Source organism: Neodiprion virginianus, chromosome 4 (genome assembly GCF_021901495.1).
Source record: "Neodiprion virginianus isolate iyNeoVirg1 chromosome 4, iyNeoVirg1.1, whole genome shotgun sequence".
Classification (NCBI taxonomy): domain Eukaryota; kingdom Metazoa; phylum Arthropoda; class Insecta; order Hymenoptera; family Diprionidae; genus Neodiprion; species Neodiprion virginianus.
This window is the reverse complement of record NC_060880.1, coordinates 17,404,005-17,692,362: the sequence shown is the minus strand read 5'-3', so window position 1 is coordinate 17,692,362 and position 288,358 is coordinate 17,404,005. Positions and strand designations below refer to the sequence as shown.

The following is a 288,358-nucleotide window of genomic DNA, read 5'->3' as shown; positions in this document are numbered from 1 at the left end:
CTATCTGAAGCTACAGGGTCTAAGATCGCGTACTCGTGTTCGCCTGGCGGTGAAATCGGGCAATTTATCAATCTGTGAAAGTTGCGAACAAATATGGAGCGAGACGCACCCCGGTCGGTAATTCGTGAAGATTGATGCTCCTGCGAAATGTCACATCCCCCTCAGCTGCGACGCTCTTCCGATCAGAGACCTGCACGGGACCAGGAACAGGGTTGCAGGAAGCCGGACGCTTGTGATCCTCCTTATTTTTATGGAAGGTAGAGGTAAGGAGAAGTATCTCATATGGGTTTTCAATTGAAAAAGTATCCGCCAAAAGCAGCAAATAGTGGTTCAACAAGTCACCAGAATGACGCTCATAAGCAATTGGCGCTTAGCAATCAGGGTTCAATCGAGATGAATCTGATTGGCGGTTTGTGGAGCTTTTGCTGCAGCAGCGCCATCTTAATTTGCCTCTACTTTACGGACACTTTATATACATGGAGACGGTCCTCCTTGCCTCTACCCTCCATACTTATTTTCCTGAACTGGAAGCGGCAATGCCGGTACCAGTAACTATGGACAAACGTCAGGGGCACTCACCGCGCAGCGCCACCGTCTCGTTAATCATGCTTCTCGACGCTTACGACGGCTCAGACTAACGTCCGTGATAAAACACATGGCTGGCCGCTTTCTCGGCACTGCGCCGACCACTTCATAAAACCAATATGACGGCTGACACCGCGGGGAACCTGCCAACCCGATTCCTCGACACCCACGGAAGTCGTCCGGCACCGTCTGCTACCAGCTAGTGTCGTTGAAAACCGTGATTCAGGTGCTAGAATGCATCGCGTGCGTCTCGAGCTTTCGGTCGCACATAATTTTATGCTTCTCCTTCCGATGGCTTCTACGAATTTGTTTCAAAATTAACGTCAGGGACTGGTAACGTCGCGTCGTCGCTGTAAGACCACCGTTCAAACAGCGTGAATGATGTTTCATACTTGGAAAATGGATTGCATGCTCGTTTCTATGTTTTATAAAACAGGTGCATGTTGTTCTAGCTCTATTCAAGCTTCACTCGAAGCAATTACCAGACATTTTTATTGAACGATCCAATCCAGTTTTCTAAAAAAGAAAAACCAACAAAACGTTTGGGGAAACTCAAGAATTTGATGAAAATATTGGGATGTATGAGCACTGGAAGGAAAATATAGTTAAAATTATCCCCAACTTTGACGGCCGAAGTAAGTCATGAAAAATTTCATCATGACCATAAAAATGCTCAAAGTTACCATGTCTCGGATAAATCTGAATCAAAAATCTAGCTTGAGGTCCTGTACAATCGTGCAAACGCCGTAATGTTATCTTAGTGTTCGAAGTGAGTGAGAAACAGTACTGTATGAGAAACGAGTGTATAAACGTTCGTATTCAAGCCAACTGAATCTACGACATATCGAGATCTCTTGTATTCCATGATTTGGAAGAGTAGAGAAAACATCTTCAAAGCTAGGACTATTCGAGAGAAAGTTGCGAGAGGCCGACAAAGTGTGTAAATGCCAAACCTGAAATTTAAAGTAACAATGAACCTGCTACTGGGAAACCTGAAACTAATTGAAGCTTTCCAAGCATCTCGTCCCCGTCTTCGTGACAATTGTCAGCGTTATTGCTCCCAGAGGTATAAGGGTAACCCTAGTTGAGGGTGACGACTTAAGGGATGATAATTCATCCGGCACCTTCGCCAAACGACCGTCGACGTGACGGAGGGGGTGACACTATTAATTGGTTCATAATGCTACGGGAGGGCAGGGGGGATGGAACGGGTGCGGTCAAAATCCTGGTTGCAGCTGATTTTGGGTGCGGGTTCGGTGAACCCAAGCGTTAAGGGTTGCCGGGGTAATCTGGCGCGCAACTTGCCCCAGTAGATCAGTCCGACGCGACGTGGATCCCACCTTCGTAACCAACCGCGGGGTGAAGCGATCCGGTTCCGCATCTCCGCACCGGCGTCGCGGCTACATCTTAAACGCGTTTAGCAAATTGGCTGCGATATCGGCGCCAATTTATCGCTCCTACACCGTAACGCGTTATACTACGCGTACGAGGTACGAGATATACAGCCCCGTAATGGATCGCGGAATAACACCGTAATATAACTTTCGCCTATCCTAAAGGCTCCGAAGCAACGACGCTCGTTCATTCCCCGCCCAACTTGTTGACGCAGAAGTCAAACCCATGCCCCGCCGTATCTTTAACCGCGGATTTGAATAATATACCCGTTTACAGGCAGGCTCTATTCAGGAACTGAGTCGAGCACCGTAATGGCAGCTATTCACCTGCACGGCTTATACAAACTCGACCCGAATCGATGCTAGTTTATGTGACTTATGCGTACCGTCTCGATGATTTATTTCTCGTAAATAACGCTGGCGGGATCACTGAAACACTGCATGCGCCATTCTCGGCACGTCAAGATTTACGGTAGTGAATCACCGCAGAGTAGCGTTAAGTAATTACAACTCGCATCTCTGGAATTGTTCTGCATTTTTCAATGTAATTTTTACTGTACAAAGTTTCTAACCATTGCGATCCTGCACTCCAGATTTGGACAAGTTCGTTGCAGCGGGTTCAGAGTTCGTGAACCCTCGCAGTCAACTAAACAATTCGTTGCTTCTGTCCTTATTCATAACAGACGAGAGAGTTATGTACGGATCTGTGAATTAAGACACGAGGCCAACAGTTGTGTTAACAATAGGATGGATCTTTTTTAGGATGTTGATGAACTTTTTCCAGGCCGTCCTCCCAAGTCGACTCCAAGTAATTCAAAAACAATTCACTAATTGTTTCAGATTTTTATCTCATCTCCTTATGCTGTCACGCGAGGGGTTCGTTTCGCTATAAGAATAACGAGATTTTATCATCACTTTACACTCTACTTTTTTATCTCCGGAAATTTTCATGAGTTATCGAGTACAATTATCTTTTTCCGAAGATATTTTTTTCCTTTCTGATAGCTTCATTTTTCAATTATCTACGGTGGGTTTTAGATTAAAAAAATATCCTCGAAAACAGATAATTATACTTAATAAATTTTCGTTCGATTCCGATTATTCCCACAAAGATCGCCGAAGAAAACAAATAAAGTGTAAAGTGATCACGAAATCCCATGTTATTCTTATGGTGAATCGATTTTTTTTCCCGTACACGGTTTGACTTATAAACTATGTACAGTACTATATACAGATTCCTACTTCACGCTCTATAAAAAAAAAATACCGAGTTATAATTTTCCTAAATCAGAGATATTCAAGACCACTCGATGTTTATCGGCGAATATCTCTTAATCGGTTAGAGTTAGGACAGATATATATTATATTACGTCAGAGGACTCTTCTTGACTCGGAATAGTTATCTTTCGTTTTTGCATTATTGTAAAATCTATTTCCGCCAAAGTCGTCGGAAATTAATAGGAAACAAGCATAACCCATAAAAACCAGCGTACAAAGAAGGTGTTACAGAGAAATTATAGTTCACACATAGATCGTTGAAGCGTATTTTTTTCACTTCTGGTTGTGTGCAGGCGTTGTACACGCAACAATTCAATGCAGGTACGTACGCTAGACGTGGAATAACGTGAGAACGGTTTGGCCGCGTGTAGTTGAATTTACGCCGGTAGATTTTCGTGCTATCTAATCCGCGATAAGTTTAAAAATTTACGAGTCGCAGTAAATCACGGTCGCCTAGCCCGGTCCAGAACACGCCAGCCAAAGCCAGGCCGAGCCAAACCCAGCAGACTGCGGAGCCGGCGCGTCTCCGCCGGAGGGAATCTCCCGCACGCCGCGGGTTGTTTATGGGATAGCAATAAAACAATAATGGTACGGCCATTATAACTTTGCAGGCTCTGCAGGAAAAAGTTCATAGCCCTTGTTGGCGGACCCACCCGGGCGAAAGAGAACCTGGGAAAGTGGGTACAACCAATATCTCGAAACGATACAAGCCGCCTTAACCGTCCGACGACACATGCCGATAATGGCCACCTTCGCTGAAAGAAAGAAAGAAAGAAAAAAGCGAACGAACGCCGTGATGAGGGAATTGCGGTTATTTTTGGTAAAAATGTTACGTCAGTGTTTAAGCTTATTTTTTCACTCTTTCCAACACCTAAGAAACTCTGTGTCAATTCGAAACACTTATATACACATAAGTTTACATAAGCGACAACTTGTTTTGTAAAATTGGTACAAATCAAACATTTCAAGTTTGCCTTGATAACAGCGTTCACCGAGTTGTTTTGACGTAACGATATTTCAAATGCTAACATTCGAAATGAGTATAAAATCAACACGTACAAGAGTCAAAATAATAGACCGGCCAGTGTTAAGAAAATGGCAGAACAAATGATTACTCTTCCGTTACTGATACTCCGACACTTTATCTCACTAATTCTGACATTCGATCTTCAATGTTAATTCGTTCTAAACGTCAATCTTTATGTAATTTTTATCGTCAGGTATACTCAAATTGTAAATCGTACGGGGCAGTTTATATTCTATTTCGTTATACGATACTTGGAAATTTCTACAGCACGTGAATGTCTCGTGACGTCGTGACTATCGTTGATACCGTAATGTTAACCAACAATGAATTAGGCAGAGCAAACATGGTAGAAACGTGGTAAAATTTGAACGAGACAAATCCGAAAACCCCCGCGTTTTCAGAAATAATTTACACCGTTGCACCGCAGCTCTGCCGTTCGTACCTAGTATAGGTGTAACATCGCGCGTGACGGGCAAGCAACGATCGTAAACTTATACATACGTGACACATAATCCGGGCAGATAGAGTGATTAATGATCGTTCACGAGCAGCTAGTAGAGCTCGGGGCGGGGCCGGACGTCGGTTGACGAGTTAAAGCGAATTTAAATATTAGATGAAGCACTGGCGCCGCGGCGTGACGGTCGTTGTGACGCGACGTTAAGGTGCGCGTCACTCGTTCTCAGCCAGCATGCGGCCGTTTATGAGTGCACTGTAGTCAAGTGGTGCTTGGCTTCGTCTTGTAGAACCAATTTCGCGGGTATTATGCAACCTGTCAGTCCCCTGGGTTATGAATTACGGCGTCCAGGTTCACCACCCGAGGCCTCGAGCCAATCCGGGCATTAAGGGAACCTGAACCAGTCGCGGGAACTGATTGCAAAGGTCTGCGAGGAAATCCTCCTTCGAAAGAAATAAGAAAGAAAAATTACAGTTTCGAACGTTTTAATGTTACGAATATATATCCGCTTTCCATTTTTTGCTGTCACGTATATATTGCATGATATATATATATATATATTTTTTTTTTGTTTTTGTTTTTGTTGTTGAATTTACACTACTTTGATATATTTAAATAGTATCTGTACGTACGAAATAAATTTGAACTGATAGAAAGAGAATTTGAAGGAGAAATTAGAATTAGGTGGTGAAGAGATTCGCCGTGAAACTCCAATCGATGATACGAATGGAAAGAAAACTACAAAATAACTAAAATTATACCAGTTATAATTTTAATATTTAAAATTTTTAACCTTGTAACTTTTTTTGTTTATAAATGTTGATATCATTAGTGTTTGATTACAATTTTCGAGAAACGTAACGTTCTAATTACGAAAACATTACATGAAAGGTATACGTGGTACATATTTTTTAATTATTACATTTCGATTTAAGAGCATCAAATCTATTATAATTACACATAATAATAAGAACGAGAGAAACATAATTTTTTTTTTCTGCAAACTAGTGTTATTATGAGATCCTATTCCGACGGTTTAAACAAATTCATGATTCTTGTTTGATGCTTTGACGTCGAGGATCACATTTTTTGTAATTCATTCGTGGGCATTTTAGTCAAACCATTCGCTTCTGGCAAGGTCGAAGGAATTATTTTTCGACGTGGGACGTCATTTCTTATCCAAAACCACGTAAAAAAAAAAACAAAAAAAAAACAAGCGGCTTTGTAGCATATATTTATCGTAGGGCTAGAATTTCACTTGCCGGTCCCGTTAATCACGTAAAATGTGGTTTTTGATTCGTAAACATCGACCGTGAATTTTTGAAAACCACCCGAACTTTTAGTTACATTCGAGGTAAAAATTCACGTTCGTTCATCCTATAGTAATCAGTTTCTGCGACGTAAATTAGCGCTCCTTTTCGATCAACAATGCAAAGTGCCATTTTGACATTTGGCGAAACGAACACAGAGGACTGGATACAACGGGAGAAATGTGGTTTTCTTTACATACGCATCGCACGCCACATTCCGTCGAATATCGGAGAACGTTTCATCCGTTTGAAAGCTAGCCGTTGTAAGGGTTGAAAGGCGTGAAGGAGGATTCGGCTTAAGCCCGATCGGCTTGGCACGGTATCAGGAAAAGTACAACCGAATCGTATCTTCGGATTGGAAGCATAAACAAGGAAGATTGCAGGTCGATACCTCGAGGCTGAGCCTCGACGACGCAAAAGCCAAAAAGCCTCGCATCACATAAGTTTAGATATTACTTAACGTTTACGGGACGAGTGGATCAGCGCATCCCGTTTAACTCCATTCGTGTATACGCGACCCTGCAGGAGGTCGCCGATGGTATACGGAATTCGTTCCGCCCCGTTAAGACACTAGATTCTAGTTTATCGTCGGGGTAATGGTTATATAGCTGTTAAACTCGCCCCTTATACAACTTTTCCAATCTCATCTTCGCGTATATGGGGCCTCGGCTTCTTCCCTTCCCTTCCTTTCCCTCCGTTCTCTTCGCCGCTCGGCCACGCCGAAAGGATTTAGTTAAATTGAACTGCATGCTGGTACTGCTACCGCCACTGCCGCTCGTCGAGCACCTCGAGAGTCTCTGCTAACCGGAGAGATTTGCCCCGATGTTTCAGAACTCGACTCGCTGACCGTTCCTTCGGGAATAAGCCCCCCTATCCTCCCGTGATCTTGTTTTTCGAATGAAACTTATCTGCGCTAAAGTTGGACATCGTAGGTAGACGGGAATCGGTTCTTTTGGATATTTATTTTACACATATCGGTAAATGTTGCGAGTCGACTGTTTTCGATTCCATTTCATCTACAATTCCTGCGATGTTGCATATTTTCAAGGCTGGTCAATGGAGAACATCGCTGTACAAAATTTTTTGCGCATCCTCAGATACGGTTTCCAGTCCATTTTATTTCGTGCTCATTTTTCACGAAAAGAGCAAAATTTCCAAGACTTTAAAACAATCTCACGCAATGCCGTATGTATGTACTCGACTTTTGCATCACGTTGTCTGGAATTTTGCTAAAAATTTCCAACGCTGTATTCTAAGTTGAGGGAAGAAAATGGACAAAATTACTTTTGACATAAACTTGTATTCAAATTCATGCATCCGTATCTAACCTAAGTAATGCTATTTATCTCACTCAACTCTGGTTTGACTTAATTTTCAATTGTGAATTGCCTGATAAATCCGTACACAGATTAAAACAAAGTGAACAAACTCTCCTCTACAGTCCACGATTATTATCCTTCATGACAATTCATATTCACACGCATACACGCGTACGTCGAGAAAAATTTCTACCTTGCCATGCAGTCCTCTACTGTTCTCATTTTTTATCATAAAAAATTAGTTTTGAGGAATAAACCAGAAAATCTAATAACACACTTAACTATTCTTTTTGTTTACGTTCACCAATAGTTACTACAATAATAATAACTCAACGCTGATGCAAAAATAAATTAACGTTCAGGTCTTATTCAACTGAAAAACATTGAGCGTGACAATGCCGAGAAAATGTATCATGTATAGTAGGGTGGTCCTTATTTAGGGTGTCTTCAAAAATTCCTGCGGACAAGGCGGAAAAGGTTTGCAAAAAAATCAAAGTTGTGTTTCGTGGGATTTCGAAACTTTTATCGCTGGAAATCGGCCAATTTTTTTTTAAATACCTATGACTACAGGGAAGGCGTAAACCAAATTTCAGATTTTTCGAAGCACTATTAAGGCGGGGAAAAAAAAGAATGTAGTAAGTTCGAATTCCCATGTTATTTAAATGGGAAATTTCGCTGCCTTGGAGGCAGTTCTTCGAGTTGACCTACAGGCTTCAAGTTTTGCGTACATTTTTTTTTGATTTTTTTGCAAACTTTTTCCGCCTTATCCGCAGGAATTTTCGAAAACACCCTAAATAAGGACCACCCTGATGTATAGCCATAATCACACTCCCAGATTATCTCGTATATCGACAACAATATCATCAAACTGTTATATCATTCGACCAGAATTTCGCAGTAGCTGTGAAAAAATGAAATTCTTCTCACTGCCGGTATACGTGCAGGTAATGAAGTTACGAGGGGACGTGTAATTACGGCGTTATATGCCGGCAATCTGGCTTAAGCCGTAACAAGGACGCGTCAACCACGAGGAACTGATTTACAGAGAATAACCGCAAAGGGGCTCCACTTTTACTCGCGTGTGCCAGTGTGCGTTTGGCTTTGCCTGTGTCCGAGCGTAGAAATGAATGGCGGGTACATTGCAATAATTCAAGTCGGCGGCCACACCTCGACCACTTCCCGTCTGGAGCCGGCGGGACCACGGGACCACCCTGGTTCTACCCCCGGGCGTAAAACGGCGCGGAAAAGGGAAAGGTGGGGGGGCGGAGGGGGCTTCCGGTAACTGCGCGGTCGACATCTCGACCCCGGGCGAACACGGCCTCTTCCCCTTGGCCGGCCGGCTGTCCGACCCCCGACCTCCGGCTCGGCGACCCGCTGATATATCGGCTGCACACATTGCACTGGATGGAACGCAATATGTCCGCCGCGAAAGGCAATAACCATTAGGTCTCGAGAAAACTGCCCCATTTCAAATGACACGGACGCTCGAATATCAGGAAATTTATATCTGGTTGCCCCGAGATCGGGCTCGGTTCTCTGGCTGCCTGCGCTCCGCGAGCTTCTATATAACCCGAAGACTTATCGCATCCAGGGAAAGCTCCCGGTTCCTTCGGGACGCTGCTTCCCTTCCGTGCCTTTCTCAGACTGTGTAAACCACTTTTTGCATTTTTTTTTTTTATTTCATACGGTCGTTTTGCCCTATCGACCATTTTGCATTGACTTGAGTTAGGCTCGGTTTTTCGTCTTATATCTTGACACTTTAACCGATGTGCCTATCAAATTTCGCTAGTGAACTTTTGTTTCTTGTTCATATGAATAGAGTGATCGGATATTACAGCGACTTTGGTTATTTAGATAAACCGCATGTTTTCTTTCTCGGTTATGAAAGTTACGCAACTCGAAAAACATTGATTTCCAGGATAAGAAAAAGTATACGTAGAAAAATTCAAAATTTCACGGAGTTCAGTTCACGTACAGTTCTTCCAGTATCAAAAAGTTTGCTTTTAACCTGCAGAATGACATTCAAAAAACGGTGGGATTCACTGAATTTCGCCAGAGTAAAACAATTCAAAATCGTTATTTTTCGAGTTGTGTTACTTTTTTTTTTTTTTTTTACAGAAAAGCGATTTAAGTGAATTAATAACATATTTCTCTTGCCATTGTTGATCGTGATATTTGGTGAAATTCCATTATTCTTTTTACTTTGTATGCTTATTTTCACCGTAAAGCTTACGCTTCGTGAACTTAAGATTTAAAAAAAGAATCAGAGTACTTCGTGTGGAATTTGAAGGGCCTTATTAATCCAGTCAAGATGGGCAAAAAATCGACCTCACTTTGCATTAATTCCGTTTTCGTTTTTTCTTGGTTCAATCGTTGGGGGGGTCACTGGGAGTCCTCCAACCAAAAGTCGACCAAATCGGCCTATTGCTATCGCCGCCATCTTGAATTTTATGAAAAATAGTTTTTCTTGAATAACTCGGCCATTTTCAATTTTAACGAAAAATGGTAAAGACAAAAGTTGTAGGAAATTCAATTCAATTTCCTACAACTTTGGTTCTCAAGTTTTTTTTTCAAAAAATAGATATTTTTCGAATTAAGCTTGAAAATAGCAGTGAAGTAAAACTATTGTATTATCTTGTTTATTTTTGACTTGAGGGCATAAATGAACATAAACAAACTTGTAGAGAATTAAATTTTCAACAATTTTGGTCCCTACCTTTTTTTTGCTACAGTCAATATTTAAGGTAGTAGTACGCCAACGGCAAAGAAAAAGAGACATTTTTAGGCTCGTAGGATAGTAATAGTTTTTTGTTCTTTTTAATTTTTTTTTATTCTCTAAACACAAAAGTTCGATGACAGTCCACCTTACCCATAAAAAAAATTCTTCACTTTTGAAAATTATAAAACTGTATGCAATAAAATTAAACTCGAATCGTTCGTACGAAAACCGGTGATCCTCACTTAATGGCAATGAAGAATAAACTTGAAATACAAAAAGAATATCAATTTGGTCACTTTTTTCCATATAATTATGAGTTATTACTGAAAGCTCGCATTAATTCGAACGAATTTCAGAAAACTTAAGCCTCACAAGTCGACAACTCGTTCAAATTGTATATTTGACAAAAAAAATTTATTTAATCACGAAGTATCTGAGCCAATAAAACTTGGGGCCAATTTTATTCCAATTTCAATGAGATTGCACGGTTTTCCCTTGAGGCAATTTCCTCTGTCTTTGCGTATAATTCCGCAAGGTATATTTCGAGGATGAGGTCGCGGTTCGGTGTAACGATCATTGAGGCGATACTTACCTGTGGCAAAATGAGTCGACAGTGTAAATTGGATTGAAATACAACAGCGTTGTTCTAATAGACTCCGCCGTCTGTCTTTAGGCACGTAAAAAGAGAGCAAGAAAGATATATATATATATATATATATATATATATATATATATATATATGTATACTATTTTGCGTCATCATAGCTCTCTTTCTCTCTCTCTCTATATATATGTATGTATATATGTATGGATACGTGCCTCTATGTGGCGCAATGTTTGTGTATTCCGAATATTTACAACGTTGATAAAACGCAAATATATTATCGCGATGTTATAAACCGTTAAATTTACGAGCCGAGCTAAGACGTAGGTGTGTCAGCGCTTCTTGACTCTCATCTCCCATACAGCGCGACGTTTCTTGTCTGCGAATGCACACGTGTATAAACGTGGGGCAGTCATCGCTCCGAAATACACGTGTACACACAATTCCAGGCCTCTCAAACAAGCAGGCCCTGGAAGACGTACGATACCAGTTTACGAGCGACCGTTCGACAAATGTTTCTGTCTGTCGGTACATTTTTATAAACTTTCATACGAAAAAAAATGAATGAAACTCGCAGGAAAAGCTTAACGGAGAGAAGAAAAAAATCTGTACGATGATCTTCGGACGGGCCACAATTCATTCTTCGGCTTCGGTAGTTTCGGATTTTTCTTCTTTTCTGTAACACTTGCTGTACCAGGAACTGTAAACGTAGTCTCGCTGCGACTGGAGTCGAGGTTTAGGTACGAATGAAAATTTAGTTGGCAAATATTGGTGTTTGTTAAAACACTCGCTACTCACTTCTGTCGTGAAAGATATAGTGCCAAATACGTCCAATGTGTAATTTTATCTTAGCTTTGTCGATTAAGCTAATCTCGTTGATTTCCTGTGGGATTGAACAAATTTGCATACCTGCACCATTTTACCATTTTACATTATATCGCGCCAGTGTTTTACAAAAGATGTAACTTTAGGAAGCCTCAATGAAATGTTTGAGAGGAGAGAAAATTTGATAAAAAAATCACTTCTTAATGTGGAAATTTCTCCGAAAAAAGGCCATGTCACATCGGATGGATTTTGAAGTTTTTTGACCTAGTATGTCATTTTAAAATCAGTTGAAACTTTTTCTTGCGGTAAGTATAGGTGAAAAGTGAAAACATGTAGTTGTTCAATTAGTCAAAAAGGCATTTTTTTCTCGTAAATAACAGGATGTTCAATAGTAATTTCCGCAATTTTCTAGAAAAAAGATATCTTGAACAAACACAAAAATACATATCTTCATTGTTTACGTCCGCTTTGCGGTAAAAAAAAAACTAAAACGAGATCAAAAAATATACCTGGTGAATTTCTCTCCTATCTATGGTGGAATTGCCAATATGCCAACACGCTAAATTTTTGTAGCAGGATCTCAGACAACGATTACTGCAGAAATAGCTTCAAGCGCGAAAAAACGACGTTTCGGATGGGGTACAAAAATGCGAACGACCAAAATGTCGACGGGACGAAATGCCCAAAGTCAAAATACCGACGGTTAAAAACGTAGAAAGACCATAAATACGAAAAGATGACCTGTGGAACAATAAAAATTGAGAACGCAAAAATGTATAAATAAATTTGTACCAACATTTTTCTGTTTTTTAGAATTGCGAAAATATCGAAGAATCAAAAAGTCGACTTTTCAAATGTCCGTCTCGTACCTTTGTCGAAACTCTACAAATCCGAATTTACCAATAACGAATGGACAAGTTATTCTACACTGAGACAAATTTCATTTGTTATTGTAACTAGAAAAATTCAGTAAAAAAGGTATCGGTAAAAAAAAACTGTTTGAATATTGTTGGAATTACAAAAAACGAGGTACGCGTAACCATTTTGCGATATCGTCGATCCTTTTTTGGTAATTGCAACGCAAAATCAGTTTGCGAGGTTTACTCTACTTTTTTAGCTAAACAAGGATTTAACATCAATTTATTGTCGTGCAAGCATTAAATTTTCGCAACAGTTACAAGAAAATATAGTAACAGTGATCGTAATGAGAAAGAATAGCATCGTATACTAGACTTTCTGGTCACATCTACAAAACTAATTTTCATTTTGTACCTAGAATTATCGAAAATCCCAACTTCGGTACGCTGATGATGCATTGTTTCAAAATTCGTACGCCGAAAATTTCGCTTTCTTTCGGGATTTTGACCCCCACTCGGCGTTTCGCGAACCGTGGAGTAAATCGAAATGAAAAAAGGACAAGGTCTGCGAACAATTCAATCTCGAGACTCGGTGTAACTCGAGGTGAGAAAAGAGCCGATAGAAACGGGGTCTCGTAACCTTCGAGTAGCGGTTGGCGGTCTTCTTCGAAGGTGAAGAAGGTGCGAGGACATCCGAAATTGGTTTTCACGTATAAGGCGGCATCTTGCGCGAATGGCTCGTCGAGGCGGCGAGTATTGCTGTGTCCGGCGTATCCCGGGTGTGCAAAAAGGCCTGGCCGAGTCGCGATTACGCGGCGAAATTGTGGCCGCCTAGCTCCGTCGGCCGTTAGAGACAGAACGTCGTAACGGAAGCACTTTGCTCCGCAGCTCCAGGAGTCGAGAGGATCGGAGATGGAGGGTTCGCCAGTTGGTCCCGAGCCCGGCTCGCTGCACTCATCGCAATATTGTTCCCGCCGAACATCCCCTCGCCTCCTAATGGGATAACTTTGCCAAATGATGCCATTTATTTAATTTCTTGGAACGATACGACTTCCCTCCACTCCTCTCGCAATACGACCCGCTATTTTTACACGAAATATTAACATCCTTCCCCTCCGCTCTTATCGCCGACCCCTTGTCCTTTTTCAACCTCTGCCGGAATACCGAAAAGCTTCGCGAACAAATTTATAACACGCGATGTTTACGGCTTGAAAATCCTTTGCTACGTTATCCTTGTAGTAGACTTGCGCCATATTTTGACGTGTTGTTTCAAAATCGAGAAACATTCGTAGTTGTCGTTACTATGCACTGTTCAACTACGATCTCAGTTTTTACTATATGGAAAATATCACGCAGGTTCTGGACAATAAACGAAGATCAGCAATTCTTGTAATATTATTCAGCAGCAACGTTTAAACGTTATTTTAATTATACTATTCTTATCGTAATTTCTTGGTGACTACAATAAATTGGAAGTTTTTCATTCTGTGATACGTTGCAGTATAACAAAAAACATCTAACAGGTATTCATTTAATGTATTAATTCCGCCGTTTAAGAGTAGAAGCCACCCCTAAAGTTGACCCCTTAAAAATGAGGGATGGAAACCCGGAGGATAGAAACAATGCGCATATTACGGTAATTTCATAGTAAATAATGCCCATTAGATTTATCAAAAAACTTTCACGTCATTATGCAGATTTTACTGAAAATAACGATTTTCTACGGTAAACTTTAGAGGTGGTTTTCTACCCTCAAACGGCCGAATTAGTACGTTTAAGCAAATATGTATATAGTGTTTTTTTGATGTACTACAGTATGTCACAAAATCAAAAAAGTCGCTGAAGTACACCTCGAGTAATTTCTTTGTAAGTATTGATGTATTGGAGGTTATATTTTATGTTTTCAAATCATTTGTCCAGATCAGTTGAAGAAACCGACTTTGAAATCTGATGTGAAATTGTCATGTCTCTAATCACACTCATCTTTCGAGATTCTTCCGAGCTGTTAATATTTACACTGTTTCGCATTTCACCCTCTTTTAGAATTTTCAACGAAATTTTTTATATCGCATTCTTCACTACAATAATTTGAAGTATCAGTTCCGTGATGGGAAATTTTATCGTTTCTGTTCATAGAGCAGTTTATTCAAGTTTTGAATATGTCAAGAATTTCAAAGAAATTTTAGAAAATTCGATTCCTGATGCCGATCATTTTCATTCTATCTATTAAAAGCGCTTCTACATTTTTACAACAATAATAACTTGCAAAATTATACCGTAAGGAAATGAACAGTAACTTACGGAGATCATAATACGAAGAAGAAAAAAAAAAATTTTAACGTCGTTTTAGACTTTTTTAAAAAGACACACTATCGAAAGGTTTGAATATTAATAGCTAAAATACGTCGTCATAAAAAGTGGTACATGAACGTGCTATATAGCCTGAAAAACTTACAACATATTTGAAAATTGTGACATTTAAAGAATCTGCGATTTGGCCCAGAATGCCCCGCATGTGTACGACATAATTTTATAAATTTTCTCATTTATACGTTTAAGAAAATCATTAAAGAAATATGAGTATGAATTTTCCGTCTCGCGATCTATCCGCAAGTGGTAAAAGCTAATTCGGGCAAATTTTGTTGCAGAGTGAGAAAGAAGGTAGAAAAAAGAGAGTAGATAGTTTATACCGAGGGGTTGCGCGCTCTGAAATAAATTGCGAAATCTGCATGAGCGTAGCGGGTGATAGAGTGAGCGGGAGCGGGGCGAGCTGATTAGCATAACTACTATCGGTGGAAAACAAATGGGAGGCTTAGTGCCGGGGGAGATAGTTACTCGCTTAATACCGGGTGACGCGGATTATAAACGAGACTGTCTCCGGAGGTCGAGTACGGGGAGTCCGTCTAGGAGGAGCCGATAACGCGAGAGAACGAGAATAAGAAGAAGGCGAGAAGCGCCGGATGCTGGGATCATTAATCGGCCGGTGGGAGAGACGACGTTTATTAAAAGAATCGGAGAAATGTGCCCGCGCCGTTCGGAATCGTCAAGTGCGACTTGGTCTCAGCCTCGAGAGGATTCGCCCGGGATGAAAATCCGACCTTAATCACCTCCACGCCCCTTTCACCCTCTTTGTCAAACAAGTGTCGAGATTTCTCCGCCCAAAAGTCACGGGCGAGATTCGAAAACGACCTCGCGACGTCGGATGTTAATTGGAGAACGATTTTCCTCCCACTTACCAGGAATTTCAAGGAATTAAAATTTGACGGGTGACAATAAGGAATATAAATGATTCAATTTTTATGAATACTTCCGTCAACGTTCTAAGTTTCTTGGCCGTTTTATTTCAGTTTTGTCAAAGGGTTTGATTTTTTAATTTCTTTAAACCGCACTCGTTAGATCAGAGTTTTATCTTATCGATTCATGATTAGGAAATTGGTTTTCTCAAATCTGCAAGTCGAAACTTTAAATTTTAATTCAGTTATCAAGAAATCCCAACTTGTACGTAAATATTCTCAAAGATCAATCATTTTTCTGACTTACCGTCAGTCGTGCCTCTCTTTACTTCGAGCAAAAACTTTCGGGGACTTTCGATTAGTTCAGGAAATTGAAATTGACGTAAAACAAAAAACCAGCATTATAATTCGAAGATCTAATTTCTCATTATGCACATTTAGATCCGCCATTTTGAATTTCTCGTTTCCCTCATGAATTCAAGTTCACCACCTCTACAAATCCTTCCGTACAAGGGCGTCGTCAAATCCGCAATGAAGAACCGAGACAATACGAAAAACCCCACAACTAATATCTCCAAACCTTTCGAGGACCACGAAACGTCAATCCACGGTTCAAAAAATGCGAAAAACGTCTCGACCCCCGAAAATTAAGCCCGGGTTTGATACGCCATGAAACTTTTTTGGGAATTCCGGTATTTTTAGCGGTTGGATACTTGGAGGGGGGGAAACGATTACACCTGGAAGACGAAACGAGGGAGATACCTTACACCTAGCGTCTACTGCAACGTGGAGCTTAGGCGCCATGGGACGGGGGTTAAATCCGGTTAGCGGGAAACAGTCGCTCCGGGACTTACGGCGTTGCGCACGGCACGCCACAGCCGCAAATTGGATGCTGGGCAGTGGATAAGGCGACGACACGCCTGGGAAATACCTACCGGAGAACCAATCCTCACGCTTGCAGCCCCGCACCGAAACTCGGTGTCTATATCGACGACGATTTTTACACCATCAAGTTTTCCTCGCTCGTTTTCCCATTACTTTTAACTATCCGCCAGAAGATGAAAGGAAGTTATTGCGTTCGCCTGGGTAAAAAAAAAATTCAAGCTCTATTCGCTCTGTTCGCTCACATTTCGAGACCGCGATTTACAATCATTTTCCTTCGAATTTGTACGCGTGTTACGATTTTTTTATTCGACGAGAACGCGAAGTACGACAAATCGATTGAAACTTTCTTCGTGAGCTGATTGGACTTGATTTAATTCGAAACTTTTTCTATTTTTACCAAAAATCGTTTATCATCCCTGAACTATTGGGAGAAATTAACCTTTTTTTAGTCCGATGGTAATGCTGCTAATTTCTAGGTATGTAGTTTGGTCCACTGATTTGGTGTCATTCGATACAAAACCGGTTAAATTTTGAGAAGAAACGATCAATTCATGTCTGATTCATTTGCAAAAATGAAAATTTGTTTGTCTAGACAATTTTCATTCTCGCAAATGTCGGAAATAATGTAGAAAGTTTTGAGAATGGTCTTTTTACGCCAACGGATTTTTCCTGCTTTTCTTTCTATTTAAAATGTTAATGTCTTGTTCGCCCAGCGTTATTAAAAACGTCACTAACAGATGAGCTTATATCCTGATGATCAGGCGTTTTCCAAATTTCCCAACAACTTTGATCGGTTTCTTTCTTGCATGGGAGCATCTTGGGAAGTTCGATGCTTGGATCGGACCGATCGCTTTACGTACTTCTGCAAAAGTAAAATTCAATTGTTCACTGCATCTTATTAATAATAAGATTAATTTTCTCGCGTCAAGCCTCAGAGAAGTTCAACTAATTTTTATTCAAATTATACCAGAATTGTCCGGAACAAAAAACTTTATACATCAGTCTTGGTGAATGAAAGTTGTTCCTAAAAATTTACAAACTCTCTTCAGTACAATAATTCTCAATCTTTTGAAAAATCTTACCGCGTACCATGAGTAATTGCATATTTATTTGCCCTTGGAAATGATTCGTGCGGCGTCACAAACGAGTGAGAAAAAACCTTTATTCAATATAAACAAAAATACTATTCCCCAGACTAATGCGTCGTTAATTATTCCATCAATTGTGAAATATGCCCGAGGTGAAACAGAGCGGCGAAAAACTGCGGGACGCGTTCCACGGTGATTCTATAAGTATACGTATAATGTATACGAGTACGGCGAATTAAGGAGCGGTGAGCAGCTGCTTATGGCAAAAAACGCGGCATCCAGCGGCGCGGTCATCGTTTGCGGCTGGGTTCCAAAATTAATCCATTTTAAACGTCAGCCTTCAGAACCGGGCGACGTGCCCCGTAAATCCCGATTAATTGCCAGCTGACTCTCGTAAACACGTCAGCCGCGTGCGGCCAAAAACACGCTCCGCGTTTCGCGGTCCGACTCGCATGCAGCCCTCGGATTGTCTTCCTTCCTCAGATTCTGCATCAGGTTGATATTCGCTCGCTTTGAACCAATGCCGACGCCATTTTCTGCCGAGACTAACAGGGACGAAGCTTTCGGAAAGGAATTGTATGAACTTTTTTAACGTGGATGTAAAATTTATACATAAGCGAATTTAAAGTTTAACGAAACTACGTGAAAATTCGGAGAATTCACGAATGTTTTCTTCACATAACGGGGTGCCCCGATTGATTTCGACGTTGTTTTACACATTTCAAAATATCCAATTCCACGTATCTTAAACGCGAAAAAGGGTTTAACAGTAACGTTTTATACGCTATTTTGAACAAAAAGACATGTAGTCTACGAATTCAGCATCGCGATTTCCCTGAATTCGTCCCATTTTTTTATTTCTGTGTCAAATGAAAATGCGTTGCAGTGTTTTTGTTCAGAATTATGTATAAAATGGGATTTTCAAGCCCTTATTTCGCGTTTGAGATTCGTGGACTTCGATATTCGGAGATATGAACGACGACGTTGAAATCGACTTAATAATTTCAGTTTAATCGTTTTGCAAACATTGAACACGTTGAAGCAGAATTTTAAAATGTTCAGGAAGAATTTTAATAGCTTCTGTCAGAGAACAACATTCATTTGTTCATTGTGACTGTTTTGCTGAAAATTTAAAAATGTTCTGTAAGAATTTGAAAATTATTTATGCAATATTGTTAATATGCTTAGAAGGGATTTCAGCATTTTCCGTGTGAGATTACAAATATTTTTTTGACAATGGTGTTGAAATTTTTTTACGAAGAGTTTAGACGTATGTTTGGTAAGAGCGTTGAATATTTTCTGCGTAAGAGTGTAAACATTTATTTGAAAAATTGAGAAACCTAATATCAGTGTTACAATCGTTCTAATACATTTTAAAAGAATATAATCACTTCCTTACTACACAAGAATTTACACGTTTGAGAAAAAGTATAGATCGGCGGTCTACTTTGTACCAAAATTTCAATTTTGTCTGGCAAATAATGCAAAATTCTTTTCCAACGGAATCGGAACATTTCACGATAAAAAATCACAAGACAATTTTATTCTTAGAGAGTTGGAGACTTAAATTGAACTTTAAAACGAGAACCCCAACATTTCTAAACCTTCGACAATCGAGCCAAAAAGTGATATGAAAATTAGGCATTTTCGAGATCGTGTGAATTTTTCTCCGCCATCGACGCTCGGATCAGCGTCTGGAGTGGGACGTGTCTATGTATGCGATGACTGATGAGCAGCCCTGATTACCAGCTCTTGGAAGCATTAAATTTACATGCTGAAACACGTTGCAACAGACGTTGTGAAACGTGATACGGGTACGTCGTCAGGACGTGGAGTGAAGGGTGGTAAAACGTCCTACACCTGCGCACTTAGAAATTAAGTAGGGGAATTTAGCTACATTCTCGAGGTTTTTTTTTTAATTTCTTCATTTTTAGTTTCTTGAAATTTCAGTTTCGTTACTCATTGCAGGGAAGCACTCTGGGATTTTATGTGGTATCGAAGAGATTTTTAGTGAAAGTTCTTGGCTTGGGACGTATTAGTGAAATACTTCACTCAAAAACTACGTACACAGAATTATTTATCTTTTTTTTTTTTTATTTCTATTTTTTTACGATAATGTTACAGGTACGACGCCTGAACAAAAATTCGAGGAATCGAAATGAGATGAAAATTAATGCTTAAATTTGAACAGCATTTCGCCGCTACAGAAAAAATTTTACCAATTGCGAATTTCGGTTGATTAAGCTTTTTTTTTTTTTCATTGACCATTTTTTAACCCCATAAGCGTATTTCTAGTTGAATTTTGGCGAATTGGGCTTTGTTAATAAATTCAGTAAAAGTCAGCTGCAAGAAATTTAAGATCGTTAAAACTTTTGACCATTGATGCGAGTCAAATTTTCCCTTCAAACTGAGTGAGACTCAAGAATAAAAAATATGTTTGGTGACCTGCAACAATTTCATCACGTACAAGTAAAATTAGGTACGAGTCATGAAAGTTGCACAAAAAATACAATTAGCCTTTGGTTAAATGAAATTGAAATGACAGATCAATACAATCTATTTCATACTCCGAATAATCGTTTACCGTTAAAATGAATGTTAATTGCTTCTTTTGTGCCACGGAAAAGCATTTGGATTAAATTCGACTCGACTAGCTGTTTTTACTGTTAGTTTTTGCATAGGGTTTATAGCTTTATTTCCTTATATTGTTTATTTTGCATTTTTGTAATTTAATGTAACACGTAGATAAATAATTTCTTACACATTGTTGCAAAACTTTTTGTACAATAATACGGGTTTATGCGGAAGCCTGATTCATTTTATTAATAACATTTGGAGACTTTTATGTGTCTTTTATCTATGATAACTACTAGACCAGAATAATAAGTACACGGGTGGTTCCACATTTGATAACAATATTTATAACATTTTTACTTGTTCGATATTATCTATCCCTTGTGTATACAATAATTTCTCAGCAGATCTATAATTGGTCACTTCAGTTATTGTTTTCATCGCAATTTCCTGTCAGCTGTAGTTGAACAACTAAGTGTCCAAAACTTCTAGAAAAAGTCTGAAATCAAGATCAAAAATACAAAATATGTTTCAATTATAAAAAATCAATATTGTATTTATTCTCAGTGAAGAAAAGGTCTAAAAATTTTATTTCTTTTCCCGTAAACCACATATTGCTAAAAATATGACATTTTTAACCCTCCACGGAATCCGTTTTTCTTTTTTTACTGCTTCCGTAGAACCCCCGGGTCTTTTACGTCCTGTCATATTTTTCTTTATGTCATAGGCTTTTAAAAAATCCTAAATAATTCATGGCTACTCCTCCGGGTCTCTACTCCATGCTCTAATCCTTTTTAGAATTAAACGTATCAAGACTTTTGCAACGATAATCGAAATTCACACAATAATTTGCAAGAAAACTGAAATTCGTTAAGAAAAATGCATATCCGCAGTAAATAAATATCAAGATGTAATAATGTATGATTTTAAAGTTCAGACAATGACCTTTCAGAAATATGTATTTTCATTTGCCGCGGCTCTAAAAAGTATATTCATTTAAACATTCGAAAATGATATAATCTTCGTCGTCATTCTGACTGTCGGAAATATGCTCTTCGACTATCTCTTTGTTCTTTTTATCCTCAGAAGCCTCATAAAAATTTTGACGCTCTCGTTCACGTAAATAATAACGTACTTCTTTGGCGCTCCTTTCCGTCATACCTTATACGTCGAAGTATATCTTCATAAATGACGCCGTACTTATATAAGCAAATCAAAAAATCTTTATACTATTGACGAAACACTTAAAAATAGTGCAAAAACGGAACAAATAAAATTTACCTACTATTGCAGGGCACACAATCGATTTGCACTCTCTACTATGTACCAACAAACTGCCGGAATTTGTCGTCTCTTTGCTTTTGAGTTCTCACTACCAATAACTTTTTTGAGGCAGTGAAACCAGATCGAGTCCTTCTCGCATCTCGGAGATATTTATCAAGGAGAAAAATTTGGATTGCTTCGGATTAATTTCCTATTATTTTCAGCCACAAAATCAGATGAAATATATCTTACGCTAGATTTATCAGTGCAGCAGGTCATATAATAGTAACCTGGATTATGAGAGAAATGTTTAGTTTCGGTTACCGCTCGGTCCTCAACTAAAATTATCATTTCTTACCACAATCCAAAAATATAGTTCTAGGTACGAAATGAAAATTAGTTTTCTAGCCGTTACCGGAAAGTCTAGTATCTCTTACTATTCTTTCTCGTTGCGATCACTGTTGCTATATTTTCTTGCAAATTGATGCTAAAGCCTTGTTTAACTAAAAAAGTAGATTAAACCTGACAAACTAATTTTGATTTTCAATTACCAAAAAAAAGGATCGACGATAGCGCAAAATGGTTGCGCGTACCTCGTTTTTCGTAATTCCAACAATATTCAAACAGTATTTTTAACGATAATTGTTTCACTGAATTTTTCTAGTTACTACAACAAATGAAATTTTTCTCAGTGTAGCGTTGAGCTTGGCAAATGTAACTCTACACAGACCAACGGTTAAAACGATCGGTATCGAACATTCTTCGTTGTTTGTTTGTTTTTTGCTTGTTTTTTGCATTTTTTTTTTTTTTTTATTTCTTATCCTCCCGACATCGACACGGCGACGACGCGAGGATCGGAGACGAAGGGGGTTAAAAATGCGAGCAAGGGGAGCGTAAGAGGGCGAGGTTGGCATTGGTGAGGAGGAGGGGGTGGGGGGGTGAGGGGTGGGGGGCAGGCAGATATTGAGCTCTATATTTCCATAAGCTGATATTTACGCGGCAATATACGTGGCCGTGCCCCCTACTTTATGGACCTCGTAAATATGGCGGGCCGCCGGGAATTGGCTCGAAAGGCGGTGGCGGCGGCGTTCCGCGGGCCCTCCGCTCCCGAACCGCCGCGCCGCGAGGACATAAATCTTTAACATTTGTAAATAACGCGGGGTCGGTAGGTATATGGGGACAGGGACCAGAACCCGCTGCATACGCTCATCTCCGTGCAAGCATTCCGACCCAAAAACGTCGACAGATTTCCGAGACGAGGAACGAAAGCTCGCCCTTGCATATAGGTATCTGCGAATTTGTTAAATTTTCCACAGGGTGACTCAGAAACGATCTGCGCAGAGGTTCGGATTTCGAGGATAATGAAAACCGGATATCATCCTTATGACGATTATTCATTAAATCGAATGCATCGTTGAGAGATATTTTACTTTTTTCACCCGTGATTGTTTTTCATTTTGCGGCATAAATTTTTTTAATACGTGCGTGAAATGAATTTTTCTTCAAATCCAGAAACAGAAAATGTTTGTTTCAATATAGTAATTACTGACAATAGCAAACAGTTATTCATTTTTTTTCTCTCTTCTTTTTTTGATTGATTTTTTTTTTTTCTTTTTTTTTTGTCTTTTTTCAACAAATTTTTTACCACCAATTGCTCTGCATAATTGAACAATTCGGATAGATTATACATGCATCAGTAAAAACTTTCCAACATGTTGTTCACAAGTATCCAATTATTATTTACAGATTTCGTAAAACTTTGTTGTAGCAAGATGAGAACAAAAAAAGATTTCATTTTCTCACATTTTGGAATATTTGAATCATTTCGGAAACTATGGAAATTCAGGAAGAAATTTGCATGCATCCTGAATTTTTTTTTTTTTTTGCTTCCTTACTCTGTGTATCGTTTTTGAAGAAGTTCTATACCCGTATAATCCACCGACTTGGTATGAATATTTTTAACGAAACTTAACGAAAAAAACGAGCAATTTTTGCACGGATATATGAAATAAAAATACAGAAAAACAACTCAATTTACATATTATTTCGAACGATAATTCATTTGTTTATTTATTTTATCTTGTACCGCGTAAAAACGTACACACCCGATGTAAGAAAACTTCGCATAAGACGAGAGTGCGTGTGTGTGTGTGTGTGTGTAATATACAGATCTGGCTTTGGGCTTTGGCTTTGGCTTTGGCTTGGGCTTTTCGCCCAGTGGAAGATTTTCACGACTCGTTGCAGCCGCTGCAATTTCTTCGTCTGCAAAAGAGAGTTACGACTTGGGTCAACCTCCTCGTACCTACTCGGCAAAAAGGAATCGAGTGGCTGCTCGCTATATTTTCTTACAGACCAGTCGGACAATGTATTTATCCTTCAGAGGTCGGTCGACCGTTCTTGAAACCGATTCCATATTCGCTGCTGGCGAAGTAAAACCGCAGTACCTAATCTATGCTTGCGGCGCGCGCTGTTCCACTTCCTGTTCCGCGAGATCCGGTCACTTCCATTCCAAGGATCGCATAATTCGATCGACCGGTGGCGCACTTTTCGTTCTTGTTTTTGTCTGATTTATATCCGAGGAAAATTGTGAGAGTCTCTATGGTACTGAGAAAAATTTCATTTGTTACAGTAATTCAATAAATATCCTCTCAATTCCTCTGGATCTTATATCAATATTTTCGTTTTCATAGGAATTTCAGTTTTATGTCGTGTCTGCAGAAGTAAGGATTTATTTGTCAGAAGGATGTTTAAACAATTCTTAAATCGAGTAATTTTGTACATGGTTTCATTGACTCACAAGCTTTGGAAAATATTTTCAAAGATTGATGTACGCATATTTGTTTGAAAGAAAGTAAAAGTTTAAAACCAAATTATTTTGAGTCCTTGGTGCAGCGTCTTGTGAATTTTTGCGCTAAAATTTCGTTTCACATTTCTTTGAATGTACGTTCACTTTGTATGGAATTCATGAGTTCCTGAAAAAAAAAAGAATAATTTAAAGGAAAACTTTCGACAAATTTCTCTGTTTATTAGAATTTTGGATTGGCAAATCTACTGCAAAAATAGATATGCGGTTCTGATTTCGACACTTTCATCATTTTGAATACACACGCATTCGTATAATCAAAAATGAATATGAAATAAACGAAAGAACATTGACCGCGGAATTGCGTCGAACGTTTTATTCCCGAAGCGGAGAAACCTACGATTTAGTGTACGGTAGGTTGAATTGCCGTTGGCTTTTAAAACACAGGGATATAATATAGTAGTAAACAGCGGTAAGCTTAACCATTAAAAAAAGTCGCTCAATGCAGCGAATGGTTAGCCGGAACTTTTTGTAATTTTAACTATTTATAAAAACAATTTTATAGCCGTGAGAACAGCAAGTTTTGAAAATTTTCACTTCTCACACTCTTGTGTAAAATTAAAATTTTTTTTTTTTCTTCCACGCTGAATTATTTAATACGAAATTGAAGGAAAATTTATTATGAAGATAAAAAAGAAAACGGAAGGAGAGAGAGAGAAATTTTCACAGAAGTAGGGTTCAAACGCCCCGCGGATTTTTTTTTGTTCTGTATTTGTTTGTTCTTTTTTTTTTTTTTTATTGTTTATTATTACTCTGACAACCGCCCTCCAAGTTCCAGAATTAGCGAGGCATTATTCACAGCGCTCGCTTTTGTTTTCTGCCCATATATCAAACCTAGAACCCCGTTATATTTATATTCATAACAGCGCGGAGTCGGGATTGTAGCTTTGTTAAAGATGTTGGTGAGTCAAGAATCAATACATATTTGTTAATTTTACCGTACTACAGTGAAGCTTCGAGTTATTTATTGAATTTCTATGTTCGTAAATCACGTGGTAATTTTTCTAAAAATGTTAAAAGTAAATACTGAAGTTACGCATATACCTAAACAAGTGCTTTTTCATTTTAATTAATTTTTACAAATTGTAGAAAATTTAGGATATTTGTTCGATTTCACTCAGCGGTCAATCATTTTATTTAAAAGATAAAACTACTTTCTACTTACGACCCTGTTGAAACATAATTCCTTCGCTATCTCGGTATCAAATGTTTAATTTCTCAAGACTGCTCTGGAATTTATTTTCATCGACAAATAGCAACATTGAATTGCCTACACTGAAAATAAATTTGTTCAAGTGAATTTGTGGTGAATAGTTTTCTTAACGAAATAAGCCATCGTGCAGGAATGAAATGTAACGCACCCACTAGATTTTGTACCATTTTCAAACCGTTTAAAATCAAAAGTCAACATCAGAGCTCTAATTATTTTTTATATCTTTTTTTAGTGTTTTTTCTTCTTTAATTTTTAATAACATCACAGTACCTTACGAGTATATTAATTTGATCAACGTACGCAATGTGCGACGATCTTGTAATAAAATTAACTCAAAATCTAAAATCTGTTTGAAATGCGACAAAATTGCTTCAAAATGCAAAAATCGATAATATCGTGTAACCTTGCTCAGTGAAACTGCGAAATTACCGATTGAGCTTTCACAACTGACAATGAGAATTACTTCGTTGATAAATATTGAGAGATTGAATAATCATTTATCAGATCGGAGAGGTATTATAATCACTGCGGGAATCTCAGAATTTTTCAAAGGGCTTCAAACTTCACGAAATCCGAAAAAAATAAAACACTCAACGGCGTCTGTTGAACCGTGCAGAGGATCGCCCCTTTTAGTTCTGCAGATTTAGGGTCGACAGCTGAAACAAAGTCCCCGGTCTTTAAATCTCCGACGCATGACTTCTCGAACTTGAAGACTACTTTGCTTAGAACACGTGGTAGGAATGAAACGAAGCTTTATTTCACTTGAAATCTTTTTCTCGAATTTACTGAGATGTTATAAAAATGTACCCGTGTTGTGATACGGAAATAAAATATTGCATCCCTGACGTAGGCGTATTAAAAATTGATTTCAGGCAATTTTTAATACGCCTACAACAGAATGATCGGTGCGAAAAAACCGAATCAGCCTTAATATATGATCTCACAATTCACCTTTCTACATTTATCTCATTAATATTTTTTAAAGAACAATGCGAAAGCAACAAATTTTTCGACGAATAGTATCGTCATGTCGAAATCGATGGTACAGAGATTTTTTTACCTTAACAATGTTATATAATTTGACATCAATTGACCTAAATTTTCGAACGACGCTGTATTAAGATTTCAGAATAAAAAAATCAATACAGCCATTCAATAGTTGTAAAAATTTTTTAAAATCTTCAATATCATTCTTTGATTCAGACGACGGAAACTTCAGGAATAATAAAAATTTGACGAGTACCTAATATAAGTTTTTCGAGTTGATTAACCGTGTGGAAAATTTTCAGTCTAGAGAAAAGCAATGGAGGTGAAATTTATAGAAAGAGCGAAGCATAAAGAAAGAAGAAAAATAGAATGGCGAGACAGTGTAAGAATACATAATAATAATTTCACTTTGAACGACGTGAAAATTATTTCCCACGGGCCAGAGAGACGGAAGGTTTTACATGTGAGACATGGGGAAACGGTGAAACGCCATAATGCGACGAAAAGGTTTCATCGGAAGGAAAAGGAGTAAATAATCTTGCCTTTGCGAAAGGCCCTCGCAGCTCTACGCGAGATTAACTACGTCGGGGGTTCGTTAGCGGCCCATTAGAAGCGACACGACCTATTGTCTTGCTCCGAGCCGTATAACGCGATGCACTCACTTACGCGGTTGTAAATTTCGAACGGAGTTAGCGTAAAGTACTAATGACTAGAACGGGATAAGAATTTCACGCTTACCGGTATAAATTCAAACGACTCGTCTCGTTACCCGGCCTAAGAACAATATCGCTTTCGGTTCAACGGATGCTTCGGAAGAAGAATTAAATAAGATGAAAGTATTTGAGTGAAATCTCGGTGAAAAGTGAAAAATTTATGCTCAAATTCCACGGCCAGAAATACTTCACACGTTTCCAGAAGTACGCTGAGAATCTTTTTATGAGCTTAAACAAATAATAAATCGCTCAAATTTACTTGGTTTCATGAAATGAATCTTATTCCACGTCGTGATATCTTTTCCTTGGACCGTAGAAACGAATCGATCGAAAAAAGAAACTTATTTCAAGCCATTAACGTTCGTCGAAGCCAAGTGAATATAAAACGTGGGACAAATGAACGTAAGTTGAAGATATTTTTTTTCTCACAGTGTACCGAAGGAACTATCAATAAAGATATTTCATTCGTGTCTACGAGAACTAGGGAAATGATGACTGTTGCCAAGTCAATACATAGATAAAACATCTGCTTATTGTTAGAGGAAAAATTCGTGATTAACTAATGATATTTGTTATTTAAAAAAAAAAGACTGCTGACATGATACCTCAAAAGGCACTATATGTAAAGATGCTGTGAAAATTTTAGCAGGATCGGTACAGTGCTGTTTGAGATATCACGTCGACACTTTTTTTTTTACATACGTTCCTATCAGGCAGCATACATTAGGTTATATTCACTATTTCGAAGCCAAAAAATCTACAAGGTTCGTTTAAATGTCAGTAAATATAATGTGAAAATTATGAGAAATTTTATTTCAATGGTTTGTTTAAAAAAAAAAAAACACCTTCACGCCAAACAACCCCCTTAATCTACTTCAGTTTGATACTTTTCGAAATAAATGGAATTTTTCTTCCGGAGTCTAGCATATTTAATGTCCTTTGCGCAAAGTTTTCGCGGTGCTTCTGCAGGGAGGATCGATGCTTTCGAAAAAGAAGAAGAAGAGTGAGAGAAGGAAAAAGACGAAGACAGCTTCAATTTCCCCGCGAATCGCGGGAGGGGCGGAAATCTCAATAAATTGGAAATAGAGAAATAAGATGGGTTTAAATTTGTCAGCGTGGATCGGGAGACGTGGAGGCTTCCAGCAGCCGTTATTCACCCGGGTAAGAGCTATCAGTTTTTCCGGATTAAAAGGGAACGGATAAAACGAAGTGCCGCCATGAAACACCGGAATGGCTGTTACGCTCGGGTTCAATTACGTCCCATCCCTCACTGACCCTGGAGCCGAGCTCCTTCCTCCCCGGGACGACACGTTTCGACCTTCACACCGGAAGTCGCAATTCTCACCGAGGAACTCGTAGAACCAATTAATATACAAATAATAATTCGAAATGGATTTCAGAAACGTGAAAAATGTTAATTTCTCTAAGCTTTAAGCTTTCGCTTGTCGATCAGTCAATGTGATTGTATCAATGAAATATTAGGTGGCACAATTTCTTCAAAACCTAATTCATTTCTCGTCGATCTCAAGATTTTCGTTTGCAAAATTTAAAAAAAAAAGAACAAAAAAAATCAGAGATCCCTCAAGATGACGCAAGAAATGGTAAAAACTTGATTCACAATATGAAACTGAATTTATTCGATTACAATTTCATACCCCTTAATCTTTGTCTCGGAAAGCAATAACAAATCACGAATTGAAACGTACAAAGGTCAGTTGTACCAAAAATTTTACATCTTTATGCATTCGCTGAGAGAAATTTTTAGTCTCGGTTACCGCTCAGTCCTTAACTATTTTCACTTTTTACCACAATTGACAAAATATAGTTCTAGGTACGAAATGAAAATTAGTTTTCTAGCTCTTACCGGAAAGTCTAGTATCCGTTACTATTCTTTCTCACTACGATCACTATTAGCATATTTTCTTGTAACTGTTGCGAAAATTTAATGCTCGTGCACGAATAAATTAACGTTAAATCCTAATTTAACTAAAAAAGTAGAGTAAACCTCAGAAACTGATTTTGCGTTGCAATTACCAAAAACGGATCGGCAATAGCGCAAAATGGTTGCGCGTACCTCGTTTTTCGTAATTCCAACATTGTTCAAACAGTTTTTTCAACGACACCTGTTTTACTGAATTTTTCTAGTTACTATAACAAATGAAATTCGTCTTTGATTGAAATTTACCTCGATCGACTCAAATGAAAGCTCCGAAACGTTTTGCTGCATTTTTATACTCATCGTGCCTTCGTCCATCTCTACACTGTTTTTCCGTTTGCTCGAACTGAACGCGACGTAAATTCAAAATCCGAGAACGCGTCGCGTCGACGATAATTCGTGGCGGTCCCCGACTTTGGCAGCTCAGCTCTTAATTCCTGCGCAAGCTAGCAAAGCGGCTAAGATTCGTGTTTACCATTAGCTCGAGACCACTCAACGTTCGGCGAACGAATTTACGGATCCACTTCTCGCGTGTAAGACTCCCCGTAAAGTAATCCTCTATAACGGTTTTCCCCTCGCCGCTTCGTCGTCTCGCCATCGCCACGAAAGAAAAACACCCAAACGACTACAGCTGCTACTAATAACTTTATTAAATCTCCGCTGAAATGTTACCATAACTGTCAACCCGAGGCTGAATGAGCAACCGCGCCTGCAGCTCCAAAGGATTTGTTACGTCGATTTACCGCCAAGTCTGCATCCAACTCACACCGAATGTTTCCGATTTTAAAAATTCTTTCTCAACAGCTCAGTTCGGTGTCAACCATTTTGCATCTGGAAAAAATCTCGAGATTTTCAAACTTTCGTTTTTTACATCCCCCAGTATTACGTTCCGAAATTTGTTGTCTTAGCAACAATTTTCAACGGCTTCGTCGTGCTCACCCTTCGAATTTCGTTGAGAAATATTTAACACTGACTTTGTATGGAGGACGACCCAAAATACTTAGTAAGTGATTCGGGGAAGGCCGGTTGCCCGGTATATATTGTCAAGTTATGAAAAATATCAACCTACTCTGCACTATGAACGAAAAACCGGTGATATGATCAAGAGATTTATTAAATGCGGAACATTCGGCTATCCCGAAATAATACAAGCCGTTTCAATGTTAACACGAAATTTGAACCACTTATGCATCGAAATATGAGCAACGAATTAGCGCGAAAGGAAAATAATTTTTTTATACCGGAACCTCGACCGAATTTGTCTGGCTTCATTTTCTTTACCCTAGAACCTCGATCCGTGCCACTCTGGCGATTTTTTGGCGATATTGTCACACATATTGGAAGACTCTGTAATTTTTTCAGCAAAGGAAAGGGTCCTTTTTGAATAAAAAAAATTATTTCTTCCTTTTTTGGTAAAAAATCAGCTTTACCGGAACGTAAAAATTTTTTCAAAAATTCCTCTCGAAAGCTAACAAAAAACTACAACTTTTATGCAGAGTCATTTTTTTTCAGTTACTTCAAGTTTCCGCGATATATTCATTTGAAAAAAAACGGCAATTTCTCAAATAATGAACTAAAAAGTCTGAAAAAATTCACATAGAGTACCCTTTACTAGTACTTTGATATAACCAATTATGGGGCAGATCTGAGATGGTCGAAAAAAAGTGGCCGAGTTGACGGAGAATCCCTCATATGCAGATTTAAATTGCGAGTATAATGGAATTTTGTGTTACGGTTACATACGAAGTTTCAAAATCCTGGTGCAGGTCAATTAGGGAAAGTATTCGTGAAGCCGGGGGAAAAAGAAAAGTTAGAGGTGGGAGAAAATTCTTTTTAGGAATCCCGAACGTCGAAATGCGGGAGTGTCGCCGTAGCTCGAAGCCGCCGGAACGACGGGTACTTATTTTCGTTTAACGAAACGCTGCGACGCGTCTCGAGAATCGGAAGGAGCCTGTTTGTTTTGCCGTTTGGAGAAGCAAGGAGGCAAAAATAGGCCTCACTCGGCACTCACTTCGTCACTCACTCGTCGACGAGGTGACGGAGCCACTGAGCAAGCCGAAAAGCGCATCGACACGCCGCTGAGTGCTTGGAAGAATTTCTTCTTCCTACCGCAACGAATCCAAAATTGATTGAGAAGAATGTCGTCGAGGTATCGTTGTGTAGAATTTTTTAAACTTTCGCAAGTGCGAAATCTCACTCGGCGACAGAAATTTATCTACAAGCCTCGGTGTTTTGTTACTATCTTGTCACATTTCAGGATGAACAGTCTATTTTGTCAAATGTAAAAAATTTAACTTCAGTAGTTCAATTTTTTTTCACAATAAATTACTTCGATTTCTTGGGATATTCATTTGTTTTGTAGATATGTTCATGCCGTCTACGCTCTGCTCTCTCTCTCTCGTTTTTTTTCTTTCTAATTTTATCTACTTTTTCTTATTCTTATTTTATTTTTAATTTTATTTTTAATTTTTAATTTTTCTAACTTTAAATTGTTCATTTTAGGTAATTGTTAGTTATAAATGATATTTCTCTTGCTGTACCATATTTTTCAGGGCTGTATAGGGTTGTACCTCGTAGCCTTAATAATGAATTCGATTCGATTCAATTCAATTCTCTCTCTCTCTCACACACACCACCCTGTCTCCCTTGGCGGCAGTTACAAGAACCGATAGGGATTGAAATGGCGCGAAATTCAAACTTCTGTTCATTGCTTTAGGATATATATTTTTTTGTTAATGCGAAATCAAAATCGGTATCCAAGTCCGTATCATTTTATTCAAACCACAGTGTATATCTGATTTTTCAAGTACGAAATCTAACCCAGAGGTTTCGGAATTATTTTTAGAAAAGCTGACTGCTTCTACTTATTACTTCTTTTTGTCCAGTTTTGAAAACTGGTGCAAGATTGCATTTCATTTTTCGAATCAGGAATCAAACTGGAAAGCGAAAGAATGATTTTAACAAACTTCAATCCAGAGGTCGATTCACAGATTCAGTAATAACGTTATTCCTGATTTTGAAACAAAGCTCGAGTGTCGAGATTTTGAACAGTGACAAATCGCAGATCCCGTCCGGCAATTTGTAACTTTATTCAGATCGGAGTAGAACTTATGCGGTTGACCAGACCGAAGTGCGTACAAGTGGCGCCGCCTGTCCAGCGCGAGGGTTAAGAATCATATGAATAAGTATCGAGATTTTTCAGAGGCTGACTTACGAGGGAAGGGTACTTTATCACGCTACTTCGCGACAGCGAAACACATTAGACGGAATGAACGAGCCCGGTAAGTGACACCCTGAGAAATGGCTTCTCTTACGAGATATTTTGTTTTGACTCCGCAGGCCTTAAACTAAAACGAGCGGTATACTCCGCGTCAGGGGAATCAAAAGCCATCTCAAGGTTTCTAAGATTTTCGGTACATTCAAAATTCTCGATTTAACCGCCAGCGAAATTTCGTTTCTACTGATTCTTATTGTTAGCTGAAAATTTTATACGTGTGTAAAGAAAAGAAAACGGAAATGATTTGTCTTGTTGTTTACTTTTTTTTTTTTTTTTATGTTTTTTATTTAACAAACATTCTAGTAAATACAACGTGCAAACTATAATGATATGAAGTCACTCGTGTTAAGGCATGTCTATGTATTACATAATCGGTAAAATTCAATGATCTATTTTGACGACGAAGAAAAAATACGATCTGATCATTCTCAATTGTTCAACATCATGGTTTGAAAAAATTTCATATTTTATTGGCACGCTATGATCAAATTACATGTGCATCGACGATTCAGTTTGTCGCAAACATTTGTTTGATGCGTTTACTTGATAACTCAGTTTACAAATATGTAAACAGCAATTTCATAGCATGGATGAAAATTTTTACTTTTCATTGTTACGATGAAAATTGACCAATGGTATCACGAGAATGGCGAACATTCAAAAAACATGTTTCGGCACGTTTGAATCGTTCATATATTGATAGATTAAACACGCGAAATGTTGTTTCTACAAACGAAGGAAGAATTTCTTGAATTTATTATACCAAGTATGGCTATCAAATACGTCGACACGAATGTTTTTTCGATTCAAAGAATGTTATTTGATTCAACAAAAAAAGGAGAGAATAATATGACGTGTCTTATCAAACAGAACCACGTTTATTTTAATTAAGAAAACATTTCCTTCGTCGTATATATTTCGTAAATTCGATGATAACTCTTTTTTACGTACACTAAGAGAAATTTTTAGTTCCGGTTACCGCTCAGTCCTTGACTATTTTTATTTTTTACTGCAATCGAAAAATATAGTTCTAGGTTCAAAATGAAAATTAATTTTGTAGCTGTTACTAGAAAGTCTATTATCCGTTACTATTCTTTCTCATTACGATCACTGTTACTAGATTTTCTTACAACTGTTGCGAAAATTTAATGCTTGTGCAACAATAAATCGACGTCAAAGCCTTATTTAACTAAAAAAGTAGAGTAAACCGAAGAAACTGATTTTGCGTTCCAATTACCAAAAAAGTATCGAAAATAGCGCAAAATGGTTGCGCGTACCTCGTTTTTCGTAATTCCAACAATATTAAAACAGTTTTTTTTAACGATACCTGTTTCACTGAACTTTTCTAGTTGCTATAACAAATGAAATTTTTCCCAGCGTACAAAGTGTAAATCGACTTTATAGGTACAATCAAATTCGAAAATAATTTTTTTCATTCAGTGGTGTCCCCAGTTTTCTAAAACAACTTCGTCGGCATGCAGAATTAATTGTTAGCGAATTTATGAATTAAAGAAATTCTTCGTTCTCTTCTTCTCTTGTACTTGACTCTAGAAACTAAGAAAAATGGTTTTTATCGATCCATTTATTTTATATATATGTATATATGTGTGTATATATGTATATATATATATTTACTCTATAAATAACGTCGTTTTCTACCGGCACGATTTACAGAGATGAACCAGTACCGTCGGCATAAATCTATCGGAACGCGTCGCGACGAAAAGACGGATGCTGACGCTAAGAGGTGCGAGAGCAGCATCGCCTGGCCGTTGGCCAAGTTTGTCGTCGCCGTCAGCTTCTTGAACTCTGAGAGATCGCATTCCGTCGACCGTCACCATTCGACGCGTTAACGGATCGCGCGACGAGAAAACGCGCATCCCCTGCATGTTCGTTCTCCGTTTCTAAATGCTTTGAGATATTTGTGGGCAAGTTGCACCAACTCCTTTTCGTTACGAACAGCCTCGTCGTCGAGGACTCAAGTATCACCTGGGAAAATTATAAACATTGTCGTTTGTCGAGAGCTGAAATAAAATATTGGACGACTGACGCGATGATGTGACAAAATTCGCTCTGGGTATTAAAGGACTCGATACTTGTTCTCGATACATTTTTGTCTGTTGATTTGAATATTTTCTGTGGCAAGTGTTTTTTTTTTTTTTTTTTTTACTTCATATTCACCTGGAAACATAGGCTTCTGGAGGCGATCAAATTTTCAGTTGTATGTAATGAATCTATAGCTACAAATTTACTGAGAATACTTGAACAGATCTAATTCGATTTGAAGAAACTTTTTATCTCAGAGAAATTAAACTAAATTTTTCAAACTAAACGTAAATTTGTGCAGGAAATAAAAAACTTCATTCCCAGATAAACCTTCTATGGTAGGTTCGTTTGCACTAAAATTCACACTTCGTGAACACTTCATTTTTCTGGGTGTTCTGTTTTTTGTGTGAGATTAATTGATTCAATTTAATTATTAAAAGTTCATTCAATTTTTGAAAGTACAAAATTTGTCCATAAAATTCTTCAGCAATTGTACGATCGATTATCATTTTATTTTAGCTTCGGAAGTTGTTTCAGTAAATGCGATAGCGCATGATTACATTCCAGACAATGACTTACGAACACGTTATAGATAAATTGTTTCTTCTTATTCATTCTGTCAGTATCGCAAAGTACGAAACAGTACAGAAAATAAAGATTTTTTTTTCTCTCTTTCGATTTCTCATCAGAATTCGACAACTGAAATAGATGAATTTTACAATTCACAGAATTTTTAATAGGAGGTAGTATTAATTTCGACCAAAATCGGCTTATACACTATTTCGAACTCCTTTGAATCGATTTCCGTGAAAACCAAAAATCTCTTGAATTTTTTATCTCACTGCATATTGATATCGTTAATTATGCAACCAATGTGTAAAAAGTGTAGACGAAGAAAATTTAACAAATATTTCTGCAGAGACTGAAATTCGCCAACGGTGTAACGTCTTTAATTAAATTCTCTCGCCTGGTTCTCTTTCGGTACACTTTTCCGCTCCTTTTTTCTCTCTTCTTTCGCTTTTTCGAACGATTTTTTTTTTTTTTCTCTTTTTCTCGTTATCCCTTTTTTCCATTCCTCCTCTTTTTTCCGCTCACTCGATTAAATCGGCGCGAGACGGTGTTCCATTTCTTTTGACACAGGGACCGTCGCAAAAGGCACGCGGAGCAAATCACCGTGACCGTTTCATGCTCCGCTTGTCGATTTGGCAAGCGTGTAAAAGCACCGGCAACTCACCCAGTGCTTATAACGTCTCGCAAGACGACACCGAATTTCCAAAACTCTAAATTGAATTGACGTATTAATTTCAGACTTATATTCAGAGTATTAAATTTGAGCCGCAATTCTAATAGCGGTTGTACGAGAATGGGAAAGAGAAAAAATAAATTATACGTAGTCTGAACAAACAAGTGTCAAAAGAAAATCGAAAAACAGTTCAAAAGGTGTCACCGAATTAGCCAATCAGGTTTAATTTCTGTTGAAAAAATTTTTCGAAAAGGTTAAAAGAAATTTAAAACTCAAGAAGCCTGATATTTTTCATGATTTTGCAGTTGGAGCAATTTCGTTATCGCACCATTTTTTTGGTTTCGATAATAAAAATGTATAAAATTGAAAATCGAAATTGTTGAATATTTCAGCTTCTCATGCGCTTGAAATAGATTATATCGCGAAAAATTGATAGGTTATCCATCGAATAATTTGACCTAACATATGATCGCAATTCTCGAGGATCAAATATAAATTTTACTATTATTTCTATTATCGCAACACGCATGAATCGATCGGCCATTGACCGGAAAATTCGCAGAAGCCTGAGTGCGTATTTTTCGCACTGCATGCAATGCGTATGAAGAGAAATCTGATCCGCAGGTAACCGTAACGTAAATATTTTATATACCCTATTATTTGCGCTTAATGGAAAGGCATAAAATCGTTCGTCGACACAACTCGATTGATTACTTGGCGTGCAGAGAAGGGGAAAAGAGGGAGAGAGAGAGAGAGAGAGAGAGAGCAGCCTTTCCGCGTGACATTTCATGCCGCGTTTAAAACGCAAGACGCGTGACGAGCAGACCCGAGGATTCCCTCATGCGTCAAAAGCCCGTTTCTTTTCCTTTGGTTAAACCGACGAAATTGCGTGACTCGTCGATTTGAGCAACGGAGGAAGTGGCCGGTAAAAAAATTGAGAATAAACGAATAGGAAAAACAGGAAAGTAAAAAGAACCGGTGAGCCATCAATATTTTCCAACAGACGTTGTAATTCGATACATTTCGGCTGCCAACTAGAGAAGAAAAACTTCATCGAACTGCCTGATTAGCGACGAGTGCGATAAAACCGGAATGAAAATGTGACGATCATGGAAATGGTGATAAAAAATCGCTTCTATGCAATCCGTTCATCTTGCATTTTCATGTCGCTTTAAGAAAAAGATGGGCACAAATTTGTCATGTTAAATGTTTTCCAAAATTCGTCAACTTGTTTTTATTGAACACGCAAAACAATTTTCGAGATCCATGAATCGCACTGATAATCACTATCACTTTTAAATTTTGAATTATATAATACTGCCGTATTATTTTTCTTTGTTTATTTCCTTCTATCCGTAGTGACAAATAATAACCAACGGTTCCCATCAAGTAAGTTGGTTAAATTATTAAGGTAGAAACTGTTTACAATTATTCTAGTAAAACACAAACTTAAAGCACATTTTACAAGAAATCAGTATCAATCGATCTTAGCAAATCCATTTACACGTAATCAAGGGTAACTTTACTTCGGAGAACTAATTTTTTAAATAATTTATAAGTTACGTTTGGTTTTTTTTTTTCTTCCTATTATTGAACGAGATCTGCTTCAAATTACGGAATTTCCGAAGCATTTAACAAGTTTCTGCAGACGAATTACTTTCCATGCATGCCGAAGTAACAAATCTTTTTATTGTACATGGTGAAGATAAATTTCAATGACGACATAATCGCGTTGGAAAAGGGGTCTTGGGATGCCGCAGGGTTTGGGACCAGAATTAATAGCTCGTAAAATCGGTGGATACATTCAATACCAACCCTTATATTCAATTTTCGCAATTAGTAGCAAGCTGGAAACGGATGAACTTTGATGACCCTTAACGGCGCGGAGTATCGTCCTCCGTCTGGTAAGTGATGTGAAAGGATTCCGCAGGACGTGGATTCTCGGTTCAATTTTCAAGACTTACGATCGCGGATGAAAGCTCCTGCATTAGATGTGGAAAGCGTATAAGGCATTCCATGCAAATCACTCGATTACGTGGTGGTTCAGACCCGAATTGTACGAATTTTTTTTTAAGAATTTTCTCCTGTACTGTTTTTTTGACTGTCATTTTCTGAGACTCGAAAAATTAATGCCAAGTTGAAAGCCATTGTGAAGAAGTTCCAAAATTCAGTGTAACACAGATTAACGACAGTTTCTAATTTTGCTTCCCTCATTGATTTGAACGATTCTGAAAAATATCTTTTCGTAAACGACCCTGAATTGGAAACTATTTTCTAGTTGTTTTACGGATAAAATACAGTAACAATAACGATACAGTCTTTACAAACTGTAAGAGTATGTTTTAAAGAAATAAGTCTAAAAAATTATATTAATTGTTTGAGACAGAGAATACATATTTTTCACACAAAAAACTTTAAGTCTGACATAAAATCAATCAATTTTATGACTGATTTTTAAAAAAAGCCGTTTATCAATGTGAGATCGACACTCGATAGTTAAAAAAAGCAAAGTTCATGTCAATACTTTCGAAAGGTTTGTTACAAGTACCAATAAAAAAAATTCGAAATCTGTTGAAACAAATAAAAGCAAACTTGATATTCGGCATTTTCAGATGACTAAAGATAATCGTTACCAAACACATGATATACCATTTTTAAAAAAATTCATTAATTAAGCATTTTTCTATATATAAAATCACAGCATAAAAATGATAACGAAATGAGAAAAAAAATGTTGAAAGACTACAATGAGTGGATTTGATCTGGAACAATGTCTTGAAAACCCGGGTGTCTGCACTGAGAGAAATTTTTAGTTCCGGTTACCGCTCAGACCTCAAATATTTTCATTTTTTACCAAAATCGAAAAATACAGTTCCAGGTACAAAATGAAAATTAATTTTGTAGCTGTTACTAGAAAGTCTATTATCCGTTACTATTCTTTCTCATTACGATCACTGTTACTGTATTTTCTTGCAACTGTTGCGAAAATTTAATTCTTGGGCAACAATAAACTGACGTTAAAGCCTTATTAAACTAAAAAAGTAGAGTAAACCTCACAAACTGATTTTGCGTTGCGATTACCAAAAAAGGATCGACAATAGCGCAAAACAGTTACGCGTACCTCGTTGTTCGTAATTCCAACAATATTGAAACAGTTTTTTTAGCGATACCTGTTTTATAGAATTTTTCTAATTACTGTAAAAAATGAAATTTATCGCAGTGTGCAGTTTGAGGTTAGAGGCGAGTGTCAGAGTTGGCACGGAATGCCCGGTACAAATAGTCTAGCGAGCAGTGCAACACGTATCTACACGCCATGTTAGTTAACAATAAATAACGACATTATGTAAATGGACAATTTGTCTCTCACGATTGAAGCACCACCTCATATTACGTACACACGGTGTACGTATAAACGCAGACGCGATGCCTGCACAACATACATACATATACACATACATATCCCTGTAATACACACAACACTCAGCCTAGCGAGATGATTTTGAATATAAAATGAAATTACAAACGTAATGCGGAGTCATTTATCCCGCTGGGCTGACGGGACCGGCAAGCAGTGGCTCGCATTTATAATGAAAAGATTGATGAGACTCGGGTAACGCGTCGGTAGGTATGAGCCCAGTGACAGCCACCCGGTTATTAATTGTCCCGGCTACCATGATGGATCGAGACCCCCGACCGTAATGCCGCTTCAGGTTTCTCGCCCACTCTCTGCACCCCTGGATCGGCACGTCCTGGACCCACCCCCCTCCTAATATCACGGTGGAACCGTTCGAGGTGGGACCAAAATCGTTTTCTTACTGTTTCCCGTGACACATAGTCGGATGTTAGAAACTGACCGCGAAAAATTGTAGAAAATCATCGCTGCTTGGAGAGCTTTTACCGGTCGGTGCGGGAATAATGAGGCATTTTAAGGCGCGGCTTACACTGTGTTTGAATCGGGATTTCAATCGATTTATCATGCAAATGTTTGTTCATTTTATTGGGAGATTGCCGCACGTTTTAGCGTATTTGTACAACCGATGCATTCGTAAGTTGACGTGATTTGCTTGAAAATGGATGGGAGTGGAAACAATTATAACAAATTGAACACAAGAGCCTGATACAGATGTCGATTTTTCATTTAAAATCGTCTTGAAAATGAAGAATTCATCGAGTTCGTTTTGTTTCACTCTGCATTGACTCATTTTTTACAGAATACAGCTATTACTTTTCAATGCCATAAGAAACTTTTCTTCACAGTGTTAAAATGGTTATTTACGTATACGTGCAATTTTGTAATTTCACTATTTTAAACTGACACACACGATAGTATTGAATTGATCATCGCAGAAATACCTTTGAAGTGGGTACAGTTACAAAATCAACGTTGAAATATTATTATACCTACTTGCAATAAAATCCTGTACACGTAATTATTTAGGGTGATTATAGTTGTCAGTACTACATTTTCTAGTAATTGCAACATTAATCTGATTGTTGAGTTTGCTATAATTTATTTCTATATAAACCAGACATTGATATCACTGTGTTATTCCACCAGAATAAAATTATCGAAAAGGGGCTGAAAAAATATGGTAAGAATGAATATATCAAAAAAGAACGTCAACACCAAATAGATTTTCAGCGTACAGCTACACAACTAATTTTCATTTTGTACTCAGAACCATATTTTCGTCAATGGTGAAAAATGTAGCATAAGCAGACATTGTTTCGGTGTGTAAAAGTACAGGTGTCATTTCTAAACTTACCAACCCTCTTTAACGCATTATACCTACACGCGCAATCGCACAAACGAAACATATAACGCGATCAATTTTGTTCATCCCTATCGATCATACGATTCATTTCACAGCTAGTCGATGTTCGACGTCGCGAAAAGATGAAAGCTGGAAGTAAAATCGGAATAAAAATAAGAACACGAGGAAGAAGCCGAAGGAGGTGGAGAGTGGTAAAGGAAGGAAGTTGAGTAATGGATCAATTTATTTGCGGAAATGCCATTCCGCACCGCGTACACCGGTGTGTGGCGCACCCTGCGAAAGTCGAGGCAACCCTGAGCGGCTGACTCGACGCTGTGGCTTTCGGTGCAAACAGGTAAAGCTGAAAAAGAGAGAGAGAGAGAGAGAGATGAATAAAGAAAGAAGGGGGGAGTGAGTGAGAGAAGGAGCCGGGAAAAATGGCTCCTGGATCCCCAGAGTGTCGGGTAGAAAAATGTGCGACGGGATGCCACTCTCGCGGTTCTCTCCTTCTTTCTTCTTCCCGCTCCGTCCGTGTGGCAGCCACTCTGCACCACCGCTGGAGGAAGATCGTATTTATTTCCGTGGTGGCGGGAATGGATGGCGTCCGGGTGATCTATGTCCCAGCGCAGACACATCTCATTTACTCTACGAAGCATAATTCCTTAACACTTTTTCCCCCCCCTCCTCCTCCACCTCCCCCGTTTCTCTGCTTACTCTTCCTCCACCTCTTCCGCCTTTTCCTTACTTCCACGTCGGAGTGCTGCTCGTACGTCTTGGTTACCGGCCCACGGGCCATGCGTCTATTCTTCTTGTCCGCGCTTCGCCTCCTCCCTTATTTCTATAACTCGGAAAGACGTATGTACGTACTTGCAAGCTGCTCGTCCCGCAACCTAAGACCGAGGTGAAGATTTCGACACCCTGAAGAAGCGATTTGAACCAATCTCTTGCTCTGTAACTTCCAATTAAGAGGCTGTTCGCTCGTGGAAGTCATATTTTCGAAACGTATGGGAATCAATTTGTGAATCAGTGGAAGTTTAATGACTGAAATATTCTTTTAGATAACGTGGAATTAATCCAGATGTAAGCTTCAATCATTGCTGATTGACTGAAATCACTGAAGGAATAGAGTGGCAAGTATTTAAAATCATCGGAATCGATGCAATTCTTGCGGTAAGTACCAAACGGTTCTAGTTTCTTCCGTCTTTGATCTTATTTTGGGCTTTCGCTGTTTTCCATTTATCCAAATGATTTCCACTGATTTATTGTAACTTTTTGTTTTCCATCCACTCCGGGAATTGCAAAAAATCACCTAAAAGTCAAGGCTGATGTTGAAAATCAGTAGGAATTACTCGAAATCAATGTCAATAAATTCGTTAAAAAAGAAGCCAGTATAGTTTTTTTTTTTTAGTCAAATCAGGTCGGTGAAACAAATATATGTATAAAAACCGCATCAGTTAGGGGAGAAAGCAGAGCAAAGTGGAGTGTATTTAGAATTTCAGAATAAAAGGGTTATTCGAATAATAATTTTTCTATTCTGGTTCGTAATTATTAATGGAAATGATCCACTGTCCTACTGCTGCTAACAAAAAAAAAAGAAAACAAAAAAACTTTTTTTCTTACCGAACAAAACAGAGGACCAGTAAAAATGTTGATCTTTCTTTGTCGATGTTACCTCTCATCAATTAATACTAGTAGTAAGAGTTGAATTTTTTTTTTTCGCCACATCTTCGACTCACCCTACTTATCCCTGATCTCCACTATATCCGAACCAAAATGCGAAGGCACTTTGGGACCATTCCAAAACGGAAACGAGGCCACAAACTGTGTTCATACGGGACGTTTGTCTTTGATTTCGGGGGAGAAACGAGCCAAGACGAGGAGTTTCTCCCGATCGTGGCGCGAATAGGAGGAACAAGGTGGAAGGCCGGTGGAAGTCGAATCGCGTCGACAGCTAAACACGCGAACGGCTCGAAGGGTGTTAGTGAGTCGAGTCGAGTCCTGTGCCGTGGCAGCAGGCCACTTTCGGTTTCGTGTCCGCGGCGAAGCGTGTTGGCTGAAGCCCGACGCGAGGGGCGATGAGACACGCGAGAGGAGACGAGAGACGAATGGTCGGACCTTTGTAACGTCACTTGGCTCATAAAGGAAAATAAATGGCGTCATTAGGAGGGCAGGCGGCCCCGGGTTGTTGTATTTTTGCAGCATTTGTCGACGGTTGTCGGTAGTTGTCGGTGGTTGTCGGTAGTCGCACAGGGGCTGCCGCTCCCGCCGCTCTCCCGGGGTCGTTCCGACGCTTCATCAACGTCTTGGCCGCGTTACGTGATTTGTCACCTCGGCCGGGCTCCCGTTACTCGCTTCGTTCCACACACCCGGATCCCCATCTCCATCCAGCATCCCCCTCGACCATCCCTCTCAACCTCCGGCATCAATTCACCCTGACTTCTCACCTCCGGCATGCTCGCTTCGTGCCCCGAACAACACGAGGGTATTCGGAAGCCTGATCCTTACCTTTCGTTCCCGTGAAAACTCTCTTTGTGTATAACTCGCACGAAACTAATCCTCGGGATAGGTTCTTGGGTGCACTCATTTTTCGGTTAAATAATTCTTCCGTCACTGGAAATCAGTGAGATATCAGTGAAAAGTCACTGTAACGTCAGTGCATATGCAATGGTTTTTTTCCATTTGTATACTTATAACTGGGAATCGGTGAATTTTCACTTTATATTCAAATTTAGAGAGCAATCTAACGCTGTTTTATCCCGTCTAAGATGACGCTGCGTCAGAATATGATTGTGACTGTCCTTAAAAAAAAAAAAAAAAAAAAAAAAAAAACGGTTTTCACTGGGACAGCAGGGCCAAGAGCCTGTCTACCGTATTTGTATTCAGCGTGAAAAAATCTATCGAAATCATCTTAGGGTATCCATCGTGCCGGTTTTAACTTCACTGGTATCGACATTGACGATTTCACGTCGGGACGGTAGTTTCACAGTACTAATCAGCATATTCCGTAATAACCAGATTTAGGTTCAGAGTAAACAAAATTCTATCGAAATGACTTCGGGACCTTCGGGCAAAACACTTGCTTCGATATTTTCATCGTGACCTTATTTTTTACTTGTATAATTTTTCTGTGAATGAGACGTAACGCAAATTTTTAATCCGTAAAAGTGGAAGTTGGATGGATTTGATGAAACTGATTTTTAATCTGTTTGCAGAACGTTATTTCCTGTTGTAGCAGAGATACATTCCTGATAAAAGTTTGCAGTAACTAAGTTTGGCTTCATCGTGAAAAACCCTGTGGAAATGACATCGGGACATCCACTAACAGGTCAGTTTTTTATTCTAACGGCCTTACTCTCGACGTTTTCATGTCGGAACAGCAGGTTAACAGACGGAACATGCACGTTCCGTAACCGGATTTGAATTTCGGGTGAAAAATCTATCCAAAAGACCTCGGGACGTCCACCTCGCAGCATACCTAATTGTAACTGCAAGAAAAACCATCAGATTCAGTTTCATAAAGCGGCGCGGAGGAATCGCTAGACGTTCTCGACTGAATTTCATTGCTTTTTCCAAGGCACAAGATCGTTCGTAACGAGCGTCCTAAATTGGTTGCAGGCATGTGACGTCAGTCAGTGTTCCACAAGGCTGCCAACACGAGTCGAAGGAGTTTCTCGCCGGTTATGCCAGATTCGCTAAGTAATTGCGGAAAGCTTGGGGCGCTGCTGCCGCTGGAACAAGGCGACGTTCGCTCGAGCTTTTCGTCTGCATATTGCGTTCACGATCAGCTTTGTGTAGAAGAGCGTCGGACGCATTCGGCGAGCCGCCCCGATCGAACCCGGTGCCGGGAGCCGGAGCGGGCATAAATCACGAGAATTTACGATCTCAGTTAAAAAAGGGTAACGCAATATTTATAGTCATCTCGCGCAGTTACATATAACAAATTGAACTTTTGTACAAACAGTCGGGGTGTGGGTACGCCGTATGCCTGCCCCCCTACCCCCACAGCTTCTGCTCGGGGCCCGATGCTACATGCAGCACCCGTCCGTCGCCCAGATTTTAATTATCGATATCGATTTATTGCCAATACATATTAATACTCGTGCAACGCTGCCTCACCTACCAATGGTTGGTACTTATATTGATCAAACTCGATTGAAACGTAAAGCCGGATATACGATCAACCCCCGATCGTGTTTTTGGCCCCTCTCTACTTTCTCCCTACCTTTAACTGCGTGTCCTCTTATTCACTTGATAATAAATCAGAGGTATTTTGGCCGAGCCAAGCTTTGACAATTTTTAGAAATCAATTTCTGCAGAACGGAAATCACATTTCCGAGGCCGGATTCTTCTGCACTTTTGAAGAAGAATGTAGACTGTCGGGGTTTTTGAAGATCTGAAGAGAAATGCAGATCGTATAATAAATGAAAGAAAATTTGGAGCAATTTTTATATCGTCTTAGGCAGCTCTCTGAGCAACTCGATTTCTTTGTTACGCACAGAGTTGAAAATAATGTTCCTAAGGTACAATTGGAATTAAATTTTGTACCGTAATCTATTCAGATGCAACTCAAACGAATCATTCTAACTTATTAACATTGATTTCTGACTTGTCACGTTATTTTCGTTGGTTTCTAGGGCATCATTTATTGAAATTTCTTGATTTCCTATGAGCTGTTTCTACTCATAGAAACACAGGAAATCGCGGCAGATCATAGAAAACTATTGAGACTCACCTGGACAATTTGGAAATCATTGGCAGTCAGTGGAACTGTGTATAGAACATATTCAGCATCGATATTAATAAATAAAAACCATTTTACGTTTACCGCAAAACTAGCAACGATTTTTGATCAATTAAAATCTTACCGACTCTTGTCTTCCCACGTGTTTTCGTTGGTTTCCAGTTTACCAAGTGCTTTCCATTAATTTCCCATGGTTCCGAATGATCTCCACTGAGTCCCAGTAGAATGTTGCGATTTCCTATAATTCCATCTAATCAAAAATCACTGAAAATCGCCTAGAACCACTCGTAAGACATTCAAACCAGGAGTAAGACTGAAACTGTGTGAAAATCATTCGGACACGCAAAGTAAATCGACTAAAATCACATGACACGGTAGAAGCCGATGTAAATTACTCGGAATCAACGTCGATGAATTGCAATATTTCATTCGATATCGAAGCGAACGATCCCTCGATTGGACTGAAAAGTATCGCGCTAATTCTAGGCGGAATGTACGACGCAGACGAAAGAATCTGGCCACGCAGGATCGGCGGTGGTAAAAAATGCAGGCATAATACAACCGGCGCTGTGGCGTGGCAGGCAGCGGTGGTTTCATCACTTTTTCTTGACGGACAGGACCAGCTCGAGAGATCAACACGGTTGAACACGGTAGCCCCGGTAATATTTGATGTTACGGACGCACGACTCGGTCGTAAGCTGTAAGCTGTCAGCCAGCCGCCACGCTGTCAGTCCGCTGTCTGGTTGCTGTCTGTCCGTGTGTCTGTCATTCGCTCCGTGCTCGCCCATCCCCTTCCAATTCCCGACTCAAACCAGCCGCGAAGCCCGCTCATTTTTCCCCGACAGCCGGTGCTTTTTACCTGGTTTTCACTCCCGGTTACTGCGTCAAAACGTCGCGACCCTCGACGTTATCGTCATCGTCATCCCGGGACGAAAAAGCTCGCATTTTCATCTCAACGTAGTCACGTCGATTCGCGGGGCATGATCGCTGTCAACTTCAGCTCGAATATTGTCATTGCACTTTTTATTTCAAGCAGATGAAGCCAAATCTATTGATTTAACGCCACTCCTTACGTGCAGTTTCATATAATTTTAACGCTCGTATCATACGTTTACAAGTAACTATAAAAATTCATGCGAAAACTCTTGAATCGGAAATGCTAAATCGCATTTAACACCTCTAGACAATATCGAAATGACTTTCATCGAAACTGAAGAAAGCGAAGAAGAAATTTAAAAATCTGCGGTGCTCGAGATGAAAAAGTGCGCCTATAGTTCGTCATTTTCGTTGAAAATCATAGTAATTGACAGTTTTTCAACTGTTCAAGCGATCGTTCGTTAAAGTAAAATAACATTCTGCTCTGCAAATATTGCACTCGAAAGTTTGTTTCAATTCAACTCTTAAATTGAAATTTTTTCAAAGCATGATGTTTCGTACAGAAGAACAAAACATGGTATTTATCTCAAAATAAGGAGGCTAGTGAACCCACGATCAATTCTGTTTGTTAATTCGATAGCCAATGATCACACATGAAGTATTTATAAAATTCATGTATTCAAAAGCTACGATGATTCTCTAATAATGCAGGGGAAAAAATAGTAAAACTATATACAAAAGCTTGGATATCGATTTTGAATTTCGAATAGCTTTGAAGTGGTGAAAAATCTTGAAAATTCCTTTGATTTCATTGAACGGCAGCTTATTTTCGCAAATTCAGTGGAACAGTTTCTTGAATATTATTATTCGTCGATCAAAATCAGTATCAGTAGAATCTGGAAGAATTAAGTATTCAACGTTAAGAGAAGAATAACAAATAATCTGTTTCACTGTCATTCTAAAGAATACAATCTTCTGAATTAGGCTATTATAGATATTATATACTAGAATATTATCGACTAGAAATGAAAAATGGATACGTAACCTCTTGTTCATAATTTCAGTATTTTATTTTCTTGCATATTTTTGTCAGGGAAATCCATTACATTGCAATACAAATTTGACAAGTGCTTAATGTGTGACTATATCTCGTTATAAAATTACCGAAAAAAGCATCGAATCTTGACTTATAAAATTGCTCAATTTTTCATCCATTCATGACACGTTCGCGGATTATAATTGAGCCCGAAAGAAAATTTTGCGAAATTGGCGTGACGGATGGAGGGCAGAGCGTGCGGGTCGGTCGGTGACTGTCGTTGAGATGACGTAATTAGCTGGCACCCCGTCCGGTTTTCGCCCCTCGACGTCACTCCGACGATACGATGTCACCCTCGCGACTGCAGCCCTGACGGATATATTCAGCCAGGGCAGCTCATCGACGTCTATTAAATTTCCTCGCATGTTTGATGTTAATCTAGTTGAATATTCATGCGGCAGCGTTAAAGTACGAGTGAATTATGCCCCTTCGTGCAGACACTGACGGACGCAGACGTCGGCGATGATGATGACGACGACGACGACGACGACGACGTCGACGGCTTCTAGCGGAAAACTGAAGTTACACCCCGTTCACCTTAATCGACCACTCGCCATCCACGTGCGGGTTGAGTTACAGCATGAAGTTGTCCGGATTAAAAACATCGATTTTATCAAGGCACGGACAGCTAGATTGCATCAATTGCACCAAAGGTGAGCATTCGTTCGCGACCGGAAATCCGTTTGGGTAACACGAACCAGGATTCGGACGTGAAGAGACTCGCTTTAGCCGCTTTGTCTTCGTCGGTAACCGACTGCAATAATTACATGAAAAATTCTAAACGAGTATTTTTTAACCAAACTATAACCAACTGGTTCTTGCGAGTTTCCAAATTCATCCTTGGTCTGATTTCAATAAATTGATAATGACTTGTGACTCTTGCAATAAAATATTTGCAAAGAAATTGAAAAATAGTTGTTGAAACAGTTACGATGTGACAAAACGTCTAACACGCGGGTGTTTATACCGAAAGGAATGGTTCGATGTGCGCAGCCTGAGTGACCGATTGCGCATGCGCGAAATAATTCAACCGTATTGGTTGGTGAGATCGTACTGCCACAATATTATTTGTTTGCGAGGCAGGGTAGCCAACTCATCGTTGAAATGGGATATGAGGTGTCCAACCTAACCGCGTCACGTGGTGAATTGAAATTGTGTATAACAACACGATGACTCCATAAAATGAGATAAATAAATTTAGATTCTATGCATCGAATAGTAACCGAAACCTTTATTTATTACTTATGAAGTTGGGTTTTGTCTTTTTTACGTTGATAAATAAGTCTCGAAGTTTTTGATTGATAGCCAATATGGGTCCTTATTCGGGTAAAGAAAGGAAAAAACGATTTCACCAAGATTTGATGGACTTTATCATTATTAACGTTATCAGAGGCAGTATAATGATAACATAACGGGAGATCACGTTTGGGGTTTAATGCGAGAAAGTCAATACGAAAATAGAAGAAGTAAAAACAATAATAATTTTCAAACATTGTTTATGAATTCTTCTACACTAATAGTTTATAATTAATTATTATTTTTGAATAAATGTTCCAGAAAATAAGTAATTTTTCTTTAAGTCCGAAATATCGTTCCGATTTCTACAAAAACAAACTTTATGTGATAATAATATTTTTTCATTCGTCAGTTACGTAGAATACCTCAAAATTCAGACATCTAGAACCCAGACTCAAAGTTCGCGTCGACCGGTGTTATCAGTCCATTAACGTTACAAGTTTGTCATGCATTTTTTATCACTTTATCAGTATTTTAGGTCTATTTAACAAAAAAATGGACATCACTTGCATAACATTGAAGTCGCGTTTGACAAATGAAGCTAGATGGCGCCATCCAGCGTGAGAATGTGCCAAAATTTGCGCATGCGCAGTGGAACACTCAATTTGCCAAGTTTCACCATTTTCCCTCGGTGAAGAGCCAGCTGTAAAACTTTTGCAGACTTGCAGTATTTTTTACCACTCGTAACCATGATGTTAGATTGTCTTCGTTGCCGGGTTGTTTAAGAGCAGTGCGGTGCATATGCATAATAACAACCTAGTATATATGCGGTGTAAAATTGCTTCCAGCTTGTGTGCAGGCCACACATAATTGGCCCGCTTCGCGTGTCGACTGGCTAATCCAACCGATTCGCGAGAGTTTCTCGTGCCGTTGTAAACGGTTCAAGGAAATATGCCGGCATAAAGGTACCCATAAAATTGTCTGTCATGCGGGCATGCGCTGCTGTCTTTCTACGTCCGGTACACTCGCCTTTTGGAATCCGGAACTCACCTCGAATTGGACAAGTAGAAAATGTGGGGTTGACAAGTTGCTAGTCGTATTTATAGTGAAAAAGCAACATTCTGCATGGCTGCGTATAAAATCAGCTATACCAATCTCGTGAATAATTCTTTTCGGGAATGGCTGTAATTAACGCGTGTTATGTGTTTGATTCACTTAAATTTTTTTAGTCACTTGGGGTAATCTGGAGTTATATAAGTTTACTTGAAGCCTGTTGAAATCGAGTGAAGTCGAATAAAGATGTGTTAACTAACTTCTTGATATTTAGCTAAAGGGATATAATCGTTTGAATTCATTTGTGTAGTAATCCATTTGATTGAATCCATCAACTAACGTTCCTTGGGTTCACTAAAAGCCGGTTGAAGTCATCTGAATTCATGAGCTCATTTGAATTCACTGAACGTCATTCAGTTACTTGAATCTATAATTTGAATTGATTTAAATTCATCTAATGATTCGAATGCTCTTTAAGTATTTTCAGTCCACGGAACTGTTCTGAATGTACTCGAATCAGTCATTACAGGAATTTAAACCCACGCATTGTAAGACAAATTTTGGTGTGGACTTCTACGCGTCTACTATAATTTGGTTTCAATTTAACACTATCTATTGTCAGCACAATACTGGCCGATGTCAATAGAACACTATCCGATGTCTGTCTAACGCCGTCTGACAATAAATTTCCGAATGAAGCATAAAAAACCAGAACCCCCAAATTTAACCGCACATTTTTACAGTGCGGTTGACTTTTATTGAATCCACAAAGGCTATCGAAGTCGTAAAAACTCTCGATTTCAGAATAGCCGCCCGTTGAAAACAGATTTGAAAATGATCGAGAGGGTTTTTCAAGCTCGCGATTGTAGAGAAATGATCGACCGATCGATCACAACGCTATGAACAACAGGAAACGGAGCAACTTCGAGCCCAGATTCCATCGCGGCAAGTGTACCTGCGGCGGCACCATTCGAGAAGTGCGATAAGGCTGCTTGCTCGAGAAAACGAGAAGCCATCTACGGTAGGCAGTGCTAAGGTGAGGAAATAGGAGCGCAGAACGAGCTGTAAAACAGCAGCCTCGGTAGGGAGAAACGGCGCAACGAGAGAAGTAATTGCCCCCTCTTTTCCCGAGTGGAACGAGCCTCCATCCGGAGGTACGGATGGTGTGCCGCAGGAGGCGCTGAGTAGGCACGAGTACGAGGCCGCGGAGCCCGGGGGCATAGCTCACCATTATGTCCACAGCCTTGAATTAAAATCCCATATAATGACACAGCTAGCCGGGCTGTATAATTTATGTCCATAAAAGTAAAATCATAATTACAGAGGTGCCCGGACTGCGAAAAGGCGGTAATAACACGGCTGCCGAGTCGGGCTCACTCGCGTGTTCTCGTAACAGCTCCGCAATGGCGCTGCTATCCAGGGGCGCCAACATAGCGCACGGTCAGTGTTGCGACCCAGCTTCGTCGTTAACCCGCCAGAGGGCTTCGCGCATCCCGTTAAAGAACACTAAACGCATCTGCATTCCGTGTCGAGTATCGAATTGTTATCGAAACATCGATGTGGCGCTTGATTTGATCTTGTAAGTTATCTATTACCAATGTTGAACGGTTTCAGTTGTTATCCACACACGTTATTTGCCGTTGGAATGACAAATCTATCTGAAGTTGGCAAACGTTCCACTAAAGACACGGAACTATTTTTAAATCACTGAATTTTTCGCTCAAAGAACTATTTTTTTTTTTTTTTTATATCGCAAAGTTTCCCGCACTGGAAATATTAATTCAGCAAGAAATTTACAGATTCTCGGTAATAGGTATAGATTTGATAAATCTCCACACAGAAAAACTTTCAAAAAGCATGAAATTGATAACACTCGAGGGATTAAATTACCAGGTTTTATTATACTAGTTGCATACTTTTACCGACAATTAGCTTGAGGATATCTCAGTAACGTATGACCGTATTTTGACCGATGCAGTTTTTTCTAACCAATATGTGTAATTAGATTTTAGAGAAGATCGACCGTGTTGTTTTTAAGTAATGTGTAGCATCAATGTAAACTTTTTCGTCCAATCATAGCCCGAAAATGGGTGAACTGCTGTATTTGAAACTTTTTTCATTGGTTATGCTTTATTTAACTTAAAACTAGTAAGAAAAATAAACTAAGCTATTTCTGAGTCTTTTTTTTTTTTGCGAAAATGAAAATCTTGCCATCAGAAATTCTTAATTTCACAAATACCGAAAATAATGGAAGGTTTCCAGTCTATTCTTTAGATTTTTTCTGCGGTTGAAGGTTCAGCAATTCAATAGTTACGTAAAAATCTAGGGTTTATCTGCAACACTCTTGAAAGTCCTGTGAAATCTTCAAATACTGAGAAAATCTCACAAAACGTTTTATGAAATACTTTGCAAGCTTACATATAAAGCCTCTTGAAATTCCCGAGAAATCGTATGAAATAGCATCAGATCATTTGAACCTGATGAGATATTCGGAACTGCGTGAAAAGTCCCGTGAAATCTGTTAGTTTTCGCGCTGATTATGGTATTTTATGTATTCTCACAATGTCCGTGAATTCCAATGAAATGATTGAAGTCTACAGGTCCAATGTGCAAATTTTTTGTTAATCATCAATCCCTCGGTAGAAATATCGACTAAATTTCACTAAAAGAGCCCAATTTCGAGATTGGGGGTAACTGCAGTATGTATTTAAAATGAAAATAATCAGTTACGTTGACGTTAATATTATCAAATAATTGAATCAGGAATATCGTGTGCGGCTGCAAATAAGTAACATAATAAAGGTGGTATTACAATCGCGTGCACTGTAGAATTGTTGGATGAGAAATAATTGCGACTGGAGTATGAAAGTGAGTGGCTGCTGTGAGAGCACAAAAGAAACTTGAACAAGTAGTTCGAATCCGGTTATTTATTCATCGTCAGAAGAGAGGAGTAAATTTTCTTAAACTGTATACTCTCGCCTGTTCCGATGTTCGCGTAATTGCCAGCCTTCAGCGAGGGGTGAATTACTCCGACAAATCAATCTCATTTATTATTTTCCGCGGTATTTCCTTATGCGGGGTGAAATTGAAAAGAAGAAATAAATTACAAAGAAGGAATGAAAGAAAAGAGGAAAAAGCTCCGGCTGCAATTTACTTTAACAGTGTAACGCGGACACTTGGTAGCGACCCATTCGCGTCTCACAATTTGCAGCAATCATTGGCAATTACATTTGTAGATAATACACTTGTAGGAAAAGGAAATGAGCGCGTTTTGCGAGAGAAGGAAAAAACGAACCGCAAAAACTTCGCACTGCAATTATTAGAGCGGGAAATCACCGAGCGAGGTGAAGTCAATAATTGAGGATGGTTTGGATTGAACGGAAGAATCGACTGCAGTCAAAAATCAAACGATAAAACTACCGTTCAAAAACTCTAGCTGACCTCAAGCAAGTAGAATTTTATGAAAAGATTTTCAAGCAACAGGGCTTGATGATTGTCAATCGTACGATAGAACAACTGTATTATTGTATTATTTTAGCAATTCTGATTCGTTATAACTCATTTCTCAGTCTTCCTCAGATTTTTACTTCACTCTAAAAATGGTACATGTAAAATCGTTATCGATTAACTTGTGCTTCATTAAGAAACGATCCGTAAAGAATCCATTCACAAATAAATGGCTTCCTTTCATTTATTGAAATTGGACAGAGGCCAGACAATTTTTACATTTAAAAATAAATAAAACACTTTTATTTCTCGAAGTGTTTTATTATTAATTGAATTGATTTTATTCAAATTTCATTTCTCAGTTTATTTTGTCTATATAGAGAAAAGTTTCTCTCAGTAAAATTCACGTCAATCAACTTTCGTTTCCCTCTATTTTTATTACTTTCTTCGTTTAATCAGTAGAGAAAAACTCGTGAAAATTTACTGCAGGTTTGATCGAGCTGAAGAAAAATCATTCACGCTGGGTCAGGTAAAGAAATTTTATCAAAATTTTGAGAAAATTTTTGCTAACCGCATGTTCAAAGATGCGATTGCAGGCTACGAAATTTCTCAAAAGAATAAAGAAGAGCGTTGTGACGAATGTCGCCATTACGGGGCAGCAGAGCCCGGCGTTATTTCTGAGAGATAAACTGCCCTCGTTACTCAACTTCCGGTGCGACCTTATTTCCTGCCATCCATGCTTCTCGCACTTTCTTTTTCTCCTCCTCTTTCTCTCTCCTCTCTCCTTTCTCGTCTCCCGGTTTTACCAGGGCACGTTTTACCCGCACACGCGGTAACCTCGGTTAATAACAATCCTGCTATACGATGCGGAAAATGTGCTCACTCTTTAACGCTGACTCGGTCTGTCACATCGCCGCCGCCGCCGCTGCCGAATCGAATTGTGAAAATATTTTAATATATAAAGGAATTTCGATACCTATAATAACAATTTAGGGGTTGTTTTGCCAGCCACAATTGTTTATTTTTTTATTATTCTATACTTACAAGGGTAAGGTGAAAATTATGATGCAGTCAGAGTTCGAGATCTGTCGAAACTTCGAAACCACGATGGAAATACTCTTGCAGCGTAAAATCATCAAGATATGGGTGATTTCTTATTTTTGAAAATATTTTTTTCAGGCAGTTTGTTAACTTAATTTACATGGAATTTCGGTTTTATTGATCAAGAAATACAACATTTTTTCGCAAATGAAGAACATAAGGCTTGAACAATAGGTTCGCATTCTTTTTTTTTACTAAAAAAACCTTATTCCAAGTCAATGTGGAATTTATTGCACAGTGTTAAAAGTCACTTTTCACAGTTTCCGAATTATTAATATCCGTGTATTCGTTTTCTAACCACTTCATAGATTCTCAAAACTCATCTCTCGCAAACTTACGTTCCTAGATATCACGAAGGAAACTTTTTGACGTTGAATTGGTTATAGTTTCGAAAAACCGTACCGGACTGAAGTGGTACAAGACACAATTTGTCCAAATTTAATTGTTGTTCATCCTTTTTCAACTCCACTCTACAAAATTCAATTTTACCAAATGAAAACTACGAACTTTCAAGAGGAGATGTAAAAATGAATTTTCGCTTCGTGGAACGTGGAAATGCACACGGTTTATCGTCAAAAGGTGTTATTTGATATTTGAGAGTTAAAAACTACCCCAACGTAAAAACTGATCCTTTCTCATAAAATTTGTGTTCCCCTGTGTGGAAAATGGTGTTTTAATTTTTTCACAAAATTCACATTTAGATCTGAAAATCATCATTGAACAAAGGGCAAACTCCCACGCATATACCATGTGAATAAGTGAACAAAGAATAATACTTTACTCGAAGTCCAACAGAATTAAAAGGTCTGACATTTTACACGTCATCGGTTCTTACCGTACAAAAACAGAAATTCCAAATAGCAGACAAGCAGCTTCGTGCGATAACGAAACGTTTAAAATCGCAGGCTGTTAATTCGTTCTGTTTAGACTGAACTCGAACGTCACCCCATCGAGTGTCGTGCAAAGGATGGAACGAGGGCGGGTATCAAGGGGGGACTAAATCAAACGGGCATTACCGTTTCTGCTTAGCATACAAGAAGGGGCCGAGGGTGTTGGAGGGGCGGAGGTGGAGGCGCGGACGGCGGGATGGCCGCAACCAGAAATAATATCGCCATGAATACAAGAGTGAGCGCCATTACGCGTAATTGTGATCTATAGCCGCCATATATTACGGCGTAGCTCGTACGAAGGGCGTTCAAGCGCGGCTGCCGCACGCGTAAATCCTTGTCGTTGATGCCGCTGCTGCTGCACCGCCGCCTTCGCCGTTCTTCGCACCGCCAACCCCTAAGGACTTTTCAAATCACCCCGCGGTGAGATATTTACGCGCATAATCAGACCATATACAAAAGTAACCCCCGGCTCCGCCCTTTTATATGCCTTCAGCCTCCCCGTAGCGACGATCTCGAACCCCCTCCTCGCCCCTCTCGCGACTACCGAAACGACCTGTAAGGCGTCCGGGGCGATTTATGATAGCGAAAATGCGGATGAATTCGTTTCGCAGTTGTTAAGCTTCTTTGAATTACACATTTTTTAATTTATTTTATCGTAGACTGTCGATGCTGGTTTATTGTCGCCCGGGATATTTGGAGTTTAATCTGTATTAGTTTTTAAGTACTTTTTTCACCCGGAAAAGTTGATGTGTTATAAGCCTGCAAGGATCAAACTTACAAGTTTAACTCTTGGACTGCCCGGGTTTTAACAGCTTTATTCCACTTGCAAAGTCTCAAAATTTTGTAGCTGTATCTTATACATAACATACGAGAAGTTCCGATCTTAGGCGGAGACTGTATTTATTGTTAGACTTTTGCAATTTTTTTTCTTGCATCTTATCATAGTATTGTTATTTTTAATCATTTCTCTTACTTTCACAGTCATTGCTACAACTAAAATTTGAAGAAACAATTCATTGGTGTTTTGAATTTCATGGGAATAAGCTTGTAGATCGCTCACTGCTACGTAAGCTTCGTTTAAGGGGACTAGGGGGCAAAAATAGGCCGAAAATGGGATAAAATTCAAATGGCATTTGTGAAGAACTGAAACGACATACATACATTTTATTTTTAGCACATTTTTATTGGAGTTTCGGTTATTAAATGCAGTGGTCACAGTTTTAAAAATATAAATATTTAAGGGCGAACAAAGAACCACGCGTCCTATGCGCTGATCCCTTATTGCCACGATTACGAGTGAACGGTTACAGTTTTTGGCAATTTCCAAGTGCCATTCTCTTCGTGGGATATTCCTCTACGGATTGAACCAAAATTTTGTGAAAAAACATCAGAGTTAAAACAATGGCGGCTGAAATTTGAAAAACATCCAAAAATGGATGACACTTGTTGTAATAACAAGAATAATTTTCATTTTTACATAAAGGCGAATTGAATTTCCATCACATTGTCGTCCGTCAAACCCTTCCCAGTCCTCCTGATTTCAGTTTTTCGAATTTCTCAGTTTTTCTCCCGCGAAGTTATTCGAAAGATATTGCAGTAACGGAATACAAAAATAAAAAACGAAACAATTCCGAACTTGTCGGTGCCTAGTCTCCCCTTAAGTGAGATACATTTGAATACAAATACATTGATCCATTTTGGAGATTAGCCGAATAATTGATTTGAAGATCGGATATGCTGCACGAATCGGTTCGTTCGTGAACGTAATACGTGCCTGAGGTTCATCTTACACAAGTAGAAACTTTACCTCCATAATTATGCGTATTTGAATAATCGTTCGATACTGTCGGCATAATCCAATTAGTATCCCAGATCGTATAGAGGTACACGGTGTTTATACCTACGCGTATAGATACGAACTGCGAGTGCAGCGCACATGGAAATCCACATTCTCGTTACGTGCGTACCGACTGCGTCGCGATCTATGCAATTACTCGTAATTGGGTGAGAAATTAACCCACTGGACTGGGCTGCGTTCGCTTACAGTTATCCATATATTTGCTCGTACATGATACAAGTATTTAGGCGATACAAGTATGCAGCCTCCGCTGAACACGGAGTGAAACGTGGAAGCAGGATTCGAGGATAATTAGGATTACGAATATTAGGAAGATAATTAACGATTCATGCAATAAACAAAAATTTAAGATGGCACGAAAACGTTAACGCTGTTGAAATATTCTGCGGATCATGATAATTTTGTACAGTTTTTTTTGTTGTTGTTTTTTTTTTTTTTTTTTTTTTTCTTCATCAAAACCATTCAACTCTTTCATCGACAATTTATATAGCTAACGTGAAATAAATTGACTCCTCTTCCGTTTTACTCGATACGAAATTTTTAGAAAAATTCTATAACGAAACCTTCATTAATTTTGTAACAACTAGTTTTATTTCATCATGCTTAATATCTAGAAAAAGATTGAATATCGTATATGAATACGTATGTCGAATACAACTGATCAAAATACAGGCAGAAAGATTGATATGTGTCATAAAATTTTATTGATCATTAAAATTTTATTGGTAATTAAAATTTCATCGATAAATAAAATTTTCTGTCGATGAAAAAAACTTTGAGTCTCTCTTGCGTGTCTCCTCAAAAGTATTGTGTATACACACACATATACACATAGCTAAAATATCCATCCGACCTATGAGAAGCACGTGATAATGTTGGAAGGAATCGCCGCCGTTTACCGTCCGGAGAAAGTTATATAAAAGATTGTGGTACACGGGTAGCGGACTGCAATGGATAGATAGACACATAGATAGACGTACAGATAGATATTGTAGGATTGAATCATGGCAAGGAACGTCGGGTGGCGATTGTATCTCTCGAGCAGGATACAATCTCTACAATTCATCAGTGGCGGCAGCGCCATCGCCCCGAATGCGCAGGGTGCAGGAATGGGATATACATACATCCCAGTTTCTTTCAGATTGATGTTACTATAACAACACGTCGGTTATTCATTGTACCGGGTAGCAGTGCATTAATCATGGGCCAGAGCTCTGACGTGTAATACAAATGATATTTTATGGCTTAATAAATCTTCCCGACTGTCACCGGGCGACGCCGCCATATCGCGAACTTGCGGGACGAAAGCCACCGAGAGAGAAAGAGAGAGAGAGAGAGAGAGAGAGAGAGAGAGAGAGAGAGAGAGAGAGAGAGAGGTGGGAAATTATTTATACCCGCGCTTCAGTGACGTTATTTTCAGAAATTCCTTGCATCGCTCTCCGATATTCTCAAAGCATCTTTGAGACACTTTAAGTTACCCTTTTGAAGTCTCAATCTCTACTTACATCGAGGATCATTTTTGCTAGGATATTTCGGGGGAGAGTTACGGCTCAAAGTTGCAAATTGTATTCATCATTTTAAAATGACTTTCAAACTTTCGTCGGTTACATGAGTAAAGCCAAAACCATCCCCTAAAATAAAATTGAATTATCTTAGGGGTAGGTATACGGATATTTTTTACATCGAATTTGGATTCACCGTCGAAATATATATGGGATATCATGGTCCCTCTTCCAATCTGATTTTTTTTTTGAATTTGTTTTCTTTGTTGTATTGTCATAGACGAAAATTTTATGACTTTGCTCTCTCGTATCTCCGGACGCATGCGAATACGTGGGCTAAGACTTTTTTCCTGAGTATTTTTTCGGCTGTTATAAGGTATCATTTGCCCTTTGTTTCGGAAAAATTCTTGCGGACCTCAAAATGTGCAAAAAGTTGCCTTGATTTAGGGAGGCTATTCATCTTCAGCTCATTTCTATTCGTCTTAAGCATCGTTTTATCGATTTTTTTGCCTATCTCGAAACCCTAAGTCAATTTACTTCCTTTAAAAGTGTTTTTCAGCTACCTCAATGCTTTCACTGGGTCAGCAATTTACAGTATACTGAGAGAAATTTTTTGTTCCGGTTACCGCTGAGTCCTTGACTATTTTCATTTTTTACCACAATCGAAAAATATAGTTCTATAGGTACAAAATGAAAATTAGTATTCTAGCTGCTACCGGAAACTCTAGTATCTGTTATTCTTCTTTCTCATTACGATCATTGTTACTACATTTTCTTGCAACTGTTGCGAAAATTTAATGCTTGTTCAACAATAAATTGATGTTAAAGCCTTATTTAACTAACAAAGTACAGTATACCGAACAAACTAATTTCGCGTTGCAATTACCAAAAAAGGATCGACAATAGCGCAAAATGGTTACGCGTATCTCGTTTTTCGTAATTCCAACAATATTGAAGCAGTTTTTTTAACGATACCTGTTTTACTGAATTTTTCTAGTTACCTACTGTAAAAAATGAAATTTTTCCTCAGTGTAGTTTTATTAACTTTTAAGGCAGGTTGCACAAGCTATTCACACAATATATTCACACACTTTATACTCTGTCAGGTCACCCAAGAATTTTTCAACATTCAGGCCAATTTACACTCAGAGAAAATTGTGGTTGTCTTTACCATAAAAAATAGTGTGCTCAGGGGACAATACGAATTTATAGTTAATAGAACTTATTGCATTATGTTGTTCCGAACTATGAATTTATGGTTACATCTGACAAAAGTTTTATGGTTAACGGTACAATAATGAAGACCTGACCATATTCAAACATTAGTGCAAAAAACGTGATAAACTTATCGTTACTCGATTTATAATTTGGAAATTTTTGATTGCAATTTGTTAACTTTTACTATACCAGTTGAGTAGCTTCATCGTAAATGTATAGTAATACTGGAATGAAAAAAAATAGATGAGGAACTCGTAGATAACTCATCTCAATGATTTTTCGTGAGCGCAGACACCATTTTGACAACTTATCAGTAGCTACAACCGTTGAAAACGCATTTTAGATCGATAAAAACTTAGCGCGTGATCTTTTCCTAACCGGGGCTCCAACCCCTTTCGCTCGCAATCTTCGGATTGTAAGTCGGGTGCTCTACCTACTACGCCAAACTATTTTATGGGAACCCATTACTTTATTTTATTCATAATACAATGTACCGTCCATACGGGCATGACATATAGTACGGTCACTGAAAACTGACCAATAAGATTATTCCATTTATCAAGCGAATTCAGCAGAATGTTTAGCAAATCCCAATTACCATATATGAAATTTCCAAATATACCTGATACATTTACCGCACAATGAAGTAAATTCAAAATACCCTTTTGCGTATTTCCAACTAAGTCAAGCAAAATGACAAAATTATAATACACATTTATTGAGAATGCTTTAGTAATTCACTTTATAACACGAAATTGGTAATTCAACTTCACTTTTGTGTTGTAAATGTGTCGTAGATTTTCAAATATTTTCAACAGTGTATGTTTAGTTGTTGAAACTATGTTCGTATGATCTTGTCTGAATAATTACTGTATTAGCGTTAACCATATTTAAGTCGAGTCAAACTATGTACGGTGCATTCAACGCTGACGAAAGTTGCAGGAATCATCTCGGGTGGTCTAAATACTTATCCGTAAATAGTTGATTATAAATTAGTTAATTGAACCATACTCTACACTATCGAAGACTACGGAACAGAGTTCACCGCACTATACGAATATAATCCTGATGAACATCTGTGTATGGTGAACATTGAAAACAAAAATATAGTTAATTGTAGTATTATTATAGTCCCTTTGACGTCATCGCATCAACTATAAGTGTATGGTAAAATTGATGTTGTGTTTATAGTGCGCCAAACGATAATTTGAGTAAATTCTACTCTAAAAATTATCTTCCCGTCTATAATATTTTAACTATACAAATTTTTAACTATATGCGCAAATTTTTCTCTCAGTGTAATATCCTGATAACCCATTTACGAATCGCATCCAAGGACGATTTCTGATCCGTGTCAGGTAACATTTTCAATTTACGTGAAGGTGAATCAAGGAAGAAATAGTTTTGAGATGTTGCCTGAAGCACCCCGCGGGCAACGATATAATCTTCTTCGTAGATGCTGCAGCGGATAAAATATAAATGCTCGGAAACTCGGTACGTCTTATGTACCGCGAATATATATATATCTCGTTAGTAAATCCGCGTGACTCCTTAGGTGACAGGTAAAAACCTCCTGAACGTCCGGTGAGTAAAACCGAAGGATCGAGAGGCTCGTAATCTCTTCTTGTTCGCCGTTACGACGACACCACCTGTAACAACTTTACGCTACGTATAAACTTCACAACGTAGGCAAGTAAAATATCTTGAATGTACGTTGATTCTGCAGAGAGGAAACGTAGTTTGAAACGTTTTTTAGCATTTCAGCGAAACCCTGTTATCTAGCTGGTAAATTACGAAAGACAGCTGTGTCGACACACCTGTTTCTTATTTGTCACACGAATTACATATGATCGATTAAGCGATCCATTCGATTAAACGTACGTTTCGTGTGGATTGGAAGACGAAAAAATTTCTGTCAATGTCTTGTTTTTTTTTTTTTTTTTTTATTTGCGTGCCTATAATGTGTGTGTTCATATAAGTGTAATATCGTTGCGATGTAATATATGGATCAGGTATTGCCGAGATAGGATATTATGTAGCACCTCGTAGAAGTAGTAAAATTGACAGAGAATCTGTAGAACGAATCTGAAAAGGCAATTTGTATGCGAACGTTATTAAAAACTAAAAGGAATGCCTCTTACTGCTTGACGGAATCGGTGGATTATAGTTGAAAGTTAAGAGGTTTTGAAATACAGATATTTATTTCGGTGTTTATTGATACGACCGTACGGTGTCCAATATTCGTTAGGGCCATTACACGTACACACACATGCATATATATATATATATATATATATATATACATATAATATATAATATATAATATATATATTATATATATATATATATACATATAATATATAATATATAATATATATATGTATAAGTTCACGCGCAGGCGTATATATATTCGACAAGTCTTTGCGCAACAGACGTTCGGGCAGCGTAATAAAACGGCGTCGCCGCGATGTATCAAGCTGGCTGAATAAATATTAATTTACCCATTAACACTTGTTACGAATTGATCAAATTCGAGAATAGATTATATTACACTACCGAAGCCCAGCGTCTGTAAGCCGTACGGGTACCCGGTATATAATTTGAATGACGGAGGGTAGAATAATGTATTATCGAAATAATTCACGTGCGGATGTCGTGCCTGACGGTCATTACTCAAGGCTCCATATATACGTAACGCTGTACGGATACCTGTATACGTATACACACCTATCAAGCCAACTGCAGAAGAGAGACGGCGGTGAACGACTCGCTCGTTTTTCATTAATAGTTAATTATACCTCTTTACAACACCGCGGTTATTTAAATTAAATACACAGACAATTTTTCTCAAAATTTTTTCACATCGTTTTTTTTTTTTTTTTTTTCTTTTTCTTTCTTTCTTTCTTTCTTCGTCATTTTTACACACGGGTATTACTCGCACACACGCGCATGAAAAAAACAAGCCGCGCCGCCTTGTCTCTGAATCACCTCGCGCCATATTATTCTCGACCGTATACAAAACGTTGCACGCATACTCGTACCTGTTTTGTATAAGTTGAGAATAGTATTTATTACTTCGTGTAATTAATACTAATTAGTTGGGAAATCATGCGAGCGTGTATAACCGTTAAGTTTATACGTACGTGTACATTTACGCGCAAACATTCCTGCACCTTCATGTCACACACGCACACAACTTTTTTCTTTCTTCAACTCAAGACGCCTTACACGGTAGACGCGTATCGGGATCTTCTTTTTTTCAGAATGTATGCACACCGTCAATTACTTAAACGTCAACGTCAACGTCAACTTGTCAGCTTGGCTAAAGAAAGCTCATTGTTCTCTTCCACCTTATCTCTTTATCTCTTTATCTCTCTCTCTCTCTCTCTCTCTCTCTCTCTCTCTCTCTCTCTCTCTCTGTACGGACGGTCAATCAAGCCACATACATTCGCGTATACACCGTTCCAACGGCAAGCTAATCTCCAGCCAATAAATTTTTGTCAGTTAGAATCCGTTCAATCGGAACAACGTTTTGTTCTGTTAGTTTGTTGCAATTATTTTTTGCTCCCGCAATCCCATCGTCGTGATTCGAATTTGCCGCCCTTTCTATGACATACGTATACATTGAGTTGATTAAATTTCATTTTATAACAAGAGTCTCTCTTTGTTCCGTATCTTTTCGCTGTCACGAAGATAAATTACTAAAAAAAAAAAAAAAACAAGTACCGCAAATTCCAAATGAAAAAGGGTAATTTTTCTCATATCAAAATCGTATGCCTTTTCGAAATGTGCCAATGGATCCAAATCCATTCGTTTCGTTTTGTACAAATCGTTTGGAATAAATTCTTAAAAACGTTGATCCGTTGGAGTTTTCTAACAGAATGTCAAGCTTGTAACTAATACAATTATTCACTTCCGGTGTAACAATAAGTTGGTATTAAATACTTAATTAATTTTAAAAAAATGTGGTCAACTAAAGAAACAGATTCAACGTTGCTATAATCAGAATAACAACCACTATAATCAAACTAAACAGTTACTTGTACTATATTTTTTTATGATTCCAAGAATATTTTAAGCATTCATGTAACACTAGGATTCATAAGATTCGAGTAACAAAAAAAAAAAAGTAACAAAGAAAAATTTTTTTCAACAGTATTACTTGGATTTTTCATTTTTTGTTCGAGTACAAAAATTATTGTAAACAAAGTATGAATATTTCTTTAACTTTTATGGCGTGATATTGTTGAGTATGTATATAAGAAAGGCTCCACGAAGCGAAATATTTTTGCGACAATTATTTAAACATTTTTTTTCATTTACAATGAAGACGGAAGTTGGAGAAAATTTTGTTACTTGACAATCGCTTAACGTGTTGAAAAATTAACTTTAAGTAAAATTTCCAACGGGGATAAATTTTTTGAAGTGTTCAAAACACACCATGACTTTTTCAAATTTTTAAAAAATACACAATACCTTAAAAAAATTAATCAACGTGTCGTATTCGCTTTTGACGCCGCGCGCGTGACCTAAAAACGAAGCGCGGAGACCCATTTTCAGCGTTAAATTAAAATTATAAATAATGGAGATAGAGTTCCGGAAGCCAGGAGTTTTTTATTGGAAATTTCCTCCTCTTTAAGAATCTATTTTTAAAATTTCAGAAATATGAATAGTCTATGAGATATTGGCGAAAAACGAAATGCCTTTTTTTTTCATCTTTAATTGTTTACAACGTTTGCAATTTTTTATGTGCTGATAAAATTTTTTAGTATATTCGTCTAGGCGTCATTCCGAATCCAATGAGCTATCGCACATAATTTTAAGAGCAGTATCTCTATTTTAGAACATTTTGAGCTTATCGACTAGACTAATCTTTATGGTTAAAGTTGCAAGGTGATGGCGACTTCGTCGTCGAGACTATCGGAACCAAACGTGGTTAGGAGAATCATTGGAGACCAGAACGAGAGAGAAAGATAGAGAAGAGGGAAGGAAAGGGGAGAAGGAGCGTCTTACCCCGAGGGACAGCCGGTGGAGGCAGCAAGTCTGTCACGTCAACCGGACGGCGCGGTAATAAGTTTGAAATCCACATCAAGCGATTAATAACGCTCGAGTGATTCGGTGAAAAGAAGCTGCGAGAGAAGTTGTTAAGCTGACCCCTGAGGCTCTCCCTCCCTCCCCCCCCCCCCCCTTTTGCTGTCCCCCGTCCCCCGCCCCCCTCCTGATCCTTGGCGGTGTGGAGGCCATGTTTCCTGTCAGTAACAACTCTCGCCTCTCGACTCCCTCCTCCTCGTCCCGACGTGCATAAACCCTTCTACAACTAATCCTACTAGTTTCTCCGACTCCAGTACGCCTTCCCGACTCACCGACACTGACTGATTGACTGACTGACTGATGACTTGCTCGTAAAACCGACTCTCCTATCCTGTGACTCTCCTGCTCCTGCAGCTGCACCGACTCGACGACTGCAAACGGTCAACTAATTCACTCGTCGGACATATTTTTCTTTCACTTTATTCAATTGAACACGACGTCAGATCTAGACGTTCGATATTGCCTGCATCGAAAAATATATGTCACAGTTTTAACATCAGAAATCATTCGCGCGTTCTAATTATTAACACGGCTTACCGCCTGTGGGTCAAAGACTCTCCAGCCTGTCGGATTGGCTCCAGATTTTTGACGTCACGCTGCACATCGCCCCTGGCAGACTGGCTTGTCTGCATTAGTAACCTCAATTTTTCGATCATACAATTCCATCCATCTTTATCTCTGGGTGTAATATTTCAATTTGATAAAAACGACACAAATTTGAATCAGAAGGTTGTTTTTTCGTGAAGGATTTTTAAATAAGTACCTGGATTTTCAGGTTTGGATATAGTAGGTATAACGAATCCTATCCGACTACGGGATTGGCTTGAGGTTTGCGACGTCACGATTAACTTAACTCCCGTTTACTTTGCCGACTGCAATTTACTCATCACACACTTCCGTATACTTTTTCTCGATATGCAACGTTTCTGCTAAAAAAAAAAAAAAACGGAACGAATAAACTTCAAGTCATCATTGCTTTTTTCGTGAAACATTTTTATATAATTATTTTCGTTTTCAGTTCGCACCTCTGATACGAAGAAAAACCCTCCAACCACAGGGTTGGCTTGTGGTTTGTGACGTCACATTGGACAGCGCCTCTGGCGGAGGATCGCGAGTTAACAAGTGTCGATGTGAGGTTATGTCGACGAGTAGGTTTGGCGGCACCTGCTTGCGCGCGTAAACGTGTGCGGCGGCATGTATTACTCTATAAACATTTTGCTAGTTAAAAAATTTCCTTCTTCATGGAGCGTCGAGCTTCTCGCGTGAGTTATATCTGTTACGGCGTACAGCGGCGGCTGGGTTGATTTATAACGAATGTAAATACCTAAATGAAAGGTTTATTCAAGAATAGAGCAAAAAGTAAAAAGAAGAAGAAGACGCGAGAGAGATAGGAGGGAGGGAGAGAGAGAGAGAAAGAGAGATGGAGAGAGAGAACTAGGGGAGGAGGAAGAGATTGAAAAAAAAACGACAGAACATATGGACTCCCGACCATATAAAAGATTTACGATAATGGCGGTAGATACTGGACGGAGATTTATTGACGCGCGATCGAATGAAACGAACACTCGTTAGTTAGTTAAGTTTGAGTTAGGTTCGAGGTAGTCGATATGGATGTCAGCCGTAATTCGTTCCGTTGCCTAATTATAAAAGTGCCCGAAGGCCTGCGCGGCGGCCGCTTTCAACCTTTCAGGCGGTCCGGACCCCCACGCCGATTTCATATCGGCCAAAGCAGACCTATAAGTTATTCGATCACGATCCTCTCGGCCCGATGATCGGAACGAACCGACGTCAAGTTGGCTTCGAATCGCAACTACAGTCACGCTGGCACCAAAGGAAAGGATGCACGCTGTCCTCGGGAAGGCCCCAAGGATTAGTCACCTTTGTTCACTTCGTCTGCCCGCGTACGCTCCTTTTTCACTTTCGGTAGCCGCGCACTGCCCGTTTAAACTGATCGTGATCGATATTGCCGAACGAAATTCTCGTTTCTATTCTTTTTTTTCTTTTTTTTTTCTTTTTTTAAATCTTTCATTCTTTGTTTCCTTGTCCGATTTTTTCTCAAACTTTCTCTCTCCGTTTTTCGTCGACCAAAATTTTCGCGCTACAAATACGTACCCGTCACCTTTCGAAGCACGCGATCGCAAAATCAAAGGATTTAATCACGCACCTAGAAGAATGAGTCGTCGGATCTACATTTATTTACGCGAACTTTACTTTACGAATGATAAATGTGATTTTTATCTTACATAAAGTTTTATTCAAGAATAGATTTTTTTCACATGGTATATGAATTCGAAGCAATCATTTGATCTGTCTATCGCAGTAATTGCGTACCTACTTGTTACATTCAAATGGAATTTGATCTTAAATGTTTCTTCTCATGTCCGGAATATCGAACGGGAAATAATTTCGATGATTCTTATTCTACAGATTCTTGTCTTATTTATATCTATGTAATATATAATTTACGACACTTGTTTACATGTCATATTCTTTTTGAATGTTATCATCGTTTCATCGATTTTTATTATTATTAGGATTAAATATTAGAATTTATTCGTAATCTCTCTATTTCACGTATGCGGTTATATTTCATTGATACCATGCATCATTCATCATACATCATACATCACACATCATATTACATAGTATTAAAGTTCGAAACCAAAGTTTGGATGTTCAGAAAGTGACATCACTCAAAATTTTCTTTCTCTTGACGTCATCGATCTATATAGACGAAAATCAGCTAACCGAATTCTTCAGTCTAGAAACAACCGCGCAGTAGAGCGGACGGATGAGAGTCGCGCTCCGCAAATTTCGAGTACCGGATTCTCTACCTCATGGATCCTGCGCTCCGGGTTCTCTTCCTGGTGAAACACGACTTCCAGGACAAGCGCTCCGTACTTCTGGCTGTCCAGGTACACTACCTGGTGACTTTCAACCTTCAGGACTAATTTTCCGTAAATTTCGCTGTTCAGGTCCGCTAACTGATGAAACACGACTTCCAGGACAAGCGCTCTGTAGTTTCTGCGCGCCAGGTCCGCTACCTGGTGAAACTCGACTTCCAGGACAAGCGCTCCATAGTTCTGGGTGTCCAGGTCCTCCACCTGGTGGATTTTGACATTCAGGAAAAGCGCTCCGTAGTTCTCGCTGTCCAGGTTCTTGACCTGGTGACTTTTCACCAAGCGCTGCGTAGTTTCTGCGCTCCAGGTCCACTACCTGATGAAACTCGACTTCCAGGACAAGCGCTCCGTACTTCTGGTTGTCCAGGTACACTACCTGGTGACTTTCAACCTTCAAAACTAATTTTCCGTATATTTGGTTGTTCAGGTCCTCCACCTGGTGGATCTCGACTTCCAGGACAAGCGCTCCGTAGTTCTGGCTATCCAGGTCCTTAACCTGATGACTTTTGACCTTCCGGACTAATTTTAAGGTTTACAAGTGTGATTATTGAAAACGTCATGTTTTGTACTATCAGACCAATATGCATGCTTCCGATAATATTTTGAATCGGAAAGAAACCGAACGACCAGGATCAACAAATTGCAATTGGTGAGTGGTTGGCATTGTATATATAGGAATACATGACAATAACGTCGTTCAATTAGAGCTAAAATTGCTGTGCGTGGGGTTTCAAATCTGTATTTTTTGACGAAATTTATTGTCATAAAATCACAATACGTTATACCTACATGCAAGTGTCAACGTGATCTGTAGCATTGTATAGAAAAAATCTTACGGGCAGATTCGATTTGCCTCACATGCACAAAGACAGTGTCATTCTGTATCCTGTGAAGCAAATGGCAGAATTTTTTGGGGAGTCATCGTGGCCCAGTCCTCCCTACAACTATGTCATCTCATAAAACACTGACAACTAGTAAGCAAGCGCACGAGCACAAAAAGGAGTTACACTAGGCATCCGACCCCGAGCGAGCTTTAGCGAGAGAGTGTTTTAAAGCTATTACTATTTATGTATATATAATTCGTCGAACTTTGAATAACTACCACGTCGTTATATTTACCAATCAAAAATTGCCGTCCTCTAGATTCTCGAGTAGCTAATAATCACCCGCATCCCGCCTATTAAAATTATTTCTTCCTTTGCACCCTAGGGCTCGATTTCTCAATATTTCCCCATCGTAATCCGATGTCGACTGTAGACGTCGTTGAGCATACAATGTTGCACAGATCTCAAAGCGGCTCGGGTTCTCCGATAATGATTGTAGGATTTATAATGTCAGCGTTAATTTCCGCGTAAACTGACACACTGGCTCGTTAATTATTCATGAACGTTTGTTTATTTATTTCACGTGAACAAAGTGCAGTATGTATGTGTATCGCAACGACGCCTTTCGTTATATTATAATTATTTATGTACGCGCAATACTTGTTGAAGTCGAATAGAAATATCGTTGAACCGGTTCACGTCGCGGGATCGGCTTCGAGTCGAACTTTCCAATTCACACTCTGCATGCTCTGGAATACACGTACATACTTACCTACATCGTGCATTTACGCGCAGTCTCAGCTCGCGTATCGTTTTATGCCTGTGTTTGCGTCCTTCTGAAATATTTACAAAGCGTATATAATATTCTGACAGCTTGTTTGCAATTTGGACAGATATAACCTGGCTCCATGCCTACTAACACATATTGCCCCAAGACCTCGCCGTTCAAGTGATAAACATGTTAATGGAATATCGTAATGTCAGAGATCCAGTTATGTAATAAATTTTTCAATTTCGTTAATAATTTTTCACTAGAATTTACAACATCGAATGATTATCTTCGATTCGAGGAAATGAATAGACAAAAAAAAAAGAAGAAATTAAAAACCGGTTCCTCATTTTTCGAAAACGACTATCCTCGTACATTCTTTATTTTAGTTTCGTTCATGAAATTTTGCCTTGATTATGAATTAAATAAATTTAATTGAAACTTACGACGGACAATGAGACGCACAGAAATACTTATTTGAGCAAGACAAAATGTAGAAATTCAATGATAATCTCTTTGTTATAATTTTTCAACGATATTAGTACGATTCAAATAGGTATTCTCACGTAGTTTTACCAAAGTTCAGAACGACAGTGAAGAAGGTGGCTAAATTTCGAAAAAAAGAAAATTAATAATCGGCTGATAATTTTCTAATCTATCTTTGATTATCATAGATTGAATCGTACGTTTATTACGACACTGTGTTATACCTACATCGTATATTACCTTTTTGTATCAGGGTATAAATAACTCTGCTACTGTGTAATAATTATTGCGATTCTAGTCGAACAGAGTATCTACAATAATAACACAGAATTTCCACGTTTTTGCAGACATTCAGCGCACATAACAATTGAACGGTTTTAACACGAATATTCTCAAATGTGTGTATATCGTGCAGGTGATACTTTTAAAGAATTATTCATGCGCACGTAAAAGATTGAAAATACGACCGCTGGTCTGTCAGGCTACTTGTCACGCCAATAAAGTCGAGATCAATAATATAATTGCCTGTACGGAGTGTGGCAACATTTCACCGGCGAGATACCGATATACAAAATACGACATAGATATACCTGTGTAAGTCCCACGTAATATACAAAATATTCACAAATTATTCACGCGTCAAAGCATATGTAAATACATGTGTATAATGTTACAGTCCAGTATGTACGATTTAAAACTCGCTTTTCAATTCGCCCAGCAACGAACGCTCGCATGTAATATAAGGTCATAAAAAAGTGAATAGATAAATAAATGACTGAAAACTAACTTCGCTCCAAATCGTTCACCCGTAAATGCAGAGGTATAATACGTAAATGGTATATTATACAACGTATATACGTGTATACATACATTTTTAACAGACACATACAACGCGCTTGAGGCAGAATATTCGCTAAGCGACGTATACTTTGTTATTCAAACTGTTTCAAATTGCAGATAATTACATGACAGCGGGTATAATCAGCGCCGGGGTCAAAACGGCGTTGTTCGATCAATAGATCGGAACTTTAAAAGCGGCACGCAATACTTGCGGGGTAAGGAAAGGAGAAAAAAAATTGTTAAAATAGGTGGTGGTTGGAAATGAGGAGTAAAAAAATTATCGCCACAGGCAATGTGGTATATATCCTTTCAATCCTCTATTTTACTCGTAGTCATAGTTTTGGGATAGACTCGTGTAATTTTTTTTCTAAACCGAATGGTCCAAACTCCAGTTTAAAAAATTTCTAGACGCAGCAATTAAAGCGTGTGAGAAACCGAGGATAAAAAATACCATTGAATTTTTACAAAATTGTGTACGGTTGCTCGAAATGCTGCGAAAAATTTCTTGTTTTAATCTTGAACCCATTATTGTACGTTTCAATTCTCAAGAAATAATTAATATTTTCCTTGTGACGTATTTTATTAATTCGAAAACGTGATCAAAATTGCTTTTCAGGCGAAGTATTGAAAATGTATTGTATTTTTTGAAATCATGTGAAATCTTTGACTGCCATAAAAATTGGAAAATATTGCATTCACAGAAATTCTACAAACAGTACCCAATTCGAATATCAAAAAAAAAAAAGTTCATTTTAGGCAATAATAATGCAAATAAATGTATAATTTGTGTAATTTACTTATCGTTTATTGTAAGAAGACATTTCCTGGCGTTATTCTTGCATAACACAAAAAAGTTTTCTCATAATTTTACTTCAAATTGTACCGAAAATTGCCATGACTGTAGTAGTGTCACAGTATTGAATTCCAGTGTTTTCTGTTTTTGTATTTTCAACCAGATCATCTTTGTAGTTCAGGAATATAATAATTTGATGAATGCTCGATGTATGAGTACATCGTCTAACGAAATTTCCAAAAAATACTAATTTGCCACTCACTAGCCACCTCAATGTAAATACAAATCGTCGATTTGGCGGGACTGAAACAAAATGCGTTTGGGCCCTGGGGCCTCAACCCGCCAGAGTGCGCGCATACCTCGGGCCCTCGATCGCCCGTGGAGACTCCCCGTCCTCCAGCACGCAATATGGATGGGCCTAGACACGGCAGCGATAGTAATCGTTATTTATACAGGGCCCACGAGCCTTTCGGCTCTTCCAATTTAAACGGCCCCATATGTAATACAAAAAGAGGGAAATTAAATGGAGAATAATAAATAAAAAGAGAGAGAGAGAGAGAGAGAGAGAGTGAGAGAGGGTCTTTTGAATATACTTATGCACATGTATGTTCGAAGTGAAAAAAGTGTTTTGAAGTTTGGTTGATCGGTACAATGTAATTCTACAGCAGAATCTATCGCATTTTTTAATTATTTATCAGAATAAATTGACTTGTCAACTCAATTTCTAATTTTACGCTAAGAAATAAAGAAGCGACTTCGTGCATGGCGAAAAATTCCAGACGATTTCAGTTTTTTCTCTCATGCTAAAAATTTTCCAATTTCACGGGAGTTGTACGATTTTCCGAAAAACGGACTTTGGTACGTTGGCAATAAAAACGAGGTGCGACTAAATCTCATGTAATGTCGTGCGTAAAAGCCCTCTATACCTCGAATATAAATAAATCTTCTAGTGCAATAGTGAAACGATGAAGTGCAAATGCGCGAGGCTAATGAGTGGCCGAAATTACGATTACGCGGTAAGATGCGTGCGTGAATGTCGGGGGAATGGAGTTACGGACGTATGAGACGTACCTACAGTCAGCTGAAAAATCTGTCGGAGCAAAATCATGACAGGACAATGGTTTACAGAGTAAAACTGACTTAATTAAATCGAATATAATTGAGAAAAAAAACGTCCCTGTGATCCGAGAAATAATGTTTAAATTTTGAATTTCAACAATTTCAATTTCAAGAATCTTCTGAGAAGAAAATTTTTTTTTTTCAGCTAGTATTTTGGTGAAAAAAATCTAAAACGTAATTTAGTAACAAATACTTACAATATTTCTGTCTATAAAATCTGATTGAAAATCAGGTGATGTGCGGAGAATTTATTCATGCACGAATTCAGTCACGATCAATAAAAATCGGAGAATAGATGTGGATTTTTTGGTGGAAAATAATAACATAACGTTTTCCCACAAGTTACAAACACAGAGAGCTGTTTGAATAAAAAATTCAACCTTTCAAAAATCTTCACTGTATCGCGACGTCTTACAGTTAGTTACACGTAAAACTAGATTAGCTTAAACGAGACTTGCTCAGCTTTCGTTTGTCACATTTTTGCTCAAACTGTACCTCCCGCACATCCGTAATATCGTTGAATTTTAGAAGCTGCCTTGTAGAAATGACACAAGCGAGTCGAGTTTTTTGGTTTCGTCCCCCGCTGAGCGAGAGTCCGGCATGCATGATTATTCGTCGCCGCGTCATCGCGAGCGATGCATTATATCGAATGTAAACTCGGCCATTAGTCATATTAATAAAGCAATTATTTTTATTGATAGTCAGTAATAACATAAATTAGAACCACTCTTCGTACAAGATAATTGGATCCTTATAAATATGTAAAATCCCGACATTGCCGCCGCCGCTGTTGGAAGCTGCAGCCCGCCAAGGCGCAGGCATTAATATTTACGCTATGTTAATCTCTATGTATGTTAATTCGCCGCGGTGGTAGTTATCCCCCCTCGACCCCCCTTAGCGGAACATATGGGGGGGGTGGGGGTGGGGGTCCAATATGGCCGTCAGATTCCACTCATGCACCCCATTTCTTTTCTTTCATTTTATTTACTCATCGACGATAAACTGCCTCCGTTTGATTCAACCCTTTTTCAATTTCTCTCCCGCTTGCTGTCGATCGAACTATTCACAGCCAAAATTCAAAATATGTCTTTTCAACCTCCGGTCATAGGTATCTGTGACGTCAAGTAAAACGATTTAACAATTTTTAACATGGTTATATACGAATAAACGGCTAAAAAAGTTGGAGGATTTCGGGAAAATGTATCGATCTTTGCAACCAGTCTTCAGGTTAATTCATTTCACTTGGTATCTCGAAAACTTTTAAGAACTATTTTTCTTCTCAAATTTAGAGACGGTATTCTTGGACAGTTTATCCTTCCAGCTACGATCCGGAAAAAAATACAACAAAATTGCGAGCGTTAAAAATTGAAATTCGATGTTTCGTTGAAAACAATGACGACTTTCTACTCGACAAAAAAATAGGATGACTGGTAAAGTTGGGATCATGACGAAGAGGATAATATGTCCTAAAATACGGTCTCCAAATTTAAAATAAATCTTCCGAAGCTGCTTCTGAGATAATCGTGCAGGACACCGTGAAACATATAACCGTGTAAAACGGTTGACGTTATCGTCAATAACAAATGCTTTCTATTATTTATTTTTTATGAAAAAAATACAGAAGTTGAGCTGAATTTACATGCATATGAGCGAAACAAGCCCCCATCGAATTGAGTAATTGTTTGTCGTAATGTAAATTCTCAAATTTCAGTCACTTTGATGTAAAATTGTTGTTCGATCTGACCGGGAACATTATTCTGGAATCTATCTACGCAATCGAGAAAAATTCGTATTAATTTTAGCACGCGGCATCTTTTCGGGAGAAAAAGATTCAACGCCAGATTCAACGTTTTTCACACATTTAACGTATAATACAGATGTTTTCAACGCGAGTGCAATAAATTATATTGTTAAAAAACCCGAGGCTATATTTAATTCGGTCACGATCATGATACCGCACGCAAATTTCAGCTTCTCTTTCGCGTACGCAGAATATACGAGTAGTAGAATGATACTTGTAAATAAATAAAAAATTATGCGAGGTACATTACACGTTTCACCGAAGAGAATAATTTACTCAACTTCGAACATAAATTTCTCACACACGTCAATTATTATCCCGACAATAATTTACGCAAATTAAATTTATTATTATGTTGTAGGAATGTACGAACGGGAAAGAAAGGAAAAAAATAGATAAATCCTGATTGATTTTTTTCAACCAACTTGTTGTTGCTATTACTATTAATACACACTGTTATCTATGCGATATAACGACGATTGCGGTTAATGTGACACACTAGCCGTATTGCGGATGATGCTGATGTAACGCGACTGTTTCATCGGTGTTTTTTATCCACGATATTTCATCTTTAATGCAGGAATTATGAGTGATTGCGATCTTTGACCTCGTCGGCGACGCTGGATACCTCGGTAATTATTAACTCATTCATCTCCGAACCGTCGTATAAATCATCTTTATTGCAGCTGCTCGACTGGTGTATACGTGTTAGGTGTTGGGCGTTGGTAACGGTGTTACACGTATACGCGTTTCATACTTACGAGGGTTCGCCCCCTGGCATCGTTATAAAGCCATCAGTATTTTTTTTCTTCCTCATCCTCTATATGTCCGGCAGATTTGAAAAATTATCGAAACCACGTCACACGTGACCGTAATTCGGTCAAATTGTCTACTCTTTTTTATTTTTTTTTTTTTTATTTATTGCTTCACGATTCGAGCTCCAAGCGGTGTCGAATTTCCGAATGCAACAAAAATTTTGGGGAGAAATATATTCCGTGCTTTGCGCTGTTTACTGCGAAAACAGCACAAAAGAAATTGGTAAAGTGAAAGTAACGAGCATTGGGAAAAAATGTTTCTTTCGGGATGTTTTGAAATTGAAAACACACTTATCTATGAATTTCATCAATAATTTATTTGGCTTTAGCGTGACAACATTTTGTTTGATTTAATTGAAACTTATTCATTGTTTAATATAGTCAAAAATGACCATACATTTGAATTTCATTTTCAGCAAATAAGTTCAGGTAATAGATGCATGTATTGCTTCAATAAAATTTTGATCCATCAATGTCGATAAAAAGTTCTAAACATTTTTTTAGTCAATACAAAAGTCTGATTTTAGATTAATTTTCAGTTCTTTCCTTTAATCTTTCTTTTTTCTTTCTTTTTTTCAACCTCAATCTACTAGTTTGCTGTAAAAATCTTACGTTTAAACGTGGCTGTCAATTCTCTTTGACTTTCTTATGATCGGCTCGAGAGGACTCAGAAAACTATAAATTCCGATATAATCCGATCGAACAATTTACTTGTGACACATGAATATTGATTCATCATATTTGTGAATACGATTAAATCAGGCGAAAAACACGGGCCAACAACAAGACAGATGTCTTATTTGATTGAAGTGAAATAAATTTGTTCAAATGAAGTATCTTCTTGAACAGCGTTGAACAGTATCAAACATTTTTCTTTCATCTCGAGCGAATGACATTTATTCGTCACATGAGTACAATTTCAGATGTTTATGCATGAGCAAATCTGACCGAAAATAAATTTCAACTATGAGTTTTAAATCTCTCACAAACAGATTATCTACGGTAGACAATAACGTGAATCGGTTTTAATTGTGGTTGTCATAGTTTGAGGTACGTTGCCAACCGGAGGAACCAAAAGCTCGCAAACTTCCAACGCAACAAACGGTAATAAAACTAAAAAGTATTAAAAATGACTTCACCTTTTTGCTGATGATTCAATACTGTGTTGGTACAGATTGACTGCTGGTAATAACTTACCGACGGTCGGTATAACATCAGCAAAAGAGAACAGCGCATGTCCAATTGACTGCTGTAAATCCAACGGAAAACCTTGTGCAGAACGATTATATTCGAACAGCGTGCTGCAGCAGCCTAGCTATCCTCAAATCAGCAATTCGATGTAATTTCATATTTCAAATTTCATCCTAAATTATGAGGATAAAATGACGAGGCATAAAGACAGGAGAAATTTCCAGAACATGTTAAATTAATCGTAAATTAGAGCCGATTATCGTTGATATTCCATCACTATCACCTAGTGATATCGGTTTTGAAATATGTCACGATATTTTTATTAATCGGGTGTTTAATCTGATTATAAATTGGAGTTAAGTCCTATTTGATGGATTTATTATAGATATGTATAGATATATATTATAATTACATGATGTGATTCTTCTTTGAATTGACCAATTACTCACATCAACCAAAGGTCAACTAATTAGTTCAAGTCAAATTTCGGACCTATTATCAGCTAAACTTGACCGAAATCAAATTGGCAACGAACGGGTATAAATGAAACTAGCACCGTTGGTATATCCGGAAAGTTGCACAAGTTACGACTTCCCTTCGTAGAACTTCGATTCGTTTATCTCGGTAGTCGCGGTAAACCGATAACTATGTTTATACTGATAATGAGCAAAGTTCCCAATTATACAGTTGGCAGAAAATTCTAGTAAAATGGATATTATTATAATAATGGTTTGAATATTGTTGAAACTGCAAGAAAATGTAGTGCAAGTGACTATTTAGTGTGATTACAGTTGTCAATACTATATTTACTGGTTACTGCTACAAAATTTGTTTTCATTTTGTACCGAGAATTATATTTTTCGTTTACGGTAAAAGAGAAAATTGTTAAATACTGGACAGTAACGCACCTCCTGCGATATAAGTATAGTTGACCGTGATTAACTGAGTAGCTGAGGAGAAAATTTATTGCAAGGATCGTTTCATCATTCGTAGAGAATTCATTTATAAACAAAATCAGCTACAATTGGTTCAAACTAGACAGATGAAACGTTTCTGACAATTATCTAATGGCTGCAAGATCATAAACAATTGACTTTTATCGAATTAAATTCATAAATGGATGTAAGATGTTTTCTAAAACATCGTTTGACTTTATTCAGTCTAATTCATTGCATTCGCATTTGGATCGATCAATTCTTTCGTAATTTTTTTTGTTTTTGATTCTTCTTAGTTCACGCTTTACTTACGATACTGTATATATTCCCCGCTGTGATTTCCATTTTGACATTACACTAGTTTTTTTTTTTTCTTACGCACATCAGTCATCTTATATCTAAATACTCAAGAAATTTTTTTCTCCGCGGTGACTCGAATTTTTCGACAAATTTTACAAAATTCTGGATTTTACATCAATATAATTTCGTATTCGCATTTTCTTTTTATCTTCAACAAATTATCAATAAATAGGGATTTGCGGAAAAAGTAGTAAAAGAAAAGCAGTAAATGATTCGTAAAGTGGAACCAATTGTGCAAAAAACACAAAAAAAATAAAAAAAAACTTGGATCAAATTATTTCAGATTACCCGGTCAAAAGATACCTCGATCAGTTAGTTTGAAATACCGTGTGTACGTTTTTCGATCATGAGTAATACGCGCAAGTGTCATATCACTGACGATTAGATATGGAACCAAAATGCTTGCAGGAAACTTCGACGCTTATTTAACGCTTCTCCGTGCCTTATCTTTACATATTAAACCGATTGACGGTCTCTTGAGTGGATTTAATCGCGGTACAATAGGCATAGCTCACTGTTATTCAAGCGGAAGTGGTGTAGCGAGAAGAATGATTCATTTTTATAACGAACCTGCTGCTCTAGATAAGCTATTTAAACGTTGTAAATTCTTACAAGTTTTTATGCATCTACATTGCCAATTCCGGGCCGGAACTCTTTGATCGGACATGATTACACAGGCCCACAAAAAAAAAAAAAAAAAAAGTGTCCGAAGTCGGCAGAATGGGGGGTCTTCCGGGCCGATTTTGAGTAAATGGCTGTTGAAACTAAGAAAATAGCTATACACAGTCGTATGAGTTTACGAAATTACAATCATCATAACTGTACGTTTTCGGGGTCGCTGAATCCGAATCTGAGGTCAGAATGGGGTATCCTCAGGTTCGAGTTTCAGTAAACGGCTGTTGAAGGCGGGAAAATTCCGATTTATTGAATTATAACTCAAAATAAAAACAAACGCAAAGTAAATACCTTACGCAGATCTTTTGGAGACAAAAAGTACGTAAACGAGCATAAAATTGAATAATATTGTTAGAAAGGATGAAATCCCTCGTCTTAACCCCTTTTTAATGACCTAGCAGTCACCGTAGATAAAAGAAATTTATAAACTTCTTATGTCTTGAAATAAATAAGGTTGCTGCGTCAACCAGTATTATTGTAAAAACATTCTTGTTTCAGACTTTAAACCGAAAACACGTACTCTGCGATTAAAGCTTTTCCTCAACATTTTATTTTCGCCTTTGATTTTCCAAATAAGCTCACGAACACATATTTGTTCCGTAACGTCCCAAAACGTTACGATATGTATTTAAGAGCACAGGCCTTCGGTCCGTTTGGGGCTTAGGGGTGATCGGGAATAGACTGTTTAGATTTAAACTGAGGTCTCCGGCCTGACTGGAGTTTGGGGCTTATGTGCTGACAATGCGTGAGTTCAAATTCTAGCTCTGTTGACCATTAGTCTACTGGGTGATAAGGCTTAAATAGACTTGGCACGTTGTTTATTTGAAAATTATAGATTAGGTGTTTACACCTGATTTTCGAAATTTTCTAACTTTCCAACAGCCATTTACTGTAAATCGAACCTGAGGATATCCCATTCTGACCTCAGATTCAGCGACCCCAAAAACGTATATTTATGATGATTGTAATTTCAAAAACTCATTCGATCGCGTATCGCTATTTTCTTACTTTCAACAGCCATTTACTCAAAATCGGCACGAAAGACTCCACATTCTGACTTTCGATTCGGATTCAGCGATAAAAAGTACGTAAGAAAACATCTTTCGCGCTGCCGATTTCAGACACTTTTTTTTGTGAGCCTGTGTTATATTTAGGTATACATGAATTGGCGCTGCGGAGCTTACGGTAACGTTTGACAAATTAGAGCTTTGGATTCGAAATTCACAACTTTTCGGATCGATAAATTCAAACTTGAATGAAACGTGAAGCTTGAGTTAGTTTAAACGTTCACGTGACGGAAGATCTTCGAAAACATCGGTATATTTTGCAGCTTAACAATTACTCTGAAGGACCTACAACTCTGCGGAATATAATATTCAGGTTTAGGACCATTTCGCAATCACCTCGAACCATGTATCGTTGGAAACAGGTTCAGCCTGCTAATTCGAAGAAAAGCAGATTTAAGTCAATACGATCAATGGTAGGCGATACACGTTCACATCCAGTGTGTGTCCATAAAATGTCTAGTATCTTGTTTACACACAATTCTTCAGGCCAGATTTAGAGACGAGGAAATTCCCCAATCGTTCCAAGAATTGTAAACCATCCAAGCAAGGTTTGATTACGCCTGTGTGGACATCTGACGTAACCGAAATATCGCGTCAGAAATACATTAAAAAATTCACGGTCAACCTTGGATGCGATTGTATTCGGAAACCGGTTTCTTGTGTAATAAATAACTAGTTGTTTTGAGAAACAAAAAAAAACTTTCCTTTTTCGCGGTAGGCACGGCTTCGCGAATTCACGGGCAATTTTTACATACCTGCAACGAAATTATAATGCAAGGAAGTCGACACATGTGATTGGAAATTATATACTGAGAGAAATTTTTAGTCCCGGTCACCGCTCAGTCCATAACTATTTTCATTTCTTACCACAATCGAAAAATATAGTTCTAGGTAAAAAATGAAAATTAGTTTTGTACCTGTTACCGGAAAGTCTGGTATCCGTTACTATTCTTTCTCATTACGATCACTGTTGCTATATTTTCTTGCAGCTGTTGCGAAAATTTAATTCTTGTACAAAAATAAATTGACGTTAAAGCCTTGTTAAACTAAAAAAGTAGAGTAAACCGAAGAAACTGATTTTGCGTTGCAATTACCAAAAAAGGATCGACGATAGCGCAAAATGGTTACGCGTACCTCGTTTTTCGTAATTCCAACAATATTCAAACAGTTTTTTTAACGATACCTGTTTTACTCAATTTTTCTAGTTACTGTAACAAATGAAATTTCTTTCAATGTAATAAAAAATCTGTAAAAACGTATTTCAGTAACAGTTAAAAATTTCCGTTCAAATTTCATCCAAATCGGTCAAGCGCCTTGATTGGTATCATGTTCACAAAAATCCCGACTTGTACGCATACAAAATTTTTTATTGTATTCAGTTTTAAAAAACTCTCAGCGGGGTTTCAGAATTTTTTTCAATTCGAATTTTTTTTTTTATTTATTAAAATGGGTACTATGTCTGCTTTATTGGAGAATGCAATAAACTCGGCGTTAACGTCGTAAAAAAATTCATCTTGGACAATTTGTAGGTCATTTATTAATAGAACTAGAATCGGCAATAATGAAAATAAAAATTGAACAAACAACATGATCGTTAGATTGGAGAAAAAAATGAACAAATTATAGCCTGACATATCGAAAGTATTACATCCAATTAGACAACTGTTTAAAAAAACAATGAACGCATTTTGCAAATGAATGTAATATTTTTAATTTTCTCCCACAGGTTGATGGAAAATTGTTTAAACAAAATTCAACCATACATCAAACTCTTAATCAGTTAGATTTTGTGAGCTCTGTTTTTTTATCCTGTTTTTGCTGCATTGATTTATTCACTGGACTGTATACTACCATCCGAAATATCATCGATTACCCTGAATTAATACAATCACTGTACGTCACGCGTATCAATTCCAAACGAGAAATAAATTAATGAAAATTGGAGTAAATATCGTGGTCGAGTGAACGAAAGAGAAATTTGGGGTTAACGAGAGGAAGGGAATTAATAAGTCAGTTTTAATTAAGCTCTGAAACGCCTCTGATTCGAGCACTGCGTTGATAACATTATAATTAAAAAACAGTAAATACGTATAGGAAGATTCCGACGACGAGACTAACAATAAAATGTAATCGCAAACAAGATGATAAAAAACGGAACTCGAGAGAACCGCAACAAAAACAAGGCGAAAAACCGCCGCATGTTATTTCTCGAAACAAGTAGCGCAACTCCCTAGTTAATTAATTAACCATAAATATCGTGACCGCTTCCACAAAGCTCCATAGTGCCACTTCCTTTACTGATTGTAAGAAAAATTACTACAAGTTGGTATTTCACATACGCAACATAAACCAAAAATATTATTCCGAATGGAAAGTGAATACGAGTTTCATAGCTGCAACCAGAAAATCTACGAGTATATGTATATCTAAACTTTTTTGATTGCGTTCACTTGTACCATATTTTCTTACAACCGTTGCGATGACTAGACGTTAGCGCAACAATAAATTTACGTTATGGTCCTATTTGACTGCAAATATTTCGTCAACTGAACAAACAAAATTATTGTTGCCATAAGCGGAAAATTCAATATCGACGACCATGATCAAACTAAATAGTCACATTTACCATATTTTCTCTTAATTCCAACAATATTTTTAAACTGTACCCCGTTGTAACAATAATCCTTGCTCCTTCGTATTTTCTATTAACCGTAACAATTACTCAAATTTATCGCAAGATTATTCTTATTTGAAATACCATTTTACCTAAGCCCGTTAACGTCTAGTCAATTTTCAAACAAGGAGACTATGCCGCTTTGTTCCAAGATAAAGATGCTATCGGGAATGTTTATAAAATTATATAATAAAATAAAAAATTACGCAAAATGAGCAAGTCAATTGCGTTTGGTCGAAACTGCATTATTTTGTTGATTATTTCCCCACGTGATTTTATACCGAGGAAATATCTGCAGTGGTCCAGCGATGAGTGTTTCGAAATAGAAAAATAGATACAGATGTTTGCTGTTGCAACGCTTATAAGAGCTCATCGAAATCGATACGTCTGCTTGGATTCGAAAGTTAAAAATAATTTATAGAAGAATCCCGTATGCTTGAATTAAACAATTTCATTACCTGTTGAGCGTTTATAAAAAAATAAGCACATATTTATTCTCAGTCAAACGAAGGATAGAATGAACGACTAACTTTGCCTACAAAAATTTCTATTAATGTGTGAAATTCATTAAAAAATTTGTATGAGACGATGTATAAAATATAGCAAGAGTATTGAAATTCGAAGAGAATTGAAGCATCAGCAAATTTTTATCCGCTCATAAATGGCAATCTTCCAGAATCCCAATGATACAGCGCAAGCTTCAAGTTTTCTATAGTTCGGCAAACGATCGCTAGATGTCACTGGGGCTCGGCGTTCTCGTGAGACAAGCAAATCATGGTAAAACATGATTCAGGGTTTGATTTGAGTCACGTCAAGCATTAAGGCTTATTACACAAACAAGAAAATTGATTCTTCACCGTTGAATATTATATTAAGATTGAACATGACTCCTCCGTTGGTATCCCAAAGCATTGACGTTTGAGATAATTTATCCCTACTCTTCAAATCGGATCACATACAAATTAATTTAATCTGATTTGATTCTGATTGCTTTGATAGAAACCGTTGAATAAATCTGCGCGCGTGACCGGAAACGAGGGAGTGGCGGAAGCGTTCTGCTTTTAAAACTCAATGTATGTTACATGTGGGTACATGATTCTGGCACCATCGATCCGTCGACGGGTAAACTTTATCACGAGGTTGTGTAATTCGTATAAATAACGTAAATCGATGAGCAGAGCTTTAACTGGCCTGGTACTCAAGGAATTGACCCTTCGGGTCGCGCCCTTATTTATGTACCTAATACACCCCGCGTAGTATATAACCTAACCAAGCCTAATCCAACGACAAATAATTTCTCAGATCCCCTCGAGCTTTCATGTCCGGTACGGAATCAGCTTTTAAAAATTATTTTTTCCCGTTTCCTTATTCTGCGAGTCACGATTCTGTTAATCGTGACTTACCGATAACAAATCGAAATAACTCTAATGAAAGACTTGCAGTTAAAAAATCATGCAATTAATTTTTTACGATCATTAACTTCACGGAATTTGATTAGATATGGACGATAAACTTTCTGCCCGGATGAGTCTTCGATTGGAGGTGAGTCAGAAAAATAAAAATAAAGAAATGAAGGTGAGGGTAAAAATATTTCTCGTTAAAAAATGTAGAAAAAAGCACAAAGCGAAAAAAATTTTAACGCCGCTGCGATATTATATCGTACGGCAGCTTGCAACAACATGTTATAATAAAACGCTATCATTTTGTTATCTTCGCCGATCGGCTCGATAATACACTTTTGCCCCAGACGATGACGGTGATACACACGTTCGCTTCCCGAGTACATATAACACCAATTTTCGATCATCGTACGCGATATGGATGTGGAGCCGGTCGTATATTTCTCTCTTCCTCATTTCCGACGGCTGAACCGAGACTCTCGGTAGCGCTGCTCGTGACTAATTCCAAGATAAGAGAGAGAAAATTAACAAAAATTACGTGTTGTTCGCGATGTGTTTTTTAAACATTATCGCTCAGGGATGAACGCAAAATCCTTCGTCAAACTTGATTAATATTTTAACTAAATCCCTCGCGTCATTTGAAATTTATGTTTCAATCGAGGCACATAATATTATTTCACATAACTCCTAATCAATGTACTCGTATTTCGTTTTAATAATGGATGTTTAGAATAATAAATTTCACAAATGTAAGTCCAATTTTTTTCTTATATTTTCTCAATTATCGATAGGAGAGCTTACTCGCAACGGTATAATCATTGTGGACTTTTTTTTTGCCCAAAGCTTTATTTATAAACCAGCAATTCCTGAAATTCAAAAGTTGTGTTTATCGACTTTTACCTTCTCGTTTACAGAAAAACACATCGGCGACAATTATTCTTCAATTATCTTCGCGAATTGTTAGTGGTTAATTGTATGCATACATTTATTAAAAATATTTCTATGAATTTCATTCAGTAAACATAATTTCAACGATTTCTATAATTCGATTGTATTAATATTTATGAACTGTTAATATTATCAGTATATCAGTATACATGGCCTCATATTTTCGAAAATGGGTTGAGAGGTAATAATATGCCACTTTTGTCCGACTTTTAAGGTAAAAAAAATTAACATTACGATTGAGTTGGGAATAAAAATTATTATTCATCTACCATGCGTCTATATTCACAAGTTTTAAACCCATAGATATTTGGTGAAAAAAATCGTGTAATCGGTTCAATAACTTGGAAAGACAAACAAAAGTACCCTAATTTACTACGTTATACAACCTTTACATATTTCCATTCTTTACCTTGACTGAAATACACACTTCTGGATGTAAAATGAGAATATGTTTTGTAACTGTAACTAGGAAATCCAGTATATTATGCAACTTTTATTGTAACTAAGGCGATGATTTGACGCTGACGTAACAATAAATTAATGGTACATTTTTAATTCACAAAATATCAACTCAGTATACCAACGATATAAATTTTAATAAAATATTCTAACAACTGTAGAATAAATGACATTTTTTCTCATCGTCCGTTTCGTATGAAATATGATGTAATAAACACAGTGTATTAATAAGTAGAATCAGATTACATACGTAATTTAGCATTACTCACCGTTGTAGAATAGCGATGAAACGACGATCCCGTGAACGTGAATGACGGACGGTGATGAGTCAGAGGACTGCAGATGATAGCAATTATCAGTATCATCGACATGTAACGCACGTACAAATCTAATTGTCGGTACCTTTTACGCTACTAACGTTAAACCGTATTGCGCACGTATAGTTAAGGTGTAAAAAAAATGTGTATTTCTCTAGAGGCACGCACACAACACACACACACACATATATGTATGTAGTATAATCGATGCTTGTTTAAATTCGACATCGTCGATATCGCCTAGTGATTATCTCACTCCTGAAACTGCAGCGTTTTCATACAACTGCTTGCGGTGAAATTTTCGTCACCTCTCGTTCCCTTTTTTCTCTCTGCATTTAATTATAGTCTTACATATTTCCTCAATAGCTAATTACAAGAGCTAATGAGAATATGATTTGCGTAATTAATAAATTGATTACTCAAGTTGACTAAAAAAAACCTGTAGGCCGAACTTTTAATAAATTGATTACACGATACAAATATTAATTTCAACTTTTGGTCGAAGCCGAAATCAATTACCAGTTGGTGAAGAAAAAATTAAAACAAATGACGTTTCAAAATTATAATTCATTCTGAAAGGTCTTACGTACTTTCAGAAATTGCGATTAATTCGGGAAATACGGTGAAGAAATTTTTGTTATTCGATAAAGAATGTCAATTCATTTTGAAAGTGCAGGTAATTTATTTATCTTAATTATCAATCGCAAAAGTAATTACTTGCAATTACAGATTTTTCGCAAATCCTTTTTCACTGTGTGATATATCAACATTATGATGGTCCTTGATAGGATTGTTTTTGCATTTTTATGCTCCCGAGGGCTTGAACGCTTTCAAATTGATAAAAAACAAATTAACGAAAATTTGAACTCGAAGTATCTTACGGAAATATCATGGGAAACACTTTTTTTGATCGTTGAAATTTTATAAGTCGTTAACGCATGTACCGAAAATAATGGAAAATATGTGTTTTTGTAGAAACGCTCTTGAATAAATTCGTTAATTAACATACGAACGCTTTCATTTACGGATTTTATGCGTCAGAGCTTTTTCGTAAAGCGTTCAACTCCCCCCAAAAGTATGTATTTCCCATTATTTTTAGAATATGCGTCAACAATTTACAAAATTTCAAAAAGCAAATAAAGTTTTTTCCATGATACTTCCATAAGATACTTCGAGTTCAAATTTTCCTTAGTTTTTTTTTTTTTTTTCATCAATTTGCCAGCGTCGAAGCCCAGACCCTATTAAGGACCACCCTAATCAACATATTACAGGCATGCATAGGTACTTGTGTATAATTAATAACTGAGAATGTATCGAGTAGTGAATTATTAGCACGTCTGTACGTTATATCTTCATTGTATACAGGTATACTATCGTATAGAGTATGTACGAATCGTGCGTGAGGCGTTTTTTCCTCAGCCACTCCCTGAAATAGCGCGGGAAGGGGGGAATTCATTATCGTGTAGAATTATAGGCGGGTCGCAGGGTCACTCGAATATTTAACAACTGAATTTCTTTGCAAAGATTGCAAATGTGAGTTTTTCCATTTCTGTATCATTCTTCTTGGAAAGAAGGAAAATGATCCAGAGATCAGTTTTTTTTATTTATTTATTTATGGTGTAAATTTAATTTCGAGAAATCGGATAACTTTTTTTTATTCTCGTTCTTGTTTGGATTTACATTTGAGTGGAAAACTTTGAAGAATTAGCTGGAAATACATTTAATTAGAGAAAAACGTTTTCCATTATTCTTTGCTCGAGAGTTGTTTTACAATAACATGCATAACGTGTTTTTAGCGTGTACGTTAACTGCCGTATGAAATTTAATACCTCGCCGAAATATTCTGACCATAATAACAATAAAATTGTATTGTTCTCGAGATGTTGATGAAAAATTTCAGTCCGAATATTTGAGTATATAATATTTAAACGCTTATACCACTTCGTAATTATAATTTCGAGTACAACATGACATCTTTATTAATTCATAAATTTTTTAGCAATAATACGGCATTGAGAATCTAGAGTTACGTCTGCAGTGAAAGTTTCAAGAAATACTTATCTGTAATATTAAAATAACGTAGCAAAACAATACTCATACATCAGCTTACAATTAATTCAAGGTCATGTTACACAGTGCAGAAAATGCCATTTGCCGTAGATGTAATCTCGCGACCTTGCGACCTCCAGACTCTCGACAGTAAAATATTTCAAATCGATGGCTTTGCATCGTTAAAAGCAATATGTGTGAAAAAATTACGTAATACGCCAGAAGTACAATGAATTGTATCAGAAATTTAATGAAATGATGCGTCAGAAGTACGAATATAACATATTTCATAGATGCTTCAGTTATGTACTTGAGATATATTGCATCTGCAGTTCTCATACGCGTTTGCAAAATATTACGTGCTGCAGTGTGAGTGAAGGGATTAGATTTATCTGGTCGGTATTTTCAATCAATCGTCGAACTTTGCTTGAAAACTTGATGCGGAGGAATTGAATATTCTGTTACATTTTCGACTTCAGAAGAATAACATAGCGATGAAAAAATAAACCTCGTTATACACAATTCAAAAATGGTCGGGTTAAAAATGAGAAACGAACACTGAAAGAAGATTAAAGGGTTACAGAACCGAATTTACAAAAACGTGAAAAATCTGTTCCGTTCAGAATTTCGAAATGTAGATATTGGAGTTATGGAAAAGTCAAAATTAAGAATCCACGGAACGAATAATTGTAAACAAGCAAATTCTAATGTTTCTAAATATTTAGATTTTCAATACTCCGTACGTTTTCACATTTGGACTTTTCTTAATTACGATCATTTTTCAAATTAGACTTATTGTTTTTTTTTTTTTTTTTTTTTTCTTAGATAAAACAGATTTTCCTAATTTTGAAACCTTGGAAATTGTAACCCTTTCATTTTCGAACTTTTCCACTACGTCACACCTTACCCCAAAATATTTATTCAACGGCCAACCGAAGTAATCTACATACTGGTAGAAAAAAAAAAAAAAATGTTTCCATCCTAAGAATGGAATTTCCCATACAAACAGTACGAATCGTTTCGTTATTCCGGAGCGTGCACGTACCTGCGTCTATGTGTAACGCGATAATGCAAGAGGAAATAAGTTACAACCGCCGAAAGTGAAAATATACACACGAAACAACTCCCACCGAATATACATATGTTTGTATACATATATGCATAGGTACAGGCGATATATATATGCATGTATATAAATATATATATGTACACACACACACACATACATGTACGAATGTGGCGTGTAATACGCGCGGAACACTGACACATATGCCAACTTATCTTCGGTCAGGAGCTCGGCCGGTAGGTTTTGACGTGTGTGCGAGGCTTAGGTGAGGTCGGTATATCGCGTACACATTATGTACAAAAGCGCTAGTGATTCGCCGGCCACAGCCGGGGGAACCTGTGCAGCACGCGACGAGACGACGACGATCTCTTTCGATCACCTCCGTCTGCGCAGGTTTGAAAAAATAAAATAACCGCGCAACAAACTTCGTCGTGTGTTTCATTCCGACAGTGGTTATTCATTTGTTTGTTAATTTTTTTTTTTTAAATCCTCCGTCACCCAAACACCGGGCCTTACGGGCAGTGAGGTGTAAAATAATTGTAAAAGTTGCAGATCGTAGGAAAGCTTGGAAAACCAGTGAACTGGGGTAAAAAAAAAAAAAAAAAATAACGAACATAACTACGAATCACGAGTAAAATTTTTTTTCTTTTTAATAATAATTATAATAACAACAACGACAACAACAACAACAACAACAACAACAATGTTTAATTGACCGAAACTTGAGGAAAAGGAAATTGTGGAGTTTCGGTTCTTTTTTTTTTTTCTACGCACACACTTGATGAACTTTAATTTTAGCGCCTTCGCAAGCTTTTACAAAAATAATAATTCACGGTGTGTGATCCTGATATTTCCGCTGTGAGAAAAATTAAGCAGCTTGCGAGTTTTTTCGACGTGTAAGCAACTGGAACGATTTCTTCCGGTTCATTTTGTTTAAATTCCACTGCAGCTGTATCAATTCGTATAGAACTACTGCGGGGGAGTGAAAAAGGTGATATTTTCCGCAGCCTTGACTCGCTGGACAACAAGCTCACACCCTTTTTACAGGACACGCAGATTTGATATATATATAGAAAGCTCGAACCAACCCCTGAGCAAAGGTGCAAACGAGCAGGTATACGGCTCGATTGACGGTTACCGAATTCGAATGCGAATGGTCTTGAAGGAAGTTGGTTTAGTACCGCAGCTTGGTAATTACACGCGTGTGCAAATGTGACGTGACGTGAGTATAAAGGAAAAACAAATTTCAAGGTGAAATTCTTCGGCTTTGAATTATTTCCCGTGCAACAAGTGCGGCCTCGAGCTTGTACGAATACGGTGGTTGCAAGTGCAAATGCTTTTGCAGAGCGTTGTGAAAAGGAAACGCTAAGGAAGAAGATAAGATAACAAGAATTAGCAGTAAGCAGAGACAGGAAAATAAATAGAATATACGTAAACAAAAGCGGCGGGTGAAACGTGTGCGGGTGAAATATCGTGTGCCAATTAGACGCGTTGCATGACGGTTTCGGTATTTTGAGGATCTTGCGTGACAAACGGACCCAACCCTCGAATAGCAAACGAAACGAAGGTCGGAAAGAAGGGGAAGAAAGGGAAGTGGAAATTAAGTGTGAACGAAGAATCCGAGGAGGAGTTCGATATCGGGTAACGCGAGAGAAAAGGGAGCAACGGAAGACCGGGAAGAGGAACCGAGAGATAATTCATTGGTGTCACCGTTAATGGTATATACCTTCGAGAAATTACAGGCGAAATTACACCGTCACGGAAGACGAAGAAGCGATTTCAGTGCGATCGCGTGACACATGTGTCGAAAGACAAGCACAAGATTTTCCGATAGGACGTTGAAAAGACCGGAAGAACTGCGAACTCGGTGACGATATTTTCTTCGGTTATTCTGACCTAGACACTTGACGGAGAAATAGCACCAGTAGAAGGAAAGAGACGGGTCTGGGCACCTCGTCGCACTCAGGACGGGGTCATGAACAGCAACTTGAACAACACCAACGAACACAGCTACTTGTGCCTCGTAGCGATTTACGCGATACACGTGGTCGTGTTCCACCTCTATTCGCCCTCCCATCTACCCATCGACACCAACAGCCCCCCGGCTCGACTTCAACCCATGGCAAGGTGGAGGGCGCGATCAACCCTCGGCGAAACTCGGCGGAACTTCACCGGATCCGTTCTCCACGAATCGGAACTTCCGCTCGCCGATCGTGATTCGGACGCTAACGAGACTCTTCAGGGGCGAATTCCACCCCCTCGTGTCATCGGCAGGGTTCAGGCCACCGTTGGACAGTTTCCACATCAGGTAAGATAGTGGAGGAGTAATTCGGCGTGGGAAACCGAGAAATAACTTCATTGCGAGTATGGGAGGAAACACTCTTCGGGTTGGGTGTATACTGTGGAAAAAAAAAATTTGCCAAGTCGTTTGAGGTCATTTAGTTACTTGAAGGCGTGCGAAGTCACTTGAAGTGGTAGAGCTAGGTGTACACTGTAAAAGACATTCTGTAAGGTCAGTTGAAGTTAATTGAAGTAACGAAGTTATGCGGTCACTTGAAGGCATGCAAAATCAGGTAAACTCACTGATTGAGGTCAGTCACCCGAAGTCTTGGTGTCATTACAAGATGGTCGCACATTGAGTGATTAAGGAAATTCATCATCCGTGCGATACATTTGCTCTTGTACCTGATTCAGTCGATTTATAAAAGAAAACCTCGAACCAAGCACGCCTAAAGATGTTACCGAAACAGAAGTCGACATTTTTCGATTGATCTATTTGACTAAATGACAGATAAACAGAAATTAATTAATAAAAAATGGTGGTAGTGTTGTCGAAACAAATCATAGCACGAGTGTCACAAAGTCAGTAGAAAAATTTTGAAATATTATCGGGAACTTGTGTAGATTATAAATTTTCAAAAATACTGGGCACGTTATATTCTTATGGGACTGGAGCTTCTTAGACTGTATAATTTGGGTTTTTGATCACACTTTTACACACATTTACACTTCCTAAAAGTCATAAAACTTTAACATCAACTTCGATAGTTTTTTTTTTTTTGTTTAGAATTTTGTCGTGAACTGTAACGAAATCATGCAATTCCCTTAACAAATTGAAGCATTTCTAAGCGAGGATGATTTTCGTGTAAATAAAGGATAAAAGATATACGAAAATTATTTTTCTTAAAGTTCAAATACCGATTTTTTAGTCTTAATCGATTTGGAGTAGGTGTAAAAAATCTGGTATTCAATTCAACGATGGCTGATTTTGTTGGGAGAGGTAATTTTTGTAGATTTACTGGAATGAATATTTATTATTTAGTAAACGATTTAACACAATTGCTTTTGATAATCAAAATCAATACCTACATGGATCTTAAAAAATTAAATATTCATCGATAACAATATGAGAAAATAAAATCGTCTGAACCGCAATGTAGAGAATAATCTTATGATTAAAATGAGTAATTGAAGCGCGAAATCGAACGGTTATACTAAATTTTTAACAACTTCAAAGCACTTTTAGATGAAAATTCGATGTCTAATTGTGAGCTTTCGGTTATAATTGCAGTGCTTCTTTTTCCTGCATTGTGAGCGGAATCATCGCTGCTCGCGAATATAGAAATTTGATAAAAATTATTGACAAAGTACTGATTCTTGGCTCAACAACTTCTCAAAGTTAGGAAAAGCGAGAAAAAAAAACCGTCTGAGAAGTCTCCAGTAATTTTATTTACACCAATGACAGTGAACGCGAATAAATCAAGGTTCCTGTTATTTAATAAAAATGAATCTTAGCAAATTCGTACAACACAAGCTGAGATATCAACGATTTGATAAATGATTTTATAATTAGGACATTCGTAGTTATTAAACTCTGTTTTTTATACGATTTTAACGTTGATTGGCTCACTTTGCTCGTTGACCAGATTCCAAAGGTGTTTGAAAATCTTTTAAGAAATCGTGCATTATACTTTATGCAGTGCAGTTTTAACGCGCAAATGTAATTGTTAACAAACATCTACGGCGCCGTATAAGTACTTACGCAATTTTATTTTTAGCTGCTTTGAGAATAACCATTCGTGACATGTTTTTCATCCGATCTCTGGAAATCTTTCGATATAAGTGAGGCAAACAAAATAATCCCGAAAACTTTAGAATCTGATCAAAAACACCAAAGTTCAATCATTTTGGACGTTCGAACTCTAAGACCTTGTCTCAAATTTTTTATATCCTTTCTTATGTTCTATTACACAGTAGTGATATTTTTTTCATTCGTGTTCACCATCATTATCGCAAATAACGTAGCTGGAGATTTTTCATGAATTGGATCTGATTTTGTTAACGAATGAATTTTCTTTACATGGACTATCTGACAAGAATTCTTATCTCAGATCTACAACTGACTAAACAAAAAACGATGTAAGTTATAATCAAGAAGCTTAACCGTGTTAAAAATATTGCAAACCCTCGCTTTAAACGACTCGTACAAAAAGTTCGTTAAAAAAAGGAACAAATATGAATAAAAATTTGGCAAATTATTCAACTTTGCCGTATAATACCAATGTGTACTTTTCTTTTCTAAATTCCGATATTTCATTAATACGATCGGAATATTCTTTCAATATAAAACTCGATTCAATCATATTCAGTTTCACTTTAAAAACCGTGACCTACCTTACCTTTTTATTGTACGATTACTTCTTTCGCTGAACCGTTACATTCTTAATACCGTGACAAATACGTGCGTAAATATCGGTCGTTGAAATTGAAAAAAAATGTGATAAAAATAATAATCCAGTATACGTGTGATTATAAATATAAATACACTGTATCATAATTTTTCGGTAACTACAGCCTTGAGTTATCCGCCAAACTTAACTGTGTGTTCGTCCAGTTGAATAAATCCTTCGCATTACTTTAGCATTGGACCAAACCCGAATTGTGATTGCCATACAGTGAGAAGAAAGTCTGATACAAGTGACCAAATATACGATAAAAATTAATTAAACATACCATATCTAGCGGTCACAGTTACTTACGAAGTTCAATTTTCATATCAAACCCGGAAAAAAATTATCGTTTAATCTAAGCTTAAAATTGTTCATCGGCTTCAGTGCGTCGCGAAAACAAGCACGGTGATTCATTTTGATTATTTAAAATATTTTTGATGGCCTTTGGTTTTTTTTGCGTCGAATTCATGTTAAGGAAATTAAAAAGATCGATCCGTTTTCACCATCTGCGGATGTTTGAACTACAAAGTTCGGTTGAAATCGTCGAAAACTTTATAACCTGACGTTTTCTGGTCGGGTTAGGTTAACGGAGCGGTTGTTTCATTTGGTAATAAATGTTATGTCGTAAACATTTATGTAATATGTAGCGGTGTGTACGACAGAGGTTTGGTACGATTATGCTGTTGCATCTCAGGGGCACGTTGGGCAAGCACGATCATTCGATTCGGTTATTTTTAGATACGAAGCTTGCAAGGTGAATTAGTTGCATACGATACCTTGTTTTGCCGGTTCAAAAACAGTCGCATCTGAGAAGATAAAAAAACACAATTCATACATGCAGGCATCTCTCGAACGTAAAAGCATATTTTATCTCTGGCGCCTTGGAGTTTTTGGATTTATTTTTTTTTACGAAACTTTACCCCAGCCGAGTTCCATAAATTATTATAAATATGGTATAAGCTTTGCGAAAAAATCTAGGCCGCCAAAAAAAAGAAAACAGTGATGATCAGTTGAACTTTAGACAAATTGATCGCTTTCGTACCGAATGATTGAGGAAAATATTTCGTCGAAAGGTTTTAATACGGAGGTTATAAAAATAATCTTCACCTTTCGACCTTGGTAAAAATTAACGCTTTCAGCCGAAACGGCTTCATATCTAATGCCGATAATGAGTCGCTGCGTGCCATATTAGAATCTAAACTGAGTAGATTTCATTTGAAAAAAGTACTCACATTAACCTACGACATTGGAAATAATTCGAACGCGTTGCGTTAAAAAAGATAGCTTCATTGCTTTAAACATACGCGAACAATAAATAATAGAAATACTGCTTGTACAAAATTGAAGGGAAATCATTTTGCAACGACTTTAACCTTATTATAAATTACTTTTGTGATTGCTATTTGCAGTAACGCAAAGGTCGTTGGTTTTGTATTTCTTATGGCTTAACGCTAATTGTAAAGATGACACGTGTTTATGACAGTTTTTCGTTTCTAGTTACACGCATTCTACGATTTTTGACAAATCATTTGTAACCCATTCCTAAAAATTGACTTTAAATAAAGAATTGCAATACTGTCCGGACAGGCAACTAAAACGATATAAATGTGAATTCACGTGAATCAAATTGAAATCGTAATATAAAACGATAATGTTTTCCGTAATTTTCACCATAATTGAACTCTGTTTATTCGACTTTGCAATTTTCGATGCTTTTCCCCGCCAACGAATGATTAGTTTAAAGGCGTTATGAATTTTTTTTTTTGTAGGAGGGGCGTTTCACATTTTTTCATTTTTATTATATGGTTGTACGCCTGCTGCATTTTTGACAGATTCCATTTCACTTCTGCAGCAACACAATCAGCGTAACTTGACGTTCAAAGTTATCAAACTGGTGCCTCCTCCTCGATAACATTTTGCTTTCATTTAATTTCCACACTTCTACCACGGACATCGCAACCGCCTTAAACATTTCGAATACTTATTTGTTTTGTGATTGCGATTTCACAACGCGAGTGATATCGCGCTTTTGTTCGACATTTCAGAAACCTCCGGGGCGGGGGGGGGGCTCAAAACTTGTATTTGAACCATGCGGGAATAAAATAACGAAAGATAAATTGTTCGAAATCTTGATTTTTCAAAGTATCTCTTATTAGCAGTCTTTCGAATCATGTTATGGTTGTCAGAAGGTTGAGATTATTATTCCTGTAAGCTGCCGCAGGTCAACCGTTCGTACACAGTAATCTGTCGAATGAGTTATTCAATCCAGCCATTACAATGAGGAAAATTGAATTCATACATGTAGAAATAGTTGATGGAAAATTCTAGTCTCAATGGGTATCTTTACAATAACGATTTGTGTACTGTTAAAGCAACACGAAAATCTGGTACAAGTAACTATTTACTTCGGTTATAGTTATCGAGACTAAATGTCCCGCTTATTCTAGGATTAAATATGTTTGTTCAGTTGACTACATTTTTCAACCGAATAAGGCAACAAAATTAATTCATTACTCCGCCGATAGCAAATTATTGCAATGGTTACAACTTACAAGAAAATATAATACCACTTACCGTAATCAAACGAAATAGTATACCTATCGGAAGAAATTTTTAGTTTCGGTTACCGCTCAGTCCTTAACTATTTTCATTTTTTACCACAATCAAAAAATATCGTTCTAGATACAAAATGAAAATTAGTTTCGTTGCTGTTATCGGAAAGTCTAGTATCCGTTACTATTCTTTCTCATTACGATCACTGTTACTAGATTTTCTTACAACTGGTGCGAAAATTTAATGCTTGTGCAACAATAAATTGATATTAAAGCCTCATTTAACTAAAAAAGTAGAGTAAACCTCACAAACTGATTTTGCGTTGCAATTACCGAAAAAGGATCGACAATATTGCAAAATGTTTACGTGTACCTCGTTTTTCGTAATTCCAACAATATTCAAACAGTTTTTTCAACGATACCTGTTTTACTGAATTTTTCTAGTTACTGTAACAAATGAAATTTCTCTCAGTGCAGATTTTGTCGGTTACAGCAGCAAAACTAATTTCCATTTTTTACCTAGAACTATATTTTCCGATAAACGGTTATGCTGAGGAATGAATACAGCTTAGGACTAACATAGTAAGCACAGATAGAAATTTCTTTACGCACAGTCATCTGACGATGACGTTTTATGTGTACCATAGATACATGCTAAGTGTGTACCAATTGCAAATAGTTTGCATAATGATATGTAAGTGAATCATCGGGTATTTCCTTCGCAAATGAGTTTCCATACTGATAGGCTTCTCTCGGGGAATCAATAACAACTATCAGCCTTGATCTATCATTTCATTCTTGTCTATTTCGATCAATCAGATTTTTTATGGGTCATCCGTTTTGCACCACATGTATCTTTTTTCTAAATCTGACACTGTTCCACATTTACCCGGAATTATTTAGATACGTTTTCACTAACGCCAAAAACTCGGTTACGTAATTCCACGATTTATGCCCATGCGTGTCATTATATGCATGTGTGGCACGAAATATTACGTTACAGTTTATACTTATCATTTGAATTACCAAGAATTTCTCGTATGATTCAACCATGATATAGACACGAACGTATATTATGAAAAAAATATTTAGTCTGACGCAGAATGTTACGCGTATCTACACTCGTGTCACATACAAGGCTTAAAACCGTTTGTTCGCGTTAGTATTTGCGCTGCTATATGTATTTTTGTGGTATTAATGACATCACTGCGAGGCCGATGGCGTCAAGATTTGCTCGACTGGCCAAACACAACGATTATACATGTATACATACATGTATACATGCATACATGAAATTCAATGAGCACGCCTCATTGTTAGTACCAATGGAGTGGATTGAACGGGGGGGAAAAACAAAGAAGAAAGGATGCCAAATCGGTGACGAGAAAAATAAATTTTCCATCCTACAAGCCACATAAACAGTATGTGCAGGGTTAAATAATTTATCGACGTGCTTTGTGAGCTCTCTTATCGTTCTACGATAAGCAATGATATATAATAATCTGATAAGCGAAAGTCTAACGAACAGAATTGCGTAAGTACGGAATCCGCAGTTCGATATCACGGGGGAAATTGTGCCATGAGATATTCCAGTCAATGTTTTTCTCTCACCTATAGATATTGTTGTATGCAATGTAAACCGCGACCAAGGCTGGACGATATTCGAAATCGTTTCGATCTCAACCTGAACTTAAAATATACTTACATTTCCATCAAATACTTGTATTTCTTTTTATATTTCAAACGTCAGAATGTCCGAGGTATTCATAATTTTACAATATACAGCTGCTTGTCGTATATTTAATCATTTTCACACTCAGCTCAAAACTAACTGGGAAATTTTTACAAAATTACTATCCCCAAACATGCGCTCTACACCTCGAAAATATTCGCGAATAAATGTCGAAACTTCCCTCGATGATTTTCCAATGGTTTAAAAACAAATGTTTCAAAGAAGCGTAGAATATACATGCGTGTGTCAAAAAAATTATCAGAAATCTTTCTCGCTCAACATACTCAAATTTTCTCGAGTGATTTCTCTGAGAGACTGAAATTCATCGAAGCTTCCATTAAGATTAGAATAATCACACGAGTTTTCAGTAGATTTCAGAAAATTGACTAACAAATTCGTCATTGCAATTTTCCGAAGCTAGCCGTCGAGTGTCGAGAAGTTCCAAAATTATTGAAATTTAAAAAAAAAACTCAGAATTGCGAGAGATTTCAAAAATTCCTGTTACTTCCTGAGGCAAATAGTTGGCGCCTGAATTGTACAACACCTGTAAAGCGGCAACTGCAATGTTGTTTCAGTATTTACCTCTGCCAATTGCAATTTTTAGATTCCTTCCCAAGTACCTACTAATCATTTTTTATTTTGAATACTATCCGAAAAACACCAGTTCCGTTTCAATAGCAAATTTAGCAAAAAGATATATGAGATAATCAGAGAATTTTCTGGATTATGTTAAATTCGGTTCCTGAATGATAAAAACTTAAAAAAGTCCGGTGAACCTGAAATCGTATGCTGTGCCTGTTTTTCAAGTAGAATGGCGTGAGGAGAAAAACGAAATCGAAGACGTAGTGAATATATTTTTTTCCGAGCTAGTCATTCTTCAAGACAGTCTAGACTGCAATGTGTCTACGGCGAGCGCGTGGACTGGTATAAAACGATCCTGAACTAGATTATCTAAATCCGTGCTGTATTAATAACTTGGAACCACATATATACGTGTGCATATTTCTAGGTCTCTCTCAGGCGTTCGAAGACTGGAGTCCACTTTTGCGGTGGTAGCATCATCGATGAAGAATGGATCGTCACTGCCGCCCACTGCATGTACAGGTGGGTAATTTGTTCGGTTAATCACGTCGTTTACCAAGAGGAAGTTCATCGTCTCCTAATTACTCGATCCTCGAAGTCACTGTACCGTCCATTACCCCTTATATTTCAGCAACGGGAAACTCATAGCGGCCTCCACCATCAAGGTATACGCCGGTGACCTGTTGCTCAACGAGCCGTCTTCCAGATCCCAGACGAGGGCAGTCAGGAGAGTTGTAGTGCACCAAGATTTCGACGTCAACACGCTCAGGAACGACATCGCACTGCTAAAGGTACTGTCCGGTCCTAGCGCTGATTCAAGAGGAGACCAGCCGTGAAACATTCTGCTTTTCATACTGTAAGTGGTGGGCTCATATTGATAACTGACCCAGGCCTCGTTTATTTGCAGCTCCGGTCTAAACTGACCCTGGACGATGAAGCTGTTGCTGCAAAGGCGCTCAGGAATGAAACCGTCGCTGATGGAACACCCTGCCAAGTTTCTGGTTGGGGCGTAACTAAATACGTGAGTAATTTGAGGTCTGGTTGGATTTTTTTTTATCTCCAAGGTGACCACTGTCATCTGTCAGTTGTGAAACGGTCACTCACCTTGTATCATTTTTAATAATGATCGTAACTTCATTATATCACAACGATCATAAGACCAGTGAATCAAGTTTTACAAACTCATCACGAAAAATCTCTCGGTCTACATGAGATACTCCTATATTTTAGAAGCTGATCTAATTCATATTACTAGTATCTTCACTCATTGGGATATAAGATACTATACTATATGTCGTGTGAATGTAACAACTGATTGTTCGAAGTAATTTTACCAGTAAAATTTCATCAAAACTTTCTTCGTTCGTACGGCGAGGATTTTTTTTTCGAATACTTGAATGCCCCAGCGATCGACATCATTCCAGTTCAACTTCGCAATTTGGAACCTCGTTGAAAATGAACAGTTTTGCTGAAAAGTTTTCATATACGCAAAGTTCTCTGACCATTTTAACTGACTTATTATCGTTCGTTGTCAACCCGTCATTAAATGATTATAAGGTGGTTATATCGATCAGTGATCATTAGCTAAAAAGTTTCGGAGATAAATCATTCCTCTCACACCCAGCTCCATCTAGAACTTGTTGCAATATATATTCGGTAGTCAATTTAGGCAAGTAGATGCTTTCGTGACAAGAAGCCGTTTCGAATTGTTTGTTGCTGGGTAACTACTCGGTACGGTCGCGTGACTTGTTGCTCCGCGTACTTAAAATGTATGATAAACGCCAAATTGGTCTAGCTCTTGTAACTAGAACGAGTTGGTCACTCTGGGCGTTTCGATATAGTCATATATCTTTAACAACGAATAATAGCCGATGTCACCCACTGTGTGCAACGAATGACGAATGTATCAGAAAATAAACTGACTAACAGTGAATTGCAACAATTTTTACGTTCTGTTTCAGAAAAATACCGCACTGAGTAACGAGCTACTATACATAGACATACCCGTCGTCGATAGAACACTGTGCCGAGAACTGATGGCCAATTTTTCCGACATTCCTCAAGTGATGATCTGCGCAGGATACATCGAGGGTGGTTTTGATAGCTGTCAGGTAATTCGAAGAATCATTATAAATCTAGTGCCAATCGATGCAATCACTTGGAATTCGTAACGAGACTTTATTCACTTATCATTTATTCTGGTGAAGTTTCCTCTTTTCTAATCTTCCCTGATGACGATTCAGATTTCGTCCAACTACTCTGTCAAATTCTTATAGAGAATTGAAATATTCTCTGCACAGCATTCTTAACCGTATCAAGTTATCGTTACATCATCAGTTTATTGTTTTGTGAAAATCTTATCATAGAAGAACCGTTCAAATTGATCTTTTGATGTTCAAAGAGCAGTTGAAGCAATGTCATTCGATCCCTGAGCGATCGTAATCAACAGAGGTTCGCAACTTGACCGAGAAATTAGCCCCTCGGTCAGTTGTAAGCGAAATTCAAGAGATGCAAAATATTCTAGGGTGACTCGGGTGGCGGAATGATATGCGACGATATGCTGACGGGGGTCGTGTCATGGGGAAAAGAGTGCGGACTCGCTAATTTCCCGGGAATCTACACAAACGTCTACGTCTTCAGCGACTGGATCGTCGAAACCATAGCGACCAGTGCCTCCTCTCCAACCTCGGCCAAGGGCTGGAGTCCAGCAGCTTGGGGCGTCTTCCTCGGGTGTCTTGTATTCCTTTTTACCTACACGGATCGGGAGAGAGTCGAAAGTGAACCGCCATCCTAGGAACGGGTAGGAAAACGCGTGTTTCGCGAAACAGTCACGGCGAGAGCCAAGTTGATCTGCTTGTTGAACGGGACCCGCCGAACTTCACGTACCTCCTTGACGAATGTACAATTTACTTTATGTAAAACGATCTAGCGCATCATCGGTCAAGAATCAGCAAGTACAATCAGTCTGCGTTACCGACAGCGTAAAGAACATTCGGTTGTCTATAAATAGCTGCCAACGGTTTTGGGCAGTAAATCGTTCGAGCTCATTTTGAGGTGCATGAAATTGACCGTATACTATTACTATATAGTCTGCGGATTTCCCAGGCTCGCAACGTGCACTTGACCAAATTTACTTACGTACACCTAAGCCGAAAAAGTCGAATTAAAATAGAGAGGGCAGGAGTGAAAATCTTGAAAATTTCTCCGTGTACGAAACAGCCCTCTTTCCATTGGTATCTTTCAACTACGACCATGTCTTTGATTACGCCAATAATTGGGATCAGACTCGGAATGCGAGTGTAATCGTGATGAGTTAGGTTAGATCAGGGTTTCGTGCTATTTATGCCGAAACGAAGAGGCAAAGAACCTCGTGCAAGCTAGTAAGCCTTTATTTCGTCATTTGGCGTCGAGTCGGTGCGTAAAACGCAACAAGCATTGAGCTTTATTTTTAAATACGAACATCGAGAATTTTGTATGCCCTGCCAGCAGATCGCGCTCTCCAATATACGTTGGATCCCACCAAACTTGCTCTAGTCTCTTATATAATACGATAACGAATGATCATACGGATAACAAAACAATCGTCGTTTTTTTTACCCGTTGAAGCACAATCCGATCTTACCATTCCGGATATACATACTCGTATAATAGCATTGCCCATTCAATATACTTAGTGTAATAATCATGCTCGTTTAATCGAAAAACAAGAAAACGAAAAGAAGCATAACTTACTTTGCTGTAATTTGTTTATACACATTCATATACATATATATGTATGGTACTGTTATTATTATTGTTAACATTATCATTATTATATATTCATAATTTGTCATGTATGATATGTAAAATGTTTTATTTTTATACAGATCAAAGTTCAAACATTGTACAGACGTTAACTGTGAACATGTTTATTGTAAATATCTTACACAAAAACACATACGCAAAATAATTATTCATTCGTTAATTATAAATTATTATACATTTTAGGTATCATTGTATGAAAACAAACAAATATATTATAGTATGTTATTTATACTTGATACAACTTTAAGGGTAACTTAGTTTCTTCATCTTGCTTCTTTTCCTTTTTTCACTCGCTAACAGAATCATTGTATTTATTTGGAAACAGGTTTCGTTGGCAGTAAATCATCCCTGTGGCGGATGTATTTTTATTGCGAGTATATAAAATCTTATTTGAAAAAAAAAACAAAAAAAAAAAAAAAATGTGTAGGTGGACAAAAATATCGAACCATCACGTCTTGATTTCATAAACTATAATTAATATTATCTGATGTAGGTGATGTTATGAGCTAATTTTTTTTTTTTCTTGTCTCACTACCCAAAAACTATTCCTAGTACCTATTTTAGCAAGTCTCAGGTCGCGGTCAGAATGTCAAACCCATCGTAACGCGATGATGAATCAACGAAGGTCGTACGCATATTTTACACCTTTACGAATCGCGTGTACAAACTGTAAATAAACGATATCGACGCCTGTGCACTAAGCAAAATTATCAGTGGATGTATTGGTGTGTGCATGACGGATCCGCCGGAGGCACGTCAACAGGATAATTGCCAGTACTTACGTGTGATGTGTATGAATGTCGTGCTTTGGCCTTTGGATAGGAATGAAAAAATGGAAGAGGACAGAACAATGAAAAACGGATGAGAAAGTGTGAAAAATATTTACGTCGAAGTTCGCTGGTTGCTGGAAACGCTGTCTGAATCGATAATTGGAGAATCAAATTGAATCTACGTTAGTACTGTTTTTCATAATAATATTTTATTGATCATAAGTACAGAAAGTCAATTATTGAAGTATATGTATTAAATGCTATGAATACGATGTATAACAGTAAATCAATTTCGTCCTCAGTGTATGGTGCGTTCCGAGCCAACTCGAATGGCAACTAAGCTTGATCCACTTGGGTTTGATTCTTTTTTTAAACCATTGTGCTAATTCGAAAACACGGACACTTTTCTCGGCACGTTCAACTTTAAAACCGAAAAGTAAAAAAAAAAATACTTTCTGAATAACGTCTGTAATATACCGAGTTGTTTCTAAGTTGAATCATTTTTTCTACTAAACGTTCAATCAATTTTTAGTTTAATTTAGAGAACATGTTTCAAGTCCCACGATTTTCCGAAATTTTAAGTGTTGATAAATAACGTTTTCGAAGGCTCGTAAAGTTTAATAGCGATAAAAGTGTTGGACAGAATGAATAGTTTTCATGTTTTAAAATATTTGCAAAAAAGATTATTTGGTAACTTTTTATTTATACAGAAAAAATCGAAATCAAGTTTCTCGAATCCATTCGGATGAACGGAAAAAAAAATAATTTTCATAGCTATTCTAAGCCGTTGAAAAAAATATCGTTATCCGATACAGAATCTTGAGGTTTTTTTTTTTTATTCAAAATTGGTAAAAATTAGGAATAATAACAATTTAAGAGGGAAAAAAAAAAAAAAAAAACTGAGGACATGCGAGCACGTTCAGAGTTGGAACAATGAGACAAAAATAAATAAAGAATCGGGGATCAGACCCAAGATGGTCAGGGTTAGACGTCGACGAGTTGGCTCGAAAGTACTACACGATCTGCACGTGCGCACACCTACCTATTTGTATTTATATACTTGGGCGATTTATACGTTGTAGGCGTGACGCAATTCCGCGGCAGCCAAAGGCGAGTTGTGTTCCTCGACGAAGTTTAGCATCTTGAGGAGAACTGTAAAATTGATGAAACATGAAATATACATACTTCAGAAAAAAATATATATACATCGCAGATACCTTCCGGTATATCTACCGGGTTATCTAATCAATTAGCTGACCGCAATCGCGTCAAGATATTGGAAACGTGCACCAAAAACTTCGATATAGATTTATCATTTCATCGGGTAATTGGGAAATCGTAGTACTTAGATAATCGCCGCGGGAAGACCTACAGTCTAATTAAACAAGTATAGTATTAGAATAAAACAAACGAATGATTCAAAAAAAAAAATGGCACACAAGGTATAATTGCGTTGAACATTAATTTGATTTGAGCAATATGGTTTTATGGGTTTAAAATAAAATTTCACGTCGACAAATTTTAAATACAAAGACCAATTACTAAGATAAATTACATATGTCGTTACATATTAGTTAATGGTATTGTTGCATTTAGAAAGGTCGTTTCAAGAAATTTGACTTCTATTGTTCATAAAAATTTAACAAACAATATGAGCTTTACATTAAGAAAAAAAAAACAGATCAGACGTGAATATAATCTTTCAAATTGTGATCAACATGTGAGCATTCCTAATTTGAATCTGCGGTATTATATTTTCCCCGCGCTAATGATAGATTATTTTAACAAAATGTGATCTTAATATTTGACCAAATTTTACACCGACGCTGTATCCCTAATTTAACCAATTTATCCATAAATATTTTTTGATTTTTTGTCAGGGTACCTTTTTTGTCGACCGAGTCCATGAAGGATCGTACAATGGAAAACCGGCTCAGCTTAGCTAAGGCTTTTAGATACCGGTAAACCAAGAGAACGTCCTCACGATCCTTGCAGAAATGTCTTTCAAGGCATCGCAACAAAATTGTGAACATACCTCCGTCCAGTTTATTTCCGATGACTGTGGAAATACGGTACGAGAATGTTGATTGACTGTTGAAAAATAAATGATAATTCGAATTGCAGACTATTTTTGACTCACCGACATTGAACTCCTCTGGCGCTAAAGATCGCAAGAGTTTCGCATGTAGCGATAAGTCAACATCGGTCTTCAGCGATTGCCATACGCGGAGAAATTCGTAGGGCGATTCGATCGAGTCGAGATCCTGGAATTGATAATAATATTCGATTAAAAAACTATTCGAAAAAAACCACGTTGGCGGAAACTGAGAAAATTCATACATCGTTTTAGAGGATGGATAAAAGCTTGTTTTAAATACAAAACCATGCACAATGAAACGAATAAGCTTTATAAGGTTGAAGTGATCTTGATCGACTTGAATTCAATTATTGAAATACAAAAGCAATGTACGACTAGGTCGTGATAAAATGAATATATTAATTTCTGGTTAGCGAATCTCCTAATTGATCTGAAACATTAAATTTCTACAAAACTGATTATAACAATGCGATTTTTAACCTTTATCACAACTTCCTGTTCCTTGAAAACGGGTTTCTCGTATTTACTAGCAACCTCGACTTTCTTGTGAGTCATTGAGACAGGGGACAGGATTTTCTCCCTCGGTTTTTGGCACTCCTCTGGCTTTTTATCCGCGAGCTTATCTCTATTCTTGTGCGTTTGCAATTTCTTCCCTTTTTCATCCCCATTTTTCGTCACAGTTTTTTCTCCGTTTCCCATACTCTTAGTCAGCTCAGCGATCGCCGGCGGCCGACTGTAAGTCGATTCGTACTCGTTATGACCGGGCAGTTCCTCGATCATCAGCTTCGGCGATTCCGCGTCTGGGCAGCCCGTTTTTGTCCCGGACGTATCAGCCTTCCGATTTTCCCAAGCGGATCTAACAGCCAACGGCCGCGAACCCGACGTTCTGCGAGGCGGCGGCAAACAGTAGCTGCTTTTGTAGTGCGGGGGCGGTTTTGGACTCTGCGAAAAACCCGGTGCTCTGTCGCAGAAGCATATCTCGGACTGCACGCCGTTCGAACTCGGGGAGGAGTCCTTCTTTTCTTCTGGTAAATCGTAAGCGTTTTTTACCGTCGATCGCTCCTTAGTTACGTTATTCAATTCTTCATTTTTAGCCACTTTCGTCTCGGAAATGACCGCCGGAATAATTTCTTCCTCGATTTTCATTCTATCGCAGATTCAGAATTGAATCGAATTTGTCACAGGATTTAAACATTAAACGAAAATATGCTATATCTAGGAATTTTACTTTTTGTTTCAATAGTTTTCGATAAGTAATTTATCGATTCAAACTCCGCTGTCCCTTTTTGATTTTGTCTTACATGCAATTAAATTCATTTTATATTCTTTCAAGTCCCACGTGGGATAATAGTGAGTATTTTCAAACTAGAAGTATCTACCAAGTTGCAACTATTCAAACAAATACACATCTTGGATTTGCTTTTTTTTACTCAGTATTACCTTACTTTCTTGGAATCGGACGGTTTCTTCAATCTGTTTACAGCCGCTATGGCTAGTTTGTTGTTTGGTTCGAGCTGTAAGATCGTCTGATAATCGATGAGTGCCTGATTTTTTTGTGAGACAAAATTGCTGTGTGAGAGAATTGAACTTTTCTATTGTTCGTTGTTTTCTTTTACACGTCATTTATGAATGAATCAACCGTTCTATAATAGCCTGATTGTGTTTACCTGTGAATTTTTTTCCAGATGTTCAAGAGCCAGTGCTCGCCTCATCAGAGCCGTTACGTTGTTATACTCCATACTCGACACGATGTTGCAATCGTTAACAGCCTCCTGATATCGACGCAACTTTATATCTGCATAAAAGGAGATACAGGTTGAAGAATTTAATTTGAAACTTTACCACACAAATTTTGCTGGCAAAATAGCCCAAATCCGACGCGTTGTTCTATGATTATTATATTTCTTTAAATTTTAGCAATTTTTCTTATCTTTTGATTCAAGATTTCTCGGATCGAGTCAATCGTTTCAAAACTATTTTAATTTAAATTCTTAATTCTTAAACGAGGAATCGTTTCTGTTCTTGAAAAAATCGCCTACTTGTTATTGCCCGGTTGTTGTACGCGTTCACACTCGGGTTAATGGTAATGCTAGAATTGTAACGTATCAAAGCCTCCTCGTAATCGCCAACCCTGTACGCCTCGTTCCCCATATTCTTCTCGTGCTCAGCCAGCACGCCTAGTTCCGTTGCCGTCAACGATACTGAAAAATAGATAGATCCTGTGCTAATTCGTTTCTTGGTTAACAGCTGATTGTTTTGGCCGTATTGTAAAAACATTAATGCACAAAAAGCTTCGTGCAAGCTCTCAAACTTCCAATTTGTCACGGTCAGTAAATATAGAATAATTTCTGCGATAAAAAATTACTTTTATATCCAAATACGACACGGATAGAATGCCGCACTACCTGGGATTAGGTAGCGTCGAAGAATCAATTCTCGATAATTTTACGATACTTGAACTCAGTGTGAATATTGACAATATCTCACATTTATTCACTATAGATTCCTTTGAAAATTTCTTGGCCTCCTCATGCTTTTCTCTTTGTCTCTGTTGTGCGTTTTTTGCCTCTACCTGCATCCTCTCATCCTGTAAGTCGATGCGGTCAATTTCGGCATCGGCGTCGAATCTGTCCCAGCCTGCGTAATCGCAAGAGGCAATCGCCTTCGCTTTACCCCGTTTCGCGCCGCTCTGCGAGTTTCTCTAAGAGACACATAATCGTAAAATTTACACGCTGACTTTGATGATACTTTTTCTCAAAGAGGTTCATCGCGGTGAAAATATTCTCTGCAAATCGTCACAGCTTTTGCAAAGCATCAAACTTATCCGATAATTTTTTTCTTTTTTCAAATTCTTGTTTTTGTGTAGGATTAGATACTGTGCGGATTCATGCTCGCAAATTCGCAGAAGAGTATTTCACCAGAGTGTCGTACTTTCGCTGATCTCGTTTCTGGCGTCTGCCGGATTTCCGGTTGCGGGACTAGCGGTGTAGCCGTAAACGCCTTTCCCTCATCAAGGTCCTTCTCTCTTCCCTGCATCTCGCTCATCCATCTGGCCATATCGTCGTCGATCAATCTACGGTCCTCGGGATCCAACATCGCCCGAGTAACGACCGGCTCTTCGACCCGAAGCACGCGGCTCTTGGGACTGATTTTGGCAAGACATTCTTCGGCGCGGTTTATTAAGTCCGGAAATATACCCTCCTCGCCCGATCTTCAGAGTCACAATTAACGACAGAATGATTATTTGTTTTTTTGACATTTCGGCTAGGATTCCTCTGTCTATGAGGGATAAAAATAATTCGCTGGACCAACGGATCTTAGTGTTACTATACATACAATAACAGACATCACAAGAAATTTGTTGTAAATATTAGAATTTTGCAAGTTTAACGATAACGGGCTTGTTAAATTGAGAATCCCACTTGGCTGTAGTTGCAAAATCTTTACTTTGTCACACTAGATATCATCGGTCCAGTGATTGCTTTTTCTTCTGTTTTTATATTAAAATTTGTACCTCAAGATCAGAACAATTCGTTCGAGCTCCTTGACGTTTGAGCAGCCGGTTACGTACTCGTAAGATAAATGCTCTATAGGAATGTCATACTTCTGTAAGAGCGATCTCTTCTCGTCTGGCTTAACCACAGTCACGAGATCCACCTCCTCCTTTCCCATTATTTCTACACGGTCGTTTTCTGCGCTAAACTGCGCCAATGTTTCCGCGTTTACTCGATTTCTACCGCTTTTGATTACCCCGCGTTTCCATGACTACCCGGGACTTGTTTACGACTCGTGCACGATGTTCGGACACGTTTGTTCGATAACCAGCAGCGATTGCCGGGAAGAAATGACTATATCTAATTATATCCAAATTTTATCTCAATCTAGTCTCATCTAACTATCTGTATACATGGATGTAGGTATGTACTGTGAACTTCGCCACTCAGCGCCTGCAAATAAGCAACCGAAATTACATTTAGTGTACCAACATATTTAAAATATAGTATCAGTTGCAAATCTGCTAGCGTTGAGTGATCAGGTTCATAGAATCCTCCCGGCATATATTCAATAAAGCAATTAATTCTAGTATTATTAAATCTATTTCAAAAGTATTTTTTGTGATAATTGTAAAATCTCTAAATTTTGTACAGTATGATTGATAGATTCATGTAAGATCTATAAATTAGACCCATCACTTCGAGTATACGCACCATAGAACATTTAACACGGCGATTCGGCCCGCCTTTACATACTTGTTGCATTCCGATAATTTCGTCTGCTTTTTGTCGGTTGACTTTTTTCTCAAACTGTAACTTATACACAGGCTTGTCTTGAAAGACTTATGATGCGCATACTCGAAATGGCCCGGTATTGGATTACATTAGATGAACCAAAATTGGATCCAATTAGATCTATTGACTTTTTCTGGGTTCACATATCGCACCGACGCGGAGGAGAAATCGGATTTCGGATCGCGACGCCTGAAATTCGGAATCGTTTATTTCATTCAGTAACCAATTTTTTTAATTCTTAGACCCCATCATATATGAAAAATATATCAAGACGCCATACGTAGTCACAAAATCTAAGTGGGCCGTATTTAATCATCGAATCAAATCTTTATCGTATATTTTACGTTATATCGACTTCATATAACGAAATAAAGGACTAACATCTTGCACAGACTTTTCTATACTCTGACAATGAGCAACTTCTACAAAACTGCATTAGCTGACAATCAAACGATATGCCATGTTGGTCCAGTTCACGTCCGCATTTTTAAGGGAATTGTACCCAGTAAGCATGTATGCAACTAAAGAATTCAGAATGAATAAATAGGTAAGACGAATATCGAAGTAACCAATTTAATTCAGTTATTTCGTATCCTTTTTACTGATTTACTTAAATTTGAATACCTTATCTTGATTATAAATATATTACTATAGACACAAGTCGCAAATTATAAAGCCTATCTTTTAAACTTCACCGCTTGGGCCGTTTTCGCAACGATCTTTTTGTATCATTTGTCAACTGATTAACCGTGCCGTCAGGTTTAGCATCTGCACTTGTTGGATACGGAACCTCCAACGTGTCACTAACGTCATCAATAACGTTGGATCGTTGTTCATCAAGCACCTTCTTTCGTTTCCCCTTCTTCTCGAGTACTTTTGGAACTTTTGAAACAGTAGCATACGAAATCTGGCTTCTTTTTCTAGATGACCGACGGACGGTCGTAAGCTCGACTTCGACCTCAGTTTTTTCCGAATTTTCTTTATCCATCTTTGAGCTACTCAGATTTCCGCCGTCGTAGCTCGGCTCACCGATATCCAGAATCGCGTCTCGCATCCTTGAAAAATCGCTATATAAGCTTCCTGCGAAACAGATTCTCAATAAATTTTACCAGGATACAAAAATGGAATTGAAAATGGGAGAAGTGCAAGGAGCTTTCGAAAGGTCGTTTTTTTTTTTTTAGATCATTTAATCGAATAAATTTTCTCCTGCCTACGCACCATTATCAGGTTTTGGCGATACTCCCTTCTGAATTTTTGCTGCAGACCTTTGCCTTGTGGTCTGTACATCGGTTTCAGAATCCGTTTCACAATTAGACTGGCTGTCGACGCAAGTCTTTGTTCTCTTCCACTGCTTGTGCGATTTTCGAATGAATTTCTTCGATCTATTCACTGCACTCCTGCGTTCATCACTGCAATTGTCGCTGAGGTTGTCCTCGGTGCTAGCATCAAAAATGTCGCTCTTCGACTCACTGCCTTCTTTTATAATGGATGTTGCTATCAAGTTGTTCTCGTGGCAGCTCGACTGAAATTCTGGGGATCCGCTAATCCGGGACGGGTTTGATGAGACAATAGCATGTGAACATTCAGACTCTGAATGTCTCTTCCAATCCAGATCTACGGGGGTTTGGAGTTTTCTTTCTAGCAACAATGAGCTTTCAACTTTGAGGGGAGAATTCTGACTGTCCGAAGATAATTCCAATGCTAAGAACTGCATCGGATCATCTCGTGAATAATGCTGTAATGGGTATGATGTGTTCGAGTCTGAATCTGACCGAAGATACTGACTCAAAGCTATGCTCGATGAGCCTGGCTCGTATTTTTCGTTGCTTTCACTCAACAGACTCTGACTAGTAGTCGTCAATGGTGTCGATGACGTCGTCGCCATGCTCTCCTCATCTAACTGACGACTGAACAACGATCTTCCCACCTTCTTTTGAGACTTGTCACGTCTGTTTATAGACTGTATCAATTTCTGGTAGTTGTCCTTATTCTTATACACTGGAATTTAGTGTAAAATTAATATGTAAACATCAATGAGAAAATAAAAATAAATCGTATGCACTAGGATCAAATTAAACGTACGATATTGCTTTTGCGCTTCTTCAATTGAGCTTGGGTCTGACTTCCGATCAATGTTCAACAACTGCAAAATTCACAAAATTTCAATTAGACACTAAAAGTAGATTATCACATAGCTGAATGAGTTTATTTTTTGGATGCTCAAAATTGAGATAGAAAGATAACTTGAACTGTTCTTTTGCATAGAAAAATATTGGCATATAGATTAAATTTCACAAAATCTTCATGCTTCATGGTAAATTAATGGAATAAACTTCGATTTAATTACAGATCCAGAAGAGTTCATCCGCTGCACACTTTTCTCAGCGACTTCTTCTTCCTCACATTGTTTAACGATCTCGTGGACAGATTTAGGAACAATTTTGTCTCTCTCTGCATTATAGAGTGTGGAAAATTTCTGCAATCTCTTTTCTAGTACTTTACGCACTCCCGAAGTTGATAAGCCATATTTCTTCAACTGCTTGCGGAGTTGAGCATCCTTCATTAAGTTCATGACATATTTTGGCATTGGCTCTAAGGTGTTATGATGAGATCTATAACAACGTGCTAAGTAATGAAAATCAAGAACCATGTGTAAGGATATAAGCACTTGACATTGAAAACAAGAAAAAATACAATAATTGTGAGTTCACTTTCAATAAGAAAAATATTTCATTGATTTATGTTCATTTTCTGAAATTCCAGGCTAGATGGTCACTCTTAATTGATCAACGGAGATGCTACGTACCGTCTTGGGGGAGACATGGATCCTTGCCTCTTCAAACAGTCGTCCAGGTGCCTATTGATTTTTGTTGCCATTATATCAATGCTGCAGATAGGGCAAAGCACCCTCTCAGCGCTTGTTTCGGCTTTACTTTTGTCCGCACTCTTTGGTACAAAGAGGGAAGATATCTTTGGCGTATTTTCACTCGTACCTACAGTGATATTTTTTTTGGGTGTGCCCATTAGCTGAGTCTCATCCCTCACTCTTATAGAAAACAATTTTTTTGGAGTTTCAATTGGCTTGTCAGCAGCAATTAGTTTATCACAGTCTATCACAGGTAATGCAGGTGGATGTTTCTGATTCCTTCTTATCTCAGCCTCTCTGATACAGCTGACGAGCTTTACTTTCAATGATGAATAGCACTCCATAAATTCATCTAATATCCTATTTGGGTGCAAATCTTTTTCGTACAAATTCTCGAAACATACCGGGCATTGAGTTTTATAATGCAAGAATTTTCTTATGCATATCGAACAATCTGAAAGAGGAACAGAATCATAAGAACAAGCAGTCAAAACAAGCGGACAGACTGAATAGTAAATCAGTTATGAAAATCATGGGCACAATCCATCGCCGAAAGATATCTTACAATTGTGAGAGCATGGGGTAACAACCGAAGTCTTGATGTATTCGTAACAAATCCTGCAGTGCAGGAGCTCGTCGATCTTCTTCGAAGGTTATGAAAAGGTAAATATTTCATTAGATCGAGTAGTGTATGTTATTATTAACTTACGGCTGAATGGTATTGATTCAAAAGCTTGAATCAATTTTCTAAATTTTGTTTACAGATTATCAAGACCATGTCAGCTCAAGTTAGGTGAATTGCCGAGAAGATTGGTAAGTCATAACAAAAGACGCATTCATCGAACAAATTGAAGATTCTGTATGACATACCGTTAATTCTACATACTCCGATGGCCAAGAAACATCCGGAGATTGTTCCATAATGAATATGTAGATATAAACACATGTAACCAAGTATGTAATTCGAGGTTATGTGGAGACTCTGGTGTTTACTCCGATTCAGCCCCCTGACACACGCTGCCAAAAGTGGTTCGCAAAATGTCCCTCGATTCTCCCGCCAATCTCCACCACTAGTGGCGCTAGTAGTTGTCTGACAAGATTGCGCGCGGTCAGCGAGGGCAGCGAGCGTGTCAGAAGTCTACTAGCGCCACGTAAAGGAACTACAAAAAGGGGACAAAACGCGTACAATTTTTTAGTATACGAGCAGTGGTGAGTGTCAAGGGGCTGCTCTAATCTAAACAACGGTGACAGACTGTAGCGGGCATGAAGACTAGAGGGAGGTTCTAATATTTGAAGTTCTCCATGCGCCTAGTGTATTGCAACCTGCAGTTACGACTTGGACTCTGCAGTGCGCCTGACTACAAGCAATTTGCGATACACGATTAACATCGAAAATCTACGGCATGCAATGCGCGATACATAGTAATCTTAGACACAGTTGCGGTGGAATCTATTCATTCACGGTGAAATTATTGACGAAATGAAGTGCCTGTCTATGTACCGTTGGGCTAAGGGCCAATTGTATGCACATGTTCTTGTAAACGGCTTTATTTGATTTTATCGTTTCTGATTATTTCTCGTACTACATATTTCTGATTTCTCTTGAACTGATTTCTGAAAGACACCACATGGTTTGACATACCGATATCATCGAAATCAAGTTTCTTCTTTGTAATTCGAATTGGTGTTCATTTCTTATTCGTATTCCTTGCATTCATTCCATCCTTTTACCTCAGTTTTTTCTTCATTTGTGGAGCTAAAAATTTTTCGTCTCAGATTCTATTTGTATGGTCCTTTCCTGACTAATTGGACCCCCAGGAACTCAGAAAACGCAGCGAAAAGAGCGTGGCATCAACAGCAGCGATATGACGAAGGAAATCTTTTGTTTTTCAGCTGTAACTTTTGATCCGTTGTTTGCAGCCTATTCGAACTGCACTCATTCGATTTCGCTCGAAAAATCACGTCGAAATAGTGTATTACAAAAATCATTGCACGATTTTTGAAATTCCGGAACGCTGTTTCAGCTAGCCGTAAGTGAAGTATCTACGTTAAGTAGAGAAGCTGAATTGTTTTTCGAAAAGTGTTCGTATGAAAAAAAATTCAGAGTAACTGTAATACATCACGAATGCGCTAATTTTGATCGAGATGAAATGGATGCGCCGTACATGAGACAGTATTTAACGAATTGTCCTGATTTAAAGGGCTGAAAAGGTGACTGTTGGTGATTTTTTTTTGATGGGGAGAGAAAGAACAAAGCTTCTTAAAACATCGAGTTTATTTTAACGCACATTTAAAAGGTACAAATAAAAATTTTTATCATCCAACTGTTGCAGAACGGCATCGTTATTATTAGCTGACCCGTTAACTAAAGAATATATCTTGCGTCAACGGCTGGCCATCGAAGGGCCTGGCCGCCTGAGTCTGGAATCGGCAGGAGAGATAAAGTGTGTATTTCTTGTATGAAATGTGAAAACTAAAATCATTATACATCATATCATATCATCATACATCATACATCATACATCATACATCATATCATATCATCACACATCATACATCATACATCATACATCATACATCATACATCATCATACCTAGTATTACAGTTCAAAACCAAAGTTTGAATTTTCGGATGTTCGGAAAGTGACGTCACCAATCTAAAATCGGCTAGCCGAGTTCCTCAGTCCGGTAACAACCGCGCAGTAGAGCGGACGGATGAGAGTCGCGCTCCGCAAATTTTGAGTACGGGTTCTCAACCTCCCGGATCCCGCGCTTTGGGTCCGCTACGCGGTGAAACTCGACTTCCAGGATAAGCGCTCCGTGGTTCCTGGTTCATGTTCACAATAAATTATTTCAATTCGCTTTTCGCGCAACCCCAAATTCAGTAGCTGTCAATGCGCTAATAAAATTTCTATAACTTTATAGTCTTCTCATAATCTTTTTGGTGAAATATGTCGATAAAAAAATTATATTAAACCTTACACATTATTTTTGATTTGTTCTCATGCTGAAAATATTTATGAGTATTCGAGGTATAACTCGAGGTGGTTGGCGGTGGTCGTTGGAGGTGGTTAGGGGTGGTTGCGGGTAATCAAGGTGATTCGGGAGGAGGGGGACGAGGATTTGTGCTCGGTGAGTAAAACACTTTTATAATATTTCATGGCAATTGTAATTATATTTTATCTAAAATATTTCAAACTAGTCATGTTTACAATAAGTTATTTCAATTCATTTTTCGCGCAAGCACATATTCAGTAGCTATGAATAAGCTTATACAATTTATTATATTATTGATTAATTAATTGATCAATTACTCAATTATATTAATCCTTACACAATATTTTCGATGTGTTCTTATACTGAAAATATTTATTACTATTCAAGATATAACCTGAGGTGGTTATCGGTGGTTGTTCGAGGTGGTTGAAGGTGGTCGGAGGTGGACGAGGAGGAGGACGAGGATTTGTGCTCGGTGAGTTTAACATTTTTATGATATTATATGGCAATTGTAATTATATTTCACCTAAAATTTTTCAAACACTCCATGTTAACAATACATTATTTAAATTCAATTTTCGCGCAGGCGCAAATTCAGTAGCTATAAATGAGCTAATAAAATTTATATTCTTAATCAAGTAATGAATTATAGTAATGCTTACGCAATATTTTTGGTGAGTTCTAACACTTGAAATATTCATTAGTATTGGAGGTATAACCTGAGGTCGTCGTCAGTGGTCGTTGGAGGTGGTTAGCGGTGGTTGGAGGTGGTCGAAGGTGGACGAGGAGGTGGACGAGGATGACGAGGAGAACAAGGTGGATGAGGAGGACAAGGATTTGTGCTTGGTGAGTTTAACATTTTTATAATATTTAATGACAATTATCATTATGTTTTATGTCACATTTTTCAAATTCGTCATATTTACAATAAATTATTCCAATTCATTTTTCGCGCATGAGCAAATTCAGTAGCTAGAAATGCGCTAATTAAATTTATCATATTGATAAATAATAAATTGATTATATGAATCCTTACAAATTATTTTCAATGTGTTCTTATACTGAAAATATTCATTACTATTCCAGGTATAACCCGCAGTGGTGAGCGGTGGTCGCTGGAGATGGTTGGAGATGGTCGGAGGTGGACGAGGAGGAAGACGAACTGAACTGAGTCTCAAATCCCTGTTGACATAAAAGCAGCTATTCGATAGAAATTGTAGTTTATAGTTTACACAGCCCATTGCATGATATTTCATTATAAATTCATATGTTTCAATGTACTTAGGAATAATTTATCAAATATACAGAGGTCATGTGCAAATAATAAATGAATTGATGCGACCGCAGTTTGATGTATTCATTAGAGCTTTAACGATAAATTTAAGCTTTGTTACTTCTTTCATTTTATTATGGATAATCAAAAACATTTCCGACTAATCGTGCTGTGGAAGCATGGGGATTAAACCAAATGTAGCAAAAGATTAGAAACAGTGTATGTAGAGTACGGGTATTTTTCTAATAATGCAAATAGAATAGAATACCACGCCTTGCGAATTAGCTTTTCAGTCAGAGATGAATGATGAATTTTAAGGGCTGCATTATCGTTGTTGAATACTCTATGCCTCATGGGAAAAGAAGATCTGTAACGACAAACTTGATGCACCGGATCATCGTCGACTTTAACTTTTGAAATGTCCTACCATTTCCGAACGCCTCCTACCTCCCCCTGCCACCTCCGACCATCAATGGCCACTTTCGAGCACCCCCTATCACCTTCTGCCAGCGCCGACCACCTCCTACCATTTCCGAACACCTCCAACCATCCTATTTACCTATATTACCAGATTAGCTATGATATGAAAAGAGAAGAATTATTCATTTCGAAATGGGATTCTATTCGACGCGCGCTCGACGTATTCCATGACATTAGTATTCATAATTATTCCAACAACTTTTCATTTGCTCTCTCGATCTTGAATTTTCATAGGCATAGAATCGAAACGTTGTTTTAGCTGGTCGCAAGTGAAGTATCTGCGTTGGGTGGAGGAGCAGAATTGTTTTTCGGAAAGTATTCGGATGGAAAAAAATTCAGAGCAACTGTAATACATCACGGATGCGGTAATTTTGAACGAGATGAAACGGATGCTTCGTATATGAGACAGTATTTAACGCTGCGTAGTGATTTAAAGACCTAGAAAGGTGATAGGGAGAGAAAGAACGACGCTTCTTAACATTTCGAGTGTATTTTAACACACATTTGAAAGATACGAGCGAAATTTTTCATCATCCAACTGTCGTAGAACGGCAGCGTTATTAGAATATATCTTCAGTCAACGGCTGACCATCGAAGGGCCTGACCGCTTGAGTCTGGAATCGGCAGGAGAGATAAAGTGCGTATTTCTTGTATGAAATGTGAAAACTAAAATCATTATACATCATATCATATCATCGCACATCATACATCATACATCATACATCATATCATATCATCACACATCATACATCATACATCATACATCATACATCATACATCATCATACCTAGTATTACAGTTCAAAACCAAAGTTTGAATTTTCGGATGTTCGGAAAGTGACGTCACCAATCTAAAATCGGCTAGCCGAGTTCCTCAGTCCGGTAACAACCGCGCAGTAGAGCGGACGGATGAGAGTCGCGCTCCGCAAATTTCGAGTACGGGTTCTCAACCTCCCGGATCCCGCGCTTCGGGTGCGCTATGTATTTCGAATACCGGGTTCTCAACCTCCCGGATTCCGCGCTTCGGGTCCGCTACGCGGTGAAACTCGACTTCCAGGATAAGCGCTCCGTGGTTCCTCGTTCATGTTTACAATAAATTATTTCCATTCGTTTTTCGCGCAAGCCCAAATTCGGTAGCTGTCAGTCCGCTAATAAAATTTCTCGACTTCCAGGATAAGCGCTCCGTGGTTCCTCGTTCATGTTTAAAATAAATTATTTCAATTCGTTTTTAGCGCAATCCCAAATTCGGTAGCTGTCAGTCCGCTAATAAAATTTCTCGACTTCCAGGATAAGCGCTCCGTGGTTCCTCGTTCATGTTTACAATAAATTATTTCAATTCGTTTTTCGCGCAAGCCCAAATTCGGAAGCTGTCAGTCCGCTAATAAAATTTCTCGACTTCCAGGATAAGCGCTCCGTGGTTCCTCGTTCATGTTTACAATAAATTATTTCAATTCGTTTTTCGCGCAACCCCAAATTCGGTAGCTGTCAGTCCGCTAATAAAATTTCTCGACTTCCAGGATAAGCGCTCCGTGGTTCCTCGTTCATGTTTACAATAAATTATTTCCATTCGTTTTTCGCGCAAGCCCAAATTCGGTAGCTGTCAGTCCGCTAATAAAATTTCTCGACTTCCAGGATAAGCGCTCCGTGGTTCCTCGTTCATGTTTAAAATAAATTATTTCAATTCGTTTTTAGCGCAAGCCCAAATACGGTAGCTGTCAGTCCGCTAATAAAATTTCTCGACTTCCAGGATAAGCGCTCCGTGGTTCCTGGTTCACGTTTACAATAAATTATTTCAATTCGTTTTTCGTGCAACCCCAAATTCGATAGCTGTCAGTCCGCTAATAAAATTTCTCGACTTCCAGGATAAGCGCTCCGTAGTTCCTGGTTTACGTTTACAATAAATTATTTCAATTCGTTTTTCGCGCAACCCCAAATTCGGTAGCTGTCAGTCCGCTAATAAAATTTCTCGACTTCCAGGATAAGCGCTCCGTGGTTCCTGGTTCACGTTTACAATAAATTATTTCAATTCGTTTTTCGCGCAACCCCAAATTCGGTAGCTGTCAGTTCGCTAATAAAATTTCTCGACTTCCAGGATAAGCGCTCCGTGGTTCCTGGTTCATGTTTACAATAAATTATTTCAATTCGTTTTTCGCGCGACCCCAAATTCGGTAGCTGTCAGTCCGCTAATAAAATTTCTCGACTTCCAGGATAAGCGCTCCGTGGTTCCTGGTTCACGTTTACAATAAATTATTTCAATTCGTTTTTCGCGCAACCCCAAATTCGGTAGCTGTCAGTCCGCTAATGAAATTTCTCGACTTCCAGGATAAGCGCTCCGTGGTTCCTGGTTTACGTTTACAATAAATTATTTCAATTCGTTTTTCGCGCAACCCCAAATTCGGTAGCTGTCAGTCCGCTAATAAAATTTCTCGACTTCCAGGATAAGCGCTCCGTGGTTCCTCGTTCATGTTTAAAATAAATTATTTCAATTCGTTTTTCGCGCAAGCCCAAATTCGGTAGTTGTCAGTCCGCTAATAAAATTTCTCGACTTCCAGGATAAGCGCTCCGTGGTTCCTGGTTCACGTTTACAATAAATTATTTCAATTCGTTTTTCGCGCAACCCCAAATTCGATAGCTGTCAGTCCGCTAATAAAATTTCTCGACTTCCAGGATAAGCGCTCCGTAGTTCCTGGTTTACGTTTACAATAAATTATTTCAATTCGTTTTTCGCGCAACCCCAAATTCGGTAGCTGTCAGTCCGCTAATAAAATTTCTCGACTTCCAGGACAAGCGCTCCGTGGTTCCTGGTTCACGTTTACAATAAATTATTTCAATTCGTTTTTCGCGCAACCCCAAATTCGGTAGCTGTCAGTCCGCTAATAAAATTTCTCGACTTCCAGGATAAGCGCTCCGTGGTTCCTGGTTCACGTTTACAATAAATTATTTCAATTCGTTTTTCGCGCAAGCCCAAATTCGGTAGCTGTCAGTCTGCTAATAAAATTTCTCGACTTCCAGGATAAGCGCTCCGTGGTTCCTGGTTCACGTTTACAATAAATTATTTCAATTCGTTTTTCGCGCAACCCCAAATTCGGTAGCTGTCAGTCCGCTAATAAAATTTCTCGACTTCCAGGATAAGCGCTCCGTGGTTCCTGGTTCACGTTTACAATAAATTACTTCAATTCGTTTTTCGCGCAACCCCAAATTCGGTAGCAGTCAGTCCGCTAATCAAATTTCTCGACTTCGAGGATAAGGTTGCTGGGTGAGTAAAACACTTTTATAATATTTGATGGAAATTGTAATTATATTTCATCTGAAATATTACAAACTTGTCACGTTTACAATAAATTATTTCAATTCATTTTTCGTGCAAGCCCAAATTCGGTAGCTATGAATAGGCTTATACAATTTATTGTATTATTAATTAATTATTTAATCAATTACTCAATTATATTAATCCTTACACAATATTTTCGATGTGTTCTTATACTGAAAATATTTATTACTATTCAAGGTATAACCTGAGGTGGTTGAAGGTGGTCGGAGGTGGACGAGGAGGAGGACGAGGAGGACGAGGATTTGTGCTCGGTGAGTAAAACGCTTTTATAATATTTCATGGCAATTGTAATTATATTTTATTTAAAATATTTCAAACTAGTCATGCTTACAATAAATTATTTCAATTCATTTTTCGCGCAAGCACATATTCAGTAGCTATGAATAAGCTCATACAATTCATTATATTATTAAATAATTAATCAATTATATTAATCCTTATACACAATTTTTGATGTGTTCCTATACTGAAAATATTTACATTAAATTATTTCAATTCATTTTTCGTGCAAGCACATATTCAGTAGCTATGAATTATCTTATACAATTTATTATATTATTAATTAATTAATTAATATTCTTATAATATTTGATGGCAATTGGAATTATATTTCGTCTGAAATATTACAAACTTGTCACGTTTACAATAAATTATTTCAATTCATTTCTCGTGCAAGCACATATTCAGTAGCTATGAATAATCTTGTACAATTCATTATATTATTTAATAATTGATTAATTACATTAATCCTTACACAATATTTTTGATGTGTTCCTATACTAAAAATATTCATTACTATTCCAGGTATTACCCGAGGTGGTCGGAGGTGGACGAGGAGGAGGACCAGGTGGACGAGGAGGAGGACGAGGTCGACGAGGAGGAGGCGGGGTGGGTCGTGGGAGAGGACCACTCCTCTCCTCAGAGGAGAGGAGGAGGCGGGGTGGGTCGTGGGAGAGGACCACTCCTCTCCTCAGAGGAGAGGAGGAGGCGGGGTGGGTCGTGGGAGAGGACCTCTCCTCTCCTCAGAGGAGGGGAGGGGGAGGGGCAGGGAAGGGGGAGAGGTGGGCGGGGAGGGGGAGGGGAGGGGAAGGGAAGGGAAGGGGCGGGGAGGGGTGGGGTGGGGTGGGGAGGAGGGAGGGAGGGAGGGAGGGAGGGCGGGAGGGAGGGAGGGAGGGAGGGAGGGAGGGAGAGAGAGAGAGAGTGGAGGGCGGATGTCGATGCGAGCGCATTAAAGTTAATAAAGCAAAACACCCCCCCCCCCGCCAACCCTCCCTCCCTCCCTCCCTCCCTCCCTCCCTCACGCCCTCCCGCCCTCCCCCTCCCCCTCCCCCACCCCCTCCCCCGCCCCGCCCTTCCCTTCCCTTCCCTTCCCTTCCCTTCCCTTCCCTTCCCTTCCCTCCCCCTCCCCGCCCACCTCTCCCCCTTCCCTGCCCCTCCCCCTCCCCTCCTCTGAGGAGAGGAGAGGTCCTCTCCCACGACCCACCCCGCCTCCTCCTCTCCTCTGAGGAGAGGAGTGGTCCTCTCCCACGACCCACCCCGCCTCCTCCTCGTCGACCTCGTCCTCCTCCTCGTCCACCTGGTCCTCCTCCTCGTCCACCTCCGACCACCTCGGGTAATACCTGGAATAGTAATGAATATTTTTAGTATAGGAACACATCAAAAATATTGTGTAAGGATTAATGTAATTAATCAATTATTAAATAATATAATGAATTGTACAAGATTATTCATAGCTACTGAATATGTGCTTGCACGAGAAATGAATTGAAATAATTTATTGTAAACGTGACAAGTTTGTAATATTTCAGACGAAATATAATTCCAATTGCCATCAAATATTATAAGAATATTAATTAATTAATTAATAATATAATAAATTGTATAAGATAATTCATGGCTACTGAATATGTGCTTGCACGAAAAATGAATTGAAATAATTTAATGTAAATATTTTCAGTATAGGAACACATCAAAAATTGTGTATAAGGATTAATATAATTGATTAATTATTTAATAATATAATGAATTGTATGAGCTTATTCATAGCTACTGAATATGTGCTTGCGCGAAAAATGAATTGAAATAATTTATTGTAAGCATGACTAGTTTGAAATATTTTAAATAAAATATAATTACAATTGCCATGAAATATTATAAAAGCGTTTTACTCACCGAGCACAAATCCTCGTCCTCCTCGTCCTCCTCCTCGTCCACCTCCGACCACCTTCAACCACCTCAGGTTATACCTTGAATAGTAATAAATATTTTCAGTATAAGAACACATCGAAAATATTGTGTAAGGATTAATATAATTGAGTAATTGATTAAATAATTAATTAATAATACAATAAATTGTATAAGCCTATTCATAGCTACCGAATTTGGGCTTGCACGAAAAATGAATTGAAATAATTTATTGTAAACGTGACAAGTTTGTAATATTTCAGATGAAATATAATTACAATTTCCATCAAATATTATAAAAGTGTTTTACTCACCCAGCAACCTTATCCTCGAAGTCGAGAAATTTGATTAGCGGACTGACTGCTACCGAATTTGGGGTTGCGCGAAAAACGAATTGAAGTAATTTATTGTAAACGTGAACCAGGAACCACGGAGCGCTTATCCTGGAAGTCGAGAAATTTTATTAGCGGACTGACAGCTACCGAATTTGGGGTTGCGCGAAAAACGAATTGAAATAATTTATTGTAAACGTGAACCAGGAACCACGGAGCGCTTATCCTGGAAGTCGAGAAATTTTATTAGCAGACTGACAGCTACCGAATTTGGGCTTGCGCGAAAAACGAATTGAAATAATTTATTGTAAACGTGAACGAGGAACCACGGAGCGCTTATCCTGGAAGTCGAGAAATTTTATTAGCGGACTGACAGCTACCGAATTTGGGGTTGCGCGAAAAACGAATTGAAATAATTTATTGTAAACGTGAACCAGGAACCACGGAGCGCTTGTCCTGGAAGTCGAGAAATTTTATTAGCGGACTGACAGCTACCGAATTTGGGGTTGCGCGAAAAACGAATTGAAATAATTTATTGTAAACGTAAACCAGGAACTACGGAGCGCTTATCCTGGAAGTCGAGAAATTTTATTAGCGGACTGACAGCTATCGAATTTGGGGTTGCGCGAAAAACGAATTGAAATAATTTATTGTAAACGTGAACCAGGAACCACGGAGCGCTTATCCTGGAAGTCGAGAAATTTTATTAGCGGACTGACAACTACCGAATTTGGGCTTGCGCGAAAAACGAATTGAAATAATTTATTTTAAACATGAACGAGGAACCACGGAGCGCTTATCCTGGAAGTCGAGAAATTTTATTAGCGGACTGACAGCTACCGAATTTGGGCTTGCGCGAAAAACGAATTGAAATAATTTATTGTAAACATGAACGAGGAACCACGGAGCGCTCATCCTGGAAGTCGAGAAATTTTATTAGCGGACTGACAGCTACCGAATTTGGGCTTGCGCGAAAAACGAATTGAAATAATTTATTGTAAACATGAACCAGGAACCACGGAGCGCTTATCCTGGAAGTCGAGAAATTTTATTAGCGGACTGACAGCTACCGAATTTGGGCTTGCGCGAAAAACGAATTGAAATAATTTATTGTAAACATGAACGAGGAACCACGGAGCGCTTATCCTGGAAGTCGAGAAATTTTATTAGCGGACTGACAGCTACCGAATTTGGGCTTGCGCGAAAAACGAATTGAAATAATTTATTGTAAACATGAACGAGGAACCACGGAGCGCTTATCCTGGAAGTCGAGAAATTTTATTAGCGGACTGACAGCTACCGAATTTGGGATTGCGCGAAAAACGAATTGAAATAATTTATTGTAAACATGAACGAGGAACCACGGAGCGCTTATCCTGGAAGTCGAGAAATTTTATTAGCGGACTGACAGCTACCGAATTTGGGCTTGCGCGAAAAACGAATTGAAATAATTTATTTTAAACATGAACGAGGAACCACGGAGCGCTTATCCTGGAAGTCGAGTTTCACCGCGTAGCGGACCCGAAGCGCGGAATCCGGGAGGTTGAGAACCCGGTATTCGAAATACGTAGCGCACCCGAAGCGCGGGATCCGGGAGGTTGAGAACCCGTACTCGAAATTTGCGGAGCGCGACTCTCATCCGTCCGCTCTACTGCGCGGTTGTTACCGGACTGAGGAACTCGGCTAGCCGATTTTAGATTGGTGACGTCACTTTCCGAACATCCGAAAATTCAAACTTTGGTTTTGAACTGTAATACTAGGTATGATGATGTATGATGTATGATGTATGATGTATGATGTATGATGTGTGATGATATGATATGATGTATGATGTATGATGTATGATGTGCGATGATATGATATGATGTATAATGATTTTAGTTTTCACATTTCATACAAGAAATACGCACTTTATCTCTCCTGCCGATTCCAGACTCAAGCGGTCAGGCCCTTCGATGGTCAGCCGTTGACTGAAGATATATTCTAATAACGCTGCCGTTCTACGACAGTTGGATGATGAAAAATTTCGCTCGTATCTTTCAAATGTGTGTTAAAATACACTCGAAATGTTAAGAAGCGTCGTTCTTTCTCTCCCTATCACCTTTCTAGGTCTTTAAATCACTACGCAGCGTTAAATACTGTCTCATATACGAAGCATCCGTTTCATCTCGTTCAAAATTAGCGCATCCGTGATGTATTACAGTTGCTCTGAATTTTTTTCCATCCGAATACTTTTCGAAAAACAATTCTGCTCCTCCACCCAACGCAGATACTTCACTTGCGACCAGCTAAAACAACGTTTCGATTCTATGCCTATGAAAATTCAAGATCGAGAGAGCAAATGAAAAGTTGTTGGAATAATTATGAATACTAATGTCATGGAATACGTCGAGCGCGCGTCGAATAGAATCCCATTTCGAAATGAATAATTCTTCTCTTTTCATATCATAGCTAATCTGGTAATATAGGTAAATAGGATGGTTGGAGGTGTTCGGAAATGGTAGGAGGTGGTCGGCGCTGGCAGAAGGTGATAGGGGGTGCTCGAAAGTGGCCATTGATGGTCGGAGGTGGCAGGGGGAGGTAGGAGGCGTTCGGAAATGGTAGGACATTTCAAAAGTTAAAGTCGACGATGATCCGGTGCATCAAGTTTGTCGTTACAGATCTTCTTTTCCCATGAGGCATAGAGTATTCAACAACGATAATGCAGCCCTTAAAATTCATCATTCATCTCTGACTGAAAAGCTAATTCGCAAGGCGTGGTATTCTATTCTATTTGCATTATTAGAAAAATACCCGTACTCTACATACACTGTTTCTAATCTTTTGCTACATTTGGTTTAATCCCCATGCTTCCACAGCACGATTAGTCGGAAATGTTTTTGATTATCCATAATAAAATGAAAGAAGTAACAAAGCTTAAATTTATTGTTAAAGCTCTAATGAATACATCAAACTGCGGTCGCATCAATTCATTTATTATTTGCACATGACCTCTGTATATTTGATAAATTATTCCTAAATACATTGAAACATATGAATTTATAATGAAATATCATGCAATGGGCTGTGTAAACTATAAACTACAATTTCTATCGAATAGCTGCTTTTATGTCAACAGGGATTTGAGACTCAGTTCAGTTCGTCCTCCTCCTCGTCCACCTCCGACCACCTCCAACAATCTCCAACCACCTCGAACAACCACCGATAACCACCTCAGGTTGTACCTGGAATAGCAATAAATATTTTCAGTATCAGAACACATCAAAAATATTACGTGAGGATTAATATTTGAAAAGTGCTGTAATAAATTCTTTCATGCACTATTCCGACGTAATCTTGCCAGAGAAATCGATTGGGCGCAGTCCCAATACGCTCCGATCGACCCATCTACAGTTACAGCCAAAAAACGAAAACCTGTGATTTCGACATTTTTCAGCAGGTGCTTTTTCCTTCGTAACTTCTTTCCTGTTGATCCCACGCTCTTTTCGCTGCGTTTTCCGAGTTCCTGGGGATCCGATTGATCAGAAAAGGGTCATACAAATCGAATCTGAGAGCAAAAATTTTTCGCTCAAAAAAACAGCAAGGCTAACCCCTTTGTATTTTCGGCCAAAATTTTCGAGATTTTGAAAAGTGCTGGAATAAATTGTTCACGCACATTCCGACGTAATTTTGCCAGAGAAATCGATTGGGCGCAGTCCCAATACGCTGCGATCAACGCATCAAAAGTTACAGCCAAAAAAAAAAATCCTGTGATTTCGACATTTTTCAGCGGGCGCTTTTTCCTCCGTAATTTCTCTCCTGTTGATCCCACGCTGTTTTCGCTGCGTTTTCTGAGATCCTGTGGGACCAATTAGTCAGGAAAGGGTCATTCAGATCGGATTCATTTCATCTCAAAGTTTTCGAACACCTCTTGTTTACAATAAATTATTTCAATCCACTTTTCGTCAAGCACAAATTCAGTAATTATAAATGCGCTCATAAAATTTATCACACTATTATTTAATGAATTAATTATAGTAATGCTTACACAATATTTTTGATGTGTTCTTGTACTGAAAATATTCATTACTATTCAAGGTATAACCTGAGGAAAAATTGGATTACTTCTGAGAACTATGGGCTTTATTCATAACATCGAGCTTACACACGGGAAACCTACAGCTGGATACTTACGGCGTTGGATTAGGACAGCCGAGAAAATGACAAGGATGAAGAATCACAGGATCTTCCTCCTACGTTGTAAGAAAGAAGGAATAATGCCTAAACACCTAAATTTCTCTAAGACCACCTTTGAAAGTATTAATTTTAATCTGTCAAAATCAATAACTAAAGCTAAACAACTCACAACTGAGTTCCAAATATCGCTTTTGAAGTTAGAAATCAATGATGTTCACATGCATATCATCAACTCGGAAAAGACAATGATTAACCTCGCTGAACAAATTAACCTTAAACTTGGGAGTACTTTGGGAAACAAATTTTTTGAATCCCAACATCGGATGCTTAACAATAAATTTATGGCTGTAAAGAACAGGAATATCATCAAATTCACTAACTTACTGGCTCAAAAAAAATCTTTGAACAAACATAAAAACTCGCATTCAATTGGAAATAATAACTGGTTAATAAATCTAACTGATACTCCTATTCCAGAAAATGTTACCGAAATAGTACAACTAGGTCACAAATTCGGTCGAACATATAACAAACGTGATCTTCCTGTCTTCAACCTCATTTCCAATTTTGAAAGAAAAAATTACGAGTTTTCCAAATGAATCAAGAAACCAAGTTAGATCCGATTTCACCAACCGTGTACTTGTTTTCCCAAAATACCCCAAAAACAACATCAATAATTATGTCACTGATCAAAAAATCCGTGAGACCATGAATTTTAAAAAAAATAACCCCGAAATCATGATTTTAAAAGCTGACAAAGGTAATACGTCGGTTGCTATGTATAGAGACACGTTTAATAAAAAAATGAGACAGCAGCTTTCTGACACCAGTACTTATAGAATTACCAGATATGATTTGTGTAACTCCCTACAAACTAGGGTGAATAAGCTCACTTTTAATTGGTTTACCTCTAAACTTATAACCAAAAATCTACATGGAAACATTTCCACGTACAATAGTGTCCCTCCACGCGCATATGGGCTTCCAAAAATTCACAAAGAGGATGTCCCTTTAAGAATAATAGTCTCATTTGTTAATAGCCCGACCTATACCTTAGCCAAAACTATCAATTCATGGCTCACCACCAATATCTCACCTCCCATCTCGAGAGTTAAGGATAGCTTTTTATTAGTTGATAAAATTAAAACATTGATTATCCCGGACAATTTCACGTTAATATCTTTAGATGTAATTTCATTGTTTACCAACGTTCCTACAGATCTCGCATTGCGTGCAATAAACAACCGTTGGGCTTCTTTGGAAAACAAGATCCCAATTCCCCTTAGTGAACTTGAAAAAGCCTTAAAAATATGTTTTGACTCCGCAATTTTTAAATTTAATAACGATACTTATGCACAACAATTTGGTTTGCCTATGGGATCTCCTCTTTCCCCAATCCTGTCAGACCTCGTCATGGAAGACCTGGAAACTTCTTGCATTAACGATCTAGGTTTTAATTTACCGTTCTACTTTCGATACGTGGATGATATTCTTACTGCCGTTCCAAATGAAAAAATACATCACACTCTTAATATTTTTAACGGGTACCATCCTAGATTACAATTCACTATCGAAACAGAAGAAAATAATGCCATCAGTTTCTTAGACGTATTGTTGATACACAACAATAATTATATCAAGACAGATTGGTTTCACAAAAAACATGGTCACAAAGATACCTGAATTTTAACTCTCACCATCCTTTGTCCTTCAAAATAGGCACCATCTTTAATCTTGTTGACAGAGCTATCAAATTAGCAAGTACAGAGTTCCATGAAAAAAACCTGGCGCTCATATACAACGTATTAAGATGGAATGATTACCCTCATGGCCTATTACAACAACAAATTAATAAGAGACGTACCTACATCAACAACATACTTGACCATAATATTGACTCGGCTCCCGCTGAAGATAGCAATAGACCTGCTACTACATATATCCCCATTCCATATGTAGCCGGCCTTTTTGAGTCACTTAATCGTTTATTCGCCAAATATAATGTAAAGTTTGTTGGAAAAAATTCAAAAGATCTACGACTAGTTTTTGATACAGGCAAAGACAAGATCCCCATAGGCAAACGATCTAATGTCGTGTATAAAATACCATGCAATGACTGCAATCAAGTCTACATAGGTCAAACGGGTCGACATCTCAACACTAGAATTAGGGAACACCAACGCAACATACATGAGATTGAAGAACGGCACACAGCTCTAACGAAACATAGTATCGTTAAACAACACACTTTTAATTACGACAACACAAACATCCTTTGCGAAGAACACAATTATTATAGAAGACTGTTATTAGAAATTTGCAACATTGTAGGTCATACCAATTCTGTTAATCTTAGACAAGATGTTGAACATTTAAGCAATATTTACAAACCTCTAATCTCCGCCCACACAACAAATTTTGTTTAACCTTAACTACATACAAAAAATTATTTTGTCCCCATTTACAGTCCTTTCTACATAACTTTTCTTACAAAATATTTATTGTTTTTCTGTATAATTGTTTATAATAGGTTCACCTTCACTCTGGATTACATTGTTTTCTCCCATCAGTCGTTATTCACCTGTTGACTCAATTGGTTCAACCAACAATATTTCGTTAGACATGTAGAACTTAATTATAAAGAGCCTACCTCCACTTCATTGACACCTGTGAATTAATTTCATTGCTAAAACTACCTTCTTCAACAACCTTTTAACACAATGACATACTGACTGTGAAGAAACATAGTTCTTTAATCTTTTTAATTAATGACTACCAACTTTTAACTCCCACATATAAAATAACTTGAAGATTGACATAGTCTACCGTCACTCAAAAGAACACTGTTTCCACCAATTGTAATTGTGAATTCGACTACATCTTAGTCCACATTCAAAAGGTAAATAACACTAAAAAACATCCTTATCTCAATTAATCATAAGGTTCTTACTATCAACAATATTTAATAGCTCTAAGAGTATTACATCTACAATATTTATGTCTGATTACTTCTAGTACCATTATTTATATTATAAAATTCTTTTTGTTATTTTTGACAGTTTTTAAAAAAATAAATTGTTCTGAGGAGGGCCCATATCCGGGTCGAAACGTTAACTAAAAATACGTTTTCTTAATTGACCGATCACCAAGACTCTACAATATATAATCAAAAATAGACCATGCCAAACTTTTACTTTCAACCATTTCTTAAAATAAATTATTCAAGTTATGTTGAGAAAACCATAGCTTTTTGCATCTGAAAAAGTTCACATAAATGATCAAAGCCGATAATGTTAAGATGGTTGGTTGGCGGAAATCAGTACTGTGTATCAATTTCATTACGAGACAGTCGTACATCGAATATCGATCAATTTATTGTGTTCATCAGATACGAAAATTTCTGAGATCATGTAAGAATAGAAAATACTGGAATTATGAACAAATTTTTGAAAACGAATCTTCTTAAAATGTAAGGTGAATCGAGATTCCAGTTCTTTCTATTTCTTTCAGAGGGACTTAAATATAAATTCAATTTCAGCACGAAATCGACAATCTCAACGATCCAGAGTTTAAGAAAAACGCGAATTGGCTGCAAATGCTGACGGCGTTGATCGAGGATCACCAGGATTACGAGGGCAAGGAAGCGAAGGTTCAGTTGAACGAATGGATGCGAGAAAGGGATAATCTACGCAACGATATCAAACGCGTATTCAACCAACAGTTTGGTTCAGTCTTTAGGACGTACCATAATCCGACCTACTTTTCTAGGCGTCTCTTTCGTTTCGCGGACATCTACATGAGCAACATTACCAACCTCTTAAACTATTCGACCACTCACACCTTTTACCCGAGGAGAGGAGTCATGCCCCATGAATACACTAACTATTTCGTATAAACCGTGCGCAAACCGAGCCAAAACCATCATGCGGTATAAAATATGCGTTACGAAATTGATCTCGAAATATTTGGGACTAACGCATCGTATTTTATTCTTTCCCAAAAAAAGAAAAAAAAAGATAATCAAAATTCAAACGTATTGAGAAAACAGAAAGAAAATAAGCATCTTAGTTTTCTTCCTTTCAGATTACAATTTAAGATCGACCTCACACTATTAATACGCTTAAATTTATCCGTAAGAAGTTGACAAAATTTAATAGTTTTTACAAATACAATTTTCCTTAATTGTAGTTTATTTTTCCCCAGTAGTAGAAACGTTGCGTGAAATTCAAATCCTGTGGGGAAATTCAATAGCTTATTTCGTAGCGCTACAGTTTGTTCAAGTTTATCGATAGAAATACCTAGGAATGTCAAGATTTACTTTTACGTTGAAAATGTTGCCAAAGCTTAGTTGAGTTATAGCTTATTATGATTAAGAACTAATTGAATGATCGATCGATTTATATAATAAGTTGACGCTACGTTTGTCTGAAACGAATCGTACTCTTATCGTTGGACGTTTGCAAGTACAAATAGATATGTAATGCCCCCGAGTAACATCGGGATATCTCAATCAATCTGATCGAATAGATAATTACAATTGATAGATATAAACGTACGAGTATTAGCAATGATCGGATAAAATATTCGTCAGATATTAATTTATTTAGCTAGAATTTACCATGGGTAATAAAAAATGATAAAAATTTTATTTGTGATGCGCGAAGTGAACGATGTTTCCGGATATTAACTGAAATCGCAGTATCTGATTTTCGATTTATTCATAAAAAAGTAACATTACACACGTATTGTAATTACAAATGAAGGCACGCGAAGTTAAGGATAATAACTTGGAGTTCCAGACATTTTTCTATCGGTTGTCAGACTATTACCGGTTTCTAGAGTCTGTTGACATCTTGTCATTATTACATCAATGCCAAAATTTGAGTTTAGTAATAATTATGAACAATATGAAATTAAAAAATTACAATACTGCGTTCTTTTCCGTGTCTCGATATCATCATTTGGCTTGAATAGTTGCGTATCTCATGCCAAATTTCAAACGTAAGATAACCGTTACTCGTAGATACTTAAAAAATGTTGAAACGAGTCATTATGCATGTTACATACGTACTATAAGAAAAATTACGACATACCTAATCGAATACAAAATGTGTTTGTGTGCAACGTGTCTTCTATATCAAACGCACGAGTACAAGTTGTATATTCAGTTCAGACCACATTCGGTTTTTGATAATACTTTGCAACTCTAAATATTTATCAGAGTTTTCAGTTTGCGGAATCTATTTTTATTGTGACTAAATTGTGCGGGAGTCTGAGCCGAATAACCAGATTGTATCCTTGTGAAATCCTTACCTAATCACTATAGGTACTATGTACATATAATAAAATGTAACCACCACCGCGGGATAAGTTTTATCGTCGGAACACTGCCTGGGATGAATAACAATCCGAATGATGAGATTAATTACGTAGGTTCTGTTTTTTTTTTTATGTCAATTATAGCTTTATTTTATTATAAATTAATTTCAGCATAAAGTCAATTAATTGTTTAATCAGAGCGTAGTAAGCGGTCTGGGTGATGTTTAATAACTATCAGAAACAATTCAAATGAAGCGTATTAATAATACAATAATTCAGTCTCGTTAACGTGTCGTGAAAATTTGAACAATCTTTATTGTGAATGTTCGGCAGATTTAAACTCCCATACCGTTGTCACTGGGAGATCTGATATCATCGATCTTCAATATCATCTTCACTAATTGCGTGGCAAGTAAGATTTGCTGCTGCTTACTCTTCAAAGATTCGATGACGTTTTGGACTTTCATGTCTGAAAAATAAAAAAAAGAACTTTAATTTTAAAGATTTCAGTTTGTTAAAAACGGATTTGTTTACATAGAAAAAAAAAGCGACCAAGCAAACACAGAAGGTACATTTTCAACAAAATACACCTACCGGTTGTGCCAACGTTCATGCAATCGATTCCAAGACTAGAGTTTGATTCGGTCAACTGGCGCGCCTTGGCTTCAGCAAGAGCATCGACAGGAGAAAGTCCTGCGTTTTCTGCCAATGCCATGGGGATGGCCTCGAGCGCATCAGCAAATGCACGGAATGCATACTGCTCAAGGGTGCTGATCTTGTCGGCATGAGCGGCGCATGCCAATGCACAGGAAACTTCAGCTGCTCCACCTCCATAAACTATTCTTCCATCCGTTACCAGATTGCGCACAGCACAAAGTGCATCGTGGATCGAACGTTTTGCTTCCTCAATAATCTGTTGACAGTAATAAATGTGCTTACGGAGTACAGTGTGCTTTAATGAAAGGGACAATGATCAAAAACTATATTAAGCGTCGACGATTTCTTTCGGACTAGAATGAATGCTGCAACTAAACTTAATCAATATTTTATAAAGAAAATTTTGTAACACAATTCGATATGCAATGAATTTTTTTTATTATCAATCAAATGCTTATATGCAAACTGTGCTATTTTTTTTTGCAAGGTGTCAGACCAGTTAGACGCATTGAATGACATCGCTGAAATTCTCCTTGCCATATTTTTTAACAAGACTATTTTTATAAATTAGGCGTCTGATCGTAATGTGAAAAAAAAAAAATGCATACTTACCATTTTATTGCCTCCACGAATGAAAATGGTTACTGCTCGTGAGTTTTTGCATTCCTCAATGACGAGCATGCGGTCCTTTGTGGTTCCAAAAGTCAACTCTCTGACCACACCCGCGTATCCCAATTTATCAGGAGTCAATTCTTCGAATCGAGGAACGATACGACCGCCGGTAGCGATGGCAATCAACTGAGGATTGAATAATCAGCATTATAAAAATTCTTTCTTTTTTGACAATATCTATGATTACAGTTAATTAATGAAGAAAGTGAAAAAAACCCTCAGCTCTCATAATCATTGATCATTAGGGCCACTGCAACAGATACGTCCCAAGTCGACTTTGTGCTCAAATAAAGAAGCCCATGATAGGTTCGAAAAATTAAGTATATACATTTTCGAATGAATTAGAGGACTCATAATTAAGAGAACCAGACGCTTGGTTACGCAATGCTACCCCCTTCTATTGCGCTTTTACATCATTGGGTTGTTTATAAATGGAACTGAATGCTCAGAATTTCGAATTTTGGTAACATGATGGATGATGCATGACAGTCTTCACTTACCTTTGTGAAAAAATTCATGTGAATAAATTAACGATACGTATGTCACACTTTTTGGATTAAATTGACCGAGTAGATTCAATAATTCAAAATTGAATAAATTTCACCGACACTTTTATCGAATTTCTAGATGCCGCAGAATAAAATAAACTTATAAGCACCTCGATTTCGGGACCACCGACCCACCGAACAGCGGGCAGGTGTTCCTGGAGGAGAAGGTGATTGGCTTCGTCGTCAAATCCCCACTGGCAAATAGCGAGCGTTGCCCCGGCTTGTTTGACTTGAGATACCATTTGAGTGAATTTTTCACGTTCATATTCTCGTAATGCTCTGTAGTCCTCTACAGAAGTCACGTCAAGCTTATGTTTAGTTTTCGGTTTTGGCGGCTCAAATGGACAAGTGAGAATTGCCAATTTCACATTCTCCAACCTCTGTAACACATCGAGTATGGAAACAGTGTTATACTCACCGTTTCTAACGATTTTAATAAAAATTTACACTATTCTGCAACCAGATTGTTCAATAACATCACATAGGATGTTGATCTCAATTGAAATTTTAACTGTATAAACTGTATTTTTAAAATGCTTATTGCAAAATCGATACAGCATTTGAGTTTTTCAATTACTCAAATACACGAGAATCAAACATGCTGATAATATGGCAAGGTGTCTGGTCAGGCAGTGCATTGAAGAAACTGCTGAAATTCTCCTTGCAGATATATCAATACAACAATTCAAACTAATAGTGCAAAAGTTTAGAAGGTCAAATTTTTACGATGCAAAAGCAGACGCTTTTGTAAGTCAATTTCGAATGATTAGAATTAGTGTAACTTGTTCCTTAAATTAACATATGAATTTCATAATCACGAACTCTGTAAATGCGATTTCTCGCAGGATCTTGAATGGGGAAGAAAAAGAAAAAAACGACAAAAAAATCGATCAATAAAAGGTGATAGTAATTACCTTAGGCATTTGAGGATGACTGAAGTCTTTGTCTACAACAACGCCACGAACTAACATTGTGTCTTCAAGGCGTCCTCCAACTTTACCCTCTAGTTTGATTAATTCAAAATTGACGTCTCGTGTCTCCAAATCAGCGACAGCCATCACTGCATTCACAGCAATCTCCGCCATTTGTCGGTGACACTTGTTGATGCTGTAATAATAATGAATAAAAAATTAACGAAATACAACACTGGATGTTTGGAAGAATTTGACATGTAATATTGACAAGTTGACGCAATATTATCTCAACTTGCACTCACATTTTGGATCCAAGAGTAGTCATGGCAGTCTTGATTAGAGGTTCCAAGTCTTTGAGGTTGACTGGGAAAGCCTCCGCAATAGTGTCTAAATGTTTGTTCGCACATTGGGCTGCAAGCTCGAAACCATCAGCTATTCGGATTGGGTGAATTCCTTTGTCTAAGAGCTGTTCAGCTTGCTCCATTAGCGCGCCAGCCAATACTGAGGTAAGAGAAGTGACAAAATTTGCGACAATATTACGATACAGTGAAGCTGAAGTTTGTGACATTGTATTTGTAAGAAAAATCGTCTTTGTGACTTGGGAATCGTTTTAAATTCAGTAAAGCACAATAATAAAGTATATATGTACTCATGCATCATATTGTGAAAATTGAAATGCTCAAATTATTCCAAAGTTTGAAAATAGCGAGTTTGCTTTAGTTAAATTGCCCAAAACAGACGAATTTACATAATGGCATGAATACAGATGTGAGACACATATCAGTGCGTGCAGTCAATTAAGAATAGCTGCCCAATGGTTCAGAGTCTCAGATCGATGAAACTTAATGTTGCATCGTTTTTGTATTGTTTACATATGAGTTTCTCGAGACAATCGAGATTCACACGTCTCAACATGCTTCATCGCAGTGTAGAAAGTTCTTTAGATGCGTATATATTCATGCCTAACAGCTAGAGAAGTGGGTGAATTATAGAAATTTGCATCGGATCTTGATAAAAAATTACTGAATTCTGTTGGAGTTTGTTTTATTCCACGGTATGTAGTTTGACGTTTGATTACATATTTTTTTCTGACAATAATTTGATTCAGAGCAAACATAATATGTATAAAAGAAACTCGATCAATATACTTTTGAATAAAACAAACCCAATCGAATTGAAGAATAGATGTTTGAAATTCACCCGCTATTCAACCATTTACTCGTATATACTTTGTTAATTTACAATCCTTGATTCCAATTCATTGTTACTGAAATTGCCTTGTATTCCTTTTGTTTGTAATTTTCAACTAATATCATCATACCAATTTTTTTTTTCTTATTATTCCTCACTTTTGCATCCTATATGTCATTTTTAATGTTTTATGATTTAAATGTAGATTTGATGTTCTTACCAACAACACCAGTTGTGCCATCGCCTATCTCATCATCCTGCGATTGAGAAAGCTGCACCATCAACTTGGCGATTTCATGATCTACGTCCATGTTTTTCAAGATCGTAGCTCCATCATTGGTTACTGTTACATCACCATCGGAACTAACTAACATCTTGTCCAAACCTTTGGGACCCAAAGATGTTTTCAAAGTATTGGCAATACTCCGAGCTGCCAAGATATGCGACTAGAGAAGAGAGAACGAAATTCAGTTATTTTGATATATCATGAGAATCAGTCAACTGCATAATTACACACAAGTACTAGCAACGTACATTTAATTTTAAACTACAACTCCAATGTAAATATACCAATGTATAAGCTTGATCCCTGTACTTATGTTAGATTACAAATCTTCTGTAGAATTGTATCAAGTTTTCACCCTCAAAAATGTATTACAGGTTCTCTTATAACTTATTATTAACTTAACTATTCACGGTTTGCAACAAGATTTTATTGTAGAATGAAAGTTTTTACTGCACTTCGGGTTTATGATATCAACACAATAAAATATTGAAACAGAAATCACTGTTTTGAAATTCTAGGTGGAATTTACAAATGTAGAATTCCAAGAATACCGATATATGTCTTACTTTAGTGGAATTTACTATGATCTATTGAACTCCGGACAATCTTAAAATCGCAATATAACATTGATTCCTGGAAATGCATAAATGTTGCATTAAACTTACAAGCTCAGACCGCAGTAGTTTAACGAATACTGCGAAAATACTATTTCCCATCTTTCTCTCGTTTAATATAATTAATCAAGTTTACTACCAACCACTCAAAAAATGTTTCAAGATGGCAGAAAACATTTCTTCAATGATGTTTAAATTGTTATGTAAAACAATATTACTTGTGTTCACATCTAAAACTTTTGAAATTTTCACAACCTTGTTCTATCTGTTATGCTTGAGTAACAATGAGTTACAAAACATACAATGAATACATAGTCATCGAAAAAATACTACCAATAATAATGCATTGTGATGAAGTACAATAACACAATTTTTAAATCATGTGAATCTGTTAGAATATTAATACAGATTGTAAGTGAACTAGCTTGTAAGAAACACATCAGTAAGCGTGGTCCATTAATCGAATCACTCAATGGTTCAGTTTCTCATATTTTATTTTATCTTGCACACTTTATTAAAAATCACAGGCAAATTTCAAATAAAAATTTTCCTGTGTCTCAAGGTGCGTAACTGAAAGATAAAATTTGGATTCAAGTAACATGTTTCAAGAAAAACAAAGTCAAAACATACAGATGGACTGGCTCTTCCGCTGTCCTTTGAGTTGAATCTCAAGTCGGACGTGGTAAAAAGAAAGTATTTTCAAGCATTACCGTTACTTCACCCATGGAGATGTCAAGAAAGTTTTTTTTCCAGTAAGGTACTTACTGAAGTTGCAAAAATGTGAAAAGGGTTGTCTATAATTGAATTCTGACAGGAAATAAAAAGTAAGCATAAGATGCAACTGTAATACCGACGTACGTATTATGCAGCAATGTCTATAGTCGACTGAACGAATGAGGGGGGAACAGGCATAGAAATTCCTTATATGGTTATAAGACAGAAGCTGTGATTGGATTCATTGTTAAAATGCCAATCATATTTAGCGATAAATTCATAATCGCTGTGAAATTGACGGTTTGCAGCTCACATGAGGGTGTTAAATGAACAACATAATCCCAAAGTTCGAAGTAAAATAAAATATCACGAATGCGCGAGGCTCTACCGGTTTACGAACACGTGACGCGAACAAAATTGCAAAGCCACCACGCGATCAGCACTTTGGTGAAATTAAGTAAATTAGTGTGCACGAAATAATGCAATTTATCTGAATTAATAAATGGAATAGTTATAATCAGTGTGATCAGGAACTTATAACAGAAAATGTAATCAATGGAAATTATAAAACATGTGCATGCCTCACCTTAATCGCATCATTGCCGGTCAAGCGACTCTGCTTGTCTTGATCACGCAAGATAATGAAAGGTCTTCCGTACTCATCGAACGCGATAGAACCAGGAAAAGACATGTTTCGAATGAAAGTAGTTCAAATTCCGTGATGTATGAAAAAAAGTAAACTCTGGCGATCGAACCTCACTGCAGACGTGCGGCCATTTTATCACTCACTGCCGAGCGTCTTCTTCCTTCCAGAGTGTTCCACGGTGTGCTCATAAAGTAGAACAGAGTGACCTCAAGGGCTGGCCACATTGAACGCAGATGTTTTTTCGAACACTTCAACAAGCACACCAACCTACAGGTGCTCGGGTAGGTTTCTCTCTGTAGTAGAGTAGAGTGTAATCAACTTTTGCCACATCGCAGCTATAAATACTCCTAGACAAATTGTTTCGTATGTTATTTCGTATAAACTACTTCAACGCGCATACCCGTCAGAGGTAGGAATAAAGATCTTTGACTTCAATCGGAAAGTTTATACTCCAGATAAATGGCATTTATCTTCTCGTTTCAGTAGCTGCGTTGATATTCCAAAAAATAAATCGGTCACTAGTTGGTTTTACAAGATTGTTGCACTTGATCACGTAGTAGACACCGAGACGGCGCATCCATTTCATCTCGATCAAAATTAGCGCATTCGTGATGTATTACAGTTACTCTGAATTTTTTTTCATACGAACACTTTTCGAAAAACAATTCAGCTTCTCTACTTAACGTAGATACTTCACTTACGGCTAGCTGAAACAGCGTTCCGGAATTTCAAAAATCCTGCAATGAATTTTGTAATGCACTATTTCGACGTGATTTTTCGAGCGAAATCGAATGAGTGCAGTTCGAATAGGCTGCAAACAACGGATCAAAAGTTACAGCTGAAAAACAAAAGATTTCCTTCGTCATATCGCTGCTGTTGATGCCACGCTCTTTTCGCTGCGTTTTCTGAGTTCCTGGGGGTCCAATTAGTCAGGAAAGGACCATACAAATAGAATCTGAGACGAAAAATTTTTAGCTCCACAAATGAAGAAAAAACTGAGGTAAAAGGATGGAATGAATGCAAGGAATACGAATAAGAAATGAACACCAATTCGAATTACAAAGAAGAAACTTGATTTCGATGATCCCGGGGTGGTTTAGCTTAGCTACCCCGGCAAGGACAGCCCACGCGGCTACACCAATTTTGTGTCATTTGTTATTTATTTTCATGTATTCTAGATCTGCGGGTGTAGTAACTACGTTGGTTTCCCAACGCGTCGACGACCCTGGGTAGAAAACTCAATCATGAGGCCCCGGGAAGGCCAGCGCAAGAATCCTCAATCGGCTCTACCCAGTTTCGCTCTCGCATCTAATTACTCGATCACAAGTACATTAGAAATACGATCCAACGTCATTTAATAATAAAATGGATCGTTAGGAGCCTCGATGCATCGAGTTGATAGTCCCACGTTCACACAGTTCACTGAATCACTTTCGCACACATAACGAGCTATTGCCAACAAAACTCACGTGTTATCTCTTCCGAGTTCCGACTAATACTGATCTGGTTTTGAATTCTTCGTCAAATTTTCGTCTCGCTCGCTCTCGCGGGAATTTTGAGAACTTTGGATTGTACTGTCTTGTTGACCACTCGCTGTAGTGAGCACGAGATTAGTGTACTTGGTTTCATTCCCACACACATCGTAGTATTATAATACGTTCGTACGGATCGGATTATAACTTAATAATCACATGGGGCAATAATGGGTCTGTGACAACGGCCGATTACGAAATTATAGTTCATAAAGCTCTAGTTTCACAATTATTTCGCATTACTTATGCATTGTCTATTGAACTATTTCCAGAATTTTCTACATGCATCTCTGAAATTGGTTCCTTTATACTTCAGCATATTCGAAAATCTCAGAATTTCCTTTCAATTTTTATCTTGCGTTTCTTTGCAAATTTATGATTCTATGACCACATCATCGAGGTTCAAGCATATTAGTATTGGTGATGAAACATAGAATAATTAGTATATACTAACTCAATTAAGGGGGGAGCCTGCTTTAGAGGCTTCACAAAATCGATTTTTTCAAGGATTTTTTTGGGAAGGAAAGAAATATCCGATTGAAACGAAACTTTTAGGTTTTATTGTTATATATTTCAGCAGTCTTCTTAAGTTTTTTCATTAAGATATATGTCATATTATGCCTGGTACAAGCATTTCACCGAGGCGTCTCGAGTGTGCATTTGTCGTGCGGCGGGAAAGGTGCAGGTCGCAATTTCCATCTGAAACAAAGAACCCAAAAAAATTTTCACCTCTCAATAGTATAGCTTCTCGTTAAACCAAGAAAATTCAACAAAAAGTGAAAAATTCAACAATTTTTCGCAAATTAAAAAAAAAATTCACTTTAGATTGTTTAAAAAGTGGGTTAATCTTAACTTTCTTAAGGTTTTTTAGGTTCAACTAGAAGAGAATTTAATCCCGAGTACAATGCAATTTGTCTCGTTTCGATAGGACGTTTAGTTTTATCCCTACCTTTCCCGCCAATTAGGAAAAATCGTAAAAATGAAAAACTGAGAAATCGTGCGTCAAAGTTTTCGTATATAAAAAATCGTAATTTTATTGAACTTACCGCATTAATATGCTAATTAGTGATTCCTGGTCCATAGAGTTGCCCTTCAGACTCTTCAAAAAACTGGTTCAGACTCTTCAAAAAACTGGTTCAAAACTTCAAAAAACCGCTCGTATACCTGCTCGACGCTTGCTCACTATTTCTTCTGTAACTCCGAAAATATTTCGAATTTGCGTCTGAAATTTTAGGGACACATTCTTGGATAGTTTGGGAAGACATTTATGCAAAAAAAAAGATATTTTGAAGCCTCTAAAGCAGGCTCCCCCCTTAAGTGGGTAATTTCAGCAAGAGAATGGGCAGTCAATAACTTCGAGTCTGAAAGAATTGATGGTAAGAATAACATTTTGATAAATCGGTTTTTACTTTATTTACATTCTTTAAATTACATGACATATACAGTACTAATTAGCCACCGCAGCAATTTGGTCCTCCGAATCTTCGACAATTTTGCTAGGAACCCAAACGGAATTGTTCAACTTTCTGGCACGTTCCTCCAAAATTCCATATGCAAAATGATTCAAAAGAATTCCAGCGGGAAGTGCAACTCCCTGGAATCTGTACAAGGTTCCGTACTCGTCGGTGGACAATTTGTGCACAGAAGCGACGGTGCACCTGCCGATGATCCCAGTGTTGCCAATCATAGGTCCTTTGCTAACATCGATGTGATCCCCAATACGATAGAGAGTGACGCTGTCCTCACTGTGCCTTGCGATATTTGGTATCTGTTCACTCTTGTAGGGATTATCCTGGAACATTTCGAGCGCTATGCTTTCTCCGACGACCAGCCGCTCAATTGGTAGGTTTTTCTGACTGAGTTTGATGTACAGAGCAGACAAGGATTGCAGCTCTGCGACTGTTGGTTTCCAGTCTTCGAAGCCAAGGGAAATGTCGTGCAGAAAACTACCCGACCTGACGTTTGGTATCGGAAAACTATGAAGGTGGATGCTGATGCTGTCTTTGAATGCGTTTTCAGCTACGGCACCCATCATCAGTGAACAGGACCGCCAGAAGGCTTTGTTCACAACCTGCGATTCTGGTGATGCCATTGTAACGAACTTTATCTCGCACTCGGAGTTGAACGGTCTGTGCATGTCCCAGGGGGTCCCGTTGACTTCGGCGAGGGCGGCGACCTTCGTTACGCCCTCCGAAATGTGCTTAGCACAGTCAAAGGGCGTAGATAAATGCTTGTTCATTACGAGCGTAATTTCGTCCGACGGTCCCGAGTACTTAACCTCTATTTTCTCGATACGACCCACCGCTGCTCTCTGACGTTTCGCCTCGCTGTCGAATAACTCGTTTCGCTTTTTTCTGGCCTCTGATTTGGTCAGTGTGCTCAGGCACCGCCTCAGCATTGGTACCTGCAGTCGTAAACTCGTCCAATTTATCATTTTGTGGCTTGTTGTAGATTTATGATTTTGAGGTTAGCACGAGCCAGACAACTTGCTATCAGCTTACAACCGCTGGCCACCGGTGCTTCGTTTACAAAGCTACCGTTTTTTAACAACAAAACCGCATATTAACGGCACAGTGTGGAATCCTTTCTCGACGAGCGACGCTCTCTGATGCTCGGCTCTCAGACACTTGTTTTCTTTCAATATTAGTTCTTTCTCTTCACTGCAAGCTTTTCGTTCGTTAACTCGTTTCAATAATTCGTATCGCAATTCTTCGTGCACGCATGTAACTTGGATCACGGATAGAGCACACTCACGCAACTTAACGCTCATCACGCGCATGATCTATTCGATTCTGAAGCAGTGCTGCCAAGTGCCACCAAAAATAGCAATGCACAGTGTGTCTCTACGGCTTTAGCACTTACGGTGCTACCTTCATATCGCGAATTACAATGCGCCAACAATGTTCAACAGATCATTTTACATTACTTTCAACTCTCGCCGACTGCCTTAATCGAAGAGACCAACTGTACGGTATTCGAAAAATTTAAAATATTCGGCATTAGACTGACGACTTTTTGGCGTTTATAACAACTATATTCATTTCAGATTACGGAATATTTAGTAATTCATCAATCACCCGAATGAAAACCAATTCTCCATTTTCGATTCTCTTGAAAAATTGTAATATCTGCAATTAGCAGCGATTGGTAATGTCGCGAGTAATATGTCCTCGACAAGGGGGTAATTCTTTCGTGATGTTGATTTACCCAGTTGGCAAAACTGACGACTACAGCTGATCGAGATCGAGGGGGGTTCTACGATTGGTAAACGCAATGCAAGGGCATGAGAAGGCGAAGAGATTTTTTCACCATTTGTACGTATGTAGTGTGAGATAGAAAGGTGAAACTTCGGATGCTCGTCACCGGGGCAGAAGAAGGGCTGTATCGTATTTCGGAGATAGCTGTCGATTTCGGGGCTGAGGGTGATAGCTGGTGGACAGAATGGCGGGACTCGAGGGGTACGATAGACATTACGGAACTCGTCCGATCGAGCCGTGGGAGGTCGGTGCTGCGTTCCCGAGCAAATACCACGGCCGAGAGGTTATACGTCCCCTAGATGTCCCCGTGGTTCACCCCCTCGCAGAAGACAGTCCACCCCCAGAAGACGGTGAGACATCTCTCGCTCATGTCGCACTTTTTGCACGAATGCTTATATCGTACGATATCACGCACTTGCACTCCTCAGTCGTTTTTGAGTCGAGTGGAAGTATCGTCTCGTTCACACAAACGTCATTTCAGATCTGACCGTAAAAAGATACGTCGGATTAGGCTGCGGTCTTGCAAGTCTGATTACGGAAAATCTACTGATACACCCCTTCATTGTACTTCGAAGACAGTGCCAAGTGAACCCTAGCGCCGTCAAGTATCATTTAGTTCCGATAACTTTAGTGCCCATCATCATACGGCTACATCAAACCCAGGGCTTGAACACTCTCTGGAAAGGAATTGGCTCCACACTTCTCGTCAGGGGTTTGACTCTCGCTGTCGAAGACCTCGTGTCGAAAATCACACCCTGGCCCAAGTAAGGTTACTGTAAACAATTTCTTTTGTTGAATGTTGGATCTTTCTAAATTGTAACGTTATACTTTTCTGATTACAGGGAGATTACTTGCAACAGTTCGTTGAGGTCTTTTGGACAGCATTTGCTTCTTAAGTGGTAATTACACAATTATAAATTGTTTTTATTGTGTGATTTTGTGAAGAAAGTCACCAGTGTCATCGTACCTTCTTCGATTCATTGATTGATCACCCTTGCAGCGTGTCGATTGGGATAGTAACACCATTCTACTCTGCTTCATTAGTAGAAACAGTTCAGTCAGAAATTGCTTCTGAACGTCCAGGGATCTTGGATGTATTCAGAGATGGAGCCATCAGGCTACTTGAAGTAGGAAATAAAGGGAGATTGATTCCAATTTATGCTCTGTTACCGCCAACGATTGCCTATGGAGTGACAAAGTACCTTTTCACTCTAATTGTAAGAGGAGTTACCAGCCGAATAATGCACGTTAGACACAAGCATTCTCAACAACTGAGGGTTTGCATTTTGTACACTTCTTTTACTGAAACAGGTTTGACAAAAATTTGTGAATAAATTAAAAATATTCAAAATTAATTTTCAGGGAGCTTATAGCAGAGATTTGGTCTCTGAATCAGTGGTTCAAGACATAGAACTGCACTCTATACTCGTATCCATGTGTGCAGCTGACATCATTTTTTATCCCTTGGAGACGGTGATTCACCGGTTACACTTGCAGGGCACAAGAACTATAATAGATAATCTTGACACGGGACGAAGCGTTACGCCGTTACTGACAGGATACAGTGGGGCTATCGACTGTTATCGAACGATTATATCTACAGAGGGTCCTTTCGGATTGTACAAAGGGTTCGGTTCACTGATACTGCAATTCGCAGCTCATGTATTAGTTATACGAGCAACTAAATGGATACTTACCGAATTGACTGGGGTAATGAGGCCAAAAGCAAAAACCATAAAACCACCACCGCTCAATTACTACAACGATATTTGAGCCGGATATTTTTCTTTGATTTTTAACAAGTTTATAGTAATATAACTTTGTATGAAATATTTTACTATTAACAATTTTTCTCCGATTGTTATTTATTTTTTTTTTTTTCTTGTAAACATTAAAATTGTTAGCAAGAATCATATTACGTTTGTGATCTCTCATAAGTTTTCGGTCGAATTAATTATCGACGATTACTAACGACTATACCACTTACTAACAAGTGCGTTAGTTCCTTCAAGTCAAGCGATAATGACGTGAACGTACTATGTGCGTGTAGTTACATTGACATGCGAGTGTAGCCCGTGGTTATCAGTTATTCATGAATCCTATTTATTAAAAAACCCTAAGACATATAATTGTATAAAATGATCGATTTGATAAACAAATTTCAATTTCTCATCGAATATACAACATTTATTTTGAAATTTAATCAGAGCTTCGTTTTTTTTATCACTGGGTAATCGGCTGGTAGGATATAATTCTTTCGCCGTTTTCTGTAGGACGTTTGCCCAAGAAACACCAATCCAAATATTGAACTAACTCAAATGTATTTTAATGTTTGTAGTGGACACACAAGTAAATTATACTGGCAACTTTTTCACTGACATATCTATTAAAATACTCTCTTCTCCGACGTTAATAGATTATGAAGGTTCTTTGAGATAAGAAAATGTTTATGCTAGTAATATATCCAAACCGCCGAAATATTCTGTTAATAGTTAAATCGTTCATGAATCGATAGAGTTGCTGGTTGTAGGGACTTGAAAATTTTAGAACTGTTCTGTAAATATTTCGAAATAACGTGGATAGAATTTTACTTTAGCTAGTTCGTGATTTACGTGTAGAGCAACAATTAGTCGTGGTGATTATAAGGTAGAAAGTGCATACGCGGAATAATTGTAGCATAATTTAAAATCTATCGCAAAAAAATAAAACGTTGATGATAAATACTTATTTAATTCTTGGTTTATTATAAATATACCCTTGTACAGTGTAAATTAGCTTTAATATAATATGCTATCTCTTCTAACACGTTTATTCTGAGTGCCATACGGTCCTGACCATGGTCTTCATTAGACTGAGAGAATTCGAAATCTACATAAATTATTATGTAACATTTATCATTTATCATCACAAGTGAAATAAATTGCGATGGTTGAATATTCAGTTTAAGCTACGCGATTCTTCTTTGTTAACAACTTCAACGCAGAGCAAGGTTTTGGTGGTCGATGAGCTTTTACCCGTACATTGTTTGTCAAGTGTTACCTGATTCTCAATCTCTGAATCTTATGGCTTTCAATACGGGACATGCGGTGCAGCGTCTCAGTTTATGCTACATGAATATATTTCATTTATTTACACGAACAGTGCGTAAACTTCTATTTATAACGCAAAACCATTTGATTAATTTGAATCGATGTGTAGCCAATAAATTTGAATTCCATCTAAACTTTACACAGGGTTTCTATCACTACTCTTTCTTTCTTTCCTTCTTTGTTTTTCTCTCTTTCTCTTTCGTTTGAACTAAGGATAAGCTATCTCTATGTACAATATATTACAAAAAATCTTTATCATCGCATCTCTATGAACGGTCATTATGACAGTAGTTGAACTCGTAGCTTGAAATTGAGTTTCTAGCCGCAAAGGTACACAGATGTTCGGGATCTAAAGTTGTGTTACTGTTTAGAGGAAATCCTTTCTTTTTTTTTTTTTACCGTAAGTAACTTATATTTTATTAATCTATGAAAAACATTGAACTTTATACGAGCATTACAATTGCGGTATTAGTTCATTTCTAATTTGATCACGTAAACGAATATGGAGTATGAAGATCAATCGCTCCTGATACGCAGTATTTAGTTGTGTAAAAAAAAAGAAAAATAATTTTTTAAAACAGAAATGAGAACTTTACTTCGTAAATAAACGGAGGTTGTACTCGTACTAACTTTTAATTCAATTTAATTATTTCTACCGTCCCCCATCTCCGAGAACCTCCGCCATAAGAATACGATGCGTATGCTAATATCACGGCGAATTTTGAATGTGCTCACGATGGTCGACAGTTATACAAGGTGACCCAGGACTACCGTCCCATAAGCACCAATATTTTTCTCGCAAAATCTCCGACTGAAACGTTTTTCTTATGAACGTACTCTTTAAAGAAAATTTGTGGTTTGCGAATTACAGCCGTGGCTAATCCAGTAGCATCTGATGGCTCGGAACAGCTGCCGAACGGATGCTACTGGATTGGCCACTTTGAAACGACTGTAATTCGAGAACAATAAATTTTCTATGAGAATTCAAAAACGTTTCACTCATACATTTTCATGAGACATACATCAGTAGCCTATAGAGTGATAGTCTTGAGTTGCCCTGTATATTATACATTATGTAGATAATATTGAATGTGTATGTGAAAAAAAAAAATACGTTTAACAATAGTATCGCTTTATTTCCGATATCATACGCATTCCTGCATAAATTTAATTAACTAAAATTTTTTAATTTGTTTACCTATTATATTAAAATTTTGACACCTTTTTCGAAACAAAAGAAAAAAGTATTGTACTTTTGACAATTCATCAATCTACCCGCCGCGTTTTTCAATTCCAACGGAATTAATATAAAACAAAATTATAAATTATTCACGGTTTATAATTAGGTTTTTGCACCAGTATCCTTAACATGGATAAAACATATGTACGCACTAATCAAAAATTCACGTGCAATACTTTCTGATTGTGTTTGTATCCGTGTTACAGAAACTCGAACGTGAGGATCCTAGGTAAACAGTGTTTTCCTGGGTTAATTCTGAACATGCTGTGCTTGTGGTAGTTCATCGTCATTAGTTTCGCCACGACGCATGTATTGCGGTTTATCATCACCACGAACACAGGCATCTGTAACGTGTACAGACAGTACGTCGCTTCCCGGAACTTCGAACATTGGTTCCAACAACAAGGATTCCATTATCGCCCTCAAACCGCGAGCCCCCGTTTTCCGTTCCATAGCAAGATCCGCGATAGAGGCCAATGCATCAGGCGAAAAACTGAGATCCACCTGATAAAATACAACGTTACATACCATAATACGTTATTATTTCTATTTAACGTACCAATTTCTTCTCGTTCCGGTAACGATCCATGTTATGCAATGTTATATCGATTGACTTTATATTAAATAGGTAAATAATATGCCTTTACCTTGTCCATAGAGAACAGCATTTGATATTGAGGTACCATTGCGTTCTTTGGTTCGGTGAGGATTCTTACAAGCATATCTCTGTTGAGAGTATGGAAAGGAACGAGAACTGGAAATCGTCCAACGAACTCCGGTATCATACCAAAGTCGATAAGATCTCTGGCTTCCACTTGTCTCAGCAGAATGTCTTTCTCTTTATTGTCGTCTTCCGTCGAAGGAGACATATTTGCAACGTCGGCAAGACTCGCTGCTCTACGTCCTGGACTTTCAGACGACGGTGTAGCCCCAAAGCCCAAGTATTTTTCGTTCTTTCGACGCGACACAAGCCTGTCAAGTCCGTTGTACGCCCCCGATGCGACGAACAATATATTCGTGGTATCCACTTGAAGAGTATCTCCTCTTAGTTTTCTAGAACTGTTTTTCTCCGGAACATTGACAATGGTTCCTTCCAACATCTTCAACATGCCCTGCTGCACGCCTTCCCCCCCAACATCTCTGAGTTGATGAATACCAGGAACTGCTCCGATCTTGTCAACTTCGTCGAGGAAAACAATACCCATTTGTGCTCGATCGACAACATAGTTTGCATCCTGAAGAAGCTTCGCTATGACACTTTCTATGTCTTCTCCAACGTAACCAGCTTGGGTCAGCGTGGTGCAGTCACAGATGGCGAAAGGAACGTCAAGGCATTGAGCAATTGTCTGGGCTAATAGGGTCTTCCCTGAACCTGTTGGTCCCAGCAGGAGTATATTACTTTTCTCCAATTTTAATTGATGCTGTTTGCTGTCTAAGATGTCGGACCCGGTGTTCGACTGACTGCCGGATGATTTTTGCTGATCGGCGCCTGGAGCAACGTGCTGAAATCCAACCCCGAGCGAGTTTCCTATACTCGATATGTGAAGAAGGTCTACAAAAGAAAAGTGTGCAACTTCATTAAGTTCATGTCCATTTCTCATATGCAAGCGGTGCTGGTGGCAGGACATTTCTCTGAGATCAGCGAGAAGAGTTGTTTGGTGATTTCACAATATGTACACTGTTGCAAATGCTCAGCCCATTTAGAATAGCAAATATCAAAGTGACTTGATTGATCACATTGTGAAAAAATGAACTAAAACTTAGAAAAATGACTTGACCAGCACTGAAAAATTATATTTTAATAATATGATCCAGGGGACTTGACGTTAACTTAAAACTTACAGCTCAGTGTATTTTAATATTCTTACTTGCTGAATCAAAATTCCACCTCAAATTAGACTAAAGAATACCACTGTAAGAGTAAAACGCGAATCTTGAAGTATGCACAGATGTGTTACTGGCACGTTTTTACTATTTTCGGAAACGAAAAAAAACACAGAACTGAAACTAAAATACACCTACTTATAGGTTTATTTTGGCAATTGTTAATTACGTGGTTTGAGACCTCTATGTGTGAATGGGTGATTGGATTCCTGCGTTGCTACCTGGGTAGCATTGACTGGGGTTGCATTTTGCATTGGCAGATTGTTGTGTATCCGTTTATAGTGATTGTACACAGCGACACTGAGGACCTTTTTTGCATATTCTTGACCAATGACATGCTTGTTCAAGTACTCAAAGATCTGGAATAAATAAAACGCTTATTACAAATCATGAATGTTTAATAAAGATCTAATTAAATATACTTGACAAACTAGCTAATTTTATGTCGCCATCCCTATAAAGCATTATTATAAGTTTATACATCAAGGTAGCTTGCCACTTGGCTAAGGTTCAATAAGTTATTCCTAGACTGTACGCAGAGCTAATATAATCACTTCTCAATAACAATATAAACATTCCGAAACAAACGGAGGTTTATAAATAGCTGCATATAAAAACTGGTTAATGATTAAATTAAATGAAATATCCAAAGATATCAAACAAATCCAACCTTTTTGGGTGGCGGTGGTGGTTTCCTATAAAATCCTTGCTTTGGCTCTTCAGGCCTTAATGCCTCTTTCAAGGTTCTTTTGGAGTCAATTTCGGACAGAACAACAAAGAAATGATGACACTTTTCGCATTTGACAAACCTCGTTGATGCTGAAAAGAGCAATTACCTCATTACTCATAACATAATACGTCATTCCGTTTAAAAATATTATGCTATGCAGCTGCTCTGCCAAGCCCTGAATAAACAGATAATACACAAATGAATGTCCGTACTTACAGACAAATGTTTCAACATGAGTGCAAGGATCTCCACACTTTGGACAAGTGAGGGTATTCTTTTTCCCTCCACCAGTACCGCTACTTCCGTTATTTGCCGATGTTCCCGAGGGAGGATTGCTACTTCCCGCATCTTTATTTGGTGGCGGTGGACTATCACTGGGTGATTTGGCGAGAGGACTGGTCGTGACTATCGATCGGGTAGCTACGACTCTGACAATTTTGTGTACTGTGGAAAGTATCAACCAAAGAATCAATGATGTATATACTTACGACAGTTTGAGACATGGTCAATATGTTATTGGATGTTGGTCACTGCTTTTACTTATGGGCTTGATAAATGTCGAAGGGGCAAGCATTGATATGTCATAACAAAAAGGATATCAATGAAAATGGTACAATAGATATTTTAAGGTAATTAAATTCAGGCGGCAATAACTTACGATGATTAGTCATATGGTTGGAAGAAGCTAAGCGACCTGCACTGACCAAACAACATCGAACGCAGCTCATCCTGCTGGTAACCTCTTCTTGGAGGGAGGCGTTTTAACACAGAGATGAATTCTTGCTAAAATTACAGCTGCTGTAAAACAGATTTCTTAGAATTTCAAGAATTGATGAATTTTGGGGACGGATTGACGTTGTGAGTTAGTAATTGAGAAACGCGAGTTCAAGGATGAATTGCATGTTTGACTCTTATTGGCATTCTTTCATCTGTATTTTAATTTGTGTTGTTAATTTTTTTTCGGGAGGTTTGATTAAGCGAAGATTATGACTGATAACGGAATTGAAATGTAAGAAAAAAAGGGAAGCGATACGCAAGAAAACAAAAACAAGACGATAGGTTCACAGAGTTTCTGACGCGAGCATTGCAACATTTGGCATAAGATAAGGGTGAAGCAAAAATGTAAATTTATAACCCAAGGTACTGCCACTGACAGAGGGAAACATACGTATGTATGCGCCGCAGCAAGTAGCGACATAATAAAAACAATTGCGATTTTGCAATGACGGAAAAAAATTAGTCAAGGTCAGCGTGTAGCCAGGTGGTAAAATATTATCGACGGGTAAATTATTGGTTGAAATTTATTTACTAAAACTTACTAACTGTCAACAACGCGTCACTTTCAGGACGGAGTAAATAGAAATACAATTCACCTTGCGGATCGTAACATGCAATGCAAGATGTGGAAATCTCAAAAGGCCTCTAACTACGTGACACATAGAGAAACTACCGCGACATCTTTCGGAAAAATTGGCATACCGACTCAAACGACTTCTTCTTACCACTATCACCATTCAACTCCCGCCAAATCACAAAGTACCAAACGCATGTAGATCGTCATCAGAGAGCTTATTCTGGAAATCCTCACTATTCCCAATATTTTTATTAAACGGATTCATTTAAACCGTGAAGTAACAATATTTTATTTCAGAAAATCATCTACCACACAAATTGAGTTTCGACTCACCGACACCAACGATCAGAAGAAACCAATACGCGATCTGAGCGGCGGCTGACTAGCATACCGACACTGATGATCTGCCATTTTCTATTTCATGCTTTAGAAAGAGCCGGTGAATCTGTTGTTATTGACCGGATACCACAACAACGTTTTTGCTTACCGACAAACAATGCAAGTTATGTAAATTACTGACGAACATTTTGCTCACTTGGCCCAATGATCTGGATCTCTTTAATGGGATATGGTTAATTAATGATATAAGACCTGATTTAAGGCGCGATAGATTTGCAGTGATTGCGATATCGAGCATTGAAATATATTCACAATTCTACGTGCATTTATCTGCTACTGCTCCATTTAATTAAATTGCAAAATATAATTGACAACGTTCTCAAAACCCTCCTTTATTGTTTGAAACTATCCTATTCCGATTTCTCGACGTTTGTGTCCGTGAGTCACCTAACGGTAAGTACTAAGTAGTGAGTGAATTGCTGGGTACGATAATGAGGCATCTTTCCATTTGTTTATATCGCGGGTGTCTCACTCATTCTGAATTGTAATAGAGATCAGTCGTTGGTAACTATTGGCATAAATAATAATGGAGCGCTCACTGCATGGCTCGTTATGTTGCGGGCTTTTCGGAGATAGAGATAGCTCAGAGGTTAAATACTGTGTCTTTTACTCCGATACGGTCTTTCAAAAAACTTGTACACCAAAAATCAGTGCCCCATTCACACGCGTTTTCTGTCGCACATCATTGACGTTACATTTTTTACTTAGACTTTCTCACGCATGCGCACCGCGGAAGTAACTAGTAGAAAGAGACCGAAATTCACCCCGAGCTATCTCTTTTTTCGGAACCCCCACCACCGCAGTGAGCATTCCAGTATTATTATATTTCAGTGTTGGTAACGCTGTACTATCGATTCTCGTACCACATGTCAAATAGAAACGGCGAAAATTGTAAATCGAGATTCGATTTAGGGATCTTTGCGTCGTAAATTTAATAAACACGTGGTCAAGTGTCAGATTCTATGTTCAGGCTCTAGTATCATCGAGACTCCTTTTGCTAACCAATATCTTTGCAATGTCGAAGATTGAAATAAATAACGAGGTAAGTTACGCCCATGTCAGAATACATTGCGTTTCTAACTCATGGCGTTAAAAGCTTTTAGGTTAACATTCGCAAACTACGGAAACCGTGCAAAAAAAAGTTTAAAATCTGCTTCTGGGCATACAGAAAATCTGTGTATGATTCTAGATTGTCCACGGCGTTTTTTAAAGTTTCATCAAGTAGACTCGATGCCATCTGTTCAATAAAAAACTTTTCTTTCTCATGCTTAGGTGAGGTTAGATTAACCATTCCAATTCTAATTTTATAGATCGTGCTAATGAGGCACTGCGTGCGACGAGCCAGGCTGCATATCATACGGAAATTGATCAGACAAGCGGGGATGTTGCGTTCGAAGAAGGGAGACGACAAACGGTTGGAGAAGTATAAAAAGAAGGCAGACAAACTGTGCAGCGAAGTTGCTGCGCTTAAAAAATTAGCTGAGGACGAGGTGACTAAATTTGCCATTACGAATAGTCGAAGCATGGGAGAGATACTGTCAGACGAAAAATCTGGGCCAGAAATTTGCGTAATGGTCAGATTAGCGAACAACAAAGTTATTGCCGACAGAGTGGTAAAATTCAAAGAGAAGTTTCCAAATTATGAGGACCAGTTGGGACCAGGAAAACGAAAGCTGTATAAAATGCAACGAAAGGCAGGTAAAACGGTTCAGAAGCATGCTGACAGGCAAGCTGACAGAACCGCTGTGCCAAATTTTGAGCAAAGAGACACGATAAGTCGCAATTCAAACGACAGTGCGGATGATGAAGCCGAGTCTGTGCAAACTGGATTAGAAATAGTTGATCCTTTGCCAGAGAAGACTGAGTGTAACGAGGCTCAACAGGAACCAAACGAAACTGCGGATTCTGATTTTATGGACAAAATTGTAAACACGGATGAAAAGCAATCGAGGCCAGTTAAACCGAACAGAAATGAACGAAAAGTCAAATCGTCCAAGGAGGATAAATTGCGGGGAATATCTGTAACGAGTAGAGAAGCTACGGTAAAAAGTTTCACCGAATTTTTGGAGGGAAATGACGCGGAAAAAATTTCTCCCATCATTGAAGTTGGAGAACCGGAATTAACGGCGGATAAAATTGTCCTTGAGAAAGAGGTGGATTCATTTTTTGTGACCGAAAACGGGGAAGATGGGTACCTGAGCGTTGTGGTCCCCAAGTCGAAGGTAATGGAGGGTGAAAATGAAGATGACAACGCGACCGCTGCCGGAGGTCGTAAGTGGAAGAATTTCGGCGGAAACGCGAGAGAGTCGAACGCAGCTAGAAACGGCAGATTCTTCGACAAGATTGACGGAAGCGAAAGGAGAAAACCGGATAGAAGTAGCGGGTTCAAGGCACGCGAAAATCGACCGGATAACGGCGATGCGAGGAAAAGGTCAAGAGTCGATTTTCACGGTGGTGATAATAAGGCGACCGCCGAAAATATGCATCCGTCTTGGGCGGCAAAGAAAAAGCAGCAGGAGATATTAAAGCTCGGTTTCCAAGGGAAGAAAATCGTCTTCGATGATGCTTGATGCGCCCGAATCCAAAATTAGTATTTATTTACGCCTCGTGAATTGGTCATGGATCTTGTACAGAAGCAGCAAAATACAGTTTATCACATAAGCACATGTACTCGCATTTTTTCTCGCTTTTTTTTTTACTCGCACCCTACTATGCCCAAAAATAACATTGCCTGATGCCATCCACGAATATCTTGAAAGCTACGAAGTCCCCGAGGTCGGACATGCTGAAACTTGTGTAGCTAGTCAATTTTAAGAGCAGGCAATTTTTTAGCGTACATTTGTATTACGTAGCGGGCGAACGTTCCAGTGAAGTTTAAACTTAGTATGCGAATTTTTATATAGTTGTGATGATAAATCCACGGTCTAGACTTACTTGGTTAGCATAACAATAAAATTAGCTGTAACACTGCAACCAAACACTCCTCAATTTTGCTCATATCAAAAATTGACCACTTGATTCTTTCAATAAATACGATTCCTTGAGGTTGAGCTGAAACAATAAATTGTGTAGTTTTGCGTGAGTGAAGCATAATGCGTATGCAAGGGAATTTACCTCGCTAAATTCTCAGGTTTCGTGTCTTCCAACCAGGTTAAAATGATGACTAAACTATTCTCGCTATATTATTTTGCTTGGTGAGAAATAATACCCGACGACTGTCGCGTGCTTGAAATGATCGCGGAGTTGAAATGAAATTGCAAGCGTGTTACTGTCGACCATATTGATATTGTGTCAGCGTTTTGATATTTTCCAAATACTTTTTTTGCGTTACTATATTATTATTAAAGTAACGTTTAGTCTTCGAATACGAGTATCTTACTTGCTCTACACTGTATTTTTCGATAATTTCAACGATACGTTATTCGATTGATTTGAACGTAATACCTATGCATTATTGCAGGTTTAGGGGCTAACAAACTCCTGTATTATGTATATCCGTATAAGTACAGATTGCAAAATATGTTGATTACATGGATAGAGTGGAAACGTAAAAAACATTTCAACATTATCATTTATTGTAAAAATTTATGCGAAAATACGACATGTTACTATATAACATTATAATACCGATTATGAATAATAACACATACCTATATAAACCTCATAAGAAATTTTATCAATTTTTGTTTTGTGTGTTTTCACGTATCAAATTTGTATACTCCAGCAACAACCTGCGTCAGATACGCGTAATAGATAACGTGATTATGTACATAGATAAATAATGTACATATATGTGTATTCAAGTGATATATACATAAACATTAACATATTGACGCTATAAAATCAAGGAAAAATAAATTGTAAATGAAAACCAAAAATGAAACAAGACTAAATAACGGCGACTGTCCGTGATAGAAAAGCAGGGAACGAAAAATGTAATAAAATGTAAGAAGTAAAACGTGGCTGTATGGTTACCCAACCGAGGACCGTTAAATAAAATTAGAAGTAAAAATTCACCGGAAAATTTACTCCACGAAAATCAAATAAAACCTTTTTTCAGGTCTGCTGCAGTTATACGTAGCAGTCTATACGAGTTTACCCAAATGATAAATCATCGGGATTGGTATACATGTGCAACATAAATTTAACGAATTTCGAAAGAAATGAATAATTCTTGCCGGGGGCGGAACCGAACGGAACGATCAGGGGTCGAGCGGAGCTTTTACGACCGAAGCTGAGGTTTCGGGTGTACCTATTACGCGCTGAAGATCCACAAAAGGATCTGAATAATGGAAAATGGTTTGTATACATATTGATGGGAGCTGGGATCAGTGTGTTTTATACAAAGTGAAGAAGCCATCGGTCGACGCCACCGTCGAGAAGTGAGCAGCTTGTGTATTTCTGTATATAACACATATACATAAATAAGGGAGTAGGAAATCCTGGCGAAGAACGGTACGTTCAAGAAAGGGTATATTATTTATTCTTCGAAAGAGTCCGCTGCTTCTCGCCGTGTGTAACTAGCTGGGAGTCGACCGGAAGTCCTTTCCTACGTCGGACGAGGTCCATGTACCGCTTCGCTCGGTTACCGCTGTCTGGTTTCTCGCCAAAGTGGAGGTACTCCTCTTCCGTCGACGGCACCCAGTACGGATCTTGCTCGATCACCTGCGACAAGAACTTGCCTGGTTATCCTCTACCTGCCTACGGCCCATTATCCTAAAACGGGGTAACCAGATATCTGGATGTTTGCTTGATCACTCCTCGTTCACAAAAAACAAACAATCGAGAAGGGCAAACATTTATCTCGGAAGGATAATAGCCGGAAATTCGAGCCATCGAACGCGGTCTTGATTAATTTCAGGGACAAATGGAGATCACATGTACAAAGAATTACTTTGCATACTCATTCGGTTGCGGCTGTCAATATTCTAAAACTTCCTCTTGGCATGGCGAGACAACGACACGTTATGCTCGTAGGATTGTCAATAATTATTGCCTGAAGATGATTGGCCGTGGCCGATCGAAACGTCGCAACCATTTGAGCAATTAATAAAAGGATATTCTACCATGACCAACTTCGACGAGTCGTTTTTAATATATATATATAACCACATCGGTCGCGAATTTCAAACTTCTTACGAATAAAACGGTACGATTCTGATATAGGTAAGGTAACGTGAGGCACGACGTTCCCCCTGAAAAATGTGCCAGACAAGATTAAAAAAAATGATATTTTAGAGATAAGCTGTAAGTGCTTCGGAATGTAAATTTTTTTGGTCATAAATATCCATAGATAATCAATGATTTATTCAATACAGGTGGAATTAAAGGATGCACAATTATTGAAAAGACAAAAAATGTAGAACATTTTTTTAAATCATTTTTTCGTAGTGTTCCGGTTTTATTTGTATTTTTATTCGAACATGTGGCAATGCAATGATGAATTTGTTCGAGATAGATCGAAACAACTTGTATCCGGTGCTCAAAAGCCACAAAAAATAATTAGCGGTTTAGGCGATCCGTCGTGCCCCAGGTTACTCTACATACATTTCGAAAAATGTTGTTGAAATTGTTTCAAGAGATAGAATAATTCTCAGGAGAGTTTTTTTTTTCAGATTTCAACGAACAAAGTCGTAGATTTATTGTATATATGAGTTCTGAAAAGTATCAAAAGTAGTTTCGTTTATTGGAAAATTGACGAATGTACCGAAGAGTGATAATGTCGATTGCATGATGAGATTGAAGATCTGTTATCTGTAATTACGCAAGTTTCGTTAATATAATTACGGTAAAAACAAATGTTTACAATGATCCCGAGATGAAAATATTCCGCACGGTTGTCTTACGATGAGCTAGCTAAACGTTTTTATACCGTACCACATGATAGTATGAAAAGTATGTATGAAGCATTTTTATGACTTGTGATTACTATTCTTTTTGAATAAAGTGACTAGTAGTGCATATTCTTTGCAACTTTTGCGATAATTTGATGTTCGTGCAACAACAAAGTCTTCAACTGAAAAAAATTGTACTCAAATAAACGACAAGCAATAAATATAGTATCGAGAGTATGGTAACAAGACTAAACGATAACTAAAACCGTACGAAATTCTCTTGAAATTGTAAGAATATTGAAATAGTTATCGTAACGGTATAGCATATTTCGACAAAAATATCCTACAACGCCATATTATGTAACCCATACAGTAGTAACAAAGTAAAATTTTCTTCAACGATGGTGAAATGGACATTTTATTACACCTATTATATATTACATACCTTGCCTACCAAATGCACGAGGTTTATACGTGGGCATTATAGATATACATATACATTATACACATGGCCAGGGCTACCAGAATCCTCTCCATCCGCCTCTCGCATGCCTACATATTCGTCTGCATGGACAAAACTTTCCCGCGCGCGGTAAGCTCTTGCGTAAGTCGGTAGCACTCTGAATTAGTGAGGCCCCCACCAGGGGCCTTCCACTTCTCACCCCTCCACCTCCGCCGCCGAAACCTCAGCCACCCTCCGGCCGTTTACAGCCCAAACTTTCCTTCGTCACGTACATACGCACAGATATAAAACGCGAAGTTTGTGTATACATATACAGGTATAGCGCATCCTCGACCAATCCCGACGGTTAATTTTTCGTTCCTCGTTCGCGTGTGTGTTCCGTTGTGCGTCGCCCCTCCAGTAGAAAATCCGGCGCCTCATCCAGCTCCTCTTCTCTTCTCTTCTCTTTTTTTTCCTCTTCTCTCACCTTCCCGCACCTTGTTGCCCCCGTATAAGATGTATATATGCGTACATGTATATGTACGAATACACATCGCTTCCTCTATCCGCTCCCGATCCTTCCTCCAGGTTCTCTGCTTTTTTTTTTCCTCTTTATTTCTGTCTCTCTCCACCCCGCCGCATTTACCCTCGAAATCTTTTTCTTCTCCGTCATCTCCTTCTTCTTCTTCTTCTTCTCTGCCTCTTTTTCGCGTTCTTCTTCTTATTCTTAACCTTTTCTCTGCGCTCGGTCGTATTGAAATTTATAAGATGTGGACACCTGGCCTGCACGGGCTTCGTCGAGTAGGACGGACCCTGCAGGGACGATTTGATATTGACCCGAGCGTAGGCCTCGGTGTTGATCTAACTTCCGACAATATTTTTACAATCGGACTATACACACACACACACATATATGCATATAACGCGGGAGCAGATGGTAGCCAAGCGGTTTTTGTTTCAGCCAGATTTGTTTTCGTGCTTCTTAGCGAGGTGCTCGTTGGCCGCGTCGTTGTTGTTGTGGCTTCGGAGGGATCTTCTCGCCGAGATATCCCTCATACCCTCCTTGTTCGCTTGAGGAGGCATCTTAACACCGTCGTAACCTGTTGCGTATACTGGGTTCAACGCTGTAAGTTCGCCCCCTTCGCCGCTTTCGATCGCTTTTCTTCGTCGTTCTTATATATCCTCCGTCCAGACATAACCTCTTTGTACTGCTTCCACGCCCCTCTACCGCCACACTAGATCTGTATTCTAAAATGCCACTGTTAAATGATATAAGATACACGTCTCGATAGCCGGACCTCTTTCCAACTATCTTATATACATAGATCTATCTATTTACTTCTGTGTCTTCCACGTCTCGCCCTCCTTCTTACGGGTATACTTTTTTCTTTACGGAATTCGGGAGGTACGCAGGTATGCGAGGTGGTACACGTATACACACATGTGATTACAGGTATTCGGGGTTAACAGGCGAAGCGGATGAACGATTCAACAGCATTATTCGAGATCAGCTATACTACTATGCTCACAATATCCTTTGTTTACCTTTCGCCACCTGTAAACCATACCTATACGTTTCTTTACGCTCGTTAATGAGTGAAACGATAAGTAAACTATCCTTGCCGCCATGTAATTTGGAAAAAAAATTTAGTTAGATACTTGCGAGCAAGGGGAATGTTTATACAGCTGTAATAAAATTGCAAGCGTATCAATGGCGGCCATGTTAATTTTGTGTCAAAGTTTCACAGCATATTTCACTCCCGAGTTTTTAATGATTTTTCTGAATTTTAATTGTCACTTCGGTACGACAGATTGGGAAAATATCATTTCAGTGTTGAGAATTCTGCATTTAGAGTAAAATCTACTTGCATGACCGTAGGTGAATACTTTGGAACTCACCTGCTTGATTGTATTTCTAACCTAAGAGCTAACCTCAGTTATTCGTTATAGTCATAAGCATCTCACCCAGATCAAAACGGTAATCCGTCTCTGTGGATCCAGTTACTACAATGAGCTTATATAACTTTACGCAAAGTGTAATTATGAGGAGAATGGCACGCGGAGACAATGATACTGTTAATTTATGGTTAATTGAGCAAAGGGTATAAGGTGCAGGTCGAGGAGACGGAGAAGGGGAAAGCCACGCGCTTGTAGAAAATCAGACAATAGAAAAGGGTCTCCGGTGAATCTGGCTGGAACGGGGGTTTATAAAATCAAAGCGGTCGGTGGTTTTTCCATGGATCGCGTGGTAATCTTCCGGTCGTCATAGCAGCGTCGTTCTTCTTTACTAGGTATATAATAGGTATATAGGCATGGTCTTTTTCTCGCCTATACCATGTATCTATACTGGTGCACGGCACACACCTGAACAGATATAATGTTGTTTTCTTTTAATTTTTATACCATTATACCTATATACTTATTCTGCAACCATGTGGCCATTAAGGCCAATCCAGAGAAGAACTATCCTCCATTGTATATATATATATATATGTAACACAGGTAGATGTATTAAGAGTTTCTCATGCAGACCAAATTTCCCGATTTCATCCATCGTCAATTACTTATTCGTTCGTTAGTTTCTTTTTACACGAAATTTCTTCATGTTATTTATTCTTCTTTTTCTTCTTCTATCCTCAGCCACCTGATATTTTATTTATACACCTATTCGTATATTATTTAAATTTCCTAGCTTTTACTCGTCGCCCAATATTTAACTACATTATTAGATTCGAACATGGCGTCGAAAGGTAGTAGTTGAATCAGTTGACCGTTTCGAGCAAATTACCTGAGTATTTAGGCACGAAAAATTTCGTGAAATTTGATAGGTTTTTCGATTGTCACGTTAATTTGATCTACTCTAAAATGTAGAACAAAAAATGAATGTGGAAAACGACGAAGATCGTTGCGTGATAGATATAGCCGTTGTAGAATACAAGCTTAACCTGTCCTCTGTGATTAATACTGCGGGATGGGTGTTCGATACGGATGCTGGGAACAGTGGCGCGTGATGAACGATGTAAAGAATTACAGAAAATCGCTCTAGGAAGCGCACGTTCCGTATAAAACACGTCTGTATACACGTATATAGTATATATAAATACAGTGCTTTTCAGTCGAGATCGAACAAGTGAATCGTGATTTTCTAATTTTTTTTTTTTTACAATTTTCACTCCACCCATTTGCAACGTTTAATACAGTTTATTTGACAAAAATTGTTGTAGAATTCACCTTGAACATGTTCATGGATATTTAAATCTATTTGACGCGGTTTGTGCATTTTTTAGCTTAATATTGTAAATTTGTTGAACTGGAAAACTCATTTTGGAATAAAAAAAATTTCAGTTCCGACCTGGATAGGAAACTGGTGTTTAAAAATATTTGACGCAGATTCGGCCTGCGGCAATGTTATTACAATATCCAACTTGTGTGAACGGAGATAATAAATTTCGCCCGTGAGGAGGTTATAACTGATACTTTGTGTTCAGTTAAACGAATGTCAGAGCATAGAATACACTGTGCAAGCAGTTGGGCTTTTATTTCGTTTCGTTGAGGTGATGTAGAATAAGAAAAAAAATACGATCAAAAACTGTTTTTACAATCAAATCAAATATGCCTGATTATGAGTTTAAATTCCAAATTATCCGCTGCTAGATGGCGTCTCTGAATAAAAGTGAAACAACAGTGAACAACGAATGGAAGAATAAACAGTTCTGAATAGAATAAGATTACAATATTATAATGGGTTTTAAGGTTTGATGCCAGATTCTGAAATCACGTACGGATTCCAGGACCAAAATGTCGGCTGAATCGCGGCGAAAGGCTGGTTCGATTATTTGAAAACTTTTCGACACGTTTACTACGCGGTATTTAAAGTGTAAGATAATGAATCCGTACATAATAAGATATCGATGATTACTTTTTATCGATGAGATGATACAGCGTCGGGAAGGTAAATTGATGGAACTGATTGATTTGAAAATAATCATCAATCGACGTGAAATACGAGGTAAGAGGATGACATTCGCAACAGCGCTATAGGGTACACAGAAAGCGGTAAACGCATTAAGAGGAAAAGAGAGAAGTATACGGAGTGAGGGGGACAGGGAGAGGAAGAAGGGAGAGGGAGTAAAAAAGCCGTGGAGGAGCTGCAGGAAACTCGTAGACAAAACACCGATGGACGTTGCTGATGGCCGTGCGTTGCGTCGTGCCCGTGCCGAGGCTCGAGACTCCTCTTCTCGCTTTGGTGCCTCTACACAGGTTTTCTTATTTCCGTCTCCGCTTGGCTTCATTCATTAATCCATTGTTATTTACAAGAAGACCTCCGCACTGCTAACTACCGCGATTCTTCTCAATTCTCAACGATTCTCATCCATCTTTATGTCTGTATATCCCAGTATCGCGGACTTCTCTACGATTCTTCAACATTACAGGTGTGATGATTTTGTGGTTCAGGAGTTTCCGTTATCCAGCTTGACAATGCGTGGCGTTCAAGTTTCAAGTCACTTTTTCGATCGAGATCTTACATTGTCGAAACTATCATGGAACTTGAAGTTTGCGTGTAATTGTAAGAGCGAGCTTTGATATATCGAACTTGAAAATATTCAAGGCATCTGGAATGCAGCGCAGTGAAAAAATTAATGATTTTTTAATGGGCCAAGACCGTAGAATGGACTTTTTTGGGTTCCACTTTATGGATTATAAAAGCTTATCTCGCAGCGAGAAAAATTCTGTTTTTCGACGGACTATAAGGTGTCGATCTAATACTGTCGGATGTTCATTTTCCGAATTGACCACAACAATTATTCTATAATATAATTCACACTGATAAATATTAACAGCGACATTTAGACGGTGTATTAACAGTGACCGTCAGTCACATCTTTTGATCCTTAATGCCCTAAGGCATAGCTTTCTTTTTATTCTGAATCGAGTTCGATGAATTCTTGAATCTCAAAGCCGATACAAAGTTAAGGTACCGTCAGATTCTACGATGATGTCATCATTCCAGAATTTCTATGACGACTGGATCGTCGGTTTCCCGGTTCCTCTCCTTCTTTCTTATTCATAGGAATGCTCATTTGTCGGAGTAAGAATGTCAAATTATTTAGTTTATCTGGCGTGGTACATGGAATCCAGACGGAATCCGTTAACCATTTAAATGGAAGAAGAAGAATGTTTGATAACACAATCATCTAGGGTAAACAGGCACACACGTATAGAACCGAGCGAAGATCTGCCTCCTGAGAAATTAATAAGTAAGGCTGTCGCTGGGTCTAATCTCTCCCAGTCTCTCCGTGGAAGATTCGAGGTGGGTATTAAATACATAGGGAGCAGGTTATACATGGGCATTTACCTCGCACATGGGCGTTCGTAGAATAACAGACAATTAATTTTTGGGTACCTACAGATGAGAATTAAGTGGGAGGCTCCGGTCGGCAGGTATAAGGCGTATAATGCACCTACTGTACCCTGCACTTCAGGGCCTTCCCCAATTTCCATCCCGGCCGGAATACCTGGAGTCCTGCAGTGGCCGTCGATTCTCCCTGTTCTCGGAGGAGTTATCAGGGCCTCACGGTCACCCGGAGGCGTCTCTTTTGCGATTTCTCACTTCTCGCTGGGTCCCTCCGTTTCTGCGGCATTATTCCACGACTCGGGAGAGAAAGAGGCAGAAGAGCTGAGCACGGAAAGATTGCCGGGTGCGATTAGCCTGTGGCGAAGTGTCGACCGGGCCCCGGACGTGTAAGTTGGGCCCCTCCGGCCAAGTACAGCCGAATAGACACAGGCCATTCAGGGCTCCATTGAGCGAGGCTGGAAGAGGCTTGCGGTATTGTTGACCCGTCACAGGTTGATTGTCTCCATTGTTGCCGGGACAATGGGCCCGCGGGGGCCTGAAACTTACACTTCGATTTGGCTCGAGAGGGCCGGGCCCTGATTTCATTTACCTACATTCCAGCTCCGGGAGAAGTCGACCCGAGAAGGATCCGTTTTCGGTCAGTAGCCATGGCACCTACCGAGTACCAGGGCTCATTCAAACCCCGTCATGCCTCAGTCACGACCCCCGCAGCGATGTCCGAAAACATTCGGGGCCCGCAGAATTTCACCGGAACCATTTACAGTCCTTGGCTTATTGTTATAAATTGCCTTGCAATTGCGTGCGATTTGTAACATTTCGCGTACAGATCGAGAAATTTCATTCCGTTATTAGGTTACATGTAGCTCACACTGAGACATTAGTTTTAGTAATTGTGGGTACCGTTAGAACGACGTGTAAATGTTGCAAAAGTTACAAGAAAATATAGTACAAGTTACTATTTAGTGTGATTACAGTTAAAAATACTACAATTTCTAGTAATTGTTGCAACGTTAACCTATTTGCTAATATTACTAAACCATTTCAGTTCTGTGAGGCATTCGCAAAATAACTTTGCAATTTTTTCACCAGCATCAAATTATCTCAACAGGCAAATGTAAATATAGTACGAATGGCTATATTCAAAATAAATAGTGTCGGATTTTAGATTCTTTTTTTACAGCTACAGAAGTTATTTTCATTGCATCCAGAATCATATTTTTCCCTTTCTATTTTTGCTTGGTATACTTGTTACTACATACCTCCCAATGACTGAAAACCAGCTGCGGACTGGCGAGGCCGGAAGTCTGTGTTCGGAGCTCTCGAGCTAGATGAAAGCTCTCGGGTACGGGTAACGTGGCTAGAACGCGAAACTGACCACCAAAACCTGAGACACTATCCGCAGCCACAACTCGTCCCTGCCTTCGTCCAAAAACTGCGTACAGCTTGCCTGAATAACACAGAGAAATCAAAATATTACTGGAAAACCTACATAAAATGGTAAAATAATCATCGAGTTCGATTTTAGACAGATATTAAAAAGTTTGTAGAAATAATAATTTCGTTCGGACACAGTAAAGGCTCGACAATTAGCCGCTCGTGCAACTCTGATTATGGGTAGTAAACAAGCTTTTACCGTGCACCTTGAGATACCACGATTAAGGTTGTATTTTTCTGCAGCAACTGTAATTGAACTTTCTACAATATTTTAGTGTTTCGACAAGTGAATAAATTCGCAAAACAGTAATTTGGCCCAGCAAGGAAATATTTTCGAAATAAACTAGCTGGACACGGACTTTCTGGTTCCGGTATTATAAACCGAGGCAAGGGAAATGAAGAGGAAGAGTTGGGAGGCCGGAAGCAGCAAATCTCCCGAAAAGAGCAGAAAACATTTCTTCTCTTTATAGGTTATTGTATATTCGTAAACCGGTAAGATTTCACGGTCCGATGAAGAGACAAAGGGCAAACTCATTGTCAGTGAGTTCCGTTCGGGTATTTTTGCTGCGGTACGGGAGTAATGGAAGCCATCTATGGAAGTATCGAGATTAAGGCTAATAGCTGAGGGACCCGAACGGTCGAGCTCTCTTCACAAAACTGATTGAAACGATACTCCAATTGCGACACGGACAGATTTTTTTTACCATACAGTCACTGAGTTTAAAATTATGTAGACTCATCTTGCCTATAAATAAAATTTTCTAGCCTATCTATTTTTTTTACGAAAGTCTGATTCGATCGCAGGATAACATGATTTTTTATTCTCGTTTTCGACAGAATGTAAAATTGATTTTTTTAATCTTGCGAATAATTTTTTAATTTAGATCCAGGAAATAAATTTTTGTTTTCAAAATTTCCTTGATAACCGTAAAACCGTTTATAAATAATTCTATGATTTCAACCGAAATCCACTGATTTGCTTCAACAATAATTTCCTTGATAGATTATAAAATTCTCGGTTACAACAACCACCTTACATCGTCTAAACAAAATTATTTAAAATATTTAAAATTTCCCCCATAATAACCTATTATCGTAATCATATTATAGTTTAGAAAGAATCCTGCGGTATAAATGAAACTTTCGCATCAGTTCTGTTTCGCAAATAAAATATAAAATGCATTAGTATTTTCTTGCACACATAGTTTTCTCGGTCGTATAATAAACGCATCAAGTAAATATCGCAGTGATCGTTGAGAAAAAAAAATTCTCCGACGTCAAATAAATGTCTTCGAACTAATCCGACAAATTTACTTGCAAGGTTACGAATAAAAATTCACTGACACATTAAAATTCTCGGTTCTACACGTTTGCCTGACAAGCAGAAACTCAGATAAAAATAACACAATTGTCGTCGATGTAATTAAAAATTCTGCGTGTTCAAGAAAACCTGCCTGTCATTCATTCAACATTTTTCAAACGAATGACGTTTAATTTAACGCTGTCATTTTTTCAAACTTTCGTGACAATTGATCACCGTTAGATTAACAAGAAAAAAAAAAATAAAATAAAATAAACAGAAAAAAATAATCAAACAAACGCCTTTACCATTGCTATTATACTCTGAACAAAACAATAAACAAAAAAATTCGTGATAAAAATATTCGGCCTGTATATTGATCCCTGAATTCCATATACATACATACCAAATTCGCGAAAGTCGGAGACTGAAAAAACCGTACCGTGAGTCCCAAAAATATTGGGACCAAACCTAACGTAACATCGATATACGTATAAGCAGGTATATAATGTGTCCTATACCGTATAAATACAACGGAAAGAGCATCGTATCGTTATAGGAAGAAGGGGGGGGGGGGGGGGGAGGGGGCCCGCTGGAGATCAGCAGACGGCGTTGCAGAGAGCGAGAACGGCTATAGTAAGTACGAGAGGTAGAGAGACAGGCCGCGCGTTCGGGTTTCCGGTCGCGCCCCTGGGGCACCTGCGCGCACCTGCGTCCCCCTGCTGCCGAGGATACGGAGGCCGCGTTGAGGCCCCCCCCCCACCCCCCACCCCCCACCCATTGCCTTGCTTCGTACGGCGTAGATATGGTCCAGCGATGGGAGAACCGGCGATTGTTGCCGAAGCAGGCAGCGAGATGACACCAGTTTTTAGGATGTAGTTGTATACCGACGTGGGCGATGGGAAAACGAGAATTTAATCTTGTGTGTATTACACATTTTTGTTTCTTTTGTTTATTTATTTTTTTATTTTTTTTTTTCATTTTTTTTCTCAATATTTCCAAGAGTCAGCATGATTGGAACAAGCGGGAGACTATTTTTTTTTTTTTGGTTTTTTACTTATCTTCCCTACTCGGTAACGTGCAAATTTGGGCTATCGATGTTTTTGATGATGAATTTTTAACTTTCTTGATACGGTTGGCCACGGTATGTTTTTTCTTTTTTTTTTTTTTTTTTGATAGAGCGAAAATAGTGAAATTTGGAGGACTGAGTGACCGACTGCGCATGCCCGAAATATGCGATTGAATTCCATTGGTCGGTGTGATTGTATCGCGGCGATATTTCCGTCTGCAAGACAGTGGAGCCAACTTGACTCCGAAGGTGGATTGAAATTACATTTTTACGATTACTCGTAGTAGTCAGCGGTCGGTTAACAATAAGAGTTTGACAAGCTTTCCGAATCATTACGTCCGCTATTAGAGATATGCTTAATCTAAAAAAAAGTCCATCAAACTGAATAAATTCTTTAGGTGGCCAGCTCGCGTGAAAATCACAGATTTCACCGTTTCCTTTCGGTATAAAGTAATTCGGATGAACAAAAAACGTTAAATGAAACACGATTGAGTAACGTTGAATAGAAATGTTCACGTGACTTGTAACGAATGGAAGGATTAAAATTTTCGAGGGAATTTGCGAGTGTATTCTAATCATGTGGGAAGTCGAAATCAACCATTAATCATGCAGGCGTAAGGGAAAATAATTTCGAATAATATGTGTACATGAATTCAGACAAATGTAGTTTGAAAATTTTTAGGAAACCTGTCATATTCTTGTTTGATTTTAATTCGATCTTTCTGTTTTGCTTTAATGTATTTTAAAACGGATCGTCACACGTGACAGAATAAATGTTGAGTAGGTATAATTTTTCATATTGAGTCAGATGAGTGTAACTTTATTTAGCAACCAAAATAGTTATCGGAACAACATTCTGAACCCAATTTACGTAAACTACAAGCCACTTCTTCAGACATTATAAATGCGATTGCCTTTGGTACTTGATTTAAAAAAATATCTATTTTTTTCTAGTATATATTTCATTGACCATTCGTTCAATCGTAAAAAGAATGATCCGAACGATCATAATCAATTCGGTGATTTTTATCATTAATCAAAATTAAGTTGTCACACTGACAGAAATTTTTAGTCCCGGTTACCGCTCAGTCCTTAACTATTTTCATTTTTTACCACAATAGAAAAATATAGTTCCAGGTACAAAATGAAAATTAGTTTTCTAGCCGTTACCGGAAAGTCTAGTATCCGTTACTATTCCTTCTCATTACGATCACTGTTGCTATATTTTCTTGCAACTGTTGCGAAATTTTAACGCTCGTGCAACGATAAATTGACGTTAAAGCCTTGTTTAACTAAAAAAGTAGAGTAAACCTCAGAAACTGATTTCGCGTTGCAATTACCAAAAAAGGATCGACAATATCGCAAAATGGTTGCGCGTACCTCGTTTTTCGTAATTCCAACGATATTCAAACAGTTTTTTCAACGATACCTGTTTTACTGAATTTTTCTAGTTACCGTAACAAATGAAATTTTCCTCAGTCTACAGACTGCAGTTTCGTGCAGATGCGAAGCGTATTTCTGTACCGCGAGCGGAAAGCGAGGACGAGGACCAGGTCGCTAACTACACGATCAAAAGGCGGGGGCGACCCGAGGGGGAAAAGGTGTCAGTTCGTACCTCATCGAAAGCGGTGAGCACTCGGTTGACAGCCCCTGGTTCATTGATGGAGACTCGACTCCATTCACCGCCTTCTCTCCGGCACGCGGTTCGCCCCCGCCATCATCCGCCGCCGGTTATTACAGCTGGAAACGCGTTCGCCGTTCGCTCAAATGAATTATTATAGGATGCGGAAAGTACGGGTGAGCGAGCGGGCTCCGATCGCTTCGATTAGCAGCGGATGCAATTTTTCGTTCTCAATTTTCACATTTTCTCAAGATTTTCAACTCTGCGGATACTTTATTCGCTTATAGATTGCCTGAATTTATCGAATACCATTTGCCACTCTACTGGGTTAAAGTTTCTAAACGAATATAGAAACGGTTTTATCATGGGGTCCGATCGACACCGGTGCATAATATATTTCATAGAGATTTTTCGGGACTCTGCTCGGACTATTTGAAATTTGGTTTCGAAATGTTTTAAAGATCTTGACGGATTTGCAAAAAAACTTTACACGGCACTTCGCGATATACTTATACGTCAATGTATGTTGGACTTTATTGCACCGCAAGACTTGAAAGACTTCACGTGGATTTTATATATTATGGGAGCATTATGGGGTTTCCACGTGAAACTTTCCGAATAGCTCGGAGATTTCAATCAAGGTTTCACGGAATTTTAGAGGATTCAAAGAATGTTAGGGAATGTTTGATAAGATTTCACGGAACTTTGTACAACTTCGAGAAATTTCACAAGAATTTAGAAGGCCCTTCGCACGCTGCTTCGGGAGATCTTAATAATAAGAGATTTCGTAATATTTCAATGTACACCATGAGATATTTCAATAGGGATTTCGTAAAACTTCATGTCATTTCACAAGCCAAACTTGAAACTCACTACATCCGGCATACTCGATTTTATATTAAGAATGTATGGGACGTACAGTCAGATCGAAAACGTATCGAAATAAAAACACGTAAGTATTCGGTAAGAACTACGTTATTGTTGTCCAAAATTGAATTCAGTTGGTTTTGTGGTGAATTCATTTCCAAAAAAAAAAATGAGTTTATCATCCAATGAAATCGGACCAGTAATATGGATTTCCTGTATTAAGAAGATATTTACAGTCAGATGGCTTTGTTGAGATTTGTTTAATTTTTAATTTATCACGTGTTTCTTCCCATGATTTTTTTCACATCACTGTCCCATAGATCATGAGAATAAAAATTTTGAAATCCTCTTCTCTTCTTCACATCCAAATTCCCCCATAGACGCTTCTGGCAAAGCTTTTTTTTTTTTTTTTTTTTCCTCTTACTCTCCAGACAAGCCACGCCATAAAGAGAAAAATTCAAATAAGAACAAGCTGGTCGGTGACCAGTTGAAGTCAGGAGAAGGCCGCGCAACTTATACCGTGTGCGGTTGAAACCCACGCGATATCCTCTCTCCTCCCACCCCCCTCGCTCTCTCTCTCTCTCTCTCTCTCTCTCGCTCTCTCTCGTTCTCTCCCTGTGCGATCACCGCGAAACCACATTTGAAAACATACCGCAAACACCATAGTCTCTCCCACTACAGGCTGAGAGTACCACGCGATGTTTCCACAGGCGACAACATCTTCTCGGCTAATTGCACCGGCTAACGAGTTTTCAGAACTGACATAGCTCTGCTGATGCTGATGCTGGGCAGCGAGTATATAATAGAAGATGTGACACGAGTATATAATAGAAGACTTGACACTGATGTATGTCTTTTGAAAAATTGATTTTTTGTAGACTCGTTTAATCATGCGCGATGTTGTTATACGGACTTGTTTGAAACACCGCAAGTTTAATTCATTTTGAAAGCAATTTTTCACTGCAGCATGTATTGGTAACCATTATAAGTGGAATTTGAAATTCCTCGATATTAGCAAAAATTTATTCAAAGACGAAATTGATGTTTTACTTTTGATTATATACTTACTAAACCAGCAAGAATTATAAGGCTTGAATTCTGAAACGTGTCAACGACTTTAAACGTTTCCGGATTCCAGAGATATTCGTGTGTATTATTCTGAACATAATCGTTCGCTTTGTCGAGTAGTCATCGGAAGTTTCGAAATATTCACTATTCGCGCGTACACTAAACGCAAATTCGGAAAGGCGTTGCTGGTTGTATTTCTTTACAACATATACCTCACGCGCAACATTTTTTTTCCCAGAATCGATGAAATTTCAGTCATATTCACGCTGATGCATGAATTTTAGTTTTTCTAGTGACTCTTAGAATTAAGTTGCAAAGCCAGAATTCAGTCTCAACATAAATCCCTGTAATAAGCAAGGTATGTCAAACCTACACGCGGCGTATTGAGTGTGCTTGCACTGCAGGCACGAGCGGCAAATCCGCAAAAGAAACAGCCTACGTAAAGATCAGTTTTTGCAATCGATATACCTAGATCAAGGAGCTAAGGGAACGCTGGAGCCCGCGGGCGGAATCTGCAAGGTCTCTCTTGCAACTGGACCAATCAGCAAGAGCGCCTGATCGCGACGAATCGCTCTCACCATATGACGATGAAACTCATGCTGCTACGTATTCTCGGTCTAGATTCGTGAATAAGTTCAAATTAGACGCTGTAGCGAGTTTTCCAAATTTCATCATTTTCAATGCGCATTGCGTATGTAACGTTCCGGGATCAATTTTTTTATATGATTCATATTAATCATTTGAGTTTTTAGAAACAATAATATAATTAAGTTTCACAATGCCTTCTTTCGTTGGAATGTTTTTCTTCGTTTGAAATTCTGGATAGGCAGAGTAAATACCTTAAATATGCCAACTTCGGCTTATGTTCCGCGCAATCAGCTGCTCGGTGCCGAATTCGACATTGTTTGGTATTGAAAATCAACAGAGAAGGATAAGATCGTCGATGATGTACATGTGTATTTATGCCAAGGTGAATGTTCGAGCAGAACAACACGTTTTCCGGTGTTATTTTGCATCAACAAACGTGGAACAGTTTTGAGTTTGAAAAGTGGAACTGTCGTGATTTACGTGGTGTAAAAATGTATAGACACGCACTTTTCAATTTTGAACCAAACATTTTCACTAATTCGAAATTTTCATCGATCAAGCTTGATCGTGGATTCAAGTTTTCATTTATTCCGAGTTCTGATAATATAAACGAATATATACATCAGTGGAATATTTGATCCCAAGTTTACCATTTATAGCGTTTTTTGTTGGTTAACCGACTTTCGTTTACTCTACAAGATCTTAGGATTTAGAGCTTTCGATCGATCTTGATATATCAAAATTTCAGGTACACCCGTTTTTCAAGCCCACTAAATAAGTTACTACGAAACTATCCTGACAAATTTCACAAACTTTCATGATTATAATTCCAAGCTTATACATTCGAAGAGTAATGCGGTGCGAACTTCTTTAGACTATAATTTGTTCTCAACCGAACACCATCTGATATTGAATTCCTGTATACACCGCAAAAATTGTTCTACAGTAGATCCTCACTTATCCGACCTTCGGTTGACCAAGGTTCCGCATCATCCGAGCTCGGATGAAACGGGATAATCGGCTATGCCCGTGTATCGAATAGTCTTGTATCGCTACTTTGTTTGAACACGCGTAAACTTGTGAAGGTTTGTTGCTATTTTTTACATTGCGAGCTATAAACGCGACAGTTCTGTTTCCGAAATCAACGAGAGAATATCGTGATGGCTTGAGTTACGTATATTTTCCGTATTATCCGAGGCACGTTCTTCCCATATTACCTCGGATAAACGAGGTTCTACCGTACAGTCGTTCACGCCGGCTAATTTTTATCAAGTTTCACCTCACCGTGTTTTACAGTGTACGTTGAAAATGATCAAATATTAGTCTAACTCATTCGGAGAGTACCAATGACTGAGAACGATTCCAAAGGTGCGTGTCAAGGTGCCGAAAGATCGAAACTCTGAACGTTTTAACTTCCAAATTGTCAAAACTCAAACCTCAGTCACCAGCCTTCACATGTATCGTAAAGCGTTTAACGCACATGCCGTGTGTTTAAATGTGACACTTGGTAACGTTCGAAGTTTCAACGTTTCGGAATTGCAACCGTTCGAAATATGACCATCCGGTGTAACGGTCTGTCAGACTTTTGACCATTGGGAACTGTGACCGGCACGAGATTCTGAATTCATTGACGTTCTTGGAGTGAAGTTAGGCCTGAAATTCGACGGAGCATGATGCAAATCGGCGAGAGCGAAGAACGAATGTCCACCAACCGAGTTCCGGCGGATCGGTGACACTGGATTACGTCGAGGGGGTAGCTCGGATGTACAGACGTACAGAGGGATGACAGGGGTGCATGGTATGGCGGTTGAGCAGCCTCGGAGAGATCTAGAGAGATCTATGGAGAGGAATAGAGAGAAAGAGAGAGGAGGACAGAAAGACGACGAGGAGAAGGTAGGGAGGAGGTCGAGGAGGTCGAGGAGGGGGGCACCCATTCATGCTTCGCCTCTTGCCTCCAGCCTAAGAGTCCAGTTCACGACGGCATACCTAAAGCATACCTTCGCGGGCCCAGTGGGCGCCATTCCTCTCCCGACACTCTCTTCTGCCGCTCGCGCGCTCACCCACGAGTAGTAATTCCTTATTCTTGCGATCGCGTAGTACTCGAGAATTCACAGGTCTCGCATGCCGATTCCGAACGGTACGAGCCGAGCATAAAGTTCCCGCAACAACATCACACGCTTGGCAAGCTGTGAATATAACCCAGGACTTGTCACCTGTCAAGGAGAACCTGTGAAAGTGCTTAAAAACAGTGCGATAAAGAAAGAAACACGGTTTTGGATGTAGTCGAAGACATTGAGAGCATAGACGAGTCCGATACCAATGTCGATCAATCTCGACTCTGTACTTTGGCACTGTTGCACAATCGGCGCATTGAGCGTATGTTGAACGGTAGAACGTATAACTTGTCGTAATACATGTACAGTGTGTTCATACAGTTCCGAACAAATCTGGAACCGAAGAAAACGCGGTGAATTTGCAATTCGTCAAACTGTCATGAACCATTGAACCGGTAACGGAGATTCTTACCAGTTCGCCGATATTCGTTTTGTAAGAACGATAAGAACCGTTTGAGATAAATCTGGAAAAGTACCCATCATCTTTTTCTTGTCGAGGATAACGAGGGCGCGCTTCATTTCTCGATCGTGATCGTTTAACAACGAGGGCGTATCCCGCGGCTCCCTCGACGCTTGTTTTCCAGACTCTGGGTGTTATGTGATACACGGACATATCATCGCATACGTAGAAAGGAGTGACAGGCATGCGCATTGCCAACTGACGCACGTGTGTTGTTAATTAATAATAATGAATGGGATCATCAGTCGGCACCCCCTGCAGTGTACGTGAGACGCGTTTAATCGTCGGTATCGTAGCCGTAGTTCCGAGTGTACTACAAAAATTTCACTGAGAGCGTAAACAGAAGCGCGACACCGTTGTTCCTGGTTCATTCGCGAGCATGTCGTTAAATTTCGCGATGGCATCCTATGGCATCAGAATTCACTCGATCGTAGCCACCGCGCTGATAGTTGGATTGACGAATAGCAGTCTGCTCGGTGTACAAATGAACGAGACGACCGGGGAAGAATTCTTGAACGAATATCTGTCCCTCGACGAGAGCAGGTACTTGGCCGAAGTCCAAGAGTTCCGGGACACTGCGATCGAGATTGACCTCATAGACGGAAAGAGGCATCGGCATCCTCACCAAGATCAGCCCAGGGTCCTGTATCAAATTGGGGTGAGTAGGTAACGTTGGAAATAGACTTTAGTCGGGTGGCTGAAGTCGGTCTTGCTGAAACTGTGAAACTCTCCGCCAATCTATTAAGCACATCAACATTTCATGGGACAGTTAACGACAGTTTGTCAGGCGACAAAACAAAACTGTAATGAGACCATCTCGCAAACTAGTACAACAGAGACTAATAATTTTACCAGGAAATATCGCGTCATTTGTTAATTGCAATGTAAGTGTCGCATACATGATGAGATCATCCGTGAGGGTCCTTAATATTTTCCAGAAAAAGTGTTGACACGAACTTGGTGGAAGAGTAAAAATCGAGGGAAATGAAATGGCGTAGAGTGGCAGCCTGAGGTATGCGCACATGTGTACGGTTACATAGGTACCCTATAACCTACCCTCCTGTGCACCCAGAAGTCTGCAGGTATATTTACACAGTGTTCAAAGTCAAACATCAGCGAGCTTATCTGAAGGCAAACTCTTTAACCGTCAGTCCAAGGAGTTCTTCCTCCTGACGGTGGACCGTATATATACCTACTACCCAAGTAAATGCTGTACGTACCTATGTACCATACCATACCACACCGTACCTATCTTGCGACGAGAGAGACACTTGGGCAGTGATTCAGTCAACAGGAAGTTGAAACCAGATACGAACTTTGTATACACTAATACTTGTCCGTGGTACAAGTCACACACGTATTAGCCCGTAATACCTACTATGCGACTGTAATATCGTTTATGTTTACCCATTGATATAATATACCTTCAGTTGCGTAACGCTCGACCTCACGGAAGTGAGTCTAATGCGTTCTGCACGCGTGTGTAGTTATACATACGCGAACACAAGCTGTTGAGCTAATCGCTAATGACGAATGTGTAACTCGCGTGAAACTATCTCTTCGTTGGGTTTTAGTCTTACGACCTGGGCAAGGTCCCGAGTGTTTGCCCCGCAGCTAAAGAACCCGGGAGACAACTTTTACAGCCATTGAAACTGAATCGTTGTGATGTTTGGCAGGTGCTGAGAGACCATTTCTTTACCATCCGTCTGATTAAGGTGCAAACGATTTTCAATAGACTATTTATTTCACTTATCGTCAGACACGAAGCAGATCTCATTCCACAATATAACACGTTCTCGGCTGCTATATTGTACCATGTTACATAAAAGCTTGTACTTTAATCCCGCCAACAAAGTTGACAAACAGAATCATCGCGATTGATGATAGTTTCGAACTTCGTGGACCCGTTTCACATCAGATGAAAAAGGCAAAATAATACTGTAAACAGATTTTCTGCGAATTGTCGTTTGGCGTAATCGGAACAATTCTTGTAATTGGAGTAATCTTAGATCGATTCCACGCACGGAGAACGGGCAGGCATTTATCACGATCGATGTTACAGATTATGAGTATAATTTCCATACACAATAGTTGTGGCACACGGCCGAACCCCGTGCAGACTGACAATGAGCACGCATTGGGATGGAAAAAGGGTTGACAGAGCTGTGAAACGGCGACGGAATTGAAATCGAAAAACGGATAGACGCGTGCAGTCGTGTGCGCGTTATAGGGTAGGTATAATCTTCATGCACGTGGTGCAAAGCGCGCGTGATGGACTGGAATGATCGAGGCCGAAGGGACGCTCGACGTATGGTCGTGTATAAAATGGGGATAAAAGGTAGAAAAAGAGAAAAATGAGTGGAAGAAAAAAGGAGATAGTTTGACGGAGGAATAAAATGAAAATAACACACCGAGTGGCTGTGCAGGCAACTCGAGTGGCGCCCACGAGACGGTGGAACCTGTTGCGGAGTTGACGTCGTTCGGACGTACGGTCCAGGTCTCGGCATTTCATTCATAAGGCCAGCGAGTCTTGGTGTTGCGATCACGTCCGTTTTTTCTACACACACACACACACGCACACTTTTACATACGTGTGCAGTTTCAACCGATCAGCGAGCGATGATGCGTGTCATTTTTCTTTGTGTGCAATGAAGCATCATCGCGGCGATGTCGCATGGGTGCAGTTTTACGATTCCATGATCGTCGCGTCGGTTTATAAGTTTTTACAAACACGTTTCTTCTTTGTATTATTTGGATTCTCCTTCAAATCGATTCCGATACACTTCGCGTACGCCGAAATAATTGCGTTCAATTATCAGTCGGTATGAATTTCTCCCGCGTGAATTGGCTAAGTTTTTTAAATAAAAGTAAAAAAAATAAATAAATAAATAAAATAAAAACAAACTGACCGATCGTTCGGTGTGAGGTTATTTATAATCTCCATCTAGTGATTTGAAAAGATTTTCAATATGAGATGCCTACCGTAAGCGGGGCGACATTTCGTCAATAGTTTACGCTAAGCGCTCGGACCGCTCTCGACAAAAAGAAGAACCGGTCAAAATAACAGCGATCTCTGGACTTCATTCGGCACTTTTATTTTCATTGGGTAGCCGCTTCGTCCAATTTCTTTTCGTCGCTTAAACTATTGATGGAAATTACTGATTACTGATTCGAGAAAGATACCGATTAGCGTAACTAAATATTTTAGTGACTAGAAATATTCATTAATTGAGAATGCCGATTTTTTAATGACCATACCGATTAAGGGATTCATCATAAGACAGATTGGTCGGGAGTACCGATTAACATATAAGTGAAAATGCCGACTATTCTTAAGTGGCGGTTAATTTATTGACTAGAAATATTGTTCAACTGAAGCAGCGATTTTTTTCAAAATACTGATTATTTTTCTAGTCATACCGATTGATCGTTAAAACGACGAATCGAAAGGACGGTATTTAAGAACCGATTAATTGGAGAATCGTTCAATAAAAACGTCAATTTGATCGGTAACAAGAAGACAAAATTTGTCAAACTATCATTCAAACCGTCTAATTAATCGTAGGTAAAATGTAGAAAAAAAAATAATGGAAAGGAAAAATAGACAGTCCGAGACCCGGAATTATACCGCGTTGGAAAAATGAGGTCGTCGAGTAGGGATAAAGAGGAGGTGGACATCCTTACTAAAGAGACAAGACGCAAAGCCGTCAACCCTCCTCTATCAGTCATCTGTTGGGATGAACGAACGAAGTGTGCAGGAGGGGCGAACTGCGCAACGAACACAGAAGCATTACGCCTGCACGTTTACACAAAGAGAGAGCGAGAGAGAAAGAGGGAGACACGAGACATACGCACGACTGCCAGGTGTCATGTTCTTCTCGGTTTGGCTGCGGTCGAGAGAAAAAGAAGAAGAAAAAGAAGAAGAAGAAGAAGAAGAAGAGAAGAAGGAGGAGGAAGAACAGGAGGAGAGAAGAGTCGGGGAACCGGGAGACGCGTGGGAACTTCCGGATGGCTCATGGAGGCCACTTCCGGTCCCCCATTATTCCCTTTTAGTTTCAACCCCTGCCTCCGCACAGTGTGCAGGTTAGAGAGGCGTACCGCGGGAAAACGACCCCATTCGGCATGCCCCTCGTCCTCCTCCTCCTCCTCCTCCTACCCCACGTCTCATCCCTCTTCCCAGTCTTCGCCGCATCCCCGATCCTCGGGCATTCATTCACCGGGCTGCTGCCTGCCTGCGCAGCCGCCTTATTCTATCGTAAAAGTCATTCATGAGACGAAATCTGGGTCAATCCGTAAACACCGAACAACGTCGTTCCCGCTTCCACGCCGCAGCTACCGAACGGCCGCGTTCCTTCGGCTCTTGCCGCCGATCAAAGCCTAGTCCTTGTGCACGTATACTTGCTGTTACGCACACAGAGATGGTCGGCCATGCGTTTATACGCCGCGTACGTCGTTGCGTGGGCTGTTTAGAATCTCGCGCGCGCGGCGCACCCGAGAACGGTGATTTTTTAATTTTTTTTAATTCATTTTTTTTTTTTTACTTTCCGTCTTTGATTGAAAATATTTTTCTGATTTTTTTTTTACAGTCTTTCTCTTCCGATGGGTGTAAAATTACGCCCTATCTTGATAATAGATGAAATAAATATCGTTTGTACGATTTATCGATGTCAATCTTGTCGAGTAATTCAGAGAAGATTTGAGTTCAAACAAAATTGTTTAGAGTGAATGTAGGTACATTGAGAAAAATTTCATTTGTTTCAGTGACTAGAGAAATTCAGTAAAACAGGTGTCGTTGAAAAAACTGTTTGAATATTGTTGGAAATACGAAAAACGAGGTACGCGCAACCATTTTGCGCTATTGTCGATCCTTTTTTGGTAATCGCAACGCAAATTCAGTTTGTGAGGTTTACTCTACTCTTTTAGTTAAATAAGGCTTTAACGTCAATTTATAGTTGCACAAGCATTAAATCTTCGCCACAGTTACAAAAAAATGTAGTAACGGATACTAGACTTTCTGGTAACAGCTAGAAAACTAATTTTCATTTTCTACGTAGAACTATATTTTTCGATTGTGGTAAAAAATGAGAATAGTTGAGGACTGAGCGGTAACCTGACGTAAAAAATTTCTCTCCGTGTACGTGTATTCGATCATAACTTGTGAATAATTACCTCTTTTGTCAAATATTGTGGTTTAATTTAATACTTTTTTCGCTTCATCAAGTTTACATGTTTGAAATAGAAAGTGATCACCGTGGAATAGAATGGTTGCCTTTTAATATTGATTGAAAAATCTTCTTACATCGTTCTAAGAAAAATAGCCACACATGTGCCAAATTGTCTGCAGTATTACAGTCGTGAAAGTATTTCGAATTGTTCATGTAACGCGGTAAAAAATAAATGTATGTATTGCAGTTGAGTTGAACATTGATTTTGTACTCAATGGTAAAATAAAAGAGAAGAAAAAAAAAAAAAATATATCAAACAAAGTGCTGTTGTAAGAATTCTGTGGTATACGGTTCTCTCATACAAGCGCGAGAAAGAGAGAAACAGAAAGGGAGAGGGAGAGAAAAAGAGTAAGAGAGGTTTACCTTGCGCAGCTCTTTTCTATGCATGAATACGTACCGAGCATTATAATAATATGTGCAGTACCCACGCAGATATAATACCCAGTGTACGTCTTTCAATTCGTTTTTACATTCCGCAGCCAGATTTTGTCTGTTTGAAAATCAAACCATTCGCTTATTTATTTATTAATTCAACAGACGTTTCATTAAAATTTATAATGATGATTATAATTTCACATTGTCCGTAAAATTTTTGCAGGTGGAAAAATAATATCAAATTTGCGTTACTTTGACGAAAAGCCGAATTATTATTATTATTATCATCATTAAGTTTCTCCTAGCAGGTATTGATTTCATCCACGAGTTTGATAAAATGTAGTATACATTTATTTCACAATTTTCCACGAGTATCACGTTAACGAATTAATATCGTTCATTTCGCCGAACAAAGAAGAGTGAAAAAAAAAAATTCACCCGCAAATGAAAAATTTAATAAAGCTTGTAAATTTTTATCGATGATACATCGAACCAAACAACATGCGGAAACTGGCGTAAAATTTCACGTGAGATTCTGTCTAATGTAGCGTGTATTAATTGCGACGGTGAGTAAACTGTTATCACATCGGTCAAATATTATAAAGCGTGCGCGTAGAGCCGTTTAATAATTGATTGACAGAGGAGGCGAGCTTCGTTTGACATGAGCTGAAGACTCGTATAGGCATCGCTGCGTACGCATATGGTTATACGTGAATGTATACATGAGACAGGACGTCGGCGATTGCCTCATTCGCCGGATTGATTAGCTCTGAATAGAGCCATTACCAACTGGAAATCACCGCTGTTCCTTTCGCAGTCATTCACATGCCTCGTATACCGATGCATCCAACATATACGTCGCGTACATACGTCACGCATACATATGCATGCGCATACGCAGCATCCTCAAACTTTGAAAACAGAATCATTGGATGAGATTGCCTGAGATGTGTTTGATAATCGAGTTTGTTTCGAACAAAGTTATCTTGATCGAGAAAGTTCCGTTATAATTAATGTTGTTTGATATGTTATTCACTTTTTTTTTTTACAAATTCATTCGCCATTCAATGTGGTACACTTTATTATTTCATTGGGATTAACTGACTAAAGATCTTCGTTCTTTTTTTCATTAAATGATTTTCGTCGTGTGGCTTTACATTCTGGTCATTTATTTCTCTGTTTATTATACTAGGATTGTACCTTGTCTAATCCGAAAGAAAAATACTTAATACATACAAGATGGTTAGAAATTTTCTTATTCGTTATTTGAGCAATTTTTTTAAAACTTTTTTTTTAATCCAACACATTCATACGCAAAAAATGACGCAATTCTTTGAAAAAAGCAACTTACGCTGATACGTTATTCTGATAAAATTTTTTAAACTTTTTTGTGCATGATTTTTTCGCTCGATTGTACAGATTAAACGTCCAATAACGATTCTTAAATGGAAAATACATTGTTGGAAGAAAATGACTTCAATATTAATTTTCCCGAAATTCTCACTGCTGCACAAATTATATTGCACATTATCATGCACACGGGTTTTCAAGTACGTTATATACGATACCCAACGTAATTATAGCGCATATGCGAATATATGAATAATGGGAGTAATTTAGTTAACGCCACTGGTCCGTAATTCTAAATTATACCATTACCTATCTACATATGTATCCGAACATGCAGATGCGTCGTATTTAGTGTTATTAGGAGTTTGAGAGCGAGCGTTTAGGTTATTATTATTCAACCGTGTAATCCCGCATGATATGCGATATCAACAAGCGTTCTCACACATCAAATTATTCCCTATTATGCATCGGATGCGCAAAAATGAATAAAAAATTGTATTTCAGATAAACGATGAGATGCGAATGAACGAAACGTTTTTTTTTTTTTTTTTTACGCGATGATACACAACATAAGATGAAATTTCCGTAAAAAAATGTATATCAATTTGAAATTGAAAGAATGAAATGTAATTTGACAAATAATACGAATAGCGTGTGAAATTACTTAATAAATATAGTTGATGTTTCGTAGGCGTGATTAATCTCGCGGTTGACGGATATCGCACGCCTTTTTAATAGTATCGATTCGCATACAATAGTCGATTTTGGAGAATTGAACCGTTCAAGAGGATGCATTTGATTTCACATGTAACAGCGTATCACGCGTTTCCAAAACCATTGTGCGTCAGCTCGTTATAACGAGGATTTTCCGCTCAATTCTCTGCCGATTAACCCGACTGGGTCAAAAGCACGCTGCGTGGTGAGAAGCATCGATTAGCCGGTATATCGATCGTTTCAATTTTTTCTCCATTGTTCCTATCTCTTTTGCACTACGTATATAAATATTTAACCATTTTCTTATCGGTGTTCAGTTCGTTTATCCTGTTCCTTTTTCTCTTTTTCCCCTTAAAATCGGCCGCCCTTCGTATCTTTCCTCGTCCGATTTTGATAAACAATCAATTTCTCAAACAGCGTTAAACAATTATAAACATTTCACTGACACCCGGAACACGGAAGGAAAAGAAAAAGAAAAACACACGTTCTTAATACACGCACAGATGTGCGTATCTATTGTAATACGAAAACACGCGTACGAAATTGGTTAAAAAATAAGATTGAAAGGGAAACGGGAGAAAAAAGAAATGAGAAAAATACATCTCGAAATAGGTGAGGAGAAAAAAAAAAAAAAAAAAAGAAAAAAAAACACGCCACGTGGGCTTTTACGGTATAAAGCGAGAGACGAAACGGGAGACGGGGAAGGGAGGAAAAAAAAAAGGAAAGAAAGAAGGAAGGAGGGAATGAAAGAAGAAGAAAAAAGAAAATAAAAACAGGAAATAAAAAGGAGCGAGATTTAGGGTCGAGAGGGGTGTTATTTCGGCTACCTGCTCTTCGCCTCCCTTCTCCTCTACCATTCTGCATCCGTCTTATACGTTTCCGAGTAAATCCGGTAGCCAAGTTTCAGCCCTCTCCCCACGCACACACACACACACGCGGAAACGAATATCCCGCGTCTTGTTTGTTTTTTTCCTTTATCGTTGATGCTGATGCTGTTGCAGGTGTGGCTAACCGCTTGCGCACGCACCTTAAAATCTAATACAACACGTATGCGTATGTAAAAGTTATAATAGACAGATATAAACGTCGAGGGAATGAAAAGGCGACGGGGTGGCATCCCCTTTGCCAACCCCGTCGTTTAACCTCGCACAAGATTTTTTCAGCGTTTCCGGTTACGTGATTTCCCTCTGAGAGTTCACTTTATTCATTCGTTCGTTCTTTCTCTCTCTCTCTCTCTTTCTCTCTGTCGCTTTTCTTGTTCCCTCTTATTTCTTCCTCCTATGTAATTCCTCTTCCGCATGCCGCGACTTCGACGAGCTGATTGTGACTTGTGCACTTGCCCAGATTGCGAAAGAAGATATAGTAGCTGGTACGTTTACAATTTACGTTGCGAAGACTTTGCAGTATTATACAGGACAGGTGACTGTTTGAGTTAGTCGCGAGAAAAATTGTAATGTTTTTGTATGTTTAAGTAACAAAACTGCAGGGTTAATTACAGTAACCTGTATAATGTACCTTAGCGAATGAAACTATGATTCGCGTTTAGCCCGCGTTTTTTTTTTGTTTTTACTGAGATCACGCAGGAGAAGAAGAAAAAAAATTATTTTTTTATGCTCTTTGGAAATATTTTTTTTCGCAACTTTTTGCTGTTCTTTCGTTTAATGAACGGAGAACTTTGACTCCTTAGTAGATATATGAATCATGGAGTTCATTTGTAACTTTAACAATTAAGACATTGTTTTATAACATGTTTGCTATCTGATTAAGAGTGTGCGGAAACTTTTTTTTTCCTCAATCGGAGAATAATAATTTATCTAGTTTTAGTACGAGTACCGAATTATTATCAGTTTTCTATGAAGCAGTGCGTGAAAAGTTTGATATTCGAGGATGATTTTGAATCGACGTAATAGATAAATAAACGCGTGAAGAGAAAACAGAAGAAATAAAATAAAAAAAAATAAATAAAAAACACAAACACTGAACAAAATCGTTGCAAAAATTAATTGTACTAAACCCAGCGGTCAAGTTAAATCTAATAATTTACCCTTCATGCTTGAATTTGACAAGATAAGGAATGTTCCAAGTTGACGCATATTGATCAATATTAAAAATGACTAACTAAAAAACAAGCACAACAAAACAAATAGAAAAAAAAAAAAAATAAAAGCTAACGATAAAGCCGTTTGAGACTAGAATTTGCACAAAAGTTGTAGTAAAATGTGTTTCCCCCGTTGTTGAAATTGCTCAACTATGTAAATTGCGAAAAACTTGCGAGCGATAAATTAATGCAAGTTTGATATTATTACGTCGATACGATTGAAGCCGCGTGGATGGAAGCACGTGGGTCGAATTACACGATGAGAGAGGGCGGAAACACCTTACTCGATCTGATCGGTCCAACACGTTGGCCTCATAAGCGGCATTCGACGTGTTTTGCGTTGTCGACACATACACGCGTTTCTTTAAACGCGCGCTATATGCCGGATTTAAATGCGTAATATGGTCAGGTAGGCAGGCAGGTAGGCAGGTAGACGAATATACGGAGATATACAGACGAATAGATGAATAGATGAATAGGTGGACAGATAAATAGGTAGATAAGTGGGTAGATAAGTACCTTGCAGCTGTTACGTGTTAGCGGTGAGCCGATTCTTTTATTTTCCTTTTTTTTTTTGTTTTTTCAACCTTGTTTCATCTTATTTTTCGAATAACCAAGCAATTAATATCGGCACGTACTATAAGGCGTTCCGTGCCAAATCTATCTACCAACGTTTTGCTTTTATATTTGATCTTGACGTTTATTCCATATAATTTTGTTTGCAAGATTTTGTTTACGAAATGAGGAAAAGAAAAAAAAAAAAAAAAACATTGGGTGAAATTTGTGACTCGAGGAGGTTAGTCGGTCCGACATCGGTACTTTGTATTAATATTGGAACGAGATAATAGCGTGTCGATAAATTATTACATTATGATATTCGTAAGCCGCGATATTTTGAAAAAGGCAAGGATTAAAAAATATCGGAATCGTGAAAAAGAGGAGAGATATCAATGCTTCATCGAAAATCGCTTTGAAATAGTTAAAAATCTAGTAGGATCGTTCGATTTCAATATTCTTCTACAAAGCGACTTGAACGGATCTTTCATATTGTCAATGTTCACATTAATATTCAAACGATGCTGATATAACGATAAAAATTTTAATAATTGTTTCGCCGAATTTGACTAAAGAATATAGTCTTCCAGAAGAAAAAGAAAAAAAAAAAATTATCCATATCGTAGACATCGCTGCATAATTCTAACTTTTCGTTTGTAATACCAGTATATTCCATGTGTTTGCATTTTCAAAGATATATGATACAACAATACGTCAAATACCAAATGCGTTACTGTCTCGCAATAACATTCGTGAAAAGTATCGATTGATTCTGGCGGTGAGTCTCGCTTGAAAAAAAAAAATTTCAAATCGAACAACAGTTGCGATGCAAGAGAAGGCGGAGAAAAGCCTAAGAAAATTGACCAACAATAAGAAACACGCAGCTGTGCGCGCTTTTTGGCGCTGTTAAAACGAGTCGAAAAATACATCCTCCATCCTGTACACGTGCAGCGTTTAAATATCAGTGTTGGTCAGTCGAACGTTGGCTGGGAATGGCCTGCGCACAGACGGTATAATGAGGCACCCACATACATAGACGCATAGATACACGGATAGACAGATAAAGGTACGCAGGGTACGGGCAGAGAATAAACCGAGGTTCTATAACGCGGAGGAGGCTGCAAGGAGCCGTTGGGCTACGGCAAAGAGGTGGTTATTGGACCGGAAGCTGGGCGCCCGGGAGGCACGCCGAGCAAAAACACCTCACTGGACCACTCCGACGAGCCGCCTCCTTCCCCGCCACGCTTCAGGTCTTCCGCTCCAATCTCCGCTGCTCCCTCTCTCTTTTTTTCCTTCAGCCTCCCGCTCCTCGCACGGACGTCACAGGTTACAGTGCCGGGGGCATTGCGGCTGAAACGTAGGTGTGCGATAGGTGCCCACCCTTTGACCCTTTCCCAGAATCACCCGATATGACGGAAAAGCGGAACTGACCGTGCAGCCTCAGCCATCGACGATCCCGGACACATAAAACGTCGTCGTTGTTTAACAAGCGGGGGAAAATCGGATTGATCTTGAGGAGAGATTTCGATGAAACTTTGCTCGGATGTGACGAGGGGGAAAAAAAAAGAAAGAAAGAAAGAAAAAAGTAATATTAACAGCGTTTGGTAGGTCTGGATACGATAAACCGAATTACTTGGACAATTCTGATGAAAAATAAAACTCCTGGCAACTATTTTTAAACCTTCTATGATATAATGAAAGTTTAACGGGCGAGTAACGTTGCGAAAATTTTGTTTCAGACAAGTATTCGCAACTTTGACTATTTGAGATAGAATTTGGAACAGATTGAAAACTCTTAAGAGTTCTGGACGGATTATAATTGAAAGTTTCGGTAAATATTCGTTCAAAGATGCGAATCTTTTAAATTTCACCGATGTCCATCCTCTTACGGAAACGTGTACGGCGATTTTCAAAAAAATTGATGCGGTTCGAAATCGATTCACTTGCGCAACCAAAGTTTGTGTCGCATCGAAAAACATGTAAGAATGTTATCCATTCCGTTGATCCGGTATGATTTGAAGAGATCTTCATCGCGTGACGGCGGTAAAAATGGAAAGACAATCTGACAAATTTATTCGCAGATCGGTGTGTTTTTTTTTTTTTTTTATTTTTTTAAATCGATAATTTGAATATTTGATTATACCTGTTAACGTAGTTCTTTTTGTTTTCAAAACCTAGGGTTAAAACGTGAGGAATGGTTCGTCGAAGAATATGAGACGTCGTAAAAATTTGTTTCTTGTAAAATCAAATGTGCGTTATAATTAAATCAGTATTTAGTTTTCTTTTTTTTTATGATAAATGCGTGGAAAATTTGATTTTTGGTGTTTGTAACACGTGCCTAAAATGGCCATTTGCAGCGCTGTTGTGACGTTTGAAACATATCGCTTGCCTAACGGCATAAGGTCGTAACCGTCAAAAATGCGATTTTAGTGGCGAAAGGGCGTCGGTTTTTATTTTTTTTTTTATTTTTTAACATCATTAAATCTCTGAAAATGATCGAAAGGTATAGTTGAGTGGAAATCAAGCGTTTGCAAATATAAAGGCGCAATGGAAAAAGCTCGAATGTCAGGTAAATGCGACCTTTTTACGTAAATAAGTCGAAATCTGCACAAATTCAGAAATGTTATAAAAAAAAAATCCTCGAAGATAAACACAGAAGGATGTAACAGCCGATTTTTTTTTTGCACACGATTTAAAGACTAATGAAACGCATAAAGAATTGAAACGAACAAAGTTATGCAATGAGAATGGCTATTTTCTGAACATCGATTGTCCAAATCGTCAATTATCGGAATTACAAGAATAGTGATAATAATTTTTGGCCGTTACGCCCTTATGCAATTACCACAGTAGATCATTTTTTCAATTTTCATCAGGATCAAAAGGTCCTTTCTATCAGCACATACGACCGTTTGCTTTTAGTTGATAAATTTATACTTGATCTCAAAAAAAAAAAAATAAGTCAAAGGGAAAAAATGCATTCACGATAAAAAATATTACATGCAATTAGTGACGAGACTCGGAAATGGTGATTCACGTGCGATCTGCGCAGTTGTATCCGACTTGCCTGCTTTTCGTACTCGCGCGCAGACCGATCGTACACAGCTTTTCGTTACTTGTTGCATAAAGTACTATTTCACGTTCCCGATCATTTAAAAGTGTGAAAGTTGAAGTGAATATTGGAGTAAATCATGTAATACTGAATTTTGAAAATGTAGTCATCAGTTTACACCGACGAGTGTGCTTTACACTAAATTTAAAAATTATCAAACACTTTTGCTTTCGTGTGCGAAACATGTTCTCAGCATTATTTTCATAAAGAAAATAATCCCGAAATTTTCACGATTCTCCGAGAGTTTCCCCTGCGATTTATTTCTTTTCGTTCGACTTACTAATTTCCCCTATCGTTTTTTTTCAAATACAGGAAAGCGAACAGGAACTACCCGAGTGTTCGGACAGGAGCGAAGTCTGCAGCAAGGTGGATTTATACGGGGCACCATGGGTGGAAAGGCAGTGTCGGTGCCCCGGCGGAAGATCCTGTCCCAGCAGTCTTCACGCCGACGACGGACACACGATAGTCGACAAAACGCGACAGTACAAACTTTGCGAACCGGTGAAGCGACTGCCGATTTGTCGTTACTTCAAGTAAGGGTTTCTGTTATTTTTTTTTTTTTTTCTTTCCTTTACCTTCTTTCAACAATCCGCAATATTGTTTCCTCCTCTAAACGTTCAAATGAAATAATACTTTGTTTGCTTTATCGTACCTTCCATACGTAACAGAAATTTGTCATTGTACGATTGTTTCACATGAATTTTATCGGTATGTTGGGAAAAAAAAAAATGTATACCAAGGTAAACTTTGCGTATACATACCGTAAATTTCGGGAATCATTGAAGATATTTATATAAATAAATAAATAGAAAATGGAAAAAAAGAGTGAAACTCATTGTCATAATTTTTGCTTGCTCAGGGACGTTACGTGGACTTTGGCACCGGGTGGAGGTCCAGGAAACGCGACGGTTCAACGTGTGCATTGCCGATGTCGGCCAAGCAGCGTTCCCTACCTCGTGAGGAGGCAGCAGCACGTTTCGCCCGAAGGAAATCCAGGATTCATATACGCCTTCGCGTGCTCTCCGCAAAGCGTGAGTAATTTTTTGCATATTTTTTGAAAAATCACGCTTTTCGCAAAATTTTATCAAAGAACAAAACGGAAAGAGAGAAGAAAAGCTGTGAAAAAAACCGAACGAAACAGGGAACGGATTTGCGGATCTCGCATCGTGTATTTTTGATTAAAAATAAATCAATCTCCCCGAGCATTAATATGCCAATGATTTTACTCGTTCATTAGACGGTGTTTTGTTTTTATTTTTTTTTTTAGAAACAATCATCGTCAGTGAGATTATTAAAACTCAAATTTCGTTCAAACATACATTTCGCGACTGTAAATATTCGCCGGAAGAGACGTCCGGATAGAAAAACGCACGAATGCGTTGTGTAATAAGAACACGGCACACCGACGTATAAATAATCCGTATAATCTATTTACATACAGAGATTACGTTGCCAGCACAAAGAGCCCTGCCGCCTTTTCACCGTGCGGAAAAGACGGAGTCCTCAGCTCGAGGAAGTCAACGCATCGCCATTGTGCCAATGTCCGAAGGGTCACCGGTGTCCGAGACGTCACACCGACCCGGGATCATTGCCGGCACGCTCGTACTCCGGTGTTTTAGAAATAAAGACGTACAGCGGCTACTGCGTTCCCTCCCATCACTCCGAGCCCGTTTACACCCTCTAAACATCGAAATTTCATCCAAATTCTCTCCTTTCCTTTCATTCCTATTGTTATTTTCTCATTATCTATATTTTTTTTTTTTTCTTTTCTTTTTTTATACACATATATATATTATTTTTGTTTATAAAACTTCTCGAAAATATCCTCAGTCGTTGTTCGTACGCGAATTATATGTATATTATGTAGCGTAAAATGAATATGAATATGTATGTTGTGTGAAAGAGCAGCAAGAGAGAGAAAGAGAGAGGGAGAGAGAGAGAGAGAGAGAGTGTGAGTGAGTGAGAGAACAGAATGTTTTTTTTTTCTGTTTCATTTTTTTATATCATCATTCTTTTCTAAATCTTTATTTATCTCCCTTTTTTCTTTCTTACTCTTACATTCCATTCTGACCTGCTGAAATTACCTGAAAATCGAATGTAGTGTGTTAATCGTAGTGTCGGTTTAGTAATGTGTAGTATATTACGTAGGCATAAGCGCACACCTACAGGGTGATTCGGAACTATCGCGCCACAGGCTAGAAATGTCTTACTCGTGAAAATTTGTGGCTGAAACGTTTCTCGCTTCGGATAGGAAGCCTGTCGATTGCGAGTTACGGCCGTTCGTAATTGGCCAATCCGATAGCATCTGTGGCTCGGGAAAACGGCTGTAATTCCTCGCAAACGACAAAGTTTCTATAGAAAAAAATTAAAAAACTTACGGCTGCAGATTATCACAAGAAACGCATTGGTTGTCTATGGAGTGATAGTCCTGGGCCACCCTGTACATAGTTATAATATAAAATGTGTAACAGAGCCTTGTAAAGGTCGCGATAAGATATATAGACGCATGTTGTATAAATAATAAGGTAGAGAGAAAAAAAAATGACAAACAATATATGTACCTACATACATGTGGGAAAGGCGCATTTTATTTGAATTTTCCCTCTCGGAAAAATATCGTTTCAGTGTTATTTAATTTGTTGTTGTTGTTGTTGGTTTTTTTTTTTTTTTTCCCTCCCCCCTAGTACTGTATATATCAGGATATGTGACCGAAGATACGTGTCGGGGATAAAAAGTACGGGATTTAAAATTGTCGAATAAGAGAAAGAAGAGAAAAAAAGAGAAAAAGAAAAACGTTGAAATAAGTTCAATCTGTACAGTTCGAATCAATTCCAAGCTTTGACATAATAGCATTTGTTGTACGTAATATATAAATTGCATGTATAATATATATAAATATCTATAGTATACCTATAATATATGTATAGGTATATGATGTATAAAACACGGAGCTGCAGTGCGCCTCTCTTATCTTTAAAATTCGCGAGAAGAAAGTTTGAAAAAGGAAATTAGAAAAAGACGGAAAAAAATACAACAAAAGAGAACAAAAAATTTAATTGAATAAAAAAAAAAAATAATTAAAAATAAAAGCTTCTTACTTGTACATAGAATGTATAGGCAGACCGTTAACCGATTGATTATTTTTCATCTATTTTATAATAATTATTGCAAATATCTATATTATATTGCCATTATTGTATAATAACAACACATATTATTAGCGTTATTAAAATCATGTCCTGTAATGATAATTATTATTTTCTTTTTACCATTTATTGTTATATCATACGTTATTATTATTATTATTATCATTATTATTGTTATATCGATACATTATAAGCATACATATTAAAAATACTGTCGATTATTATTATTATTATTATTATTATTATTATTATTATTACTATTATTACGGTATAGATTTAGATGTTATGTAATATAAATCATAGTTGACACGGTTAATAGCGATGATCGTTATTATTAAAGTTATTAGGTAATATCAATCTTAATTATTCCCGTTGTTGTTGATAATGATGTTGTTGTTATTATTATTATTATTATTATTGCTATTATCGATATCAGTATCGTTGTAGTTATTATTATCACCATGATTATAATTATTATTGCTATTATTACTGCTATCACTGCAGTTATTTTATTATTATTGTCATTATTATTATACGACACGATTCACTATTATAATATATAACGTAATAAAATATACATGTATAATTGTACACACCTTCCACCTGTACCTTTAATCTACATATACCCTGTTCAGAAATTGTATTTTACGCGTTTGCATAGGTTTTAATATACGCACATATAATATATCCGTTTGTAATGAAACGGGTTAGCTACGATCAACGGTGAAAATGTTACGCTGAACAAATCGCGAAATAATTCTGAACGAGAAGCGAGAGAAATATAAATAAGGATATGAAATAAATAGTACTAGATAGAATTTTGGTGAAAGTTGACGGAAGAAGTTACAAAAAAAAAAAAAAGAGGGAATCTACTGAATTATTTTTCATTAATTACACGTACTTAGTTACCGTAATTAAAACAGAATATTTACCTATACGGCGATGAAAAAATCGAACGTGAATCGTATGATTTTTTCATGCATATTTAGAAAAGCGCGAGTTATTAAAAACCCCGGAAGCTTTTCGTCGCAAATTTTTGCATGGAAATTTTTGCTCAACATCTCGCAGATAACAAAATTGCAATTAAAATCGTTCAAATTTAAACTAAAAATAAATTCTGTTAGACGTGCAACGTCTTTTGATTGATCGATGTCGTATGCTACCGCGATTTTTAAGCATACACGCATCAGACGACGACGACGGCTTGAAACGTGTTACATATCAAAGAAAATTTATATCTAACCCATCAGACAGTGAAATTCAAGGTTACAGACGTTCAAAGTGATGCGGAAAATAATTACATTACATTCCACAAACCAGCCAAGTCTTGTAATGATTCTGAGTTTGGGAATTTCATACTATGTACACAAATGGGATAGCATCATGGACAGTTTAATGAGTGCCCTGGTTAATTTTGACGTTGTCGTATAACGTCTCCAAATATTGAACTCCACGTATGTATTTCAAACACGGAGAAGGTCCTTAGGGGGAATTTCAGTGTGACAGGCTGAAAAATGAGATATTTTTTGGGAATTTTTTTTTTTTTTGAAAAAACGGCTCGATCGAATTATTTGGGATTTTGTGTATTTATTATTGAAGCATTGAAGTGTACGAGGAAATTTGTTTTTTTATTTTTAGTACATTTTATAAAGCAGAGGAGCGGTCGCAAAATGGCATCTCAAAAAAAAAAAAAAAAAAAACTTTCCGACGGTTGACTACATAAGTGAAGGGTAAGAATTCTTCACCTCGTGGATAATATATTATTGAATCTTGGTGAGCGGTCAATTATATGTATAACGTATTTTTTGTTAACGTTTCGGCCCGGATATGGGCCCTCCTCAGAACGATTAATTTATTTATTTAACTGTCAAGAACAAAATAAATTTTTTATAAGAAAAGTACAATCAGACATTAATTACTATAGATGTAGTACTATTAAGGCTATTGTATATTATAGGTTAGTAATTATAAATTTATTAATCGTTATGATTGAAAAAAGATAGGCTTAGAGAGTAATTTACCTTTTTATAGGAAGGGGATTAAGATACAAGTCGAATTCATAAAATACAATTTGTCGAGCCAAAGTTCTTCGAGTAACAGTAGTCATTGTCGGCTCCTCCGGTTGTTTAAAGTGTAGGAGTTACAAATTGGAGGTAATTAATTAAAAAAACTATGCATCATCACTGTCTATATGTCAATGTATTAAAAAAGTTTTAAAGAAAAGTTTTTATAGCAGTTAAATTAGTTTACGCAATGTCCAAGAAAGTGGTACTGGGATCGTTATGACCCTGTTCTCCATGTCTAACAAAAATTTTGTCGAACCGATTGGGTCAACCGGTGAATAACGACTGATGGGAGAAACAGATATGACCCAGAGTGAAGGTGAACCAGATATAAACATATATAAAAAAAAACCAAAAAAATTATATAAATTAACCTGTGCCATGGGGACAATAATTTTATGTGTATAGTCAAGGTTAAACAATGTGTGATATGTGGGCGGAGATTAGCGGTTTGTAAATATTGCTAAGATGTTCAACATCTTGTCTGAGGTTAACGGAATTAGTGTGTTACAATATTGCACATTTCTAGTAATAACCTTTTATAATAATTAGGTTCTTCACAGAGGATGTTTGTATTGTCATAGCTAAAAGTATGTTGTTTATTAGTCACATGTTTTGTTAGAGCAGTGTGACGTTCTTCATTCTCTTGTACATTGCGTTGATGTTCTTTGATTCTGGTGTTTAGATGGCGGCCAGTTTGTCCGATCGGACAATAACATAAAATTATTGTCCCTATGGCACAGGTTAATTTATATAATTTTTTTGGTTTTTTTTTATATATGTTTATATCTGGTTCACCTTCACTCTGGGTCATATCTGTTTCTCCCATCAGTCGTTATTCACCGGTTGACCCAATCGGTTCGACAAAATTTTTGTTAGACATGGAGAACAGGGTCATAACGATCCCAGTACCACTTTCTTGGACATTGCGTAAACTAATTTAACTGCTATAAAAACTTTTCTTTAAAACTTTTTTAATACATTGACATATAGACAGTGATGATGCATAGTTTTTTTAATTAATTACCTCCAATTTGTAACTCCTACACTTTAAACAACCGGAGGAGCCGACAATGACTACTGTTACTCGAAGAACTTTGGCTCGACAAATTGTATTTTATGAATTCGACTTGTATCTTAATCCCCTTCCTATAAAAAGGTAAATTACTCTCTAAGCCTATCTTTTTTCAATCATAACGATTAATAAATTTATAATTACTAACCTATAATATACAATAGCCTTAATAGTACTACATCTATAGTAATTAATGTCTGATTGTACTTTTCTTATAAAAAATTTATTTTGTTCTTGACAGTTAAATAAATAAATTAATCGTTCTGAGGAGGGCCCATATCCGGGCCGAAACGTTAACAAAAAATACGTTATACATATAATTGACCGCTCACCAAGATTCAATAATATATGACTACATAAGTGCCACAGCAAGCATCTGAACTCAAAAATTCAAAAAGATTGTGAAATTATAATAGTATAGATATCGCAGCATCGTAGGAAATTTGAAAATTTTGATTGGAAAAAGAATGGCGGCCATTTAAAAAAAAAAATAAAATCGAATTTTAAACAAAAAATTTGCAGTAAATTATGAATTAAAAAAAAGTAAACAATTAAAAAAAAAAAAAATCTACGATGCGACGATAGCGATAAGTTTTCTGAAGAGAATCCTTTTTGAACGAAGTCGATTGGACAAAATTTGACAGAGTTATGCTGTCAACCAGGTCAAAAAACATGGTTTCGAGAAAAACGCGTCTCAAGTTTCGAGAGGATAAAATTGAATGATGTAACTTAAATGTTAATATAAAACAAGCGTCGACGCTTGGTGCCAATTTCGAATACTTCTAAGCCGAATATTGCTTTTAAAATTTGTAGGCATATTCTTAAAGGTCAAAACTATCTATTTAACCAAAAAAAAAAAATCGATTTTTTTTTTTCACACTGATATTCCCCCTTAACAACTCGATTTTATACACAATTTGTTTATTTCCTGGAGCGCAGAAACGACGGAGTGCTTGTCCTGGAAGTCGAGTTTCACCAGGAAGCGGACCCGGAGCGCAAGATCCAGGAGGTAGAGAATCCGGTATTCGAAATCTGCGGAGCGCGATTTTCATACGTCCGCTTTACTCCACGGTTGTTTCTAGACTGAGGAATTCGGCTAGCGGATTTTAGATCGATGACGTCAAGAGAAGAAGAAATTTTGGGTGACGTCACTTTCTGAACATCCGAACATCCAAAATTTGGTTTCGGACTTTAATACTATGTATGATGATGTATGATGTATGATGTATGATGTATTTAGAGATACCTCATCGCGATTTTCTATTTCCCATTTAAAAAACGTGGCAAGTTTTTTTTCTTCAACTTTCGAATTTTATAACTTGTCAACGCATTAGTGTACCGATGAGACCAGAACGTATTTTTTCAGGGAATCGAACGCTCCGCAAAAAAGGTATCTTATTACTTGACTTTTGAGCTTAACTAACTTTCGAAAGAATAGATTTATCGTAAAATGAACTTGGACCTTGTTGTAGAGGATTCAATTATATCAATATAAAGGACATTGTGTTTGTACAATAACGTATCCTTCTTCTAATAAAAGCCGTATGAGGAAAGGTGGCATACAGTATGCGTGTATAATCTATGAAACCACACGCATGCGTTATAGCTCACGGTTATTATGTTACACGGATATTAAAGTCGCGGTATTAGCCGGGGAACGCGGATCTTCCACAGTGAGGAATACATACAACGGAGAAGGAGAATTATAGAAGAAGAGGCGAGAAAATGAAATTACGAATTCTTTGAAGACGTCGATAATATCGGGAATCTTTATTACCGTCGCGAGAGGAAACGAAAAACCGACAAGTCGATGTATTCAAATTGGTTAAAATCAAATATCTCGATAACCGCAGTGCTAAATAATCTGGAGAATATGAATCCTGCTCATTGGTACATGATATACTTCTGCTTATACATATACATATATGGGAATATTATATGTTGCATACGCAATATATATCTGTATAAAATTGACTGGCCACATTTTGCTTAAAAATTCGACGAGTTTCGCAAAATGAATCTCAGACGATTTTTGTTTTCTTTCATTTTTTTTCTCCCTCATTTTCTACAGACTGAATATCGAATGCTGTATAATGAGATGGTTTCTTGTTCAGGTCTTTGATGTGTCTCTAAAAAATTACAATACGTTGGACCAATGTTTTAAATATATTCAGCCCGGAATTAGATTCGATTTGAAACAGGAGCGTCGATGTACATTTTTCTTCATTTTGATATACATTACAATCGTAATGCATATGTAATAAGTTCTAAGTATCTGAAGGTCGAGCGTACAAAATTACAAGTGTTGAAAAATGTATTGAAAAAATTGTATTTTCAACTTTTTTCTCCTGGTGAGTGATAAAATTGCTTCTCGAACTTTCGGATGTAACAGTTTTGCGATTATAGAAAACTGATGAAAGATTATCAAGAATACACGGAATTTGACAATAAATTAGCGTGCCATAATCTCAAAGTGAGTGAGACGAATTGATTGAAAAAAAAACATCCATGGGGTATTCCATTTCAATTCAATCAGGTTCTGACACTCATTTTTCTGTTTTTCCCAAAACTTTTTGCGGGTGTAGCAAGATTTTTTTCCCCGAAATATCTTCTAATTCCAATGACGCTCAAAAGTCACGGAAAACGCTCTTATTGTAAATTCTGAAGAAAATTACGAAAAAGTACTGTATTTTATTCCGATTTTTTAGGTGTAAAACTCATGATAAACGATCTCTGTTTGGGCGTTTTATACAACATTCTTTATTTAACCGAAACGCGAAAAAATGTTACTTTTTAATATCGATTATGAAGAAGACAATAGAAAAGAAAAGATATTATTTACCGTCATTGTTCTTGTGCCAAAATAATCGGATTACAATACAGCATTTTTGATATTTTTCTTTTCCAGATTTTACGATAAGGGTATTTTTTACAACTTTTGACAGTCATTGCTTGTAGCGAATTTTGCTTTAGAAAAATTTCGTGAAAAACAAAAAATATGAATTTATCGGGTCGAGTTGACACGGAATGCCCTACATATTTTACAAGGGTTGATATTGTTTTAGGTATTACTCAGTAGAGGAAAAGTGCAAAATACGATTTCAACTTGTTTACTCGATCGGTAATACTCCAACACATATGCAAGGAGTATCGGGCAAATGGCAATGCGTATCTATATGCCGGGTTGCCTAGCGCACGGAGATTTTATTGATCGACTAGTTTATCTCTGTCCGAAACGGACTGAAGTTAATTAATCTGTTATTTTAATAAACACACTTGTCCAACGATGGAGACAATAAAGTATCATTGATTTTTGCTGGATGAATCCAAATTTCTACTGGCATTCGGTGGCGAATTTTTTGTTAAATTCTAGCGATTTATAAATTTGCAAAATTGTGAATATTGTATATGAGAAACAAAAAAAAAAAAAAAAAAAAACAAAAAAAGACAAGATTCAAACAAATATAGACGCTGTATGAAGGGGTTGTACTAGCTTTGCTGTTTCGGAGATCTCGACAATTTGAATATATTCAATTTCGAATGAAAAAGAATTGTTTAAGCTATAAATTTTGTATAAAATGGCGAATTATTAGAGGAATTCTTATTTTTCATGATTAGAAACGAATTCAAGTAATTTAAGCTATATAAACACGAAATCAAACAACCGCATTTACTTAGCTCATATTAATTATCCACATGTCTGTGTGCCAAGACATCAAAATTTCATAATCCGTGAATAATCGAGGCTCCGGTGGAATATCTAACGATAAATGTCTAAAAATAAGTAGGTTATCATACTGTATACGAAGTAGTTCCGCAGAGATTCGACGCTATTATTCTAATCTAGAAAATATGACCACGCAGTATCATTATTATTATTATTAATGTTGTTGTTATCATCATGAAGTTTCAACGAATAATTAATCTCAAACACAAAACTTTAACATTGTACGTGCATAGAAATTTCGCAAGTTCAATTTATGCCACTTTTGCACTCAATTCAGGCTCATCCGTCTTCGCTTTCATTTTTTTATGTTGTATAAAACGGTTATTTTGAAAATTGTTTAAAAGTGTCATAATGCGGAGTCTCTGAAGCTCTACGCATACATATTTTTCATTGTTGGATTCGTTTGAGAGCCAGTTACGATTTTGTCTCAATAAAAACTATGCGTTTTACATCAATAAATACGAGACAACCTGAATATCGTTCAACTTTATTCACCCAGCAAGTTATTAACAACATCATTGTTTGACCCTCTGTAAGCCCTGAATTTTTTCGTTTGAAACATTTATTTACAACCTGTTTTTGATGTTACTATCGATATGGTTTATGGTTATTGAAATTCTGAAGAATTTCGAATTCAAGACTGCTCCGTATACGTTTTTTATGATTAAAATTGTGGGTTAAATATTTCGTGTATCGTATAATTAAAGTGTTTCAATGGGTTTATTTCACACGCCCACAAAAAAAGAAAGTCTTGTGCTGGCGTATCGACCCATCATTTTGTATGTATTTCGACCTGCTCGACGCGAATCAGAAGTCAAAAGTGGCGTCGATGGACAAGTTGTAAAAGCTTACGATCCGATTCACCAAAAATAAAATTTTTGATTGTAGATTTACAATCTAAGCTCGTGACATACATTTTCACGTTATGGATATATTTGCTATAATGCTAAATTTGTTGAGTGTTTTTCAAACAAATTTTTGGAATCTGTATTTTTTCAAAAACATTGGAATCGTAGAAAAAACACCATAGTTTGATCATTTCGAACGTTCCAATTAAAAAACCTTGTTTCAAATTGTTTATATCTTAGCTAATGTTATCGGAATTACGTCAGCTTCATTTATATTACATAATAGAAATGGTACGTTTCTTCATTCGTCTTCACTATCATTGGTACAAGAAACACTCCCGGAGATTCTTAGTTTTTCACCTGTTTTCTAAATTTCTATTCGCACCGTGAGTTCTGTTAATGATTATAATGACTCTACAAGCGATTTATTAGGAAGTTAAAGCAACAAGGCGCGAGTAGCAAAAGCGAGGCTGCGAGGAAAGTCTAAGCAGAATGACAAACGTCGACAGGTTGAAGATGAGACCGACGAGCAAAAACGTTCACAGTTATCGGAGAATCTTTGTATACACATGGAATCGAGTGAAACGTTTCCCATTTCCAGAGAGACAGGCGGTTGTGGATTTCACTGTTGACCTAAGCCGCGAGATTTCAGGCAAAAGCTCTCTGGCTGCAAAAGCAACAGATGCTCGCTTCCGTTCTGCCTTATGGCGTGATTGTATAATGTTCTGCTCAAAGTTTCGCCTGAACAACGTTCATTTCGCGTACAATTGTTCTCTGTTTCATACAACTTCACATAAAATCTTATCGAAAAATTAAGGATTGCGATGAGAGCTGATCAGGATATATTCGATCAGCGCGGAGACCGATTTTTATGAAAGAATTACATCACATGAAGGTTGTTACTAGGACATCCATCGGGCAAAGTAAAAAGTTACCCTTCTTATCCAATTTCGAGACAATCTAATTCTTTGTGAATGACTTTTTTTAAGCGTTGAGCCTCAATTTTACGATCATAAAATAATATATAATATATATCGCATGTCTAGTGGAATAACGTCGGAGCCATCAGAAGTGTGATTTTATTGGCAAAAACGCGTATAATTTTTTTGAAATTTCATCAGGACCAAAAGGTCGTATCTATCGGCACATACGACCTTTTGCTTTTAGTTGATGAATTTATACTTGAGCTCAAGAAAAGTGTAAGAAATTCTTTATGGTAGATACGACCTTATGGGATTAATCGACGTAGGTTTTTATGGTTGAATCAGTAGCAGAAGGTTGTTATCTACCAGTACGTAAAACTGTTTGCTCTCAATTATATACTGTTATTCAATTTCAACGTTTCTGACCATATTTTCATATTTTAAGTCTATCTACGACAAAAAAAAATTAAGCCCTTTTGCCTTTTTCAACTGCAAAAAGTCATAAGATGGCGCTTAAAACTTTTTGCCATTAGACATGCGATTATATATATATATATATAATATATTGGATAAAAATAAAAAATGGAATGACCCACATGTACCTGAATTCAATACATTCAATACAGTTGTATAAAAAATATATGTATGATGCATTCCACCCCAAACTGACATACGTCGGACCGTCGCCATCGGCAATTTTGTTTATTTTTGAATATGGTGTAACATACAGAAACATCCTCTTTTACTGAGTTTTAGATTTTTGGACCACGGGTTTGATTTTTACTGCTCCCAAAATCATGAGACCACTATTTTTCGAACGAATAGCTCTAATCGATTGGCTTCAAAGTTTTTTAATGAATTCTTTGCTGGAGAACGAAAATTCTGATAGCAAAATGGAAGTGGACAAGCTTTTGGTTTAGAAGCACAGGCGGAAAAAATAATTGAAAATTGAGAAAAACCGGATAAAATATAAATTAATATTTTTCAAATTTATATATAATCTGATTTTTCTCACATTTTAATTAGTTGTTTCGTCTGTAGCTTCTAAAGGAAAAGCGTGCCCACTTCCATCCTGGTCTCAAAATTTTATTTTTTTAACAAACATTTCATCAGGAAAACTTACTAATAGCCAATCGATCAGAAATATTCATTCAAAAATTGTTTTTTCGAGTTTTTGGGAGCAGTAAAAATCAACCACATGGTTCAAAATATCAAACAACTCAGTAAATCATGCGAGCGTCTATTTTGTCGACTTTGAACGACACTCGAATGGGAACAATTGAAAGCGATCGATTCAACGATCACAAAGGCGAATTAAAAATTTGTGAGCACGGAGGGCGGGGGGGGGGGGGGGAGGAGGAGGATAAAAACACTATTTGATAGAGACTTATTCGTGATTGAAAATCGGGTACGTTTCAATTTCACGCCACCCTTTCGGCTGGAGTTACGAAATTATATGAAAGTGCGGTATTGCAAATCTGTTTGATGTACCCACGCTGGCGAAGATATAATACCTTCTCTATGCATTTAGTTTTTTATTCAGGCCATGATTCAATAACTAGTTGAAAACCAAAGACCTGTCGGTATTATCGTCTAGACAGTTTCAATTGAAATTCGAACCATTCATCGTTTGTTTCAATCGTTCAAGTTCGCACAAGTACTGCAGGTATACCGGGTTGTTTCCTTCATACGCCCCCATAGAACTGTCTAATTATAGGCAATTCAGGGTTTTCAGGGCTTGGAAGATCTAAATTCGTACCTTTTTTTTTTTTACTAAGAAAATTAATACACTTGTAGCAATTTCAGTTCGAGGGCCTTATTATTTATAGTTTCAAGAATATTTTAGAATTTTCTTCATTTAAATTAATAACAAGATGGCGACATGGAGCGTATAAGTAGCGAACGACCACGTTTTCAATCCGATGACGCAGATTCTTCGGTCATTTTTCATCCGATGGAAATGAAATCTTTATAAAATCTTGAAAACTTGTTTACCGATTCGATTTTTTGGCTAGATTTTTGTATTTCGATCACAAAACTTTTTTATAAATTTTCTATTAGCAATATCATGATCGAAGGATGAAATTTGTTGTTCATACTCGTGTATATTCGGATACAATAATTTTTTATCACACTTGGACTACGACCTTGAACCCGAAAAGGTGTTTTTGACAAAAAAAAAAAAAGAAATATATTTTTCCAAACTGTTACAAGTTGGACAGTGATGTCAGGAGATGCACCACCCCAAAACCCACAAGTTCGACGACAAAATTCTAAAACTTTCTTGAAACTATAAATAACAAAGCCATCAAGCTCAAATTTTTACAAGTGTGTTCTTTTTCTTTTTTTATTAAAACATCCTAAAAATGGAGATGATTTTAGACCGTCCAAGTCGCCGACGTTACCCGGGCGAAACTCGGAGTTTTGCTCAAAGTGTGAGTGTACCATGTATTGCCTATAATTAGGCATCCTTATGGAGCGTCTCAAGTACATAACTCGCTATAATCGGTCCATAATTCGATGAATTGCATTTTAAAGGTATTTCTTTCCGGGTCTTGATATTTGGAGAATCTGTATCCGCTCTCCCGACCAAACCAAATTTAATTCTCGCCTCGTGTGAACAGCAATAATAAAAAAAAAAAAAAAATACGAATTTTTGATTTGGAGTAAAAGAAACCGTCCTCGAAGCGTTATTGCAGATTGCACAAAAATGTCGAAGGATCAATGAGATTCGATGGGTTTTAGTATATTCCTCGTACGTGGTAGAGTAGTGTTTAATGATGTTTAAACTCTTACGTGTATTTTTTCGAACATTTAATAAATCCCGATTCCCGTGCCCCTGATTATTATAATTCAAGGTGAATTCACGCAATGCGCCCTCGACTCCCTACTCGATAACGCATGTATCGGGAATATATTAAAACTAGAGTTTGGATGATTGCCTGGTAACAGAACGATGGAAAATAGCTCAGCCACGTTGAGTAGAGAATGCCGCGTGAGTGATGGATAGCCGGATTGAAATTGAAGAAGACGTAGAGTCAACTGTCCCCGATCATTCGCGTTCCCGCAGGGAACAGCCACACTGTCAAGTCACCTTCACCGATCACTCGTCGCCACCATCCGCGTTACCTCGACTTCACTCTCCTCCGAGGCGAGCGAGAGGGACTTTGCGAGTAGGTACTCGGACTGTGTAGAAGACTGAGATAAAAAAAGGTAAAAAACGGGACCGTGATGGCCGGAGGATGAACGACCAAGGAAGACGCACGGAGAAGCGCACCGTTGGGCCAAACGCGACTGTTGTAGAATCAGTGAAACATTATATAGGTACAACAGCATTGTATTTAGGAAGATATTTGAGGAGAAGCTGGAAGGTCTTAAGGGGTTGTATACGGTTGGAATTTTCAAAAAATCGTTTTTTTTTTTTTTTTTTATTTCATTTTCTTAATGTACGTATATTTAAGAATACGCACAGAAAATTTCATATCGTTCCGGTGAATATTTTCAAAGTTACACGCAAATTTGAAAAGCCGTTTCAGAGTGCTTGAAAGTACAAGGCCGGAGCGGAAGCGCTTACCTGGAACGCTGTCTCTTTTATGCACCTGCCTATTGTAAATGTACCCTTCTAATATATTTAGATGCGTAAAGCAGCAGTGTGTTACTGTTTTTTTTATACTTGAAAGGTAAATTTTTATTTTTCTCTCCCCAAACTTTAAACGCGTTTTTCTCAAAATGGTGTTTAGAAAGTCGGTGACCAACATTACTCGAAAACGGCTAAACCGATTAGTCTCAAATTTCAACACGAGCTTGTTAAATATATTTTTTAGTAATTAATCAAAGATTTTTTCTCACCGATAAATATTTTTTTTTTTTATAAACAATTTAAGATCGAAATTTTGGTCAAAAATCGATTAAACCGCCATTTTGTCAAAAAAATTTGTTTTGCTTATTCCTTCGATTGATTACTAGATTTAACATTACTTTAACGAAATCTGTTTGGTTTTTTAATTTCTGAGGATCCAGTTCAAAGATATAGTGGTCACCGCAAAACGTCTTTTTTGAGAGGAGCTCCCGGAGATCAGCTGTAGCTCCTTTCCAAATAAATATTTTTACTAATACTGAGTCTTAAAATACAGTTAAAAGATACCATAATATGTGTACAAATTTTTAGATCAATAAATTTAAAAGTTTTCTCAGAAAAAATTCTGGAAAATTCGCTTTTTTTTGGCCTTCTAACTGTATATAACCCCTTAAGGTTGGAGAAAGACAAGTTCATCATTGATGGTCTCTGGGGTGAATTGGGCAGAGTTTATCAAGGTGTTATTTACTCGTTAAAATCGCAAACCGTTTTCGATTGAAATCGCTCCAAAATCGCATAGATGCGCTTAGATTTGTCTGAAATCACTGAGAAATTGCTTGAAATCAGTTGGGAACCACCTGAAACTGTTAAGAATAATACAACAATCTTTCGGAACTCTTTGAAATTAGTTTAAAACCGTTTCTAAAGGTTTTCAAACAATTTAGAAGACTTTTAAATCGTTCGAAACATGTCGAAATTAGGTTTAACCGGTCTGAAATCATTTGAAATAATTGAAAAACACTTTAAAAACGTTTGTCACTAGTCGAAAATAGTTTGAAATCGTTTGTGACTGTTTTAAAACTGCTTGAAATTATTTGAAGTCACTATGAAATCGTTTTAAACTAGTTCAAGTTAGTCCGAGACCGTTTGTAAGCATATTAAAACCACTTGAAATTACGTTCAACTACTTTTAAATCGTATAACAATCGTTAAGAATAGTTTGGAATCGTTGGTTATCATTTTAAAACCGCTTAAGATTACATTAAACTGTTATAAAATCATTTGAAACTCGTTGAAATTGGTTCGAAACCGTTTGTAATAATATTTAAACCGTTTAAAATCACTGTAACCCTGTTCGTAATGATTTTTCACTTGGTCCGTAAGTGACTTAGTCTCTAGAATTCATAATCAGGATTATGTATTGAATTCCTGATCCAGAGAAGTGAAACTCCGGTCATCAATGTTCCGTCCAAAGTTGAGGTAAAACTACTACTATGGACAGAATTTCGCACCATCTCATACGATGCAGATCAATCTTTCCTCTTTTCCCTTTAAACGCCATACTGACATTTCGAATAAAAACCAATCACTACGTATAAATAACGAATCCAAAGGTTACTCGGTGGAAAGGAGGGAACGTTCGTACAAGGTCAATACGGGAAACGATAGTATTTGACGGTGCGTATCAAGAGGGCTAATTGATGTCAGGCAATCTGCCCATTTCCATTTAGTTTACAGATGTATCTTACGACCTCGAGGGAAATCACCCGAGCATATAACGTCAAGTTGCGTAGACCGATGCTGGGCAACGGAGTTTGTTCGAAGAGTGAGATGACTCGAGGATGCTTGGAACGGTCAGCGGAGGATGTAATTCCTCGCGGCAAGGTGCGTAGTCAAGTGCATAACGCCCACGTCAACAGCGGAGAACGAAGTGGCGTCGAGGCGAGATATGATAATGTCGGTATGAAATCTGTGCCGCGACAGATGTATGAGAGGCAAAGAACCACGAGCAGTCCAAAGAAGTGCACAACGTATCGTGTACTGCGATCGAGTTTCACCGGAACGGAGAATCGCGAACGGCTTTCGCTGTTCATTTGCCGCTCGCATCATCATAACTCACTTCGGATACCTCTGTCAACGGTGGAATTTAACTAGCTTCCTAGATTCTCACAATCGGTGTGTATCGATGAGCAGTCGTGTGCGGACGTACTCGTCATGTGCGATGCAATGCCCTGTTAATATTCGGCCGACATGTTTATTATTCCCCGGGTATAACGAGCGATGCGCGAGTTTCGCAAACAGCTGCAATTTCGCCCGATGATTTTTAATTTTTTTTTTTTTTTTTTGTATTCCGTTTGCTTTCTTTCTCTCATTTCCTTACTGTCCAAATGACTTTGGTACAGAGAATTCTGTTTGTTTAGAAAGTAGCAATTTAATGGGGTAACGTGATTTGGAGGGCGACGTGTATACATCGTTTACAAGACATACCGAAACCAGAAATGCGCGACATAGAATAGTAAGCATAATTGTCAAATTTTATGATTCTTTTTTCGCGAAAATTAGTTCCAAAGTTTCATTCGCAAAATTCTATGCAGCGGTTTCAATTGAATGAAAAATATTTCCGACGAATGTTTATGAATTTCAGTACTTGATATTTTCAACAAGAGTCAAGATCTTGCTAACATTTATCTTACGATCTTTTATCAAGAGGAATAATAAAACGTATTATAATGATGATAATAACAGTAATTCCAAGCAATTAAAATAGTTCGGAAAATATGTAGCTGATATCTTACATATTTATTAAAAACGTTCGCCGGCTCGAAGAAAGTATCTATCTTGATTATATTATTACAAGTGAAATCTGAACTAACATATTGCAACTAATTCGTGTAAAAGACGAGCGTTACAGAATATTATAAGTGGAACAATTATAAATCTCTTATACCAATTACAAGATAAATCGAAAGATAATAACGAGGCTCTCTCGCCAGCTCTCGCAGAACAAAGGGCGCTGGAGTGCAGAAGAAAATTAGTTCCATAATTTCCAGAAGAAGATGAGTTAATTAATTCCTTGCCTTTACCCGTGAAACATACGCTTGATAATATTGTGTTATGGAACTGGGAAATTCACTCGCCTGATGGAAAATTTTTTTTACCTCGCTTTCTTTCTTTTCTTTTGTCCTTGTTTAACCCTATTTTTTACCTCCCTAGTTACGTACAGAAGATATTCTTCCTTGACGATTTTGCGAATCAGGGTTTTGGAATACAAAATTGATAATAATACAAAAAGTAAATAAATAAAACCGACATGTTTGATTATTTTGTAACTATCGATAATAATATCTTTTGTGAATTTCACTTTCTGATTAAAAAATTGGAATAACAATTTTGCGTATCGACGATACTTTTTAATTCATATAAAATTGTACCTCAACATGAAATGTTTTTGCAATAAATTATTCGCTTTCATACATCGTTTGATTTCAAATCAGTCGAATAATTTTTTGATACTCAAAAATCCTCGCCATTTTCACGAGAACCACTAGCAATTCAGATAAACTTGTCACACAAAGTTGTGCACTGATGAAAGGACATCTTCGTGACTGGCATAATTTTTATTTTATTTTTTTTATTACAATTGAACTACCGAAAACTGAAATTTTATGTATAGAATAGTCGATTCATTGTTGTTTCAATTGAATAAAAAATAACAACAGTGCTGTTAGATTAATCGGAAAAAATATCATCACCGTGAATAAACAATTTGCAAAATAATAACTCGACAAAAATAAAAATTAAATGAAAAAAATAAAAAAAAAAACATCATCTTTCACCACAACGCGTTACTTATCCAAGCGATGAAAGTTTCTTTCATCGAAATGGAAAAACCGCATGACTTTTCCATAGCCTAAAAACAAAAGACCGTTTTGTCATTTGGTCTGCGGTCGCAGTAGAGAACTTAGATCAAAGACACCGGGAGAAGATTTGACCCAGTTTGAAAATAAAGAAAGGAGAAACAGAGATAATTGAGATTAATCCTCGACAATGTGCATATATATATATATGGATTTACCTACACAGAAAGGAGTGAGTAATTCGGGAGTTTGGGAACTGGGGCAATTTTCATGCTTAATACATTTTAAATCCTGGTCGAGTGAGCAAGCTGATTCTAATTCTCTTCGTGATTTAACGTTACGCGGAAATTGGACGAGAAACTGTCGCTGCCTAAATCGATTTCTCGAACTTGATATTATCCGAAGAAAAATATTTAAAAAAAAAAATAATAAAATAAAAAACTATCACCGCTTCATCCAGAAGTCGGCGAAGCAAAAGCCGGGAGCACCGCTGATTAAACTTTTGCAACTGTACGCAGTAGGTTTAACTACTTACTTCTTGTTCTTTCATTTTCACCTGAGGGTGGAAAAGTGGAATTTCCTGAAAACTGGTAAACAACATTCTCCTTACTCCGTAGCTCGCAGAATTACTATCACAAGCTTCTTAATAATTAATTCTCTTCTCGAACTTTTTTTCATTAAGCTATTTAGTTAATTAGTTAAGCAACCGGGAAACATTTTCGCTTCAATGCCAACGTAGTCTACGTTCTCTGAATTCTTTGAAGTTGAAAATTTTCCAACGTTTCCAATTGCTTTCAAGTGAATTGATAATTCTCGGAATTTTTGTCATAACAATAGACTGAAAAATTCCATATTACGCGTCTCTCGATTGTTTTATTACAATAAAATATTCTTTATGTTTCACTCTCGCGATAATCTGAAAATTCCCTAAGATATATATTATGTTTTTACCATTCCAATTTTTCGGGAGGAGAAATGAAAACAGCCAAAGATTTCCAAAAATTTACACTATCAACAAGAAATATACTTCAGTTTTCAAATAAACAAAAAAATTTTTAAAAAATTCCAATTTTCTTACGATTTTATCAGTTAAATTGTGCATACGTCAAACCGTTCCAACTTCTCCGATAATTTACTGAAAATATTGAAATATCTCTCCACTTTCTTCGGGGCAGATTTTGAAAAGAATCACCGAATTTTTCAACGGACTAAAAAACGTTCCCAAGTCTTTTTAAGCTGACGATACCTTGTAAACAACAAACTCAATATCTCCTATAAATTTGTATCTGTAACATATAATATCAGTAAACAATCTGTGAATATAAATAATATAAAATCTTTTTCTGTCACACAAAGATCAGAATATATTGAAGTAAAGTTCCGTAAGAAAGAAGGAATTGCAACAAAGAAAGATGAAAAAAAAAAAAAAAAAAAAAATACCATAATCCCGTAAGCCGATTAAAAATTCAGCGACAATGACGACATTCTGCCTGACACAAATTGTCTCGATTTATCTGACCCAATTAGAAAATGTTACTGTAAATGAAATTGCATCGATTCTCTTTTGCTCGTTCTTTTCTAATTATTAAACTTAACCCTGAATCAGGCCGTCAGTTTCTCATGATTTGCATATCGGCAAATTTCCCGCATCGAGGCTGATTTATAATCGCTGAAAAGGCAATTGAATATAGTAAATGAAATACAGCTCTGCACGGTAAGTAGGAATAAGGAACGAAACGCGATCAACTCCGGCGGTCGTTCGCAGCCAACGAACCAGCGAGTAAAAATTCTCTTAACAGGTAACTGCCAAACAACGAAACGCTACTGTAAACGTACAAAGCGAACTGTACCAACATCGCTGTTGCCACTATGAGAAACGGTACAAGATAGGTGTCACGGTTTAAACAACCTGACAAAATCGCGACGACGATCATCATGGCCGAAGGAATGAATTCGTCATAGGAGTGTTAAAGTACACGAGTATTATAGCTATTCCGCTCTCTTTCTCTTTATCTCTGTATAATTGTCCCGCGGATTCGCCTTCGCGCAAATTAAGAAAAGAAAAGAAAAATATTTTTCTCACCTAGTCGGACAGAGAAGAAGAATGTATGAAAATATCTACGAACGTCTTTGGCATGTAAAAAGAAAAAAAAAAAGGAAATGAAAGACTTTACTTATATGAAAAGTCTAACGTTTGTGTTACATAGTGTATTTTATTTTATTTATATTCTAAACGAATGGAAACAGTGTTGAAAAAAATGTAAAAACCATAAAAAAAAAACTGTGGTTCAATTAAATTTGGAAACAAAAAACATGTTGTTTATTGAGCTAAGAAAGGCTCGATTATAAATATTCTTGGGGCAAGTCAATTGTAATTTTTGTACGAATAATTTTTTCAATTCCACGATCGTATTGTTAATTTTTTTTGTTGATAAATGAATGTTTTAAAAACCGTTTAACACGAATGTTTCCTTAACAACAATATCCTTCGAGATAATCACAAAAACACGTGCATTAAAATAATGCAAAAAGTCCAGAATTTTTTGAAACATACAAAGTGAAGTAAAGAGAGGAGAAATTTGATTTCGTCTTGTTTTCGTCGTACATGAATTTACAAAAAACGATGAAAAATAAGCGATTGCCTTGAAATTTAGAGGATATCGTACTGAGAAAAAATGCAATGTTCGTTTCGTCGAAGTAAACGATTATAACTTTCATATTCAAAGATTGAAAATGAGTCGTCGAGATGTAACAAGTTATCATCAATTCAAAACGTATGTCGTGTATTACATAATATAGGTGTATGTACAGAATGGTACGTTGACTTGCTAATACTTTACTTGGAAGAAGCACTTTTTTTTCAATAAACATTCAACTTGAACATAATTTTCAATTTTCAATATTCACAGTTAAAAATAATAAGCTTCTAGAAAATTTCTATCGAATTAATATTGTTTCAGACAAGATGTCACGAAACAATTCAATTCAATGATTTTAGAATCATCAACACAAAGATTTTTCGGTGTAGTTAATATCAATTTTCTCCCCAAAAATTGACTGAAAATTTGGAAAAATTTTTTTTCAACTTCCCGTGCAGGATATCGATCGAAATTCATTGTGTATCACACAGCGTGCAAAATATCATCTACAGTATTGTTATTTCTTTACACATAAGACGGCTGGAATTAATTTTTTACTAATTTCAATATATTTTTGCACAAGATCATAATACCATTGTTTTCTGTTCAAGATATTAATATACGTCACATATATTATAAGTCAATAAAAAACACATAAGATTATTTCAAGATTTTAAAGTGTTTTCATCAAAGTTTGGTACGAAATGCGGAAAACTCCTCTTGTTTAATTCGTGTGTAATTTGGCAAGAATAAACTACCGCTGCTACGGCTAGTGTGCATTTATAGCCGGATGATTTTCAGCTTCGCGTATGCTGAATTGCATCGATTCTAGGTCTAGGATGCAAAGCCGGGAGGAGCAGCGCTGCGAGGTGGTAAACGTGAGCGGGATCCGCGGTTTCTGGTTGGTCGGTAAGTGGGCCCAGCGGGGACTCATAGGCAGGGTACGTCCTACGAGAGGCCGCAGTCGGAGTCGAAAACCCGGACTCGTCATCTCGCTCGTTCGTATCGAGTATAAATTTTCTCACGATCATCGTAATACGAGACGAATGACACTTGCATGAAAGTCGATAAATCGTTCATGTTAATAATAATTGACCATCGATTATATCGCGTAGATTTCTTTCCGAAATCGAAACCGTTGATCGCGGGACGACGATTTGAACCGGGAATTTGAAAAGCGGAGAGCGAAAGATAAAAAAAAATAAAGTAAAACTGGATAATAAAAAAATAATTCATTGCGCAGTGTGAGGTGTTGGATCAACGTATAATTTACTCGCAGTTGTTCGTTTTTTTTTTTTTTTCGTTTCTTTTTTACAGCTAATTGACGTAACACAGGTGAGCTTTTCATATCTTGAAATAAAAATAAGAAATAAATGGGGGAAAAAAAACCATCAACACCAGTTGACAAGGATTCGAGATTTTTTTTTTCTGTCGTTGCAACGTATTATTATTATTGTTGTTGTAATTATTATTCGCTTACGATGAGAATGTTTTTCTTCAAAGTTTCGTTCATGAATATTTTGCATGCGAATATATGTTATTATTATAGAGTATCGCGAATAGGAAATCAAAGAGAGACGGGGAGAGAAAGAGCAGAAAAGGAAAGAAACAAAAACGAAAAATTGATAATCCGCAGTTTGATTGACAATTTCAGTTAGATTACATTTTCCTACGGTTTGTTTTTCTCCCGCGAACCTTTGAAGTGAAAAGCTCATTTCGCTTGGATATGGAGTCGATACCAATACTGCATTTCTTTTTTTTTTTTTTTTTTTTTTTGTATTTCACTTGATTCGTGCTTAATTATTTCTGTACCTAAATAAAAGTTGAATCCTTCGATGCTTTTTATGTTCCAATAATTTGCATATCACGTGATAATAACTGCGTATCAAATAGCAGTGAACGAAACAAGTTTGATGTATCAAACGTTGGATAAAACAAATTGTTTCTATCTTCATACTATTTCTTATCACATATTTCATCGTTTGAAAAAATAAAATCAAACTTTGTACCATGCAATTAGATTTCGTAGTATTTGTTTTCCCGTAAAATTGAATTTCGTCTCTTAAACTCGTTTATAAACATATGTATGGGGCATTCCACGCCAACTCAGTAAACGGTTGGCCACGATATTCTTTAATTTCACCAAGGATTTTTCCCACGCTAGTAAAACCCCTGAAAAAGCTTTTATAAGAATTTTCAATTTTTTTAAATCACTTATCTTTAACGTATGATTTCTCAAACTCACCTCGAACGTACCGAAATTGATTTTTATGAAACCAGAAAAAAAAAAAAAACACTCGGTCTCCGGAATGAAACATTTTTACGCAAGATTCGGAGTGAGACCTTATTTTTTTATACTTTTCTTAAATGGTTTTTTCCATTTTCATACCTGTTCAAAATCTATCGTAATACATACCGCATCTCCGATTTGATTACCAATTTTTTCAAATTGATTTTTCAGTGTTAAAACATACTCACGATTTAAAAAAAATTTTATTACAGATTTTGAACAGGTATGAAAATAGAAGAAAAAAAAAAAACGATTGAAAAAATAGAAAAAATTATTTAAAATAAAAATGTCATGGTCAACCGTTTGCTGAGTTGTCGTGGAATGCCCCATATATTATATTACCCATTACTACTATTTTTTTCAAGCTGTCATTATATTCTCAAGTATTTCAAGTTCCTTCATATATTCAATAATTCTTCGAATTGTTCTCTACTCGATATATTTATAGATAAAAATTTGACGGACTGAATAATTTGGGATTAAAAAAAGAATCGATAAAAAAGAAAAAAAAAAAAAAACACAGAAAAAGAGAAAACGCGCGATGGAAATAAGTTTTTAGTTCATTTTGCGGGCATCGATTCCGTTCCTCCGATGCTCTGCAACTGTGGGTAGAAGTGTGGGCGATTTACAGTTTCATGAAAATCTGAATTCTAGGTGAAACTTGATCGATTCTGCCTGAATTTATAGGAATCTCCGCAGGCGCGGCCAGTCCTTTTACCCACTTACGTCGTAATCGCTACTTATACGTGAAACGAGGTCAATTTATGCGAATGAAAACCATTCAAAAATTTGGCAAATTAAACAACGTACAATACAAAAACGAATAATAACAAAGATAATTGAGCTCTGCAGTAAAGTTTCGTTTGTTACCGATTTGTTGTCACAAAAAAAAAAAAAAAAAGAAAAAGAAAAATTGTAATTAAAGAAATGACTTATAAAAGTCAATGTTTAATGATTCTCTCACCTATGAAGTAGACGACGTTTTTTCACTTTTATAAATTTGATTCTTATAAAAATAAACGTAACCTTTACCCTTATTGCGTATTTCGGTTCGTACCCTTATTTTTGCTATTTTAATTACTCCAAATCTAGTTGAAGATCCAACAGTTGGTTCACTTGATTATTCGTTTGGGAGAAAGCTGCACGCCTTCTGGTTTACGAAATATACAATTAGCAAGAAATCACGCGAGTATTAAATACCCCACGTGCCGGTTAAAGGTTAATGTAGAATATTGAATTTTAAATTTTGAATATTAAATATACGTCTGTTTATTTTCACGCAAATTTTCGTATCAAAGCAAGTTTAATAATAATCGACATTCGAAATCGCGAATTATCACAGAAAGAAGAAGAAAAACTAACAATATCATCGAGGTCTAAATAACCTTAGTAAAAAGTTTCATATTTGCGAGAAACGTAATACTTTTTGCAATTTTCGGAAAATAGATTTTTTTTTTTTTTTAGTTTCCACAGAAAAGTTCTCGCTTCAGCAGTACATTTTTCTAGATTTATTATTCGGTGACAAAAACTGTGATACATAAAGGGTAAAAATACCGCCACAGTGGCGAGTAGCGATATTGCTGGAATGCTTGTATTTTACCGGTTTCATTCTTTTTTTTTTTTTTCTCTTTTGTAAATATATATATTCAATATACGAAATATTTCACGCGATGCTAACCGTCAACTTTTTCCCTCCCCGTGTGTATTCTGTTATACATCGGTTGAGGTTGGTAAACGTAATAATAGATAACGGTTTGAGGATCCATGCATGCGTGAAGCTGCTCCCGCATGGATTGCAGCACGTACGTTATTATAGGTATACAGAGATAGGTGCCGTCACTTCGTCGCGGCATTATACCCGATTACATACAGCATCCTTTTTTATTTGTTTATTCGCTTACATTTCCCTCCTTTTTATTACGAAGAAATTCGTGGGTTATACAAGTTTTTCTATAAGTACACGTTTAATTAGCAGACGCGATTGTTCTCACACATCGGAAATTCAACCTGATTTACTACGGTTCAATAGCTTTGGAAGATTTGTCTCGTCACATGATTTTTGTTTTCCCCACTCGGAGAAACATTTAATTCCGGTTACCGCTCAGTCCTTAACTATTTTCATTTTTTACCACAATCGATAAATATTGTTTAAGTCGAGTATCCGTTACTATTCTTTCTCGTTACGATCACTGTTGCTATATTTTCTTGCAACTGTTGCGATAATTTAATGCTTGTGCGACGATAAATTGATATTAAAGCCTTGTTTAACTAAAAAAGTGGAGTAAACTTCGCAAACTGATTTTGCGTTGCGATTACCAAAAAAGGATCGACGATAGCGCAAAATGGTTAGGCGTACCTCGTTTTTCCTAATTCCAACAATATTCGAACAGTTTTTTTAACGATACCTGTTTTACTCAATTTTTCTATGTACCGTAATTGAAATTTTTCTCATTGCCGTCTGTCGACACGTCATTTTTGACAAATCAACCTATGAATATATTTTTTTGCATGTGTAATTTTTCAATGTTCTTCAAGTTCAAGGAAATAAGGAAATCAGAAAACCATGAACAGGGAAACTACACAAATTCGATCACACCGCATTTCAATATTCATAAACTTATGGTACAAAGATTGTTCGCAGAATCTTTCGTTTTTTGTCGAAAGAATTTTCTACTCTTCTATGTGATTTTCAACAAATTTTCACGCAGACCGAAACTCTGAACAGCAATATAAATTCCGTGATTCAAACTTAATTACTGAGACGAATAATGGATTCTGAAATGATCGTGTTATAAAAAAATAATTATCCAAATCTAAGATGCCTTTTACGATATTATCAGGATACACCGGAGAAAATTTCTAACAGTTTTCATTTTTCTGTCTAAAATGAAAAACGTGATTTCGGATGAAAAATGAAAACAAGTTGTTTTTTTCTTTTTTTACTCATCTATATATTATTTTCTGATGCATAGAAATTCGCACTACATTTAGTTCAAAAACGTAGTAACGTGACAGGTATAATCACATGAAACAGTAACTTTACCATATTTTCTCGTACAACCTTGTATAATAACATAGTTTATAACTATAGTTTCGCAATAAAAGTGTCCCAGGCAATAATAAAAAAATGAAATTTGTCCCAGTGGCATAATAAGCGATCTTAGAGTATGACCAGGAAATTCCGATATCTCGACGGTTACTTTCAGCATCACCTTGTATTACACTAAACGAATTTCCGTATGTAAAATATCGCAGAGAGATAAAACCTGTTACGATGTAGAAAACCTTTATCAGTATAGACATCGACGAGAGGATCGAATATCGAGGACGCGATTCACTGCACCGTTTCTATATTATCATATGTAGATCGTCCGTTCGGTCTAAGAGGCGCGGGTCTAACGGTATGGATGCTGTGAATTTAATCCTGCAGTCGGACAGGGTTTAACGTTAAGCTTTGCAGTGTTCGCAGGTGCGTGGCGACGATGCAGAATCAGCATAAAGACAAGAGAGACAAAGAGTAACTCTAGCGTATTACGATAAGCGTTAGGGTGCTCTTTATTCGACTAGTTTATAAAATGGGTATATTGAATACATGAAGATGGGAAAAAATTTATGCACAATTTTACCCTTCAATTTCTAGATGAATACGTTGCCGAAAGCTTCGAAAGTTTAAAATGAAGAATGCGTGTGGTTTTTTTTTTTTTCTAACTTTGGTAAAAATTTAAGGAACGATTTGAAACTTAGCAAAGTTGTTGTTTGTGTTGATGAGAAGAAACCTTGAGAACTTCAATTTTTTTGTTATCATCATTTCCTTATACTTGATAATACTCGATAAAAACGATGCTATTTGATTATATATATATATTAGGGTGAGCCAAAAAAACTAACCTATCGAATCTCTATGCTCTTAAGAGGACCTACTTACTGAGAAAAAAATTCTCACGTTTCGGAAACTTTTTAGCTCAATTTTGAAAGCTCAATGTCGCTGGCTATTTGAAATTTCCCATTTAAATAACACCCGAAAATTTATTTTTTTTTTCATTAAAAATGTTGTAACTATTGAAGCGTCAATTGAAAAATTTCATATTCAAGGCTAAGTTTCTAATAGAAGCGAATGGATATTTAAAAAAAAACATCACGAACAAGAGGGTATTGTTTTTAAACGTAATTTCAAGGAAAACATATGCGGTATCAGAAAAACCAGCAGAAACGAACATAATCAATATTTTTTCGCCTCCTGAAAATACGCTATCTTTTATTTGAACAAATCAAATCTTAAATCAACCTTTGCCAAATTACGAACGTTTCAAGCTCTCATAAACAATGGAATAACGATGTTTCAATTTTTTACACAATATTTAAGAAATAAAAAGTTTGAATAAAATTCACTACAAATTTTTTATTTTTTTTATCTCATAAACTTTCATTATAATTAAATAGATCCGGAATTTCGAGTAAAGTAGAAATGAAAATTTCCTATTTGCAGCAAATCGCGGTGTTTTAAATTTTTAATGAAATTTATACGCGATGTCCGTGCAGAATAATATCTGGAGGTAGATAAAAAAAAAAAAAGAAAGAGAAAAAGTATAATTTCATCGACTGAGGTATAATAATAATAATAATAATAATAATCGTATAAATAATAATCAAATGATGAAGCGCATTGAGAATAACGTCTTTCTCTTCAATCTCTCATCTTTCCTCGTCTTGTATTGTCTGTTTCTCTCTCTCTCTCTGTTGTTGCAGTTTATTAGAGTAAAAATAGGTTTTATTTGCAACGAGTGGTTTACCATCCTCGTGAGAAAATGCCGCAACGGCTTGTTTCCTCGCACATAATAGATATTATACAGCCCGTTGAAAGTAAAAATAATTCCGTTCAACGTTTGTATACCTATACGTATAGGTATACAGACACGTTTATATATTTGTATGCGTACAAGTATATGTATACATGTATATGTATATATTTCACAACCGATGCGCCGCGATAAAACGGAGTGCAAAACACGGTAGACATTATGCTGCAGCAACAGCAGCAATATGGTGCGAAAATATAACAACGGAATTAGGAAATAACGGAGAAAGGCAACGGGAACACGGCGAGTAAATCGATAAACTGTGATGTGTGTGTGTGTGCGTGTGTATGTATGTATATATATATATACACGCCGGTACAAGAAAATAGACGAGAAAAAAATTGAGGCAAAGAAAACAGATAAAGAAAAAGAGAAGAATTAGACAAGCTGGTAAGAACAAGATGAGGGAGTGGTTTTTTTTTTTTCCTTTTTCTTTCAAGCACGAAATGCGACAAATTACTATTATTTACCGATGCAAAACGAACAGTATTAGCGAATTGGATCTAAAACTCGTGTTCATAAAAAAAAAATATATATTTTTCTAACGTTAAAGATAAATATACAAAAATGAAGAAAACATGAAAAGAGTAAAATTGTGGATGATGCAATGTTGGATGTAAATTTGATTTGTGACAAATGAATTCTGAACGTTTATTTGTAGCAGATACTTTTCGAAAGTTCGAAAGATTTTCTGAAGAGAAACAGTGGAAGAAAAAGATACAGTTAGGTGGTAGTTACGCCTAAAGTGTGAATAAAATTTATCTGGTGTAAAGTTTTTATTCAAATCATTGTTAAATTTCTGAAACGAAGTTATGAAATTCTTCCGAATCTCTATCGATGTTTATGAATGATTAAAATTTGTTAAACACATTCACTTAGACACGTAGAATTAGTTTGCTTCTTTCATACATTTTTTCTAAAACTGTTTCTCAAAGGTTTGAATTATTCTCTGACAATGGTATTTTAAGAATATCTCTTTCTACTGTACATAATCCGATTTCTGATTATGATAGAATTTCAGAGAAGAAAAAACAGTGCAAAGGAAATGGAAGTCGATAATTTCTGTTGAAACGAATTAGGAAAATACGTTATATATTAACAATTTTGAAATTATTTTGACGAGAAGGAAGTAAAAATGAGAAAATAAATCAATGAATTAGAGAAACTTTGAAAGCTTCGGTTTTTTTTCTTAAATCTCGAATTCTGAAAACATATTTCCTTTTTTCCTTTCCAGTTGTTCAAATGAAAATCAAATGCAAGGCTGTTTTTTGCTTTTCAAGTATAATCAAAATACATTACAAGCACGAAATTTTGGTTTTCAAATCAAATATCAAGAAACGTATTAGTTTCGGTTGAAAATAAATTTTTCTAATTTCAACGAATCTTCACGTTTGTGGATCTCTATAAGTATCTGAATATGAGTTTTTAGAAAAAATTAAGTTTTTCCGTCTGTATGTCCCGGCAAAGTACCGCGATGATCGCGAAAATAACTTCATGAAAAAATCTGAAATTACAGGACTTTACATTCAAACGACGGGCATGAAAAGATGCCACGTTTCATATTTTTGAACGTGTTTTTTATCGATAAAATCGAAATTCGAAAAGTGTTAATCACTTCGGCATAGTTTAAACGACGTTAAAAAGATTCACACAAATTATTACAGAACGAATAAAACAACGAAATAGAAAACAATGTTGTGAAAAATACTATTTTTACCGGATTTTTTTTTATTTTTTTTATTTAATTGTATCTAAGCGTGAAATACTTATAGTGAATAATTGTGAAAAAAATAAATAAATAAATAAATAGATTGTTGATATTCATATTATGATTTCAGAATTGCAGAACTTAAACAATCGAGGAAGAAAAGTCTCTCTTAAAAACAGTCCGCGAATAGAATGAAAATAGTAATCGCATGATCGAGAAGTGGATAAAATTAAGAATATTCACGTGCGGAGAGTGATATAAGATCAAATAAGCAGAAACGAGTTAAGGAAGATCGAAAGTCAAGTAAAGTGGAGAAAAACTAAGGAAGAGAAAGACAAAAAGCAAAAAAAGAAACCTACAAATCGAATAAAAAACCATCGACGTAGAGACAGAAAGAAATTGACTGGAAGTGAAATGATGAAATCGATGAAATTGTTGTCCTCACTTTTGATGGTTTACGGAGTGATCGGATTTCCGAATCAACAGCAGAGCCAAGAGCCTCGGGATGCTGCCGGAAATGGGGTCGAGTTAAAACTGCAGGGAATGATAACCTCCTCCTCGCCGTCGCCCAACAACAACAACAACTCGGGGAAGTTTAACTCGACGAAGAGCGTCATCGCGACATCCTCGACGGCGTCCGCGTCGTCGTCGTCGGGAAAAATGAAGTCTTCGTCGTCGACGACATCCCTGCCGGAAACCAAGAAGAAGGTTCTCGTCTCAAAGAGCACCGAGCATCCGATTCCGGTGGCAATTGATCAGATCGGCGTTACGACGGTTTCTACCGGAGTTAAAGAGACTCGCGGATCGCTGATTGGGAAAATCAGACCGCAAATAAAACTCACGACTAATTACAGCAGCGCCAGTGAGGTGAGAGAATTTCTTCTTCTTCTTTTTTTCCTTTTTTCGAGGTATCGAGTGCGGAAATGAAGCGAAAAGTTGTTTATTCCCGACTCGATTGTAAAGTTTACTTTTTTTTTTTTTCTTTTTACCTCAAAAGCGGGACGAAAATGGTATATTTTTTCCTAAAACGCATTTGCGGGAAATATCAGCCCAATTTAAGAGTACGAATTTTCAAATAAATGTTTCAGCCAGAGTTTAGTCGGAAATAAAGTCATACGTGTTAACACAGGTATAAATGTCGACTTTATTCCCTTGTTACGTAATGTAATATTGTGCATGTTTTGACAGAGAAGAAATGTAAATGAAAATGAAGTATGGAAAAGGGATTGCTCTGCATGTTTTTCCAAGACGATTTTTCGCGGATACGATATTTTTAAGAAGAATTTAATTTCAAAACTGCGCAAAAGTCACGGTTCATTGCGTTGTTTCAAATTCAGGTGCGCCGTTTGATTGAAAAGTTTTTTTTTTTTTTTTTTTTATCTATATACGTTTCAAATTCAGGATAAAAAAATTATTTTCGTGAGCGAAAAAGAATAAAATCTTGATGCGAACAATTTGTTTCTCCGTTCCGAAGCGTGATTCGAGATCTGGACAAAAATTGAATGCAATCTGCTCTATTCAAATAATTTGTAAATGATTTAAGCCACCTCTAACGAAGCGAAGAGAAATAAAAATCTTAGGCGGGTCCTGAAAGATTTCGTTTGAGAGCACAAGTTGGAATCGGCCTAGATTTTCTTAACGATGTCTTGAATGAAAATTGCGACAAGAAAAAAAAATCACTATTTTGCAACTTTTCAGCTCGACTTTAAATAAAAGAGTTGAATTTGTGAAATACCAATATAATAATATATATTTTACTTCATTGCCGTGGTTTATTAAATTTCATACGTTTACCAAGGAGTATGACAATTATGACGTATTTAGCCAAGAACAACGTTGGAGTGAATTTTTTCAGCGGAAATACGGAAGTTTGAATCATATTAGCGTAACTATACATTAAAAGTTTTTTAGGGGTTACAATAGAAAATTAAGACGGATTTAAAGTGAATTATAAATCAAGTAAAAATTTTATTCGCGTCGCTAATGTAATTTGTATGGTAGATTCGGCTGTTATTCCGCTGTTTTCTTAGAGTATCAGATTTCAAGAGTACATTTTGCGATAAGTTACACCGAGTACACTTTTTTTTTCCATGAGAAACATTGAAACGCAAGTCTCGACCGATAAGTCGACAGTTAATAAAAGTTCAGGTAAAAAGAAAAGTGGGCTAGGGATCTGAATAAGTCTGTACCTACTGACAATGAGTTAAAAACACTTTAAGGTACTCAAAGAAATTTTTTATTACTTTCAAGAAGTTGGGTGGTAAACAACTTCATAAAATTGAAAACAAGGTCTTATTAATTTTGTGAGATTGAGTGGTGAGAACTTTTGCAACGAAATGAGATTACATAAGAGACGAAAAACGAAAAAGACTCTTCGCTACTGAAAGAAATGATGATCTGCGGAAATGTGAACGAGACAAACTTCTTCGATTGTTAATGAATTTTTTTCGCGTCAAATAAAACGCGAATTGTTTCGTAGAATGAAAGAATAACGCGTTAAATGTATTACTTTTTTCATTTTTCATATAATCTAATGAAATTTGCAATAAACTCACTGTTACGCTTTTTCGCTTGTTTTTCTCGCGATCTTGAACTTCGTTTCACGTGTCTCTTGAATTTCTTAGATACGTGTGAAACGGCGGCAGTTGCATCGCGTGTTTATATTAAAGCTTTGCAGACGTGATACGGAGACGTAACAGGAGCAATGCAATATTGAACCTGTGGAACGTGAAAGAAATGCGATGCGAAATTTCAGCGCATCGAGAAGAGGCCAGAAATGAAATAAACTGAACTGACCGTGAGTAAAGATTCGAAAAGAACGAACAGAAGAGAACAGCGAATGAGAAATAAAAATGGATAAGAAAAAATTTTAAAACCGGTACTTTTTTGATTATATAGAAAAAAAAAAAACAATTGGCGGATACAAAGCAATGACATAGCCGAATCGATTGTTGATGATTTGTGAGTTTTTGTCGTCTGAAAATGGCAATTTTTCAGTTTCTTCGTGTATATTCAGAGAATGATTGTTTCGGAGGTTGGTTGACTAGAAATTGACAATTTTTATTAATTTTATTACGAGATAATCGTGCATTGACCATTACCGAATTGTTATATCCGTGAAATATGAAAATTTATTTACATACACAAAAATGAGAAATACTACGGTGGTTGATTTAAACCACCAGAAAATTTAAAAAATCAAGAATATTTATTCTATTTTCAAAGATCTGAACATATATTTTCAGAGCAATTATTCTTCTCTCAAGAGATAATAATTTTAAAATTTTTCGAACATCCATACGTTTAAACGGAAATTACGTGTGACCCGTTTTATTATTTATGTATTTCAGTGAATATTTAATTACATCAATTCACGACTCGGTCATTTCGAACGACTATTTCTTCAGCTCGATTGATCGCTGTTATTGCACTGACTGAATACTTGATTTAATTGATCGGTATATATCATCGATTTTACCGTATGGCGTTTCACCTTGATTGAAAAAATAGATGACGCGAAAGATCTACAAAGAAATACTTGAATTTAACAAATAATTAGTCGAGGGGAACAAATGATTGTAAAATTTTGAAATTTATTAAAATCAACCCAACGACCCGTGTCCGGCGTTTAAGCATTGTTTGATGATGGAGAAGAAAAGCAAAGAATTAATGACTACAAAGAATACATTTAACACTGCTTAATTTTGTTAAAAAAAATCCACCGAAACAATCTTTATTAACACGTCGATACCGTTGAATATTAAATTTTGCAAAATTGCATCGATATTATACTATAATAAACAAATGGTGAAACTAAATTGACGACTGAAAAAAAAAAAAGAAAAACTATTTCCAGTGACTTTGTAAAAAATCGCCGTTTCGATAAAATCATCAATCGCAGAGTGAAATCCAAACGAATCTACTAAATTCCCAGGAAACGTTGCACGTGAATTATTCTCAAGACAATTCGTAAAACACGTACATGCGTAAATACGTACCTACAATAAAGTTGCGCGAGTATAAGTGGAGCTCTATAATCAAGGTTAATGGCAGGTAGAGCTCCCTCCATTTCAGAGCGGTCGGAAAGTTAAGCGACGAGGATCTGGATAAATATCAACTGAACACGTAAAGGAGCACGTACATCCATATGTATCCTGTCATCACGCTTTCCGTACTCACATTTGCGCACCGTGCAATTCATGTGGGTAAAAACCGTACTGCACATGAACTGGAACGAACGACAATTTCATGCATTAGTCAGTGCAAAAGAGCACGAATATTCACAGGATGTATAATTTCTAAAGAAATCGTCGTCCTGAAGACAAAAAAAAAAAAAAAAAAACAAAATTAACAAAAATAAAAATATATCACAATATTTATAACCACAAAGAGCGGCAAAACGGAGAAAAAATGTAACAAAATTTCGCACGGTCACCGTCGTCGTTATCATAATTATTATTGTTGTTGTTTTTGTTGCTGCTGCTGCTGAATTAGTTGACGCATTTTGTACAGGCTTTGTTCTTCTGCGAGTAATTTTGAAGAAGAATCGTGAAGTTCAGTTATTTGTACATAAATCTTAGTATGTAATTGATATAAATAAAAAAAAATTGTTCTTCAGCATTCGATCGATCAAATTAATGAAAGAAAATATTGGGAAAAAAAGGCAAAAAAAAAAAAAGAAAAGAAAAAGAAAGGAAACACTGCCCGCTGTTCAGATTTACGGTGCAGATATTTGATAACAGCGTTGTAATTTTATCCTCACTGAAAACCTTATGAGAGAATTTTTGATGTATCGGTTTTTCTTTTTCTATTTTCTTTCTAATATAAAACATCGTAGTATTCGATATTAGTTATAAATTTTTCCGTATCACTACGTTCTACACTTTTTATTTCATTTTATATCATTTTCTTTTCAATCTGCTTACACCCGGTATAATGACAAAGGATTGGCACTGCAGACCTTTTATAAAGTATCTTTTGTGTAATATACGTTTATCCTACAACAATGAGTATAATGAGGCAAAGTGGAGCGAGAGAAAAGTCGGTATTACAAATTACCCTGAAAACTTTGTGCCGTGTAAGCGCGTAATAAAAAAAACAGCAGCAATATGTACGAATTAATTACTAAATGTGGAATTGTATAATCTTCTATTCGCAACATATTTGATCTGCTTTTCTAGATCGGATTTTTTTTTTTTTTATATTAATTCGGTTATAGAGCGAAGCAATTTATCAATGTAAAATACAATTTTTTACTAAAATTATAAAAAAATTTCCTGATCATATTCGTTTTCAATTCCGTCGACATTTTGTGAGAATTTATCCGTTATATCAGTCTGAAAAATCAAAACCTTTCTGAATAATATGAAAAAAGAAAATCCACAACAAAATAAATGGGTTAAAAAAAAACGTGGAAAATTAATTAACCAGTAAATACGTATAATGCGCTTAATATTTTCCAAAAATTTGTGAAAAACTTAAGGAAATTATACGTATACTTGGGAATACAACATGTACGATATTTATACCGGTGCGAATTTCAGCGAGCCTTGTATAAATACAGGCGTGTATAAGTATGTAAAATGAAGTTACAAATAATGTTTTAACGGAAGTGTGCAGCCCACCAAATCTAACCCAGCTCTTAACCTCGAACGGCAAGCATGTGGGTTAAACGTTATAACAGTCAGATTTCTTTGGCATTATCCTGTCATTCATTCGGGTCTTTGTTCGTGCTGATTACATCACTTTCGCATCGTTTCGCGTTTAAAAATCACGTTTAGTACAATGCGAAAATATATGCATACGTACATATATAATACTAACGAAGAAACGGTACTTTGCTAAATATACCCGCTGCAAGTGTAAATTATATATATTGTTATTATTATACGTCACGGAGTGATTTTAGGCAATTAGCAGATGATCTTGAACGATAAAAATTCTCACCTGTGAACTTGCAGAAGCATTGTCAAGATCAGAGAAGCGTATATATGTGACCCGGTAAGAAAAGAAAACGTGGCTACAATGAGATCAACACTCGCAATTCCTTTCTCTCTTCTTTCACGTTATTTTTTAATTCTTTTCTTTATCCCCTTCTCTCCATTGATGGTTTCTTACTCGGCTTTTATCAGTTACCCACAATCGCAATTTATTCCTCTACGTGAATATACATCCACCATATTTACGACAGAGTACAAGGAAGTCTACGTTTAGCCGAGGTACTTTGTTTCCCATTGAACGGCTCGCCTGATTTTTAATCACCTCGTGACGATTTCGAGAGGAAGAAGAAGCAAGGAAAAAATTAAGTAAAAAAAAATTACCATTTCGCACGAGGAAAAAACAATAGTAAATAAACGAATGAGAGAATAGGCATATAATTTCAAGCGATGGAAAAATTCATATCTGACACAAGATTTTAGTGATTTTTTGCAGATTTTTAAATTAGGTCCAAAAACGCGTTGGGTTTCAAAAATCATAAGTAAAAGAAATTTGCTGCAAAAAAAAAACTGTAGAAAATTTGAGCGCCTGTTAGAGATGGAACAACAATGTAAAAAATCTTCAACCAAATCAAAATGGTCGAGGGTCGGAACGTGGTCAATTTGACGCGGAATGCCCCATAAATATGTACTTATACGTGAGTTGCGAGAGAGAGAGGAAAAAATTACAGCGAGGAAACGGTATTAAAGCGCAAAACGAGATTGTCGCGAGTGTATTACAATATACGTTTACCTACCTACAGCGCTCAAAACTCGGTGAAAAGTCGATTCATCTGCTCGCCTTTCACAAAACCCGTTCACAAAATAACCCAATTATATATATAACGTACGTGACAATGTCGAGATTCTTTACTCGCTCACATGCAGTCGGAGAATTTGGTCATAAATTCCTCAGATGATGGTAAGAAGCTATAAAATGTACGTATTAACCCCGATTTTTATTCTCACCATTACTTTGATTGATTTAAAACTAATTAAAGACATTTTGAATTCAGTTCGAATAGGAAAAAGCAAAACACTTACGATTTTTATTATCGTGCGAAATTTTTCCACGAAACTTCAGTTATTCACAAATATGCTCCAAAAATTGTTTAATTCTTCAAGACAATTTTGTCGAGTCAATTGATCAGAAAAAAAAAAAAAGAAATATCATCATCAACTCGTAAATAAATCCATGACTTGTCGCATTTTTCGAGTAAAGTAAAAGTTTAGTGCAAAGAAGGCCAGCGGAGATAATTTGATGGTATAAATGATGAATAAACAGTTTCGTGGTGATTAAAAAAAAAAAAAAAAAAGAATTCTTTACCAACGTAATTATTTTACCGCGTCTATGTTGACTGAATGATATTAACCGTAATTTGTAGCATTATCAAAATTTGATTGTAACGAAACCCTTCAGGGTTATTTTCTGCGGAGAGAAACTGAATGAGAAATTCGGAGAAGGTTTATATCAGACATTATGAGGCTTTTAAGTGTAAAGTGTACAGTAGGAGCGCAAGGTTAAATGTCGAGCGGAGGCCTGGGAATTACGGTCGTAGGAACATTATTATGTGGACTCGGTACACGGTATTGTCGAGAGAAGAAAGAAAAAAGAAAAAAAAAAAAAAAACGGAAAAGGAGCAGACAAGTAGCCAGTTGGAACCTTTCCAGTTTAACAATGGGAAGAAAGTTGGAGAGAATTTGTCTGTTTCAAATAAATATTTGTTTATTCAGATCGTCTTGAATTTTTTACGCTTGTCGATTCTTCTTTTTCGTTTTTTTTTTCTTTTGTATGCGTTCTTCAACACAAACAACAAACATTTTTTTGTAAATTCTCAGTCAATATTGCTCAAGATTGCTAACGATATAAATTCTTTTCAAATTGTCTGGTGTACGAGTTTGAATTGGATTTGAGTATAAGATTTTTTGTAATCCTTGAACAATTTCGCGAATTTTGTGCATTTTTTTGGTTTCGTATTCGTGTAAAATGATTTTTTTTTAAACTTCTAGCCTTGACAATAAGGAGAAAAGAAAAACGACGGCAATCGCTGAAATTATTTGGAATCATTAATTATTTGACAGTTTTGGAACTGTTCTAAGCTCTCGTTCAGTGCAATTTCTAAAATCCTTAAAAATTACTGAAAACTTCTGTAATCTTCGACAGTAACTTTGATTTCTGTCATGTTTTTGTCAAATCTTCTACATTATTGACAGACATTTTGAGATTCTCAATTGGAACCCTTAATGATCAGTTTTTCCTTACTGTCGGAAGTTTAATACATAAAAAATCAAACTATAGGAATTTAGTAAAATCATTTAAAAACAGTCCAAAATATTTTGCTCTATTTTAAAGTTTTACAAAATCAAAATCTGCAGAATCCATGACATATCTGTGTTGATATTTTTTTTTGGAAATTTATTTGAAATCTTTTGAAATCTGTTTCATTAAATCGTTTAAAATTGGTCAAATTTTGTTGAATCGTCTTTCACTATTTTTCAAAACTTGCTTTTTAAATTCTCTAAAATCACTTAAAATCCATATTCAAATGTTGCATGTAATAATAAGTGGCGTCTAAGTCTTCGGTTTCATACGTATATTGATGGATAATTCGCTCTCTTCCTGATTGAAATTAAAAATGACTTCGATTGAAAATAATTGCAATTTGCAATCTGCAAGCCGCGTTTACGCGTCGCATTTATTATACTCAGCGCAGAAGTTTGAGAACTTAATTTATAGTTACTAAACCACAACAAGACTTGAGAAAAAATATTTGCCAGCTAAAAGTGCTTGGCTACAAAGATTTCTATTTGCAATGTGCAGGCATGTCTTTTATTCATTGCAAAAAATTTCGTACGTTATTTCGCTTCGTCAAGCAAAAGTGTAAAAAATGTCGTATCTGTGAGGCAAATGTAAGTCATCAAGCCGGATTAGAGCGATAAAATTGTGAAGAGACACAAAGCTTCAGGACTGGAGAACGTATTACTGTTATTTATCTCTCTCGTTTTTTTCAACAAGAACAGAAGTTTGGAAAAATACGAATCGCAGATTCTAGAGTAGGTACTTGAAACAGTCCGATGGTATTAAGCTTATCTCACTATATTTCATATTATTTCCACTACCTGCCGATCAAAAAATGAAAAAGTAAATAGGTGAGGTGGAGATAAATGATAGCTGTAAACAGACAAATATTGATTCTCCGTTTAGCTATAACGATAAACGATAATATGCGATAAAATTAAAGGGTTATAGACCTGTCGACGTTAAAATAGACGTATACATATATATATATATATATATATTTGTGTGGAGCTTATTCAATTTTTTACCGTTACTGCAAAATTTCGCGCGAAATTGAATAGCCTGCTAAAATGCTAGGTGCGCATAATAAGGAAGGAATAATTGACAAAAGCCGTATCATTCCATTTGTAGTAAATTTCATTCGTGTATATATACGGGGCATTCCGTGCCAAATAACTCAGTCTGATACTATGACCATTTTATTTTTTTTTATATGACAGTTTTCATTCGAAACACCGTCGAATTATTGGATAATAAATTGTACGAAGTCCTCATTCTGCGGAACTTGATTTGAAAAGTCTCAGAAACTTAGTTTTTACACATTCAATAAAATTCATACATATTTTCAGATCGAAAACGATGATTTTAAAAAACAAAATGAGATTAGAATTTCGGTTTTTTCTACTTTTTTCGTAGGAATTTCGTTATTTAAACTCATATTACCTGCAAAAGTAAAAACAACGAACCGGAATTCCACACTCGTTTTCGTTTCAAAATCATCGTTTTTCGTCAGAAAATAAATGTGTAAATTTTTTCGAGTGAAAAAATGGCAGTATTAAACCAGCTTGAATAATTTCGTTTGAAAAAAATAATTTCAAATTTTTAGTCACAAGTAAGAACTGTCGTTATAAAAAATGTTTAAAAGAAATATAAAACTATCAGAATCACAGGCTGAGTAACTTGAGACGGAATTCCTCACATACATTCGTATATTATTATTATTCTCAATTAGCCAAATGTATGTGATCATCAATCCTTTATACTCACTATTTTCGGAGTTTCCGCAATTTTCACGAAATTATGAAACAGTTTTAAACTACAACGAGTAAATTTATAAAATTCCCACAATAGCTTTGTGCAATTAAAATTCGATCCACTGTAAAAATTTCATTATCTACAAATTACCATTGAAATTTAACAGGTTAGATACCGTTGAAATTACAAAAAAAAAAAAAAAAAACAGAAATATCGTGAAAGCAATTGGTTAATGTGATTTATAGTCGCTAATGCTGCATTTTCGTTACATCTAGAAAATTGTAATTTTCCTTTTTTACCCAGAACTATATTTGTCGATTACAATAAAAATTAAAAATATTCAAGCACTTCATAATAACCACAAGCAGAAAGCGGTTTAAATACGCTAATTATTTAATACATAAATTTTAGACGACAATTCGCCGCGATGCATCAAGATAAGATGAAAAATTTTGACAACTGTTGGTGTTGACCACAGCTGTCACTGATAACTGTTAAAGTTTTTGAGGTTACGTTCACGAGGGTTGGTAGCCCTGGCAAACAACTGCTATCGTATTGAGGCGCATGCGCATTAAATTCTAGCAGACTACGGACTATTCCGTCGTTAGCAATTCACACTGAATCGCTGTATATACCGAGGCTAACAAGGTGCCTATTATCGTCACGTTCATCGATAGCATGCAGGCTTGGTTTCATTACCCACAGCGCATTGGATTCTGCATCTCTTTTTCTAGCCTGCATAGCGTTATTCCTCATCGGCAGATAAAAAAGATCCGTTCGAATTACGACTTTGTTTGCCTCGCTGAGAAGCGTGCTTTCCGATAATCCAATATCAAGGGGCTAAAGATTAACATTTTTATTTTGTTATACTTTTTTTTCTACCGAGCCCGCAAGCGACGTAGAAATAACTCAATCAATTAGACGACTGACCGCGAGAAATCATATTTTACGGGGTACATTCAATTGCCAGTGGCAAATTTAATGCTGCGGCTTAGACGAGAAAAATATAAAATCACTCGGTTATAATAATCCGCGATTAAAAGTTGAGATAAACCATGTTTCGTGTCGTCTTTTTTTTTTTTTTTTTTCGTTTGTGTCATTTTTCAATTTGTCGAAAACTTACGCGTTAAAAATCACAACCGAGAAAGTTCGTCGGAATACGTTTCACGTCTCAACGTGTTCAAAGTAGACAACCAGACAATCCCTTCTTGCACTGAGAGAAATTTATAGTTCCGATTGCCGCTCAGACCTTAAATATTTTCATTTTTTACCACAATCGAAAAATATAGTTCTAGGTGCGAAATGAAAATTAGTTTCGTAGCTGTTACCAGAAAGTCTAGCATCAGTTACTAATCTTTCTCATTACGATCACTGTTACTAGATTTTCTTGTGACTGTTGCGAAAATTTAATGCTTGTGCAACAATAAACTGATGTCAAAGCCTAATTTAAGTAACAAGGTAGAGTAAACCGAACAAAGTGATTTTGATTTTGGTTTCGATTACCAAAAAAAGTTCGACAATAGCGCAAAATGGTTACGCGTACCTCGTTTTTCCTACTTCCAACAATATTCAAACAGTTTTTTTTTTTTAACGATACCTGTTTTACCGAATATTTCTAGTAACAAATGAAATTTTTCTCAGTGTGACAGAACAATTTTGACTAAAAAAAAAGGGCAAAATTGAATTTTGATGACGTAATAAAAAAAACTGTCTGTTAAATGATAATTACACTCTTGAAAAAATAAGGAAATGGAGAAAAAATTTAAAAAACACGAGTAACGATGGCAGATGGAAAAACGGTGAAATATTTCAGAGTACCTACGTTTGATAGTTCGAAAAATGATGACGTGACGATGAACGATACCTACGGGTCAGATCCTGGTTGGCAAACGCGGTTTAATTAGTACCTGCCGATTATCGTCTCTACTTTAGTCTCTATACTATTTGCTACACGAGAGAATCTGTCTGGTGTTTAGGAAAATTCGACCTCAAGGTTATATTCTGCTAAGCTTCTCGTTTGCAGGCTTACGATGGCATGAATTGGTCTAATGTCATTAACGGAATACCGTGAAGTTGGAACAGCGGCAGCATATAATAATGCACAAGCCGCGTAACCAACCGGCAACAAATCCAGCTCGAGAGAAGAGGATCACCTCCTAGGCATAGAGCTTGCGTAGCTTTTGTTAGCGGTAAATCGGCTTCGTATATGTAACCACGATCAACCGCAGATAGCTGATGATGACGATGCTGTTGCTGCTGCGGCTGCTTCTGGACGAGAGAAATAACGGACTTTCCACTGCCTTTTGCATACCATTTTTTTTTTCTCTATTACCTGCATTGTGATCTATATTACAGACATTTGCATGTATATTGTACGTGCGATAAGGTTTATATCGATTCATTCTGTGAATTTCTCACGAGGACTTCTGCCGTTCGGGAATCTTTAAGAGTTTAGTTTGCCTGTTCAGTTATGGAAAATTTCGTACTTTCGCTCTCTCGATAAAGATACAGAAACCGTTTATCGTACCCTAAGTGACCTTATTTAATTTATTCAACCGAATCGAAGATTTATAGAAGTGTAAATAATCATACGCATGAGTCATTGTCTGCTCTAATTTATTTGCAGACTGCGTACAATTAGCATTTCATCGTGAGATCGGCGAATCGAAGCGAGTTTTTATCAAAGTTTTTTTTAAGGGATACGTCAGGTCAGAAATGTATCGAAACATTGCTTGAAAATCATGACTAAAGCTAATCAAGTTGAAAATCATTAAAATAGTCTCGGTAATTCAGAGAGGAAAATTATTCAAACATTTCTTCATTTTCAAAAATACATACCGTTGGTTCAAATCCAACGAAGAACGGAATTTTATTTTTAAACGAAATCCATTATTTAAAAATGATTAACTTATAATTTGGCAAGAAATGCATTATTACTATTATCGTTATCGTTTCGTTATAATCTTTCTTGACGTGATTGTACGTTCTACAAATTTCTAACCGAGGTTGTTTATAGATTCAATGTAACAATTATCCAACTCGATCGAGTACTCAACTAACCCAATTAGCGCTTTGACCCATTCAGAGAAGATTGAAGTGAATCGATTTACCTACAAAAAAATTCACCGGTTGACATAAATGAATTGGAATTAACTCACGCCTCATTTGAATCAGTTAAGGTAGACAGGAAATACGGTATTTACGATTTCAGATTCCGTATTTTGGCTTCGCTAAATGAACATTCTCAATATTATCATTATTGTCAAGACGATTTTATCACCGCTCGTCGTTACTCTGATTTAGTAATTTCATCATCAGTGAGTCCGTTACGTACATTTTGAAAGCAAACAAGATAATTCGTTCGACATTCTCCATTTAAAGCGAACCGTAAGTCGTGTATGTAGAGGGGACCGGAGCACGATGAATGCCATAAAGAAACGTTGAAAAAAAAAAAAAATTCTAATATTGAGATATTATCAGAAGTTTGCTTAATAAGAGTCCAATTAAAGTATGCAAAATTCTTGTAGGATAAAAAATAATTTGTTGGAAGATTTTTAAAAAATTATATTTTATATAAAGGCCATTTGCTCCAGAATATAATTTTTTTTTTTTTTTTTTGCCATAAATATTGATATATAATCAATGATTCATTCGTTACAGATACAATTAAAGGATGCAGAGTTATTTAAAAAACAAAATCAAAAATGTTGTAAGATGGGGGGGGGGGGGGAGGGGGTTGGAAACTTTTTTTTTCAGTATGACAAACAATGATGGATTTGTTCATGATGGATAACAATAACTTGCGACCGGTGCTCGTAAGTCACAAACAATTATTAACGGCTCAAGGGGTCCATCGTGACTCGGTCTCTCATACTTCACGGTGGAAAGTATGTTTTGTAACTTAGTTCGTAAAGAACGTCTAGTCACATGTTAGTGGAAAGTGGTTCCAATAAAGAGGTGATCGAATCCAATGTCCAAGGATTTGTTCAATACCAATTTATGACAATCAGGTAGAATCTGTATTATATTTATAAAATAATTTGGACGCCAGTGTTTCAAATTTTTAATGAAATGTACCAGAGTTTATACTTTAAAAAAAAAAAAAAACCATATCGATGTGAGTAGATACATTTCACTATCAGCTTTTGAATTCGTTTGAATTTTTCACGTGACTCGAGGTGACTTGTTCAAATTTTGTAACATATTAGTCGAAATTCCGCACGGTTGAAGTTCGATTCCATTCATTAGAAAAAAAAGAAGGGAAAAACATTTCGATCTTCGTTGTCATTCGGTGTAACGTGTCGGTCTGAATTTTGAAAATTCAGACGTCCAAGCGCCTTTTGCCACCCTTTCAATCCCAACAGCAATTGGCGGTGTCAAGGTTCTATTATATCTTGTAATTTGCGCCCAGCTAATTTCGTCGTAATACAAGCCCTGCAGCGATAGCAGTTGATTAATACAAACGAGCCACTTGGACTGATCTCGCATACCGAACGGTGTAACAACACGTATCAGACGACGCCGTAACGCGATGCCAATTATCACGTCACTCCGGATATGAGCCGCCATGCGAATGTCACGAGAGCAATCGATGGAGCTCAGAGGACGCGATCTGCCCACGAAGGCGAGAGAAAGAGGAAAAGGAACCGTCGGTTTGTGGTCGATTTTTCTCGCGAATGTTTCGTAGATCGAAAACGGTCCGCCGTTTTGTTCGAGCAAGGTGAGCGAAACGACTAGACAAGAGCCGTTTCTGTGTTACTTCGATGTTGTATTCGGGATTACTAAGGAAGATATAATTTTACGGATAGCGAAATTGCCCCCTTTTCATTCCCTCGCACTCCTCCACGATCCCAGAGACTGGAAATGTTATTATCGTCGGGATCCGCGGCCGGGGTTTTTCAACAGGAAGCTCTTTTACTCGTTGCCCCTCATCTTCGTCTTTCTTCATCCTCGTCGTCGTTTACGGGCTCATGATAAAAATGACCGAGCAAGGCACTCGAGTGAAGAGTCACGGTTCATTTATCGAGACGTTGCTTCGAGGCTCGCGACTTCAACGTGCGGTTCTGCATCGGTTTCCGCGTGCAATGCCACAGCCTGCAGGCTTTACCGTCGTACCGAAATTAAATACAACGACAGCCAGTGTCGATCGTTGTACTGTGTCCTTACGAACGGGTCTTCCATCATGAACCAGGAACTGAACATCTCCTTCAGGTTTTTACATCACGCGAAATGCGGATTTTTCAATAAAAGGATCGCTTTGCCTGACCGTTGCGGACTCATTGAATTAGTACGAAGCGTAAAGAAGCGTCGTTCAAAAAGTGAAGGAATTCCGTCAAGGATTCTGAATCACAGCAATCGTCAAGATTAACGAAACTGCACGATCTCGGTTTGATCTGATTCTTCTAGCGTAAATCATGCTACGCTTATGCTATTTAATGCGTTCGTTGACTTCCCTTTTCCCGAAGTAAAATCTAAGTTCCGTAAAATGGCGGACTGTCAAGTGCAACACTGTCCACTGACCATGACTATTGACTGTACCCGATGATAGAAAACGGTAAGAAAAGTATCTTTGGAGAACGAAAATTGAAACGCGAGACAAACATTAGGATATCGAGACATTGAGGAAGACGGAGGAAAATGGTGTCGAAAGAGCAATAAAAATTTCCACACACTATATAATGTAGTAATTAATGGATGATACGTGGCAATATGACCGTTGTTCCGATTCTGTAACACAATACTCACTACCTTTACTGTGATATACTGTACGACATATCTGATTCTCATACCCTTTGTCACTACGTCACATGTCAAGTTTAGTATGCCATTTTTTCAGTTAGCAGACGTCCGTATAACCGAACGTATTCCTCTCATTGACAAAATTTAATGAGTTCGATTGTCATCGACGGATGTAAATTTATAGCATCAGGAAGTCGGTTGGCTTTACTCGGTTAGAATTTCTTTTAAGAATGTACGTAGGACGATATAATAGCCTCTAGTCAACGCCGTCAAATTTTTATCGAGGATGGTTAAAGTTCAGCGGGACAGAAGGTGGTTCGTGATGGTCGGTAATGTGGAAAGGATAAAATTTTTATTGCTCTTTGATCGTCGTTTCTCCGCACCTTTCGATAAACGTGGGTACCTACTTTAAAATCATAATTTAGACATTTTCTCCACATTTATGCACAAGCTATACAAGCGATATAATTGATTCATGCTCGCTCAATTGCGCCTACGGTAGGATGTAAGATCGATTAAGAATCACGGTCATCCGGTCACTGCTGCCTATATTCCTTACTTGCATGAACATAAGAACCGCGTTACTCTCGCGATAGGATATAAGGTGTATAACTTTTATTAATAATGTTCTCTTTTCTCTTTCTTCTTGAAAGCTTTTTTGTCCTTCTCCATCGAGCATCCTTTCCTATCACTTCACGATCATATATCCGCATATGCTTTTAATCGAGGTAAATAGTGAAACTACAACAAGAGAATGCCGAACACCGCTTCTTCTCATATCTGGGTCGATTCCTCATACGGGTCAATCGCCGCGGTGCTTCCTCGATGCATACGGAATATTGTAATGAACCCGAACCAAGCGAAAGCAATTATGCACCGTCTAATGTGCATTCACTGGAGCGAATAGCAAGGGGGGATAAAGAAACAACAAAAAAACACTGCTAAAATTCCAGTTTCCTTATCGGATGACCATCGAGTAGTGAATGCTGTGTATAAGGAACCTCTGAATGATCTGCGGATTCCGTTTTTTCTTATAGAAACTTACCAATAAAGTTTTATCTCGTCACGAACTGACGGCGGGGCAGCTGCAATACCAAGGAATTATCGTAACGACTGGAGAAGAATCGTGTTGTTGAGGCGACTTTACGATAGCGAAATTACAGACCAAACGTCGAGCAACCATTTCCGATTAGCCGTCAAAGTGGTTGGAGCAAAAACACATTTCGCGACTGCGATTCACAGGTGGAAAAGGGAGTCTGTTGGAGCGTCAAGTTCCGGCGATTGCCATGGTTTTGGAGAACGTACGGGGATGATACCTACCGAGTGTGTGTATCTCCTACGCATCAGGTGTTGCGAAAGAAAACAGCGCGACGGGCAAAGTCGATGCGGTAGGAAAGAAAAAGAAGAAAAAAGGACGAGCGTTAATACAGCGGAGAGGCTAAGAGGCGATAAATTGAGGTTCAAGCCACGAAATGCCGGTTAATAGATTTGTGAAACTTGTTAACACAGAGCGGGTAGATACACAATGCATACTCACACACAGAAATGAACGTGCGGCGGTCAAGCGCGCGTGTGGCCTTTCGACATGCTCCACTTCTTATTACGCCCAAGCAGTCGCATCGCGGTATGCAAAAAGGTGGGTGAAAAACCTCGAGGACAAAAACGAACCGCAGGAAAAATGGGAGATGGAGGACAGACTGGTCGGAGAATAGGAGAGTCGGACCCGAAGGAGGAGAGGAAGAGGAACAAGACGAAGACGAAGCAGAAGAAGAAGAAGAAGAGGAAGAAGAGGAAGAAGAAGAAGAAGAAGGAGAGGGACCGGCAAGCAATGTACCTTGTACGACAGTGCCCTGCGTGTCGTGTCGTGGACAATGAGAAGCAGCCCGCGGTTGCGTGATGTTTATGATGATGATGATGATGATGATGATGATGATGCGTGATATGAAAGAGCCATGCTCTCAAAGCGCGGTACAAAAATTGACGCACAAAGCAGCAGCTTGGCCGTCATCACCGTAGATCGAGCAAGTTGAACGGGCTGCATTCTGCACATTTTTGCACGCCTCAATCATGCCCGATGAAATTCCTCGGACACGCGTCATTGGACCGGCACAATTTGACACGAATTCAACCGAGCGAATCCTTTCCAACGCATTCCGTGTGAACCTCTGGAAAATCATCAGGGTGGGAATTTTCGCGCGGTGCGCTAAATTTCGGGACTTTGCTATATGTGTAACGTAACAATGCGAATGGCATTTCGAGGATGCCATTTCAGAATTTTTGGCTTTCAAAATGATCGATCTGCCTTTTGGAGAGTTCATGCGATTTCACGCTACGTGCGTTGGATCAAAGTTGATCGACGATCGTCATGTGGAAGTATTTAAAAAAATTCACATCACAACGCAAGAGCTGTCAATATTTCATGCGGGTCGATTCAATAGACTCCAAATGACCTCGTATGATTTTTTCAGAAGGTTTCAATTATTTTTAATGATTTCCCGAGGCTAAAGAAAATTTCGCACGGTTTACGTCCCGGGATTTAAAAGTATTCAACTATAGATTTAAAATTGCTTCAAAGTCAGTTAACACATATAGTGTGGAAATTAATTATATGTCTGTATTGAAATATGAAATTTAAGTTGCCAATTCCAATAATTATTTCCAAATAATTTAGAAATCAAATTTTTTTTTTTTCTTTTCTCAACGAACTGCTAACAGTTAAAGTTTTGACAGTGTTAGCTACTCTTAAGAATTGCCCTACGAACTCAATTTCATCGGTACTTCGTGTTGGACTTTAACCGTTACTGGAAAAAAAATAAAATTTATTGTTTAGCTTTGGTTATTCCATGTATTGAAACAAAAGTGAATTACACTTGTTGAACAAATTCTTCAACAATTTCTCGGTTCTCGGGTCTTTTTTTCCATAAACTGCACGGATAGAATAAATGCGGTGGATGAACGTTCGTGCAGGATTTCAATCTTGACTAATGATTCGACTTCCTCAGAACATATTAGATTTCTGTGCTGATGAGATTTTTAGCGTCTTATCATAGGTCGATTTTAACGCGCATATTATACTTTCGGAGTCTCATACAATGAGAGAAATTTTCAGTTCCGGTTATCGCTCAGTCCTAAACTATTTTCATTTTTGTTGAGAATATGTAAATTTGAACAACTGGTAAATTTGAAAAATTAACGACGGAGCCAGGAATCGAACCTGGAATCTAGCGATGCTTTACCGGAGACTTACTCCACTAGACCACCTAGCCGCCCTGACTCTGTTGTCATTAATTTCTCTCATAACCAGTGAGTTCAAATTTGTTTTCATGTGCCCGATTTGTATGAGTAAGAATTTCTTCTCTGCATGCACGATGTAAGGAGACTGTAGTGTGTAGATGTTTATGTTTACCCTTTTCAATCCTTTGCTTCCGATGAGAAGCCCGTAAGACGGCAATGCCGTCTAATAAATGAGATGCGGGTGTGCAAATCATTAATCTACGAGAGAATTTTGTTGAAAATATGTAAATTTGAACAACTGGTGAATTTGAAAAATTAACGACGGAGCCAGGAATCGAACCTGGAATCTAGCGATGCTTTACCGGAGACTTACTCCACTAGACCACCTAGCCATTTTCATTTTTTACCGCAATCGGAAAATATACTTCTAGGTAGCTGTTATCGGAAAGTCCAGTATCCCTTACTATTCTTTCTCATTACGATCACCGTTGCCATATTTTCCAGTAACTCTTGCGAAAATTTAATGCTTGCGCAACAATAAATTGACGTTAAAGCCTCATTTAACTAAAAGAAGCAAAGTAAACCTCACAAACTGATTTTGCCTTGCGATTATCAAAAAATGATCGACAATAGCGCAAAATGGTTGCGCGTAACCTCGTTTTTCGCAATCCCAACAATGTTCAAACAGTTTTTTTTGTTTGAATGAATTTTTCTAGTTACCGTAGGAAATAAAATTATTCTCAGTTTCCACCCGATAAAATCGCGCTGTTCGCACGAGATAGAATTAATTGGTTTGATTTCAGACCGGCGTGAGACTCCCGGAAGGAGCTAGTGCGGCGGCACTGGCAAAGCCTACGAAGTATCACTACTATCCCCACAATCAGCACATATATCTGTTGCCCGAGTGCGCTGTGCAGCAAGTTTGCAACGCGGTATACGTGCGGCTAAACTTTACTCAGCCTCTCTGCGCCTGCCCTGGACGCTACAGAGATCCTTGCAGCGCTTCGCTCGACAGCGACGACCACCACACCACGGAACTGGTCACCGACCCTCGCACCAAGGTCAGTGCTTATTCAACTTCATATCGGATCGGCAGTATGTAGCCTTACGACGAACCTCACCTATGGTTTTCTACCGCGAGTCGTATCGCTCCGTGTCGGATGAAACGTTTGTGCGATGTATATTTTTGGAAAAAAAAAAAAAAAAAACACTACAGCTAGAAACAAACAACTATTACCCAGAGACTCGAAAGAGACTCTTAGAGCTTTGGCTTTCGATCGGTAGCGAGACGACGAATTGAGTTAATTTTCATTCGTTTTATCGTTGGATTTGAAAGAAAACTGTCGTACGAGTAATTATTTAGTCTGATTATAGTTTTCAGGTTTAGTTTAAGGGGGGACGTTTAGTTTGAGGGCTATTTTTGTTAAAGGTTCTTTGGTTACATTTTTAAGACAAACCATTGAAATAAAAATTCTTATAATTTTTACATTACATTTATTGATATTTAAACAAACTTTGTACAATTTTTGAAGACCAAATGTTGGATATAACCTAATCCATACCGTGCGATAGGGACGTAAGTAAAAAAGTGTAGACATGATATCTCAAAAAGCAGTAGATCGATTCTGCTAAAATTTGTACAGCATCTTTATTACACCTTTACTTATCGCGTGAACTAGGATAATATACAAAAAAAAAAAAAATTGAACTTTGCATTCGTTTCCATTTGTTTAGCTCGTAAAACAAAAACTACCAAGGAATCATGATTATCCTAGTTCAAGCGATAGGTAAAAGTGTAATAAAGATGCTGTAAAACTTTGAACAGAATCGATCGACTGCTTTATGAGATATCATGTCTACACTTTTTTTTTACATACGTTCCTATCGGACAGTATACTTATATTCACTATTTCGTCTCCAAAAAATGTAAAAATTTTGTTTAAATATCAATCAATATGATATGAAAATGATGAAAAATGTTATTTTAATGGTCTGTCATTAAAAAAAAAAAAATTAAAAAAACTTTTAAAAAACAGTCTTGACACTAGATGACTCCTTTAATACGGAGTTTCACTTCAGTAAGACCTTAACGTCAATTCATTCCAGTATTAATATTAAACCAAACCTCTATTTATTTATTTATTTTGATTTTTATTTTTGCAAACAATAGACTGTACACAGTAAAACTGTAGCCAGAAATTTCTCTCGGTGCATGGCGTTGCTTTGATTACTTTTCTCTCAAAGTCAAAATTGCTTGTCACAGATTTCACTATTTCATATTAGCGTACCTCACAGCGTATGCTTTATCAAGTCAATCGCATCACTTTTATTTCAATCTCTGATAAATGTTTCAAGTGACAGTCGGTTTTTAGATGAAAATCGATCTTTCACCTGGCTACGTAATTTTCAGTTGTAGTTGATCTCTTGCACTATATTGTCACTCCGTTTGTTTTTTGTTGTGATCCCAACTTTGTTGTTCGGACTGTTTTTCGAGACAAAGTTGTAACGTTTCAAACTTCTGCCGTAGATTTAATTAATTAATTTTCACGCAAGTTACATGTATTCGAAACCAAATTGAATTTTTTTCAACCCAAGCCTTCTCAGCCGTGAATAAGTTTTTACTTTTGAGGATCTTTTTCGGTGAAAAGCAGAAAAGCTGATTTTCATTGCAAAGCACGACGTAAATTTATATGACTGTTACGAAAGTTTGTAACGCCGCAACTTGGTGGAAAATATTCTGAACTACAACCAACGAGAGCGACTGACGACGAGTTTTTACCTACATTGATTTTAAGTAGAAAACTTTCAGTTTGAAAAAAATAAACCAAAAATTATTCGAAATAATCTTCACTTCTGTGAAAATTTTGTCCACTTAGTTATTGGCGTTGCATTGTTTGCGGTAAATATCAGTTTACAGCGGTAAATATTTTTCAAAGTTACTAAATGATATTAAAAAACTAACGTTTTTCTTTCCTCATTGCGGATGATTTTTCGCAAATTTCTTTATTCAACTTCTCTGTCAATACCATAAAAAAATTTGTTATTCAACATAGAAAGTGGGATAAATCCGATAACCGTCCACGAAATTCAATTCTGTGACCGTTTCTATGCATTCTTCAATTCCAGTTATACAAAAATTCAATCGCACTTCAGCTATCAGAAATATTTTCGCACTCTACATATCTTGTAAATAAATGCTCAAGTATCAAGCATACTCTCAGCTAATTGACTTCAAGAAAATACTTTATAATATAATTCTAATGTATAATCGAGAAAAATTGAAGTAGAACATAGATCGTTTAGTATGAAAAATAATTAAATATTTGTAAAACGAACCACAGATATAAATCGTTAACACTGGTTTACATTTTTTCGATTGCTTGATTCAGTTCACGCAATTCATTCGGCTATTTACAATAATTTTTGTCCAAAAATTTATACCCTGTAATAAAACGCGGAAGAAATTCCGTCCGTCCATAAAATGAAAACGATATAAACTGAGAAAGAAGAACCAAAAAGAGGTTGACAAAACCATTGGAAACGGCGCAAAATCAGCCAAGTAAATCGAGATAAGATAAAACGATGAAAGATTTCTAAATTCCGCTATAACATATCCCGACAGGATCGTAAATCAGATATCTAGGGATGTGGAGCAAGCGGATACGGGCCATGAGCCTGTTTCTAAAAATCTCTGCAACCAAAAAAGAACTTTGCCAGTCACGAGCCAGAGAGCCAGAGCATTAGGACAATATCTGGTGCATATCATCGGGGCTGCTTCAGAGGCAAATAGAAAATTACCGGACGCGGGATTATCACGAACATTATAGACGGTGTTGGTCGGTTTTTTTCTTTTGTCATTGGTGAACGATTTTTTCACCCCGCTCTCTTTCTCTCTCTCTCTCCTGCAATTACCTCCGCCTCCTGATTACCTTCACTCGACTAACTACCCGCACAGATATAGGTATAGCATGCCTAGACGATTCCTGGATAGGATGTATTCAGGACCTCCCCCTGCTGCGGGCCGCAACGCGTTCACCGTATAGTTGAACGCCTGCGATTTGTGGGGTAAAATGTGAGATGAGTATCTAGGAACCGGTTTTTCCGCAGAGACCGCGAGCTTACGGATGAAAGGCAACTGCAAACAAATAGCGGAAACGCGTGCGTATCTATCGTAGACACGCCGTTCGAGAAAATGTTACATCGCGTGTATATGGCATTTGATCGAGATGTGGAATACCGCCCACTTCTCACCGGGCTATTTTAAATTAGGGACATATGAGGGATTCTCCGTCAACTCGGCCACTTTTTTTTCGACCATCTCAGATCCGCCCCATAATTGGTTACATCAAAGTACTACTAAAAGGTACTCTATGTGAATTTTTTCAGATTTTTTAATACATTATTTGAGAAATTGCCGTTTTTTTTTCAAATGAATATATCTCGGAAACTTGGAAGTAAGTGAAAAAAAAAATGACTCTACATGAAAGTTGTAGTTTTTTGTTAGCTTTCGAGAGGAACTTTTGAAAAAATTTTTACGTTCTGGTAACGCTGATTTTTTACCAACAAAGGAAGAAATCATTTTTTTTATTCAAAAAGGACCCTTTTTTTTGCTGAAAAAATTACAGAGTCTTCCAATATGTGTGACAATAACGCCAAAAAATCCCCAGAGTGGCACGGATCGAGGTTATAGGGTAAAAAAATGAAGCCAACAAATTCGGTCGAGGTTCCGGTATAAAAAAATTAATTTGTGTGGCTTCATTTTTTTACCCTAGAAGCCCTCATATGTTTTTTTTTTTTTTTGCCACACTGAACGAAGAAAGAACATTATTATTTACCGTACAAGATATCCTATCGGAGTATTAAATTTTTAGCTCAAATCTGCCTCGAAGTATGTGACATTTTTCGTTTGAATAACATAGAGGGGAAAAAAAAACACACACTTTTCCAGCTTATCTGCGAAATTTTTCAAAGTAATCCTGAGCGAGTACTTATAATGGATATAACAGTGCAAATAACGAAATTGTCGTTCAAAAATGATGTAGGCATTTTTTTACATTGGAGTAGCCAGAAACTGGGATCAAAATCAAAATCAGAATTTTCTGTGCCTTTTGTTTAAAATTGCGGACCAAAGTCGACCGTTCAAAGGCTCGTACATGTACTTAGTTACCAGTTTTGAACTTTTTTTTTAACCCCCCGTGCTCCCCCAAAGTGGTAACGTGGCCTAGGAACGACTTTCTAAGGTCTAAGGGAACAAAAAGATGTGAAAACTTGATTAAATATTGAATTTCCAAATCTAGCTGGTCAAGAAAAAATGCGAGAATCAAATTTCATTCGGGGCTCTTCAACACGCGTGTGTCAGAAGATTCTTCATATATTTTTCGAGCATCATGGAAATAATAATCGAGCAGTACTTGTTAGAGAATTAAAGTAGTACATAATTGGCATTGATGTAGAGCACACTTTTTTTTTGTCATTCATAGTTCACCCAATTATACCAACATTACTGTACTATACCGTTGATTAAATTATAATTCGTATTAAAAAAATATAGGCCAAGTTTCCGAACGCCGTTATATTAAAATGTTCCAATCGCGGGGTTAATTAAGAATCACTTCAATATCCGTAGGACAAGTAATTAAAACCGTTTGTAAATTTCCATTCTGGAGGAATCGGAACAGAAGAAGAAAAAAACATCATTACACAAGACTGCCCACGAAAAGTCCTTTGAGATTTAAGATCTGTAATTTCATCAGATTTTTTTACGGATACGCTATGCGAAGAACCGTGAAATGGTCACGTATAATGGTTACGAAAAGCGTTCTAAAATTCTTCTTCATTTTTACATTACCGAAGCAGAAGATTTCAGATCCAGATTTAGGAAAATTTCTATCACATTAAATAAGCTGATTGGCTATATAAATACGTAACAACGTAATTGCACAGTTTGTGTAATTCGACTCTCACAGAAATCGGCAAAAATATGTATTAGAAAAAAAAAAAAAAAAATCTTTCAAAGAGCGAGTCGGAATAAAAAAAAAAAAAATTACCGTAACTCGGCAGAGAATTTCTCAAGCTCTTTCATCCGCGATAATTTAGCAAGATACACAGATGCACTTGTATATATATACTCGTATATATTATATACACGTTTAATACGACACACATATATCAAAATCTTTATCCCGTACTATAAATTGGCATTAAAAATGCGATACAGGTTAAAGAAGCGGAAACAAGTATATAAGTAAGTAAGTAAGTATACAAGCAAGAAACTCGCGTGCGTGCATTCACTTTCATCCGGTGTGACAACATCGGTTCAAAGAATTACCGAGATAGTTGCACTTCCGTAACTCTTAACTGCAGTAGCAGCAAAAATACTTCATCGATATCGCCAGATGAGTTTCAATACCGCAGAATTGAGAAAAGGAAACTATTGTGTCGATCTGAAGATAAGAAATAAAATTCTCGAGAAATGATTTTTTTCTCTCCGTCAACCTTTAGCAGATAATAATGCATTGATTTTACGAAATATTTGTAGGCATTGAGAGGCATTTTAATCAGTCAAATATCTTGTTTAAAGTACTCTTTGGATAACTTTTTTTCTTTCTGTTTTTACTTTCCACACTGAGAAAAATTTCGTTTGTTTTAGTAACTAGAAAAATTCATTCAAACAGGTATCGTTAAACAAAACTGTTTGAATATTGTTGGGATTACGATAAACGAGGTACAAGTTACTATTTTGCGCTGTAACGGATACTAGACTTTCCGGTAACGGCTAGAAAACTAATTTTCATTTTCTACCTGGAACTATATTTTTCTATTGTGGTAAAAAATGAAAATAGTTAAGGACTGAGCGGTAAGAAGAATTAGAAATTTCTCTCAGTGCAGCTGGAAAAACGTAGGTCGAATAAGAAAAATGTAAAACGAAAGTCATTTTGTTACGCGAAACGTTATTTTTTTTTACCTTTCATGTAAACATTCCATTGCTCTTTTTTCAAATAAAAAGAAAAGATCTTTTTTGCGATTAAACGAATACTATAATATTATATACTGTAATATTAATACTTCAAGTCAACAATATTTCCTGAGAACTACTTCGCCTTTGATATTTCAAATTCCTTGAATATTCCAGGATTTCACCGATATTAAAATCCAAGTTTTTTCACGCATAATTTTGAGAATACACTACGAGTGAATAATATTATTCAAATATTCACATCTGCAGTGCATCGCAGTCAAGTGCAGATTAACCGATCATCTAAAGTCTGAAGATGATACAAACGTATAAGATTCCAATCGACAAAACGAGAATTGCCATAATAGCGTCAGTGTTTACTACATCGAAAAAAAAAAAAAAAGATTTTTTTCTCTTCAATTCTAAGTGTCAAGTTGTCTAATACAGAATTTCTTGCATCTTTTTCTTTACTGCCAATAAAAAAACCCAGCAACTTTTTGTTCAACGACCTGATAACGGATGACGAAGAGCTAAAAATAATGATAATAACACGACCAGCAAGAACAATCTGAACGATTCAAAGTCTGGAATTAGTCGGTTGATTAATTTCGGTTGTTGACTGTCTGTGTGTATATATATATATATTGTTAGTCGGTGGAATTACAGTCTCGAGTGATTGTTGTCAACGGGCGTAAAACCAGAAAGTTGGAAGGTTTACGGTCAAGTTAACGGTAAAACTCTTGAGTCCCCTGAGCCAACGGGAGGAGGGGAGGGATGGAATATCGTTTTAAATTAATCCTTGTCCATTTGGCATTATTATGCAAACCGTTCGACGACACGATGTCATTAACGCTTGTTATTTCCTGACGCCACATTTTCTAGGTATCTAGATGCAGGCAAAAAATGAACTTGCGGACCAATTGTTTTCGATGAAAAATAATTTTGACTCCTTATCTTTCCTCCTGGGAAATGGAAATATGCATCAAACTGTACATTCTGCGATTGCGTTTTTTTTTTAAATTCACTTTCATACATTATCTCTTCGAAATTAAAGAAAGTTTAGAAATTGGCCTCGTACGGATTGTTTTTTTATATTTTCTATTTTTTTTTTTTTTGGTTATTTCTTAACCAAGGAAACTCGACACAGAAATTAAAAACACAATATTATTTCTTGTGCTGAGAGAACTCTCAGTTATGGGTGGGGGCCAAAATTTAAAATGGCCGATGTATCGAAATTTCAGACACGCGAAAATAACGTAACGAAAGATGAATTGTTAGAAATTTTTAAGAAACATTCACGTTAATGTCGATGATCCGATCGAAATTTAGAAGAATATACGTTTCTCTTTTTTCGTAATGGTTAACACAAAAGATTATGAAAAAACGTGAGTTAAATAATATTGGCTAACTTTTATTGATTAGAACTCGTTTCATTTTAGCAAAGATTCTCTACAAAACGCCTGAATCGAATTTTCAATAAAGTTCTACTTTATGGAACAAATCATTGCATGTGTGTCAATTTTAATGATCGGATTTTTGTACGTTTTTGTTTCTTTTATCTTTAATTAACTAAGAAATAATGAAAAAGAAATTCGCCTTTACCGATTTGAAGAGAATCCTGCATTTGCGAGTGGAAAATGAAATCCTATTAATTAGAATTGAACAAGCGATACGTTACTCGGCGATGGAAAAAAATTATGAGATACATGATAATTTCCAAATGTTTTAAGGAGACGTGAAAATCTTCAATAAAAGTCTATCGATCTTTATGAAAAAGCTGGTGAAATGAAAGTCAATATTTCTTGTTAATTTGATGATGAGATATTCGTTTATAAAGTATTTATTGATACTCCGTCCTAGTAAGCTTGAATTATTTCTCTAACCAGAGTTTAGATATCGTTTATTGATTTTGGATCGTTGGTTTTTACTGTAGGATGATTCATTTTATTCACAAGACGGTATTCTGAAAATTCACTGATTGCGAAACAATTTTTCTTTCATTACATTGGCACGATTGAATATTTTATTTTGTAACGTTGAACCGATATCGATTACGATCAACAAATGTGCATCATTGATTTGGCTACTGAAGAAAAAAGAGAAACTCTTTGTCAATCAGTTTGCAGAAAACAGTCTTCTATCCGTGGTAGTGAAATCGAACCAGTCTACTAGATTTTGAACAACTTTGAAGCAGTTTAAAATAATTCCAGAATTTTCTATTATCACGTTTTAAAATAGATCTTTGTAGCTTACGATTACAATAATTTTATAAATACTCGATCTAAGACTATCTCATGATTAAATAAACGAGAATAATGCGTATATTTGACCACACTGAGAAAAATTTCATTTTTCATAGTAACTAGAAAAATTCGGTAAAACATGTATCGTTAAAAAAACTGTTTGAATATCGTTGGGATTACGAAAAACGAAGTACGCCTAACCATTTCGCGCTATCGTCGATCCTTTTTTAGTAATTGCAACGCAAAATCAGTTTCTGAGCTTTACTCTACTTTTTTAGTCAAACAAGGCTTTAACGTCAATTTATTCTTGCACAAGCATTAAATTTTCGCAACAGTTGCGAGAAAATATAGCAACAGTGATCGCAATGAGAAAGAATAGTAACGGATACTAGACTTTCCGGTAACAGCTGGAAAACTAATTTTCATTTTTTACTTAGAACTATATTTTTCGATTGCGGTAGAAAATGAAAATAGTCAAGGACTGAGCGGTAACCGGAACTAGAAATTTCTCTCAGTGCACCTGACCTCTTCAAAGAAAGCCAAATTCTTAACGAAACATTCCAAGACGTTTGAAAATTGGAAAAATCATCGACTCAGGACACGGCTCGTTCATAAAGAGAAAATTCGCAGATCTGGATTAGAGATGCTGGGATGCCGAGGTATCTCATATCCAAAGAGACCGATGGGCATGTGCAGCCACGAAGGCCGTGCCTCCTCTTTCTCCTAGGTTCTCTCGCAAATCGGATATGCCTATATTATTATTCGTTGTTGCCGTAGCTTTGCAGTCGAGAACCGGTTGCGGCGTTTCGTATACATGCCTGCTATACTGTAACCAAGAACCGTATTTTCAATGGCTAAAATACCGGAAACCAGGTCGAACATTCCCATACCCTGCTGTACTAGCTTGCCAAGCTGACCACCATGTACATGTGGATTTATTATACCAGTATAACTTCTCTTCCTGTACCGTTTCATCGCGACACTGAAAAAACAGATCGAGATGTAAAACGTAACTATGAAAAGGGGTTGACCGCTCATCGGTTTGTTTGTATAACAGATTTCAAAATCGCGCAATGTCGTAAGATTGTAAAGAAATGCTGTGGATTTTAAAGAATTTCAAAAATTTCAAGGTGAAGTCACAAGATCTTACAAGTTTTCAAAGGATTTCGAAAGATGTCACAAAATTTGAGGGATTATATGTGATCTTATATTTCAGACATTTCAGTTATATCACAGCAATTTTATTTATGCCTTCAGGGATTTCATGTGACTTCGAAGATTTCAGGGATTTCAGATTGTTTCTCAAGATTTCACCAGAATTTAACAGACTTTGCAAGATTTCAGCACACTGAGAGAAATTTTCAGTTCCGGTTACCGCTCAGTCCTTAACTATTCTCATTTTTCACCACAATCGAAAAATATAGTTGTAGGTACGAAATGAAAATTAGTTTTATCCGTTACTATTCTTTCTCATTACGATCACTGTTGCTATATTTTCTTGTAACTGTTGCGAAAATTTAATGCTTGTGCAACAATAAATTGACGTCAAAGCCTGAGTAAATTAAAAAAGTAGTGTAAACCTCACAAACTGATTTTGCGTTGCAATTACCAAAAACGGATCGACAATATCGCAAAATGGTTACGCGTACCTAGTTTTTCGTAATTCCAACAATATTCAAACAGTTTTTTCATCGATGCCTGTTTTTACTGAATTTTCCTAGTTACTGTAACAAATAAAATTTTTCAATGCACGAAATATTTCACGAAATTTCTGAAAACACTTCAACAGATTCCGAACGATGGTTGCAGTCATTTATCGACGTAAAAATTACACGTTTCGAAAGGCGACATCGCTAGCTTAGAGTTCGTAAACACCAAGAGTTTCGCATTGTTTGATCTCAAAACGAGACAAATTTCCGTAAAATGTGAAACAAGTCACGGTGACAATAAACGACATGTTTTTTTTTTTTAAATTCGAGTTCAATTAAGAGCAAAGAACATCTTCGATTATTGTCGTTACCGTTTTTTGTTCCAGGCATTAACGCTTGTAAAGACGTGTGAGCCGGTGGCTGATATGAGGGAATGCAGAGCACCGAAAGACTGGTCTCTCCTCGCGTTGCAAAACGTGAGAACAGGAAAATCCCATTACCTCGTGATATGTCGGTGCCCAGACACCAATATCCTGGGTAAGTTTCGTCATTTAATATCTACGATCGCTTTCTTAAAAACCCCGAAGCATGGCACGCGATGTATCCACGACCAACGTCTGTAACCACATGTAAATTTGTGGTTACGTTCCTTTCTAATAATTTTTGTTGGTATCCTTTTACCGACTTTTTTGACAACGTTGTGTTTTTTTTTTCTTTTACCTCGAGAAGAAGGCCCTATGAGCCACGATCAGCCGATGTACGCGAGTGTTCCCGGCATCCGAGTATACGGCATGATGTGCGTCCAGGGAAATCGCAGAGGTCGCCCATTGCGCTACACTCGCAGTTTACTGGGTATGTAACTTTTAATTGAACTCGTTATTGTTAGACGTGAGAGGATTGAGTGAAAATTAAACAAATGAATAAATGAATAAGGGAATGCAACCGTAACATGATCAGGATGCAGGTATCGTTTAACGTGTAAAAAGAAAAACTTACAGAAAGTCTTTGGGTTTAATTATTCAGTAAACGTAAAGTGGCAGACCATGCCAAGTCACCGGTTATTAATAAAATTTCACCATTTTTAATTTGGTTGAAAGTTTTTTAAGTGAGGCGGCATATAGGGTCTCTAAAGGCCAAGGTTGTTTGATTTTTCACACCACCTCTCAAGCACCACTAGAACTGCTTTTCGTTTCATTTTTATCACGCAAGTCTTTTTACAGTTTATTACGTTGTTTTCAAAATCTCGAAAAAAATTACGATCACCATTTGAAACATCATTTTTATAACGGGATCTTATATTGTTTCATTTCGTAATACGATTTCGAATTTAAAACGTATCAAGAATTTAAAAATAATCCTCAAGGATTTTCTTTCATACTCCGATTGTTCCAATTTTTTTTTTTTTTGTATTCTATTATTCGAATCACTTGGAGATTTCTGAAATATTAAAAATTTCCGAAATGCCCTGGAAAGTGAATAAAAAATAACACCGTTATGAAATTGGCCTTATAGAACTACAAGATATCATATTGTTCAGAATTCTTTTTAAATTGGTAGAAGATTGAAAATTTTAAACTGATATAAAAAAATAGAAGAAAAGTATGATTTCATTAGAGAACTGATTTTAAAGTGATCGAGATGAAGAACGCAATTTTTGAAAAGTCTTCGAGTTTTAAAAAGGAACGAACAGAAAAATTTCGTACTTTTTCATATTATTGCATTTTTATTCGTTACCGAATATTTTCGCACGAAGAACAGAAAAGGAAAAGAGAAAAACTGGGGTATTTTGGAGGTTTTGATGCCGTCTGAAAAATTTCAAATAAATTAAAAAGTGTGAAGTTGAAAAATGGGCGATTTATCATGGAATGGCCTGTGATCCACTGTACAGTAAAAATTTTCAAAAAACACATTATCCAACGTCCAAAAACCGTTTATTTCTGTTACAGACCTCATGACAGAGGACGTTACTGTCTCAAAGCCAGTATTTCCGTGGCACAAGGTTTCCGAGCTAATGAAAGCTGCCTTGGAAGGTTGATGATGGCCGATGCAAAGAACATATCTACATCGCATACAGCCATATATTATATAATAGTAATACGATGCCCTTTCCTCGTTGGAAATTAAATAACTGTTTAAATTACCACGTTCAATATTTTTTTTTTTTCTGTTTTTTATACTACACGGAAGCCGCGTGTTCGGAATAAGAAAAACTTGTGGCGATACAAGAAAGAGCAGGTTATAAGGCGATACCTATATAATTTATTTTTTCTCTCTTTCCCTTTCATCATTCACGCAAATATTTATACACGTATAGATATAATAATTCACGTTATTTATTTACGTCTCGTATGTAATATCATATAATTATATATAATTATCAAGAAGGTAGTTTTTAGTACAAGTATTAGTTATAGGCGTGACATGCGGTGGAAAGGCGACGTCTCGGCGCATCCACAATTATAGGAAAGAAAAAAAAAGAGAAAAAGAAAAGAAAAAGAATAAAAAAAAACTCGACACGGAACAACGACCCTTTCTCCTCCTCTCCTTTACCCTGTATCCGTTTTCCCCTCCGTTCCCTTAGTCACGCTAATTAATCATTAGCCGCGTAATTGACCGGGGATAATATTTTAACGCGTTATGTATTATGGACGGCGATCTTTAAGATTAACGCGGGGTCGTCGTGGCTGGCAGAATGGAAATAATTTACGGCAGCAAGAAGGCATCGCGAAGCTTCGAGATACATATAGGGTCACTGATCGCAGATGCCTGCATAGGTGCTGCGGCATAACTGCAGAGCCTTAACGATCCCTCGAACAAAGCGCCTCGATATTCTGATCGGTCATGCTTCCGATGCATCTAGGCATTATGGCGTAGGTAAGGAAATGTTATTTGTTTAAGATTTTGCCCGAAGGATTGCATTCGATCATTACAATGCGCACGATCATCTGCGCCGAAAGGAATTGAGACTTGATCACGAGATTGAATACTTGGCGCGAGACTCGAGCGAGCTTTTTTATTCAACGCTGTACAGTTCAAATCGAAGGTTAGGAAAAGAAGAAAAACCGTTAAAAAAAAACTGCAGCAATGTTATATATACTTGCGCCAATGATGACGGACGTGAATAAAATAATATTTTCACTGTGTGGAAGAAATGATTCAGAGAAAATTCGACAACACGCAAGCTAATGCATCAACGATCTGAGAAAATATTCTATAATTGGAAAGTTGAGAGTGGACGTTCTCTGATTGTTTTCATCAGATTTTAACGTTTTGAACTTATTTTTCTTCCTAACCAGATCGATCTCACTTTACAGATGTTTCCAAAATTTTGTTCAATTGATCTCGGAAGATCCTTATGATAAAAAAAATTAGCGTAAAACCGTTATAATTGGTTCAAAAGCGCCAGACTCCAGTAAATTTCAAAGTTCTTTTTTCTGTCTTTTCCCAACTTTTGATTATTTGATATTTCAGTCAACCCGGCCGATTCATCCTCAATCTATGCCCTATTCCTATTGCGAATGTTCATTAAACGCATAATATTTATTATCATCGTATACTCACTCATCTGTCAAGCATAATTATAGCGATGACGATGTTTAAACAAATATTTTCACTATTCCCTACTACTATTAATTATTGTACTTTAACGTATATGAATTTATGTATCCTGATAGCTGTAACTTGTAGCTCTGATATCACAATTGAGGAACAAGAAAGAAAAAAACATTAATTCAAGAGTATAATTGTCATATTTGTAAATAAAACGACAATAATTCAATAATGTTTTCTCGTTCTTTAACCCTTTCAGGAATGCATTTTTCATCTGCACCGATTTCGATGAAAATTGGGTACTCGGGGGTTTTTGGGGTCGCTGATTACGAATCTGGCATTAGATTTTCAAAATTCAAAATGGCGGATCCAATACGGCGGACGTGAAATTTCAAATACTTATTAATTCTTCTAAAACTTTGTACTCAGAGGTTTTGGGGGTTGCTGATTATGAATCTGGCATTAGATTTTCAAAATTCAAAATGGCGGATCGAATATGGCGGACGAGAAATTCCAAATACTTATTAATTCTTCTAAAACTTTGTGTTCAGGGGTTTTCGGGGTCGCTGATTACGAATCTGGCGTTAGATTTTCGAAATTCAAAATGGCGGATCCAATATGACGGACGTGAAATTCCAAATACTTATTAACTCTTCTAAAACTTTGTACTCAGAGGTTTTGGGGGTCGCTGATTATGAATCTGGCATTAGATTTTCAAAATTGAAAATGGCGGAACCGATATGGCGGACGTCAAGTTTTATATCTTATATCTTTCTGCTCAATATTTTGGCCTGAATTTAGTCATTTGGGGGATTTTGGAATAGCTGATCACGAATCTGAAGTCATAACTTCATAATTTCCAAGTCCAAGATGGCAAATGCCATCTTATCTTTTTTTGTCTATATTCGTGTCTCTCTCTTAGCCCTACCCGGAACTCACGACGAGGACGTGGAGAGCGTCTAGTTCCACTTTTTTGTTTTTTGTGTGTTTTTTGTTGCTTTTTTCTGTTTTTTCTTTTATTTTTCGTGTGTTTTTTCTTTCGTTTTTTGTGTTTTTTTATTGTTTTTTTCTTCTACTTGTTTTTTTTTTTTCAATATTCCTATTATGACGCACGCACGCACGCACATATATATATCAATGATAATGATAAGGAACCACGGATTTTAATTATCTCAAATTTCATCACAAATTAACTGAAATATTTATTTCTAATGTATATTTAAAGGAATATTCCTGATAAATTAAGATTTTACGTGATTGAAATTTTTATTATCACATTGCCCAATTGGATCGACTATAGCGGATCCACCATTTTGAGTTTTCAAAATCTGACCTCATATTCGTGATCAGCGACTCAAAAAACCCCTAGATACGTATTTTCAGAGGCCTTGGTTCAATACTAGAGCTCTGAGGTGATTTTTTAAAAGGTGGGACCGTAGCGGTCCCACTATGACTGAAAGGGTTAACCCAGCCATATTTAAGTCACAAGAAAAGTGTCGGGCCTACGAATCACGGAATTTATTGCAACTTCTAGGAGTGCTTCTTTGCCCTAAATATGAAGCTTCTGATGTATAATTCCATCTCACGAGCATTCCTTCACTCGATAGGCAATTTTATATGTCTTTCAACAATTATTTTTGATACTTTCCATTTGATTCGAAAAAATCTGTTCATACCTGAATATACAAGATTTTATGATTGAATTGTTTTGTAAAAGTGTATGCATAATTTCAAGGCGAAGCGAATCAAAAACTATCACAAGCCAACGCGTTACAATATTTTACGTTCAGCTAATTTGACTCTTTTTTAGTTATTGATTGTCGAATTTCACACTCATCAAATGGCTCAAAGAATTTCGTCAAATTCCTTTTCGTTATCAATTAGTCGTACGAAAAGCAGGCGGTCATTGAAATATTTTGTCCCATTCGCAGATGCTTACAAATTTCCAATTCCACACGAGTCCCGATAAACGCTTGCAAGGCAATATGAAATATTTAACAACGCATATGCTATGAATTCCGATATTCCTACTCGCGCAGCATCCCAAAATCTACAAGTGAACACAAAGCATCAGTTTCACTATCAAATACTAGCAGTACAATCAATTCCATCTCAACTACTTTCTATTGAATTATTTACAAAAACATCTACTCGTATTGCTACGGTGCTTGTCGGGCTAGATTATGTGAGGTTATGTACGTTTCTGACAAATCATGGCCCTTAAACGATGGTCTGCCATAGCTCAACTTGTTAATCAGATGCCTAATGATTATTATGACTGTTGAAAGAATAGTTTTCGCTGTTTTCGATCAGTTCGAAATGGGTTGCTGTGACGGAATGAGTTCTGCTCATGCGCATCAGAATGCGCATGCGATGATCCATATCGATCCGTCGAGATCTTTCAAACGGATGCTGCTTCGTCGATATTTGCGATTTCTATGCCGATATTTTCGATTCGTTGACGTTGATGTAGGAAAGCAGAACACGTTTCAAGCTTGTGTCACACAGCAGTGTCACATCGGCGTATTGCAAATCGATAGTAAATAGAGAAAACTGTTTACAATAGTTGTAATAATTACCAGGCATCTGGTTAAGAAGTTGAGCTGTGGAAGACCATCGTTTTGTAAAAGAAGATGTTTCACCATAACATCACATAACCTCACGTAACCCAACCGGACGAGCACCATGACAATCGATAAGTAGAACTTTTTGAAATAATTCATCACAATGATCCATGTAGTTGAGATGAAATTGATTGTACTGTGAGTATCGATATGATTTTATAGCGAAATTGATGCTTTGTAATTACTTGTAGGTTATCGGATGCTGTAGGAATAAGAGTATTGAAATTCATAGCGAATGCGTCGTTGTACATGTTGCCTTACAGGCGTTGGCTGGAGCTTGTGTGGAATTGAAGAATTAGCAACAAAAAGGAATTATGACGAAATTCTTTGAGCTACTTGATGAGTGTGAAGTTCGACGAGCAATAATTAACAAACAATGGAAGCAACCGAAGGCAAAATATTGTAACACGTCATCTTGTGGAGGTTTTTAATTTGTTTCATCTTGAAGTTATGCATGCACTTTCAGAAAACAGTGTGCAACATTATACTTGGCTCCTGCTTGCTCTTAAATCGCGCACATCGGACTTAGTGAGGCTATTAATGTCGAATAAAATGAATTTATTTATTCTTATTATCGAACAACAAAACTTCAATGATTAAATCTTGTATTTTCAGGTTTAAACAGGTAATCTCAAACCAATTGAAAAGTATCAAATATAATTGTGAAATAACATAATGAAACTGTCCATCGAGTAAAGGAATGCTGTGAAGACGGAATGTCAAAGAAATACTTCTAGAAGTCTCAGGAAAATCTGAGATCCGGAGGCCCGACACCCTCGGTGTTAGTTCACAAGTACAGTAATTTTGTGAGTCAATTCAAAACAATCAACTTCCACAAATTTTCAGGTCAAGAGTTCAATCATAAGAAGTGAAAATCCCTTAAATATTACCTAAATATTTCAGAACCAAGAAATTCACGAACTTTTCTTGCCCCTCGATTATTTTATCACATTGAAAATTATTCAGTAATTCTGAATAAAGTAATAAAAGATTTCAATGTTAAAGTATTGTATGTCGTACATAATATACTGTGAGAATTGAGATTCACGTTCACCGATATGCTAGCTTCGGTAAAAACTGCTTGCAACGAAATTATAATAAACTTTTTTATCCTTCGGAACTATTTTATTATATATCACGTCTACTATATTCTTAGTTATTTTTATCCTTTTTCTACCCGAACCGTGTATTTTCCCTTAGACAAATTTTTTTTAATAATTCACCCATTGTCTATGTCCTAAATTTTTTGGCCCCGATCACTTTTGAAGACTTGAGTGAATGGCCTGCTTCTTCTAATAGACCAAAATTTTGTTTCTCAACTCACCGAGAACGTCCGAGTTGACCAGGACACTGCAAGAATACATCGGGGTAACTAGTCGAGGTCTGCGCAGGCTAAGTGCTCGTCTACAGGCTTCCTTGCAGGCTGACATAAGCTGACCTCCCAAGTGACCCTGACTTTGACTTCCTCCGTCGCTATGAATAATATCAGATATTGAAAGTTTGTAGATGAGAATACGTTTTGTACAAGAAATAAGAATCGTATCAACAGTTTGGTCAGAACAAATTCATTTATTGTTGAAATCCAGAACTAATGCTGAGTCGAGTTTTTTATCAAGTTTGATCGATCGAACTTCAAATTCAAAGAGATGAGCACTTCATATCCAGTTATTTTCCCTGGATGTCTTTTTAATCAGAAAACTCAAGAGTTTAAAGATCTGTGTGAAATTCTATATAGTTTCATCGGAAGGTTGAAATCGCTTAATTTCTTCTGCACACTGATTGTAGTTTCGTTTTTTCATGTACTTGAACTTTTGATCTATTCTTTTGTACCAAATAACTAAAAACTTACCCAGACGCGGTGTCGTGGAGCTCCCATTTTTTAAGCACAAAGCATACGCCCATCATTGGTTCTTCGCAAAGCGGTCCAGCCAGCGTGGCAAGTTGAAAGCCGTTTACGATGCTGCTGTCGTACCTGTTTGCCAACAGTAGTTCAAATTACTGCTTGAGGATTTGAAACAGAGAAGTATTTTGAAGTAATATATCCATGAGCGAGCCAGCGACATACCAACGAGGTACAATAGTGAGAAAAACTGACTTAAAATAACAAGCAAGCTAAGGTGTTCCATTGACTTGATAATTGAATATCAATCTGCATGAAAAGAGTTACCAAATATCTGTCTCCTTTGAAATCTAGTCGCAAACGAAATCATAATCGAAGTTGAAAATTGTGTGTATCTAAATTCATATTCAAATGGAAACATAAAAAGTAATATGCAATTGAATTATTTTTAATTACACTTAACCAAAGTAATTGTTGATTGAATGTGAATTGATTCAAAAATTTGTTTGATCGAGAACTTGATTGAAATGGTAAAATCAGAATCAGGGTAAGTATTGCATCATTATTCTGCATTACTGTTGATTTAAAAGTGAAAAATCATCAGCATATTAAAATTAGTAACGTTAACATAATGGAACATGAAGAGAGAGAAAAATTATTATTGAGTAATTCTACAACTACTTTGAAGATTTTAGATTCCTAAAATACGAATATGATTTGCTTTTTAACAGTTTGCTGAATTTCATACAATCTCAGAGTTGTGACACGCAGCAATTTTTCCTGAATATGCATGAAGTTGAGCTTAATAACATTACTCCCCAACCACAATATTTATGAACAATGTAATTAAAAAAATCACTGCCTACTCACGCGGATCTAGGATCATTAGATTTAGCCTGTCGTTCCCAGAATGGCTTCCTCTCATAACTGGTTTCATTGACAAGCATATTTGGCCCACATTTCTTCGGTCCAAAGCACCAAATCTTTCTGAGGTCCAGTTCCTCTTCACCCTCTTGAAATGCGAGTTTAAGCTCAGCCTTGAAAGAATCGACGGCTTTCTGGGTTCGTTCTGGAAGAACCAAGGATTCGCTAGACGTGTTAACATCCTCGATTTCCTTGCCAAGCCTCTCGACATGCCGATCCAGCAGCTTGATGAGATCGATGTATTTCTCCAACGTCTTAGTCACCTCATCCGGAAGTGGCCTCGCGTCAATTTCGAAGCTGCATTGCCTGTTAGCGGTCCAAGACTCGAGACTGCACTCCTGCTCTTTCTTTTCTATCACCTCGTTGGTCATGTCGACCTTGGGCGGAGGGACAACGGTTTCCCTAAGCGGAACTATCGGCTCCGAAACGTTCACCTCGACTTTGGCATAGCGCAGTTTAAGATCCTCGAGACATCTTTCAAGGTGGACTTCGCCCGCTGTGTTTAAAACTATCTCGCCGGTCTCCTGAATGTGGACAATAGCGCAGGCATCTGCTTGGTTTAGCAGCTTCAGGCCCTTCATCAGCTTCTGGAGGTCATTCGGGTGCTTCGGCTCCAGTGCCACCCTCAGAATCGGATCCGTCAATGACGTCAGCTCAGCAAAAGAGGGACAAGCTATCGTGGAGGACAGAGTTGCCGTCTTCAGGACATGGTCCTCCAAATTTCCGATTCCCACCACGTTACCGGCTGTCACGCTCTCCAATGGCTCCAATTCTCGTCCCATCAAGAGGTACAGCCGATCAATCTTTGCCTTGGTCGCATGCCGGCCAGGCTTGAGGTCTTTCAACACCGTGCTCTCGTCGACTTCCTCTCCACTCTTGAGGCGCTCTAGAGCCAATGCAGGATTGTGTTTCGGCCCAAGGACGAAAACCTCGCTACCTTCACTCAGCGTTCCTGAATAAACTCTGGCAAAAGCAACCAAAGCATCTTCAGATATTTCCTCCACTGGCTTTTGAATGTTGTCCAAGTCCAAAGCCTCTGTCTTTTCCGTTACCGCAGTGATTCCTGACTTTTGCTGCTCCAGTTGAGCGGCGTGTCGCTGTCTGGCGATTTCCCGCCTCTGAGCGAGCTCCTCCTGCGTCAGAGGCTTGGACTTGTTTTCAGGCAGGGTTTTTCTGTCCACTGGAAACATCTTCGATATAAACACTATCACAGGCGCGTTCGGTGAGCTGTCGCAAGCCAGGAAAGCATCCTTCAACAACTGCGTCTCCTGTGGAAGCGCAGAGAAGTCGGTATTCCCACTCATGAGTCGTTCAATCTTTTCGTTAGTGAGATTCTTGGGTGAGGGAACATTAGCGCAGGTGATATCGAGGCAGGCTTCCGCCAGTGGTAGCCACTGCGAACAAATCGCCTGTAGCTGAGCCTTGGAGTCGGTGTGCCTAAGGTCCCGAGTGGTGAGTTTTATTTGGAGCTTATCGACCATGGATGTTATTTTGTCTTTGTCTTTGCGGACGACGACGGTGTCATACAGTGCCCAAATATTCTCTAGGATGAGTTGAACGAAAAGCGGCTTCTTAGCTTTCTCTTGAGCACCCTTCATTATCCGCTTGGTCTTACTGTTTATGTAAAAGTCCCCCCACAGTGTCTTGAGCAGTACGTTCTTACTGAATCCCAGCTTCTCAGAAAACATTTTGGCAAACTCCTTTAGACCAAATCCCCAGCGGTCAACGGCACTGGCAAATAAAACATTTCCACGTTCCGGTGAAAAGTACAAATTAGAATCGTCCGCATCCTCTAATGCTGACTGCCAATCAGCCAGGTCTCGCTCGTTCAGGTTACGGCTCTCACTGCTGGCAGCCTCCTCCTTTTCCTCTCGCTCCATCACATCGCTTGCAAACAGTTCGCCCATGACCGCGTTCACCTGCTCCAATACCTGCATCAGGTGAACGTAGGCATCTAGAGGCGTCAATTTCACTTCCGTTATCAACCTGTCTATCTTGTTAAAGACTAGAATGGGCTTCAACCCTTCGATGTAGGCTATCGAAAGGGCACTGCGGGTCTGCGGACAGACGCCCTCGATCACGTCGACCACCACTATCGCCCCGTCGCAGAGCCTCACCGCAGTCGATACTTCAGAGGCGAAATCTACATGACCGGGGGAGTCTATTAAATTAACAATGAACTCACGTCCGTTTTGAGTGTGGTAGAGAGCGATAGAGCTCGACTTCATAGTTATGCCGCGTTGCTGCTCGTCCGTTCTGCTGTCAAGGTATCGCAGCTTGCCGGCAAGCTTACCAGATATTATTCCATTACTTGCTACAAGAGAGTCAGCCAGTGTTGTTTTGCCGTGGTCGACATGTGCCAGGATGCAGATGTTGCGGACATTGTCAGGGTCGCGCTGCAGCATGGAAAGCTTCTCAGAACTGACGAGCCTCATTTTTATACTATAATTTGTGACCCTAGGTTTTGATTAACGTAGGCCAACTAAGGTTAGGTTGGGTCTGAAATTAATTTAATTGGGTAAAGGATTGGGAGATTTAAAATTAGATCAGGCTTAGGTTAGAAAGCTAAGGAACACAAGCGGTGAATTACCCGGTTACTGTTCGATCAAAATATCAAGGTAAAGTTCCTGTTGTTATTCGTAGCTACCGTCGTATAGCCAAAATAATAAAAATCGTCACTCGGGGCGCGAGCACGTTGCGAGAAAATCATCGCGAACTGTGAGGTTAGAAGCGGCAACTTTGACGCGAAGATTTTGGCCGATTCACGCTTCGTTCATTCCAAAACACTTTTTCCTCACTCTGACACTTGTTTTCTTGCCGAAATATCGAATATCCGATTTAGGAGCACACGAAAACGGGACTGACACTTGTACGAAGGTTCAAATCTGTCGAGGTTAGGTTCGATCAACCTATATTATTCACCTTTTTTGCATCGAAAATAGACTCGGGCTTGTGAGAGATCGACGGCTCAGATTTCGCGGATATGATAACACCGAAAACCCGGAAAATCACTCGCTGGTTAAACCGAATCGCGACGTAATTTAACTGCGCCTCGAATTTCACCGTGCGACGCCGGCCATGATACTCCGTCTGCAGATAAACCTTGAATCACTTGAACGCTTGAATGGCAATTTCGGACGCTTGACAACAGCTGACAGTCGCTGAGTCTTGGCGAATCGAGACGTCGGGATTGTCTCGACCGATACTTGACTCTCGCCCGACTTTCGTTTGTTCGAATTTTAGCGGTAACCAACGCCGTTCAAATTGTATCCGAAATGTGGAATCTGACTGATTACACCGATCAACACCAATTTTTTAGTCCAGGTTCTAGATGTCAAATTTTGATTTTTTCCACGTAACTGGAAACTATTATCACAATATAGTTTTAAGAGATAAATTTCGTTTTTTATTTCAACGCGCTACTACCTGCTGCATATACTGTCAATCGAAAACATTAAGAGTTATTTATCAACGTAAAAAAGATAAAAACAAACTTTATAAGTAATAAATAAAGATTTTAGTTATTATTCGATCTATAGAATCAAAATTTATTCATTTGAATATGAATCCAAAACAAAAATTTACATTTTGTTGACCTGTGTTATTTGTTCACGATTTCCAATTAACATTAAATAAGCAGTGTACGAAAAATAACACGCAGTTGTGAAAAAGCTTTGCATTCTTTCTTACATAAGACTTGAAAATACCCCTGGATGAAAACTTTATCTTAGAAACAGTGCAGGTAAAACCGCTTATAGGAATATGTTTTGAAATTCTAGAAAAACGTAAGAGCAAATCGTGGAATTGACTGAACAACTATTACGTCTAAATATTAGACACGTCGGTTCTGTCATTTGTGTCTTTCATAAATCCGGTTAGAATTCTCCTTGTTACGATATTCAAAGCAAAAATATTACAATCCAGAAATATATCAAGTTTTATTCATGTAATATTTTATATCATATGAGCAAATAGATCTGCTTCAAGAAATAGGAAAATTTTAGAGGAGTTGATACAAACTCTTAGATTCATGTAGATAAACTATAATTGTTCTATTGGTGTGAAAAAAATTCTACGATTCTTTGAAAATCTCTGTGAAATAATTGAAATATTTAAAAATTTGAAACTTAAATTTTTTTTTCATTTGTTTAGCTCGTAAAACAAATATTACTAAAGAAATCATAATTATCCTAGTTCAACAACAGGTTGTATTCAATATTTCGTCTCCAAAAAAATCACAAAGTTCGTAGGAATGTCAATAAATATAATGTGAAAATTATGATAAATTTTATTTCAATGGTTTGTTTCAGAAAAATACCCAAAAACCTATAAAAAATAGTCTTCGCACTAGACGACCCCCTTATATAAGGCAACAAGTTCCTTCTTCGCAACGTTACTACAATTACGTTGCGTCAAGACTTTATTCACTTTATTTATAAAAATTTTAAGAATGTGGAATTAACTGTGCTCTCGGAAAGTTTTTGAGATTATTGCAAATTTACGAACCGTACCTAAAAAATGCAGTAAAATTTCTTATCGTGTTTTGAATAGTATAGTTGTATTATTAATTATTCTATTAAGCAAAAGACTTTCAAAGGTAATTAGCTAAGAGTTTCACAATAATTTCCGAAGGAATGTTGAAATATGAGTGAGTGACATATGTCAATTCCAAATTTCCCGGGGAAAACAACTTTGAGAATTCTTTCAAAAATTCCAGCTTCGATAGAAACTCAGACGAATCTCGGGTATCCTGAGATACATAAGATTACAGATGTTTTCACTAAATTCCAGAATGGATTTGGATCAATGTTTCGTACATTGCAGACGAAATTAAATATTTTTCAACATTCTTTTGGAAGCGGTCAAAGTGGTTTTTCAATGTCGTGAAGAAGTCAACGAAGGATCAGACTTTTTATTATATTTCTGACATAAATTTCAACCCCATGCAGGTAATTCATGTCACATCGATCACTCAAATTGTCTCGCCAGTTTTCATCAGCATGACGTATGTTCAAAAGTTTTTTAACTATTGAACCAAGTTTCAGCAAAGATAATAAAAAAAAAAGAAATCCAAGGGCAGATAAAAACTTGCTTGTTTACAAGTACATATTGGTATTTTTTTCTGGTTTGCTTCATATTTCATCAATAAAAATTTTATTTGCACCAAATCTAATTATTCCAATACTTCTTACGCTACTTTCTATCGGTACTTTAAAAAAATATTTGAATGAAACGAATCGCTGTATGGATCATACTGAGTTTATTAGATTAATTAGAATATTATTAATATAATATAATATTATTAAAATAATTTATTAGATAGGCGAATCCGGAAGATCTCTTTTCTTATTTAAATATTCGAACTTTGTAATTAGAAATTTAATATAGATTCATTATATTGACTAAACGTTTTGGTTTTTTACAGGTCGAAATTTTTTTGCATATTGTTGAAACGTTTCTAGCTGCAGTCAAATTTATAGACGATGAATCGTGTAGAAAACTGTAAAGAGTTAGTTTTAGGATTTCAATTGCTATATATCGTCCGTTTCCAAATGATTACAGAAACAAAATTGCCGGGGAATTTCATTCCGAATGTTGTAATTCTATTTTCAAAATGAGAATACAATCAACACCACGTCACAATTTTGCATCAATTCCTACACACAAAGTATTGCATGGCGAAATATCCTCGATCATATTTCGTCACGCTTTTTTGTTTTTTTTTTTCCCTGGAATTCCTCTCTCTATTCGAAATCAATACCAAGATACTTCAGCGAATTCTCTTCGAAGCACAATTGAGAATGAATAACTGCCTCATCAAGTTGTGCAACCGCGTTTCAGATTTATCACGCTTTTATCGGATTAATCCGATCGTACCGAACAATTATTCCGTGCGACAGGACGACGTAACAATCAAATATCCGGACATCATCACCACGGTCTTTTGCGAAAAACGTGTTAAATAAATGCAGACACGTGATTCAAGGTGTGATGAAAAACATCATCAACACACCAGACAATTATTCACTTATTTCAGGATGTATCCCAAGTACGATACAGTCGAATCAGAAAAGTGAAACGAAATTCCTATTGCTGCGGTAGAGTGAAGTTTTATCGTCATAAATTTCAACTGAAAGAGTGAATTAATAATAAATTAATAATAGAAATATTTGGAAAATTGTATTTTCGTAACTTTCAATAAATTCTAATGTAATGTTTGAATTGTGATGTTTGTCGAACTGCAGTGAGTTTAAGTTTATTCACTTGGTCCGAAAATAAAGTTGACTTTAAATTATCCGAGTTCAACTGTCTATTTTTTTTAAAGAATTTCGGTTAATTACAAAAAAAAAATCACCGTCACAGGTTGTAACAAGAATAATGGCATCGATAAACAGAGTATCAGAGACAAAATGTGCTACTTTGAAATAATTACACCAAGCGGACTTTCCTTGTTTGAATTTTTCTTGTGAAATTTATAGACACGTTGAGAAAATTAGTTATATCAAATTTAACTCGATTTAACCGACTTTAATTCAACGTTTCGATTGCATCACGAATTTTCGCTTCTAAAAATTTTTTCCTGGACTGTACTCCCTACAGATCCTCAAAGTTCCACTCCATCAAGGCGTTACGTGACATGCAACTATATTACGATTACATAATCCGATAATCATAACATCCGATTCGCCGGGATATGTCTGGATTAATTAAATCCATATACCTCCGTATGGGGTTTAGATATAAAAAGAGAAACGACCAGTCAACTGCACAGCTCTACGGCATCCGAACCCCGTCGACATGTTCAAGCTGATAGTTCTCTTCGCATTCCTGGTTGTTGTGGTGAGCAAAAGAAAACACAAATAACGATACTTACGTAATAAGAGGTTGAAAAAAATTTAAGAAATCAGTTTATTACGTTCTCGCTTATATTTTTCAGTACGAGATTCTAACGAATTAATGTACGTACACTGAGAGAAATTTTAAGTTCCGGTTACCGCTCGGTCTTTAAATATTTTCATTTTTTACCACAATCGAAAAATATAGTGCTTGGTATAAAATGAAAATTAGTTTTGTAGCTATTACCAGAAAGTCTAGTATCCGTTACTATTCTGTCTCATTACTATCACTGTCACTATATTTTCTTGTAACTGTTACGATAATTTAATACTTGTGCAACAATAAATTGACGTTGAAGCCTTATTTAACTAAAAAAGTTGAGTAAACCGAACAAACTGATTTTGCGTTGCGATTACCAAAAAAGGATCGACAATAGCGCAAAATGGTTAGGCGCACCTCGTTTTTCGTAATTCCAACAATATTCAATAAATTTTTTTAACGATACCTGCTTTACTTAGTTTTTCGAACAACTGTAACAAATGAAATTGTTCTCAGTGTATATTTTTTTTTTTCTTCTCAGTCAAATTTTTTCCGCCATAATCCGAGTTCTGACGCAACAAAGAAAATCCTTTGAAATTCATCCTGATTTCTCGTTAGTCGCAGCGATCATTTCGCGATGTCTTCTCAAAATCGATAGCCAATGTTATATTCTCTAGCCGTTCTGGATATCCGCCCTCGGATTTCCCCTCGCATATACGTTTCTGTTGCCACAAGAAAGTACGTGATGTTTCAACATCAATATGGCTCGTACGTCCTACTGTTTTTCGCCCACGCACAAACGTGGTGTTCATGCATGATTGGGTATTTCGTTTCGAATCAGCATTATTACATTCACTCCCCCAATTCCTAAGAAACTCGTACACAGCAAAAAAACATATAATTCCAAAAAGATATGTATTTTGAATTCATTTTTTAAGGGTTGGTATTCGGAATCAAAATTTTTCCATTCAAACAACATATGTTTGAATACAATTTTTTTCCACCTATTGTCAAAAACTTTGATTTCTAAAACCGACCTTTTAAAATTGGTTTCATAATAAATTCTTTCACGAGAATTATTTGCTGGCTATTTACCTAGAAAAAACTTTTGCGTTGGAAGTGAAGAAGAGGGTGCTTCACGGGAACTTCTTTATTCTCGAAACAACGGATCTCCGTTCATATTCAATATTGCTTTACAATTTCACGTCGAAAGGGCGGAATCTAACGGAAATAATGAAAGCTGGAGAATTCTTCGATACAAACAGAATCGTTCTTTTGCATCTATTGGCATAGCACCATGCACGAATAACAATAATCAGGATTAAATTTGATATTGACGGTGACTCGAGAACGAAGAAAAAATCAAAAAAGATTCACGTGTGTCAACGTCGCATTTTGTTCCTCATTATTTTGCTATATATTTCCTTGAAATTTTATAATTATCTGACACTCGATCGATGGTTCAACGAATATATTTACAGTAGTGATCAATTGGGCTATAACGATTGGAAACAATACGTACAAAGGAAAGAATTTAGTAGATGAATACGATGTGGAAGGTTCAGGGTAAGGCCATGACCTTAATTTCATTCCTGAGCGTATGTAAATATGAATTATTATGACGGTTAACACGACCCGAGCCGTTTCCAGAACATTTCTGCTGACTTATAACTCAAGTAATTTCAAATTCTTCGACGGAAAGGTGAAACCGCTAATAATTTATGAACACCAAAATGTATAATGCAAACAATGACTGTGCATTCGTTACAGTGTATCAAATTTGTATACATAATATACAGAGTGTGTAGCTGACGGTCGAATGATCCAACGCGCATGCGCTAGAATTCTACAGCAAAAGCAGGACGACCAACATTTTTAGAGGTTACATGCATCGCGGCGATCTGTCTTCTGAACTTGTGACAGTTGGTCAACCTGACAAATCGACTGGTTTTGCTCTGGAATTTTAGCGCATGCGCGTTTGAAACAATAATTTTTCCCGAATCATAGAATATTAGTCGAGGAGGTGCCTCACATTATGTGACTCTGTTGGATTTGAATAACGTGTAAAATAGGATACAGGTGATTTAAAAATGAGTAAATTTCAAACCAATCGTTTTCAAATCACGCAGTCGTTGGGTTCAAGATTGTATCAGCCACATATTTTTTTGGACAATTGATCATGATGTTCGAAAACATTTTTATGATAAGCGCTATGTTTCAGATGGCACAAGGTCCTCCGGGGCAGCGGAAAATGCCACCACAGCAGTTGGCAAGAAGGGCAAGTAGAACAACCCGATTCGAAATAAAAACACCCGGAACTTTCGGATACATCCCTTATTTGGAAATATAAGGGTGAAACAAAAAACTCGATTTCCGTTATAATTCACTGATGCTTTGATTGATTTCGTAAAAAAAATTTGACCAGTTTTTGAGTCGATAAAACTGCAAAGATTGATATCAAAACCAGTGAAATGCGTTACATTCGATCTCGATAAATCATTGGACAATTGGAAGAGAATTCTGATTGATTTTTGCAGCCATATTGGATCTGCCTTTTTAAATTCCCAAATTTTCAGTACCGGTTTACAATCAGCGACCTCGTAACCCCCTAATTTTCAAATTTCAAGTCAATGGAAAGTGAAGAGAATACTGTATTTCCCTATTGCGTAGAATTACGGCTTTGTCAATGTGTACGATAGAGAGATTTCATTTTTTATACTTTGTTGCCCTCATTTTAACTTCCAACTCCTTCATTTATAAGAAAAAACAAAAAAGAAATTATTTTAATCAACCCAGAAATTGAAGTTGAGTTTTATCACTGTTTCAAGTTTGACATCTGGATGTGTGTGTCGAAATCGGAAAAAAACGGATGTGGATGATTTTGTTCTCATTTGACGGGACTTTTTTCAAGTTAGAAGTATTTTGATTTTGAATATGATCTGCTAAGACTCTGCAAATTGTTTGAATATCAACATCGGAAAAAGAGATAAAAGTGATGATATCTCGTGAATGGATCAACGGATTTACATGATTTTGATTTCAATAAGAATCAACTAAATTTTGAATTTTATCAGCTGAGCAGTTTTTGAGGTCCTCGGATATCAAAATAAAAGAAATAAAAAAGAAGGTATGTTATTTCTCAATATCTTATGGCCTGGAAACGTATCCCAACGGGAATTTCTCAGGCTGGCCCCAACAAGGTCAGCCAAATTAACTACTTGCATTGTAAACATAACGCTGCTGAGATTCTTGCCCGCAAGTAATTACGGTGCATCCATTACTGGAACTGAGGGTTGATTCATTTCTTAGAATACGATATATATATTACTTGAGTGGTTGGACTTATTCACTTATCCATGCAAACAATGGTGCCTGCCAAATTCCCAGAATTCTAATCGGGTTTCCATTAGCCCTAGGATTTCCAAATACGGGTTCTCACTTTCATCGATATGGCTCTCAGTTCAAAAGGACACAATTCTCGGTATTCGAAAGGTCGAAGGGTTGAAAGTCTAATTGATGATCCTATTTACGACCGGAGATAGTTAAAAATCGCTAAAAATTGGAATAATTAAATCTTCTAATCCCAAAACTTCGAATCGCCTTACTTTCAGGTGTAAAAAATTCAGAACGGTTGAAACTTGGTATCGTACTATCACTTTGAATAATTCTCGTACATCTGCAATAATCGTGCGTCTGATGCCAAGAAAATTCACCCCTGAGAACCCCGAGATTTTTTAAAGTCACATCACGGAAAATTTCGACCCTTATATAATTCGAAAACGTTTTCGAGGTTTTACCCTTCCGAAATTCGATCACTCGAAATTGTATCTTTGCATGAAAATTTTTTTAGACCAAGCTCGCATAGCGCAGAGAAACCCTAAATATCTAGTTAATATTTTTCCGTTCTTCGGTTTAACAAAAATCGAAGCAAACGGACCGAACGGGAAACTACGAAAATAAAACATCACCCATGTGCACAGATATAATGCGTTACAAAATCAAAGAATTTCAATTGCTTCTGACATTCGTGATTGAGTAATTTCTTGACGATAAAAAATAACTACGACGTCCGATTATTCGTTGTTTCTCGCACTTTAAAAATACACTTGCAAAAATTGGATTGCCTTCTCATGCCAAGTCCCCACTTCGACGTTTCTCATTTCGATCACATCCAATTGGCTCTCATTTATCAGGTTGCTCGTCAAGCAGGGGCCCCAATGCCTCCAATGCCTCCAATGCCTCCAATGCCAGGTGGTCCAGTTCCACCAACTTCCGGGAACCCTGATATGACGAAAATGGCTGACCCGTCGACCTGGATAAATAAGGGAAAAGACATGATGTCCCAGATAGGCAACGGAAGACGTCGCAGGAACGTTTAGGTAGGTGGCTGCAGATCACAGGCCTTTGATTGTGGCGAGTGGTAAAATTGGATCACGATCTAGAAGGATCGAGGAGATTCTTTGACGAAAAATCGATACTCTTTATCAATTACTTTACGAGATCGTAGTCGTCTATTCAGTGTTTATAACATCATCATGTTCGAAAGCTACGAAGAATTGTTTAGGAATACAAAAAAAAAAAAAAACACAAGCTTGGAGACCGATTGTTCGGTTTATCGCTTCAGATTAATCGAAAATCTAAAATATCTGTACGATTTGATTCTACAATTGATCGTTTCTTTCAGAGCAGTATTTTCTGCAAAATCTCTGGAAAGAGATTGTTCTTTTATCATATGCTACGGTATTGTTGAATATTTAATTTTACAAGAATCCACCGATAGTGATTACGATCAATATGGACAATAGTCCATCGAATGGCAATAGCGAATTCATTGAAATGAATTATCGCAGAGTGAAATCGGATGAATTTATTAGACTTACGACCATTATGAAGTGATTTGAAACGAAACATAGATATTTAAGCTTTTAATTACAATTTCACTATTCATTACCTTCGCATTTTCAAATTATTATTCGTAGCTTACGAATATAACACTTTGATACATACTCAATGCTCGAATATCTCGTAACTTGGTAAAAAGTATCAATGGTTGGTCCAAGAGCCAACCAACAATATCAGAATTTAGTTCAAGGCGCAGAAATTATGCTTCCGCCCATCTGAAAATCTGTTTGCGGCAAAAATAAAATTACAAGTCAGTCTAATAGCGGCCGGCTTCATTCTGTACCAGAGTTCGAATTTTACGAAACGTTTTGTAAAACATTGGCAAATATTTTCACCAAGTAAATATATCTTGCATCAAATATTTGATGTATACCTTTTCATTTCCAAGAATTCAGCTGGTAAAAATTCCTTGAATCCTGGATACTTTCGAATATATACAAATATTTCATAAATAAACAAGTTTGATTCACCTCCCAAAATAATTCGTACGATTAAACAGATACACGTATCGTAACCACGAAATATGTTTGTATTTCAACTGAAATTGAGAATTCATATTTTAATTGAAACCGATTCCCTGATCATTTTCTATCTAATAAGTCAATTATGTCTGGTTTTATTCATTCAATCCAAAATCATTGCACTTGATTCACTCAAGGTTTGGTTCAAGTCACTAAATTGATCGTAAGATTAAAAGAACAAAGATAAGTTATCAAGAAAACTCAAGAGAAAACTAGTCTTGATAGATTAAATTGGATATTTTGAAAAATTGCTAAGTGCAAAAATAAGAAATTCCACATGTTACGTACGTATGTAAAAATGTATATACAAGCCCGTCGAATATTTAAAAAAAAAAAAAACGTTAAATATAGCAATGCTTTTTTCAGAAAAATATCAGAGTCTCAATTCAAAAGAGAATTTGGTTCGTGAAAATTCTCCTATATTTTCACTTCACTTTACTTTCAAAAAAAGATAATTCTTATGATCGAGTAGTATTGCGTAATTAAAATTTAGTTTACAAATCGTGAAAAGGAAAGAAAAGTAAAAAGACAGGGGGACTCGAGAGTTTTGAAACAGATAAGAAAAAACTGTACGAACAAATAATTCGCGACCAGAAAAATGTTTCACGCAGATTAAAAAAATTTCTCAAAATTATCTTTTCGACGGTAATTATGAACCTTCTTGACTCTGTATGAGATTATTACTCCAGATGAATTTCTCCGCGAGCATTCCGCTTAATTAAAGCGTCACTGCATCACTTTTACATAATTACACATACACTTGTCAATCATTGCATTTACTTCCGAAATATCGTAAAACACGACAGGTTAGCTTTCCTTGATAAATATAAATACGATTACGTTCGATTCGACCAAGACGCAATGTAACAGTGGAAATATTGATATTGTTAATTTGATATTATGAGAACTGATATAGAATGAAATTAATTATTGTGTTCACAGAAAATTGGGAACAATCCTCATCGTAGTATTGTAATTGATGCGCGAGACTCAACGTTAATGCGACGAACAATTTCTCTCCTGGATTTCCTCAACAGATACGCGTCATACTTGAGGAAGATGAAACTGTAAAGAAAAATGAAGTACAAAAGAAACATTACTTTATTACAACTTCTCGCATCTACGCATCGATAATTACATTTATATAGTATCTCTGTGGGAATAAATACGATATGAAATGTGAATGTGTACTCACATTGGCTTATTGTTAATTATTTCTGAGTTTCCTCGTTGAATAAACTAGTGAAATTTACCAATTTTTTTTTTTGCACGAAGATTTAACATTTATTGATTAATTATATAAAATAGGCTATTAATAACAACAGTACCTTAATAGGTGAAGTGTACGTAATTCTGACCACGCTTGAATTAAATTAAATGATTATACACCAAAACAGATACCTTCATTTCAAATCTGTCTAGTTGAAAAAACCCGGCGTCAAGCCGGGCTAATTTATAAACGAGACGTAAAAAACAAACGGTTAATAATAACACCAACAGCAACTGTAATAACAATAGCAAGATTGAAGCAAAAATAGAGAGCCAATCAAGTCCCAGACGTTTAATTTTTTTTTAATTTCTTACAGTAACCAGTCTTACTTTGGTTTGCAAAAAAAAAGGACAAAAAAATATGCCGTGGGGTTTCTAATTTACCCACTTTCTCTTTATTCATGCAGTTGGCGTGAAAATCTGTCTACACGACTGTAAAAACAAACAAAAAAAAAAATGCCGCAAACACCTTAGTAGTTTATTATTATAGCAATAATTAATTGACCATTGAGGGCTGTAGCGAGTATTAAACTGTTCTCTACGGACGTAATTTTATCGTTCTGATTTATCAGTGAGGTCAGATCGGACTCGATATCCGCGGTTTTATCTAGTGGACGATAAAGATTGCTTATCCGAATCGATCTGAATTCTGACGAGGAGATAATCAAAGCGCTGCTCACGCTGCTCGCGAATCACAAATATTCGCCTGACATCCGCTGACGGAGAAATAACAATAAATAAATGAATATACGTAAGACAAAAGTGAGCAACAAGTGTTTCAATTTGGACAATTTTTCGTGAATTCGAACCTGGAAAGTTTTAAAGTTATTCGGTTTCGATAAAGTGTATGCGAGCAACTAAGGTGAGTGTTGAGATCGGTATGAAATTTTTTTTCTCTAAATAATCACTGTCTGGGAGTGAAAAAATTCGACCCAAGTCATCGCAATATGGCGGTATGATAATGCGCTTGCACTTCTTTTTACCTCAAGTAGGTAGACAGGGAATGAAAATGGAGTCGAAGTACTTGAGGTTGTTTGCAGAATTTTTTGCTGGCGCTTTGAGGATAGATAATATGAGTTTTCCCGCGTTTGTAGCCTCAGGCTGAATAAAATGAGAGACTTCTATTGCAGCTCGTGTCCTTTGTTGTTGAGCTATTTTATCTCGGTATTACGATGTGGTTCTTTGCCCTTGCAATTTACACTCGAGAGTTGAAATAAATTCATTAGCAGATACGCTTGCTGTCAAGTTCATGCATATTTCATAAAATCCGCGTTGAGCGGTGCGTTTTTAATACCACTTTCTCTTTTTATCTGCTTCAATTCACTCATGACTAATTGCAGGTGAAGATGGAAACGTACGCATAAATTATTATCACTCTTATCATCGTGTTCAGCCGATTTTTTTTATGCAATTACGATCTGTAAACGAAGAATTACCTTGACCTGATTTTTTCAAAACTTTTAAAATTATTCAAGGGATGAATCGAATTAATTATCTTCCATGTTATGGCTTTGATTGCGAGAGAGATTTAGGCAAAATTGGAGAAAACGTGCGATTTCGACATTGAAATTAACGTCATTAGTATAAACGTGATTTTATTTATTTATTTTATTTTTTTGTTCGCTTGTAGTTATTTTTTGTTACTTGTAGTAATTGAAGTGAGTCATTCACGTTCTCTGTTATTTACATAAAAAATTTCAAACAGTTTCGTGTAATTTGTCAAGTGTTTTGTATCAAAGGTAAGGTTTTTTTAAAACTGCAAATATTTCTCTTTACTGCACGAAAAAATCCAAATGAAAAAATTGAATTCCAGCTCAACGGTGTAAATTGAGTTTTTTTTTTTAAGCTTTTTTCATTAGCGAGCATCCACTGAAGCCAATTTTGATTTAATTGTTAAATCACTTTATCTGACCCACTCCGCCCAATGTATAGATTCATAAAACTCATGCAAAGTAGATTTCTACGAATGTTGAATTTACTTCACTTATTTGAAAATTTCAAAAAGTTACTGTTCTACAAGTTATTTAATAATATATATTTAATCGAGTAAAATCTATTTGATATATATTTGTATTATTCTTTATGTTTGACTGGAATTATACTAAACTTTACTGAAACTTCTAAAAACTTGTAATTCATATTATCGTTCACGACAGTCGACGAGTTCCAACTTAATTACACCAGCTGGCAGTCACACGCTTCGATTCAGCAAGCATATAAATGGCTCGATCATTAGCGTTTTGCAAGCTTAGACAAGCGTGAAAAACAGCTTTGGTATTTTTTTCAATAGTCTTGCTAATTGGAGAGATTTCAATTGCCGCAATTTTTTTTATTCCTTGTTCATTGAAGGCTTGCCTTGTACACCAATTTCTTTTTTTCCCTACAATGAAATGACGACCGCGTTATAAACTTTGCAAAAATAGATGTTGATGATTCTCACGATTTACGAATAATTTTCATTGAGACTTTGTCGCGCGATAATTACTCGTTACGTCGAGAGTTGACTCTTAATTTTTATTTCGAAACGAATCATTTTTATGATTATGTTATACAATTCTGTAATTTTCATTTCAATTTAATCATCAACTCCTTTTCATCCCTGCGCTTTAAAAACATCAGTGAATATTTACTTCAAAATGTAGGTGCTGAGATAACGTGCTTTTTCCCCAGGTTCTGGGAATCAACCTTGAATTGGATTTTATATTCGGAAAGAAGAAAAACATAACAGATCATTTTTTGTTATTCTTTTTTTTTTTATTCTGAGGGTAGGAGCTGGTAAGATTTGAAGGACAAAGATTCAATTCAAAAACGTGAAATAAACGACTCATGGTTGAATTATTGCTGGCAGAAAATAAAGTCAGCTAATCGGAGAGTGATGAAGAAGGCGTGTTTGAAGCCAATAGTTGCCTACATATCAACCATAAATCCACGAATGTCCATCAGGTTTTTAGTTCACGTAGTTAATATTATACAAGTCGACTGTAAATTGACTTGTCGTTGTCAAAAACCCGTCGAACAGAACTTTGAAAATCCGATAATTACCACATTTTTAAATCCGATTGTTCGAAATCGTGGAGTAGAGTGCACAGTTTAAACTTTGGGCTTATTGTTAATCGTTACCGCATCTCATGGGAATATTCACCGATTTGCCGACTTTCCGCCAACTTTAAATCAAATTTATCACTTTACGTCGACATTACGCCGGCTTCAATTTGTCAAGCGATAGCCGATATTTCGTCGTCATGACATCCTTAATGGACGATGGACGGTGAACAGATATCCGGAATCAGTCCTCCACAGTGTTCCCGGAAATTAATTCCAAAGGAGCAAACCGAGCGGCATCTCCTCTAGTTTCATCGGTAAATTGATCCCTAGGGATATTAGACGATCAGTTTGTACACTCGGCGATATTTTTCGATTCTGGTTTACTGAAGAGTCCTTGACTATCTTCACTTCTTACGATATCCGAAAAGATAAGTTCTCGGTACAAAATGAAAATGAGTTTTGCCGCTGTAACAATAAAATCCAGCATGCGATTGTATTTTTATACGTGGGGATGGGAAATTGGGAAATTTGCGTCCCCGATGAATGAAGAATATTATTTATGCCTCGATTACTGTGTTCGCAGAATATGGATCGAATTCTGGAGAGTGAATCCGTCAAGGAGCTGAACGAACTTCTCCTGGGCAATCCGAATGGTAATTACTTGCTAATTTCTACAAGCGAATAATATTGCTTTGTTCTGCATTATTCTTCGGACGATTGTTATATTCGATTTTCCTGCATTTGGCACTTCCAGGCATCATTTACATTGTATAAATTATTATTGAGAAAAGTATCGCGTGTTTTTCATTCCAAATTAATTCGTCACATTGTCGTTAATTTTCTGTTTCAATTGTGGCATAGGTATATATAGGTATGTATCTGTGTGATGAGAATTGGCTGCGAGCTTTTACGAATCACTTAGTCACACCGTTATGGGCACAATTGACACGTGTTTGGAACCGACTGTAATCTGAAATATCGGAATATTAATCTGTAACAGTGTGAATAAGGAGCTGTAATTTAAACAAGAATAATTGTTTTACAATCTGTCATTGCAATAATCCGTATTTCGTAGACTGCGAGTGAAAGAAGACTGAGAATTACCAAATTTAGACAAAATCGCGGGAGAAACTTTCTAAAATTGTACTTTCCAAATTCCAACCCCAACATATTAATCATACATACTTCGAACGTTTGCCACCTAATTATTCGTCGATTCTATTTATGTTTCCTACACAGCTTCTTGTTTACACCCAATCGTAATAGTTGCCGTTTGTCAATACTCTGAAATGTAGTATGTACTATGTTTTTATTGATTAATAAAAACTCTGAATCGACCATTTTTTTAAAATCGTAATTGACTGCAATGAATTCTCCGATTACATATTTTTCTTAAACTTTTGTTTTTATTCAACTTCTTATTTTTATTATAGGATTATTTAGGTAGTGGCTCTTGATTGTAGTTGTAGAAACCAAAGAGTTATTATAAAAGAACTGTTGAAATTTATTCAATTTTTTACAGCAAGTTTTTTTTTTCTTCACGGAATTGTTCATTCAAGCAATCTAAATTGTCTCAGATATTCACTGTTTTTTCAGGAACTTTATTCCAACTTTTGTAAATTATCGTTATACGAGCTAATATATAATGTTCAACACCGCTAGAGGAAACACATTAACAAGAGCCCGAATGAAAATTAAAAGCTCGGTTTAAAAAAGGAATCAGCCGTCTCGTCTGAATAGAAAGTTGAAAGAAGAGAAAACCACGTTTAAAAAATCTCCAACAATGGTACAAATGATAGTGAAGATGAATGAGACATCATACTATTATGTAATAAAAATAAATCTCAGAAAATTCGAATAACACATAAACTGAGAAATGTAATTTAAATATTCAACATGATTTTTTCCTTACCGGATACAGCTATCTGTCAAAATGTGTTCAAACGGGCTCTCCAAATTTCTATGGTGAACAAAATAAACCCAAAAACATTAAAATCGGATGAAAAATACCAGAATTTAATCCTCTCGAACATTACGATTATAAAACCTCTTCCCAAATTGTTGATATCTTAGCTTGTGTTATTCGACGTTACTAAGATTCATCTGTATCACACTGAATAGACGGAAAATCGTATTCTATAATTTTTACTTTTTTTGAGTAACGAAATCTTCTTAAACTTTCGAAAATGACTGCGCGTGTGTTTGTGCTTGTAGGTTGACTAACAACTGTGAGAGAAATTCAAAAAATTGATGATAATAATGGACTGTCCAATACTGTCCATGTACCATGTAGCTAGTTTGGGGGTAATTAATGCATTCCGATTCATTTTTCCACACGGAATATTACGTCTTCTGCAGTCACGGGTCCCAATGACGTGCCTTCGTAAAAAGTACACTCGAAACTCATCTTGATTATCACGAAAAAACTGAGAACAAGTCCTTTCCTGCTAATAATGATTTGCACGCGTGGCTAGTCTCGTCATTTGTTCCTCCGGATATCTTATTTTTAGAATAACAAAAATTATAAAAAAAAAAACTACTTGTTTATTCATTTTCAATTATGTATACATTTTTTTTCAAACTGCGTACCTTTCTGGGAGGGGGGGTTCAATGGTGTTCAAAACAGAGCTACGGACTTTATGGACATTCCCTTGATGTAAAAAAAAAAAAATATCGGATACGATATCTAATCTCAAATCGAGTGAAAAGTACTTGCAAATATTTTAATGTTTCCGTCAATTGTTCGAAGTTCCCTTTATCAATCAACAAGCACAATCACAATTCCTATCACTTCCCAAAGTTTAAGACGAATTCATTGGCCGTAAAGTGTAAGAATTGCTAAATGCGCTTGCTCCTTATCATGCTGAGAACAGTGAGTAACAATAAACCCTGGCCAATATACCGAGTATACACGTAATGCCTTCCAGTGAAACTCCGGGACCGAATCCTCCTGTCGCCTTACACGAAATTCCTCCTGCCTTCGCTGGTTATAGCGTTTGTCCTCCCCGTCACCGTATACGCAATAATGGTGAGCGGATATGTGGTGGATTCTTCGTTCAGCCTAGCCACGTGCAATATAAGAACGGAGTATTACGTTGATTGTCTACCGGGAAAATCGAGCCCGACGGAATCGGATTGCATGGAAGTATTGTGCTGCTGGAACGACACTCTGGGCTTCTGCTACCATTACGTACCCGCACAACACGGCTACACTCCCTCCGGTGGTGTTTACTATCAGGGTAACTTTTTCAAGAATAAAATACAACCGACGAAACCGAAGACGGTCAATTTTTTCACCGAAGTTGCAAAAAACCGTGCGAAAGATTGAGCTAGGATGTGAATTTTTTTCGCCCCAAAGCATTTATTTTTAGTGATTGGATGAAACGTTGGCCCGTTTTAGACTCATTGGATTACACGAATAGTTGAAGATTTTTGAAAATCGGATGATTCAATTCCAGGGTACTTAGGATAGAATGGTGCTCGTCTTGAGGATGTATGATCGGACGTAGGTACAGTCAAAAGAGTATCAAGGCGGAAACGTGCTGACCATAAACTAAAAGCTTGCTAAGTGTCGGTGAAGCTGATCAAGTTACATCAAACTGAAAATGTTCCCGTTTTACAAAAACGATGCTTGAAATAGTAGACTTCAACTGTAAGCACGTGATATATTAGGGTGCCTCAAAATGGAACTTCATTTTTTTTTCAATCTCCCACGTCATGAAACCGTATTTAATAACGTAATATTCAACCTCGTGAAAATAAAACACTGTGCGATTTTTTGAAGCGTTGCCGTATCGAGATTTTATATTCGCCATTTGATGCACGCGATAGAAATCCAACTCTGACGTTTGAGTGGAGATGATAATTTTTCTATACAATGAATGGAAGAGTGTGTGGTAGCGTTGGACAACTTATTCAGTTTTCATCAAATTAGCGCGAAATAGAAAATTTTTAGCAAATGCAAATAAACGCAATGAAAATACAGCTCTGTATTAAAAAGAAAAAAAAAAAAAAACAAGTTTGATTTTTGTAACACGCAACCCAATTTCTTGAGAATTGAAAACGAATCTGTTTCGTAATACCTGAATATCTTTTCGTTTAATAATTGCAATTAGCGATATCTGATACGATGCTATTGCCAAAAATTGTTGAATAAGCGCTACGTCAAAAATGGATTGCCATAGTTGGTAGGAGGAGAAAGTGATTCGCAATATTTTTTCAGAACCTAATTGTAACCCATAGACAACTGTATTGGATCTGTCTTTCAAATTCAGTAATTTCGCGTTTGTGATGTGAAAATAATCCGTACGGGATTGACTGGGCAAATTACAGTCAATTTCACGTTCTACGACTATCAAAAAACATTTTCTCAATCTTTTATGGTCTTGCAATGGTGGTGAAGAAAATTGGTCCGCTGTTTTACCAGCTGAGCTTTTCTCTGCGTTGTTTGAAAACAGGTAAGGTAATCGTTCCTGTTAAACAGGAGTGACCTTGGTCCCCAGGGAAACCAACAGCCCACTGGGAAGCGCGAACGCTGAAGAAGTCTTCGTGAACATAAGTGCAGTCGACAGCAATCACGTCGAGATAACCTTATCAACGAGCTCGCAGAGTTCGAGCAACAGTAGAAGACGTAGGGGCGTCGAACCTCTCCTTCATCGGTGGTCAGGAAGCGGGGACGAGGTCAATGGCGAGGAGGACGAACTCTCGAGAAACCTGCTGAGCTTTTTACCCAGGGATCGGAGGCGAAGAACCGTCGAGGTCCAATTAGGTAGGTATAAGAACAGGGGAGGAAAGTATCGAAGGATAACAAAACAGAAGGACCGATGTAACGAGATCAGTATAATTATACAAGCATGTACTGATCTCAAGCTTATCACAGTTGGAACACGAAGGGTTTTTTCTCTTCTTGCGAGGGGAAAAGAATAGAATTTTGTTCAAGCCAATGTGTTTATCATGAATGGAATAGAAATCTGATTATCAGAGTGTGGAATTGAATATTGTACATGGCAGGACCGTTAAGATCTTGAAATAAATGATACTAACGTACAGATAATTCTACTATTGAATATTGACACGACCATGATGTAGAATCGTGGAAAGTCCGGATGGCCAATGAGTGATAAACGAGTTGGCAAACACGCTTGTATCGGAAACTCAGTATTATATTGATCACGGTTCTACCCCTCGATCAAACGACGGTCAAAACACAATCCGAGTAGTCGAACTCATCGAGTTTGCTTTTTGCTGGGGCATGAAAACCCAGTTACTGTTAAGCGTATGGCAAGGAATGACGGCACTTGGACCAGTCAGGTGATTCTGTTTTGACTTTGCAGACGAATCGTCAAATCTTACTGCCTACGTTCATTACCCCGAGTTCTCCGTCACCGTTGCCAGGGGTGATTTCACCCTTAACGAAACCAGCTCTATTTTCTCCACTGCCTTGGGCCCCCTTATTCTGACAGAAACTTACTGGGAGTGGACTCTCTACCTGAGCAATGGCGCTCTTTATGGCCTTGATGACCTAGAACTGAATGGGACCACTAATTCGATCTATAATAACGAAAATGGATCAATTACTCCCGCCTTTCTAGCCATCAACCCCACGGGGGAAGCCGCTGCCTATTACGTTGATTATAAAGGACCCATGGAAATCCAGGTACTGTCACAAAAACGCTCTTTTAATTCCTGTAACAGCTTCTTCTTGGTGTGTCCGAAATTGTTTTCGGATATGGGACTGTTCTCAATTACTCGGTTTCAATGAATTTGAATATCGGGATATTAAAGGATTTCCAATTGTTCCGGGGAAGTAGAAAATACTTCAAAAAAGATGATGTGTGATGTCAGTCATTTTCTCGGATTTCAAAGCTTCCAATAGGTTCATAGAGATTTTACGGTATATATGCATGCAGAGAACTTCAGTGAATTCAGATAAAGCAATTTCATTTGGCATAAGAAAATGTCAGCGAGTTTTTCACGATCACTTGAAAAAATCAAAACATGACTTCAAAAGATTTCCAATAACTACTTGAAGTCGTAAGGATTTTTCCATATCGAAGAATATTATCTATGCGAATATGCGAAGAATTTTAGAAGAAAATCTCGACAAATTCAATCTCGAATTGGTGAAATTGTTTTTCCGATCTCAATAATTGATCACAGCTACTCATATGGTTTTCTGTTTTTAAAACTCTACAATAAAAAAAAAAGCAATAGTTCACCCTAGAATATGAGACATCGGAAAGATAAACTCTAAGTTAAAAAAACAAACAATTTTGAAATCTGTTAAATTTTTCAAAGTCATCATACTATTCCCCTTAAAGGTATTGTTACCTGTATTATACTGGCTCCAAAGAATAGCCAGTGCGATCGTGAAACCTGAATATTCGTTGAACCTATTCTTTGGTTGCACGCAACTAGGTCTTGAACAAAACAAACCTGGTGATCCTGCGCGGTCTGGCCCTCCCGGAGAGTTTGGGAGTTCACGTCTTCGCTGGACCGACGCCGCTGGAAGCGGTGCAGCAGCTGACTTCAAGCCTGTCCTCGAATTCCTCATGGAGTATGCCACCGTTATACAACTACGGTCTCCACGTCTGTCCAACCGAGACGTTGAGCTCAGTTGTGGACGCTGTTTCGAACTTGAACGAGACCATCGAGGTCCTGGCGTCGGCTGGAGCCCCTTGGGACTCTCACTGCATTCACGAGCAGCTGGTATCAACCATGAACAGTCTCCTAGCCTCGAGCGACTTCGACGCCATCAGCGAGGCAACAAGTCTTCTGGAAGCCGAAGGACGCAACTTCAATCCACACTTGAGTCCGATGGTAGGTTTCCCTGAAATCTGTCAACTTTACGTGGTTCATCGATAGTTTGATGGTCGAAGTGGCCGCCTTTGAAATCTTGACTTGCACTTCAAGGTCCTGGCTGACGAAGGGACGCTCCACTCAGCGCTGGAGGACGCAGCTCTGCTCTTGACGAACGGGACCACTAGTTACCTGGGTCAGTACCAGGACGCGAGTGTGGTGTACCCGGACTGGACGAGCGACGAAGTGGCGACCATAACGGCCACCTACTTGGTGGACTACTTGAACAACACCGGATCACCGGGAACACTCTGGCTGCGGGACACCTGGCCAAAGGACGAGACGAACACGAGCTCAAGAACGGAAGCGGAATTCACGTCCTTCGATTACATGCCGGAAGTGGGTTTTGCGCTTCGCGTATCTCTCCGCACCTGAAACTCATTTGACAAATGTTTCAGGCGATTGAATATTCCATGAATAATTTCACCGTCCCATTCGACCTTGAAACTGTTGACGGTTTTTCACACTACGCCACTCACAACGGCTACTCCGAAGGCTTTCGTACCTTCGTCAAGTCATCGGTACCCACCATAGAGTTTCTCGGACCCCCGGGCGAGGCTGCAAACACCTCTTGGTCTGGCCTCAGGAGGGCCGTTAGATCCGCCATTGGAGCCGGGTTAGGAGGGCATTTGCCACCTCCCGTGTATGTCTGTGGTACCGAACCCTTTAATGCTACCCTTCACGATCAGTTGTGCATCAGGTGAGCCGCAATAATTAGGAGGATAATATAGGAGCCACGCTTTGTATTTAGGACTTTCGATTGGATAGTTGAAACTTGGCCGGTAACGAAAGTAAATTTTAATTTAATCTATGTGAGAAGATATTCCCAACCAAACGAGTGGACGATCTTTAATCAAAAATATCCCTCAATTGGGATGTTTTCGTATCATTTTCATTAAAGCGGAACCCGCTTTCGATTAGCCTGACAAAGCAGTTTCTACCTCTGTGAAGCGTCAACTTTCTTTCAGCCACAAACTCCATGTTCACTGATCTGAAATACAATTCTCCGTTATGTAAATAGTGAGCTGTTATTATAACGATGTAGCCTTTTCTTTTTTTGTTCTTAATACAAGATCGAGTTAAAGTTTTCCCGAAATTCACTCACGTCGGAAAATCTGAAAAGGTTGAAAAACACGCGCCGGAAAGAAAAACAAGGTGTGAAACAATTGCGTGAGGTATAATATTAAAAGACTGTTGAAATTAAAATTGTGGGAGTCGGCGAGAATATTTTGGCAAACTGAATCCTTATACAGTTAATAAAGCCGAATAATTCTCGAGTAATCCGCACCCTCTCGACTATATATATCTTTCCGTCTGACCTTATCATCTCAAATCTATAACGGCTGTGAGCATAGATTGCCTCTGCAAATAAACTTTGCCATGTAGTACTTATGCCAAGTTTCTTGGATGAGCCGTAATATCATCGAAACCAGGCAGACCGTGCGATTCGGCGCCGCCTAATATCTTACCTAACTTTCTCGACCTTACGTCCAGGTGGTACCAGGCGGCCATTGCTTGGCCCCACGTCCTTGTCGTTCCCGACAGATTGCCAGGGGGCTCCTACCTCTCTGCCAGCGCTTCTCTGAACGTGGTCAAGGCACTTAGGATTAGGGCGTCGTTGGCGACCTATCAGCACACTGTGGTGGCCAGTCACTTCCAGCGCAGTTCTCCCGTCCTTGTACCAACATCGTTTTACTTTCCGGAGGACACGAGTACCACGCACAAGTGGGACCAGTTCATGTGGGGCGAGGCGTTACTTGTCGGTAGGTGGGACTAGAGTTCCTAGAATTTTCAGTCCAGTCAATCGTTGCTACTCAATTGCAAGTCGTTGTTGAAAATCTGAAATTTATTCAACGAGGTGGTAATGAATGTATATCGCGTTACATATAGTGCATAGTATGAAGCTTTTATACACGCATTCCCAGTATGATATCAAAATGTGCATGTTTTTCACATACCTGTGACTCTTAAGATGTCAGTAGAGCTTGTAATAATGTCAATTAGATACACTAATTTGAAGTTTCCTCTTTTTCAGGTCTGGTCACCCTTCCAGGTGTCTCACAAGTCTCAATGAGGCTACCAGGCGATGTTTCTTGGAGGCATTTGCTTGGCGGCGCCGAAGCCGCGTCGGTCACCAATGGTACCGTACCCATTACCGCCACCATGGGAGACCTGATCATCCTCGTTCGACCTGGATACATAGTCGCCATCCACGAGGTGAAAGATCTTTACAGAGATTGGTCAGATTTTAGTTACCGACTCTTGAAGAGTTGACCGTACTTGATAATTCAAGTCCGAGATTGGCGAGGATTTTCAATCCATCCGAAGTCACGTCGAAAAAAGATTTCCAGCTGTGGTTACCTGTAAAGTTCTTGACTATTTTCAATTTTCGTTATAACTGGAAAATGACAATAAGTCTCGGGTTATGACCAGAAAATCTAGTACGTCTTACAAAGAGATTATTGAAGTTCCGGATCGCAGATTCGACTGAAACTTCTAGGGCTATTTCTTTGACTCTAAACACGGGGCTTCTGATGTGTGGGTCTTGGGGTTCAATGGGTCTTCCTTCGCTAGGTTTGCAACACCTCAGATTCATACTTTACTACGGCTCTGAAATAACGATTTATTCATATACACTTGAATCTGTGAGAAACTGTCATCAAACTTTCAAAAGAGGACAATGAAAATAAATTATTCTGTCGAAAGTCGATGTAACACGTTTTATTATGGCATTCCATTCGTTAAACTGCTACTGTAATCAATTTTAATCGGAGTGAAGAACGGCCCAACGAATGAAGGTACACAACAGAAGCTCGATACTTTGGGTTAACAAAACACTCCGAAGAGTTTCAGAGGTCTGATACTCTCCTTGTTAGTACTCTCGTTAAATATAGTCACTCATACGATACTTGCTAATTATGACTGTTGGACACATACATAACTTGTTGTTGGCGCAGCAAAAAATCATTGATAAGGCCTTGTTTGGTGTGAAAAATTTGATCAGCTAAACGAACTATTGACAGCTGTAACCATACTGAACAGTGAGACTGACCATAAAAAGTTATATAGTCAGTTAAGTGGAATTACCAGTTACGGTCCATTATCATAAAGCTAGCGAAATTTCTCTCAGCGGATTTTTTTACAATATTTTTCAGTTTTTAAGTTAGGTATACGTCGACCAGTTGAATCTAATTTTGTCACCTTCGTCAAGCATGGGCTCGATAGTAATTCCATTTCTAATTTGGGCAACAAACATTACTACTAATACTAGTTTCAACTGGTGATACTAGATACTAGATCGAATTTCAATAGATCCATACTTTTTTTCGTTCCATGGGCAACGATTCCTGAGAAATCACAAAGAGTTTGTTTCATGAAAACCTCCTTATTCGTGTTTTTATTACTATCAACTACATTTTAATGAAATTATTTTCTTCTAATAGAATATATTCGACGAACTTGCCATTAAAAAGGCTATATAATGCAGGTATTATTGTTATCATACGTATCTTATTTTTCGTGTACTACGTTGACATTCGTGAAAACGTTTTTAGATTCAATTAATTTTGTTCCGAACCAGGCGCGTTGCAGTATGTCTTGGAAAACCGGAGCAGACGATTGATTAATTGGTCTAATGAAATTCGATGTAGTTTTACCAGAGCAAATATCATCAAAATCAGTCACCCCGGATGCGTGACTTGCTTTATAAGTATATAATGGGGAATTCCATGCAAATACAACCAACGTCTGATCGTCACCATTTTTGATTTAGTTCCAAATTTTTTCTACAATTGTCCCAACTCTGAAACATTACCCGGAATTTTTTCAGATTTTTTATTCCACTGGTCATTTATTAATGAATATTGAGAGTGATTTTGAACAGGACCATTTATAAAATTCTCAAAAAATTCTCACAAACTGTATTCTTTTTTACAAGCAATTAAAAACAGGACTCGATTGTTTTCAATTTTTTTCAGCACTTTTGATTTTTTTGATTAACCAAAACATTGTTTGAACGGTTTGAAAGCTTTCAAAAAATTGTCAAAACTTCTATTCTTCACTTAGAACATTTTTGAACCGGTTTCATTATGAAGTTGATAAAAAAAAAGTAGAACGTGCCAAAAAAAATAGACAAAAATCGCTCCATGATGGATCCGGTCTAGAAATGTTCCAAGTGAAGAACAGAAGTTTTGAGAATTTGTTGGGAATCTTCAGACCGTTTGAAAATGTTTAAACTGAACAGAAATATTGAAAGTGCTGAAAAACATTGGAAGAAAAATCAGTACATCATGGGGCTGTTCTTGAAATGCTTGGAATTGAAAATCCACTTTCCGTGTATGTGTTTAGCATTTTAAAAAAAGGTTCCTTTTCAAAATCACTTTGAATATTTATAAATAATCGGGCAGTTGAATGAAAAATCTGAAAAAATTTAGGGTATCGTTTCAGAGTTGAGAGAATTGCAGATATATTTTTAAACGAAATCTGAAACGGTGACGGTAGGACGTTTGTCAGATTCGCATAGAATTCTCCAATACATTAGTAATACAGATAACTGCTTCGACGGATGATATTTACCGTTGCTTAATCGGGTGTAAACAAGCAATTATCGATTTTGGATTCTACGATGGCTTCCGAGTCTGCTGTGCGGGCGGTGACTGTGGCACCGAAAGCGAATAATGTTAATAGTAAACCATTGATGGTCCGATTGTAATTTGAGTAATGAAATTTGTCAGGACGTGAGCAACACGACGTCGGTTACCATGGCGAGCAACGTCACACTTGCGGTGAATTTGGAATGTGCAAACGAGGATTGTTCAGCCAGCGGTGAGATTTGGTACGGAGTGGACGACGGCGAGTACTTGAGTCTTGGAGTGAATAGCACTCATCTCGTGCTTGGGAACGTCAACGGTGTTCAAAACTACGCCTGTAATGCAGACGACAATTCGACAACGGTACAGTCTACGTTCATAGAAACTGTGCAGCTACTTGGAAACTCGTCGTACCAAGTTCAGACGGAATTATGCGACCTTCAGGACAACGAGTTCTCAATTAGTCTTGTGTAATCAGCGCGTCAGCTTCTTATTAATGTACGTGTCTAACTTTATAACGCGTTTGTGTTAATGAGCTGCCGCATCGTCTAATCCATGACGTTTATAAGTGTTGAAATGTATAACAACATGGTTGTTGGAAATTAATTTCAGGAGATTTGTCAGGCAATTCAACATTCACGTCCGAGATAATCTCTCATACGTGAAAATTGAACAAACAATTTTTAATGCCTTTTTCGAATTCAAATATAATATGGTCAATCTAGCCCTAGGAAACTGTTTAAAAATAAACTTTTTCTACTTGAATGTACAGTTTTTTTTTATTGCTTTCACGGTAATTAGAGACACTTGTTTCGTAATCCGACTCAATTAACTTCGTCTTTACTCTATTGGCATCTTCACGTATCCTGAAGCGGATTCGGTCCCTGTGATATACGGCTGCTCGTGTACAATTTAGTTCATTCAGTAAAGAACTTTAATTTAATTACATTGAGAGGAGTACTCTAACCGGGGTGAATACATTAAACAGTCAGCAACGTAAATACAGCTAAAGGGATGATGGTAAACAAATATCGTTGAAAATTGATAGCTAAAATATCGCAAGTAAATTCCCAGAATGTTTACATTACGCTATATCAGTATTACAGACTCATTTCAAGAGGTCTGGTCAGATTTGGCAAGCTTGATTTCACGTTATGCACCTTTTAATCTACCGCACGTATTTTTATGACGAAGAGATTTCATCGACTACGATAGAGTGAGTTTCAAACTCGACCCTCTCTCTCTCTCTCTCTCTCTCTCTCTCTCTAGTAAACTAGCTGCCTAAGATATGTAACATGCCAACACATCTTTCTCACTAATTCAAACCCAAAGTTAAGCTAAACTAACTTCAAAGGCCGAGGAATATTTACTCAATAATAATAGGCCTTAATTGAGTAGGAAATAAATATGTAAAAAAATTAGAGTGATTTTGACATTTTTTCTCATTTTGTACAATGAAACATTTTTCATGTTGATTAGTTTCTTTTTTTCTTGTTTTTTTTTTTTTTTTTTTTTTGTGACAGATTTTAAATAATATAACGATATACATAATACGTGATTATATGAAAATGAAATTAAACAACTTAAAAAACGTCTAACTGTTATAGTTCATTCTTGCCTAATATAATTCTATTCGTTGGGATATTGATTTATTTTCACGTATTGAAAAACTGAAAGAACTTAAAACGATCGAAAAAAATAGAAACGAACCGTTCACCACTCGCAATTTTGTTGGAGAGTTATTGTTTTGGGTTACAGTATTATTGCGAATTCCTTAAAGATAATCTGTAACGGCGTAATTTTGAACTTGAAGAATAATAATCAAAACTCACAAACGGTTAAGAAAGATATTTCAAAAAAAAGTCGAAATTGTGTTTCAGAAAATGCACTGCCGTACAATGAATCGTAGATTTGACGTGGAATATCCCATATGTACGATTACTCCCCAATTAAATCGTACGAATGATTGTTCAAGGAGTAATTATCATCGGACTGCTGTTGCGACAATATTATTACTGTATCGCAAATTGCGACAAAGAGTACGAAGGAATTCTCGTTCCCTCTCAATTATCCAGCCGCAGAGATAACATACGAGGCCACGATAAGTAAATATATTCACCGATCACGTGTCCTGAATGCCTGCGTGTCCGCAGGTAATCACATACCTATATACTTATGCATATACCTGCCGAGGATGATACATAACGTTATTTTATGTTCGGAGCACGGTCGAACACCTAAATGAAATCAGTTCCATAGAACAATCCCGAAGACTGATCAGGAAGAGAAAGCTTGATAAAATTTCGAGCGAAAGTGGCTTTGGCGATGTTAATTGAATCCTTCCCTTTTCCCTGGAAAAGAAGCAGACATCACGTAAAAACAGCCGGTGAAGCATGTCAGCCAGGAGATTTCTATTTTTCACAAATTCATTTTCTGGTTAAGCAAAATAATTTCAGTTCATTTGTTATAAATGGTGTACTGGCAAATGAACAATCGTACGCGATTTATACACCTGCGCACGTTCATCGAAAGCGTTCCGTTTAAGATCCCAGTCAGCGCCAATAGATGGACAACCCAAGCTTATATTTTTCAGCTCTGTATTCCCATTTACCAAAAGATATTTCTACCTGACCGAAGGAGTCCGCGTCAGCTGCCAACTATTCGGATATTTTCAAAAATGATAGTACAGATTTGAGATGTGCTTCTGGTTGCCTATCTGCTGGTGCTGAGTTGTAAGTTCCGTAGAAAACTCTCACGATTAGTATAATGTCGGCTGACTTGTGTGACCAGCTTTGCGTCAGCAGATTCAGTGACACGAAATGATATGCATAACAGTGATTGTGAACGAGGTTTGTGAAATTCTTTTATGAAAATGTAATCTAGGAGTTCAAAGATTAGTGATTAAAAGAGAAAAATAAATAAGCTGTTTTCGAAAAATCATTTCGAACATCATAAGGAATAGCACTGATAAAATAGTTTTGGTAAATTGAATGGATTTTACACCGACCCATTATGGTGAAAAAATTTAACCCATTGTCAGCCAATTTAAAATTTTGGAAACAAATTGATTATTCCTTACACACAATTTTTTTCTAAAACAAAATATTGTTAACGCAGTATAATTTCATATCCTGCGTGTGTAAGTATTCGATAATATACGATTGAGATAAGAAATATTCACGCTTGTCAAACGTGAGAACACAAACTTGAAAGGTTGAAGATTTAAACTATTGTCACGCGAAAACACACTTTTAACAAACAAAATACTTCTAAAATTAAAATCCGAGTAAGGATGAAAATCGAGAAAAACTTTCTACCACAATGCTGACTTTCTGTTAACGAAGCTAATTTTACCAAGAAGGTTTCACGCTCACATTACGGCAAAGTTTCATTTCAACATAACTATTTGACAGGCGTCGCGTTACCTCTGCAGTCTCAACGGTTCAAATATTCAAGTTCTGTTTGCTTTATTCATGAATCAGTGTGCTGCTGACCAAATAATAGATATACTAATAACCAGACTTGTCATTTCAGGCCAGAAGAGAAAATTAAATTAGGTCACTCTCGTATTTACGAACACTTGTTCATTCTTTTTCATTTTTTACTCACCGCAACATTCATCTCTCGATTTCTACTGGAAACTATCCAAATGATCCATAGATTCACATGAACGACGATTTAGTTCAGATTATTCTGTTTCAATCAATGACGTTACTTCGCGGTAAAAAAAAAGTCTATAGGTATTACACATGTTTTCAGTTTTCATCGATCTTGTCCAGAACTACGAAACATATCCAATGAAATCGTATTAACTTCTGTAGTAACTTTTCAGCTGTCGAACAGCCACAGTTTAGTGAAACAGGCTGTCCATAAACACCGCATATGAAATTCTCAAAGTTGTACAAACAAACCTTTCGATAAATTCCCGAAATCTTA

The 288,358-nt window shown here is 37.4% G+C and overlaps 12 protein-coding genes and 1 long non-coding RNA gene across 28 annotated transcripts; 7 read left to right on the top strand and 6 right to left on the bottom strand.

The window, feature by feature from the left end:
- The first annotated feature begins 88,355 nt into the window (after nt 1-88,355).
- Nucleotides 88,356-101,686, top strand: LOC124302054 (trypsin-like). 2 transcript variants are annotated; one of them, XM_046757823.1, is made up of 6 exons: nt 88,356-90,352; nt 98,068-98,162; nt 98,272-98,431; nt 98,548-98,661; nt 99,602-99,751; nt 100,007-100,158. In XM_046757823.1, exons 1-6 carry the CDS (start codon nt 90,020-90,022, stop codon nt 100,022-100,024), a joined length of 870 nt encoding a protein of 289 aa, XP_046613779.1. In that variant the 5' UTR covers nt 88,356-90,019; the 3' UTR covers nt 100,025-100,158. The 2 variants fall into 2 exon arrangements, with proteins under 2 accessions (XP_046613779.1, XP_046613778.1); XM_046757822.1 differs by lacking the exon at nt 100,007-100,158 and adding an exon at nt 100,165-101,686 and having other exon boundaries at nt 88,357-90,352.
- LOC124302052 (E3 ubiquitin-protein ligase RAD18-like) lies at nt 92,136-112,499 on the bottom strand. Of its 4 annotated transcripts, none has more exons than XM_046757813.1 (8): nt 112,338-112,499; nt 112,033-112,111; nt 111,408-111,921; nt 110,949-111,213; nt 110,684-110,744; nt 109,820-110,599; nt 108,082-109,681; nt 92,136-92,146 (listed from the first exon to the last, which is right to left on the bottom strand). In XM_046757813.1, exons 1-7 carry the CDS (start codon nt 112,386-112,388, stop codon nt 109,293-109,295), a joined length of 2,139 nt encoding a protein of 712 aa, XP_046613769.1. In that variant the 5' UTR covers nt 112,389-112,499; the 3' UTR covers nt 92,136-92,146; nt 108,082-109,292. The 4 variants fall into 4 exon arrangements, with proteins under 4 accessions (XP_046613769.1, XP_046613770.1, XP_046613771.1 ...); XM_046757814.1 differs by having other exon boundaries at nt 109,226-109,681; XM_046757815.1 differs by lacking the exon at nt 92,136-92,146 and having other exon boundaries at nt 108,508-109,681; nt 112,033-112,108.
- Nucleotides 102,417-108,088, bottom strand: LOC124302053 (sperm-associated antigen 1). Of its 3 annotated transcripts, XM_046757818.1 has the most exons (10): nt 107,827-108,088; nt 107,244-107,523; nt 106,800-107,013; nt 106,352-106,513; nt 105,980-106,107; nt 105,753-105,856; nt 104,793-105,459; nt 104,355-104,478; nt 104,100-104,273; nt 102,417-103,366 (listed from the first exon to the last, which is right to left on the bottom strand). In XM_046757818.1, the coding sequence occupies exons 1-10, from the start codon at nt 107,982-107,984 to the stop codon at nt 103,284-103,286; spliced, it is 2,094 nt and encodes a 697-aa protein (XP_046613774.1). In that variant the 5' UTR covers nt 107,985-108,088; the 3' UTR covers nt 102,417-103,283. The 3 variants fall into 3 exon arrangements, with proteins under 3 accessions (XP_046613774.1, XP_046613775.1, XP_046613773.1); XM_046757819.1 differs by lacking the exon at nt 104,100-104,273; XM_046757817.1 differs by lacking the exon at nt 102,417-103,366 and having other exon boundaries at nt 103,934-104,273.
- A 16,071-nt stretch (nt 112,500-128,570) lies between the features above and the next one.
- LOC124303004 (uncharacterized) lies at nt 128,571-130,195 on the top strand. Its single transcript, XR_006907807.1, has 2 exons — nt 128,571-129,138; nt 129,778-130,195. It is a non-coding gene; the product is annotated as an uncharacterized LOC124303004 (long non-coding RNA).
- Nucleotides 130,196-130,940: 745 nt separating this feature from the next.
- On the bottom strand, nt 130,941-137,985 carry LOC124302997 (T-complex protein 1 subunit epsilon-like). Its single transcript, XM_046759648.1, has 8 exons — nt 137,741-137,985; nt 135,761-135,986; nt 134,652-134,850; nt 134,350-134,542; nt 133,546-133,815; nt 132,828-133,013; nt 132,153-132,471; nt 130,941-132,027 (listed from the first exon to the last, which is right to left on the bottom strand). The coding sequence occupies exons 1-8, from the start codon at nt 137,843-137,845 to the stop codon at nt 131,894-131,896; spliced, it is 1,632 nt and encodes a 543-aa protein (XP_046615604.1). The 5' UTR covers nt 137,846-137,985; the 3' UTR covers nt 130,941-131,893.
- On the top strand, nt 137,087-145,316 carry LOC124302999 (solute carrier family 25 member 46-like). 2 transcript variants are annotated; one of them, XM_046759651.1, is made up of 6 exons: nt 137,087-137,091; nt 142,762-142,939; nt 143,071-143,353; nt 143,432-143,488; nt 143,590-143,866; nt 143,952-145,316. In XM_046759651.1, the coding sequence occupies exons 2-6, from the start codon at nt 142,774-142,776 to the stop codon at nt 144,360-144,362; spliced, it is 1,194 nt and encodes a 397-aa protein (XP_046615607.1). In that variant the 5' UTR covers nt 137,087-137,091; nt 142,762-142,773; the 3' UTR covers nt 144,363-145,316. The 2 variants fall into 2 exon arrangements, with proteins under 2 accessions (XP_046615607.1, XP_046615606.1); XM_046759650.1 differs by lacking the exon at nt 137,087-137,091 and having other exon boundaries at nt 142,543-142,939.
- Nucleotides 140,721-142,139, bottom strand: LOC124303001 (39S ribosomal protein L39, mitochondrial). The gene has a single exon (XM_046759653.1). It carries the CDS (start codon nt 141,764-141,766, stop codon nt 140,780-140,782), a length of 987 nt encoding a protein of 328 aa, XP_046615609.1. The 5' UTR covers nt 141,767-142,139; the 3' UTR covers nt 140,721-140,779.
- Nucleotides 145,311-151,026, bottom strand: LOC124302995 (ATP-dependent Clp protease ATP-binding subunit clpX-like, mitochondrial). Of its 8 annotated transcripts, none has more exons than XM_046759642.1 (7): nt 150,906-151,026; nt 150,191-150,330; nt 149,749-149,976; nt 149,473-149,621; nt 148,972-149,161; nt 147,566-148,470; nt 145,311-147,422 (listed from the first exon to the last, which is right to left on the bottom strand). In XM_046759642.1, the coding sequence occupies exons 2-7, from the start codon at nt 150,258-150,260 to the stop codon at nt 147,168-147,170; spliced, it is 1,797 nt and encodes a 598-aa protein (XP_046615598.1). In that variant the 5' UTR covers nt 150,261-150,330; nt 150,906-151,026; the 3' UTR covers nt 145,311-147,167. The 8 variants fall into 8 exon arrangements, with proteins under 8 accessions (XP_046615598.1, XP_046615600.1, XP_046615595.1 ...); XM_046759644.1 differs by having other exon boundaries at nt 150,191-150,327; nt 150,906-151,018; XM_046759639.1 differs by having other exon boundaries at nt 150,852-151,005.
- Nucleotides 151,027-152,172: 1,146 nt separating this feature from the next.
- Nucleotides 152,173-153,955, top strand: LOC124302998 (serum response factor-binding protein 1). Its single transcript, XM_046759649.1, has 2 exons — nt 152,173-152,327; nt 152,596-153,955. The coding sequence occupies exons 1-2, from the start codon at nt 152,301-152,303 to the stop codon at nt 153,853-153,855; spliced, it is 1,287 nt and encodes a 428-aa protein (XP_046615605.1). The 5' UTR covers nt 152,173-152,300; the 3' UTR covers nt 153,856-153,955.
- A 1,021-nt stretch (nt 153,956-154,976) lies between these two features.
- LOC124302994 (elongation factor-like GTPase 1) lies at nt 154,977-259,475 on the bottom strand. The gene is made up of 5 exons (XM_046759638.1): nt 256,309-259,475; nt 255,448-255,570; nt 254,923-255,071; nt 164,177-164,364; nt 154,977-155,950 (listed from the first exon to the last, which is right to left on the bottom strand). Exons 1-5 carry the CDS (start codon nt 258,795-258,797, stop codon nt 155,762-155,764), a joined length of 3,138 nt encoding a protein of 1,045 aa, XP_046615594.1. The 5' UTR covers nt 258,798-259,475; the 3' UTR covers nt 154,977-155,761.
- LOC124303002 (protein giant-lens) lies at nt 161,102-189,428 on the top strand. Of its 2 annotated transcripts, XM_046759655.1 has the most exons (5): nt 161,102-161,115; nt 173,394-174,096; nt 187,180-187,400; nt 187,727-187,898; nt 188,309-189,428. In XM_046759655.1, exons 2-5 carry the CDS (start codon nt 173,818-173,820, stop codon nt 188,549-188,551), a joined length of 915 nt encoding a protein of 304 aa, XP_046615611.1. In that variant the 5' UTR covers nt 161,102-161,115; nt 173,394-173,817; the 3' UTR covers nt 188,552-189,428. The 2 variants fall into 2 exon arrangements, with proteins under 2 accessions (XP_046615611.1, XP_046615610.1); XM_046759654.1 differs by lacking the exon at nt 161,102-161,115 and having other exon boundaries at nt 172,841-174,096.
- On the top strand, nt 209,698-251,184 carry LOC124303000 (uncharacterized). The gene is made up of 6 exons (XM_046759652.1): nt 209,698-210,057; nt 217,707-218,443; nt 237,382-237,639; nt 247,812-247,962; nt 248,155-248,277; nt 249,372-251,184. The coding sequence occupies exons 2-6, from the start codon at nt 217,991-217,993 to the stop codon at nt 249,458-249,460; spliced, it is 1,074 nt and encodes a 357-aa protein (XP_046615608.1). The 5' UTR covers nt 209,698-210,057; nt 217,707-217,990; the 3' UTR covers nt 249,461-251,184.
- Nucleotides 259,476-267,431: 7,956 nt separating the features above from the next.
- On the top strand, nt 267,432-285,187 carry LOC124304129 (lysosomal alpha-glucosidase-like). Its single transcript, XM_046762182.1, has 12 exons — nt 267,432-267,617; nt 269,604-270,792; nt 273,559-273,628; nt 275,903-276,214; nt 277,459-277,743; nt 278,309-278,631; nt 279,393-279,794; nt 279,888-280,172; nt 280,232-280,533; nt 281,328-281,596; nt 281,869-282,050; nt 284,567-285,187. The coding sequence occupies exons 2-12, from the start codon at nt 270,778-270,780 to the stop codon at nt 284,894-284,896; spliced, it is 2,775 nt and encodes a 924-aa protein (XP_046618138.1). The 5' UTR covers nt 267,432-267,617; nt 269,604-270,777; the 3' UTR covers nt 284,897-285,187.
- Nucleotides 285,188-288,358: the final 3,171 nt, after the last annotated feature.

Coding starts and splice junctions, on each gene's coding strand:
- LOC124302053 (XM_046757817.1), bottom strand. CDS start 107,984: ATGGGAAAGGAGGAGGTGGATCTCGTGACTGTGGTTAAGCCAGACGAG. Junction 105,857..105,979: donor ATCTGGAAAAAAATTCACAG/GTAAACACAATC, acceptor CAAAAAAATCAG/GCACTCATCGATTATCAGAC. Junction 104,274..104,354: donor GCCAGAGGAGTTCAATGTCG/GTGAGTCAAAAA, acceptor GTATTTCCACAG/TCATCGGAAATAAACTGGAC.
- LOC124304129 (XM_046762182.1), top strand. Junction 277,744..278,308: donor AACCGTCGAGGTCCAATTAG/GTAGGTATAAGA, acceptor TTGACTTTGCAG/ACGAATCGTCAAATCTTACT. Junction 279,795..279,887: donor ATCCACACTTGAGTCCGATG/GTAGGTTTCCCT, acceptor TTGCACTTCAAG/GTCCTGGCTGACGAAGGGAC.
- LOC124302997 (XM_046759648.1), bottom strand. CDS start 137,845: ATGTCTTTTCCTGGTTCTATCGCGTTCGATGAGTACGGAAGACCTTTC. Junction 133,816..134,349: donor GTCATCCTCAAATGCCTAAG/GTAATTACTATC, acceptor GATGTGTTACAG/AGGTTGGAGAATGTGAAATT. Junction 133,014..133,545: donor TCGGTGGTCCCGAAATCGAG/GTGCTTATAAGT, acceptor TTCAATCCTCAG/TTGATTGCCATCGCTACCGG.
- LOC124303000 (XM_046759652.1), top strand. CDS start 217,991: ATGATGAAATCGATGAAATTGTTGTCCTCACTTTTGATGGTTTACGGA. Junction 237,640..247,811: donor TCACCGACCCTCGCACCAAG/GTCAGTGCTTAT, acceptor TTTTTGTTCCAG/GCATTAACGCTTGTAAAGAC. Junction 248,278..249,371: donor CTACACTCGCAGTTTACTGG/GTATGTAACTTT, acceptor TTTCTGTTACAG/ACCTCATGACAGAGGACGTT.
- LOC124303001 (XM_046759653.1), bottom strand. CDS start 141,766: ATGATAAATTGGACGAGTTTACGACTGCAGGTACCAATGCTGAGGCGG.
- LOC124302995 (XM_046759642.1), bottom strand. CDS start 150,260: ATGAGCTGCGTTCGATGTTGTTTGGTCAGTGCAGGTCGCTTAGCTTCT. Junction 149,977..150,190: donor CAACCATATGACTAATCATC/GTAAGTTATTGC, acceptor TACTTTCCACAG/TACACAAAATTGTCAGAGTC. Junction 147,423..147,565: donor TGCTGTTCTCTATGGACAAG/GTAAAGGCATAT, acceptor GTATTTTATCAG/GTGGATCTCAGTTTTTCGCC.
- LOC124302998 (XM_046759649.1), top strand. CDS start 152,301: ATGTCGAAGATTGAAATAAATAACGAG. Junction 152,328..152,595: donor AGATTGAAATAAATAACGAG/GTAAGTTACGCC, acceptor CTAATTTTATAG/ATCGTGCTAATGAGGCACTG.
- LOC124302994 (XM_046759638.1), bottom strand. CDS start 258,797: ATGAGGCTCGTCAGTTCTGAGAAGCTTTCCATGCTGCAGCGCGACCCT. Junction 255,072..255,447: donor CTCCACGACACCGCGTCTGG/GTAAGTTTTTAG, acceptor TATTATTCATAG/CGACGGAGGAAGTCAAAGTC. Junction 164,365..254,922: donor GGTCAACTCGGACGTTCTCG/GTGAGTTGAGAA, acceptor TGTGTTATTCAG/GCAAGCTGTACGCAGTTTTT.
- LOC124303002 (XM_046759655.1), top strand. CDS start 173,818: ATGTCGTTAAATTTCGCGATGGCATCCTATGGCATCAGAATTCACTCG. Junction 174,097..187,179: donor GGGTCCTGTATCAAATTGGG/GTGAGTAGGTAA, acceptor TTTCAAATACAG/GAAAGCGAACAGGAACTACC. Junction 187,401..187,726: donor CCGATTTGTCGTTACTTCAA/GTAAGGGTTTCT, acceptor TTGCTTGCTCAG/GGACGTTACGTGGACTTTGG.
- LOC124302999 (XM_046759651.1), top strand. CDS start 142,774: ATGGCGGGACTCGAGGGGTACGATAGACATTACGGAACTCGTCCGATC. Junction 142,940..143,070: donor CAGTCCACCCCCAGAAGACG/GTGAGACATCTC, acceptor ACGTCATTTCAG/ATCTGACCGTAAAAAGATAC. Junction 143,489..143,589: donor CAGCATTTGCTTCTTAAGTG/GTAATTACACAA, acceptor TCACCCTTGCAG/CGTGTCGATTGGGATAGTAA.
- LOC124302052 (XM_046757813.1), bottom strand. CDS start 112,388: ATGGAACAATCTCCGGATGTTTCTTGGCCATCGGAGTATGTAGAATTA. Junction 110,745..110,948: donor GGATGAACTCTTCTGGATCT/GTAATTAAATCG, acceptor TGAATTTTGCAG/TTGTTGAACATTGATCGGAA. Junction 109,682..109,819: donor ATCGCCAAAACCTGATAATG/GTGCGTAGGCAG, acceptor TCTGTTTCGCAG/GAAGCTTATATAGCGATTTT.
- LOC124302054 (XM_046757822.1), top strand. CDS start 90,020: ATGAACAGCAACTTGAACAACACCAACGAACACAGCTACTTGTGCCTC. Junction 98,163..98,271: donor GCCGCCCACTGCATGTACAG/GTGGGTAATTTG, acceptor CTTATATTTCAG/CAACGGGAAACTCATAGCGG. Junction 99,752..100,164: donor GTGGTTTTGATAGCTGTCAG/GTAATTCGAAGA, acceptor AAAATATTCTAG/GGTGACTCGGGTGGCGGAAT.